Genomic DNA, 247,748 nt, shown 5'->3' with positions numbered 1-247,748 from the left:
TAGATGAGCCTCTTCGTGAATCTCATTTGAACGGAGTCAAACAGTATGTGCCCATTGTTGTAGCTTTTCTTATTCAGCATAAAATTTTTAAGAATTACACTTTTTTTTACATGTATTGGTAATTCATTTTTAATTGTTGAGTAGTATTCCATTGTGTGATATATTAAAATTCTCCTACTGATCAACGTTTGAGTTGTTTTCAGTTTATCTCTATTTCAAATACAGCTTCTATAAACATTCTAGCACAAGTCTTAGGGTAGACATGCGCTTTTAATCTTAGAGTCTTTTTCTTTTGACGGGGTTTATTCCATTTACATTTATTGATATAAGTAAAATGTGCAGTCCTACCGTGTTTCCCCAAAACTAAGACCTAACCAGACAATCAGCTCTAATGTGTCTTTTGGAGCAAAAATTAATGTAAGACCCGGTCTATTCTATTCTAGACCCAGTTTTATATTATAATAAACTGGCTCGGCTCGTGGCTACTGTACTGGCCAGCTCAGCCATAGACCGTCTACCTCATTGCAGAAAGTTCCTTCGGCCAGCACTGCTCTACATGCAGATCTGATCGTGGTATTTCCCTTCAGAAAGCAGCTCCCCATCGTTTGCAAAACACAGTTCCTCGTCGTAGCCCTTCAGGGTTACAGTATGGCCCTTGCTGGGATTCCAGCCTCCTCTCCTGCCTATGTCTAGATGCCGCTTCCATTTCCAGGAATCCCTTATTTGTCCATACTGCTCCCTGCCTTCATGTCCGAACACTCTCTGTTTCCCCGGAGGGTGCTGTCCCTTCCTGTGCTTTGTCTCTCCAACCCCTCTCCATCCTTCACTACCTGCTTGCACATTGCTTCTTTGCACAGCTCAGCCTGACTTTGGTGCCACGCCCTTGGCTCCCACAGCCTGTGCCAACTCTACCCTGAACTGTAGATGTAAAACGCTCATATGTCTTTCCCACCAGACTACCCACTCCTGAAAAAGGAGGTCCTGTCTTTTCTGACTTTGATTCCTTATGGGGAGCACAGTGCATGGCATGCGGAGGCTCTCAAAAAAATTGTTTTTAAATAAACACCCAGGTAATGCATGAATGACGCCAGAGGAGCAAATGTGGCCCTCACGCGTTCAGGCAGCAGTGAGGACTGGCTTCGCAATAGAACCTGGGGAGTGGGGAGAGCACAGCTTTCAGCAGGCTTCAGTCCACACCAGGGATCAAACGGGAGGAATGCAGAGCTTGGAAGGCATGCACAATTGCAAAGAGCAAGTTCCGTTTCCTTTGGGAGCCGCCGAACATTAAATTAATCTTTTTAATCCCCGAAAAGCAGCACAAACAGAATCTGCACACTTTTGTGAGCTCTGCAGCTGACTGGTGGGGGTAGGGGGTGGCAAATACCAGACTTTGGAGCATTAAAGACAAAGCTATTAAAGCTGCATATTTTTTAAAAGAGAGAGTACAAAGAATGATGAGAAACCCCCTAAATTACAAGTGTGGGTTACAGTAATTGCTAAATTACAGAGCTCTAACTTTATTAGATACACACCCCCTCGGCTTCCACGGTTTTCAAGGGCTGTCTTGAGCTGACAAAAGCCAAACAGCTCTGTGGGAAGTCTGGCAGGGAGCTGAGTGGAGCTAATGGGAGACCCCCCTATGGGTGAGGCGGGGAGGCAGGGATCTGGCGAATTCCCCTGGGGGAACAAAGCAGCATGTGCTGGGTTTGGAGGTAGAGCTGGGATGGTAGCACATTTCAAATATGTGGAAGCAGCAGTGGCCAATGGATTTGGAGTCCTGAGAATTTTTCCAGAGTATTGGAAGGCCCTGGATTCAGCAGAGAAGGCCCTTTGTCAGCCACCATACATTGTCATTTTCACCATTGGCAGCCACAACATCTAAAGCTTCAAGGATAAGTTCTCTTGTTGTGGAGAATTATCACCCACGTCTGCACTCTGACCCTCCATACACCATGTTCATAGCCTCAGTGCCTCCCAACATGCCAGCTACATTCAGGCATGTACCACCTACCTTTTTCACATAGACACACATTAGATTTTTCACGCTGTCCTCTTTGCTGCCAGGCTCTCACAGGGAAGACCTGACCCCACCTGCAAAACATCTGAAGTGAGTGGTGCAGTGAATCAAAGCGCAGCCCCAACTCACCTGCATATTAGACTGACTCAGCCCCTCACACTAAGGGCCTGATAAAGGAGGGGGCATGGTCTTTTTCCAGGAGATATTTACTTTACACACTACTGTTTGTTTGTACACGACATGTGAGGTAAATAAAAAAATTATAAGACATGCAAAGAAGCAGGAAAATATGACCCCTAATCAGGAGAAAAATCATCAATAGAAGTAAACCCACAGATGACTGAGATGTCAGAATTATTGGGCAAGGACTTTAAATGAACTGTAATAAAGGCATTAGAAGGTCTAGTGGGAAAGGGAGGCAGCATGTGTGAGTAGGAAGGGCAGCAGAAAGTGCAGCAGGAGGGGCTGGGAACTGCTCAGCGTCCTCGTCCCTGCCAGCTTGGCCCTCCACCTTCTGGCTGGTTTTTGTTCCTTTTGACTCCAGGGCAGAGGAGCAAGATGAGGCCAAAGCAGGGCCTTTTTCTTTATTTCAGCTTCAGGATGTTGATGATGAGGGTGGTGATGATGGTGATGGTGGCGGTGATGGTTATGACGGTAATGATAATTATGATGGTGACTGTCTTAGTCTGCTTGGGCTGATATGACAAAATATCACAGACTATGTGGCTTAAACAACAGAAATTTATTTCTTACAGTTCTGAGGCTGGGGAGTCTAAGATCAAGGTGCTGTCATATTCAGTTCCTGGTGAGAGCCAGTTTCTTAGCTCGTAGACAGCCACCTTCTCACTCTGTGCTCAAATGGCCTTTCTTTAGTGCATGCTCATGGAAAGGGAGCTCTCGTCTCTTCCTTTTCTTATAAGGCCTCTGTTCCCATCCTGAGAGCACCATCCTCATGATGATTTCATCTAAGCTTAACTCCTCCCTAAAGCCCCACCTCCAAATACCATCACGTTAGGGGTTATGGTTTCAACAGAGGAATTTAGTGGGGACACAAACAGTGATGATGATGGTTAACATCTATGGAACTTTCATTATTGACCAGACACTATTCTTAGTGCTTCATATGATCCAACTCACTCAATCACAACCTATGAGCTAAGTACTGTTTACTATCATTTTACATATGAGGAAACTGAGGCATGGACCTAGGTTAAGTCGCCCACCCAAAGTCACCCAGCTGGTAAGTGGAAGAATGAGCATTCAAAGCCAGCTCCTGAGAACACTGCCCTTTCATGAACTTTGATAATGAATGCAGTCCAAGGGCCTGCAAAAATTAAGGGGGAGAGGGGAGGGTACACATAACCGAAAGAACTCAGCCTTCAGGAAAATAAAATGGAGGTAAGAAAACTCAGTGAACCTCGAGCTGAAATTCTCTTCCCTCCACACGCCTCCTTGAGAGATTGACTCAGAGGCCACTACTGCGGGAAGTTTGCAGATGGTCAGGGTGCTTTTTCCCTTAACCATGTTGATGTGTAGCGACGGACTCCTCTGGTTTTCATGACTGGTTTTGCAATGTTGGGTGTTGTAATACTGGGTGTGTAATTACAGCTGGCGTGTCAGCAGAGGGCTTCTCTCAGGGCTGGCCACAGTACAGTTGCAATGTCAGCATTCCTCAGCCCTACTCCAAAGTGCAGCTGACTCCAGCCCTTACTGTCCAGGGGTCAACCCCAAACCCAAGCCCCAGCCCGGTGGGCTATTAGGCCCCTGTGTATTCCCCATATTGTATGTTGTGGGGGTCCTGCGTGTGTACTGGAATCTCACATGCCTGCAGACACACACACACGCCACTCTGAGCACGCACGGCCCAGCACGGTACCATTTCAGATGGCTTCCTCCCCAAAGAGGGTGGGTGGCACAAAAGAGCTGCCCACATTAGGGTCCCCAGCTCGAGGAGCCTGGAGGAGAAAGCCCCGAGTCCAGGCCTCCTCCACCACTCTGCCGCGTAGCCTAGAGCCTCAGTTTCCCCATCTGTGAAGTGGACCCTGCAGCCCTTGCTGTGCCCTCTTCAGAGGGACCACGTGGGTCAGAATCTTTGTAAACCTAAAGTGCCTGATGGGAGTCAGGGCTCATTGTCATAGGGAAGGAGCTTTCTCTCCCCCAGGCTGCTGTGGGGTGAGATGTCCTGGACACAGCTAGCCAGGAGGGCATCCAGGAAGAGGCTGAGAAGGAAGCCACTTGGTGGGCGCCTCCCAAGCCCCCTGGTGGGCCCCTGGTGGGATCCAGAGGCTGGGCAGAACTCCGATTCTGAGTGGTGTCCACCCTGGCTGGGCCATGGGTCCCCTGAGTGCCCAGACCCAGACTGAGCTCCACCCAGGCAATGCCCTCCATACCTTTCCCACAGTCCTTCCTCATGGCCCGTTCCTTCAGGGGACTTAAATTTCTTCCTGGCATGAGCTCTGACGATTATTCATCAGGGAGATGGAGAGGCTATGGCGTTTCTCTACTTGTTAGGACTGGCTAGTCAGCCTGATGCTGGTGCCCCTGGTACCTGAGGAGGGACAGGAGAAGAGGGACAGGAGGGATAGGGGAGGGGAGGGGTGGGGGAGGGGAAAAGGTGGGGGGGGGAGGGAGGGCATGGTGGGTAATGTGAGTCGCTCCCTGGCATGACAACTCTCCAAGTAATTAGTTTTTCAATCAGGCAGACGGTTCAAGACTCACTCACTCTGGGCAGCTTTAATTATTTATACTCCCGTTTTATTCTCATATTTATAGCTGTCCTCTCTGAACTGGAAGGAAGATGTTTTCTCTACTGGCATTTATTCAGTGGCAACTTTTCTAAGGCCCAGGGGATTCTGTAGCTTGCCAGGGAAACTGCAGCTTAGTGGCTGGACAAGGCTCTCCATGGGACCAGGGAGGGCTGCGGGGGGATGGGGGGCTCCCAAATCATCAAGGACTTTCTGCGTGGTGTCCCCCTGAAGCCAGCCTGCCCTGCTAACAAGGCTTGGCGTGGCCCTGCTGGTGTCACAGGTGGAGGGGATGCTGGCTGGAGGGGCCTGTGAAGGGGGCAGGCCAAGGCCCACCTCTGGGCTGCAGGGGCAGCAAGTGCGGAAACGGCCTGGCGCAGGCAGCCGCTTGGCTTAGGGGAGACCAGCCCCATCAAGGCCTCCTCCAGCGCCCCCTCCCCGAGATCCAGCCTTTCTGGCCTCCCTGTTCTCCAGCTGTGCGCCCTCCTGGCTCAGGCCTTCTCAAAGGAAGCCCTTCCAGCCGCCCACCCCAGAATGGGTCGGGTCCCCCATTCCATGATCCCATGGCCCCCAGACGTCTCCATTTGACACATAACCGTCATGCTGTAGGTGACTTCTGGTCTCTCCCTGTGTCAAGTGACGAATAAATCATCTCCTTGTCCCCAATGGTCAGAGCTCCCAGTGGACCCTAGGCCCAGGGAGCCCCAGCAGACAGCAGGCCTGGGGCTCCAGGGTTCTCTCCTGCTCTTTGACTTGTCGCCTTGGCCCACGAGACCACGGGCAGTGTCCAGGGCAATTGGCATTCACTCTCAGCCCCTACATCCCCCGCCTACCTTCACTCTGGCCTCTGAGAAGGTCATCAGTCTGTGATCTGAGCAGTGACCTGGGGTCTCTCATGTGGACCCAAGTTCCAGTTGCATACTTGAATCCACGTGGAAAAAGAGCTCAGAAAGGAACATTTCAGTAACAGTCAAGCAATGACCTTGTGCCTTGACCCCTGAGCTCTGAGGGTCGGCCTGCCAGACCATTAGGATGCTTTCCCATCCACAAGCCAAAATGCAGAGACTGGCGCCTGGCAGGAAAGGGGGAGCAGCAGTCCTGGGGCACCTCGATCGCTGGGTCCACACAGACCTTCCCAGTGTGGGTTTCTGCAGTTTCCAGGTGCTTCCTGCAACCAGGCACCTCTCTCCTCTGGGGGGCGGATGGGGGACTCAGAGACCCAGCGGGCCTCCAGGTGCAGCCCACTGACAAGGGCAAACAGTTAGAAAGCATCACTGAGTAAGACAAGTGTATATGATAGAGGGTCGTACAGCAATCAAAATCCCGTTTTCCAAAAACACGTAACAGCATGGAAAATTGACTGGCAGTGGCAAAAATGCAGGTTACAAAAGGATACGCACAATCCGAGCTTAATTTTGGAAAAACAAAAATAAGTGTGCGGATGCATTTGCACACGTTCCCCTCACTCCAGACATTAGCAGCTGGGCTGGCAGCCCGGGGTTCCCGTCGGTTGCTGCTGTTAGCGTTGTTTTTGCCTTTCTCTGTTTTTCAACCTTTCTGCAGTGAGCAGGGATCACTAATATCATCAGAACAAAAACTGCATCACTTTACTTTCAGAAAAAGGTCCCTCCCAGCGGGAGTAGGAGTGGGACAGGGGTCTGCATGGACGGCAGTCTCCCTGGGGCCCTTTAAGCTCCTCACAAGTGACATTTTCATTAGCGACTGACCCAAGTCAAACATCGGGCCAGCACCCCCCCACAGATGGTTCTGGTTCCCAGAACACCCCCCTGGGGCGACGCACACATCTGGAAAGTGTTCTTGTTCCCGCGCAGGAAATGCGCCTGGTCCTGCCTGGCAGGCAATCCGGGATCCCACGGCCCAGGACACCTCTCCCCACTCCCCTTCCATGGAGGTGGGAGGAGGGGGAGAGAAAGGAGGGGGGAGGGAAGGGCGGTGCGTGTAGGGTGGTGCCTGAGACACGGGGTGCCTTGCGTCCAAATCCCTCAGCTGCACACACTGGGCTCCCACTCAGCTCAGGACTCTGCATTGATCCCACCCTCCCTTCCACACTCCATCCTCCTCCCACCAGCACCCTGAAACCGTGCCCCAAAACCAAATCAAGAGGAACAAAAGCAACACATAAGGGCCATCATGAGAATGATAACGAGCCCCTGCCCCACTGGTATTGGGTGAGGAGGCGCAGGGGTGGGGGTGGGGGGAGTGGTTTCATTTATTTAAAAAGTCATGTTTTAAAATGGGAGACGGGACAGCCATTAAGATTCAAAAAGCACCCCCCGATTTCCCTCTGGCTTCCACCCCAGGTGGGTCCTCGCCCCACACAAGGGCGCACACAAGGCAGAGTCTGAAAAAGCCAAAGGCTGACGACTGTCGGTTTATTTTTCTGGCCTGTTTAAACCCCGCAGCCTGCAGCCCAGAGCAGGGACGGCAAACGCTGGATACCTGGATACCGGGCCTCTGCAGCCCCTTGGTAGGTCCCGCCGCCCACACAAGTGCTCCGAGCCATCAAGCTCTCGCTGCAGAGAAAAGCTCGCAGGGCTGCCTCTGGAATTCCAGTCTCCTTGGGGCCAAGTTCTCTTGGAATACGTTAAATTGGCATGCAATTGTTGTCAAACACTGACCAGTTTATAGGCTTCAACCCAATGGATTTAAATTGTAAGAAGAAAACCTTACTTGTAAGCATACACTAACAGAAACAGCTCCCAGCTTCTCCCCGTGGAAGCCTTCCAAAGCCTTCTTTACTGAATAAATTAAGATTTGCTATTCACTCTTCAGTCATCCTCACAGATACTTCCGTTCTTCTGAAGTCCCTGAAACCTCTTTTCCCCCATGAAGATGGAACAACTCTCAGCACCCCTGTGACCCTGTATTTACTCTTATCTCTGCCTCTGGGGTCAGAAGAGGAAGAACCCCCACTCCCGAGCCTTCCAGGTTTGCATTTGGAACATTTATTTCAGGAAATACATTTTCAACACTTTGTTATTTATACAAAAAGAGACGAATTTCTCAGGAGGCACATAGCAAAAGGCCACTGCGGAACAGATCCCAGTGAAACTAACAATTTTTCAAAATCTGGCTACAGAGAAGGAAAGCGAAGGCGTCCCGGGGCCGGACGCTGCAGAGCCCCCAAGGGCACGGAGGCTGGCGGGGTGCACCCCACCCAGAAGGCTGCCCCACGTCCTACCTGACGCTGGAGGGGACAGGTCCTTCAAAATCATGGTTTTGGCAAAACCATGGCAAGTCGGCAAGTAAACTGTTTGGCTAAGGGTCCTTCCTCTCATAGATGGGGAGGGAGCACACACGCCAGCACACATCTACAGCCCAAAGTCTGTTTGCACCCCATTTCTCCCACTGCTCTTCTCACCTGGGATCTACAGACCACCTCACCTGTGTCCAACCTTGTTGACCTGAGCCAAACCCCCCGCCCCCAGGAGGAAGGGGGAAGCACCAGCGGTCTGCTGTGCATGGCTCGGATGGTCCCTGCTGGTCTCCTAGCAGAGACAGGGAGCGAAGGAGCAGACCAGCTGGGCTGTGCTGCTGATACGAAATCCCGCTCAGTAGCCAGCTGTGGGCTATGCAACCTGACTCCTGACCCCTCCATCTTTAGGGGGTCTTTACAATGGGCCCTGGGGTACAGGGACCCAGGCACATTTAGGGCAACAGAAAGTCAAGCTCACCAGGCCTCCCACCTCCCCAGGTTACAGAGCCAGCAAGGGCGGAGCGAGGAGGGCTGAGTGTGCGTCTGGGGTGGCTGGCTGGGTGTGTAAACAGACACAGACACACACACACACACACACACACTTCCCCGGTCACACGGGACGGGGGGGGAGGCAGACACCAAGACCACTCGGAACATCCCAGCCGCAGTGCACACGGCCCCCCCTTCCTTTGGGTACCTGCCATCACATCCTCACTCAGCTCCTCCACACTCACTTGCTCAGACTTTCCCAAAAACCAGGAATTGGGGTGGGGGTGCGTCTTTTCCTTTGAATCCTCAATCAAATCACAGTGAGATGGGGACGATGGAGAGTCGAAGACACCCCCCCTTTTCCAACCTGTCCCCATTTCCCATCTGAGGGGACAGCGGGGCAGTCTGTGGGCTCGCGTGCACGGCTGAGATAAAGGCACTTTCTGCTCCAGGACAGGCTCGCAGGCGGGTGGGCGGGCAGCAGCCAAGGGGCCTCGGCATCTAAGCAACTGGCAACTGGCGTCTCCTGGAATCAACTATTCTCCCCTTGGGGGGTTCCAGGGGGCGCTCTCTGAGTTACGGCCCACACCACGTGGGGTGGTGGGGGCAGGAAGGGGCTCCAGGTCTGCCAGCCTGGCTCCATGCTCCCCCGGGCACAACCCACCAGGTTCCAGGGACTGAGACAGCGGCGAGGGAACCAGGAGTAGGAGCTGCTGCTCTGGCCCGGGCTGGGCGTGGAGTCGGTCAGCACTGGCTCTGGGTCTGCTCCCGCCCCTCCCAGGCGTGGCCCAGCTTCTCCAGGACCTCGGGGACGGCCAGAGAACAGCCTCCACTCCAGGCCCTGCTGTCTGTGGGCCACTAATGGGGGGTGGGGCACTTGTTATCTTTGTTACTCGGCAGCATGGGAAGGGGCGGAGAACAATGACAGATGGAGAGAATTATATAAAATAAAGTGGGGCGAGTGGGTGGGCTGAGGGGATGGAAAGTCGGGGCCGGGTCCTGGGGGCGCCTACATCTCCTGGGCGGCCGGCTCCTTGTCCTCCACGCCGTTGGGCACAGCGCTGTTGCTTTCGTGCAGGCGCTTCACCCGGTAGGCTTCGAAGTGGATGGTGCTGGTGATGTCCTTGATGTTCTGCATGTGCGTCCTAGGGGGGCACAGGCGTGTCGAGGGGTGGCCGCGGCAGGCGGGCGCAGAGGCAGACGCGGAAGCTCCGCCAGGGCCAGGACTCCCAGCACCGCCCTCCCCACTCCCAGGCCTGGGCACAGGGTGGGGCGGTCTCCACGGCAACCCCAGGCCCTCCCAGACACGGGTTCTAACATGTCCCTTTCTCTGTGTCAAGCCTGTGGCCAGTCCAGGGACGGGGGCTAGGTGCACACTCAGAAGGGGCAGGCGTGTCCTTGCTCCAGTCTACAAGTGCCAGGCTGGTGGCCAGGAGTGCTGGTATGCAAGGGGCAGTGGGTGACCACGGCCTTGGGCGGTGCACTGGTCACCCTGCCAGTCCTGGCTCAGGCTCACCAGTGGAAAACGGGGGCAGAGGGTCTGGAGCCCTTCCTCAGCCAGGCTCTCGAACACATCCCCCCACGCTGTCCCTCTTCTTCACTTCATCTTTAACTTCCACCCGTCAGCTGGCTGAGGAGCTGGGAGCTCGGGGACCAGGGCTGGAGCCCCTACCCTGTCCATTCACCTGCCCAGGACCAGGCAACCCCCCCCCGGCGCCCTCTTTAATAGGCTGAGGAAGGGCTACTCCTTGGATGGGCTCAAGGAAAACAAGAAGCCTCAGCCAGGTCCGAGGGTGAGGGCAGAAAATGCTGGAACTGGAACTGGGGAACCCCCCCCCCAATGTCTAGCACATGAGACCCCCTGGGGCCCTGAATCTAATGGGCTCGGGCCACAGTGACCAGAACTCAGCCCTTCCCATCCAGGTGACCTCATGTGGCTAAGAAGAATTTTCACGTCCTGCTTTATTCCCAAGAAGGTGTTTTAGAAATGGACTTGTGAGGTTCTCCCAGAGGAGGGCAGGACATGCCAGCTGCTGCCCAGGACCTCTGCCCACTCACCCACTACCCACACGCCTGATTTAGGCTCCTCTGGGGGGGGCTATGCTGTCAGCCCCACCCCAAGCATCAACCCATCTCTCACCTGATGAGGAGGTCCCGCAGGTAAGCAAACTCACAGTGTGTGGTGTTCTCAACTGAGAAGAGACAGAAGGGGCGTTAGTGTCACTCAAAGCCCCTCCCCCAGTAGTTCTGGTGCCAAGAGGAGCCCCAGGCAGGTGGGCAGGGTAGAGAGGGGGAGTCACCGCTCCCAGGGGAGCACTGGGCACTTCGAAGGCCCCGTGCTGTGCACACCGTAGTGACAGGACTGGCTCAATTCCTGTTCTCCAGAAGGTTCTGAGAACATTCTGGAAGAGTGGGGAGATGGCACAGTAACTCAGCCAAGACAACAGCAGGGGACAGCTGCAGTAAGGAAGACGGGGGTGGTGGGGCCTGGGGGACCAGGGAGGTCTCCTGGGAAGAGGAGAATGTCCCGAGGGAGACCCGAAGAAGGGAGGGAATCAGGAGTGGAACGAGGCAGCAATTGGAGCGAGAGGGTTAAAGAGAACCTGTATCCCAATGTGCTCAGGGCACACACGGGGACACATGGACCAGACTGTGGATTACTGTTTACATCAAGTTCAAGAACCGGCAACACTGAACCCTGCGCTGCCCGGGGACAGCGACACATCACACAACAGGCCAAAGAAGTAATGGGCACTAGCTACAGGACAGCCGTTAGTCCTGGGGACGCAGATGGAGCAGGGAGGGAGCCCACAGGCACCCTCGAACACGCCAGTCAGGGCTTGGGGCTGAAGCTGGTAGCAGTCTCAGGGTTCATTTAATCACCGTGCTTCATAACTTACAAGTGAACACACTGCCAAGCGCGCGCGTGCGTGAGTGTGTGTGTGTGTATGTAGTTATAATAGTTATTATGTAACAGCCGGTCTCTGACTGCTGGAGAGCTGTAGCGCCAAGCCGCCAAGCTGGAGGGAGGGAGGCGGGCAAAGTCAAATGACAAAGCAGTGGGTGCCCCTCTGCACCATAATTTGACCCGTCTGTCCAGGTTCCACAGCCCTGAGGCTGGAGCAGGGCCGGACCCCACATGCCTGCCCCATTATGGAACAGCACGGCCTTTCCCAAGTTAAGGGTCTGGTTTTCCCTGCACGGGCTGGCAGGCAGGGCTGGGGCTGGAAAAAGCCCAGGAGGCTCACCATGCCAGGCCCTCGGGCGCTCCTGATGGTATTTCAGTTGCCTCTTACCTGGGCTCTGCCTCCTTTCGCACCCCCCACCCCCACAGGGCAGTGCCCACTCCAGAACCTTCTACCACTGACTCTCATGCATTTTATCCAATTAGAAGAAGCAGTGAGAGCTGGTGGAAAGAACAGAGCTCTGAAGAAGAGTGCGACTTCTGCTTTCTGGCCTCTGACCCTCAGTTTCCTCATCTGGAACATGGGGATAATAATGGCGCCCACCTCTCAGGGAAAGGAGAGGACTAAATGAGTTAACTGTGTGCCTTATCACACCCACCTTCCTCTCGAAAACACTTCTGGCAGTTTCCAAGGATGGATAAAACACCGCAGGATGGTGGGAGGAAAACAAAGAAATGGGATGGGGAGGGGGACATGCAAGGACGTAGCGTGAGGCAAAAGCACTTAACACGCTTGCCAAGGACAAGCACACAGCCCACTGTTTCTAGGATGGGGCAGAAATTTCCTCCAGGGTCCTCATAAAAGACTGCTACTGTGTTTCCCCGAAAATAAGTCCTAGCCAGACAACCAGCTCTAATGTGTCTTTTGGAGCAAAAATTAATGTTAAGACCTGGTCTTATTTTACTATGATATAAGACCAGGTATAATATAACATAATACAACATAATATAATATAATACTGAGTCTTGTATTAATTTTTGCTCCAAAAGACGCAAGGTCTTATTGCGAAAATAAGATGAAGGTCTTATTTTCAGGGAAACACAGTAACACGTGGGAACTGCCACCTCGCCACTGTCTTTACAGTTCTATGGGGCTGCTTCGTTTAATGACCCTCAACAGGACCTTGGTGGTGCCACAACAACGCACAGGTCACTTAAAGCGACAGGATCAGGGACATGATAACGTGGAAGCAAAACAGAAAACCAGTTTGCTGTCTCCCAACAATTTCCATTACCGACTGCCTGCAGGCCCGGAGGTGGCCACTAGGGGACAGCAGAGGAGTGTCAATCACCGGGCTGTCCTCCTCCCCGTTCTCAGGTCCGCCCCCTTTCTTATCCCAAACTTCTCTCCAAAACAGTCCTTCATAAAAAGGTTCTTAAACAGAGGAAGGTCTCAGGAAGAGACCAGGGACCAAGGCGCGAGCCCAGGGTAAAGCCTGATTTAGACTGCCCAGGTGGGGCACGGAGGTGAGGGGGGGGACCACGGACACCTCCCCTGATGGGGGTGGGGGTAGTGGGGGGGGGTATAGAGGGCAACCAGCCTGCAGTGCAGACACGGAGACAGCCAGACAGTGGCTAGTTTAGAAAAACACCCGCCCTGCACCCAACCGCTAGCACCCATGCGGGCACCCGAGAAAGGCTGGCGTTCCCTCCACCCTCCTCCAGGTTAGAATCCAGTGCAGGGTGGGCTCATGGATTCCAGAGCCTGGGCAGGTTTTCTGCCTCTGCAAGGAGGGTACAGACACAGGCACAGGAAGCTGCTAGAACTGAAGGATAATGCACGTAAAATGAGCTGGCCCGGGGCGTGATCAAAGGCCTGGCAGTTTTCATTATCATCAGTTTCTTAGAGCATTCTGCCCCAAAAGCTCCCCATGGTCTTTGGACATTCATCTTACTGACATCTTGACACATAGTACCCACTTCATGGACGGTGAAAACTGAGGCCCTGCGGCATTAAGGCACTTGCCCGATTTCACAGACCTGGGGGTGGGGGGCACAGCTGGACTCAAATGTATTTGCTTCCTTCTCTACCGGGCCTTTCAGCCAAGTGAACAGGCAACAAAGTGGCCCGTTTTAATCTGTCGTTTCCCCCTCCTCTGTTTTAAAGAGGGAGGAAGGAACAGAGAGGGGAAGAGTAATGAAATGCCCAGGTCCATCCCACTTAGGTTGTTACCTGTAGTGGGTAGAATTGTGTCCCTAAAACCATGTCCAATCCCCAACCCTTGGTACTTGTGAATGGGGTCTTACTTGGAAAAAGTTTTTGAAAATGTAATTAAGGTAAGTCGTCCTGGATTTAGAGTGTGGCCTAAAGCCAATGACAAATGTCCTTATAAGAGGAAATGACACACAGAGAGAAGGCCGACGGCAAAGCAGAGTGGGGAGATGCGTCTACAAGCCAAGGAGACCAAGCCCTGCTGGCAGCCGCCAAGGAGACAGGCCTAGAACAGCTCCTCCCTCAGCCTCCAGAAGGAACCAACCCTGCCCACACCTTGATTTTGGACTTCCTGCCTCCAGAACTACAAGAGAAAAAATTTCGGTTAAGCCACCCAGTCTGGGTTAATTTGTTAAGGCAGCCTCAGGACACTGAGATATGTGGGTCTTGGGAATTTCTGCAGGGTGAGGGCCATCTGGTTCTCAGACTGGACAGAGCTATTGCTAAGTCCTTTTCTTGGCCCACAGAGGTGGGGCGATCTGACCAGGGTCACACAGCATGCCTGTGAAACTCAAGCCCCCAGACCCAGAGCTTGGCACAGCCCGTGGTAGCTCCCTCCTCGCTGGGTATTTCCACCCGTGAGAGACCAGGTGCCATCTGCTAATGGCTGTGAGCCTTGGATGGTTCCCCAACACGACTCTGCTGGCTGGGTGGGGCAGCGCCAAGCGAGGAGCTCTAAAAACACCCAGCTCAGGCCCTGGCACCCAGCTCTTGGTCAGCAGCGCAGCTTTATTCTGCTGCTCTGCCCAAAGCCCTGGACATCAGCTCTATCATTACCTTCGATGGTGCCCCACTTGGTTTTCCTGCCAAGGATCCTTTTCCCATTCACTTGGTACTCATGGTCACTGCCCACCACGGCGAACGGGATCATCTCCTGGGGGAAGGGCAGGAGGCATGGGTCACACGTGCATGGAACGGCCTGGCCACTCCCTGGACCCCTGGGAGGAGCTGCCCTGAGCCCGGGGCCCCAGAACCAAGACCCTTGGCCCGAGAGAGCCATGTGGACACTCGGGCTCCCACCCCTCCCAGCCCAGACACTATGTTCTCATGGCTCACGGCCATCCCACCGGTTTCCCTTAGATCCCCAGCAGGAACTGAGGGGCCCCCAGGAAGAGTGTCCTTGCCAATCTACTCACTCGGAACTTCTCATTCACCAGCCGGTCCTCTGCATCCTCGTCAAACTCCTTCTGTGGGTAAACGTCGATGCCATTGGACAGCAGGTCTGCAGTGATCTGGGAGTGAGGGCGGGAGATGTGGGCACCGTCCGCACGGCATGCTGGAACAGCCCAGCGGTATCTGCCCTCACCGTGACCAGCACAATGTCAGCGGCCCCAGGCTCGGGGTCAAGGGCGGGTTCTGAGGGGCTGCTGACCTTGATCTGTCCAGTTCTTATACTCCTGAGTGGAGGGGCACTGCAGACCCGTCTGCCAGGAGACCGGCAGCTGCCTGAGGGACTCGGGTCACTGTCCCAGGCATCTCCCTGTCTTTCCTCCCCAGCTCATCGCACCCCCAAGGAAGTAAACTCAGGGTTGCCGAGTCCTCCCCTCCGGAGCTCTACCCAGAAACCCTCTCACTGTAGCTCCAAATGCCTGTAAAGGAGCACCCACTCACGTTAAACCGTCACCACCCTTTGCAGTGACAGCTGCCTCACACAGATGTTCAATTGATCATGTCCCCATGGACAGCCGTCCTGGCTGCCCTGAGCACAGACCCATGCCTGTGGGTAGCATCGGGGGCTTTCTGCTTCCTTTTCCCTCAGGCAGACACACCCACTGTAAGGGGACTGTCCTCCCCTCGGCACGCCAGGCAGTCCCAGGTCCCGGGGCGCAGGCTTTGGGCATGAGGTGGGGGGCCTCCTGGCTCCCACTCACTGGGGCAGAGCTCTGCTGGGGCCCAGCACCTCGGGCTTTCAAGTTCCCAGGTGGTTCTGACCTGTGGCCTGGATAGGAAGCAGCAGCCCAAGGTCGCCCAAGTGCTCAGTCACGCCTCCCCACACAGCCATCAATGGGACCACAGCAGGGAAGGAAGCAGCAGCCACCTGTCCCCGCTACAGATATCACCCCTTTCCGACTTTGTCTTCTAATAAAAACCTGGCATGTTGGGTCCGAGAGTCCCTCACTGGTCTCTCTCCCCGCAGGGGTGGGGGTGGGGGCAGGCGGAGGTGGGGCCCTACCCGCTGTTTGAAGTAGACCCTCTCCTCCAGAGTCAGCGTGTCGGCCTTGGCGATGACTGGCACAATGTTGACCACTTTGCTTAGGCGCTTCATGAACTCGATGTCCAGGGGCCTGAGCCTGGAGCGGAACAATGCGCATTAAGAGTGTGGCTGGGAGACAGGAGTGAGGGGCGGGTCGCCGCCCGCCCGGATGGAGCAGAGGGAGGACCCAAAACACAGGCCCCGGGTTCTGGGGCATCTCAGCCCGCCTGGCCTCAGCTACCACACGGGCTGAAGGTGAGTGTATGGGGGCGGGGGGGGGCGACGGGCGGTTAGCGGTGTGGACGCCAGGCTGAGACCAGACGGAGCTGACCACGCCCCCCACCCGGCCTCTGTGCCCAGCCCCAGGGCGCCGCCATGCGCTAGACGTACGAGTGGCCGGTGGCCGGGATGAAGTACAGGCAGCAGTGGACGCGTGTGTCGGGGATACGCTTCTTCCGGTTGATGTTGACCTCCTCCTGCAGGTACTTCTCATACTGGTCGTTGATGAACTTCATGATGGGCTGCCAGCTGCACAGAGAGGCCAGTGAGCCTGCACGTGGGACGCGCTCCGGTCCGAGCTCAGGGTCAGCTCGGAGATAATTCCCAAGTTCCAGCCCGACACCCAGTCTTCCAGGACACATACTGGGGTGTGTGACTATTTGAGCCGGAACCGTAGCCTTATCTCAGGCCTTTGACCTCAGGGGCGGGTGCGGGAAGGTAGGGTTCCCAGGGTTACCTTGCTGTGGTCCAGAATTTGGGACCCCCTCTGGGTTTAGCAGCAGATCAGGCTAGGAGACAGGCCCTAACACCCCCAGGGGCCATGGAGCCCTCACGGCTCTGACTCTGGGTGGGGCCCAGGGAGCCCCAGCACCCTTTTAGTGCTTTTGCGCGTGGAGGGTGGCCCCCATGCCCACTCGGGCCACAGAGCCCCTAACCCTCACCAGTTCTCATTATTGATGTGGTCCCCGAAGCCCGGCGTGTCGATGACGGTCAGCTTCATACGGACACCCTTCTCCTCGATATCTGCAGGATCACAGCACCCACCGAGCTCAGGGGAAGGCCCAGGTCCCTGACACACCCAGATAGGGCCCGGCCTGCTACAAGGAGCCACAGGCTGCCTGGCCAAACCTGCCCCAGCAACACCCACTCGAGGCACCCAGGGTGACCAGCGATGGCATTCCAGGTTACGTCACGGAGATGAGGGCGTTGAGCAGCAAAAGTCCAGCCGGGGCTGGTAACACGTATCATTGGTGGACCCCACCTGTGATTTCTGGTGGAAAACGTTGTCTCCAGGGGCTCAGCCTGACCGGGCTAGACTTAACGTGCCCAGAGGTGCCACCACGAGTCCCCAGCTCAGGGGACCTGGGGTCCTGACTTGGCAGCCCTACCCCAGCCCCGGCCAGTGCTCACCATGTGTGATGGACTTGATCTCAATGGTCTTGGGGATACGCTCCTCCGAGGTGGGCTGCTGCACTGACTTCCGGCTGATTTTGGATTTGAAGAGGGTGTTGATCAAGGTGGACTTCCCCAGGCCACTCTGCCCTGGGGAGAGAACGGGCTGTCGGCAGGGGTCGGCGGGGCTCCCATCAGGCAGTTCACGGGGCTGCGACTCAGTGATGCCTGGGATTGCCCCCACCCAGCACCCCTCCGTGGGGGGCTCCGGGTCAGGGGGAGCTGGGTAGGGGTAGAGCTCCCACAGCAGGACCTGGACCCCATGCCTCCCAACCACAGGGGTTGTCAAACCGCCCAGGGCTCCCGAGAGGAGATGAGACGCAGAGCAGGGTGGGGGAGGCAGGGTGGCTCCTCCAGTCCAGTTCCAGTCTTAGCTGTTGGAGGTACCAGGATCCACATGAGTTTCAAAGGAAAAGCTCTGCCTGGACCCTCCACCCCAGGATCCTGGAGGGAGGTCTTCGAACCAGCCATGGTCTAACCACAGCCAAACTGCCCACACTGCAGGGTTCTGGTCCAAAGACCCAGGGGTCAGGCTCACAACCTTCAGGGCTCATCTAGGTTGGGTCATCTAAGCTGCAGTGCTGGCACACTCAGCAGATGCAGCATGTAGCTGAGTGACCGCCAAACAGTGGAGGGTCACTGGGTCAGTTCTTCCTGGCGCAGGAGGCCTGATCAGAGCCCCCAGACGGTGGGCAGCTATGCCTTGCTGCCAGGGGCAGCGACAGCCACTGGCTGGTGCCCACATCAACAGACCCTGCAGCTGAGGCGCAGACTAGCCAATGAATGCGCCCAGGGTATGAGGCCGTGCCCCCGCGTGGCTCCCAGGCACCCTGTGAGCCTCAAGCACTCCTGGCCTTGCTGTGTGCCCAAATCTCACCTCACCCCAAGTCCCATCCTACAGCAAGAGGGAAGAGGGCAGAGGGGCACGACATGGGAGGGGACCTAGACCCAGCTGTGACCGGAAGATCCCCTCCTGCTCTAAATCGTGGTGAATGTAGGCTATGCCTCTCAGCTGCTAACCAGCAGATCCCGCTTACAAAGCACTCACTGTGCGCCAGGCACTGTCCTAATGTGGCAGTTTCACCTTGCAACCAGGTGCCCTCATTATCCCACTTGACAGATGGGGAAACCGAGGCACTGGGCCCAGAATGGGGTTCAAAACCCAGCAGCCCTGCTCCAGAACCCCAGCCATGACTTTTCACCTTGGGGTTAACAGTGGGAATGGCTGTGGATACTTATAAGGTGCCTACTATGCGCTAGGCACGCCTCAGCACTGTGCACTCGGAGCCCCTTCCCTGCGCTGAGCTGCCCTAGGCCATGCTAACCAACATAGTTCTAAAAATTCAGTTAGACTGATTTTCCAACTTTGATAACCTGTCAAGGAAAAGCATGGGTCTCAGGAGGCTGGTCTCAGGAATCCCTGGCCCCCGTTTAACAGCCAGGGACTGGACCCCACCCCCACCCCGCCCACCTGCCTTGTGTCCAGCAGGCTCAGGCCAGAAACTATGTCAAACGTTCCAGCCACAGCCCCTTCCGTCTAGATGGCACTGGGATATTGTAAAGTTTATCCCGTTGTTACTATTATCTTTATCACCATCACCACCGTCACATGGCTACTGCTTCTGGAACTTCTCAAGTACACGGGACCATGCCAAGAACAGAACACACCATCGCATTTGCCCCACGGGCTCTTTGGAGTCTGGATTATCCCATTTTATGGACAAGAAAACAGAGGCTGGAAGAAGCCCTGGGGAAGTCAGCAGGCAGCTCAGAGGGGGCAAAGCTGGGATTCCACCCTGGGCCTGTGGACCCCCCACAGGCGCCCTTCCACCCCAACTGCATCTCTCTGGTGGGGGCACTGCAATGGGAGGGTGGGAAGAGGAACCAGGCTCCCGTCTCTCTGCCCTCGTGAACCACGCCCTGAGCACACCCTCTCTGGGTCTCACTTCCATCTGTAAAGCAGGGCGCCCCCATTACAAGGCTACCATGAGTACTGAATGAGACCTGAGGGGTTTCTGGGACAAGAGGCTGCTCAACCCTGTCTGGGCTGGGCTTATCAATGACCTGGCCCGGTGACCATCCAGCTCTCCTCGGGCTGCCAGGAAGTCTCCAACCAGGCCTGCTGGGCCTGGGGCCCAGCCCCACGCAGGGTGAGAGGGCCAGACCTCGAGCAGTAGCGAGGGGAACGTTTCAGCAGAAGCTAAAAGCAGAGGGCAGAGGCCACTGGTCAGAGAGCTGCGCTTTTCTGAGCACCTGCCCTTCCCGAGCTCTCAGGGGTCCTGAATGCAGGGGCAGCAGCCCCTCTGAGGTGCTGGCCGGAGCTGGGACCCTGCAGGCGGGCATTCACAACCCATCCTGCAGGCCAGGTCGGTCACCCCCATCTTACAGGAGAGAAGACTGAGCCCAGGGCTCGGCGTGGGCCGCGTGCTCTGTCTCGGGGTGGGGGCGGGACTCACCGACCACCATGATATTGAACTCGAAGCCCTGCTTCATGGCCTTCCTTCGCATCTGCTCCAGAATGGAGTCGATCCCCACGTAGCCCAAGTCCGCGGGGGCCTTCTCGTTCCGGGGTGCGGGCACCTGCTTGAGCCCAGCATCTCTGGGGGTGTCGGCCATATCGCCAGCGCAGCCGGGAGCTGCCTCAGTGGCTGTGGAAAGAAGAGCAGACGCATTAGGGAGGACAGGGGTCATATGCAGACATCCACGAAGCGTCACCGTCCTTAGGTGGCTCTAGCCATCAACCCCATTTCTCGGATGGGGAAACTGAGGCTCGGTTGCCCAAGAGATCCCTGAAGAACACCCCAGAGCTGAAGCCCCTTGCCACAGGGCCCTATGAAAGGCACTGACTATCCTTTTGCAGTTCATAAGTGTGATGATTGGCTGTTCACGCTTTTGTGTGAGATGTGCCTCCCACAAACCTTGTTACGACATGGGCACAGTGCCCGTCTGACGTGAAAAAAAAAAAAAAAAAAAAAAAGGCACTGACTGTCCGGCAGCCACTCGGCCTGGCCCCCTGAGCCCCACCCAGACTCTCAGACCTGTCTCCTCCTCTGCTTTTGAATCTCCCTCCCCACCAGCTTGCCCCTCTGTGGACTCCATGGCAGGGCTGACCCGTGGACACACCCCTTCACCCCCCATCATCTGAGCTTCGCCCTCGAGAGCTGCTCAGAGGAGGGCAGTACCCAGGTACCCAGGTGGGCCCTCCCCATCTCCTTCACTTGCCTCGAGGTCCCAACACCCGCCGCGGCCCGAAGGCCTCAGGGCCCCTCAGGGTCAAACAGCCTGGGCCAGGACAGAGGAGGGTCCGCACTCACTCCATCCTGCCACTCCTGGGTGAGGTGTGCTCAATCCCAGGGGGCTGCCACAGCCCTGGGCAGGTGGGAGTGCCCGGCAGGCTCTAGGAGGCCGAGTGCCTGGGTGCAGAGCCATGCTCCTCCCAGCTCAGCTGTCCTGGAGGGCAGGTAGGAGAGGGCTCCGGACTGCACCCCGGCGGCTGTCTTCTCTGCCTGCCTGGCACCTGTGTGCCCCACGCCCACAGACCAGGATGAGGTTCTGCTTTCAGGTCAGCAGGCAGTCAGGTAGGTCAGGTCGAGCTTCTCAAAGTCACTCAAGCTTCCGGGGTCTGCAGGTCAGAACCTCCTCCTTTCTACAGCCCCTCCCCTGGCTGCCCTTGAGCCTACATGCCCAGGTCAGAGGCTCGGGGGATGGGGGCAGGCACATGCCCAGAAGGCACCCACTGGGGCCCTGAGGTGTGCCCGTGCAGTGGGCTGGTCAGGTGTTCAGACAGTGCGGGTCTCCCCTCCCCACCCCTGCTCTGGTTGGAGCACACCGGTGGTCGCACTGCACCCCCAGACACACCACATATTTCCTCAGCAGCCTCCCAGCTGCCCCGTGGGGACAGACTTTGCTGCTTCTCTGGTCCACCTTCCTGTGCCTCAGTGGGTCTAGGTTCTTCCCAGCCCCTGCCCGCCGAGAACGTTCAGCTCCATCCTACCTCCCAGGAGGGTCACAGGTCTGTCCTGCTGTGCCCGGAGCTCGCAGGGTGACCACACAGTGTGTCCTGACACACCCCCCGCCCCTCGGGCCCGTCCCGTTGACCCTCATGGAGGGGCTCGTTGGTTCCCTGGGCATCACCCCCAGTGCCCCATTGCCAGTGTGAGCAAGCAGCCCCCCAAGCACGCCCCCCCCCACCCTCTCCTGCCCCACCCCCAGGAAGCCCAGGACACGGGTTGCCAAGGCAGAGGTCCCTGCTGAGTTTTCAGTAAACTGCATTTCCACTTCCTGGGGGAATAACTGGCTCCACCTCCCCCCGGCCCCAGTGGGCCCAGCGGCTCCTGTCATCCTGTTTTACAGGAGCACCAAGCGAGCTGAGATCAGCCAGCAGCCTTCCCCCCACGCCCAGGCCTGTAGGTGACCAGGACTATGGGCTGACAAACACAAGAAATCGGAGTGTGGGTGGTTTATCCTCCGAGTCAGTCACTCACTTCCCTGTTTCCCAAGAATTCTGACTACAGCGAGTTGAGAGAATAAGAAAATACTAAAACGCATAAAAATGCCACGGAGTGCCAAGGAGTCCCCCGTCCTTCCTAATAATAACAGGCAGCTACCAGAGGCCACGGTCTGCACTGCCCACCCCACCCAGGGAAAGGCAAAGGACCCAGGAGGACCCAGCTGCCACGCAAGACCCAGGAGGACCACACTCATCACTCCTGGCCCCCTCCCTGTGCCCCCCCCCCCCCCCCCCCCCCGCTCAGAAATCCTCTCCCTGGGCCCCCAGCATCTTTAAATAAACAAAGACAAGAGCTGCATCTGGGCCCACATGTGGCTTTGGGGTTGCTTCCTGGAGACAGACACGGGCTGTGCCTTATGGGGCAGCAGTTCAGCCCTGCCCCACGTGACTGAAAATTGCTTCCATCTGTCTGTGGGTCTGGGAGCCATTCTCTACCCCACCCCTTACCCCTCCATCCCTTACCCCCTCTCCAGCAGTGGGTGGGGAGACGGATGGTCGGACCCTGAACCCCTCTCACTTCCCCTGCACGGGCCCTGGGAGCAGCCGCTCCAGCTGGCCCCTTCTACAACCACCAACATCCATTACAGAAACCGGAACCAAAGCAAACATCCTGCCCACCAGGGCCCTGATTGAGAAATAATGAAAACATGAAGCCCGTCCTCCCCTCTCCCTCCCCTCCCCGCCTGAGGGAAGGGGCTTTGTACAGGTGAGAGTCCCGTCCTGCCTCCCCTCCTCTGGCAACCTCCACTCTGCCTACCCCAATCGCCAGGGTGGCTGCAGGCCATGACACAAGAGCTCTTCCCTCTACCAGGCCAGGGCAAGCTTTGGGGTCTGCGTTAAGGACCCCCACGTGGAAAAACAGAGGCCCCACAGGCAAATTTGTCCAGATACACTTTTGGTGAACCCTTCTTTCCATGAAAAGTCACCAGCGCCTGTTTGCAGGACCCCCCGGGTTCTCCAGCTGTAAGGGACATTTACTCAGCACCATCCAATAGGGTTTCTTTTATGATGGAAAACTGTGCCTGCACTGTGCAATATGGCAGCCACATGGGACTTCATAAAAATTGTGGTAAAATGCCCGTCACATAAACTTTACCATACTAACCATTTTGAAGTGTACAGTTCGGTGGCATTAAGTACATTCACATTGTTGTGCAACATGTCTGCAGAACTCTTCATGTTGGCAAAACTGAAACTGTCCCCATTAAACAATTCTCCACTCCCCTCCCCAGCCCCTGGCAACCACCATCCTACTTCCTGTCTGTAAGTATTTGACTATCTAGACGCCTCACATAAGTGGAATCCTACAGCACGTCTTTCTATGTCCGGCTTATTTCACATCAAATCCCCAAGGTTTGTCCATGCTGTAGCAGGTGTCAACTTCCTTCCTCACTGAGGCTGACTGTCACTCCACTGATGGACAGTGCATACTTGGTCTGTCCATTCATTCGTCGACGGACGCTCGCGTTAACTCGGTGTCTTGGCTCTTGTGAATAATGCTGCGTGAACGTGAGTGTGCAGATATTTCCGTGAGACCCTGCAATTCCATTGGTCGTAGTAGTTGTCATTTTTTGAGGACCCACCAACTGTTTTCATGTGTGACTTTTGAGCTCTTGGAGTGCAGCTAGTCCAACCGAGCAACGGAATTTTTTAATTTAATTTTAATTACGTTAAATTTAAACAGCCACACGTGGCAAATGGCAACTCTACCGGACGGCACAGAATTCTAGTCCAACCTACTCCTTTTACAAATGGGGAAAATGAGGTCCCCAGAGTGACTTTTTCTGAAATGCCTTTGGAAGCAGTCAGGCCAACAAAAGCACTTCACTGAATTTAATCAACCCGGTAACTTCACGTTCACTTCTGTGACATCTGATTAATATCTGTGTCCCCTGCACAGACCGTGAGCCCCAGTGACAATGACAATGACCTGTGTGGATCCCCCACTGGATCTCCAGAGTCCCATAAAGTAGGGAACTTGATTCTAATGCTCGCGGAATGAATGGGGTCCTGGAATCTCCCCTTGGGGGTGGCAGAAAGGGCGCTGAAGCCCTGGGCTGGCCCGCAGTCCCTCCGCAATATTGGTCAGACCCTGTCCACTCCTGTCCACTACCTCCTCCTGACCTGTGTCCAATCCACCTCCCCACTGACCTCCCTGCCTGCGGCTGGGGCCTCAAGTCTTCCCATGGCCCCGTCACCAGACTTGTTTCATACCCAAACTTCATCAAATGCTATTAATAGGAAAGGGAAGTTCTTAATAGAAAAATAAGAGGTTTCACATTTACATGCATGATCACTACACCCCGGTCACTAAACAGCAAAGAGAGGCCCCATTTTGAGAGTGGAAACTCATGCTCAGAGAAGTTAAGTAACTCATCCAAGGTCACACAGTAATGCCTGCCTTTTCACTGTTCCTGGCTGCTATGAATCCTGCTTTGGGAAGCCCTTGGGACAAGGAGATCTGGAGAGGAGCAACCTGCCACGTCCCTCCTTCATTCTCCTCCATTGAGGGTGGCAGGGTGGCTCTGGGGCTGGGCCCCTGGGGCAGCCTCACCCCTGTCACCCAGAGTCAGCCATTCTCTCCCCAGGCTCCGGAGGCCCAGGGCAACATCACCGCCTCACGGAAGGCTGGCCCAAGTGACTGTCCAGGAGGGGGTGACCTTATTCACTGGTTATGCCTTCCTTCCAAATTATTTTCTTTATTGTGGTAACAGATACGTAAGATAAAATTGTGACTATTTTACCCATGTTTAAGTGTTGGATTCGGTGTCATTAAGTACACTCAGAGTGGTGTGTGACCACCGCCCTGATCTATTTCCAGAACTTTTTCATCACCCTAGACAACTCCGCACCATCAAACACTAAGACCCCTACCCCTTCCCTCTGCACAGACTATTCTACTTCCTGTCTCTGAATACTGCTACCCTAAGACCTCACGTAAGTGGAATCACACAGTAGTGGTCCGTTGATGTCTGGCTTATTCCACTTAGCACAATATCTTCATGGTTCACCCACGTTGTAGAGAATGTCAGGATTTCCTTCCTTCTGAGTCACAGTCCACTGCGTGTACAGCCCACACTGTGCGTATCCATGCGCGTGTCCATGGACACCTGAGCCGTCCCCACCTCTGGCGACTGTGCACAGATGTGCACGTACCTGAGTCCCACTTTCAATTCTCTTGGGTGCCCAGCCTACTTACTAACAGAATCCAGCTGATTCTCAGAAATCGTGGTTTGGACAATAAGTGACCCGGTCATCCTACAGTGCAAGCCAGGTGTGACACTTCCCTGTACCTCGTCCAGGCGTCACGGCTGGGAACAGGGGCTCTGGGTTCCGGGCCGTCTGCAGGTCCCTCCACGTGCCACGCCTGCCCGGCCCTCCCCACAAGCCCCTGAACCAGAGGCTGCGGCTTACTCGGTGCCATCCCTAACTCCTAGCCCAGGGAGTGGCACAAAGTAGCTACTCAAGAAATAGCTAAACCACCTACCAGTGGATGAAAGGGTAAACAAAATGCGGTGTGTCCACGACTCGGCCAGAATAAGCAGTGGCACCTTGAAACACGTGAACTGAAAGGAACCAGAAGTGCAAGGCACATCCTAAGTGATCCCACACTGGGCGATCTGAACACTGGAATCAAGTGTCCAGCGTAGACAAGCCCAGAGACAGAGAGCCAGTTAGCGCTCGCCGGGGCTGGGGGCGGGGCGGTGGCTGCCTGCCGTGCAGGGTCTTCCTCTGTGTCCTGGAACCGGGCACGGAGGACGGCTGTACCACACCGTGAAACAGTGCAACCGAATTAACTGGACACGCTAAATGGGTGAATCGTGAGGGCTGGGAATTGGACCTCAAAAAGCTGTGAAGAAAGAAAGGAGGACATGGCTAGTGGAGTTGGACTGAAAAGGACCCGACTGTGCCCACGAGGGCTGTGAAGCCGAAGACGAGGCCCAGATGCCACCTTGGGCCTGAGGTCCTTGAGCCGCAGTGCTGACGGGCAGCGCCCCGCGTAAGCCGTCCCGCCATCTCCCAGCAAGGGCGGTTCTGGGTGGCAGACCAGCCAATTTCTCTCTGCGGGTCTCCATTTTGAGCCCTGGCCCATTTGTCACTCCCTGGTGGGACAGCCCTCACCACCCACAGGCTGGTGGCCCTGGCCTGTGATAGGAGCTGCCCTACCTCTGCCCGTCTCAGGGACCTGCCCTTTCCTTCGCCACAAGTGCCTGCGGGACCAGCCTTATGTCAGGATTTGGGGTAGGGAGGGGGTTGGGAGGGGTCCTAAAGCAGGGAGGTAGGGGAGGGGCAGAGTTCCATCCAAACCCGACCGCAGCCTCCTCCTTCCGGGTGCACAGCCCTGAGCCAGGGCCATCTGCGGACTTCTGTACCAAGTGACAAATTAAATTCTCCCCCCACCCCAGGGCCTGCCAAGAATGATGGGATCAGATGTCCCTCGTGGCTTGCTGGGACCAGGTCTGTGGGATGCTTATCTGGTTGGGAGGAGGCCCCAGAAAGGAGCCAGCTACTGGGGGGACGCCTCTTGGGGAGTTCACGCTTCGTCACAGCTCCGGGGTACCCACGGAGAGGGCTGGCACGGGAGGCTTCCAAGGCCTGACTGGGCAACGCAGGGTCATTCTCTGCCCACCCTGGCCGTGTTTGTGTCCATCCCGGAACGTCCCCGCAAGTCCCGTCCTTGCAAACCTCAGCCTCACCTGCCAAGTACAGAGGTGGCTGTGCTGTGGCAATGGCCCCTGGACCACTGCCTGACTCTGCTAAGCCAGGAAGGGGTGTCAGGTGACACTGAATCACAGCCAGACCCACACTCCCAGGTCAAAGCTCTCGGGGTAAAACCAATGCCATTCCCCTTATCTTACCCCAATCCTCCCCATGCCCGGCCCTTAAAGCCTGGGGACACTGATGCCGCCATCCGCACTTCCCTGCTCAAGCACCGCCCACAGCGGCCAGGCAGAAAGCAGGGCCAACCTGTCTGTGGACACTTACAAGGCCACCCGACAGGTTCACAGTGGGAGCTAGAGTCACCAAGCAGATCTAGGAGGACCCAATCAGTGGCCAGGTACCGGGGCTCCTGGAGTACCTGACCGCCAGGTACTCTTCCAGCCCCACGGCCTCCAGGCCTCTCTCCTGGAGAAAAGGTATCTCTAGACAGCCCTCGGCGAGGCCTTCCTTCTCTCCATCCCACCTGGCCCAGTTCCAGCAAAGTCTGACTTCCCAGTGCAACAACGCACACCGGAGAGGTCTGGGGCTGCTCTCCATCCCCACGTGCGCGGGCGCCCACCACCTGGGACCGTGGGGAAGGCTGCGGGGACGTCTGCAGCCCCAGCAGAGTTTCTGAGCCAGCCAGGACATGAGCTCCCAAAGACAGCTGAGGCTCCCTGCTGCCTGCAAAGGTGGGCGAGCTCCTGACAGAGGTAGTGCCAGGGGCACAGAGTGACCAGAGCTGCTCCTTCCTTCTCTCCTGCCTCCCTGGTGTCCTGCAGGCCCAGCCTGGTAGCCAGGTCGGCTTGCCCTCACTGCTCTCTCACGGAGCCTGTACCCCACTTCCGGCATTCCCCACAGTGACAGCTGAGTAACGGCGTGTGGGGTTTTCTTTTACTGCGTCAGATTCACAAGGACAGATACCTCGCCCGTCACACTCACTCCTGAACTGCCATGTTAACAGCAGTGCCTGGCACACGGCTAGTCCACGCCGAACTGCTGAACGAACGAGTGGACAAAGGAAGGAATGATGCTGACCACAAGCCAGTGTTTACCGGGGGCTCACTGTGTGCCAGGCGCCACTCCCGTCACTTGTTATGGTCGCAGCGCTAGCGACGGGCAGAGCTGGGATGTGAGGCCAGGCAGGGTGGCTGCACAGGCCCTACGGCACCACGGGGAGGCTGAAGTGCGGTTCCCTCCAGCCAAAGCCCAGAGGTACTGGACTCTGGGGCCGGGCCCGGCCACTCCCTCCCTCGGTTGCTCTCCCCAGAAGCTGCCAGGTGGGGATCCGGCCCAGGCAGCTGAAGAACGATTCCTATCCAGTGAACCCCAGGCCTTCCAAGGGGCACTGGCATTTTAATCTCCAGAACTTCTAAGAAAAGGCTGTTGAACAGCCAAGCTCTTCAACACCAGGGACCACGCCCAGTGTGGGGTCTGGGATTCCAGGGACCCCTCTCAGGGTTGCTCTCAGCTCTCCCAGGCAACACCGGGCACACCAGAGGCCCAGCACACCAGCTGCCCCAGCCAAAGCTCCCGATGGACCATGCAGAGCAGACATCAGCTTGCCCATCCTCATCCTAGAACTCCACCTCCAGGAGGCCGGCTGGTTCAGGGGACAAAATCCAGAGTCCCTACTTCTGGTATAAGTGGCTGCATGGGGGAGAAGCTGTTGTTAATCAACTTGGGAAATGCAGGTGAAGGTAAGAGAACAGGAAGGCATCGGAAACCAGACACACAAAGACAGGGGTGGGTAGACCTTGGACAGGGAACCGCCTTGTAAAAAGATGTTAAAGAAACGGCTATAAACAGTAATGGTGGAAAAAGATCCTGGGGTCCCAGTGGACCAGGGCCACAACATTGGTTCATTCAACGATTATTTATTGAGCGCTTACTACATAGTAAAAAAGAGAGAGAGAAAAAAGACACTACAGAACTAAGATAAGTCTGAATGAAAACAGTGGTGGCACATAGGATCATGGAGTTCATTTATTCAAATGTTTATTATCCAAAACTTCCAGACAGCAGGCCCGTCCACGTAAGGAACCCAGTCTGGTACGACGGGTCGAGATTTGTGTGTGTGTGTCAGCAATCTCTTTTAGAAGCTGTTGAAAGGGAAGGATTCTCTCCCTTAAAAAACACACATAAAGAGACACCCACAAATAAATTTGGACAATATAGTGGAACAGGGAGTGTTCATTAAAGAACCCCTAGGTCCGTGGATCTCAATTTAAAAAAATAATTTAGTCTAATGGGAACTCAGAAGTTCAGAGTTCCGTGGCCAGAGAGGGTGAGAGAATGTTTAAAAATTACCAAAGGTGGGAAATGTGTTGGAGAAGCCAGGGGAAAGAGGAAAAGAGCTGACTGAGGTTGTGAACAGCTGGTCTCCATCACTGAGCATGGAGGCTGTGCCCAGCGAGCTGCCGGGGGTTGGTAGGGGAGACAGGCAGCACCTCTGCACAGCTCTGAGCACAGGATTTTTCCCCCATGTTCCCGTTAACCTACCCGCGCCACGACCAACTCCTCATAAATGTCACCAGGGAACTTCCTGTTCCCTTCTAAAGATGAAACACTGAATATAAACGGCCGAATTTTGCAAATTTGTGCGGGTGGGATCAAGAGCTGAGTTTTCAAAGCGGCACTGGGCTCATCTAATTTGATAAGTAACTCCCAAATCGAATTACACTTCACACTTTGTCGGGGCAGGAAGCTTCTCGTCAGAGCCGGGATGCCAGAAATCCGAGACTTTGCCCTCTGGCCTGAAACTCGGCTAGAAATCTTAGAAACCCAGCACAAAACAATGGGCCTCTCTGGAGAAAAGCGGGATTTGCAAATGCAAAGGGCTGCATTTCTCTGCATTTCTCTCTGCCTTGGAACGCCTTCCCCACCCCACCCCACCCCCACCCCCCAGACCCCAAGTCAGACTGCCATTTTATAGTCGCTGTGCCGGGGAGACTGGGAGCGAAGGCATACAAGTCAAATCAAGATGTCCCACGACCCCGTGCCCTTTGCAGGACCAAGGAGGGGACACAGCAGTACCAGCGATCCAACTCCATTCACTGCCCACCCAGGCTCCCCCAGTCTTTCTCTAACCAAACCCTTTCAAACAAGCCTCCCTCTTCCATTGTCCGGGAAGGAATCTCAAGAAGGCCTTCGTTTCTGCCAGCTCGGTTTCAATTGGCCCCGGTTGGGAAGGTCAGATTTGGACACTGTCCAACCCCCAGCCCCTCCGCTGCCCCCCTTTGGAAGAGGCCCTCTTCTGTTCTTTCATTTGCAGGCCGCCTCCTCCTCCAGCAAGCTCTTCATCAGCTCAGGGCCCATGGAGACATCAACCTCTGGGCAGAGCAGGCTCCAACCTGCAAGTATCCCCCTTCACCTCCAAAAGGCTGCTCGCAGAATTTACATCTCAGAGAAGGCCCGGGCTGAGCCCTCTACTTCCCATGTCAGGGGATTGACTTTTGTATTTCCTTTTCCACCATCCTCTCGCCTCTGTGTCCCCGGAGGCTCCTCCCACCCCAGGGAACCTTCCAGCACATAGAGCCCTACCCCAAAGCAAACCCAGAACCCAGCCTAGGCCGCCCACTGCATCCGAAGTGGCTGGCCAACCACAGAGACTCCGCTAGTTCTTGGCAAATGCTCGTCAAGTTAAAAAGAGAAAGAAAAGATCCTCCCCCACTGATGGGTGGGAACTGGCCATCTGTCACAGGGTGGAATTTCCTCTTATCAGGGATGTCCCCCTAATGGGGGGGCAGCAGTCGCCCCAGCCCCAGCCCCCTCTCCTATCAGCAGGCTGTCAGCAGATGCACACCAGAGCTCAGGGGATGGAGCTGGGGGCAACCAGGGGCTCTGCTCCCCCCACTGATGAAATCATCTGAAATAACAAAAAGTAGACAGAGATCTCGGGGGTGGGACAGGGCGCCCCGCTGCCAGGGGCTGAGCAGAAGAGCTTTAACCCAAAGACAGGAAGCAATTCCCTTCTCTCATGCAGATCGACTCAGGCCTCGGGGCACTTCAGAAAGGCAGAGTTGGGGGCTGAAGGCAGGGCCAGTTCTGGGCCAGGAGCTGAAGGCCGACCAGAAGACCCTTCAAGGAGGGAGGTTAGCTCACATCTCGGGGCTCAAGGGTCAGGAAGGTTGAGGGAGAATTGGGGAGAAGTCAGCAGCACCATTCTGACTCCTGTCACCCACCCATCTGCAGCTACAGCTCTGAGCTGGTGGGAGCTGGAACAGCTAGACTCATTTCTTCTCCCCACCTCAGGGCCTTGCCACTGGTCATTCCTGCTCAGGAGGGCAGGGGGTCTGGAGACAGTGGGCTCGTGGCCTGGGGACCTGCAAGGCCCCTTACATTGTTCCCTTGGTGCCAACTTTGCAGGCAGCCCAGATGGACTGTGCCCACCAGCCTGCAGGCCTGCTCAGATCCTGCATATCTGAAAGACCCCCCTGCTCACCGCCCCATGTCACCTCCAGCCCCTACTCTCCCACAGGAGCCACTCAACTGAGGGTATGTCAAAGCAAGTCCCTGTGAAACCCTACGAGACACCCTGAGGCTCTTTGCAAGTACAAGTGCACACCTATGACTTCAAAGGCACTCTGAAGTATGGCTGGATGGATGGGTGATGGATGGATGGATGGATGATGGATGGACATGTAGATGGGTGGAGGATGGATGGATGATGGGTGGAGGATGGATGGATGATGGGTGGAGGATGGATGGATGGACATGTAGATGGGTGGAGGATGGATGAATGATGGGTGGATGGATGGATGGATGGATGGATGTATGGATGGATGTATGGATGGATGATGGATGGACATGTGGATGGGTGGAGAATGGATGAATGATGGGTGGATGATGGATGGACATGTGGATGGGTGATGGGTGGAGGATGGATGGATGATGGATGGATGGGTGGAGGATGGATGAATGATGGGTGGAGGATGAATGGATGATGGATGGATGGATGGATGGATGGATGGATGGATGGATGGATGGATGGATGGATGGATAGATGGATGGATGATGGATGGACAAGTGGATGGGTGGATGGATGGATGGGTAGAAGGGTGGGTGGGTAGATGAATGGATGGGTAGATGGATAGATGGATGGGGTGGATGGATGGATGATGGATGGATGGATGGATAATGGATGAATCCAAGGAGTCTCAGAAACACACAGGCACCCCGCTATCCCAGGCCCTCCCTAGTATAATGCAGTGTGTATAGACAGCTTCCTGGCACCCATCGGGACAGACACTTCCATCACCCCTGGACACTGCCTGGAGGAGACGCTGGCCATGGACAAGGAGCAGACACCCCTCAGCCCCGTGCTGCATCAGACTCCACAGAGAAGCTGGCAGGGTCCATCTTCCCACCTGCGCTATGGCATAAAGTCTGAGTACACCTCTGGACTTGGGGTTCTGACCAAACTGAGTACCAGTCTTCTAAAAAGCAGAGCGCATAAAGATCACCCCTTACCCAAAGTCCCAGGGAATGAGCCTCTTTTCTGAAGTGCTGTCTTCTGTCAGCTTCTGTGAGGCCTCTGCCCTGGTCGCTGGCTGGACACTCTCCCCGGGAAGTTCATCCATCCCCTGGGCACTAAATGCCAACCAGTGCCAACCTCGCAGTTCCCTTGAGTCCATCACGGCTCAGCAGACACGTCCCACTTGTGCCAGGCCCTCGGCTTGGTACTGGGTATCAGAGGCTTCTGCCTTAGTGAAGTCTGGATGTCTCAAGCTGAATATGCCCCAAACGGCGCTCTGACCTAACCCCCACCTAAGTAAATGGTATCCCATGATCCAGTTATGACAGCTAGAAATCCAGGGGCCAGCCTTGGTCCCTCCCTTTCCATCACCCCAAACCCAGCCACCCACCCGAAGTCCTATCAATTCTAACCCACCACATCTGCAGGCGGTCGCCCTGCCTCCCACCCCCACAGCCACCGCCATTAACTGCCCACCTCTCCAATCCATCCTCCTTGAAGCACCAGGATGGACTGTTTGAAACTTAAAATCTCATCATTCCCCTGCTGGAAACCTGGTGTAGTTCCCACTACCCCTGGGATAACAGTCCGGAGGCCCCAGAATCCGGTCCCATCAGACTCACTGAGTGACCCTGAGCAAGTGACTTAACCTCTGTGGGCCTCACTTTTCTTACATGTAAAATGGGATAATAAGATTTGCCTCATAGGAGTGCTGAGGACCAGACAAGATATCTGCAAACACACACAGAACAGTGCCTGGCAGTGATGCCAAGCTTGTGTTAATGAAATACAAAGCCCATGCCAGCTCTCCAGTCTCAATATGGGCACTGTCTCCCTGGCTCCTAAAAGCTCTTCCAACAAGGCTCCCCACAGAGGTTCTCCCAGCCCAGAACGTTCTCTACCCATGCTGCTCCCAGGCGCTCCCCACTGTCTTCCCAGGGTGCTCATCTGCACCGAGTCCCTCTGTTCTTTTCTCACATGGCCCTGGTCACAACTTGTAATTCCGTATTTCATCCTGTTCTGTCCAGTGCCCGCCCGCCTGCCTCCACCATCCGGTGGGACCTCCCAGGGTCTCTGATTCGCTGCTCTCAAAACCTTACACATCAAAGCATCCAGTAAGATGCTGCCAATGAGTGGTGAGCTCGGTGCCCTTTCCTCCCCCCTCCTCTCTTCCCACAGTCACGGGGAGACACCACTGCTCCCTCGCAACCCAGGTGGCGCCTCTCCAGCCCCAGCCCCTCTCGAGGTTCCCGGAAGTGTTGGCCTGCATCCTTTCCCACAGGCTTCCCCGCGGTTTCGGTGTGTGGCAGCCTGTGAATGAGATGTTAACAATTTCCGGTTTCCATCGTCCTTCTGGAGCCACAAAGAATGGAGGAAGGATGGATGGGCTTCCTGGGCCAGCTCCTGCCCATTCTGGAAATTTTGCTCAGGAAATGGCCAGTGACGGGTTAGGGGTGCCCACTGGAGAAGAGAGGTGGGTGGAGGCTGGCTAGCCTTTGGCAGGGTCTTAACCCCACCCCCAGCCAGGGCCCAGCGACGCTGAGGCTCTCCCAGGAGCCTAGCAGATGTAAAAATGGGCCGGCAAGACTGGTGGGCAGGCGACTCTGATCAGAACACCGGGGCCCATCTCTGTCCTGACTCTGAAATCTCAGCTGGCTTGGCCTGTGCTACAGTGAGGACTGGGACCCCTACGTGGAGAGACCAGGCCACCGGTCACCAGGTGTCCCTGGAAGAAATGCAGCTGAGACCCAGTATCTGCTTCAAGAGTTTCATGGTCCAAGGATGACTTTTCCTGGCATCTAGTAATTTGCTGTCCGGCAGCTCAACATGACAGATCACCAGCCCAAACTTGGAGTGATTTGGGCAACTGGCAAAGAGAATTTACTGAGACAAACCGGGGATCCACAATGTACAAGACCCAGTCGGGGCCCCCAGGAGCTCAGCCAAGAACTAAGACACATCAGAGAAGCGCCGACCTCTGGGCTGGCCTGCACACAGCACTTCACAGTTTACAAAGGGCTCAACTTTGCTTGGTCGCCTCGAATCCTCACCTTCAAGTCCTTTCTTAGATTCCACATTTCCTGCGGTAATTAGCTGCGACTTTTGAAATCGGACCAAAAGAACAAAAAACGACAGTAACAACGTGTTACACAAGCGGCGGCGAAAGAAAGTTCAATTCAGGAATTGTGCCAGTCCCTGGGGGTCTCCCACACTTGCTGGGACCCAGGATGCCCTCCCTGGCACACAGGCAGACCTGAACCCACCCTGGCACCCTCCGCACCCTGGGGGTGACCTACTGTGGGACAGAAAATGCCCGCTGTCTTCCAGTCGCTCTCCGCAGCCGGCCGGCCGGAACCTGGGAGCCCGAGGGTGGGAGCCTGTCCCCTCCTGGTCCCTCCAGCTAACAGCTCAGGGAAGGAGGCGCATTCATATGATAATTGCTGCCTGCGAACAGCAGAGGCCCCTCCAGCTGCCCGGCCAGCCGGGAAGAGGAGGGAGGGGGCCTGGCCCTATCTGACCGCTCGGCTGCCTTCCCAAGATTACGCCTAATGGGCTCTTCCCAGTGCGCTCAAGGGCTGCACGCTGAGTAGACAGAGAGGGACAGCTCGTGAGGCCAAACTTGGGGCTGTTGGGGGAGCAGGCGCCTAGATGTGTGTGTGTGTGTGTGTGTGTGTGTGTGTGTGTGTGGTGGGGGGGGCCTTCGCTTATGCACTTGTGTGGTGGTTTAAAATGACAGTGGACAGGCATTTGTTTTATAGTTTAACTGTTGTGTGCTAGGCATAGAAGGGTCCAGAAATGCTGTAGCATGTTGTTCCCCAAGACCTCGGCTCTGGGAGACCTGTGGCGGCCCACACCCCCTCGCTGGATCCCAGGGGCAGCACCCTGCATGTCCACCTTCCCAGGAAGGAAATGGTATCATTCCCCCGCCCCCCACCCACACACAAGGCACATTATCTCAGAAAGAGCAGTAGCTTCCCACACCCCCAGAACTCTCCCCTACCTTCCTAATGGGAGTGGGGTACACCAAGCCCACCCACTCCTCTCACACTGGAACTGCTCACTGCTGCACACTCCCGGGGCTTCCCAAGAAAGGACACACAAACCTTCCATTTCCCCTTTCTGCCTAATTCTGGGCCCTGTGCAGCCAAAGGAACCTAGAAATCATGCCAGGACCCAGCAGCAGACCCAAGTGGCTACCTGAGCCCAACCCCCACCATGTCCAGGCTGAACCAATGTGGATTCATCTTATTCCACTGAGCTCGCCCTGGACTCACCAGGAAACAAAAGGACCCCTGGCAAACTGCACAGACACAGATTCAAGACCTGCTACGGGGAGGAAAGTGTGAGATGCTCACAGCCCCGGGGGGCCAGGCCCAAGGGGTCAACAGTGCACCCCACTCGCAGGGGAGCCAGACATGACCTGGCCAGTTCCCCCAGAGAAATTAAAACACACGTCCAGCCCAACCTGTACGCCAGTGCTCACAGCTGCAGGAGTGACAACAGCGGAAAAGTGCAAACAGCCCAAATGCCCATCACCTGGAGAACGGAGAAACAAAATGTGACACCGCCATAAAGCGGAACACTACTCAGCCATGAAAAGGAAAAGTGTGGACGTTACCCACCATGGACCTTAAAAAACATGTTAAGTGAGAAGCCAGACACAAAGCAGATTAGTGGTTGCCGGGGGCTGGAGGGAGGGGGATGCGAGTGACTGCTGATGGGACAGGTCTCTCTGGGGACATGAGAAAAATGTTCTGAACGAGTGGTGATGGTTGCGTAACTGTGTGAATAACCTATAAACCACTGAATTGTACACTTTAAAAGAGTGAATTATGTCAATAAAGCTATTATTAACGACAACCAAGCAGGTGACCTGTGCCGGTTCTCCAACAAACCAGAGTCAGGACTGTGTCCTTTGCGTGCAGGGACGGCCCCCAGCACCGAGCCAGCATCCAGCCTTCACGTCCCCCCGTCGACTCTGCAGACCAACGGTGGTGGTGGGGTGGGTCCTTGTACCACCAACGCTCATTAGGACACACCATTCATCTTAAAACAGGGCCCTCAGTAGGTCACAGAACGACCCAGGAGCAGGCCCCTTTTAAACACAGACGGAAGCCATAAACCTCAACTTGAAAGCGGAGGAAGTGGCAACAGCAGTAACAGTGCAGCCAATCAGCACCCAGAAAGGCCGCCCTCAGCTCCTCCCAGGTCTTAGGGCAGGAGGAGAGAAGGGAAAACCTCTGCTCCCCAAGACATCCGCTTGGCTTGCAGTCCCCCTGCCTTGTACCTGGACCAGCCACCTGGCTGCAGTAGCGACAGGACCCAGGCCTGGCAGGGGGGCCAGGTGCTGAGTCTGGTCAGCGTCCACAGTTTAGCGTCCACTGCAGGCCGGAGGAAACCACTGCAGGCGGGAGCCAGCAGCTGCTGGAGGGTGAGGGGGGGGAGGCAGCCAGCAGATTTCCTGGGTTGTCTCTGGCAGGACCCACCCCAAATCTGTTAGAGGCCCATTCTCTCCGTCCCCCCATCCCAAACCCTAAGGACGCAGGGCAGGCAGAGCCTCTGTGAAAACGAGACAGAGAATTCATTAAGACCCACTTTTACCAGTGGCACAGGCCCCAGAGGGAGAGGGGCCTCGGGGTTGCTCAGGTTTAATTATTTGGGTCTCCAAGTACCCATACTGTTAATCACTCTTTACTCCCAGATGTCCTTGGAGAACCCCGCGGTGAGCTGGGGAGGAGCCTGGTGAGCAGCCAGCTCAGGGGCACACACAGAGGGGGCTTCCCTCAGCCCTGGCCCCTCCTCAAACACCTGGACCCTCAGGGGACCCGCCTCCCATCCCTGCCTCACGAATCTCCCTGGCATCCCTATGAACTGGCAGCAGACAGGAGTTTCTGCTGCTGAGATGGATGGAGAAACTGAGGCACGTGCAGGGTGGGATATCAGTGGTTCATCCTTCCACATCCCAACATTGACGTGGCCCCGGAACCTGCTCCGGGGAGACAGGCGCGTCAGGCCCCTCCCTGCAGCCGGGCCAGGTCTCAGACACTGAGGGAGGTCCAGGAAGCATTGTTGGATGAACACAGGGACTGAGTAAGACAGGGTGGCCCGGGCAAGGTCCCAGGGGCCTCGGGAAGACAGGACCAGGGCATCCAGCTCCTGGAGAGGCTGGGGAGGCAGCCAAGGCAGACAGGAAAGGACAGCTGGGGGACTGCTTATTGAAACTTCGTGCCAGGCAAGCAGGAAGCAGGAAGCAGGCATCTGCTGAGGGGGTGTGGCATGGAGGTGGCACTCACGGAAGTGAGAGGCTCGAGGAGCAGCCAGCCACCAGACCTTGGAGCTGGACACACGGGCACACTTCCCAAGCCCCTTGAGGATGCCCTTTGGCCTGACCCTGCCTTCCAGCCCCACCTCCATGGGCACCCCCACACCCACCTCTGTTTCTGAACTCCGAGCTTTCTCCCCTCGTCCCTACATCTCAGCTGCTCTCCTTCCGTATCTCGGGCGAGAGCCCAGAGCCCAGAGATGCTTCTCAACACTTCTGGGTCCTGAAGCTTTTGAGTCCCAGCTGCAAATGAACTGCCTTCCTGGGGACACCCATGGGTCCTAGGGCAACTTATCTTAGAGCCGATGTGTAATTACCACCTACCCGGGTCGGAAGCTTCTAGAAGGGCTACCACAGAGCTGGGACTTAACAACCAGGGTAACATACACTTAACATTTCCACCTCTCCAGTTCTGGGCTAAATGTTTTGTTTGATCTCTATCATCCCAATGACGACCCCATGAAGTGAAACTACTATGTTTTTCACACAGAAGACTGTGGCTCAGCGAGAGCAGGTCACGTGTCTTGGGTCACATAGTCACTGAGAGGTGCAGAGGGACCCAGGGAGTTCATCTGCCCCTGTGTGAAGCTGCTGGAACACCTACCAACCTCATGGAATGTGGGGAGCCTGCAGTCTGGCTCTCCGGGAAGAATGATGGGGCAGGGAACCAGAATGCTGCCGTTGGGACCCTCACGGGGGCTGTTCCGGTGTGCGGTCCTGCCTACGGAGGAGGTGGCACAGGGGGCTCTAGGGAGCCGGGGCTGTAACCAGGCTGCGAGCAGGTGGCACTTGGATTGATAAGCAAACAGGTCTTAGGGTAGGATGGCCTGGGGTAGAATGGCTCACTGGGTCGGCTTAAAACCCATTTCTTCTCTAAGAATCAATTCACTTATAACAAATAAACCTTATTTACTTGTTCTCTAAGTGTAGAAAGTTACGGGAGGCACTTTCTCACCAACCTAAACACCTCTGTGGTGACTTTGCCTCAGTTTTCATGTCTGTTAAATGGGGCAAGAGCCCGGCCCATGTGTTTTAAAATGAAGTTCTGGGACCGAGAGGATGGATCGTGGTGTGTGGGTGAGTGTGGACGGGTGGGCGGCCAGGGCTGCAGAATCAGAAACACCTTTCCCACCTGTCCTCAGCTTCTCACAGGCAGAGTGGGTGAAACCCTGGGATCTTTCTGTTTTCCTAGTTTTTAAACTACATGTGAACCACTACATGGGAAACTACATGGGAAAAAGCCTTTTAAAACTTGTTCTTCTTCCCATGAGGAAGTTGGGAAGGATGACGTTTTGCCATGGAAACCTTCTGATCCATCATTTCACTTCTCTGCCCCAGCTTCCGCCTCTGTCACGTGACCCACCTGCTGGTGACAAAGGTCACTTATATGAAATTCCCTGAGTTGAAGACCCAGGGACCCCGGCACCAGCCCACTGTAAACCGGGTCAGGACGGCGCTGGCTGTGGGGCTGCGGCCCCGGCAGGCGACAGCTAAGCCACTAATGCATGACAGCACTACATCAGCAGAATGTGGTGTGTGAGCCACTTGGTGCCCTGTCACCACTGGGCCGGGGGCAGGTGAGGGAGGCCACGAGGCAGAGAAGTCGTGGGGGAGGATAGCCTGCTGCCTGCTCCTCGGGATGGAGACCCCCCTCCACCACCCTCTGAGTTGATCTCCTGCCCTTGGCCCCCGCCCGCCCCGTCCCCCAGCCACAACCCACAGTGATTCTCCCTCCTCTGACTCAATGGGGCCGCTGTCCAACTTGTCATTAGTCTTCGGGGCCCACAACTGTCACCCGCACCGGGCAGCTTTTCCTCCGGCCTCGGCAGACAAGGAACAAAGACGCGGACCCCATCCTCACTCCTCCAATGGTCCCTCAGCACCCAGGCACGTGGGCAGGGATGCGGTCATTTGGTCCAGTCCCCTGCCACAGGGAGAATGTATTCAAGTCACTGAAGACATGCTGCTCCTTGTCCCTTTTTCTTAAAAAAGGCTTCGAGGAGACACGTATAAAGAGAGCCAGACGCATACCTATTCTTACAAGGCTGTCGAGCTAGCCTAACAGAAACCACGCGGTGTTTGGATAAAGATAAAATGCTGCGGTCACCTGGGGCTGACCCTGCATCCATTCAAACATTAACTGAGCCAGCACCTGTGACCCAAGGACAGAGATCAATAAAACACAATCCCTTTCTCAAGTCCAGTCTAGTGAGAGACAGACACAAACATCCCCAACTGGCGGGGGGTGTCCTTCACCAACAGGGGAAATTCACTTCCCTGCTCTGGCCAGGAAAAGCTTATCTTCTGTCCCATGTCAGAGGCCCGGTGACAGGTACCTGGAACTAGGCCTGGGAGATAAGCAATAAGGATCTGGGACGCAGGAGGCGGTCCACACACATTCCATGGACCGACGACCATTTGGAGAAACATCCAAACTGGATGACCATCCCTGGGCACCAGGTACCTGGCATCCCGCAGAGCAGGCCGTCTGGGGGCACGGACCCGGGCAGGGGGAGCCCCATGCCAGCCAGGTGCGACGGTCAGAGCAGGGGCGCCCCAGCGGCTGTGAACCTTCCTCCTGAACCACGTGGAGATCAGTGTTGGCGACTCAACCCCAACCTGGAGCTGGGGTTGCAAGTGTAGCCCTGGGCGTTCAGGAGCCGACATCTTACAGTGTCCCCCACCCCCAGCTTCAGGAGAATGACAAGAAATCTGGGGGTGCTTCTGCCATGATCCAGCTACTGGACCCCAATTAAAGTGTTTAAAAATCAGATTTAGGCTGGAACAGTGAGGAAGGGGGAGTGGGCAGGTGGGTTATCTTCACCTTTCAGGGCCTTTGGGCTGAGCTGACTCCCAACCCCCCAAGCCAAGGACCAGCTGCTCCCCCAGGACACCAGCTGCGGTGAGCATTCACTCTGCTCTGGAGGCCGGAAGGGCAAGTGGCAGCTCAGGCTGATGTTGAAAGTCTGATTCAAAACACAATCCCTGGGCCTCGCAGGATTAAGCCCTCTCTTCACCTGCGCTCAGAGCCTGGCAAGAGTGGTGACTAGAGAAGAGAAAACGATGAACCCAACCACACCCCAGGGAGGAGCCAAGGCCGCTGTGCCAGCCCCAGAACGAGGCTCCTCAGGGGCCCCCCGGGGAGGCGGGCGGGGCGGAGGGCTACCAGGTGGGGCAAGACACCCTGCTGAGCCGGTCACCGGGTTCCCAGGCCACTCCTCATGGGAGAGGCTCACCCGCAGAGCTGACTGCATGGCCGACCACCCTCCACAGCGTTCCAGGGAAGGCCTCCTAAGGCTCCACCGAGCTCCTGAGAACAGGTCCCTACCTGTCCAAAGAACCAGGTTGGCGCTCTGTAAACAAATCAAAGCTTGGCGCTGGAAGGCAGGAGTCTGGGAATGGATCCCACCCAGCCAAGGGCTGTGGTTTTTGCTGGAAGCGTCTTCCCTGAGACCAGCGCTGTGTGGAGCTGGGGCCTCCCTGCCCACATCCAGCCCCACGGGCGGGAGCAACAGTGTGTGCGGCAGGCTGACCGTCGCTGCAGATGACCCCAGCCCCAGACGCGGGGCGCACAAAGCGTGCGTCCTCACCCTCATACACTACAATCATCCTTCCTGCACACGGCCAACGAGAGAGGGAAGCAGCCAAGCATTCTCGGGTGGTATGGGAAAGCCAACCCAAGATTTAAACATGCAGCTGGGGTGGGGGACTGGTTAACGGAAGCTCAGCCATGATGACAGGCTTCCTAAAAAAGCCTGGAGACCTTTGACACCGGAAGCCGGGCCGGCTCCAGGCTGGTGGGGGGCTCCCCTATGGCCAAGGGTCTTCCCTTCTATGGAATGCCTCTCAGCCCCTGCAAAACCACCCTATCTGGCAGAGCAGCTCAGGCCTGTGGTGACACAACAGGAAGTGGGGAGGGGGTGGTGGCCTGGGGAAGTGAGGAGGGGGTGGGGTGGGGAGGTAAGTCAGCCCAGAGACTCTACTTGCCCAGCGGGTACAGAGTGAAAGCTCTGAGTCCCATTGAGGCCAAGGGCAGTGGACCTGGCCCTCAGGGAGTGACCCCAAAGGCCGTCTTTGGCTTGGGCCAGTGGGGCCCACGACAGCATTGGTTACTATCTGCCTTGTGACTGTCCCCTGCCAACAGAACAGGGCTGTGTCACCTCCATCTCAGAATGCTCTGGGCCCCGGTGCACAGTAGGTCCTCCCCACGCACGCGCCAGCTGAGCTGACAGTCCTCCCTGTCCCAGCGCCAGCCCCAAGGAGCAGAGTCTGGCAGGAATACAGACACAAACCAGCACATGCAATCGTGTTGCAGGTGCCACAACATGGAAACGATTAGGAGGCAGTGGAGACCCCAGGATGGGTGGGCGAGGGCTCAGTGACAACGCAGGTTCCTGAAGACCGGCTTAAAAGAGGTCAGACACAGATCGGGGCCTCCTTCCCCAGACACATCTAAACCCAAAAGACACCGGAGGGGAGCGAAGGAAGCAACAGAGGCCTCACGTGGAGGCTCGCGGTCTCCTCACCATAAATGGTTAAACAAACTTACTCGTCCTAGTTCCTGAAAAGGAGCCCCCTGGGTTGCCGCAGGAGCGGGCTAAAGAGAAATGTCGTTTCTGTAAACACCCAGGGAGACCCAGGAAGGTTCAAGGTAAAGCAATAGAGAATGAAGGGGGAGAACCACAGGTACTAAGGGGACAGGGCTTCTACCTCCGCCCCTAACAGGTTTTTCCACGCGGGATCCAGGCTGAATTCCAGGCAGGGTACTGTCCCCGCCAGAAACCTGCTGCCAGACGGCACATTTTTCTCCGGCAGAGGAATTTCAAACTTCTCTTTGGTGAGCAGAGATGTTCCCCCAAACCTCGGACAAAAATGCCAGCAGATTTCACGGCAGGGAGGAGAGGGAGAGGGAGGATGAAGGCAGTAGCCTGGAATCTGAGCCAATCCCCGGGGGACATCAGGATGAAGTTTCAGAGCAGATGGCACTGCCTCCGAGCACCTCAGCTTTAGTGCATGGGGTGACATGCTGTGTTGGCTGTGCGATTTGATCTGGGGTTTCTTCCAGCATCTCAGCTCAGCTGGCATGCCCCCTTGGAAGCCAGGTCCCCAAGAAGTTGCTTCCTCCCCCTGCTCCTTGCCAGGAAGTAGGACACGCTCCACCAGGTCTTCCAGCAAAGCAGCACATGCATTGCTGGCCCCCACCGCCTCCCTCCCCTGCCCCCACTGCACATCCCAAACCTCCCAGGAACCAACAAGCTGAAGCAGAAACTGCCTCTTAACAATGCCGCCGGCTGGGACCTGATTCCCGCACTTAGTGTCTGTTGAAACTGATGGCCAGCCCAGTCCTCGGAGCCGCCTGCCCCAAGGCTGACAATCTGTGCGGAAGGAGTGGCCAACCCGCAGTCTTGGGCCCTCCTGGAAGTCAGGGAAGCCCCTTGATGGCGGTAGGGAAATTGACTGCTCCAAGCAACTCCCGCTGGAGGAGAACCTAACCACTCGGCTTAGCTGGCCAAACATTTACAAAGAGATGGCTGGGGCCGCACAAAGCCCTTTTCTTTGAGTACAGTTACTCAGAGGGTGAAAATATGGGCCCCGCGTGGAGACCGAGCTCCCACTGCCCCGTCTCCTGGGGACCGGGAGCTGTCCCTCCGGCTGGAGGTCCCCACCGGTGGGCCCTGGGGGGGCGCTACTCCCGGCCCCACCGCCCGGGCATCAGGGGGCTGCCCAAGAGCCTGCACACCTGAGGGCCCCCCTGCCACCGGTGCGAGGCTGGAAGGAACAAAGGGAGCGGAGCACTCACCCCAGCAGCGGAGTCGGGCTGCGCCGGCCGCCTGAGCGCGCGGCCCGCCCACCGGGTCACATGGCTCCGAGCCGAGCAGAGGATCAAAGGGGCTTTGTGGCTACGGAACAAGGAGCCTCCCAGAGCGCGGACAGAGGTAGGAGGGCCTGCGACTGCCTTCGAAGCGAGGCTCCTGGGGACTCACTGGCTCCGAGGGGCAGGGTGAGGGGAGTGGAGGAGGAGGGGCAGGCGGGGAAAGGGCCCCCAGCTGCACGGCGGGTGGTAACTGTGCTAAGAAGCGCCAAGGAGCCGAGTTACCCAGCCGGCCTCAGTCGCCCCAGAAGGAAAGTGACAGGGTTCCTGGGGAAGCTCCGGGAAGGAGAAAGGGGACGCGGCTCACCTGCACGTCCTGCCAGGCTGCCCCTGCCAGAAGTCAGAGCGCCTGCAGTCACCGGTCCCTCCTCCATTGCGTCCCCTGCCCGCTGCCTGAGGGTGGCACACCCAGGTGCAGCGTGGTGCCAAGAATCTGACAGTGCCCACGGGTGCTCTTTCCCTGCTGCCTCTCCCTGTGCACCCCGCCTGCCAGGTGCCCCACAGGCCCAGACCTACCAGCCCAGACACACCTAAGCCATCCAGGGGGCCTCCCCCAGGCTGCAGGTCTCCCTCAAAGCCCTGAGTTGTTCCAGGCTCCCAGGCGGCTGCGGCCGGGGGTCGGAGCACAACCAGCCCTGTTTGCCCCCAACTGCCGAGGTGTTCCCTGGTGGAGATGACACCCCGGAAGGGAGAGGCAGCAGGAGAGGAATGGGGCAGGGGCTGGGGGTGGGGTGGGGGCCGGCTCACCCTGAGCTCTTTCTTCTTCCTGGAGCATCAGAACAGATTCCAGTCCAGCTCCAGCTTTGCCAGCCCCTAAGGGCCTGGGCAATGAGTCACAGTCTCCTCCTTTCCCCCCTCCCTGCAGGCCCTGTGTTCAGCTGGGACCCCTGGGGGGATGGGCTAGGTGGTCCCTGAGGAGGGAGCCTGGGAGCAACCCTGTAGGGGCTGGAATGGGTCAGACCCATCCCCTGCCAAGACCTTTGACCCCCAATGCGTGAGTCATTCCCAGGCATGGGTGTGGCCAACACTGGCCCCAGGCTGCCTCCCACACTAGGCGAGAGCTCCTGGGGCTGATTGGGGGGATCTGCCTTGGGCAGGGAGCCATTAGTTCTGGTGCAAAGGAACCCAGAGTGAAGGCCGTTTTAGATCCAGTGGCTGGTTTCTTGAAGGGACAAGGAATACGGCCAGTGGTCCTCTTGCCTGCTAGAGGAACAACTCTGGCCCAGCCCCCATGGGCCATGACCACTCCCACGTTGCCGCTCCCAAGATGTTTGCTGGCTCAATTTTCCCATTCCCGGATCCCCCCAACCCCCATCATGTGGCTGGTGGGTGAGGCTCCAGGGCACCCACCCTATGGCCACACAGGCAGGCTATGTCCAGTTGGTTCACCCTCGGAGTTGCTCAGAAGCCAGCTCGTCCCCAGCAGCAGCCACTGCCCACTCCTGGGGGCTACTGTCCCCCCAATGGCCTCCGGGGTCTGCAGGTGTGCCACAAAGGTTTTAGGGGGTTGCTGTCCCACGGCCCTCCCTACCCCCATGCAGAGCAGCCATCGGAGCTGCTACCCTTGGTCTCTGGGCACCCGGCCAAAGACGGGGAGCGTCCAGGGAAAGGACTGCTCACCCTGCGTCCTCGTTCCCATCTCAGGGAAATGGAGGCCAGTGCTGGGCCTGAGACGCCGGCTTAGGGTCAAAGAGCAGAACAAGGCCCCTTCACTCGGGATCACTGTGGGCCCTTAACTCAATGTCCACGGGACATGACCTTCCCCATCTGTTAAATGGGCACCATCAACTCTAACCGCAAGAATCAAAGCAAGATGAACCAAGAAGGCGGCCACTGAAAACATACACTCCCCTTTCCTCCAAGGTGATTTCCTGGGACAGGGAGTGGGGAGGGTGCAGCCCCCTGGCACCCCCTGCCCACCTGGCCAGGCCCTCGTCACTGGGCCCTGAAGGGCAGCTACAGGAACCAGCAACCAAGAATGCCAGGACGGAAGCCCGTCATATCAGGTGTCAGGGTTAACACAAAGCCTCAGGGCTGTCACCTCCGCCCCACACCTGCCCTGGTGGCCTCTGGCCCCATTGTGGGCAAAGGCCTTCCCTCCCCTCGGAACTGCCCTCTGCCTCTGGCCTCGCTTTGTGCCCCAGCTTTCTGGTCCTGAAGGCTCAGGGCTCACCACCCTTTCCTGGGTAGCACATGGGCAAACACAAACCACCTGCTCTCCAAGCCCACCCCTCACTCTTCCTCCTCCCCCTTACCTCCTCTTCCAGGAAGGCAGCCTGGGTGCTTTTCATACACTCCTCTAGCAGCATTCCCTCACTCATAACCCAATTGCTGGGGGTCTTTAGGGCACCAGAAAGGGAATTCCTGTGCCTGACAAGTCCCCCAGTCCAGGCCGTTTTTCCAACACAGAACCAATCTGCTCTCCGGGACTGCTCAGAGTTCTCTGCACTCAGCACACCCTCGACCTCAGAGAAAGCCTGAGCCTGCGCAGCTGCCCATCAATCCTCCAGCAAAAACAGGGCGAGCCACGCCCATCACTTTAAAGTTCCTAGCAGCCACATGAAAACTGTAAGAAACATTAATTTTAATACATCTTACTTAACCTATTAGAGCCAAACATTATCAACTCAACATGCAATCAGAAAAACAGAGATATTTTACATTCTTTCTTCTTTCCGTACTTTGAAATCCAGCGTGTACTTTATACTTAGGGCACCTCCCGGTTTGGACTGGCTACACTTCAAGTGGTCAATAGCCACACGCGGCCAGTGGCTACTGTACTGGACAGTACAGCTCTCGACACTCTCAATGCTATCCTGGCATCACACCAGACCCTTGGAGAGCCCTTTATTTGGACCATCTTATTTGAGCCCCACATGACATTTTTAGCACCCGTGTGCAGCCACACTTAGGGCCGCTATAGGACACAGCTCAAGGGAACACACAGTGGTGTCCACTGGAAGATGCTGTTGAGACCACTGACTCCTACATCACAGTGTTCCCTTTCGGCGGGAACATGTCTCTTGGATTCCACTGTCAGAAAGAGCAGAGCTTCTCCTAAGAAATTAGTTTGCTACATGCATGCGAGGCATCAATCAGACCGTTCGGAAGAGGTCAGTTCCTGCTGCTGCCAGCCCATCCCTTTCTGGGGTTTCCTAGCCCACTTGGTCCACGAGTGTTCAGGCCGAGATGAACCCCTGACTTAAAGGCAACTGGCCACAGGCTGACCAGCGACCTGACTTGGAAGGCCTCGCTCAAGAGGGATGAGCTGGGCTGTTGGAACCTCCCCCGGCAGCACGGAGCCAGGGACCTTTCCAGTGGAGGGCCCAGAAAGTTGGAGGCCATGCAAACTTGGGGGCTGGGAAGCTGTTAGGTGCCATTTGCAAGGAAAGAGAGAGAGAAGGGAATGGCGAGAAACACAAGCAGAGACCAAAGAAAGGCGGGTGGCTGAGGTCCAGGCTGCTACAACTCGGGCCCTTCCCCAGCAGCCACTGGCTTCCCCTGCTCGTACCCCTTCCAATAACCAACTCATCATGCTTTTGCTATTTACTTCAAAGTCATACAGAATTGCACCGATTTAAAAAGAATCTAGAGAGACAGAAAGTGGATTGGTGGTTGCCAACGGGGAGAGGAACGGGGAGTGACTGCTAATGGATATGGGCTTTCCTTTTGGGGTGATGGAAATGTTCTGGAACTAGACAGTGGTGATGGTGGGTGTACTAAATGCCACTAACGGGTAAATTCTGCCTTCTGTGTATTTTACCACCATAAATCTGTATTTAAAGAAAAAAAGAACTTTATGTATCCTTTTTTCCCCCATGAGCCAGTTTCTGTCTTACTGTTTCCTACCGTAAAACCAGAAGGGCCCTAAGACAAATGTTGAGTCCTTGGGAGACTGAACAATAGCCTGTCTCCGGGAACCTATGAAAGGTTACCTTATAGGGCAGCAGGGGCTCTGCAGAAGTCACTGAGAACTGGGAGACGCAGAGATCACCCTGGATTCTCTAGCTGACTCCAAATGTAATCCTAAATGTCCTGATGAGAGGGACACAGGGAAATTTGAAGAACATGGAGAAGATAAGCACGTGATGGTGGAGAGAGACTGGAGAGATGGGGCCACAAGCCAAGGACGGCCAGCCACCACTAGAAGCTGGAAGAGGCCAGCATGCCTTGTCCTCTGGCGCCTTCTGAAAGAACCAGCCCTGCACCGCCTTGATTTAGCCTAGTGACCCTAGTGTCAGACTTCTGGCCGCCCAAACTGTCAGAAAACACATTTCTGTTTTAGGCCCCTGAAGTCTGCGGTCATTTGCAACGGCAGCCACAAGAAGCTCCTGCATTCCGCTGTCCTGACCTTGACCCACGTAACTTAGGAGCTCCGTTGTGCAGGTGGAGAAACCCACGCCCCAGGCCGGGCGTTTAAGCAGAACAGGATCCCTCCCAGCAGCGACAGGGTCTCAGCGGGATTTTCTAAGGCTGGCCTTCCAAGCTCGACCCACGACCACAAAGCTATGGAAGCCCCCCTCGCTGGGCATGAGGCTGACGTGCAGTGAAAAGGGGGTCCCACAGCACATGCCCGCGGGCAGACCCACTGGTCAGGTGTCCTGCAGCAGGGTCCTACTCTCCCTCCAGTTGGAACAACAGGAGAAGAGCACTGTCTCTGAGCCGTCTCCCGTCCACAGCGCCGGCCCACGCGCGGGACACAGGACACACCTTCGCTCTAGCACTCAGCAGCGTCAGCAGAAGAGAGGGGAAGTGGTCGCATGGCATCTTGCCTCCCTCTCGCACACATGCACACACACGCCTGCGCCCGTCCCTCACTTTTCTCCTGCCAAGCCCAAAGCACTAAGCTCAGCCCACCTGCCAACTCTTCCAACCTACCCTGGGCAAACCTCACGGAATGCAGCAGGTGCTTCCTGCCAAATACCAAGAAAAATATCCTTCCCTCTGGTGTGTGGGCCCGTCGCTGGGCTGCCCACATGGGGCACAGGGAAAAGACTGGGCGGGTTACAGGTGTGGGTCTGCCAGCTGATGTGGGCAGCGAGCATATGCAGACACCCCCCCAGGGGAGGGGCCCGCAGGCCCGGTGCCCACACGAGCCCCTGCTGTCCCCTGGGATGGGCAGGCTGAGGGCCCCTGGCATTAATGGCAGAGAGGAGGGCCCTGCCTTCCAAGCTCCTGCAGGGCAGAGCTTGCAGTTCCTGGATGTTCTGTCACATTTGGTTGACAGCTTTCTCTTTCTTCTGGTTCCTTTGCAGCTTGACTTGGGAGAAGGGCTGCCCCTAATCTCAAAAACAAACACCCTCCTCCAGTTCTGCTCCCAGCCATCTCTGCCAACTGTCGACTTCCTCTGAACAACCCAAGCTCTGAACAGTTGGTCTACATGGCACTGGGGCTTCTATCTTCCCACCACCCACTCACTTCTTAACCTCTGCTGTCTGGCTTCTGTCTCTCTCACTATTAACACCGAGTTCTTCAAAAAAGCCTCGTCACCAACATTGGGCCCCACCCACAGACCAGGGGCTGCAGCATGTGGCAAGCGTTAATCACCCTCCTTCTGGAAAAGCACTTCTCCCAATGCTCTCCTCTCCTCATCCCCCAAGCAGGGGTTTAGACAGCACACAGGGGTCTCCTCTTTCCTTATCTCAGTCTCCTAGGGGAGAGGAGAAGATGGCCTCGCCTCCATCGCCAACTTCAGCCATCACCCCCCGACTAACGTCTCTAGTCCTGACCTCCTTCCCAGCTCAGCCCATGTCTACAGTGTGCCGTTTTCTGAGGACACTGCATCCTTCATTCAGACCTTGTAGTCTCCCAAACCCCACCTAAAATCCCCTCTGTTAAAAGTCACCACCTCCAGGAAGCCCTCCAGATGTTCTCCATCAGATGTGTCCCCCACCCCTTTTCGTATTTCCTGAGTTATACCCTGACCTGGAGCCCTGGCCAGGGCTGATTTACTCACCTCCTCCTGAGTCTCCTAGGAAGTGGCCTCAATAACTGTTTGTGGAACTCAGTGGCAAGAAGGCACCATTTCCTCCCTTCTAAGAAGCACTCCCCTCACCCCCACTGTCAGGGTGTATTGTCCCCTCCCAGGCACCTTTAGCATACTTTTTTTTTTCCTCTTGAAAAGCTATCATTATAGCAACAATGTCTCTTAGAAATTATTTGATGATAACTTTAGAACATCGTGACATTACTCAGTTTCCAACCAGCTCTACTGTTCAGTGTGGTGGCCGCTTTGTAGATCAAGAAACACTTCCACCCTCCCTCGGCAACCAGCGTGCCCTTGGGCTGCAAACTCTTGGCTGAACAAAACCAGAATCCTGAACACCAGGCAACAAAACAATCAGACGCTGCATGGATTTCAAGGACGAACAGAAACCAGTGTCTATTGCACAGGGTGTCTGGCTGGGCCTGTGAGCTCACTCTGGGGTATCAGGAGGGAGGCCCGCCAGGTGGGGGCGCTCCAGGTTGGCGTTAGGTGAGCTGCTGAGAACCTTCCCCCTTCACTGAATCGAGGACCAGAACAAAACCTCAGGAGCTAAAAATGCTAGGATTTTGAGTCAAACAATAAATTTTGGTATTTAGAGGCTGACTGAGGCTGAGATTGGGCGAGAGGGAGGCAGAAAGGGTAGGATAGATTCTCCATCCTGGTGCACATTACCCTCTTAAGGGGAACTTCCAAGAAATACAGATGCCTGGGCCCACCCCAGCAATTCTGATTGAACTAATCTACGAGTTGAAATTTTAAAAGTTTTCTCAGGGAATCTAACGTGTCGTTGGGGTTGAGAACCACCGGTTAAGACTGATAGACACACACACCTCTGAGATTTGGCAAGATCTTGATAACATTTTAGAGCTGAATGTCCCCAAGAGACACACATGCGGTGAGTCGGGGCAGAGGGTCAATAGTCCTTCAACTGTCTGAAGAAGCTTCTGTCCTCCAGAGGTTTCATCCTGCCTTAGGACCAAAATAAAGCCAGCACCCAATCAATCCTGAGCCTGAACAAAGAACTGGATTTACATGCAGAAGGGCCACAGGGTTCTAACTGCCTAAACAGCAGCAGTGAGGGGCCCAGACAGGAGGGGCCCGGGCCAACTCAGTGGGCAAGGCGTGGGCTTTTTATTAAGGGTCTCCAACGCTGCCCACCGCTTGGCTGAGACTTGGAAGAGAACAGAAGGACGCCTATGAAGGGGTCCAGAATACACCTCTGTGGCATAATACTTATTTTGAGCAAAAGGCATTTGAGTTGCTGAAATCTCTTATCTGCCTAAAAGCAGAGCCTCCTAGAACTCAACTGTCACCAAACCCCTCCTCTGAGCAACCTGGGAAGATTAACTCTTATCACAGAAGATAAATCTCCACACCACCCCTACACAGACATTGTCACAAAACTATTGTTCCTCCCACCTTTCTCTTAAGGGCCCAATTATCTTTCCAAAAAGTCATTTGTTTTCTAAATGCTCTTCTCCTCCTCCTCTCCTGCCCCTACTGAGATGGCATATAAGCCCCAAATTCTAACTTCCTCTTTGAGTCACATTTTTCTGTGAACCCCACATGTGATTAAATCTCTTTTCTCTTGCTAATGTGACTCTTGTCAGATTAATTTGCAGACCCTCAACTCAGGAACCTAAGAGGGTAGAGGAAAGGTTTTTTCTCTGACACCAACCCCCCCAAAATCACTCTATGGCACATTTGCACCTTCCCCACCCATAACCAGCAATTTAGACTCCTGTTTCGCAAAGTCTGTTAAAGCAGGACAACCTGCCCTGTAGGATGTTCCTGTCCCAAAAGGTTTCTTCACTCAAATAAATTTGGCAATTACTACCCTTACAGTCCTTCTTTTAGATACTTACAGATATGTCAGTATATTAAATGTATTAAATTCTGCAATGTGAGTGGTTTTTTTTAAAGTGTAACTTCTTTAACTATTTCCCAAACTTGGTCCCACAGACAATACAGTTTGAGAAATACTGGTTTACACTTAGTAGCCCATCAGCTCTGCTCTTGCTTCAGGCTAGACATTAGATCAATCCAGCCTCTCTGGACACAGGTTCAGGTGGGAGTGGATAATACGAGCTCCACGGGGACGATGGCTTACCTAGGGCAGCCACAGGTGTTGGAATCATATTTTTAAATCCAAATTCCTAAGTTACCAGGGGCCTCAAAAATGATCACGGCAGCACTGTTTATCAAGGCAAAAAAAAAAAAAAAAAAAAGAAAAAACCACCTGAAAACCACCCAAATGTCCATCAAGGAGAGAAGAGAAAGCTAGGGGATATCTGCCTACTGAATACCACTTGGCAGTGAAAATGCACAGACCATCACTACAGGCTTTGGAGCCGACACTCCACTTGCAGACATAAAAAGAAGCTGTAAAAGCATGCTTACACCTAACATGCTCCTAGTTCTATAGTTTTGCAAAACAACACCTATTACTGAGAGAAACATGGTAGTGCAAGTTCTAAGGTACACCTGGGAATGGCCAGTGACAGGAAGGAAATGGGACCAGCTGATGTTTGCTTCTCAGGCTAGACAGAGGTACCCAGGTGTGCACCGTCTGAGACAGTGCATGTTTTTTAAAAACAGAAGAAATCTTCGGAGGCCCTGGGGAGTCACAAGGAACAAGCTGTCAGCTTTCTGTGGCTAACTGGCGAGGTGACCTGGGAGACAAGTCATACCCACCCTGAATCTGTTTCCTCACCTGTAAGCTGAGGGCAATGAACCCACTGCTCGCGAGGAGGTTGCTCAAACTTCCTGCCCTTCCTCATGGGGTTTTGGGGGAGGATGAAATGAACTAACAACGTCAAAGGGCTGTGAAACCCACGTGGAGCACCTGACCAATGGGCGTGGACTCCACGTCTGTTTTCATGACCTGGCAGCAAACACCCCGGCCAAAGGAAGCCTTGTTTTGTTTTTTCCTCCAGGGTGGAGACCTCGATCTCAGGCCTGAGGCCTGAGGATATGTGACAGGAGGCTTTTATCAGCCCCAGACCCACTTATAGTGGGGAAGGGGGTGCCAGAAACCCCTTATCTCTTTACAAAGGCCCAGGGCCGGTAAAACTGCCTGCGCACATGGGAAAGAAGAAGCTTGTTTACACTGGGCCCAAACCAGCCCGGCCCAGTTCTTCTCCCAGACCGGAAACTCGAGGTTGTGAAGTGGCAGGAACATCACCGCTGACTGTTTATTCAGAGGGGACACTGACCCACCTTCTCTTCCCGGCTCAATCCACAAACCCAGGATCAACCAGAGCCAAAGTCTCCCTGCCCAGGGGCTAGTGACTCCATTTATGAGCCACCCCAGAGCCTTGGGGGTCTCAGCCACGCCACCCAACTCTCCATTTCCTCCACAAAACGCAGGCTTGGAGGTCAGAGGACGGAAGTTCAAATCAATCTCCACTTACGAGCTGAGTGACTTCGGGCAAATTTCTTAATCTCTGGGAAGCGGTTTTCCCATCTGTCAAAAGGGGAAAGGACTTCTTCCCTCACCGGAATTCCAGAATGGAAAGGAGAGGGATGGCATATGTGCAGGCTGGCGCTGTGCCCAGTACCGGAGCAGACGCTCTGATCGCTGCCTTCCTGCCTCCCTCCCACACTTACATGGGCGTGTGGGCGGGAAGCCGGCTGGGGCGGGGGGGGCTGTGCAGCACCTGCCAGCTTCGAGATCCCTGAGGCTCCCTCTGATTTGGAAGTGAAAAAAGGAACAAACAGAAACTGTTGACTGACAAGAAGAGTTCGGATTACCGACGATTTTCACGCACCTGTGCTTTAAAACCCTTATGGTAGACCTAAAGGGTCTTCTGGGAAATTTGTTTTAAAAGTACATTTTTTAAAAAGAATAAATCCTACAAACATAGTACTGAGTGAAAGAAGCCAAAAATAAAAGTACACTGTATGGTACAGTTTAAAGTCCGAAGCCAGGCAGAACTCTGCGGGGATGGACCATTTCTCTCTTCCCACTGTGGTGGTATTACACGAAGCCGTGCTCATGACAGCACTTCACAGAACCAACACCAAAAAAAGTGGGCGCCTGTGAAACGGTAAAAGCAGAATGAGGCCTGTAGCTAAGTTACTGTACCTCCGTCAGGTACCTGGTTTTGATGTGAACTGAGGTTCTGCTCTGTAACATGTCGCTGAGGGAAGAAGCAAGCGCAGGAGCACACATGACTCGACGACTTTTGCAACTTCTAGTGAGTCACAGATTATTTCAAAATGAAGTTTTTGTGGTTTTTTAAAAAAGTTCATTAAAAATATAAAATAAAATACCAAAATATTGTCATCAAGACATACAAGCTAGAAATGGGAGCTGGGTGAGTCCAAGTTGTCTGTTCCTTCCTTCGTTCGGTCATTCGGTGCGTAAGTACCGTGTCCCCTGAACATGGGTCCTATGTTAGGTACCCAAGGCTGCATGGCACAGCCATAGGGCCTGCGGCTCAGGTCTGACAGTCAGGGAGGAGACAAAGTCCAAACAGGTGGCAGGTGGAACCTACCTCTATTTGGCAACACTTAGCAAGGGCCTGGGCACCTGCGGGACAGTCCATTGAGGCCGCCTGTAAGGAGCCCTAGAGCCCTAAAAGAGGCCCCACCCCCTGGGAAAGCAGGCACCCGTGAGCAGAGGTCTCCAGGCAGGTAAGCGATGAGGCTGCAGGTCTGAACTGCCATCAAGTGTCATTCCAGGCTGTTTTTCCAGACCCCAGGACAAGCTGATCAGAGCAGTAAGGGGGCGGGAATTTGCGCACCTGACCCCCACTCAGCTCAGAACATGGCAGTTTCATGGCTGCAAGCAAGAGCTTAACTCTTGCAAGCTGCTGGCCACCGGGAGCTGATGGGGGAAGGCAGGGGTTGCAAACCCTCCACCAAGGTCTCCAAGGTCCCTAGGCAGCCTGGAGGCACCTGCAGGAGCCCCCATGCCCATGCAGGGCACCTGGCACTTCCCCACCTCCTATCTCAGGCCCCAGCCCTCAAGGGCTGCAAGGCAGAGGCCAGTGTGGCCTCTAGGCCTTGTGTCACCTGCGAGCTGTTAGGAAGGGACCTGAGGCTCCCTTTGCAGCAGCTGGTCTTCCAGCTTCCCCGGGGCAAACAGGTTTGCTCTCCTAAAGTCCACTCCCGCTACCACAAGTCCACTCCCCACGACCGGAAATCCACTCCCACTACCGGAAATCCACCCCCACTACCGAAAGTCCACTCCCGCTACCCATCCTCCGCCACCAGGAAGAAAGCACTTTCCATGAGGAACTGGCAATCTGGCTTGAATTCTCCCAGCATGCCGCTGGGCCGGTCACTTTCAGTTTCCCCTGGTTTCTTTCCTGCCCTGCCTGGGGGGAGCCTTCCTGTGCACTGCAGCCGGGAGCGTCTAGGGAGCCCAGAATCTTCCAGGGCTCAGGACACAGAGGGAACTCCTCCTAAATACTATCCAGAAGAGCATCACCACTTTCTAACTGTATTAGCTTTCTGTTGCTGCTATAACAAATCACCACAAACTTGGTGACTTAAAACAACACCAATTTGTCATCTTAGTGTTTTAGAGGTCAGAAATTCAACAAGGTTCACTGGGTGAAAAATCAAGGTGTCAACAGAGCTGGTTCCTTCTGGAGGCTCTAGGGGAACAAGCCTCTTCCAGCTTCTAGAGGCCACCACACTCCGTGGCACCTGGCCCTTCCTGCACCTTTGAAACCAGCAGTAGCCAGGAGTCATTGTCACACGACATCACTGTGACACACGCTCCTGCTACCTCTTCTGATTTTAAGGACCCTTGTCATGACACTGGGCTTGTGTGCATGACCCAGAACGAGGTCCCTTATTTCCATCTGCAACCTTCATTCCCCTTTGCTACTCAACCTAACACAGTCACACGTTCTGGGGACAGGGTGTGACAGCTTTGGCAGTCACCATTCTGTCGACCCCACTAACTCGGGTCCTGAAGGGAGATGAAGGGTAGGAGTGTGGGCCAGAGGCTGCCTGCTTGGGTTCAGGTCCCGACCCCACCACTGGGTAGCTGAGGGACCCAGTTGTCTGCATCTGTAAAATGGGACCATGTACCTGAAGGGGCTGGGAGAACAGCAGAAGGTCCTCGCCAGAAACTCCATACTCGCCTCACTGACCAGTGATTCTCCCAGGATAATACCAGGGTTCACCTGGGCTTTTCCAACACGGCACTTGGCCACCCCAGAAGGATGGTTGGGCAGGCCAAGGCCACTGATGATGGCAGCTGGCCTTTCTGCTTCACCAGAACCATAGGAGGCCAACAACCCCTCACCTGCTCCCTGGACACTGAGCTCCGCCCACCTCACTGAGGGACCCTCTTCCTCCAAGGAGACAGAACTGGTCATATTAAGGCAGCCACATTCCACGGAGCCCAGGTCATTCCAACTTCCCCACAGAGAGGTCACAGGGGTCATGGGGTAGAAGATGTGGGGGAGGGGTCGGTACTCTGCTCCTGGGAACTGGGCCACTGGTGCTGGACTCAAACCGAACCCCAGGCCTCCCTTCTCTCCTAGGCGTTTTGCTTTTTCCTCCTGATGGCCAGGCTAGCGTTGAGCTACCAAACCCGAGAGAGGCCAAACTGTCCCAAATCACGGTATTACAGTAGCTGCCACGTGGGAGGCATCAGAGGAAGGGGTGCCCAGGGTCTGGCTGGGCTGTGTGACCTTGGAGAAATCACTCTGCCTCTCTGAGCCTCTTTCTTCTTCTTCTGTAAACTGAGAGAGCGGGCCAGGGGATTCCATGAATCAGACCAGAGCACACTGCCTCCTGCATCCACAGAAAACAGATGGTGCACCCCGGACAAAACTTCCAGAACCCAGCAGCAGCCCCCGCCTCAGAAACGCTTGGGGCCATCCTTTATGCTCTGACCCAAGTAGTGGCACCCTGGCCTTCTCCCTAGGGTCCCTTCCACCCCCCAAAACTGGGGCAGTCAGCCCACCCCGCAGGGGCAGAGGTGGCTTTCAGTCATTCCCAGGACAGGGGTAGGTTGCCCGGAAGCGGCCTTTGCCCACACCCAGCCAGTCTCCATCGAGAGAAGCCAGGGCAGCAAAACAGGAGGCCGTAGGTGGCAGGGGCCAAAAGGCCAGGCCATTCTCTCCAGCAGGGCGGTGGGGGAGCGGGGAAAGCCGGCACGTGATTCCAGCCTGTGGTTCTCAGGGGAAGGGCGAGCTCAGGCAAAGGAAGCAGGGGCCCAAGCTCAGCTATGGGGGAGTGAAGGGCTCTGCCCGACACCCCCACCCCATGGCTCCAGCCCAGGGCCTCCAAGACGACCCCGCCCCCATCCCATCTCTGGGGAGAAAGTGAGGCTCTCTGCGTTGCCAGATTCCAGTAATGAATCCCACATTCATTCCATCCTCTTAGCTTATTGCAAACCCTCCCTCCACCTCTGGGTTTGCTCGGAACAGCTGGTGTGCAGAAGTCAGTGGATGGTTCTAAGACCCCCACCCACCCCTTCCTCTGAAGAGGAGGCCTCTCATTCCTGCCCTTTCCCTGGGAAAGCTGGAGAAAAAGTCGTGACCGGATCTGCCATTAACTCTTTCCTGTCCGCCAGTTCCTGCAGGCACTGCACCCCTGCAGGGTAGGAAGCCAGGTGACCCTTATGTCCACCAAGCTGGGGAAAATGCAAGCATGGACAGGCAGGGGCCAGGGGCACAGACACACACAGTCAGGCTGTGCGGACACATTCAGCTGGGAAAACGCTGTTCTGCAGCCACGTTGCCAAGCTCTACTCCTACGTGACCTACGTGAGTAACCATGTACGGGGTTTGGCAGGTGGAAGACTGGAAGCTCCTGAGAGGTCCTGCCTCACTGACCAATGACGACACACAGGCAGGACTCAGGGCCAATGTGTTGCTCTGACCCACGTGTGCAGCCCACAGTAACACCTGCAATGAAGGCAACACCCTGACCACATCCTCAGACGAATGCAAGGCAGCCAAGTGAGGGATGAGAGAGAGTTGTGAGACCCAAAGGTGCCCACAAAATTGCAAAGGTTCTGGTGAAGCTGCTCATTAGCCCAAAGGGTGTCCATCTCCCCCAGCTGCCTCATCTCGTGTTAACATCCTTCTGGAATGACACATGGAGAGCTGGACTGCGCTGGCCAGTGACCACTGGCACCTCCTGTCCCACCCCTAGGATGGGCCATTGTGCCTCCAGACAAGTACAGGCAGGCAGCCCCACTCCCAGCCTGCACACGGGCTGGAGGCTATTTAGTGGCCATGCCACACCAAGGGACACCCACTTCTTGAAATGCCACAGAACCAGGGCCTGGGAGACATGACTCGTTTTGCCACTAAGCAGCTGTATGACCCTGGCCAAGAGACTGCTCCTCTCTGGGCCTCATAGACGAGAGAGAGCTACGTCACAGTTCTACAGAGGTTTAGGAACACGGTTCTGGAGTCAAGCTTCCTGGATTCACTAGCTGTGTGGCCGTGGGCACGTTAAACTCTCGGTGTCCATCATCTGTGAGATGGGAATAGTAACAGAATCGACATCACAGCGTTGTTGGGAGAATTCCAGGAAGTCCTTATCCCAGGTAAAGAGCCCTAAGACCATCCGAGGTCCACAGGAAACCCTGGTTACCACGGGCAGACACCAACGCTGCTGTTGTCATCATCGGGGGGACCCATGCAGCCCTGGCAGCCTGAGTTCCTGGCCAACAGAGGGTGCTGCCCTCCTTTCCTCTCTCCCCTCTGGTGACAGCAGCCACAGCTGGAGCGCAGCCTCAGTCCCCAGGAACCAACCACCCTAGTGAATCAGCCATCACAGAGGCCCCAGGCCACCGCCCTCGGTCCACATGTGGGAAGGGTGGACCATCTCCCCATCTTTCCTCAGCTTCATCAAACCCACGCTTTTCACTCCCTCCTCTTTGCTTCGCGTGCCAGAGCAAATACCAACTCTCAAGTCTGCTGGGGAAGCGGGGAGCGGGGGGGTGAATCCAGCGAACACTCAGACTCGAGGGTTGATGGAACGGGGGTCATGTTTCAGGAAGTGCCGGGCACCCCGAGACTGTGTGTGTCCCCCTGCAGGCCGATGGAGCCCTCCACCCCTGCCTGCCACACGCTCCCTTCACCGTCTGTGCCCCCTTCCCTCTCCTGCCCTCTCCCTCCAGCAGCCGGAAGGGCAGGGGGACCATGGCCCAGGCGGGGCGGCCACACAGCTAACAGGCGCTGGAGTGGAGCCAGGAGCGCAAAACCTCAGCCGGCCTTGCTACCTTACTGCACGGCCCTGTTCGGGGGAACCTTCTGTAGAAAGCAGGCCACGCGGAGCTGCCTGGGTGGGGTGAAGGGGCCCTTCCTCTCGGCAAGTGCGGGGAGCGCGACCTGCAGACAGCAAGCCAAGCGACCTTCACCAAGTGGGAAAGTGAGAAACGCGGGCGGCTGCAGCGTAGGGTTCTCCTGCACCAAGCGCCACACGCACACACAAAATGTCTGGTTTGGAAAGGCCAGAAGAGGAGGGCTCTGTGCTGGGGAAGCCCCCCACCCCCAGCCGGGGAGGCCCCACACAAGCTCCCCCCTGGCTGAGGGGCTGAGCACCGAGTAGCGAGCGGCGAGCGGAAGGCCTTAATTAGTACCAGACTGCGTTGTGCCGAAGGGAGGGAGGGGACAGGAAAGGAAATCATCGGCGGGAACGTGAAGGGCCCCAGGAAGGGGGTGAGAGCCGAGGAAGAGGAGGGTGTATACCAGGCCAAACCTGCATGGAAGGGGGTGCAGAGAGGCAGCCTGGCCTACACCCCTCTTCCTCTGCAGATTTATCCCAGCTTCGTTATCGACAGCCGGTCCCTGGGAAGCCTGGATTTCGCTCCGAAGTCAGAAGTCAGGCTCCAGCTCCAGCCAACACTCTCCTGCCCCTAGAAAGCCAGCCGGTCAGTGCCAAAGGACGCAGCTGCTGCTTCCGGTGTGGACGGGCCGGCCCCAGCCTAGGATGGCAGGCAGGGTCCTGTCTCAGACTCTCAGGGGCTGCCCCGCACAGCTGGGCCCCACGTCGGCCCCTTCTTTACTTGGACACCAGTCTGGGGAGCCTCCCTCATGTGGCACCCCCTTTCCCAGCCCACCTTAATTTGGTTCGGGTGTTTACTCTCCTCCCTGCTCTCTGAGGGGCCACCAGATTGGGTCTCAGCCAATGGCCAGGGGCCGGGAGGCAAAGCTGCCAGGTGACCAGTCCATGAGAGGGGACTTCCGGGGAGCCCACCTCCCTTTTGAGAACCGTGACTAAGCTCTGGGCAGCGGCTCCCAAGTCAGTAACTGTTCCCGCAGCCACTGCAGTCCCCTCTTGATGGCTTCCAGAAAAAGCATTCTATCTGTGGTCGTCAGTGTCCCAAGATCCAAGAATATTCTCAGAACGGCAACTACAACAAAAGCGGACACTGAGAAAGGACTTACGAAGTGCAGGCACTGTTCCCAGAGCTTTACATGCACCCTCTTAGGTCCTCACAACAGCGCACTTGAGCTTTCCCATCACTCTCCTCCTTTAATAGATTAAGAAATGGACACAGAGAGGTTAAACAACTGGCCCCAGGCCATACAGCAAGAAGGGGTAGGAGCTGGCTCCCTCCAGAGCCAGCCCCCTTCCTCAATAGCCTTCCCGTGCCCCTCTCCCCCAGAGGGACAGTCCAGTGGTCCAGTCTCCAAGAACTTCCTATTCTAACCAGAAACCTGGGGTCAGGGAACAGGGCCTCATCATCTGTCCCCAGTTCTCGGCTCCAGGCTTGTCACGGAGCAGGCCTCAACAGGCACATGAATGAATGAACAAATGCATGAAAGCCTGACAATGGAGGAGGGCAACAGGGATGAGGTGAAGCGCAACAAAAGTATCATTTACCACGCACGCTGCCTCACGGATAACCCCACAGAACAAAAAAAGAAAGCACCCGGGGCCCACTGTCTGCCCCCCACCCCTAGCCAGGGTCCACCATCTGCTGGAAACTCCCCAAGTTTCCATGCGCCCGAGAGGGTTAATCGGGTTAACTTCCCGTACCCTCCTAGGGCAAGATGCCCCATCCCTAAGGCAAGACTCGGGGGGAGGGAAACGAAGCCCCCAATGACAGGGCACCTTCGCATGTAGCGGGGAGAAGTATCTGACCGAATCACTTGTATTACGTGTATGTGTTAAGAACAAGAGACTGGAAGGAAACACCAAAATGTTAACAGTGCTTGTTTCTGTAGGATGCAATTACTACTGATCATTTTCTTGATAGTTTTCTAATGAAAAAAAAAAAACATTTTTGTCCTGAGTAGGCATAACTTTCAAAATCACAAAAAATAAAGGCTGTTTTTCAGGAAGACAGACAGACACTTCTCAGCATCTCTGCAGCCCTCAATCGGCATCGCCTGGCCAAGCAGATGGAATGCTCAGCTTGGCCTAAGGAACAGTCAGCCGGGCACTAAGCTGGGGCTTTCTCCTCCATGTGCAGAGCTGTTCTGGGACCCACCAAGGGGACTGCCACCAGGCCACTTCCTGCTGGGCTGCAGGGAGGATGTGGGGTCAGCTCAAGTTTGTGTCAACACAGCTCTGCTTCATCCCAGCCTGGTGGGGGCCCGGCACCCCTGGCCTGCACCCCCACCCAGCCCAGCATGACAACCCCAGGAAAAATGTTAGCAGGACACAGGAGCTGCTGGGGACAGGAGAGACCTTCCAGGGACACAGTTGTAAAAAGTCGCTCAGTTCAATCCTCCCCAAGGACTGGAGACCTCCACTGCCCCCTACTGACCGGATGGCTCGAAAGGGACGGAGTGCCCAGTCCCGCCATGGCTGGGAGGGAGGTGGGCACCACTGAGGCAGGGAGTGGAGCCGGGGGGCACGAGGGACAGGGAGGGCAACCTCTTACCCGGGCCAGCTCCTGTCTCCAAAAAATCGCTGTCCCCTTTCCTCTGGCCATGAAATGAGCCTGCCCGGGTGAGGAAGCTGGGCTGTGCCTGGTAATAGGCCTCACGGCCGATCCCACCAGCGCCAGCTCCCAGGGTCTGCTGTTGCCACGCAGAAGAGAATGTGGGGTGCCAATGCATGTGTGTCACAGGGTGAAGCCCTGCTCCCAGGTCACAGCAGCCGGCACTACCAAGATCACCCACAATCCGGAAGCAAACCCCTATGCAGCAGGAGAGGGGGGTTGGATCACAGAGAAGTAACTGCTCCCGCAGCCACTGCAGTCCCCTCTTGATGGGGACCACCTCACACTGCCTTTGAGGGGCATCTTGAAGGTCAAGCAGAAGCCGGGGCTCGCCCCTCCCCATTCTGGACCCGGGTCCCATCAGCTCTCAGGGTCTCTGCGATCGCTTGCGCCCTGGCTGCCTAGGATTCCAACTCGTAAACCCCGCCTCACCAGCTCCCTTCCCCGCCAGCTCCTCGTCTCTGACACAGTTCAGCCCTTTATTCCGGCTTCCTTCTCTGTACTAGTGTCCGCAAATCCTTTCTTCTCCAGGAAGGAGTCTGTCCCTAACCATGTCCCCGGAGTGGCCCCCCCTTTTGGATCAAAGAAAATTGAACTACAGCTCGCCAGCGTCTCCACAAGGACAGATGTCACCTGGGAGTCTGGCCCCCAGAGCAGCCCGTCAGCATCATGACGTCCGCTCTGATTATCCGCCACCACTCCCACGATGCAATCAGCCCCCAGCCCCTCCATCGATGGAGCAATCACAGCCCGGGCGTCGCTTAACTTCCACATTGCTCGGCCCATGCTGGTACCAGTACAGCACTCCAGCAGGCGGGCGGTAGGAGCCAGCTGGCAGTGCAGGAGGCCTGTGAGTGCTGAGGGCATCGGCGTGCTGCCGGCCTCCCTCCTGCACAAGCACAGACTAGCCTGGCCCGGCCCATCCTGGCCCCGGGGGCTCTGAGCCACACGAGAGCCACACGAGAGCTGGTGGGGCTCTGACACCACCAGCCGGCAAGCTCAAACTCGGCAACCAGGCGCTTGGAGGCGGAGGCCAGCCAGGACACCCCCGCCCGCCCTCCCCTCTATGAATGCTGTCGTCGGCAGCAGCACTTACTATGTATTATACACTGCCTGTGCCCAGGGCTGTGCCCTGTCCATTTCTTACTTTATCCCACTAAATCCCCACATTTGTCCCTAACGGACAAATAAAGAGACAAATTCAGAGTAGTTAACCTGCCTAGAAAAGTGGCAGATCAGAATTTCAACCCAGGTTCGGCTCCAACATCCCTCTATCTTCCCTGAGCCCATGAGGTACCGGCACAAAGCAGGTATTTATTGAATATTTGTGATCCAGGGAAAAATGTCCCAGGAAGGAACAGGAGGGTGAAGGCCTGCGGTGGGGACAGGAGCGGCCAGGCCAGGGGGCTGGATGCCAGAGAGCAGGAGGTGGGTGTCCCAAGTACCGGGGACACCACTGGAAGGTTTAAGAAGCAAAGTAACTTGAACAGACTCTCCATTCAGGAAACCACTGGGCTAACCAGACTCATGGGGTCCAAAGACCGCACACCTCCAGGGCTGCCCCTCACGCACATTACACAAGTGGGTGTTCCTGGGGGAGGTCTGGGGGGGCCTACAGGCCACTGTGGGGATTAGACTGCAGGGAACACCATGGGGCAGGCCGTGGGTTCAAAAGGGTGCAAGGCCTGGGGTGGGAGCAGGGGGACAGAGAACTCAGATTAGGAAACTGCTGGGAGCAGCTGTGTGTAGCAGGAAGATTCTCAAATTTCTTAGGGCCTGTCGACTCCGACTCCGTGGGTGGACAAGGTGCTGTTTTCTGAGCCGCAGACCTGGGGCGCAGACTCAGGAGGAAACAGCCTGCTGGGCTGGGCCTCAGAAGCCCACTGGGAGACACCCCGTCCCACCCTGTCCAGACCATTCTGCTCATCCTGATTTCACTGTCTCATGTCACACCCACCTGTGTGGACAAACTCCTCCCAGGTAAACACTTGCCCAGCATGTCACACAGGCCCCCTGTAACCCCCACATCGCACCTCCTCCTACAGCTTAGGACCCCGATGGGGCCAGTCATCGGGTAGAGCGGGCTAACCTGGGCCTTCTGGCTCCAAGTTGCCCATGCGGCTTGGCTCCACACACAGACCCTGAGCACACGTGTACATGTTGGATGGGTGGTGGACAGATGGGGTGGGTCGATGTGCAGATTCTGCTTTTCAGCCTCCCAATATGTGCGTGCTGGGGGTCCCTGTGCGTCCCTCAGTTCCTGAAAGGAGACATGGGGGGCTAGAAGTCAGGCTGGCCTCGGGGTGTGCAGGGCCAGCCAGCTGGGCAGGGGCTCCTTCCACCTATGGGCAGCCCCAGGGCGGCATCCCCACAGCTAAAACGGGGCCAGCAGAGGCAGGGACTGCAGTTAGAGTCACACACAGGGTGGGCAGCCACCCTGGGGACACAGCCATCTCCCCTGGGCCTCTGGAGCTGGCAGGTGGGGGTCAAGGGCTCTAGGCGACAGGCAAGAGAAGGCCCCCTAGCAACAGAGGCTGGAGGTCTGGCCTGCAGAGCCCTGAGGCTTCCAGAGGCCGCTGGCCCGGCTTCCTGTGCAGCTGGGCGCCCCTGGACACTCAGTCCCCCGTGAGCACGACCTCTCACTGCTGGGCGCATCTTCCCAGGCCCGGCCACATGGTGTGGGTCAGCGCTGCTCTGGGGGAGGGCAGGGTACCAGGAAGAGCCCGGGGGGAGGGGTCACACTTCTGGAAGCAGAGGAGAGCTCACGGGGGCCAAGCGCCCACTCTGCACAGGGGCTTCCCCGCACGGTCATTGGCCCAATGCTGCACAGGCCCTGCTGCTACGCATTCTCCGAGCGGGAAGCTAAGCCAACAGGGAGGAGGGGCCTGAGCCTCACGGCAGCTCTAGGCAGCCCCAGCTCCCTCCTTCTGAGTGCTGAGTCTGCTCCTGGGCTCAGAAGGGAGGATGTGCCCTTTCACTCAGGGGTCCAGCCAACACGGGGCAACACTACAGTATTAAGGGCTTCTGGGCAACACTCCTCACTGATTCTTCCAGAGACCCTTTCAGAAGGGGGCAGTTCAACCCACTTTACAGACAAAGAAACTGAGCCCTAAAGTGACCTGCCAAGGGCAGAAACAGATCAGGGATCCCTTTCCTTAACATACAGTCAACCACAAAGGCGCACATTCCAGATAGAGCTTCTCTCTGTGACCCAACTGGGACCAGCTCACAGTGCCGCTGAGGGGCATCTTGAAGGCCCACCAGGCCGGACTCTGCTTGTTGTGCCTTCCAACGCCTGAGGCCCCTTCCCTGCCATAGAGATGGGCCATGGAGGGGATCAACACGCAGCCAAAACAACCAGTGGGTCATGGACCCTCCCGCTGCGTGCAGGAACCCAATCAGAGGCTGTCACAGTGACACAGAATCCCTGTGCCTCGGGACCAACCAGCCGGGGCTCTCGAGTCAAACAGCACTGTGCTCAAGTACTAAGCCACTCGAAGCTGTGTAGCCTGGGGCAAGTCACTCAGTCTCTCTGGACCTCAGTTCTGGCTTCTCTACAACAGCACAGGTAACTACTTTCCAAGGTGTGGGTGCGGTTGGAGCCCATACACGAAGCACATAACACATGGAGCCCAGCACTTGGAACGTGTGAGGACACAGTAAGCGGTCACTGTGATTACTGAAATATTAATGAAGGCTGGGAGGGAAATGACAGCCTCCCCACAGTGTCCCCAAAATGGAAACAAATCTGCTCAGCGCTCACAGAAGCAGAGAGCCAGACAAGGGCAGGCTCCCAGGCCTGGCTTCCAGCACGACGGGCCACCCCCTCACAGAACATTCCCTCGGGTCGCAGGCAGGGCCCAGGGCAGGCCACCGCCCTCATTATCTCAGAGCTGGCACCTGCTTCAAAAGCACATGCTTGGACTTTCCAGATCTTTCCTCTCCTCTCTCTGACCTTCCCCTACTCACTTATTTCCCCCCGCTACCCCCCAACACACACACTTTTCTTACTCACTCTCTCCTTTCATTTCTGTTCAAAAACAAATAATCCAGGCCAAATGTGTCAGCTGGCTTCTGGAAAAGGTTCTCTGCAGCACGAACTGTGTGGTGGTTACACTGCGTGTGGTGGGGGGCGGGGGGGTGACGGGAAGGATTACTCACCGCAGAGCTGAGATCTCTGGGTACAGTGCGGGGGGGTTGCCAAGACCGGGCCACTGGGCAATGACTGGGACCAGCCTGGCCCCACTCCCCAGTCAGGACCTAGCCTGGGACTACATCGCGAAACTCTCCTTAGCAAGACTTTATACGCCTGGTCACATGATCAGAAACAGGGCATTAAATCCGCCATTTGGGGGGGGTCAGGTGGTGGGTTCTTGAGCATTCTGGGAACACAGCACTCAGGGGGCCGAGTTTCTCACCCTCACACACAGCCTGGTCAGATGCTGGTGTAACCTCAGAGCCTATAGTTCTCACCTGGTGCCACTGGAGTTGAGTTCTGAGCAAGACCCCAGAGGAAAAGGGAGGAATCGGAGGGCACGGGGGTGGGTGCTTAGAGCAGTGTGTAGTAAACCTTCTTTTGCAGAGTTGGCCCCCCACAGAGACCCTGGTTCCAAAGGGTGGGTTCGGGCCCAGGAAGCTGCATTTCAGGTTCAGAGCTCTCCAGGGGGGTGCCTTGGAAACACGAGCCTGGCAGGTAGAAGCAGGACCCCAGAAGTAAGGGCAGCCTCTGCCACAGGGTCTCACCCCACGGGTATCAGTTTCCCCATCTTCCCGTGTGGCCAGGAGCCGCGCTCTCTGGGACCAGCTCGGGGCACTCCCTGGGGAAGGGAGGGCCGTGGGGGGTGAGGGCAGATGGTTTTGCAGGTGCCCAGGGCCCCCCAGCCCCTGTTCTCACTCCAGCTTCCCCCACCTCCGTCCCCCAGGCAGAACTCTGGGGGCCTGTTCCTGGGGCCCAGAGATCAGAAATAAGGGGACTCAGGGAAGCGCCTCTCCGTCCCCCCGGCCATGCTGAAGGGCTGACCTCCCAGAAAGCCACGTGGTGGCCGCTACTGTCCTGGCTGCTCGGCCTGGCCCAAGACGGGGCGTTGACAAGTGGAGATGCTGCGTTTCCACTGGCTTCTCCACCTGACTTTCTCTCTGATGTCCCGAGGGCCCCGGCCACAGCATCCATGCTGGACGGGGCCTCATGCAGGGTGTCAAGAGCTGAGAGTGGCGGCTGGCACAGAAGGGCTAGAAGAAAAGCCCATGGGGATGGGCAGGACCTCTAGCCAGGGAAAAGTCAGGGAGTGACCAATCCCTGAGGGGAAGCTTGTCCACTTCCAACCTGCACCCTGGTGGGGTTAGAGGAAACCCCCAAGGAGAGAAGCCCATCTCGGCACCTAGCCAAATAAGGCAGGTGAAGAACCACTCCACGCTCCAGAGAGAGCCCACAGAAGCCATCCCCACACACAGGACAGCGTGCTCAGGGACCTTCAGGAAGCAAACCCGGAAGGAAGGGTGCCAACACGACAGCCCAGCGTCTTCCGCTCTTCCCAGGACCAGCCTGGAGATCCTGACACAGGGAGGTTCTAACTCAGCCCCTTCCCCAACCAAGAAGGCCCCAAACATCCCACCCCCAGGCCAAACATCTCCTGTTGGTTCTTCCAGCAGTGTGTGGGCTGGTCCTGTGAGCAGGGATGGGAGAGAGACAGCTGGCTGGGGCGGGGCTGGCCAAGGGTGGCAGCGAGTAGCTACAGCAGGCTATCTGCAGTGGTGATCAGAGGAGAGAAATGGGACTTCTAATCTGTTGCCTCTCACCCCCTGACAAATGGTATTTTCTTTCAAAATCCAGGGTAGCTGAGGGGCTGGAGTAAGCAGGGGGAATACCAGTCTCCCCTCTGTAACTGGAGCTTTCTTTCATTTCATCTTTGCTGGTGTCTTGTGAAAGCAGAAGGAGGGTGTGGGCCTGGGCTCCCCTGCATCTCAGCCAATGCTCAAGCAAGGACCCAGCGTCTGGCACTGGTCCGATCCCCAGCCCTGGCTGGCCAGCCGAGAGCTCCACCCCACCAATGCTGCTACCTCCTAGGGCCTCTCAGCAGGCAGGCGCCTCCAGGGTTCAAATCCAGACTGTTACCAGCCCTGGGGCCTTAGGCGAGTGGCTGGACTTCTCTGTGCCTTGATCTTCTAATCTGGAAAATGGGATAATATGAGTAACTATTGTGCCTAGAAGCCAGCCTTATCCTGGTCTGGTAGTCATCAGGCTGCTCGCCCTCGCTGCCTGGCTGAGGTAAGGCTCTCACTAAGTGTTGCCACAGGAATCTGGACCTGGAAGGACCAGGAAAGTCTTCCACAAGCGAATCCCATCCAGAAGGAGGGTGCTTGTGCCGGCTGGCCTGCAGCAGGGGAGAGGGAAGGAGAAAGCAGGGAGGAGCAGGAATGAGCAGGAGGAGAAGGAACAGCCCCTCCCATCCACACAACCATGCAGCAGGCAGCCGAATGCTCCCCCAGCCCCCCAAAGACTCATCAGGAAGCTGAGGCTGAACGGTCCCGGACCTTCTGGGTCCAAACAGAATCACCCACCATTGGAGTCACATGTCTCACGGGCTTGAAGGCACAGGTGGGGCTGCCCAGGTGGTCGTTTAATACAGGGGGAGGCACCAAGCCAGGGTGACCGGGGCCCCAGGCCACCCACAGGGAGCAGGGCGCAAACACCTGCCAAGAATGAGCATGCGTGATAAACAAGCAAGGCCGCGGGCACAGGCAAACTTCCTGCTCAATTAAACAATTAAACATCCGGGAACTCGGCTTCTAGTTTGCTGACCTGGGCTCTCTCACCTGAACAGAGCGTCCACCTACACAAACCTCCGGCAAAACTGGGGCTTGGATTCAAGAGCTGCCGCTGGTCGTGCACCTGGCCAGTCCACGCAGCGGCCCTGCAGCCTGACTGCCCATCGCCCTCCCTAGAGACACAGGCATGGCCGGGCACCCTCAGCCCAGCTGCTGCAGGACGACGGGAGGCTGTGAGGCTCACCCATGGCCTGGGTACTGGTCCAGGTACGGGGCCGGGCTCCTGCCCAAGGAACAGTAGGAGCCAAAGAGGGACAGAGGGTCCGTCAGCCTCCCCAACCATCGGCCAGCCCCTCCTTCGCAGCCTCCTCAGCCACGCCCCAACCGCACCCACAAGCGGCAACACCCAGCCTGAACTCACCTGGTGGGGGCGTGGGGGCCAGGGGGCCTGAAATCCAGGCGGGCAGTGGACGGTTGGTGTCTGCAGGCCCTTGTTTTGGGAGGTGCCTCAATGCTCTGTAACCCGAGCCGAGGATGACAAGAGCCAACTGCCTCACCATGCCAGCTCTTCCTATCAGGTACCACATACACATTAGTCAGCAGACGGGCGGGCGGGTGGGTGGGGAGCCACCACCTAAGGATGTTAGACCAGAACTTGGGGGGAGGTCATCCTGAGTGTGAAAATGGGCCCCCTCTTCTCCCTCCTGGACAGGACTAGCGGCCTCGGCAGGGGAGTAGATACTGCCAGGGGAGTGGGCAGGGCTCATGCCATGATTGAGGCATGCTCTGGGGTCACCAGTGACTCATGGTGACCATGGGTATTACTGCCCCTTTAGGTTAGCTCCCAGTTTGTAACGTGCCGCCCACCATAGCCCGAGCCCCTCTGTTCCAACAGCAACCTCTTCCCACTCCTTGGGGGTCCCCTCAGGTCTCCTGCTTCTGCCTGTAAGAGGTGAGGCGAAAAGTCTTGGTGTGGAGGTAAGGATGGGTGAGGAGAAATGGGCCCGGGACAGTGACCAAGGCTTTCAGGCTGACTTGTGAAGCCCAGGCGACTGTGGGGCACGGAGGCAGGGAGGGGCCCCCCTGGCCGGACTGTTAACCGTGTGTCCCGCACAACAAGGGCCTCGTCTCCAAGGAGACACCCCAGGAGTGGGGTCCCACCGTCCAGCCCAGGAAGCAGGGCTCCCAGGTCTCGCCTACAAAGGCCTGGCTGAGCGGAGGCTGGTGGGAAGGCACAAATGTGCCACCTTGCCAGCTCAGGGAGGCCCCAGAAGGACGACGCCTTTGGCGGGGCGTCTGGACACTGGCTGGGTCAGTGAGGAAAGGAGGAGGCCGTGCAGCAGCCTCTGTCCTGACAGGACAGAGCAGGGCAGAGGTGGAGGCCAGCCTGCGAGGAAGCCGGGTCAGGAGGCGTGGATGGGTGGTGCTGCCTTGCCTTGTCAGCAGGAGGGGCCAGCCCAGTCCACTCTCTGGACCCAGGAGAGGCAGCCCTGCAGCAGACGCCCAGGGGTCCATGCCGGCGCAGGCCATTCTCTCCAGGAATTCAGTTTGGCCCACCTGTCTGGCCAACCAAGAGGCCACTGAGGTTCTGTGGGCAGCCCAATCTACCTCAGTGGCCTCTTGGGGGACTCCAATGTGTGTGATCTCGGGAGACCCCCTCCACCAGCAGGGAACGGGAGTTAGGAGCAAACAGCAGCCCCCACCTGTGGGGTCTGACAGGTAGGAGGGAGTCACCACTTGCAGTCACCATTGCAAAATGTGCCTCAGGTGCTCCCAGGCCAAGCACCTACCTCGGGGCTCTGACACAGGAAAACAAACCCATCGGCTAAGCCACCGCGGTCAGGCTGCTCTGACCTGCACCTCAACCCCTGTGCAGAAGGAAGGCTGGCTTCCTGGAGTCCCAGGAGAGGAGATTTGGGACTGAGGAACTTTAGACATTTCGGGGTAGGGAACAAAGCTTGACGGCATACCTCAGAAAGCCCTAAATGAACAGGAAGAAACGCGTTTCCTTGAAAATAAGACCTAGCAGGACAACCAGCAATAATGTGTCTTTTGGAGCAAAAACTAATATAGGACCCAGTATTATATTATATTAAATAAGACCGGGTTTTATATTAATTTTTGCTCCAAAAGACGCATTAGAAGTGATTGTCCTGCTAGGTCTTATTTTCAGGGGAACACAGTAGACCTATATAAACGTTTGTGAATAAAAATAATCGGTCCTGTATATTTAATTTTCATTTACCATCCAATGGCCGGTCGAAAAGTTTGTAGGATCTCCCTGACAGCTTCAATTAGAAACATGCACACTTGTTTGGAAAGTTCACACACGCTGAGACACGTTACGTTTCTGTTTCTGGTCCTCCACACCAGTGTTCAATGCCTTCCCAATGCCATGCCGTGGAATGTGCAGATCTCCGCCTGCTCTGGCCCAGACATAACAAGAACCTGGAGGAAACTGACTTGTCAACGGCCCCCAGCCCCCTATTCCGGGGACCAGCTCTGAGAGCTGACCTAAGGCTTCCTGCCTCCGTCCTCGGTCCTGAACATCGTCCACAGTGCCCCACACCCACCTCCTCTTCCTCCCTCTTCTGTTCTCAAGCTCAGGTCCCCTTCCCCGAATCACCCTGCGCAACTGTCACGTGCTTTCCCACCTGGAGGAGCATGGCTTCTGGGGCTCACGGGGTACGTCAGTGAAACCAACACCTAGACTTTATTAAGCACTTCCTGCATGCGTCCAAGCATTGCTCAGTACACTTCCTTACATTCATCTTCCCAACAACTTGAGGAGACCATCCTACAAATGAGGAAACTGAGGCACAGAGCGGCGAGACTGGCCCAAGGCCATAGACGAGGAGTGGCAGAGCCAGAACTGGAATCCAGGCAGCCTGGCTCTAAATCCCAGCTCTTAACAGGACAGTTCTCCTGGAACACCTTGAGAAGATGCGGACTGTTATTACCCTTCTTTTACAGGTGGGGAAACTGAGGCACCAAGGAGCCAATCGGCCCGGGGCCAGGACGTGGACCCAGTGGTTCTTAGAGCACGTGGAAAATATAGCACACGGAAGCTGAAAGTCTTACAGATGACGTGACTGGGGCTGTCGGAGGGACCAAGTGGCTCCTGGACTCAGAATCGGGGTGCTCCACATATAGTCCCCACATGGAGCACGAGTACCCCAGAGCCCCGGGTGGAGGGCTGGCTGCCCAGCTAGCAGGTGGCGCCATCGGCGTTGCAGTCGGGAGCTCTTCAAAGCCTCGTCTGGGGCCCAGCCGCAACTGCACTCACTTGTGCTCCAAGGGACTCGGGACTGGAGGGGTGTCCCCGGTCACCCACGGCCTAGGAGATCCTGCACTTGCTCAGCTCCTGGGAAGGGGGGCTGGCTCCAGCCGCACCCTGTGGCACACACAACCATCCTTCCCCCTGCCCACTGTTGGCACGTCCGTGTCACTCACTGCCACAGCTTCTTGTGGGGGCCCGAGAGCTCCTGCCTTTTCTTAACCCTCCAGCTCCCTGTAAGTCTCCAGGTGTGCATGGGACCCCTCTCTTCCCATTACACTCCACTTAGGGGGACAGTGCCTCGACACAGATGCCAAATGTCCAGCAGCAAAATGACAGGTGGGAGGGTGCGCCATGCTGCTGCAGCCTGTCCCCACCCCACCAAGCTTTCTGGGGGACACTGTTCTGGCCAGCGCCCTCCTGCCCCCAGGCCTCCCACCCGCTGCAGCTGCATTCTGCCCCCTCCTCCCCACTGACCCACCCTGGCAGGTACTGCCCACTCTGCGGGTTCAAAGATAAACTCATTGGCCCCCCAAACCTCGGCCCTGGAGACTAGGGTGAGGCAAGGAGGCATCACCCAGGTGCAAAATCGAAGGGGACGCCAGAAAACTCAGGAATCAAGATAAATAGTATCTTAATGCAATCTTTGTTTAAAAAAAAAATTAAAAAAAAACTTGAAAAATTCCTCAAATAGCAAAAACCCGACAGGGCGGGGATCAGGGTGAGGAGCGTGAGGGGCACGGCCGCCCATGGGCAGGGCAGGGGCCCATCGTTATTTAAAATGTGGATATTTGTTCATCGTGGATTTTTTTTTTTTTTTTGCCTAATTTTGATCTTTCAAGGAGATGCTGCTTTAAAATACAATTCATCTCGAGTCCTGAACTTTTTGACGCCCCCTTAAATTCTGTGTCCCCGGGGTGTGCCTCACTTGCCTTGCCCTGATCTGGACCCTGTTCTTACATCTGCCCTCCGACCACTAGGCACCCACGCTGGCGACCTGGAACCCACGCCCTTCCAAAGGGACTTTCCTGACCACCCTCCTGATGCCACCGGCGATTCCCAAGCTGCCTTTCCTGCTTCATTTTTTCTGTAACCCTCAACCACGTCTAACATGTCTTGTTTACCTCTCATCTCCTCCCACCAGCACGTAAGCTTCAGGAGAGGATTTTTGTCTGTCTATCTGCACGTCACCACTGAATTCCTCGGTGCCTGGCACATAGCAGCTCTCAATGTTTCTTGAACAGACAGATATTCCTGGCATGGCACTCTTCCAGGAAATCTGGTCAGGCCCAGCTGAAACGGCTCGGGGGGTCTGCTCTCATCCAGCACCTTCAGCCTCCCCCACCCCCACTGGCCTGGCCCACCTCTATCCCATCATCCAGGCCACCATGTGCCAAACTGTGGGTCCTGAAAACTATTTAGTGGGTCATGACCAGCATTTTTTTTCTTTTTTTTCATTTAAGAATACATTCAATCTGCAAAAGGTGGAAAGAACTCAAGTGCCCATCAGCGGATGAACAGATAAACAAAATGTGGTCCATCCATAATGGAATCTTACTCAGCTATACAAAGGAGGAGCACCGACACGTGCTACAACATGAATGAATCCTGAAAACATCACTCTCCGTGCAAGACGCCAGGCGCAAAGACCATATATTGCATGGTTCCATTTCTAAGAAATGTCCAGAATAGGAAAACCTGTACACAGAAAGCCCAGTGGGTGCTTAAGGCTGGGGAAGAGCCAGGGAGTAGGGAGACACAGCTGAAGGGCACAGGGATTCTCTCGGAGGCAAAGCAACGGTCTCCAACTAGATGTGGTGAGAGCTGCACAGCTATTTCATGAATGTACTAAAAACCAGGGAGCTGTTTACCATGTTTCCCCGAAAATCAGACCTAGCTGGACCATCAGCTCTAATGCGTCTTTTGGAGCAAAAATTAATGTAAGACCCGGTCGTTTTTGACTATAACATAAGATCGAGTCTTATATAAGACTCAGTCTTATATCATATACAATATATAATACCGGGTCTTATATTAATTTTTGCTCCAAAAGACACATTAGAGCTGATGGTCCAGCTAGGTCTTATTTTCGGGGAAACAGGGTACACTATAAATGAGCGAATTGTATGGTATATGAACGGCATTTCAATAAAGATGTTTTTTAAAAATAAGAAAAGCTCCCCCCTTCAAAAAAAGAAAAGAATAGTGAATCCTGGAGGGCAGTAGGCACACAGCAAAGGTGACAATTACTTCATAGAAATTTTGTTTCCTTTGCACACACACACACATGCACACAGACACCTATCTACACATACGGGTGCCCTGGTTTGTGACATGACCTGTACTTCTCACTGGAAAGTATGGTCCCAATAAGTTTGAAAACTGTTCTCTGAGCAACATCAAAATTACGATTCCTGAAACCCAATAGCCCTTCACCCGCCTGAACTACTCTGCCCCCTTCAACACCTGGGTCTCCCATCACCACCTCCAAGAGGGCTCCACTTATGGGGCTGGACGTTCTAGACTCAAGCCTTCCAGGACACTTGTCACGCTGCTCTGCATGTGAGTGTTTCCAAGGCAGCATCCCCAGGACATCGCCTCGTCGAGTCCATCTCTGCACGTTCCCCTCTGGGGACAGCACCGGTCCCTGCATGCCACCACCTCTGAACAAGCTGAGGGACCTGAAACACTTTACAGCATGCTTTTCCAAAAAAAAAAAAAAAAAAAAAAAAAGATACAAAATATAAAAAGGACAAAACAAAAACTCAAGCAGAACCATGGAAAATTTTTTAAGTTTTTAAAGTACCAAGCTCCCACAAAAGGATCAGGCTCAGATGGTTTCACTAGTGAATTCTTTAAAAGTTTCAACAGAGACAACTATGCTGCTGTATAAAATGTTCCAGAACACAGGGGGGAAAAGAAACGCATCCAAATTATTTTTGCTCAGCCAGCACAACACGGACACCAAAATAGATAAAAATAGCGCGTGCACACCAACCCCCGCCCCACATGCGAGACACCAAGCCCACTTGTGTACATCCGTGCAAAAACCTCATATCCCTACCTCGCTGTTGAAACCCAAATAAATTCCAATGGGTTGATGATTTCAGTACATAGAAATGAAACCATAAAAGTATTAGATGCAAACACGAGAGAAATTCTTTTCTATAATTTTGGGCAACAGAAACCTCTAAAGAGGACAAGATCCCAAGAGAAAAAAGAAAAAAGAATAAACTTAACAATGTAAGGGTTAAAAAAAGAATCTCTTTTTGAAAGAGCACACTATAAATAAAACTAAAAGTCAACAACTGGGTAAAAGCACTTGTACCAGCTACAACAAAGGTGCACAAAGAACTCTTTAAAAAAAATAAATAAGTAAATCAACAAAAGGACTAACAGCCTAACTGGAAAAATAATGAGCCAAGGATAAGAATAAGCAGTTCACAGGAAACCTAGGGCCCTGGGCCTGTGAATAGGAAAAGGTTCCCCCTCTGCTGAAGATGCACAAAGTGAAACACTAATCTGACAGCTTCCTACCCTCTCAGCCTGAGGCCAGGGGTGCGGGACCTCTGTGCTATTTGGGCTAAAAACTGGTGGAACCGCTTTGGAGGTCAACCTGGCAACACGGATCAAAATTTTACACACACACCCATCCTGCATCCTTGATGCAGAAAGGTCACTCCTAAAGGTCTATCCGACAGTCACGCGTGCTCACATAAAAAGGAGAGGGTGCCCCTGAAGCCTCATTTATCACAGTGGAAAGCTGGACAAGAACGGGAGGCAGGAGCGCAGAGCTGCTGAGGACACAGCTGTCAGAAGATCGTGCGGACAGCAAAGACACCCCCATATATCGGATGGGAAGAACGGGAAGCCAGCTGCAGGAGTCCAGTTCCATTTGTGTTCTCAACAAGCCTCTAGGATACTTACACCGACCTCCCCACACGTGCCCTGAAGGACCTCTTCCCACCTGCAAAATCCAGGACAAGGCGCTGGCAGCCCTGGGGAAAGGGTGGGGGTAGGGAGACAGACTTCCTTCCGAATTTCAAGTGATCTTTGTTTTTTCTCTTTGTTGCTATTTAGAATCAGAGGAAAAGGTAATGGGGACGCGGGAGCTGGGGGTGCAGAGCACAGCATTTAAATACCCGCCACACCCTTTCTACATAGGGGCTGTGTTTAGTTTTTGTTTATGTGCTTCTTTCACAAAAAACTCCCGGGAGCTGGAGCCCACACTGTCAGTCTTCCCGTGTCATCACTTTTATTCTACCCACACTGTGCCACCGAGAAGACTGACTCAGACGTGTCAGTCGAGGCCCCTGCAGGGCGGAAACGGAAATGGGGCCCTGGAGGTCTAGGGGCAAAGCCACGCCGCTCAGTCATCCCCCCACAAGTGGGCAAAGCCTCCCGGCTCTGACACTCTCCAATTCCAAGCTGTAAGGTCATTTTGGAAGGAGGGAGGGGGACTATGTGGCCTTCAGGGCCACTTCTGGTTCCAAGTCCTGGTCTCAGAACGGCACTGGACCAGACCAAGGATTTCCAAACAGGGTTCCCTAGAGTTCTGGGATGCCACCGAGGTTGCCCAGTGGCAGCAGTGGGAAAGGGGAGGGGACCGCGTGTGGGAGGTCCGTGCAGCCACTTTTATGCCCCGCCCCTGCTCAGAGAATGGACGCTCAGTCCTAGGCACGAGCTGCTTTTGCACCCCAGCTACAACCTGTAGCTGCTGGGATCCCAGAAGGCTCCTGTGCCACCCACAGAAAGCCACAGGTCAGGGAAAGCCAAATCAGAGAAGACACAGAAGAGGAAGTCGTGCCACATCAGGCCAGTATGAACCACGTGGCACCCTCCAGGCCCACTGTGGGAAGCCGGCGTCTGGGCGGGGCTGTCCACACTTCAGGGCACCGGGTGGGGGTCTGAGCACAGTCTTTAGTGCTGAATGTGCCCTCTGGCCACACCGCACAGAGTGTGGCTGGCCAGCCGGGAGCCTCCCCACACAGTGGCCCCATTGTGCCGACCCTGGCTCCCAGCAGCTGTCCTGGGCCCGGGAGGCTGTGGGTGCAGACAGCTCTCTTTCTGGCAGCTGCTCTGGCTTCCTAGGATGAGCCCCTGGGAGGCCTCGCCCAGCGCCATGTGTCTGGGGGCCAGGTTCCGTTCCCGGACTGGGTGGTCAGGGCCGCAGCACCCAAAGCTGCAGGGGGGGCAGAGCGGAGACCCGCCTCTAGCGCCTGCCTCCTTGCCCAGCCCTCTCCTGCAGCTGTGCCCACCCCTATGTCAGGCATTCTGCAGCTGCCGGGACTGCATTCCCAGATGGGCCCTCGTCCCTCCTCGCCACTGGGCTGGGCTTGGCAGGCAGCTGGGCTACTGGGTTCTCCCTCCTGAGCCCTGGAGCCCAGCTGCCCTCGTTGCCCCCTACTCTGCCCCACCTTGAAGAAGACACCTGGGCCTGGCCACACCTCCAGCAGGGCCCCCTGATCCCCCTATAATTGGCGGCCTTCCTGCTTCCTACATAAGTGTGAGTGGGCCTCAGGGACAGCTCAGAGGAGTGTGCTTTTCTCAAGGCTCCAGCCATAATCAAGAACATTTCTAGATGATTTTAGTCAGAGAGAAAGCCCATCGAGACACGTGCTCAGTCTGCCCCACCCCTGTCTCATGCCACTGTCACAAGTGGCCATGGTGCCACCGTGGAACGGGCACTTGGGGAGCTCGGGCCACCGTGGGCCAGCAGGCCCAACCCCCTCCCTCATTTGACAGGTAAGAGAAACTGAGGCAGGGGGGCAAAGTGAAATGCCATTGGGTACAGCCAGGACTCGCCCAAGAACTCAGCAGGGCACTGGTCAGGGACGCCCCACTTGCCACCCTGGCCCCCCCCCCCCCGGCCTCCTGTGAGCATCCAGAAACAGCAAAGAACCAGCCCCACGAGTGAGCAACCAGTGCCCGCCTTATAAGGCAGCCTTGGGAAACTTGGCTGGTGTCAGCAGTGGAGCCAAAGGGGGGGCTCCTAGGGTGAGGCAGAGCTGGCGGCCTGCACCACAGACATGCTTCTGGGTCCTGCAGCCCAGCCCCACCCATAGCCACCCATGCAGAGGCGGGGGGGGGGGGGTGAGCAGGAGGAACAGCAAGGACCTGGGAGGGGAAGCACGGCCATTCCCACCCAGAGGCCGGACTGAGAGAGGAGCAGGGATGACCCGAGGGACGGTAAGGAGGGTGCCAGATCCAGGGATGGCAGGAGACTCATAAACCAAGAACCCAGCGTGCCAGCGTGCGGCAGATCAGATCTGTGGGTTCTTAGCAGTCCCTGAAGGATCTGCCTGGGGCCCCTGCATCTGCTTGCTAGAACCACAAAAAAGCCGTCTCATCTTACTCCTCCAGCATTATTTTACTGAGCACCTACTGTGTCTAAGTCACTTACTTGGTATCTTATGGGATTCTTAAAAAAAAAGCAAAAAACAGAAACAAAAAGACAACAGCCCTACCCTCAAGGCACCTAGAATCCAGTGCGGGGCATGGAGCAAATTCTGAGGAATATGTAGCAAACACTAAGAGTGGGTATCTCTGGATTACAGATGAATTTTAGTTTCTTTCTTATTTCTATATTTTCTGAGTTTTACAGAAAACGTACTATGAAAAGTTATTTTTACATTAAAAATTCTAGCAGAGGAAAGAAGGTTCACACACAAATAATTTACATTGCAAGCCAAACACAGGGTATTATACACGAGAAAGACGCACAAAGGCATGGGAGTCAGAGGAAGTGAGGCACCTTCCAGCCAGTGGGAGGGCTTCATGGAAGAAGTGCCATTTGAGCTGGGCTTTGAAGGATACATAGAAGTTTGAAGAGCAGTGATGTGACGAGGAGCAGGGTCATGGGTCAGATGGTCACAGCGGAACCGCTGTGAGGAAAGGTGGCCTGTGAGAGACCATGAAAAGACCAGAGCAGGAGGAGCTGGGGAGCAGGGAGATGGGAGCAAGAGGGTAAATGGATTGTGGAGGCCACTAGGTGAGTGAGTCAGTGAAGCATTTCAACAGTGCCATGTTTAGGGAGGTCAATCTGGGAGCAGGGTCACAGAAGACCCTGTCCTGCACCTGAAGCCACAATCCTGAAGGCTCCCTGGAGGCAGAGGCAGAGGGCACAGAGCTCCCTCTCCCCCAATCCTTTGCCCCTGTGGTGCCAGCTGGCCCTCAGGTGCAAGGGGCAGTGTGCCCACGAAGGGTCCCTAACTGGAAGGGTGGAACGGGATGGAGAGCCAGGGCTGCAGGAGAGATGAACAGGAAGCGGGGCCCAGGGAGAACAGGATCTGCGTCTGGAGGGACTGGACCAGAGGAGGGGGACAGAGGAAGAAGCGGACGGAGCAGGGGCTGGGTGGGAACTCAGACCTGGGCCTCCAGAATCCACTGCAGGGGGTTCCGGGGACACTCCTCCATCAGGAAGGCCCAGGACCTCGGGCCTGCACGTCCGAGGCCAAGCAGGTCCAGGCCACACTCCCCAGCCCGCAGGGGGCCCTGCCACTGCCTCCCACTCACTCCTCCCAGCTCCCTGCACAGTGACCTGCGGAACACGGTTGGAAGAGGAAAGATGCTCCTAAACTGCCATCCAAGCCCCACCCCAGGCCCCTCCCCCACCGGGCACCCTTCCTCTCTGCGTGTCTGTCTAATCCCGCTGCGCCTGTGCAGCCTAAAGGTCCTCAGCCTGCGAGGACTGGTCTCGGAGCCCCTCCCCAGTCAATAAGATGTGGGGGTCGGGGCACACGTGAGTTCACACATGTGTACACACGACTGGCACATTCTCTGCTCCCCAGCTCATGCTCAGGGCCTCAGGATAGTCACTGGCCCCCCCAGGTGGAGCTGGACGCCCCTCTGTGTGGGCCGCTCTCTCCCCTCCTTTGCCTGGTTAAATCCCACGGGCTCCAGACCTTAGGGGGGGGCCTCGGCCCCGAGAAGCCTCCCTGCACTGCTGCTCTGCAGGCCACCACCGGTCACCACTGTCCTGCTCCTGAGGTCCCGCTTGCTGAGCCAGGGCCGACCGGGCCATTTCTGCATACCCGAGGCTGTGCCCCGCCTGCCCGATGACCCAGGGTGATGCCACCCTGAGCAGACACGCCCTGCCCATCCCCCAAAGCCAGAGCCACCTCCTCGCGTATCCAGCACCAGCTGTCATCAAGATCTGGACAGCCCAGTGATGACCATCTGCCCAACCACATCCTGTTTGACAAAGCTGAGCGTGAACACCTCACCCCAGGAGGGGGACGAATCCGGTGCCAAAGGCCCTGGACCAACAGAAGACTGTGAGGAAATGGCCTCCCGGCCACTCCCCAAACACTGGCAGTGCCTCCGTCCCGTCTAGGTGGGCGGCAGTGACTCTGCAGGGTCAGGTTTAGGGAGACGGGACGGAGAACACAGGTCACACACACCCAGGGCTGGAAGGGCCCCCAAGGTCCCGCTACGCAGAGCGTGTGGCCCAGCCTGCAGAAAATTCATCTCGGCCCCTCCCCCCACCCTGACCGCTCAATCAAACATTCCCTGGAACAGAACACAGCTGCATGTCAGACACCCCCAACCCATCACAAGCCGAGTGCCCTTCGGGTCCCCAAGTCCACCGACCACGGAAAAATCCTCATTCAAAAAAGAAATCCAGAGAGAACTGAAAGCAGGGACCCGAGGAGATGTGTGCAGGACCACGTTCACTGCAGCATTAGAAGGGGGAAACAGGCAAGTGGCCGTCCAGAAGAACAGACACGCACATGTGGTCCTCAGACAATGGAGTGTTATCCAGCCTTAAAAAGAAGGAGTCCTGACACCTGCTACAACACAGATAGACCCTGAGGACGTTATGCTACGTGAAGTAAGCCCCTCACAAGAGGACAAATCCTGCAGGATTCCACTTATATGAGGGACCCAGAGTGGTCAGATTCGTAGAGATGGAAAGAAGAATGGACGTTGCCGAGGCTGGGGGTGGGGGTGGGCAGTTTGTGCTAAATGGGGACAGAGTTTCAATTTCGAAGAAGGAAAAGTTTTGGAGATGGGTAGATGATTGCACAACTATGCGAATGTACCTAATGCCACTAGAGTGTACACTTAAACACGGTTCACAGGGTCAATTTTATGTTATATGTGTTTTACCGCAATTAAAAATCGTAATTTTGAAAAGGTAACTCAAAACTCCCCAGAATATTCCGTCCGTCCAACCCAAAGAACTTGGTGCGCCTGGGGGAGGTGGGGGAAGACCATTCAGTGCAAAACCCCAAGAGGGCAAGGACCGCTCCTCCTGGAGGCCTGGGCCTGTGCCAGCCACTCAGGGCTGTCTGCCATTCCTCTTGAGCAGGAGCCAGCCCCACCCGGCCGCACCCAGCTACCACTGGAGTGTGAGAGCCCGAGCTTGCGTGCGTCTCAAGCCCATCCTCCTGCCCCTACACCCCCACAGGAGCCTGCTCTGTCCTCTCTCCAGGCTGCCGGTCCCCTGCCATCCTGGGCTCACACAGCAGAAGTTCTACAGCACAGCCCATGCTGACCAATAAAGAGGGCCCCTCGAAATCCAGAGGTCCCTTTCAAAGTCTGGCTCAAGTCCAATGGGCTGCACCTTGGTCTGTCCCCCAGGGACAGAAAGATCTTCCAGTTCCCTCCCCGTGCCTTAGACACTCATCGCCGTGCTCTCGGGTCTCCACAGAAGCACATGCCCCCCACCCCGAATTCGGCCAAGACTCCACGGCAAAGCTAACTCCCGCCCCCATCACCACACCCAGCACTTTGCTACTCACCCTCCTGGCTCCTGGGTGGGGCCTCGGCCGAGGGGGGCTGGGGCTTGGGCTCCAGCCTGCTCTGCAGCTGAGACATCGGGGAGGGTTCTGAATTCTCCAGGGTCTGGGCTGGAATGGGGGAGGCGGGCGCCTCAGCTGGCTTGGGCACCTGGATCTCAACCCTCTTGGGGACAGTGTCGGCGGTGGGGGAGGCGGGCACCTCGGGGGCCTTAGAGGCGGGGGTCTCCATCCTCCGGTGGGCTGGCTCCGGGGGCTTCACTATGGTGATCTCCGTTCTCCGAGGCGTGGGCTCTGGCGTCTTGTGGCCCAGCGCCTCGGCCCGCTTGAGCCCAAACCGCGACGGCCCAGTGGCGCCAGCGTTCTCCACCTGCTTGGACGAGATGTCAATGGAGAGCTCGGTGCGCCGGGACACGGGCTCGCCCTTGGGCCCCGAGAGCTCAACCCTTCGCAGGGCGGCCTTGGGGGAGCGCTGGCTCAGGGAGTCTACATGGCGGGCGCTGGGCTCTGAGTTCTTCACACCCAGGTCCTGGAACTTCTGGGTGGAGCTGGCCACAGTGGCCCGGAGCAGGGGCGTCTGCACCCTCCGGGGTGGGGTGGAGTTGGGCGTCTCGACCTCCTCGACCTCAAAAGATCTCTTCAAGGCTGCAAGACAAAGAAAGGAGGATGTGATGAGGGGACATCCTGCTTATGGTGAATGCCGGAAGGTAGCTGGCAGTGAGGGCCCCGTGGAAGGCCCTTCACGACTCAGAAAGGAAAGGGGACAGCCCCACTCTACGGGGGGACGCAGAGGCTCCAGCAATCATGCGTTCTGGACGAGAAAGCAAAAAGGCTGGAGCCCGGAGGACGCGGGCCTCTCTGCCCTGCCATGGCCACGGCGTCGACCGGCCAGGAACATTTTCTATCAGATGTTGAGGCTCAGGGGAGCCTTTGTCTTGTCGTGGCTTCCTGTACCCCTCCCTCGCCTCCACGCAACGCAGACACCACCAGCAAACACACCAATGTGGGGACACATCCCCAGTACCCATAGCCACGACCATGACCGAGCAGAATCGCAATGGGGATGATGTCATCGTATCAGTGACAACATGACAACCGTGCACAATCACACGGACTCCTCACAGGAACCCAATGGTGCAAATAATGCTCTTCTCCCTTGGTGCAGACGGGGAAACTGAGGCCCAGGTGCTTAAGCCATGTGCCGACGGCAGGGAGAGTGAGCGGCAGAGCCAGAAGACGCGTCTGTTCGACTCCAAGGCCAAATGTTCTCATCACGTGGTTGTCCAGTTTCTCCTGGGATAACGTGGAGCCCCAGCGTGCTCCATGCCCGCGACCTTCTCACCCTTCACCTCGCCCTTGGCTTCCATCGGCCTCCATTCTGTACTACTTGCCGCAGCCAGACCTGGGCGCCTGCGGGACACTGACCATCTGACTCCTACGCCACAGGCTAGTGTTTCCCCCCCGGCCCCCCACCGTCTCCACCAGGATCGCTCCCTCCCAGGTGGTGGGGACAGTGCCTGGGGAGCCACCATCCCACAGTCCCTGCAGCCTGGCTCCAAATGAGAATCAGCTGCTCCAGTTATAAAAACCAGAGGAGGAAGGGGCCCACGTGGCAGGAACACTCACCAGCTCCTTCCCGGCGGGGCCCACAGCAGGCCCAGTGTCACCCCACCCCACTCCCCACCTTGCTTCACCAGGTCCTGGAGCCAAGGATTTCATGGAACCCCACGATTTCCGCTCCTGGCCTGCAGCTGGTCCCCAGCCCCCAACAACAGATCACTGGGGTCATTCTTAGCGGCCCCTCCCTCCCATCTTCTTTCCTCCAAATTCCAACCCAGCTCTCATCGGTTCCCACAGACAACACTTCTTCCGAAGACCAGGGCCTGGTGGGGGCTGAGTGGGTGGGTGACCAGGGGAGGGCGTGATCTTAAGGCGGGAGTGGAAGGTAGCACGGGAGACCCTGTCCCTGATACCTGCTGCCTGAACGACTGTTCCCCAGACGTGGCAATCCCGTGGGACCCTCTCTAAGGCCCGGGCACACCTCCCTTTTGGTGGACAGAGCACAAAATCCTGGGATGCAAAGCTCAACCATCCCAGAGACCCAGGAGGGATGTCCTCAGGGGCAGGGGCTGTATGGATTGGAGGGCTGGCATGTCATCTTGCGCCGCATCTCAGGGACACGCCTGCTGCTCAGCTCTGTTGCTGCCACACAGGCTTGTGGACCCAGTGTGGTCAGAGCTTTGGACTTCAAGAGAACCTGGAAATCTACATTGTTTTATACGCTGTCACCTGGTTTTTAAATGCTGGCACAAAGTAAAACAAGCCTTTAAAAATACCGTACAGTCACACAAAAACACATCCACAGGCTGCATTCGGCCTGGGGGTTCCACCTGTGCCCTCTGTTTGATAATGTGGCCGAGGGTCGCAGGGTCCTGAGCCAGTGCTGGGACCCCAACTCAATTCAGGGCCGCCTCTCCACGGGCAGCTGTCCACCAAGACAACCGCAGAGGGCGAACAGCCCGTTGCTAAGCCCGGATGCCCCCAGGGGAGGCCGGTGCCTGTCCAATGGGCCAGAAAGTCCAGACTGGTGTCCACGTGGTTCCCAGGTCTAACCCTGCTTCGAGAGTACTATCCCAACTGTCCCCAAACGGTGGCTCCTCTATCTGTGAGCGCCCTGGAGGAGAGGTCTGCACCCCGCCCCCTCGGCACAGGCATTTTCAGGTCTCCGATTGGTTCCTGGAGGCCATGCTGGAGAACAGGAGCTAGGTGGGGGACAGCCTTTCCCAGGTTTGCCTGGGAGAAAAAGGCCCCAACTCACAATGTGGCCTGCACCAAAGCAAAACGGCGCTGAGCTGGAAACAGCCCCACGCACAGATGCCCGCTGAATGACGTGGCCTCGCTGGGAGCCCCTCCTTCCACTGGACATCATCTTCCCAACTGACCGCTCACCACCCGGACCCTGTTACCTGTGCGGACCGTCCAGCTGTATCATCTACCTAGGCAGGTACTGTCCAGCATCACGCAACCCATTAGCTCTGTGCTCCAAGAGAACAGGGGCTGTTCCCACCATCAGGCCAGTGACCGCTCAGCAAACGTCATTTGTCCAGATTGTTCTTGATGGGCTACGCCATCCCCCAAATCAGCATACCTCCTCCTGAGTCCCCCAAAACCAGGCTCACTCTGGCTCCTCCCAAAGCCTGCCTTGGGCCCCGAAGTTCGCATCACTCCCTCCCCATGTCATCCAGGCCATGTCAGGACTTCAGGGGCTGTGTTTGTGTCCCCAGGGACAGAACCTGATGTCCTCTCCTGCATTACACCACGAGCCAGCTCTCTATTCTGTCATGGGCCTCAGGACTTGCTTCGTTACACAACTTAAAAGCTGTTTAAATTGTGGGTACGGAGTCCTGGGGAGCCCCGAGAGAAGGGGCCTCCGGAAAAGGGAAGCACCAGGTCTTCACCCCCATTTCAGCCTAAGAAGCTCCACTCCCCTAAGTCTGCAGTGGATTGAATAGTGTCCCTCAACAGAAATGTCCCAGTCCTAACCCCCAGAACCTGCGATGTGACCTTATTGGGAAATAGGGTCTATACAGATGTGGTTACGGTCAGGATTCGCGATGAGATCATCCCGGATTTCAGATGGGGTCTAAATCCTCTAAGTGCCCTTATAAGAGATGGGGGACGGGGGGAACGTAGACACAGAAAGGCCATGTGAAGACGGGCAGAGGCTGGAGTGATGTGGCCCCAAGCCACAAAACACCTGGGGCCACCAGAAGCTGCAAGGGACAAGGAACGATTCTTCCTTTGATCTTTAGGAGAGCGTGTGACCTTGCCTGATTTTGGACTTTTGGCCTCCAGACAGTGAGAGAATCGATGTCTATTGCATGAGCCACACAGTGTGTGGTGATCTGTTATAGCACCCCAGGAAGTTACCACAAGCACCATCAGAAGGAGCAGACCTCTGGGCCACAAGACCGTCAGGGGCCCTTCCCCTGGTGGTCACCTTGCTCCACACACCAGCCCCTATCCAGGCCCAACCACACTCAACAAACGTCCAACCAATGGACCAACAGAAAGAAGCATCGCCGAGCGACTCCAGAACTACTGTGCCCAGAAACCCAGAGGAGGAAAAGCTGCCTCCTTTACCCTTTCCTGGACTCACACAAAACCTCAGATGGCAGGAGAAGTCGGATCTGGACGAAACAGATCATTTTTAAGGCAGGCTTTGCAAGAGACGCCCTGTACACACCCCACGGAGGATGTCGTGACACGACAAGAACCCAGCTGGGAAAAATTAGAAGCCAGCTTGTCGCAAAGCTGGCAGGACAGGGTCCTCCAGCATCTCCTCCCCCATCGGGGTCCTGCACACACACGCACAGCCACCCTCCTTGGAAACACCCCCTCCAATCCCCCCACGGGCAATGGTGTAATCTACTCACTTTACTCAAACCCCCCATCCCATGGAGGCAGAGGCGGCCAAGGGGTGTCCACATGCGGCCACGGAAGCCAGCAAGAGTGCTCGTGAGCTTGTGGTTTTGCAGATTTGAGACTCCTCTGTGACATCGGATCTGATGACCGCCTGGGCAGTGCAGTGGGGAGCAGGACCAGGATGACTCCCCTTTTGTCTGCAGGAAGTTAATGCAGCCAGAAGGCATGCAAGAGAGCCTGGGTGGACAAACTGGGTTCCCACGGATCACCAGACAAATCATGGCCCCATGGTACTGGGAGGGGCCCAATACCACCGCCAAGGGGCAGGAGGTACCCACCTCTGCTTATACCGCTTCTGAAACAAGGTGGCCCCCTCAAAGCCAGGTGCAAACCTCAACTGCTCCCCAACATGCACGGAGAGCCTGACGGCCGTCTGTGCACCATGGGCCACGCCTGGGACTTTATCCCAAGGAGATAATCAGAAGAACAGAAAGATTTATTGTATGAGGGTATTTGCATCAGCCATTAAAACAGCAAACGCCGGAAACAACTCAGGTTTCCGTAGATTTTCTACACCCATATGCCGAAGTCCTACAGTCAAGTTGTGAAGATGAGAAATGCTGAGAATATGAAGTAAAAGTAGCAGAATACAAGACGTACGTATGTAAAGATTTTATCTCACACATACATGCAGCATGCACGCACGCATGCAGAAAACGGCTGTCTCTGGATGGAATTACCGTGGGTGTTTTTCTCCGGGAGACGCTCCTGCCTTTTCCAAATAGGCTACACGAAATGTAGGTCACTTAGTATATTCAGGGGATAAAACCATCAGCACTGTTTTTAAAAAACAAACCTGGCTGAGAAGAGGTGGAGGCTGTGGCTACTTGTGCCTGCAGGCCGGCCCAGTCCTTCCCCCAAAGCCCAGCCCCCCCGAAATCCATCGAACACTGGAACACCTACAGTCACAGCTGCAAACCTTCCTGTCTGCCCCGCCCATAGGGGGGTGGGGGTTGAAGCAGGAGCAGCTGGGATCTGGGGCTGTTTAAGGAGGAATGTGCCTGCGTACAAGGGGCCATTGTGAAGGCCTCAGCTCTGACCGCAGGCCGCCAGCGAACCTCTCCCCACTCCCCAAACACTTCCTGGTGCACACAGCGGGCCTGGGCAGGGGATACTGGGCGAGCCACAAAAGCCCTGCTCCAGCCTGAGACAAATGTCATGCAAGGAAATGCTAGAGACAAGGTCAGGGCAAACCCATGTGCAGCCCCCATAGGGGGGGCGATGTGGCCACTGCCCAGCAGGGGTCCAATTCCGGCTCAGGCTCCAGGAATGCCAGCCCTGGTCAAACTGAGTCTCTTCCAGGCAGCAGTAAAGCAGGTTCTGTCCCTGAAGAAACAGTGGCCACTCAGGAGCCAGGGTCAGGGGCCCAGGCAACCCACCGGGATGGTGCCAGGCTCCCTGCACTGAGCCTACAGCGACCCCGCCCCACAGGTGACTGCAGGCCATTGGAGCGAGGCCAGGAGCGTGTGTGACCATTGGGGTCAGTGGGACAGACGCAGGCCGGTTCTCGTGCTCCTGTGAGCCCGGGTCTTGGTGTAGCCTTTGGCTCTGAGTGGTGGGTGTTGGCAGGACCTCAGGGGTGGCAGAGCAGGTCTGGCTGTGGGACAGGGAGCAGGCAGCACGGAAGACAAACGAGGAACCAGGTGGTGCCCGTGCAGCAATTACTAGTTGTTGGTGTAGTTACCATCTGCGCGTGGGCACCCCATGGGTACGTGGTCACCCCCCCAGATGGCCAAGGCTGCAGGTGCCCTGTCCCTGTCCATCACACCCACGGCCAGTTTCTGCCGCTCTGCTGGAGGGCCTCTCCTGGGGGCCATCTGGTGCCCCAGAAGGGAAGATGGGGAGGGGTACCAGTGCTCCCCACACCCGCAGCTCAGGCGGGACATCTCTGGGGACCGTGGTGCAGAGTCCCCAGCGCCCCCGCCCCCGCCGTACTTGGTAATGCACCTTGCAGGTCACCTCCCCCTCCGTCTCACGCCCGCGGGGATCCCTTGGCACTTGAATCCTTGTCTCAGGAGCTGCTCTGGGGGCTCAGGGGCAGGCTGGGAACAGAGTGGAGGATGCAGATGGAAAGCGGAGGAGGGGTGTCCTCAGGAAGCAAAACAGTCCAAAAGGAAGTCGGAAAACAGCAGTGTCAGCGTCAGCCAGCTGGCCCTGGGCGTCCCACAGAGCAGCACGTTTGTTTACCAACAAAAAGCCAAGTCCAAATAAAGGAAGAGAAGATGGAGTGCGCGAGTACCCTCTGCCCTCTCCCTCTGTTCCCCAAGGCCAGCCGGGCTGGGCCACAGGGCCAGACGCAGCCTAAGAACCTAAGCACGGTGTCCAGTGCCAGCCCCATTGTACCCCAGGCTCCAGCTCAGGGTCTGGGACCAGTGTGGTGACCAAGGGCTGCTGGCTGCCCTGGGCTTACCTGTCCATGTGGCCGGCTGAAGGTGGCCTGGGGGTGGCGCCAGTGGGCACACAGCCCGCTCCCTGGCCCTCCCCCCAGACGCAGGCCATCATTTCAGCACCCGGCACAGTCTCACCAAGGGTCTGGCCTGTGCCCCCCAGAAAAGGGCGAACCAGGTGACCCATTTCCAGTTAGCCCCAGGGGAGTGTGCAGGGGGACCCAATAGTATCCCTGAGACTCACCAGGGGGTCTCTATGCTCAGAGAAGCCACCCTACACACACATTTATTTTAATGACTCTTCCTTTGTGTTAGGAGGCATGGCCTTGTCTCTGATGTCCCGGGCCTGGGAGACCTGGGCCCTCCAGGGTCCTCCCTGCTCATCCCAGCCCCCACCCAGGAGGCCTGGTCCCGGCCTGTGGGCTCCGGATCAGCGATGTGAGAATGAGCAGGTCTGACATACCTACCGGTCGGGGTTGGGTTTCCCAGCCAGGGCCAAGAGAAACAAACAAGCCCCGTCCCTCCTTCCCCGGGCTGCAGAAGTAGCTGTGCCACTGTCGTAGGGGGACCTGCCACGCAGCCTCTGGGCACAGCAACCCGTTCCTGCCAGCAGCATGTTCAGGCACAAATAGAGTGCGAAGGCCGGAAGTGGAGTGCCAGGGATCCCGGCCCTCAACTCAGGACAAGACGTCCAGCTACGGGCAGGGAGCCCAGAGCAGCTGCGGTCAACAGCTGGCCCCTGGGATCCCAGAGCTTCTCTTATTCCCCAAATTCATTACGTTCCTTTCTCTCTGGTAAAAGCTCTCTAGCAACCTGGCAAGTGGGGACGTGGGCAGAACCAGCTCCAGCTCCCAACTCCCAACCGGCCCTCCCGTCACACCAGCCGTGGAGTCCAGTCCCCTCAGAATGAGACCGGAGGTCCTACCCAATGCTGTTACAACGGTTTCCAGATTCCGCTCTGCTGTCTGCAGGACAATGGTGGGACAGTGCACCTGGCACATCCCAGCTCACACCTGCTGTCCCACTGTCATTGTCCCAATGGGGCCAATATCTGGTCACCCTACCTAAGCAAGGTTAATTACTGGTGTGCGCCCCTCCCCCACCAGAGAAGGGTCTTAGAGTGATGGCTCCAGGATGGGGGAGCTGGCTAAGAGCTGGACTCTGGCAGCATCACACGACGCAGCGACTTCTGCTTCAAGAAATCCCCCTACACAGCGTACAAACGGGGCCCCGATAAACGCTCTGAGGGAGCCACTTCCCAGGTCTGGGGACTCCTTCAAAAGCCCCCGAGGGCAACCTCACGCAGATGACGGCCTCTCTGGGCTTGCTCCCATCACCTGCCCTGCGCCCTGGGTTCCGGCGTCCATGCAGACTTCAAAAGCCGCCCTAAGAGGCTGGACTTCCTTTTTTCTTGACTAAATTAAAGTGATGGGAACATGAGCACATGTGGAACGATCTGTTGCAAATGGCCTGGTCCCATCGTCCCTGTCCCTGCCCCCCCACCCCGTCCCTTAACCCAGCTTGTTGGCTCTCTCCACTGAGAAGACAGAGCAGGGAAATGGGCTGGAGGCTCAGGCAGGCGCCAGCTCAGAGATGCAGGTTCGGTGGGGGAAGGGTTTCCTGAGCCAGAGTGAGAAGGAGGCCTGGACCTCTTCCTGAAAGGCCCGAGGCGGCCTAGGCACAGCCCGCTTGGAGGAGAGGAGGAGACAGCTGACCTTTCAGGCCTCCAGAGGTGAAAGGTTCCCTGATAAATGGCAGTCCCTGGGAGGTGACTGCCTACAAAGTCTGAGATCACAGGCCCAGCTCAAAGGTTCTGAACCCCCCCACAGACGGTCCCCACTGCCTTCTCCAGCTCCTCCAAACATATCTTTTCCCAAATCCGGCGGCCCTGTGAGTGCTACTCCTTGAGAGCCCCCCCGCCCTCTGAGCCACAGAGCAAGGCTCATGCAAACGCGGCGGGCTCTGAGCCGGTGCAGACCAGGACCCAGGGACCCTCAGGAACGCACTGGCCAGGCCTGTGGTTAGGTGACAGTCCAGCTTCCCGGTGGAGCTACTCTTCCCTTCTCTGTTCTGTTCTCAGCTCAGCAACATGGGTGGTGGCCACTCCCATCAGCCTGACCAGAGGAACCACCCTTCATTCTTCACCCCACTGACCACTGGGGGAAATGGTAAAAGCACTTAAAATATCCAAAAAGCACCTAACACCAGGGGCTACTTGGCCCAGGTGGAGCCCTCCATTCTTCACACCATCTGCAGAGGGAGGTCAGAGGGCCAGATGGGGCTCTCTGCGTTGTGGCCTGAGGGCAGGCAGCAGGCAGGCCGCTACCCAGGCCAATTTGATCTTCAGCCTAATTACAGGGGACAGTGACCCCGGGGGAGCAGAGTTCAGGCGCCGGTCAGAGCAGCACCCAAGAGTCCAGCTCCGCCCCAGGCTTCCCGAGGAATGGAGTGGCAGGAGGCGAGGCATAAGGGGGGAGGGTCACAACGGCAGGACCCAGAACTGGCCACGCTGGGCTGGACGAGGGTGTGGAGCCTCAGTGACCACTAAACGCTGCATGCATCAAGACGGACTTGGGGGTTTGGGTTCTGTGGACCCTGAGGGTGGAGTGGACCTGGTCTCTGTCCTCAAGGACACAAGGGGTTTGGCAAATAAGGGGAGACACAGAAAACCAAATAGGGGTGCTGGGTTTGTTGTGTGGGAGAGGCCGCAGCAGGACACTGAGAAGATTCCAGAAGGGGTCCCAGAGAACAGTAACACCTCCGCCAGAGAGGCCACCTAGCTGTTCCAAAGAGCCTGGTGTTGGGGCTGAGATAGGGCTCCTCCTGCTCGAGGCCTTCCAGGTTCTCTCTCGCCAGGGATGGCAAGCTCTCGGCAAACTGCACACGCCCATCTAGAACTTGAAAACACCCTGGGAACCTAAATCAAGCCAGGCATGGCCTCACGTGGCCTTCGCCCTGAGAGCCACACAGAGTCTGGGGTCTCCACACTCCAGCCGGATGAGCTGCCCAGAGCTACACGTGGCTAAGACCGGAAGGGACAGGGGAGCTGCTTTGAAGTGCAGGGCAGGTCTCTGCCTCTGAGAGCAGGTGAAGCTCTGGGAATAGGGACCCAGTGGTGCCACCCCTTCCAGTGTCCCAGGGGTCAGGCAGACTCGGGAGGTGGCTGCAATCTGTCCACAGTAATGACGGGTGTTCAGCTGTGAGCCCTGCTCACACACTCACCCAGAGAAGGCGGCAGGGACAGCGGCCCTGGCCTGCCCACATCGGGACCTGAACCCTGGTGGGGGATGCCGGAGGGGGCAGGCACAGGGGAAGCGGTCTTGGCACACGGACTGGCCCACCTGGCCCTTCCCATGCGCAGGCCTCCATCAGGGCTGCAGCGCTCAGACGACCAGGGATGGGACGTACCGCACTGTCATTACACACAGCCCAGGGCCAACAGTCACTCAAAGTCACTCCATTAGGGACGTCCAAGCCTGGTCGCCCCACCCCACCCAGTGACTGGCCACCCAGTGCCCATTCACTCACCCCAAGCCTTGAACACTCTGCTCAGCAGTGAGCTGAAGAGTGGCCCCCAAAAGATATGACCCTATCCTACCCCCAGCAGCTATGAATATGACGTTATCGAGAAACAGGGTCTTTGCAAATGTGAATAAGAATCTGGCCATCGTCCTGGATTTAGGATGGGTCCTAAATCCAATGTGTCCTTATAAGAGAGAGAGAAGACGTGGACACACAGGGAGAAGGCCAGGTGGACACAGGGGCAGAGATTGGAGCAATGTGTCACAGCCAAGGAACGCCAAGGACTGCCAGGAGCCCCAGACGCCGAGAGGGGAGCACGGAATAGACCTCCCCTCAGAGCAGCCAGAAGGAACAACTCTGCCCACACCTTCATTTTGGATTTCCGGCATCTAGACCTGTGTTGTAAGCGCCTCAGTTGGAGGCACTTGGTCGCCGCGGCCGGGGAAACCCTGCGCTCACTCTGACTCCCTGCCAGCCAAGCCTCCCCTGCCACCCCTGACCCATCTCTGCCCAGGCCATCCGGCTGATCACACACACGGGTTCCAGGGTGATGACACACACAGGTTCCGGGCTGATCACACACACGGGTTCCGGGCTGATCACACACTCGGGTTCCGGGCTGATCACACACACGGGTTCCGGGCTGATCACACACTCGGGTTCCGGGCTGATCACACACACGGGTTCCGGGCTGATCACACACACGGGTTCCGGGCTGATCACACACTCGGGTTCCGGGCTGATCACACACTCGGGTTCCGGGCTGATCACACACTCGGGTTCCGGGGTGATCACACACACGGGTTCCGGGCTGATCACACACACGGGTTCCGGGCTGATCACACACTCGGGTTCCGGGCTGATCACACACTCGGGTTCCGGGCTGATCACACACACGGGTTCCGGGCTGATCACACACACGGGTTCCGGGCTGATCACACACTCGGGTTCCGGGCTGATCACACACTCGGGTTCCGGGCTGATCACACACTCGGGTTCCGGGGTGATCACACACACGGGTTCCGGGCTGATCACACACACGGGTTCCGGGCTGATCACACACTCGGGTTCCGGGCTGATCACACACTCGGGTTCCGGGCTGATCACACACTCGGGTTCCGGGGTGATCACACACACGGGTTCCGGGCTGATCACACACTCGGGTTCCGGGGTGATCACACACACGGGTTCCGGGGTGATCACACACACGGGTTCCGGGGTGATCACACACACGGGTTCCGGGCTGATCACACACACGGGTTCCGGGCTGATCACACACACGGGTTCCGGGCTGATCACACACTCGGGTTCCGGGGTGATATCACACACACGGGTTCCGGGCTGATCACACACACGGTTTCCAGGCTGATCACACACACGGGTTCCGGGCTGATCACACACACGGGTTCCGGGCTGATCACACACTCGGGTTCCGGGGTGATATCACACACACGGGTTCCGGGCTGATCACACACACGGGTTCCGGGCTGATCACACACACGGGTTCCGGGCTGATCACACACACGGGTTCCGGGCTGATCACACACACGGGTTCCGGGCTGATCACACACACGGGTTCCGGGCTGATCACACACACGGGTTCCGGGCTGATCACACACTCGGGTTCCGGGCTGATCACACACACGGGTTCCGGGCTGATCACACACACGGGTTCCGGGCTGATCACACACACGGGTTCCGGGCTGATCACACACACGGGTTCCGGGCTGATCACACACTCGGGTTCCGGGCTGATCACACACACGGGTTCCGGGCTGATCACACACACGGGTTCCGGGCTGATCACACACACGGGTTCCGGGCTGATCACACACACGGGTTCCGGGCTGATCACACTCACGGGTTTCGGGCTGATCACACACACGGGTTCCGGGCTGATCACACACACAGGTTCCGGGCTGATCACACACATGCTTCCGTTCCTGTGCTCTGCCTTCCACCACCCCCCACCCTACCACTCCCATCATGGCTTCCAGGCAGCGACTAACTTTCATGTTCTCTTTTCTAGGTTTGTCCTTTGAGCCTCGGTGTTCATCTGCCCCAGACCACAGTTTTAGGGGGGGGACCTGCCGCAGGACAGAACAGACCCTGCCTTGGGCAGGGCAGGCATGTGCCCCAGCACCCTCAGCGGGTGACCCGCCTTCACCGTGACCCTCTGCCTGCTGTTCTCCCCAAGTGAAGGTCCTCTGGGGCAGGCAGTGTGTCTCCCTCAGACACCTGCCTGCTAGGCTGCAAGTGGACAGAGAAACTATACCCGCCAGGGCCACACCCCATAAACAGACAACCCCTCAATTCTACCTACAGCCTAGGCGAGAAGAAAAAATAAAAGTGGTTTACAGGGAGCCCAAAACCATGTGCCAGAAGTCCTGGGAGACCCACCCCACCCCCACTGCCCAGTGCAGACAACTCAGTCCCATAACCTCTGACCTGTCACGCGGGCTCAGGCTGCCAACCTCCCCCTACTGGTTCCCACCTGTGAGGGTCCGGCAGCCCTTCTTCTCGACCACCAGTTGCAGGGAATGGGGGGCAGGAAAGGACCAACCCACCCAGAAACCACCCAGCATCCACTGCACCAGCAGGGACCCCATCCACCCACCTAGCCTGAAACCCCCTCTGCCCACTTCTTGGGCAGGAGAGAAAAAGGGCCTGCAGGGAATGGAGTTGCAGGCAGGAGTCATTCTTTTCATGACTAAAAATGGAGAATTTTCTCCAAGTTGTCCTCAGCATAAGTGCTCAGTGTGGGAGCGTCGGGAAAGCTCTGCCGACAGCTCAGGGCCCAGGGGGTGGCTGGGGCGAGGCACAGAGTTGTCACAAGTACCGTCTGCACCCCACCCGAGCCAGGCCGATGACCCTTCTGGCCTCTGTTTCCTGGTGAAGTACAGGAAGGGCTGGACCAAAAGGGCTCTTCCAGCTCAGACCCGTATGACCCCGAGGGCCATGCTGACATCAGCCACCAGCTCCAAGGGACTCAAATGGCTCCTGAACCAACGAGGTCCAGCAATTGCAACACTCGGAGCTGGAGGGGTCTGGCCAGGGGGGATAGGGAAGGTCAATGCACCTCCTGTCGTGGTGAGCAGAGGTCAAGAACCTCAGCTCTGGCCACATTCCTCTGTGGCCAAAAATGCAGCTGCAGGCAGTGCCTGCGGAGCTGACTCCCTGGGACCTGCACCTTAAATGGGAGGCACTGCACTGCACCGCATCCCGAGGCTGCATACGCCAGCAGGGGCCTGGGAGCCCTGGCTCTGCCACCACCAGCCAGGGGACTTTCCAGGTCTCTAGAACTGAGGTGGGAGACTGGGTTGGGTAAGTTGTTTTCCTTTTTGAAAATGAACTTTTACAAACAATATCATTTGCTCTTTTCTTGACTATAAAAAAACAACGTGTGTGCAACGCAGAAAATCTGCAAAACACAGAGAAAGCTAAGGGGAAAAAAACATGTACAAAGCCAGGACCCAGGTACCACATCCGCGTTTTGGGAAACGTCCTTCCAATCTGCTTGCTGGGTACATGCACCCGAGTTTTTTAAAGCAGGCTCAGGCTGTGCGCTCCTTTCCGTGTAGCATTAGCATGCTCCAATCTCAACGCGTCCTTGCACTCATCCTCTAAATTCCTTGTGGTTCTAAAGTTCCTCTTCCAGATCGTTCTCAGCACTGACTGCTGATCAGAATCGTTTCAGGAGCTTATTAAACAGTAGAGTGCTAGTCGCGCCTCCTGGACAGGCGGGTGAGGATTTCTGCCTTCTGTGGCTCACAAGCTTCCTCCCCGCCACCTCCCCCTCCAGAGAAGCCTACAAGAAGAAAACCCTGAGCACCAATCCTCCCAAGGGCAGCCCTCGCCAGGCACCTTGGAGCTGCCAGCTCAGGAGCCCCACCCGTCCAACAGTCACCCAAGGTTGATGTCCAGCCTCAGCCACCATCGCTCAGCTCCCAGGTCGGTCACACACCCGAAGGACACACTGGACACTGCTGGGGGTGGAGGCCCACGTGCCGAGGGGGGGGGGCGGGTGTCGGTCACAAGGACCCAAAACCTGCCCAAGGCCCACACCTCAGACAGAGCAGGTCCAGGCAGCCCAGGCTTCCACGGCAAGACACGGTTTCACGCACCTGCCACGAGAAACATGAGCAGGACAGCCTCACGCTGGCCTCCAGGACCCAAGCTAGGAGCCCCGCCAGCCTCCTGCCTCCGCTGGAACCTCCCGTTCCTCCGTGGGGCAGGGCCTGTCCCTGCTAGAGACTGAAGGTTTGGGGTCCCCCAAATTCCTATGCTGAAATCTAACCCCTACGTGATAGTACTCGGAGGCAGGCCTTTGGGAGGTGATTAGGACATGAGGGTGGGGTCCTCACGTGTGGGATCAGCGCCCCCATACGAGAGAGCCCTTCTGCCCTGCGAGGACAGAGCGAGAGAGAAGACGCCTTCTATGAGCCAGGAAGGGCCCTCACCAGACACCAAATCTGCCAGGGCCTTGACCTTGGACTCCCAGCCTCCAGAACTGGGAGAATAAGTGTCTGTAGTTTAATCCCCCACCGTCTGTGGTATCTCGTTGTAGCAGCCCAAACGCACTGAGACAGTCCCCTCTCCACCACAGCCTTGGGCACTGCCTGGCATCTCCTATCAGTGTTTGTTGCTTTGAATTTTTAATAATCAACGTTTATTGAAGGCTTATCATAGGCCAGATACTATTCTAAGGGCTTCCTTATGTTAGCTCATTCAATTCTCAGGACCACCTAAAGACAGTGATTGTCCCCATTTTACAGATGGGAAACCAAGGCAGAGAGGCTCGCAACTCACAGCATGGGCGAGGTGAAGCGGGATTTGAGCCAGCATGCTAAACCATCGCCCCACTCTGCCTCCAGTTCCCATCCCGGCCCCTGAGAGTGGATGTGGGCATGGGGTCAGCCTTCCGGTGTGGCCTCGGGACAGCTGTGTCCTGAGGGAACCTCAGTGGCCTATCCACCTGGCTGGGACCGAGGGCTAAATGCCCAGCCCAGTGCCTGGCATACAGTAAGTGCTCAATAAAGGAGATGGCTATGAAAAATAACAGGAACTAGGTCTCCTGGTCACAGGAAGTGCCCGTGAGCGAAGGGGGAACAGCTGGAAGCGCCTGGACTTGGGTCAGAGAAGCAGAATGTGGAAGGGAGGGCACGAGGGAGGCCAGAGCCTAACAGCTGGCTCCAGGCAGCTGTTTGCAGGGGCTGGCTTCATCATTTAAATATTAGGAAAGATGTAAATATCTGAGTTTCCCCCATCCCAGCCTCACTGTGGCTGCAGCCAGAGCAGGGGAGGGTTTCCTTCCTCACCAGGGTTCCCACATCCCCCCATCTGCCCCAACAACTGGTGTCTGGGGTGGAGGGACAAGGGCAACCCAGGACGGAGGGGACATAGCTCAGCCTAACCCCCATCTTTGCTGCACTGAGCCTGCAGAGGTGCTAATGAACGACCACCTTCCCCATCTCACCCCCAAGGGGCCCCATGCCTGCCAAGGATTTCTTTTGTAGTTTAGCAAAAACGCAAAGCAGCCCTTGCTGAGGTTTGCTGATGGAGGCCGGGGTTACTGCTGCCACTCCAAGTCTGCTCCACCCTCCGTAAGTTAACAAACCGGGCGTCTCTCACCCACCTGGGTTATTCACCACCCAAGTCCCTCCCAGCTTTCCCAGCTTCCTGGCCAGGAGGAAAGAGGGAGCCTGCACCCACTTCACACCCCCACCTACACATGCAAGCACAGGCCTTTACCCCCACCTCCCGTCTCAGTGCCCAGGGTACCCATGCTGGGGCACAACAGAGCTCCCAAACAAACTGCAAGTTGGTGGAAACGGCAAGAGAAGCCAGACAGCATCATCTGCCTGGTGAACTCCTGCCCAGGATTCTAGTTAGGTGCTCCCTCCTCCAGGAAGACCTCCTCAACCGACCCCTCTCCTGGGCTCATGCCTGGACCCCCAAAACCTAAAACAGAGCTGGCTCTCAGCTGGCACCACAGATAGCTGCTGAATACACAAATGAGCAAGACAACTGCCTCTCCCACCCAGCGACCCTCCTCCTGACCCATCAGAGGACAGCCCGGTTCAAGCACTTCATTTTGAACTGAAGGAGAAAACCGAAACCCAGCTACTTTACAGAGCGTGCCTTCCCTGACTTTAACTGCTTCCCTGACAGGAGGCAGGCAACAGCAGGGAAGGCCGGTTTGCTTTGGAACCAGGAGACCGTGTATGCTGTTACTGTAGATAATATCGATCTCCAGAGGACACACGGCAGGGGCCTGGCCTCTCAGGGAAACTGCCCACCCACGTGGACAGGAGGGCCAACTGTGCCTGCTCCCAGCCTGCTTCCTGTATCCAGGGAGGGGGCCGGGGGGTACAGAATGAGCTCCTGCCTGGGAGAGAATGGAAATCCACCAGACTGCTGGCCACTGGTGGTCACACCAGAAACACCTCCGTCTTCTAGTCGGTGCCTGGGGGGAGGGGAGGGGAGGCCTGGACCCAGGCCAGACTCACTGCGGGGGACTTCTCTCTCTTCCCGCCAAAAAGAAAGATGACACTGGTCCATCAGTGAACCTCCTCCAGGCAGAGAAGAGGCTGTCTGTGGCCGGGGCTCCCTTCCGCACTCCCAGGGGACCCTCAGTGGTATCCTCCCACAAAGAGGTGCCCAGGACCCCCAAGCTCTGCCCCAGGGGACAGCCATGATAGCCAGCACTCCTGGAAGGGCAGGGAAAGGCTGTGGTTTTGGAAGGTAGGAAACCAGACACAGAATCATCAGAAGAGACCCGACAGCGGTTGCCAAGAGCTCAGAGGGTTCCAGCCTCTCCTGTACAGAAACCGGGCACAGAAGGCAAGCGGCTTGTTGAAGGGGATGAGGGGAAACCCAGCCCCCAGGAACTCCCCACTGAGTCTAAGTAAGACCCAGGCCGCAAGGCTGACCCAGCTCCCTACCCGGACCCAACCTGAGACCCTGGGGGTACCCTTGCCCCATCTGTATCCATGGAACAACCTTCGAACCCCCAGTGCAATGGTCCCTCGGATGCTGTAGCCAGAGCAGCAGTGGAACACACTGGGTGGGGCAAGGGTCACCTCACCTGCCTCCCTCCCCCATTTCACCTGGCTCTCCCAGGATGCTATTCCATGTATTTGAAGGCAGGGGTTCCTGGCCTTGGGGAGAGGGACACAGGAGGCTCTAAGCCATGTATGGGGAGGTCACATCAATGAGTTTAAGGCCAGGCCCTTAGTTTTCTGGATTTTGCAACGCAGGCTGAGATGGGCTCCCCCAATGAACCAGAGACCAGGGGAGCAGAGGAGGCCAGGGACGGCAGGGGCCCAGGCTCCTGGGAGGGGCCGTCAGAGACTCGGGGACATGGGAAAGAGGGTGGACAGGGACAAACACAAGAGAGAAAGAGGCAGGTCAGAGCTTGAGCCTGGGCTCCCCTGCGGGCCTGGCTCTTGACAGAGGGGGATGGGGGGTGGGGGCGGGGCTCTGCTTCTGTGAATACCCTCCACTGAAAACAGGCCCTCCTCTTGTAGGCCCTCCATCTACATTTCTGGACATTGGCAGCACTTTAAAAAATGACAACAAACTTGAACTTTCTAGAATGTCTCCTGGTCCAGGCTGAACAAAGCCTCTGGGCTCCGTCGAGACCAAATTAAACAGCCTGAGCCCAGAAATGTCCCAGGCGCCAGGGGTGTCTAGGAGCCAACTGGGTCTGTTTGGCCAGAAAGATTACAAATCCTCAGGCTTCTAGGACGGTGTTCCAGAGAGTTCCGGACCATTCAGTCTCATAAGCAACTCAGAGAGCCTCCAAATTTGGGAAAAACTGACAGGGTGTTGCAAGGAAAGCGGCTGTTCGACACTTTTCCTCAGTGGCTTTGACAGCACAGGAACTCAGTTTCTGGTTTGGTTTCTGGGATGAACCGAAAACCTGCAATCTCCTGGGGCCTTGATGTCTGATGCGTCTCCCACCAGAGCCCCTACCCCACCCCCACTCCACCATTCTACACACACCGCCAGGCTTTGAGGGTCTACTTCTCCAGCCACAAGCCGCTGAGCAAAGACACACAGTCCTGCCCTTGGGGGTCCTCAAACCCAAAGGGGAGCTCCTGGTCTGGCCTGGTAGCAAGGATGGACTTCGTCCTGGGCTTGGGGGCCAACGTGAACCCCTTGAGCCTGACCCCACCCCCATCCTCACTGCCAGTCCTGTGCTCCTGGCTGTACCCCAAGGACACTCTTCCAGCAGCAGGCAAGCCCAACCCCAGGAGCATTCAGCTGGTGAAGGGGGAAGGGCTTGATCTCTGAACGTGACCTCCCCTCACCTGTGGGCATGCAAGGAGAAGGAGTAGGAGGGGTCCCCATTCTGCTCCGCCAGCCCCAGGATCTGAGGGCTACGGTATTCAGAGGGGAGGGCTGAGGCCACAAGCGCCCAGTGAAGAAGCCCCTGGCTCCTACTGGGCAAGTGCGCCACCCTTGGTGACACCACCACGAATGGGCCACCATGCCACTGCTCCCCACCAGCCTCCTCCACAGATGTGGCCTAAGCTCATGCCCACCATGCCCAGCACGATGCCTGCTGACCCAGGGGCGCACACTCTGGTGGGTTTGTTTTTCCAGGCAGGCCCCAGAGGCCCCCACCCTATGCCCAGGTTCCCTGTGCCCTCAAGGGGCAGCGAGTGCAGAGCTAACTGGCCCCCATGGCAAGAGAGAAACGCATGGCTCTCCCCACTGGTCAGACATGGGACTGGTCTCCCAGCTGGGAGCCCAGCTCACCACCACCAGGCACAATCGGGCCTCAGCAAGGGATACCGGACGAGGAGGCCGCCCTCCATAGTACAGCCTCCTGGACACCGGCTCCCTGTCCCCACCGCCTTTCAGACCTCGGGCAGGTGGCCTGACCCATCGCCTGTCTTTGCAGTGAAGACGTCCAGCATGTGCCGTGTCACTCTCTGACCCCGGCCCTTCAGGCAGGCCTACAGCCCAGCCACCTGTGATGCGCTGGGGCAGAGGGCATGGCAGAGGGGACAGTCAACCTCCCCAGTGCAGGAACCCTGCAGCCCACACAACCCCAGCCTCCGCTGTGGCACCCCCACACAGAATGTCCGTCGCTTGGCCAGGACCCCCAGGCAGGCTTCGTGGCCACTCCAACTCTGCAGTGCTGTCCACCATCATCCCCCAGGGGGTCAGACAGGCCCTTGCCTGGGCCTTTGAACAATTTCCATCACCCGATCCTGACATTAAGGCACCCACACCCATCTGTCCCTTTCAAATACCAGCCCCCACCCCAGCTCCAGCAGAACCTGCCGTACTCCCAGCGCGGACCTGGGCTCGGCACCGGACAACCCTCAGACAGAGGGGTTTATAACCCACTCAGCAGAGGGGAAAACGGGGGCGCAGGGGCTAAGACGCCCTGTGCCACACAGCTTTCAAGTGGCAGCGTAAGCTCGCCCTCCAAGTCTTTCCACACTGAGACTCCACAGTGTGGGTGTCCTGCGCTTGTCCCCACCTGCTCAGCCAGGTCTGATCCACAGCCCAGCTGTGAAGCTGATCACAGAGGTGCTTCTGCCACCTGGGAAATGTGTGTTTGCCCTCCTTATACCTGGGATGGTGGGTGGGCCTGGTCCCGCACTCTGGACAGTAAGAGCACCAGGCAATGCTTTGCGTGGCCTCTGGACCCCTAAGAGAGCCTCTTGGCTGCAGGGCCCCTGTCCCAGAGGGATCTGGGCTCCCAGACCAGCAGGTACATACATCTGCACGGTCCTATCCCCTTCAGGACACCCTCTCCCTGCCCCCACCCTCTACCGCCTGTCCCAGCCCACAGCCTGCTCAGAGGGTCCTCCGAGGAGAGAAAGTGAAGGGTTCAGAAGGGTAGACATGCCCCAGGTGAGAGAGCATGGCTCTTGGGCCAGAGCACCTGGTCTGGTTTCAACAAACATCAAGGACTTTTAGGATTCTTCCTCTGCGTGCAAATCTGGTTACAGCAAACACTGTTGGCCGTGGAAAGTGGGCCGACAGCTGGCACTTGGAAGCTCTTGTTACACAAAAACCCGACTTGTAGCAGCATTTGTGATAACAGATTTGGCCAGCATTCACTAAAGAACACGCTGCCCAACGGCCCATGCCCCCAGCAACCGGGAGCGAGATAGGGGAAGGGACCAGCCCTCCTGCCACCCCAGCACGGGGCACTTCGGTGCGATGAGGTCATCTCGAGGCCCGTTTGTGCTGGGAAAAGTGGGAAAGGAAGCTCTAAAAAATCACATCAGCAAAATACAAAATATTTTCTTGCCCCTCCATGGGGACGGGGTCTCCACAGAGCCCCTTGAAGGGAGGGCAATGGCAGGTGTCAGGCATTCATGTTCATGGAAGACACCAGCACCCTCTCAGTCCCAGGGGGGAGGGGAGGGGCATCTGACCCAGATACACAAATCCAAACGAGGGGACAGGCTGACCCCCGGAGCTACCTTGGTGCTATGCCTAAGGATCTCACCCTCAGGAACCGTGAGTGAGTTCTCAAGGGTGGGCGATGAGACAGGTGGGGAACAAAATGATGAGAGACGGGTGCTCCCCAGGGCAGGGGGCAGATGTGCCCCGAACACGGGCACCAGGAGATTTTTAACTTGGGGCACCCCACACACACACACACACACACACACTCCTGGGCAGCTTCCTGTCTGCCCCGCAGGGCTCACTACTCTGGCCTGAGTACCTCCACTGCCTCCAAACGTCCCAGACACACCCTGATCAGGGCCCTTTGGCCCTGTGCAGGAGTCCAGTCTGCTCGGATTGAAAATCACCCCCAGTGGCACCGTGGTTCAGGACCTGCCCTGCTTAGGTGGTGGCCCCCGGTGTCTCAACATGAGGGCACCAGGTCCTCCGGCCTCAGGAACTACTCAGTCACAGAGGAGCTGACCATGTCCTCCCTGCCCCTTTCGCCCTTGTGGAAACCTAGAAGCATAGGGGCAGCCCCGGCCAAAGCCACCCCAACCCCGACCCCACAAAAACAGACCAGCGCTCCTCCGGCTTGATCTCGACCACTCCAGCTGCCTCCCCAGGATGGTCCAGGCTCCGGGCAGGCACGCCTGGCCTTCCACAGCTGCAAGCTGGCCCCTCCTTGTGCCCCAGCCCTCTCACGGACCAGCTCGTTCTGGCCTCCCCCACTTGTGCTGGCTGCCCCTGGCCCCAATGCCCCCACACACACACACACAATCACATTCCGACTCACTCAAGGTCCGCCTCCTCCATAAGGACTTCTCTGGTTAGCCAGCAATGACCTTCCCCTGCCCTGACTCTGCCAGCTCGTGCCACCCACTGCTGTGCTGGGTCATACCCTCTCCTTCCTCACGGCCCTCCATGCAAAGCTGTCAGTTCCCAACACCCAGCTCCACTCCAAGTTCCTGTGGCAGGCACTTGGGGAGGCTGCCTTTCAGGTCCCCGAGCTGGCACTCTCACACTCAGGCACACCTCCACTGGGGAAGCAAAGCGGAACTCTAATGCCTGCATCCCCATCATCAGAGCACTTCGAACATTTCAGGCATTTCAGGGCACACACAGGGAGACCGATGCGCACAGGGAACCAGAGTCCGAGGCCCCGCTCCCTAACAGTGAGAAATCTCTCCCTGGAGTCAAAGGGCTGCCAACTGTTGCCCCAAGATGGTCTCAATGAGGCTACTGTCTCAGACTAAATTAGAGAGTCAAGAAGCCGCCTGGGAGGTGGCTCGGAGGGCGCAAGCATCTTCAGATGGGGCACGTTGGGGTGAAGACGAACACAGAGGCAGAGGCACTAACAACCTACATGGCATGAACGGTGACAGCCGTAGGACCACGCGACCCCCCAAAACTCCACCTCTCCATCCAACGTCAGGGCTCCCATCGCCCAGCCCATGGCATCCCATGCTTCCCCAGAAGTCCCACTGCCAGCATGTCTTTGGGTCAGGGACTGAGAGCTGACCGACCCCCACCTGCCACCCGGAAAATCTGCAGGCTGTGGGGGCCTGAAGCAGGGCAGCTGGGGCAGGCGCAAGGCAAAACAGAAGGCAGCAGACATGGGGAGCCCCCAGGATGAGCATGTGCCCCAAGGTGTCCAGATGGCCCATACGAGCCACCACAGCTCTGCAGACCATGGACTCTCTTGTTCAGTGCTCAGTGCCAGAGTCTGAAGAGAATTGCCTCTGCTGAGCCAGCGCACAGCACACTTGTCCTCTGCACAGGGCGTGCCAGCCACAGGACCACAACCCCTCCTGCCTCTCCACCTCCCTCATCAGGCCAGTCCAGGCCTAGCCCAGAATCACCCAAGCTGGGCTCTGCTTGGGTCCAACCAGGCGCTGGTTCCCAGGCGTGTCCGTGCAGATGGGGCTGAGCCCAGGGGGCCATATGAGCAGCTATGTTCCGGACACTGGGGTACCAGCCGCGGTTCTGCCCGTGCGGGTGGAAGACCTCCCAGCTTGGCCTGGCACCTAGACGTCTGTAACTCCGAAATTTCAGCCCAGCCTCCCCCAGCCCAGCCCACCAGAGGGCTCTGCCTGAGGCTGCCTGGGGGCCCCTCCGAGGGGCAGGGGCTCCAGGTCCCAGCAGAGGCAGGACCGCCCCCTCAGAAATCTAGCCAAAGTGCTGGAGACTATTGTGTGCGTTTCCCTTCCTACCCCTTTATTTACTCCCCAGGACGCAGGACGCAGAGCCACAGGCAGTCACGAGAAGGCATGAAAGCGCGCGCGCACAGGCCCAGGGCCGGGATGCAGGACTGCACTCGCAGGGAGAAGCCCCCCAAAGTCTCTCCACACTTTGTAAACCCCCAAGGGGGGAGGGGACCAAAATGCGCTTCCTATCGGCACGCAGACCCCTCCTTCCCGGCACAGCCTGACTCTGGCAGGCGGCTGAGGATGTTCCCAGGCCTGGATGGGGGCCAGTGGGCGCCCCCCACCCGCCCAAGACCCCACCGTGGGCCCGGCCGTTTCCACTCGGCGGCCCACCCTATCCCGGATTCGACTCCGTCCCAGCCCGAAACTGGTGTGGGGGAGGGGGCTGTCCTCCGAGGCAGGACGCAGGGGTGAGTAACCAACTCCCTGGCTCGCCGCAGGGCCGAGGGGCCCGGAGCGCGGGAGGGAGGGCGCTGAGCGACCCCGAGAGGGAAACTGCGCTCCGGTAGTTCCGCGGAAGCCCCAGGCGCCCTCGAAGAGGCTGTCCTCGTTCGGCACACACAAACAACAATAAAAGGAAGGAAACTCGCGGCAGCGGTCCTCCACGTAGGCGACGTGGGGCGCGCGGGAGGGCGCCCCCTCGGGGGTCCCGCCCCCCCTTCCCGCACCCTTCCCGCCCCAGGGGCCTCCAAGCAGTACGGCAGCCCGCCCGGCACCCACCTTCAAAGTCCGAAATGATCCCGTCCAGCTGCGCGTTGACCGCAGGGTCGGACATGGTGGCTCGAGGGCAGCGCGACGCGCGCGGTGGGCGGTGGAGAGGTAGCGCCCCGGCCGCCGGGCCCTGCGCGCCCGCCCGCGCTCCCGCCGTGCAGAGCTGGCCGCGGAGCCCCTCGGCCCCCGGGCTCGGCTGAATGAATGGGGGAGGCGGGCGGGCGCCGGCCTCCGCTCCCGAGCCCCCACCCCCGCCCCGCCCCCGCCTCCTGGGCGGATCAGGTTCCCGCACCGCAGCCCAGCCTCCCGGCTCGCACTGGCTGCTCCGCCCGCCTGTCAAGGCTGGGGCTTGGGGGGGCCGGGACCGAGCCGACGCCGCGGGACGCGCAGAGTCCTGGGCGCCCGACCCGAGCACCCCCCTTCTCCCAGCGTGGCCCGCGCCCAGGGGACGGCGACGGACGCGGCCGGCCCCTTCCCCCCACGCCGGGACGCCCCGCTGCGGCCAGATGTGGGCGGATGTGTAGGCCTGGCGGCTGCACGGGGGCGGCGCCAAGGGGGGAAGGATTCCTCCCCTTCCCTGGGGCACAGGGTTCCTTCTGCGGAGGTTTTTATTTACGGAGCCAAACAAAGTTGGCCACCGTCCCGCCTTCCTGTGCTCAGCGCCCGCAAGGGTTAAGCGCTGGGGCTGGCAGCCCGCAGAATCCCGGCCTGTTGGCAAAGAGCCGAGAATCCCAGCTTGTTGGCAAAGAGCCGAGGGCCAAGCACAAGAGTCACGTGGCCGGGGGTGTGGGGACCCCTCCAGCTACACCCACCCCCACCCTCCCACCCCGGGGTCGCCGCTGCATCCTCTGGGGCGGGTGGCTTAGATGGCACTGGCCCACCTGGGGCGAGGGGCAGAGATGGAGCGCCCCTGTCAGAGCACCTACGGACGTGGACCCCCCTCCCCGCCCCTCACAATGAGGGGCTTCTCTAAGGCAGAGTGTAGACCCGATCCTCCCGTAGAAGGAAGCTATTTCACAGTATCTGAAGGAAAGAGCTAGGGAATGGGGAGCAAGGGGCCTGGGGCTCCTGCTCCCCCCATCTGGGCTCAAACCTCAGGCCGGGCCTTGCCCTCCAGGGCAGTAACTTGTACCTGCTCCATCTCATCGACAAACCTTGATTAAACCTTACTGCCTACCAGGCAGGTCCTAAGGGCTGGGGACAAAAGGATGGGTTGGAACTTGAAAAGCAAAAGGATCAAATCCCCAGGAAGGGCCCTCCAGCCTCCAGGTCTGGCACTGACAATTGCGGGGGTGGGGGTCCTCTTCTACTCCCCTTGGCTGAGCCTGTTAAGCACGCCTGCCCGTTTCCCCTCATTACCTTAGGCCCAGGGTTTCTGCCCCAAATCAGGGGGCCCTGGGAGAATTCATAGCAGGGCATAAAACCCTCTGGGCTGGTGGGCAACTCTGCAATACAATCCCCTCAGTGTGGCCCCACAGCTTGTCCTGGGTCTCAGGGTGGTCGCTGCCACTCTCCTCCTGACCCCCTACCCTTAGTTCTGATGTGCAAGGGGTGCTGAAGCCGGCCTGTCACCCCGGTTATTTAGGCCACTTGAAGAGAGTGCGCTAGGTTTGGTGGGCTTTTTTGAGTAGATAAAATCAAGGCCTTCCTTTTTAAGAAAAGCAGTCACTCCCTCCCTCATGCTTTGGATATTCTGAACTATTTTCAACCAAGTGAGTTTGTGGACATGGAACGGCAAAACCACAGACATTTCAGATGCGCGCACACCCTCGTCTGCCTGGGAGACCGGATTTCAGAAAAGGAGTTGCCACTGTCATTAATGCCCCCGCCCCCCCCAAGGGCTTCTAACCAGCCAGGGCATTCCTGTATGAGCATCAGCGCGTGGCGCTGCCTGACCACCTGTCCAGCCAGTGTTTAGGAGTTTGGTGGTCCCCTGCCCCTAAGAAATAGCCTAACAGCACAGCCATGGGGAAGATGGCGGGAAGATGCGGGGTGTCCTGGCCGGCATCCAACCTGGGCCACAGCGTTATTCTCCTGTGTGTTTATAAAAGGCACCTGGTGAGTGGTGACACACCCATGGGATTGTTCTCCCAGAGGGCTGGCCTGGGCTCTGCCAGATTAGCATAGGGTCAGCTTATTGTGCATTATTCACTGCCATTAAGCTTATCTCTTCAGGGAGCCCGGCCAGGGTGCACGCCTCACCAAAATGCTCCCCTGTGGGAACCCAAAGGACAATGGCAGGAGGAGTTGACCTATGAGGTCAGAAAGCGCCCCATGTTAGCATGACTGCTCCAGAACCAGTCCGGTCCATCCCCCTGCCTCCAGCCCCCCTTCACTTTAACCACTAGGGTGCTGTTACCAAGCCTAGACACTGCCAGGTAAGGAGATTCCCCACGCTCGCCCAGGAAACCCAACCCAGTGTAGCCACACTCCCAGCCAGGAAGTTCACCCGTATATCTAACTAACCGCTCTAATTGCACATCATTTATTTTCTTTTTTTCCTGTCCTCGGAGGAGATGGGAAACAGCTGGGCACCACCCTTCAAGCAATAATTACCTTCTTGAAACTGGAAGACAATCCAGTCGCTCCTTGGCCTTCTCTTTCTCAGCTTAAATCATCCACCCCGGCCCTTTAATCATGCCCCAGCCTTTGATCACTTCCCACGGCTGTGTCCAATCTGGGGCTCCAGGACCTTAATAGGGCCTGATCCCTGGAGGGTAGTGAGGGTCCCCCCAACCCCCTTTCCCAGGGCATGAGCAGTCAGGGCTGGGGAGCTGCACAAATGATCCTGGTGGAGACCCTGGGCAGACAAAATGAGCAGCAGCACAGAGAGAAAAGAGCTTCAATTTGGCAAGACAAATAGAACTGTCAGGCCTCCGCCTTCCGTAATGGTACACTCTCCCAAGGCCACAGAGATGGCAAGATGGGGTGTAGACCTAGCCCCATGGGAAGGTGTGATTAGAGGGACACCAAGGGACCACCTCCCTCACAGGTCCACCATGAGACCGGTTGTGGGGTGAATGGTGGCCCCCAAAAGACAGGCCCATCTGAACCTCAGAATGTGACCTGATTTGGAAAAAGGATCTTTGCAGATGTAATTAAGGTCACGATGTCCAGATACTGTCATCCTGGGCTAGGGTGGGCCCTAGAGCCAGTGACGAGTGCCTCATAAGAGACAGAGGAGACACAGAGACACAGACAAGAGGCCATGTGGAGTCGGAGGCAGAGACTGGAGTCACCTAGACACCTCCAGGGAAGGAGACAAGCCAAGGAACACTGGGGGCCCCAGAAGCTGGAAGAGGAGAGGAAGGAGTCGCCCCTGAAGCCATCAGAGGGAGTGCGCCGCTGCTCACACTTGATTTCGGGCTTCCAGCCTCCAGAACCGGGAAGGAGCCCATTTCTGTTGTTTTAAGCCCTCACAGTCTGTGGTACTTGGTGACAGCAGCCGCAAGGTGCTAAGCTGAAGGTCCCATCTGAATCACTTCAGGTCAAAGCTGCACCTCCCAAAGATGTCTACAAGCCTCAAACCTGTCCTAGGAAATGCACCCTGTCCGGCAGTGGCCGTGCTGAGGAAATCTAGGAGCAGGGCACTCAGACAGCAAGTTTTAATAAGAAAAGCGGGAGGCCACAGGTGGGTAAGAAAGGTGTAGTACGAACTCTAGTTCAAGCCTTTCTGGAAACGGGAAGAAGCCTGAAGGGACAGCCGGTATGTCAAGCCCTGCGGAGTGAACCTTTGTAAAGCATGGGAAAAAGAGGGCGGGAGGAAACGTTGGGCGGAAGCAGCCGGATGGCTCGCAAATCAGTATCCATGACCCCAGCTCCAGGTGGGGCTTGGGGAGCAGAGGGAGGACAGTGGCTGTTTGCCCTGCCACTCTGGGCCTTTGGACAGGACATCCCATCAAGTGGCTCATCTGTCCCCTCAGACCAGGGCTCCTTCAGGGCCGGGGCCATATGGCGTCAGCTCTGCCTGGGCCTGGCGCACAGTAGGGCCTCCCTGAGCACCAGGCCCTTGGATCCATCTGTTAGTTGCTGAACCCTCTCCAATCCCCGAGCTCCTGTGGCCGGCCATCCCCACAAACGGCGACGCCACCCACCCAGGTGTCTAGGTAGCAACCTGAGTCCTGCTTCCCTCACTGCCACGTCGGAGCCGTCGGTGAGTTTCTACCTCCCAGCGCATCTGCGGGTCAGTCCACTTGTGACCTCCTGCAGTGCCCCCACTCCAAGGGTCTGCTGCCCCCTGTGGACCCCCCAGCACTCTGGGGCTTCCACACAAACCACACCTGATTTGTAGCCTGTGCCTTTTCTGTGGGGTGAATTCCCCCGACCTGGGCCCCCTTCGAGCTGCCCGTGTGACACCCTGAAGATGCAGCTGGGCAGAGCCGTGCAGGAGCCAACATTACACGGCGTCCTATTGTCCAGATGCAGCAGAGGTAGGGGACTCAAGGACGCAGATAGCAGATGCAGTGAAATGCCTAGGACGCGTGAGCGTCATGTGGTTATTCCCTTTGTTTTTCATATAATTACTTGTCATTTATACTATATAAATCCAATATACAATTTGATTGTTTCTACTAGGGCAATGCATTGTTTACTGTGGTAAAAATTACCATTTTCAGCCACTTTTAAGGGTGCAGTTCAGTGGCATGAGGCCCATTCACATGGTTGTGCAGCCGTCACCACCATCCATCTCCAGAACTTTCTCATCTTCCCCAACTCCACTCCTATTAAACTATAGCCCCCTGTCTTCCCCCCCCCAACCCTCTGCAGCCACAATGCTACTTCCTGTCTCTGTGATTTGACTACTCCAGGAACTTTAATAGAATATCTGTCCTTTTGTGTTAGGCTTATTTCATTTAGCATAATGTCTTCAAGGTTCTCTAGTCAGGGTTTATTCATTTTGTACCATCTGTCAGAATTTCTGTCCCTTTTAATGCTGAGTAATATTCCATCGTGTGGATGGACCCACTGTGTGTGTCCATTCATCCATCCACAGACACCTGGGTCGCTCCCACCTTTCGGCTCCTGTGAACAGGTCTCTTTGAATCTCTACTTCTAATTCTTTTGGGTATTTACTCAGAAGTGGAATCATATGGTAATTCTGTCATTTCATTTTAAAATAACAAATTACATGTAATTTATTTTTAAGTTTCTCTATTTTATAAAATGTAAATGATATATTTTACAGTATCTATCATTGAATCTTTAAGAATGGCTGTTTCACAACTGGCTCACAAAAACGCCTCCGAGTGTAAGTCAGTCTTGCTACTCTGCCATCCTCTCTCCTGCGTGCCTGCAAAGCCTCGCGGAACTGCTGGCGCTATGCTCGCTTCCCTCCACCCAGAACTCAGTGAGGTTCTAATAGTTAAGTCAGACTGCGTCACCTCCCAGGGCCTCCTTCACATTAAGAACCACGGGCAAACTCCTTACCTTGGTGGCCAAGGTTACCCCCGCTCTGCTCTCAGCTCCCCTGGCCTCCATCCCTCTGTCCACACTGCCTCCAGCCTCAGGACATTTCCATTTAGCTGTTCTCTTGTCTGGACAGCTCCCCAGATGTTCCCCCTGCTGGCTTCCTGTCTGTCATTTCTGTCTTAAATGTCAGAACGACCATCCCAGGGTCCCCCAGGAGACCCCTGGAGACAGTTGCTTCCTTGCCTCCAGTAATGCAATGGGGACTACCGAGAACCTGTTAAATCCTGTGGAATGACAAAGTCCAGTTTCCCCTGCAGGATGGCAGGGTCCCCGAAGACAGCAAATCAGCCCAAAGGGGCAGAGGGGACATTCAGAACTCACAGGAACTCCCTGCAGGCCTGCCAATCACCACACAGACCCGCCCCGAACCCAGCATTCAGGATGACAGGTAGGTTGCTATCTGCACCTGGGCCAAGCCTCCAGGACCCCATGTCCCTTTGCAGTGCGCTTGTGACATCGGCACCAACTGTACTTCAGACGCCTCAGCCTCTCAGGCTGCCTGCTTTTCAGCCTTCTCACGAAGCCTGTCTGTGGGTACAGCTGATATTTAACCAGTGTGTAGGCCACGAAACACCCTTACACCATCTGCCTGGCCGCCTAAACGCAACCATAAGGTTTCACTTCAAAGGAGAATGCCATTTTCTTCGCACATGATTAATCGGTTCCCCACACTTCCCAGTTATCGCCCTACCTCGCTTTGTTCAGACAATTTACAGCAAACGCTGGCCACAGCAGCCAGGGCCTTATCTGCCAGGCGAGGAACTTTTTAAACAAAGTAGTACTCTGCTAAATCCGAGCTTTCGAGCCCCAGAAAGGAAGCTCCTGGCCTGCAGGCCCCGGGCAAGCTCTCTGCTCCTGGCTACAGGCCTCCCCACCCCGACCCCCATCCTCACTCCTCCCCCAACTCTCCCAGGGCCCTCTCCCATTGACAGATACTCAGGCCTGAGTCAGCTTGGACGTTCCCTGTGTCCAAGCTCTGGCAACAGACCGAGGAATGAATGCAGCACTGCCTGCCCCTCCCATTTTTCAGTGTTACTTGTAGCTGTTACTGCAATGATGTTAAAACCGATGGGAGCCAGGGAGCCAGGGAGCCAGGACAGGGGCGGTGCTGCTCACAGAGGGCAGAAGGCCTAGATGGAAACTATGACCCCTCCGCGATGACTCCTCAGCAGCTGAGCTGGGCCTGTGGCTCTGGCAGCCGTGGTTTATCAGCACGTCCAATGGGCTTTTCATCAGCAAATTCAGAAGTCTGCCCCGCCCCCCACCACAGGCTTGATGAGTTATCACCCAGATACACTTCTTTTGATGACTCATGTTTTATTCCTGGTTATTCCATCTTTCTACAGTGCCATGACCCTCTGTTCCTACTCCGGCCCCCAAAACAGGGCTTTGGAATGGGTTCCAGTCCCCAACTTCCTAGCAGCCATCTGAGGCTGGAGGCACAGAGATGGGTGGGGGGAGCTCAGCACCACCCCCCTACACTGTGGCTGATGGAAGACTCCCTCTGGCCCTTCCAGTGGCCCTGCAAAGTCACCCAAGGGGCCTCGCAGGAGCAGCCAGCCTGGTATCAGCCCAGCCTGGAAGCAGTGAGCGACTATGCCAGCCTGCAGACTCCCCACCCTGGGCTGCCAGGAGACTTGGCCAAGCCACTACCTAGGAGACAAGGTGTCCTCTCTATGTCCTGGCCGCCTCACTACTTTTCTCCAGCCGATACCTTGCTCCAAAGGGCTTGGAGGCTGGAGGCAAGTCACCACTGCTGCAGTGTGGGGACAGGGCTGAGTCACCAGCCTGCCCCAGTTCCACGTCAGCGGGAACAACAGGGTCTGAGCAGAGAAGAAAGGGCAGCAGGCCCTCTGTGGCTGCACTTATTTTTAAAGTCACCGCAGTGACCGAAGTGACGTCGTCTCTGGGGAGCTGCCCACCCGCCTGCCCCCTTGGACTGTGGCCACACGCCCTAACAATGCCCCTGCCCACCATTCAGGAGACACCCAGCAAGTGGGAGGAGGGAGGGCTAAAATTTGGAGTGGAGCCCATTAACATGGGAAGGGCAAGGTCACAGGAACCCCCTACGCCCCCACCCTCGTCTGCACCCTCTCAGAAGGGGCTTCAAGGCTTAGCCTGAATCCATACCCGCTGCTGGAATCCACCTCCAGTGCCTGCCCCCTAAATGCCTGTCCGCCCTACTCGTGAACACCTCAGTGCAGGGAGCTTAGCACCTATCATTGCTGCTCACTCTGTCTTTGGCCTATTTGGGTCCTTTAAAACAGAGAAAGAAAGAGACAGAGAGAGAAAGAGAGAGAGTGAAGGTCAGCTTGACTGTAGCTTTTGCCCATGGGAAAGCGTATCTGCTTTACTCTTTTGCAGAACAGAAAGGCAGGAAGGAGATGCAGAGTTATGGATTGCTGGCAGCTCTTTCTGGGGGCCTGGAATTTGGAGCATCTGCCCCCTCCATTCTGAGAAGGGGACTGAGACACTGGCCCCTAGAGAGTATTAGGTGTGGGGCTCCCAGGGGGCATGATCTCCCAGTTTGTCCCCAACAAAGACGAAAATCTGACTATGGACACTTGCAAGGGGCCCTGGAAGAGAACTGATTTTCAGTCGAATGGTTACCTCATATGAGGAAATCTCCTGGAAACCAGCCTGCAAAGCCAGGGACTGTTCTAGAAGCATGAGATCAAGGAGGTGGCAAATGTCTACGCAACCTGGGCTGTGTCCCCTCCAACAGCCCCAGGGCTCTGCGGGGTGCTCCAGAGCACCCCCTGAGGGCAAAGCCAGGGTCAGAGGGAAAGGGAATGAGGCTGGGGGTCTCCATCACCCTCCACACCAGGCCATCACGGCCTCAGCAGGGAAGCCGCAGGTGCTTGGGGAGGGAATCTGGAGTTGGCAGGTCCCCTGCCTGTCCTGTCCTTGTCCCCTCCTCCTCCTTCCACCGAGCACCTGGGGCCTTCTCTGTATTCCACGGGACGATGGAGGAGGAGGAGGAGGGCTTCCTCAGAAGACACAATGTCCAGTGGACGAAGTCACAGAAGGCAGTAGCCGAAATGCGTGTGGGGGTTCCCTGTGGGCTGGACTTTTCTACCCCATTCCCAACCCACCACGACATGAGAGGAGGTTCTGTGCCACCAGATGTACCCCTTGGACTGCTGCGGCCCCCAAGGGAGCGGGTGGCTGCGGTACCTGGGATCCTGCCTCTGAGCCGCTCTTGGCCCAAAGCCTTGGGAACAGAATGCTTTGCGTGGGAGGAAACAGGAAGAGCGGGTGTGCGGCCCCCCCTCCCCACAAATCTGCTGTTGCTTTCCTGGATAATGAAATCTCCCCCACCCTGAGTGTGACCCAAGCCAGCCAGCACCCAAATCAGCCTCAATGAACCATTTGTCCCTCTGTGAAGTGGCCTGGGGATGTAATGGGTTTGCTATTAACGCACTTGGCCTGTGCGCTCTCCCCCAGCATGAGTCACTCGAGTGACTTGGCCCAGCCACAGACCCTTGTCAGGGGGTTGCCAGCTCTGGCTGGGCTGTGAGGAGAGGGACCAGGACAAAGGACAAAGACTGCCAGGCCCAAGGGCCCAGGGGCCCACACAGCTTCCCCTGGACTGTCTATAGTCGGGGGCCCCTGAAGCAAAGGGAGGGCCCCCCGTTGCTTCCTGGGGACCTGGGCAGCCATGCTACCCGTCTGGGGACAGGCAGTCTCCCAGGAGACTCCTGCAAGCAGGGAGCTGAAAGGGTGAGCCAAGGAGGAAACCAGCCAGAAAGAACAGGAACAAGATGGCCCGAGGCCTTTGGGGCCAATTATCACCCTTCCCACCTCTGGGACTCAAGAGTCAGACACAGCTTGAGGGGGGAGGGGTGCTGGTGGTTTGTTTTTCATTAACACTAAACAGTCAGGTTCTTTCACCCAGGTGGCCTCCCTGCCCAAGGTCTTGGCTCTTCCCAACCTAACTCACAACTACTGGTGGGAGATCTTTCTAAAATGCAAAAGTCACCCATCACCTGCCGAATACGGTGAGAGCCTAGCTGGGCTGACAAGGCCACCCTGCCAGCCACTCCTGCCTCCTCTCCCGACCTTCTCCATGCCCTCTGCGCAGGCCCAGCTTTCGTAGCTCCCAGACAAGCCAAGAGTCACACCTCTATTCTGTCTTAGTCCAGGCGCTCTGCTTGGCAGGCCCTTCCCACACTCCTCGGCCTGGCTAAATCTTTCAGGTCTCAGCTCAGTTGCCCCTTCTTCCAGGAAGCCTCCCTGGAGTCCCTGGGGAGAAGGAATCTCTTTGGGACCCTTCCTTGGGCTTCCCAGTACCCATGGCAGCCTCTAACCCAGACCATTCCCAGAGGGGGAAGCCAGGCAGCGGGGACCAGGGATCAGGAGGTGGGCTTTGTGCAGCAGAGAATCAAGAGGAGAGTGACAGGATTCTCCTGCTGCAGGGAGCACCCAGCCAGGAGGAAGGAAGCGATGAGCATCACCCCTCCTGTCCCCCAGCAGTCCTGCCAGCAAGATGGGCCACCTTCTCAGCACAGCTGTTCTCTAGCAGAGAGAAATTTCTCACCTTCAGGAACAGGGTGGGGACATTCCAGATGGGGCCACGGAGTCTAAGTCTCCCTGCTTGTCCCATCCACACAACCACACGCCTGGCCCTGGGCCTGCCATCCCTGCCCAAGTAAGTGCGCATCTGGAGCTGCACAACCCGGGGGGCAGGACGGGGCCAGGAATCTGTCTGCCTGGCTGGGGCAGCTGCTCAGGAGGAAAACAGACCCACACACAAGCTCAAGTGTAGCCTGGTGCTGGGAGCATTACTTTCAAGGGCAACGTGGACCTTCTAGGCCACTGACTCACCCACGCAGCACATCTGGACAGGCCCCTGGCTTAGGCACTGCCACTGGACAGAGGACAACGGATGGAGCCCACGCGATACATGTGCTCCAGCAGCGTGTACAAGGCCCAGCAACTGCGAGGTTTCTACTTCATTATGAATAACCTAGAACATTAATCTGGGAAAACATCCCATCGGGGACCTAAAACCTCAGCACATATGTCCCCTTCCTGCAGAACCATGTCATTTTCCTTGTGCCCACTTTCCTCATGCCATCTGCCAGCAAAGCTTCCGTTGTCCAGGACACAACACAACACAACCGTTGTTAATGCTGCATTTCTCCGAACCTTCCCCATTCATCGCTCCATGCTTAGTTCTGAACCGGAGGAAGTGACATTCAGAATGGTGAGACAAAGCAAGATCTTCAGATGAAGGGTGAGCTCCATGCAAGAGGCGTCACCCACTAAAACAGAGATCAGTACTCAAAGCTTCCAGGAAGATTTCTGTTAAGAAAGGATGAAAGACAAGGCTGATTTAGTGGCGTCCTGGTCAATATTTAACAACCTGCTCTGGTGGGCGGGGGAAAGCCCGATGTTTGCCCATCGCCCTGGTGTAAATATGCTCACAATGGCTGACTGCCAACAAGCTACCAACATGACATCACTCAACACAGAGTTGGAAGGGATGTGCACATGGTTTCTGGAACAAAGCACAGCCCTGGAACACTGGTGTGTGCTGAGGCCTGAGCTCCGGTCAGACTGCTGGGTGCAGACCCACTGCAGCCTTTCATCGGGCGGTCGGGTGGCAAGTTACTTCACCTTCCCGAGCGCTACTGTTAGGAAACTAGATTGAAAGGGTTAGAGATGGTGAGTGGAAAGTGTCTGGCCTAAAACAGGAGCTTGGTAAACAGTAGCTCTTATCACCGATAACATTTAGTTTAAACCCCTCCCATGTTACAGGTGTGAAAACTGGACATAGAGAGGCAAAATGGTTTGCTGGGGGTTGCACAGCTGTTAATGACAGAGCCAGGAGGAAAACCCAGGACCCCCACGCCTCCTGCAGTGCTCGTGCATAAGAAATAGTTCTGGAGGAGTATAAGGAGTGGGCAGTTGGTGAGAAGTTTTGAAAGTGAGACTGGAATATATTCTGTGACTCCATAGGGAATCAGGATAATCGCAGCTGACTTTGAAATGCACCAAAAATAAAACCAAGGTGGACGTGTGGCTGGATGGAAGGATGGGCAGGTGGACAGAGGGCATAAAGCAAGCTGTTAATGGTAGAATCTACCGTGTTTCCCTGAAAATAAGACCAGGTCTTATATTAAGTTTTGCTCCAAAAGACGCATTAGGGCTTATGTCAGGGGATGTCATCCTGAAAAATCATGCTAGGGCTTATTTTCCAGTCAGGTCTTATTTTCGGGGAAACACGGTAAGTGCTAAGCATACGACTGTGCACTGTAAAATGTTCCCAACTTTGCTGCATGTTTGACAGTTTCACCAAAACATTGTAAGGAGGAGATAGGTAATAGGGAGCCATTGTAGGTGCTGGAGCTGTGGCAGACCCCAAAATACCGCCCCCGCCGGAATTACAGCCCTGGGAGTGCGCACTAGCAAATGTCTCAACCGCTTCCCCTCCCATGGCACCTTCCCCCGTCCCACCCGTGTCCCATCCACACCGCCACATGGTCCCCGAGCCCCTTCCTGGAGTGCGTCTCCTGAGGCTGCCCCCAGTCCACCAGGCAGGGCAGGCGCCATTCTGTGCAGGAGTCCCCATTTAGAGAACCAGAGAGAGGAACGGAATGGAGGGGACCACTGGGGGCACCAATTACAGTGCTAGAGGTAGTGCAGGGAGGAGGGCGGGGGAGCGGAGGAGGGGGAAGGCTGGGGGGAGAAATAAGAACAAGAGAAGGAGGAACAGCAGCTTTCCTGAAGGCTGACTGTGTGCCCACCCTCTACGACATTCACTACCTACATCACTGCCCCCTTTAACCCTCAAGAACCCCCATGGCAGCGTCTCCATTCCTCCCATCCCCCCATGGGAAGCAGAGGTGCGAGGAGGACAGGAGCCGGCCAAGTCCCCTAGGTCTCAGTGGAGTTGCTGGGACGTGAACTTGTCCAAACACCACATCTGTGCATGTGGACGTAAAGGCAGCAGGTGCTGTGGCTTTGAGCCCCTGAAGAAGGTCCTAGAGGCCAAGGGGACCAGACTGGAGGCCACGCCAGGTGTGAGGTACCTGCGATGCTTGGAGAGGCCGCGTGGTGCGCGGTGGGCAATCGCTAGTGTCTGTAGAGCAAAGGAATAAGTGAGGCCGGGTGCACAATGGCCTCCCTCACATGAACCTTGGTGGGTGGTCTTTGTTTGGTCACTCAGCCCGGGGGTCCTTGTTTTGTGGCATCACCTCCAGGTCTAGGCACACCCTCCCAGCAGGGAGGACACCACCGTGAGTGACTCAAAGATTCAGATACTGGTTGTCTTCTGAGGGTGGAAACTCAGAGCCTCGCCACAGGAGGAAGAGGCCAGAGCACGTCTAAACCCCCCACAATGGTTTTGCACAGGTCGCATGTAAGCCCTTTACTGTGCAGGCCTTTCAGATGTGGCAGCCACTGTGCGTGGGCTGTGGGTCTCCACCAATCAGGTGGAAGGACCCACGATCCATGTTCAGGCTCTTTGCACACAGCCATGTGACCCAAATGAACAGCCCCAGCAGCCGGGACATACGGCGAGACCCCCCATAGGCCAACGTTCCACAGCAGAATTTTGGCAGCCACCGGCAGGGCCGGTGGTGGAAGCCGGGGAGGGGGTGCATTTGCACAAGTCCCACATGGGCAGCTCTTTGCACACATGTGGCTGACAATCACGCACACATCCACGCCGGGAATCTGGCACACAGCCCGCTAGCAATAGGGCGCTGGTAATCCCCAGCTGCTGTCCTGACGCCACTTGGAGACGCCGTCCAAGGCAGGATGGAGAGGGTCATTGTTTTCAAGGTCACACACCCCAGAGGGAGACACTGGGCCAGGGGATAGAGACAGGCATTTGGGCCAAAGCCATCAGCTTCCAGTTATTCGTGTCAATAGGGGCGCATGGACCCATTCATTCAACACTTCAATTAAGCAACTGCAGTGAGCCCAGCCGCACAAACACCGTATAGTCCAGTTCGGGAAGAAGATTTTGGTCCCTTCGTGGGCCTGATGGAATAGGAAGAAGTGGGCTTCTGGAGTCACACACCTGGACAGAAATCCTTGCTTGGCTACAATCACTAGCTGGTGGAGTCCAGGCAAGTTGCTTGATGTCTCTGAGCCTCAGTTTCCTTGGAATGCAGTGCCTGTGCACCAGGCCTCCGTGGGATGACGGCTGTGGGCACCCAGCACTGGCCTGGGTGGGCTGGTCCAGCACACCGGCCTGGATCAATTCCTCATTGACAATGTGTGACAAGCAGGTAGCAGGTCTCATCCTGTCCTCTGCTCCCTGTGGGAGATGCTCAGGCCATGATTTATCCATGCCCGTCCTTAGAGGCAGGGACATGGCAGCAGGGGGCCAGCAGGTCCCCTCAGCTGCTCCTCCCAAAGCTTCCCTGGGAGCAGAATTCTCGGCTCAAGTGTCACTTCCTTCCCGAACAGCTGCCAGGTGCCTCGATCCACGAGCAAGCAGCCTGGCCCTGGCAGCCAACGGCGGTGGCAGGAGAGGCTGGTGGGAGTGGATTTGAACCTGACCAGTGACCTCCAGGGAGTAAGGGGACATTCAGCCCCCCCTCAAGCTGGAAAAAAGGCTCCGAGCTGGGCAGGAGCATGTGGGTGGCTGGAAGATGGGCCAGAGGGACCAGGCTGCACGAATGTCCCTCAGTGGCCACAGCAAGACAGGGCTACGGCGAGACCCTGACCAAGGTCTTCACATCAGAAGAGAAACAAGCGTCCAGTGAGTGTGTGAGCGTGTGTACGAATGAGAGAGTGAGCGTAAAGGAGAGAGACAGACCTTGGGCAAGTTCCTGTATACCTCAGTGTCCTCATCTATAAAATGGGGATAACACTACCAACTTTATAGGGTTGTTATGGATTGAAAACATGTTAACTCTTGCAAGTGCTTAGAACAGTGGCTGGCACAAAGCAAGTGCTACGGGTTTGCTAAGTACATAAAAATGAGACACGTGTTATGTGCTTAAAACAGCATGGAATGCCACGTGCTTCCATAGCTGCTGCTCTTGGCGCCCGTCCTTAGAACCAGGAGGGGCAGGTGCTGCCAGGGCCTCTTCTAGGGAGGCAGTCTCTGCTTGTGGTGGCCTTAAGTCCCCCTCACGCACACACAGCACAGACATGTTTTCATATCTGCACGTGCTTTCCCAGACCCGTCTGGCACTTCTTAATCATGACATGTGGGCCCCAGAACTGGGAGAGAATAGATTTCTCTTGCTTGAGCCCCCGATTTGTGGTCATTTGTTTCAGCAGCCACAGGACCAATCCAGGGCCTGAGCAAGGGTGGCCCAGTGGCACGGTGTCACCTCCCTGCTGCAACCAAAGTCCACATCCATTATTTTGTCTCGTCTGCAAGGTCACACGGCTGTTCACCCTAAGCTCTGGCCTCTGGTCAGCAAGCGTCCCCGGATATTCCCGCGTCCCTGGATATTCCCACGTCCCATCTTAGTAGACGTCCCGCTCACAGAGTATCTGCTCTTGGGGGACTCCCGTCATCCTGGTACCCCACAATCCACTCACTCTGGGCAGCTCAGGGCCCTCATCTGATCCCAGTGTACCAGGGTTGGCCAGAACCTGTATTTTAACAGGATTCCCAGGCAACTTAACCAGCCGCCTGCACTCAGGCAGCTTGGGGGCCACAGGGCCAGGTAACTGCAGAGGCTCCTTCACGTAACTAAATGCTGATATTGGCCCAGAACTCCAGGAGAAGGGCCAGCGTGGAGAGTGGCTGCTCCCAACCTTAGGAGACACCTGGGGCACAGAGATGTCTGTCCTGAGACCTCCACAGCTTGGGACATAAGCCGCCAGGACAGGCCCTCAACTGCACTGGACAAACTCTGCTCTTCTGACGGTAAACTGTCCCCACCCCACCTCCACTTTCTGTTCCCTTGAATGAACAGCAACGAAAAACATGGTTTTGTGCCAAAGGCGGGGCCTAGAGTTTCCCAGAGTCCAGTTTCCTGCCAGGCCGAGGTACAATCCAAGGGGGGGCTCGCCCCGACTCTGTGTGTGTGTGTGTGTGTGTGTGTGTGTGTGTGTGTGCGTGTGTGTGTGTGTGCGCGTATGTGCACGTGTGTCCCTCCACGTGCAGCCTGGGGAAGAGTGGAGAGAGGTTCATGGAAATTCTTGGTGGTGGTCAGACAGACAGAAAAATGGAAAACGAGAGCTGTGTGCACATTTGTGTGTATACACACACACACACACACACACACACACACACAGAGGAGTCTTTTCTTTTACCTCCAGGGATCCCCAGGCTTCATGAACTATGACTGGACTTCAGGATTTGCCTGCAGTTCTGATTGGAGCTTCCCGGTAACCTGGTAACCTCGCCATCCCTTCTAGGTGTGGCAGGCAGTTCCGGCTCTGTTGCATCTCCTGTTCCCACCCCACCCCATTTCCTCCTCTGGGCTCCTTTAACCCTTGGGCTGCCTGCTCTGACCCCTACCTTTGCACACTGGGGTGAATCATTTCCTCTACACACACACACACACACACACACACACACACACACGTCGGATACAGCAGAGGTTCTGTGTGCCCTGTTCCTCCTGCAGCACAGCTGACTTTCTCTAGCACCCCAGACAGCCCTTCCTGTGGACCAGCTCAAACTCCCACCCACCCCACCAGCCAACTTCTCAGACACCTGGCGGGCAGTTCCTGTGGACCAGCTCCAACCTGCCCACACCCTCCAGAAATTTCCCTGCCACTCAATAAGCTGTCCTCACAGACCAACTCCATCCACGCCTTCTGGCAGGAGCTTTTTGCCACCAGCAGGCCACAGGTTTCTGTGGCAACTACATGCTCTTCTTCAACAGGACCTGAACCCAAGACTCAGCGAGGCGGGATGATGTTCCATGTTCTTCCTTCTCATGCACTTTCCCTCAGCCCCAGAAGTCGTAGCTGCTGCTTTTGCGTGTGTGTGGAAAAACATCCATTACGTAAAATTTACCATTTTAATAATTTTTAGGGGGTTAAGCACATTCACATTGTTGTGCAGCCGTCACCACCATCCTTCCATCTCCTAGAAGGTTTTCATCTTCCCAGACTGAAACTGTCCCCATCAAACACCTCCCTCCCCATCCCCTGCCCCTGTCTCTGGTAACCACTTCTATGAATGTGGACACATACCTGTGCTTTCAATTCCTTGGGGCATATAACTAGAAGGGGAATTGCTGGATCATATGGTATTTCTTTCCCCCCTCCCTTCCACTTCTCCCTACCCCCACTCCGGTTCAAGCCGGTGTTTCTCAGTCTAGTTGTGTAGGACACAGCTCCCTGTCCCATGCTGGTATTAGGAGCCTTGTGCTCCCCCCACCACTGAGGCAGTTGGTTGCCAGTTGCCAGTCATAGGTAGGCCGCTCACAGCAGCTCACAGCCACTCCCGCTGGCCACCGGCCACTCCTGGTAACACGGTAGCCCAGCTCCAGGGAGAGCCGTTGTTCACAATCTTAGCTGTAGAGGGCACAGCTCACTGGCCCCTGTGGGAATCGAACCGGTGACCTTGGCATTAGGAGCACAGCGCTCCAACCACCTGAGCCACCAGGCCGGCCCATGTGGTATTTCTACGTTTAATTTTTTTGAGGAACCACCAAACTGTTTCCTTAGAGGCTAGACCATTTTACATTCCCACCAGCAGTGCAAAGGGATTCCAATGTCCCCACATCCTCACCAACACGCGCTATTTCTTGTTTGTTTGCTTATAATCACCATTCTAATGAGTGAGAGGTGGTACCTCACTGGGTTTTGATTTGCATTCCTCTAATAATTAGTGATGTTGAGTATCTTTCGTGGACTTATTGGCATCTGCAAGTCTTCTTTGGATAAATGTCTGTTCAAGTCCTTTGCCAATTTTTTAATTGGGTATTTTTGTTACTGAGTTTTCCATGTAGTCTAGATGTTAATCAGATATATGACTTGTAAATATTTTCTCCCATTATATGGATTTCCTTTGTACTCTGTCGATAGCATCTTTTGATGCACAAAAGGTTTTAATTTTGATAAAGCCCTTTTTTAAAATATTTTTGCCTGTGCTTTTGGGGTCATGTCCAAGAAATCATGGCCAAACACAATGTCACAAAGTTTTCCCCTGTGATTTCTTCTAAAGTAGCTGCTTCTCATATTTACTGTTTCTGTTCTTCTGGGTCCCCTCTCTCCCTTTTACTAGTTAACCACCTTTATCAGTTAATAATTCTTTATGTTACACTTTGTTGTTCAAATTACTGGTGTGGTTTCTATTTCCTGCCTGGACCCTGACTGATACACCAAAGTAGAAGGAAGGAAGTAATGAAGATAAGGGCAGAAATCAAGAAAATGTAAAGTAGAAAGAAAATAAAGCTAAAAGTTGGTACTTCATGGAGATCTACAGGTCAATAAACTGATAGCTAGACTGATGAGAGAAAGAGAGAAAGAATGGAGAACATAAATTACCAATATTAGGAGTGAAGGGTTATCCCTAAGATCCTATAGACATTAAAATAATATAAGGGGACAGCTTGATGGCTCAGGCGGTTGCAGCTCCATGCTCCTAACTCTGAAGGCTGCCGGTCCAATTCCCACATGGGCCAGTGGGCTCTCAACCACAAGGTTGCCAGTTCGATTCCTCGACTCCCACAAGTGATGGTGGGCTGCGCCCCCTGCAACTAAGATTGACCACGCACCTTGAGCTGAGCTGCCTCCCGCATGGCTCAGTTGGTTGGAGCACATCCTCTCAACCACAAGGTTGCCAGTTTGACGCCTGCAAGGGATGGTGGGCTGTGCCCCCTGCAACTAGAAAATGGTAACTGGACCTGGAGCTGAGCTGCGCCCTCCACAACTAAGATTGAAAGGACAACAACTTGACTTGGAAAAAAGTCCTGGAAGTACACACTGTTCCCCAATCCTGTTCCCCTTCCCCAATAAAATCTTAATAATAATAAAGAAATATTATGGACAACCTTATATGAATACATTCAACAACCTACATGAAATGGACAAGTTCCTTCAAAATACAACTTACCAAAACTGACAAAACAGGAAGTAAAAAAACTTAAATAGCTCTCTTTATCTGTTAAATTTAATACAATATTAAATTTTAAATTTATTTAATATATTTAACACAAATACTTAATATGTAATTTAAAAAAACAAACAAACCCAAAATGCTAGGGACATATGGTTTCCTTGGTGAAGTCTAGCAAACGTTTAAGGAAGAAATAACAACAACCTTATACAAACTTTTACAGAAAACTGAGAAAGAGGAAATACTTATGAACTCATTTTATGAGGCCAAAATAACTCTGACAAAGATGTTAACAAAACTAACTAAGAAAATACCACACCAATATCCTTCATGAATCAACACAAAATATCCTTAACAAAGAAATAGACAAATAAAACCCAGCAATATATATAAAAAGAATTACAAAAAACTAAATAAATTTTTAAACTGTTGAAAAAAAAAGAATTACAAATCATAACCATATTAGAGTTATTCCAGGAATACAAGCTTGGTTTCATATTCAAACATCAATCATTGCAATTCACCCTATTAATAGAATAAAGGAGAGAAAAATAATCACTTCCAGAGATACAGTCGTCCCCCCTTTATCCACGGTTTCATTTTCCCCAGTTTCAGTTACCTATGGGCAACTCTGGTCTGAAAGCATTAAATGTAAAATTTCAGAAATAAACAATTCATCAGTTTTAAATTGTGAGCCTTTCTGAGTAGCGTGATGAAATCTTGTGCCATCTCGCTCCATCCCGCCCAGGATGTGAATCATCCCTTTGTCACCAACACTGTATGCACTCCGCACCTGTCAGTCCTTAGTAGCTGTCTCCGCTATCAGACTGACTGTCATGGATCACAGTGCCTGTGTTCAAGTAACCCTTATTTGATTTAATAATGGCCCCAAAGCCATTCACATAACGTTCATTACAGTAGATGGTGGTAACTGTTCTATTTTATTGTTATTGTTCATTTCCTACTGTGCCTAATTTATAAGTTAAACTTTATCCTAGGTATGTACATATAGGAAAAAAAAAAGGATATGTACGGTTTGATAGTATCCACAGTTTCAGTCATCCACTGGGGGTCTTGGAACGTATCCCTGGAGGATAAGGGGGGACTTCCGTACAGAATAAGCATTTACCAAAGTCAAAACTCATTCATGTTAAAAATTCCAGCAAAAATTCCAGCAAAAATTCCAGCAAATTAGGGATAGAAAGGATTTCCTCAACCTGTCAGAGGACATATATGGAAAACCTATAGTTAACATTATAAGTCCTGGCACAAAGCAAGGGTGTCCACTCACCATGTCTATTCAGTATTATATTGGTAGTTCTAGCTAGTGCAATAAGGCAAGAAAAAGAAATTAAACGTACAAGGTCAGAGACAAAGAAGTGAAACTACCTATGGTTGTTTACTTAGTAAATCATAAAATATCTACAAAGCAAGTACTAGAATAAAAACGACTTTGAGAGGTCACAGGATATAAGGTTCATGTACAAAAGTCTGTATTTTTCTATACTAACAGCAAACAATTGAAAATGAAATTTAAAATACTCAGTTTACAATGGTACCAAAAAATATAAGAGGAATAGATTTAACAACTGACATGAAGAACTTTTCATTGAAAATCACAGAAAAATAAGGGAAATACGAAATACCTTAACAAATGGAGACATACCGGGTTTATGAGATTAGAAGACTCAATGCTGTTAAAATATCGATACTCCTTAAACTGACCTACAGATTGAATGTAATCTCAATCAAAAGTCACACAGCATTTCTGTAGAAGTTGACAGACTACTTCTAAAATTTACAAGGAAATTAAAAGGATTTAGAATATCTAAAGCAATGCTTTGGATATACTGAGAAATCTCATTTCAAGACTTATTATAAAGCCACATTAGTTAAGACAATGTGGTACTGATGAGAGAATAGACAAAATATAGTAGAACATGATAGAGTCCCCAAATAGAACTACATATACAGTCAATTGGTGTTCAACAAAGGTGCCAAGGTAACTGAATAAAGAATGTCTTTTCAACAAATGGTGCTAGAACTGAAAATCCATACAAAAAAGGGAAAAAAAGAAGAAAATGAACCTTAACCTCATACTATATACAAAAATTAATTCAAAGTAATTTCTAAACCTAAAATAAAATCTATAACTATAAAGCTTCTAGAAGAAACACTGAAAACATCTTTGCAACCTGGAGTTAGGCAAAGTTTTCTTATAAAGAACACAGAAAGTGGTAACCAAAAGAAAGAATTTTGTTCAATTAAACTTCACCAAAATTAAAATTACAAACTTTGCTCATCAAAAGATACCATTAGGATATGAACAGGCAAGTCACCAACTGGGAAAAAATACTTGCAATCCATCTCTCTGACAAAAGACCAGTATCAAGAAAGAATAGTCAAGCAACCCAATTTTAACATGGGCAACAGATTTGAAAAGACATTTCCCAAAGGAACATTTATGAATAGCCAACAAGTACATGAAAATGTGCTCAACAGCATTTAGTCATTGGGCAAATGCAAATTAGAGCCATAATGAGACACCAGTGCACACACCCCCCCCCCCCCCGCAGAACCCACCAGAACAACTGCACTGTGAGTGACAGCACCAAACGCTGGCGAGGACGTGGAGCGACCGGAACTCTTCTGCATTGCTGGTGGGTGTGCAAAACGGTTCAGCCACTTGGGGAAAAGATCTGGCAGTTTCTTATAAAACCAAACACATACCCTCTGGCCAAACAGACCTACTTCTTGATATTTATGGGAAGCACATGCCCATAAAGAAACTGGTACAAGACCTCACAGCAGCTTAATTCCCAAGAGTCCCAAATAAGAACAGCCCGGGGCCCGTGAGCAAAATGGCTACGAAACCACAGCATATTCCCAGAATGGACAATCAGCAATAAGGGAGCAAACAACTGGTACCAGTAACAACATGGGCACATGGAAAACGCATTCAAACTGGCAAAATTCATCGATAGTAGAAAAACCAGCGGTGGGGCCAGAGAGTGCCTGGCAAGGGCACCAGGCGATGGCGGCATTCTATATTCTAGCGGAGTTTTGATACATCGCGAACACATACGTCCCAATTCAGAGAATGGTACACTTAAGATCTGGGCCTTCAGCGTGCTTCCATTTTACTTCAAAGAGAAAAAGAGCCATAAACAAACACGGACGGACGGGTTTTCAACTTCACGGTGGTGCAAAAGCCATAGGCACACATTCAGCAGAAAGTGGGCAGGCGAAGCTATGGTGCTCCGCAGGTGAGGCGCAGTCACAGCATTTCCAGCTTCTGACATTTCCCACTTACAGTGGGTTTATTGGGACGTAACCCCATCGCAAGTCAGGGACTCTCATTAAAGAAACGCAAGCTGAAGCGTTACAGGGTAATGTGTGCTGACATCAGAAACTTACTTTGAAACGCATCCAAATTTCACGTGGACTGTTGGTGGAAGGGGGGATGGACGTGTGGGGAAGCGCACGAAGTTTGCATTGCAGAATCTAGGCGGTGGGCATATGGGCGTTCGTGCTAGCATTCTCTCTTCTTTCCTACATGTTTGAAATTTTTCATAGTGAAAAGTGGGAAATTTTTTAAATAGACTGAGACATGTCAACCAAAAATAGGGAAGAAAAAAGAGGAGGCAGGAGACCCTTGGCCCGAAGCCCTAAACTCTCACACCTGCGGGGCCTTGCCCAGTTTAAGGCCGGCCTCCTGGGGCGTCACCTCCAGTGTTCCCACCCCAACGTCAGGAGAGGTGCCTTCCTGTCCTCATGGTATTTCCCTTTTCCCCTGCCTGCCACTTTCTCAAGGCAAGTGAAAACCCAAGAGGAGCAGGACTCTTGAGAGCTTGCACCGCCACCTCCTGGACGAAATGCTTTCTGCATCGAATTCCTCCAGCTGAAGTCACCAACTCCACAGCTGTCGCCTTCCTCTTGCCCAAGGCTCCAGCCACAGGGCCCCTCACTGCAGAACATCCAGGGTGCCTGGGCATGGAAGGTGCATGTCTCCAGAACCAGGGCCTCTCTGTCCAATCCTCCCCAGAGAGACACATATTCCCCTTTCTTCTGGCTGCTCTCTGCAAGCTGGGGGACAGTGGGGGCTGCGGGGCCTTGCCCAGTGTATGCACCTCACCATGAAACACACATCACAGAGGGACAGCCCAACACTTCCCTCACTGGATGGCACCCCAGCTCCTTCCCTCTCTCTTGGACACAGAAACATCAGGATCGGGACGCGCTGAAGTCCCCTGAACTTGGAAACACGTGCAAGTCAAACAATTCTAAAGCTGCAGTTCTGTAGTTGTCATCAGGGACACTATCCTGTGTGGTGTCCCCCACAGCAGGCATGGCTGTGTGACCTGCGTCCTTGGATTGGACATGCTACCTGGAGAGGGCACGTGGACGTCTCCAGGGCTGAACTAGGTGGATGGTGGGAACAGAGTCCTGGCTGAGGGCCGCCCAGGGGCAGAGAGGAACATGGGCCTGGCGCAAAGCCATGAAAAGGGGAAGCCACAGGCCCAGTGGTGAGCCTTCTGTACAAGACACTTGCACCTGTGCGGCCCCCACCACATACCGCGATGGTCGAAGACACGCTCTGAGGAGCAAGTAGGGCTTTGACCAAAGTGTCCCCTCTGGGACAAGGTGCACAGACACCCACTGTCCTATTACAGAGGCTCTTGTATCTCCTTTGTCCCCGAGTGTCATCTAGTCCTCTCCAGGTGAGCAGAGACACTGCCAGGAAAGCAGAGGAAGCAGCCAGGATGGTGTGCCCAACGGCCAACTCCAACAATGCCCAGGAACGCAGGAGCTGGAGAAGCAGTTCAGGCCACTCCCGCAGGAGGTGGTGTCACACAGAGGCTGGCGCTATCCCAGCCTGGAGACTTGGGAGCCCAGGAGACAAGATACAAGAAGCCCAGAGTAGTGATTCCCGCTCCAAGGCCCGTTCCTTCCTTGAGGCTGACTGCTCCTGGAGTCACCTTCCCAGGACTCAGGCCATCCCACACTCAGCCAGGCACACGCCAAACCACAGCCCGCAACCTGTGGGCTCAGACATCACAAGTGCTCCGTCCTAAAAACAGTAGCTCCAGGGCAGGGTGGGGCAGGGCAGGCCAGGCCACCACTTCCAGTGGCCTCTTCAACCACTGGGGTCCACCCAGCAATCACAGGCCCTTCCTATCCAACTACAAAGAGCAGCGACAACAGCCTCTTCCCCTTCAGGACTCCCTGCTTCTCCTCCCTGCCTGCCACGGGCCATTCTCAGCAGCCACAGGGCATGCAGGTCCTGCCATGCCCTCCACATGGGCCCATCGTGCCAAACAAACAAACCTTCACCAGGCCCCCCAAGGCTGGGCTCAACCTGACTTCACATGGGTCACTGGTCTCATACTGGCCCCCTCCTCTGATGACACAGTCTAGCCACTCACATCTTCATGATAAAACCACCTCAGGACCTTTGCACTTGCTGCTCCCCTTACCTGAACACTCTTCCTCTGGATTTTGGCCTGGTCAGGTCCTTCTGGTCATGCAAATTTCAGCTCAAAGTCCTCTCCTCAGGAAGGGCATCCATTCATTCCCCTTCCCCCCACTACACACACACACACACACACACACACACACACACACACACCCTAGTCATAATCATTCCACCTGTTCTTGGCTTCTTCACAGCCTTTATCTAAAATCATCTGCTGATGTGTTTCTTCCTTAGCTGCCCGACCTCCCGTTGAGACTGTGAAGTCCCAAGGGAGCAATGGCAGTCTCTTCCTCACTCCTCGCTGTAGGCCAAGAACCCAGGAAAGTGCCGGCACATAGCAGGACCTCAACAAGTATTTGTCACATGAATTGGAATGACCCGTGCTAGTGGTCCTGTGAACAGGAACCCGGGGACCTAACGACGTGAGGTGAATTCAAGGCAGAGGCTACAGCAGCGGTTACTGATTATTCTCAGTCGCTTGCTGCACGGAGGGAAGAGAGGACAGTGAGGAGAAACGGAGGCTGGGACAGCGGGTTCCTGCCGCCAAGCCCAGTGGCTCAGTCACACCCCTCTGCTCCAGAGCTCAGCCCAGCACAAAAGCATTTTAAAGTTCTCACAGCAAAGTTTCAGAGCCTCTTTGCTAATTTACAAGGGGTGTGTTGCTTTGTTTATTCAGCTTTGCTCAAATCAGAGTTTCCTGGTTTGCAAAAAAAAAAAGAGAGAGAGACAGAGAGAGAGAAAGGATCAGAAGGTCTGAGGGCAGGTCTGAAGCCCACATGCAGAGGGATCTTCATGAGCTGAGATTTCTGGTCTTGAGTTCAAGGTGGGACAGGAGGCTTGAAACAATTCTCCAAACTTGGGCCACTTGTTAAAAGGAAACACCTGATTTCTCCTGTAGGTCCCATGGCCACACCACACCCAGTCCCCCGGGTAGCCCAGGGGGAGCTGAACCCACCTCTGAGCCCATCTGCAGTCTTCCTGTGGGTGGTGAAAGAGGGACCAGTGGCAGAGGGATTTGGGGTGAAGGGGTTTCAAAGGTGGTTTTACGAGAGAGGATTGTGCCCAGATTGGAAGGGAGACCCAGGGACGGCCACCTCTGAACAGGAGGCAGACCGGCAGACGGAGACCAGACGGCAGAAGCAAAGAGGGAGAGTGGGGGCAGGCGAGGCTTTCTGGGAAGGCACGAGGGCACCGACTGACAGACACGAAGCCCCACACGCTGACACACAGCCAGACGGTCTCACATGCAGGCCAGGCAGTGACACCACTGAGAACAAAAGGCACATGGGCAGGGAACCCCCGGAGACCCCAGGCTGACCTCCATAATCGGCCCAGAAGGACCCAGGCCTGGCTACTCCAGGCAGAGCGCACGTCCAGCCATGTCCTGGGACACAGCTGGGGCTCCCGGCCCAACCCAGGATTTCCCACTGCGCCCTGGAGTCAGTCTGGATGTGAGGGAAAGAAAAGGGGGTGAACCAAGAGCCCAGGACAGGAAGTCGAAGCCTTACCTCACACCATGTAAAATTAACTCAAAACAGATCAAAGGCCCAATCACAAGAGCTAAAACTATAAAATTCTTAGAAAAAAATAGGAAAAAGCTTTCTGACGTGGGGTATGACACCAAAAGCGCAGGCAACAAAAGACGAAAAATAGATAAATTGGACTTCACCAAAATTAAAAACTTTGGTGCATCAAAGGACACCATCACCATCAACAGAGTGAAAAGGCGACCCACAGAACAGGAGAAAATACTTGCAATTCGTATCTCAGATAAGGGCCTAATATCCAGAAGATATAAAGAACTCCTACAACCCAACAACAAGAAAAAACAAACAAACAACTCAAAAAACTGGCAAAAGTCTGGAACAGGCATTTCTCCAATGAAGACATACAGAGGCCAACAAGTACATGAAAAGCTGCTCAACATCACTGATCATCAGAGAAATGACTTCAAAACCACAATGAGATACCAGCTCACACCCATTAGAATGGTTATTATAAAAAGAGAGAAGGGAAGGAAGGAGGGAGGGAGAAAATAACACGGGTTGGGAGGATGCAGAGAAATTTGGAGTCCTTGGGCATTGCTGGTGGGCATGTAAAATGCTGCAGCTGCTGTGGGAAACGGTATGGCAGTACCCCCGCCCCCAATTAAACATAGAATTACCATATGACCCAGCAATTCTACTTCTGAGCATCGACCCCAAAGATCTGCAAGCAGGACTCAAGCAGATATCTACACCCCTGTTCACGGCAGCCTTACTCACAGTGGCTAAAAGGTGGAAGAAGTCAAGCATGTCCATCCCTAGAAGAACGGATGAACAAAATGTGGTCTCTCCAGCAAATGGAATATTAGTCAGCCTTAAACAGGAGGGAACTCGGACACCTGCTTTAAGGTGGATGAACCTTGACGTCATTATGCTAAGTGACATAAGCCAATCACAAAAGAGACAAATGTTACATGATTCCACTTGTATTAAGGAACCTGGAATAGGGAAATCCATCGAAAGTGGAAGGGAGGGAGGTTGCCAGGGGCCGGGGAGAGGGAGTGAGTGTTTAATGGGGACAGTTTCACTTGGGGAAGATAAAGAAGGTCCGGAGATGAATGGATGGTGGCACAACTATGTGAATGAATGTACTTACTGCCAGTGAACTGTATACCTAAGAATTGGTAAAATGGTAAATTTTACGTTACGTAATTTTACCACAGTTTTAAAAACAGTCCAGCGTCCAGGATGGAGTGCTGGGCACCCCAGGCCCTTGCGGTACGAAATGGCTGCAGTGACCGTTGGTAAATGGCTCAGGATAGTCCCAATGTCACGCTGTGTCATTATTTAGGGCAGTTCTTTAATGCATAACAATGTGACTTTCAAGTCATTCCTTAGTAGGGCTTTACATAGAAACAAATTCTCTGATCAGAAAAAAATTTGGACAGACCATTTTGGGCCTCAAAGAAATTACAAGGCACCAGGCAATGGTTACCCTCATCAGGCAGGCTGACGCAGGCACCACACTTCTCCATCCTGGGTCCACTCTGGCCCAGGGCCTGTCCCCTGCCCTCACCCTCACCCCCCACTGGTAGCTGGGGGCTGGGAGGGGCAGGGGGGGGCACACAAGAGAGCTCCCTGCAGGAAGCTGCATGAAAGGGCAGCAGGGCAGACTCCTGGCCAGCACCTGGAATCCCACAAGGGGCTGTGCTCCCCACACCTCCCCAGGGGCAGGTGGACAAGGCTCGCAGCCACCCCAAAAGGTCCAGAGTGGGACAGCGAGGGATCTGAGACATGGAATCACCCCGTGCATCCAGGACAAATGGGGACTGTGGTGGCTTGAATGGTGCCCCCACCCTCCAAAAAAATTCACATCTACCTGGAACCTATGAACGTGGCCCTATTTGGAAAAAGGGTCTTTAGTGATATAATAAGTTAAGGAACTTGAGATCCAATCATCCTGGATTATCCAGGTGGGTCCTAAATCCAGTAATGAGTGTCCTTACAAGATAGAAGCAGAGGGAGATTTGGGGCACAGAAGAAGGCTATGTAATGACAGAAGCAGAGATTGGGGTGGTACATCTATCTACAAGCCAAGGTTACTGGCAGGAGCCAGCGGCCAAGAGCCAGGAGAAAGGCCTGGAACAGAGCCTGCCTCAGGGCCTCCAGAAGAAACCAGGCCTGCCCACACCTTGATTCTGGCCTTCTGGATTCTCAAACGGGGTGAGACTCAATGGCTGCCGCGGTAAACTGAGCAGTCTCTGGTACTTGGTTACAACGGCCCTAAGAAACTACAACAGGGACCAGAACTCTCAGCGGTCAGAGCTGGAAGGGAAAGCCAAGCCTCTCATCTCGGAGACAGGAAAGTAAAGCCAGAGAGGGCGAGAGCAGGTCCAGGAAGCCGTGACCACAGAGTCAGTCCAGGCCGGGGACTCAGAGGCAAGTGGAGACAGCTGAGAAAAGGACAGGTGAGGATGCAGGCACTGCCTCCTGGTGACACAGCACCCCGAGAAGAGGGGAGTGCCAGTTCCTTCCTGCTGGGTGACCACTCTGTGCCTCACTGCTTCAGGCAGACGCCCAGCCAGGGACAGACGCCCAGTGACAGTGTGGCCCAGCATTCCAGGACCCAACACCAACATTCACGACCCAGCAGAGACTTCCACATTCCCTGCCTGCAACTCACCCTCGCAGCCCAGCTGAGCTAAGCAACAGTTCCCCAGTGGAAAGTTCCCTTCTTGGAGATTCTCTCCCTGATGAAATACAAGCACTTGGAACAAGATAAAACTGCTTAGTTTTTGCAAAAGCCACAAAGCGAGTCCAGAACAAGAAAAAAATGCAGACCCTTGGCTCGAAGGAGCGGTCTTCTGTCTCAGCGGTGGCCGGGCGGCCAGTCACTGCTCTGTGACTCATCCCCATCCTGCTGACTGACGAGCCCTCCGGCATCTTCCCAGGAGTGCCTGACCACTGACGAAGCCCCCAGGCTCACAAACCAGGCAGGAGCTGGGTGCTGCCCAGAGATGGGGCAGGGAGCAGAACGAAGGTCTCCTGAAGCCGTCTACACCTGCCCCAAGCCCCTTCCCCAAAGTGTGGACAAACCTCACCCCCGCCCCGCCAGCCGTTCCTGGACAGCTGCCGGGCAGTGGCGGAGAGCTGGCTGGACACGCCTTGAACGCCAGCCCAGTGGGGCATGAGCAGTGACAGCCACGTCTGGAATTCAGGCCAGGCGGACCCCCATTCCCCCACACACAGCATCTGGGCGCCCAACCCCCCTTGGCCTTGTGCTCACTAGGGATTGAGGTGTCACAACTGCCTTATGGTGAAACAAAGGGGCATGGCTGGCAAGAAGGAAGGAGCCCCACAGCAGGCAGGGCCCAGAACAGGCTCCAGAGCCCACTGGGGTGGGGGGGACCCTGCCTCAGCCCATGTCAGTCCAACTCCCTCCCTCTACAGATTAAGAAACTGAGGCCCTGGCCACAAAGGGACTTGTTCAAGCAGGGACAGGGTGGAACTCGCTTCCCCAGGGACAGATCAAGTGCCGAGTTACCATTAAAGACCAAAGCCAAGATCTGATCAGGCCTGAGGAACGTGGGGAACAAGCTCAGGGATTTTCATTGCCATTCATATCTGTAACCAGTTTCTAACTGAGCTTTGAAAGAAATGAGTAACTTTTTTCATGAAAATGCATCCCAATGAGGACTTCATAGAAAGTACCGATTTTCCCTCCAGCACATCCAGAGACAACACTCCACGTCATCCCTCGCTGTGCTGTCCTCAGCGGCAGGCGGTGGCACTCCGCACAGTTGTAAAGACACAGCTGACCAGCTCCAAAAGCGCTTTTGTTCAGTTCAGGAAAAGCTCCTGGAGTTTGGCTGGCCCGGAAGGTTCCAAGACATGGCCATCACCCCTGACTCCCCAGGGACCTCCTCCTGGCCTTGGTATGCCAGCTCTCTGGGTCCCCTGGTGATCACCCATCTAGGCCTTCGCTTGGTCATCTAAAATGAAGGCTGCGCCCGAGGCCCCCCAGGCCTCTGCCAGCCAGGACAGAGGACTGGCCGTCCTGCCAGGTTGGGTCCCTCTTAGTGCCCCCTGCTCTGCAGCCCCTGCCAGGCTGAGAACAGGGAATCCTGGCTCTACACTTCCGCCTACCCCCACAGGGTCCATGTCACCGAGCTCAAACACAGATGAGGTGCGCTTTTGCCAGCTGTGCCTTCCGCTGCTGTCCATGGGCGCCCCACCTCCTGTGGTCAGTGTGCTGTGCCCATCTGTGCATGCCCAGCAACACAGGTAGGCACACACGTGCACGCAAATGTACGCACACGCGCACACACATGCGCGCACACACGTACTGTCAGCAGCTCTCCTTCCCAGAGCTGCTCCACTCAAACCAGCCTTTCTTATCTCCGGCCTCTTGGGGACCCCCCCCCAAAAACCACAGAGTGGTACACAACAGACCAGGGCCAATGGCACTGTGGGGTGACAGTCTCCGCCTCACCGCGACGCAGGGGTCAGCTCAGAACATCTAAAGCCCAGAGCGAGGCTGATGCCCGAGGATGCATCACACGTGCTCCATGGCCCCCAGCTCCGGTTGGAGGGCTGCGCAGACACTACGATGCAGGGAATGACTCCTGATGCTGTCAGAGGCCGACAGTCCCCGCATACAAAGCCTGGCTGAAGGAGCTGCCGGCCTGACCTGGAGAAGAGGGCCATCTCGCTGAGCAGCCTGTTCCTCTTCAGTTTGTGGCCCTCACCTTGCCCCCCGGGGCTGTGCCCGCTCAGTGGGGCTGCCCACTTGGCCTGTCTCCGAGAAGCTCACGGCCTAGGGGGCTGGACCTACGTAGGCCGTGGGGGCGGGTCCAGGCACCAATAGGCCCCTGCAGCCCAGCAGGCCGCCTGCCCTCCCTCCTTGCCCTGACCTGACGTGACATCCAGATGTGTTAAGCAGTAATTCTGCTCCAGGATGTGAGCAGCGCCCACATCGTTCATCTTTCTGTTCTGAACTGTCCCTCTGTAACCATGGATGATTGTCACTGCCCTCCCCCCCCACGCATAACCCCTTTGCCGGTGAGTACAGGACCCAAATGACACTGTGACCCCCAAGCAGGCTTCGTCGTAATCCCCCCGAGCCCGGAGCAGCACGAGACAGGTTCCCTCCGATGCGCGCGCGCACGCGCGCGCGCGCACACACACACACACGCACCCGCGCATCTGCACGTCTCGTCTGGGCACCGGGAGCGTCCACATCTGTAATCAAGTCGCAGGAAGGCACCAAAATGCTATTTCAGGGAGGGGACCCCGGCGGCCTTGAAGGCAGACTGTGGCTGGCAGAGAGAAGAGAAACCTCACGGTGGACAAACCACCCACCGCCCAGACTCCGCGCCCGGGGCCAAGGCCAAGGCCCCCGCCCGCCCCGAGACCAGCGCCAGCGCCACCGGCCACCGCCGTCGGAAGACGCACAAGTGGCGCATTGGGAAATGAAGGAGAAGCGGCGAGGGGAAGGGGGCCGAGTTTAACTAAAAGCCGGACTCAGAGAAGCTCAGCTTCTGGAACCTTACACCCCGCGACCTCAGAACCGTCCAGAGGAACAGAAACATGTCCGCAAAAAGGAGCACAGCTGGGCCCGGGCGCCGGTTGCCCGCAGCGCACGTGGAGCTCGGGGGAGGGCGTGGGGGAGGGCCGCCTACCTGAGATCCGGTCTCTCTCCATCACCGCGATATATTTAGCAGCAGGCGGAGTCCGGGTGCCCCGTTCCAGAGGCGTCCTCCCCTTTCTCACCCCGCCGCCCGCCCCCTTTCTGCCTCCTCCTCCTCCAAAAACACTCTTTGTCTGGTCTAATTTCTTCAATCTGCTGCGATCGCCAATGCCTCCAAATTACCACATTTCCATGTGCTGATCATATGTGCGCGCTCCCAACTGCAGCAGCATTGTCTCCGGCTCCGGCGGACGGACAGCGAGCGAAGGGGAGCACGCGGGGAGCGGGGAGGCGGAGCGAGCGCGGACGTGGGCCGCGACGTGGGCCGCGACGGGCTCCGCGGCCCGGGGCCTCCTGCTCCCGCGGGCGGGCGGGCGGTCGCGCGGCTTCCGGCCGGACCTTCTCTCCACCCCGCGGGCCCTCCGCCGAGGCGCGCTCGCTGCTCGTGTTTAATATCCACTTGGAGAAGCTTAACTTAGCCTCTTGGACACCAGCGCGCGGAGTCAAATTCCTGGCGACGTCCAGAGTCTTTCATTTTCCCGCTCCCGCGACGCTCCGGTTCCCTCCGGTTCAAGCGGCTGAAAAGCCTGACTGCGGGGCCGCCCTCACCTTCCTCCCAACGCGCCGGCCCCTGTCCCTCGACCCCACGCGGCGCGAAGGAGGGGCCGTGTCCAGGGAAGGCTCAGGAGCACCTGCCCGAGTTGAACCCCGCGAAGTCACCCCTGCCGGCGCCCTGATGGCCGTCAGCTTGTCAGCTTGCGGTGACAGAGGCAGCTGGGCGTCCCCGCCCAAGCTGAAAGGGAGAGAGGGATGGAGACTTCCTGGAAGATTCCTACCACACACTCATGAGTCAGTGAGTCTCCAGCTGTCCCCTGGGAGGGAGCGTGGCTCCTTATGGCCGACTTCCCCAGACTCAGGCCTCTCCTCGAGGGAACATGGGGCCAGCAGGGCTGGGGGTGCAGTGCTCTTTCCTGCTCTTCACCTGGGGGGGGGGGCTGCTTACCTGGCAACCTCAGGGGGCCCCACCAGCACCTGGTCAGAGTCAGGGCTGGGGGGCTGGGGGACATCCCCTCTGTTCTGTAAACTGCATCACCTCAAGCTGGCAGCCCTGGGCCCCAGACAGAGACAGGTTTTGTTTGCCTGAACCTGAAAATGTGTATTCTGTGCCAACGTGGAACACTCAGGCGATTTCGCTGAAAACTCCAGATTTTCCGCTTCTCTTGGAAAAGGGAGGGCATGTGGCCACACTGGACGAGTCTTCCTGCCTGGCCATATGGGCTGGTTTGAAGAGTGCTACCCCCTTTAGATGAAACCACATTTTCCCCGTTTGCTCTGGTCCGCACGGCTCCTTCACTCCTTTTCATTCTTTGCCTCCCCCCATCCCCACAGCCTCTGAGTTTGCAGTCCCTGCCCCACGCAGCCACGTGCTCTCCCCCCAAACAGCCCTGGGAGGTGGTCAGGCCTCCGGTGTCCCTCCTCATGCCACCCTCTCTCCCCACAGGAGGCTCCACGATGATGGCCATGATGGCCCACACACAACTCACTGCCAGATGATATGGTCAAAGTCCCCAACCCCTCCTGCCCGGGACAGGACCCCAAGTGCAGTCTGCTGGGTAACAAAGGAATCTTCCTGGTGCAGAGGGATATAATTTCCAGCTTTCTGGGAGACCCCACATAGCAACCACCTTCCCCCAGCCACCGCCAGCAGAGCCTGGAGGACAGCCCCAAAGGTGGCCTGCAAGGTGAGGAAAGGTAGGACCAGTGCCTCAGCCAAGGAGCGCCCGGGGGTTCAGGCACTATGGTGAGCTGAATGGCCCTCAAAGATATTGCATCCAAATTCCTGGAACCTGTAAAGGGGACCTTATTTGGAGAGTCGTTGTAGGTGGGGTTAAGTGAAGGATCTTGAGATGGAGAGATGAGCCTAGATTACTGGGGTGAGCCCGAGAAGCCATCACATGTACTCATAAGAGGGAGGCAGAGAGAGATCTGACATCCATTCACAGAGCAGGGGACGTGAATTTGGAGACATGAAGGCCTGGAAGGCTGGAGCGATGCAGCCACAAGCCAAGGAATGCCAGCGGCCCTGGGAATAGGACGAGGCCAGCAACAGATTCTCCCTCAGCCTGGGGAGGGCAGACGGCCCTGCAGACACCTTGATTTCCCACTTCCGGCCTCCAGCGAGGGAACACATGTCTGTGGGTTTAAAGGCCCCAGCTTGTGCTGCTTTGTTACAGCAGCGAGAGGACACTCACACAGGCACCACACACCAACTAAAGAGCCCGTGTTCCCTGGATCCCACTTTCTGCTGATTACACTCCATTCTAAAACATTACGTTAAACCCACCACCAACGATCGTTGAGTTAGAACAACAGGAATCATGGAAATTTTTTGGTTTATTTAAACTCTTCTCCAATCTTGAAAAAAATACTCCTTATTGGTTTTTCTGATTATAAATGTAACATATGTTCATCGTATTAAATTTAGAAACTGCAGAAAAACCTGTAAAAAAAAAACCCTTTAATGCCAACTGGACTCTCTAACACCAATTCCAGCTGCGGCCGCAGACCCAGGCCAGCTGGTGTGCCAGGACGAGGGGCCGGGCTGGGCAAGGACGAGATGCGGGCCAGGCCAGGCCTCGCCCTGCAGGCTTCCCGCTGCACACTGTGGATTTCACTGGTATGGTTGGTGCAGCCGCTGAGCACACAACTTTGGCCCTCGGTTTTCCCCGGCATAGTTTGGCTCAAGGTCCATTCCCCGACTATGCCTAAAAATCCAAGCATTCTGGCCCAAGTGGGGGATAATTTGAAACCGAAAACTTGGCAGCACCGATTGGCTCGGAAGAGGCTCAAGTTAGTTATGAGCCAGCACAGAGGCTGGGCGAAGAGGTGGGGTGAGGCCAGCCAATCGGGGACAGGGACAGCCCACCTCACTGCTCACTGAGTCCCGGCCTCCTCTCCAGCACCCACCACTCAAGGACACCTGACCAGGCCAGGCTAGACCCCTGTCCCCAAAGTGGGTCCCCCAGATGGTGCCATCCTCTAGAACACTGACGGGGTTCTAGGTTCTGTAAAGCTTTATCCTGTCTTAGATTCACCAGGTATATGAGCATAATAAATGCCGTGAGCAGTCCCAGGGAGGGGGGTGCTTTAACCCAGCACCTCCCAAACTGAACCAATGCTTGCTGTCTCAGCAAGGCAGGAGCCCCCAGGCCACAGCTTCAGGAAACCACGTGTGCCAGCCAACAAGCCCCAGGTCCCCGCGAGCCCAGCCTGCCCACATCCTGGAGGGGATACTGTTGCCTTACAGCCCCTTCCAGACAGTTCTGAAGGGTGCAGTCTGTCCATCACCCCCACAGACCTGCACCTGTGAGCTGCACTCTCCCTGTCCCCTCCTTTTCATTGTCACCATCACCTTCAAGGGGCCCGGTGCAGGGTGAGGAGGAAGCATGAGGACTGCTTTATCCGGAAAAACCCTGCTCTGCACCCTTCCGGGCAGCACATCTACGTTTCCCCGCACCAGGCTGGGAGGGTCCACAACAGTAAGAGGCGTCCTCGGGGGTGCCGGAGCTCCCACCGCCAGGCCAGCTCCAGGTGCTCCTGCCCTGGACGTCAGGGAGGGGTGATGGGCCTTGGTGTGCACTGTGGGGAAGGGCGCTGAGGGGGTGAGGGCCGCGGGCTTCAGCTGAAAGGACGCTTTCTGAGCCTCTGGCCTGGCTTTTCCAGCCACCTCTCACCTCCCCCTCCCCTGACGCAGGTAGTTGTGATTCCTCCACGATGAGCTCCAAACTCTAGGGCCTGTACAACCTCTCACTTTTAAAGATGACTTTTCTGTTCATTTCCTGTTCACGACTAGACTTGACCACTAAAGTGTGCTTCCCTGAGTTAAAAATAAAGGAGCTCCGTCCCGACCCCCGACCCCTCCTCCTGTGGCCACGGCTACTATACCTGCCAGCAGAGCGGGCAGCCGGCCGAGACCCTCCAGGGCCGGCCCCAGTCTGGCCGCCTGCAGCCTCCCATTGCAGGATGGATTCCGGGCCTGGGGCCGGCTGCATTCCTCTCTGGAATCTTCTCTCCACTTTTTATTGTGCCTCAAGTTTCGGCTGTTCCTAAATAAATACAACCCAGCGACTCTCTGCCCCTGGGACGGCTGCAGGGTTTACTGGTGCAAAGAGCCTGGGCCGGCCTGTTGCTTTGGGATTTCTTCCAGGTCATTGTGGAAGAGAACCGAGGCGATGAGAGAAGCAGGCCAGGCGGGGCCGGACTCCTCCTCTCACGGCCCTCACGCTCAGCCAGCATTCCTGAAGGAGGCCCCCAGCTGCCTGCGCAGAGCATGGGGGGGCTAGTGGAGTGGAGACCAGGAGGAGTCGGCCCTAGAGCCCGGGGTGTAAGCCCCCCCAGAATACTGAGAGCTGGTGTCTTTCTCTTCCACCGGGAGCCCAATATCCTGCCTGCTCAGTGACATGCTCACTACGTGTACAGTGAATTTAAGGATCTGACGTGTCAATCATCCAGTTCTGCCCAACGGAACTTCCCGTGATGATGTCAGCGTCCTGTGTGTGTCTGCCATGTCCAATATGGCAGGCACGTGTGGCTGCTGAGCGCTTGCAATGTGGCCAGGGCTACTGAGGAACTGAGTTTTAGTTTTGTGTTCTGTAACTACATTTAATAATTTCAACCTAAGTGGCCACGTGTGCGTACTGGCTGCCCCGCTGGGCAGGGTTTGCGTCCTTCTCCTCCCTGGAGACATCATATCCTCCGTCAGTTTCTCCCCCAGAAGGCAAACCAAGAGAAAAGCTACTCTTCAACCAAGCTTCTCCCATCAAATCCAATTCAACAATACGTCCTGCTTGCCTGCTGTGTGCCGTGAGTGCCTGGTCTGTGGGCTGGGGGACATGGAAAGCCCAAGGCCAGCCTACCACAGGGGACTGGCAGGTTGGGTCCACGTTACACTGGAAGGAGAATGCCTTCGGCGGTGACAGCACACAGGGCCGATTCCCAAGCTGTGACCCATGGGGCGGCTGGAGCACTGGGAGCGGGGAGGGAGGAAGCAGTACGCTGGGGCTGGACCGGGGAGTCTGGGCCAGGCTGGGAGCGACAGGACACCTTCCTTGGGGTTGAGGCTATCCTGTGGGGAGAAAGGAGCCCAGGGTTCTTTAAGCCAGAGGACCATGAGCAGGTCCTGCTGTAAGTAATCACGTGGGTGGAGCCTATTATCCAGTTCCTGGCACACAGGTGGGACTTAGCAAATGGCCAGTGCCTGGGGAGGAGCCTCCTGTGGGGAGAAAGGGTGGGCATGAGGAGGGACACCGGAGGCCTGACCACCTCCCAGGGCTGTTTGGGGGGAGAGCACATGGACAAGATCTTGGCAATCTGTTGACCAGGGCATAGAGGTCAAGGACGACTTTGAGACTTCCTGCTTGAGCCCCTGGGTGGATGGCAAGGCTGAGACGCGAAGGCAATGAAGGAGCAGGTGTCAGTGGTGAGAGAGGAAGTAAGGAGCCAGGCGTGCCTGTGGGAGCCCAGGCGCAAGCACCACAGGCAACCAAGGCCCAGCGTTTCTTCCTTGGCCTGCTCCCCACCCCAAAGGCACATCCCCTCCCTTTTGCCCTCATGGCCTGACACAGAGCATCTGGCCATTCCACACATTTCCTGAGCAGCTATTCTGTGCCAGGCAGCGTTCCTAGTGCCCTGGAGAAATGGAGAACCAGCCTGCCGGCCCCACCGGTGCAGCACTTCCTGGCCGTGGGGCCATGACCATCCTATTAGACAATGAGAACAGCTGAGTGTGTGAATGTTAGGCTGAGGCTCACTGGGTGGGGCCCTTAATGGTGGGGGTGGCGGGCAGCCTCCCTGAACAAAGGGATGTGTGAGCAGGGACAGGAAGGTGGAGGTGGGGAGGGAGCCAACCCAGACAAGCGGCACTTAGGAAGCCCTTTCTGTAGTGTCACCCACATAACAACCAGGTGGGAAGGTAGTTTCCTAGGGCTGCTGTAACAAATCCCCATTAACTGAGTGGCTTAAAACAACAGAAATTGATTCTCTCAGTTCTAGAGACAGAAGTTCAAAGGCAGGGTGTCAGAGGTTCTGGGAAAAATCCTTCCTTGACTTCCAACTTCTGGTGGCCCCAGGCGTTCCTTGGCTTGTGGCTGCATTACTTCCATCTCTGCTTCCTTCTTCACATGGCCATCTCCCCAGGTGTCTGTGTCTCGCCTCTTCTTATAAGGACCCAGGCAATGGATTCAGGGCCTACCCTAATTCCAATATGACTTCATCTCCAGATCCTTAACTAATCACATCTGTAAAAGACCTATTTCCAAATCAGGTCACTTTCTGTGGTTCTGGGTGAACATGAGTTTGGTGGGGACAGGATTCTATCCACTACAGAAGGAAAGCGAGTGGGGCTGGGGAGGAGGCCACGAACCCCAGGGGTATGTGAAGGAGGAAAAGCGGGTCCCGGCAACACACCGGATGTCAGAGGAGAAGGAGAAGGTTCCAGGGACCGGCTGGCTGGCTGGGCTGGGCCACAAGGATGTGAGGAAGCAGCCAGTGCCTGGGAACCAGAGCAAAGGTCGGCCAGACACTGTGGGCTGGGAGGCAGCTGCCCAGATGGGCTGCTTGGGGCCCAGAAAGTGGGTGAGTGTGCAGAAGAAACTGGACATGCACTTGGGAGGGTTGAGGGAGGCCATCCTCATAACCCAGCAGATCTATCCAAGAAAACACGAGAATGCTTTCGGCCGAGTTGGTGACCAAGGACACCTTGCGTGGACATGGACCTCCAGCAGCAGCCCAATGGGGAGATACCCTCCCTGCCCGCACAGGGGCCCTCGCGTGTGGTCACAGAGAATGCACTAAGGTACAGGGATCTACGTGCATAAATCTCAGAGTCATCCCTCTGTATGAAAAAGCAAAGAGTAGCAGCCGACTGCCGCCACCTCACCCCGCCCCTATCACAGGCTGAGACGTTCTGCAGACACAACACAGACAGGCTCACAGTACCGTGTTCTAAATGCAGACCAGTGGTGGCCTTGGCGGGAACGGAGGCGGGGGCGTGGAAAGGGTCACCCAGGGGCTTGGGCTACACCTGTAACACCTGTTTCTTAAGCAGGATGAGGGGGTGCACATGTGTCTTATTTTATTCTTTATATTTTTATACATCTAACACAAAATGAGTAAGCCTGTCCATAAGGTTGACTGTGGGTGTGGTTTGAGCTGAGGGAATGTGGCTCAGGCCAGAAATATCCATCTCTGGCCTGGTCCCACATGCGGCCTTGGGAAACCTAAAATAAAGAGGGCACCTCATGTGATGCGGCCCGTTTGTAAGGGTCAGAGGGATAAGGAGGCTGAGGGGTTGGGGGTTTGAGAAAGAACCCCACTTGGATGAAGGTTGTAGCTGCCCGGAGGCAGGGCTTTGAGGCGGGAGCCAGGAAGACGGAAAGAGGCTCTCGGAGGAGCCTGCAGGGTCCCCAGAGAGATTTCGTGTGTCAGCAGGCGATTCCATGCAAAACCCAGATCACTATTTGCAGCTTTGGGCTTCAGCAAATTATGCCTTAGGCTTCCAAGTGGAGCCTGGTCACAGCTGCCAAGTGCTGACGGCACAGAACTGGCCAGTCTAAGCACAGGGAGGCAACGGCCAGAGGAGGCTGGGTCCACACAGCCCAGGACGCCAGGCTCCTGAAACCTCCCTCCCAAAGCACAGGGCGTCTCCCTAGCCCATCACACGGAGGCAGCCCCTAGACCCAGACCCGCAGGTGAGAGGGAGGGAGGTGGAGAGGCAGCCGGCTTCAGAGGCAACAGCCCCAGAGGAAAGCTCCCTAGAAATGCAGCAGTGGCCAGGCAGTCCAGTGGTTAGCGGCCCGACATGGCTGAGGGGGCGGGATCCTGTTTAACCACAGTGTGAATCACCGAGCTGCCCCGAAGTCCAACAGCCAGGCGTCACCCTTCCCTTCCCACACCTGGTTCCATCCTGCACCGCAATGGGCCTCGTACACACTCACAGCCTGCACATTACATGCCACCTCACGTTACCCCACTTCTACCCCCACTCCCTGCAAAGAGCCACCCTCGGCCAGCCCATGGGCCTGGGGGTGCCTAGCCCACTGGCAACTGTCACTTCTGAAGGATGGCCTTGGGGAGAGGTTTGCACTGGCCCTGGAAGTAGGCTCAGGAATATCTGAGGATGGAATTCCGGGGTCCCAGGTAGCTAGCATGGTCTGGAACTGTCAAATTTCACAGCCGCTAGTCCCATGCAGATATGAAGTGGAAATTAATTAAAAATAAATTAGTTAAATAATTCTACGCAAATGAGTGAATAAATAAAATAAACTTAACGGCGTATACTTCAGGTGCTAACAGCCACATGTGGCTAGTGGTTACCACATTGGACAGGACAGACGTGGAACGTCTCCACTGGACAGAGCTGGTCTAGCAGGTGGGAGGTGGGCTCCACGTGGCACATCCCTGCTCTAGAATGGCTGCTCCATGAGGGCACACACCCTGCCTCTTATGTCACCACGACGTCCCCTCCACTGGTCCCACCGGGGATCTGGCACCCAGTAGGCCCTCACCACATTTCTGCTCCTCTCAAGGAGTTTGCTGTTTCTTTGGGAGGGGGCAAGTCCCTTCATCTCTGGGCCCCAACATCTTCTGAGAAGAGGCCACCAGAACAAGCACAGGCCCCCGGCCTGGCAGCTGCACGTGACAGCAGAGAACAAGGTAGGCTCCTGTGATGGTCACACTGGGGTCAGGTCAGGGAGGCCGGAGATGCCCGATGGGGAAAAGCTGCACAGACCCAACCCCGAGCACTGAGGTTGGGAGGCGGAGCCCCCAGGCCCCCTCGCCCCCTGCCCTGTGCTTCCCAGGCTGGGGCCCGAGTTCGTAGAGAACCTTCCAAGCCTGTGAACAGTAATTCATTTCTGCCCCAGATGAACAAGGAAGGCCAAGGCTGAACAAGCCACTTACCTGGGCCAGTTGGGTCACCAAGCTTCCGGAGACGGCCACTGGAGGTCCGCGTGACTCCTAAAGACAGGGGCAGAGGGCAAAGGTCATATGAGGCTGCTAGGAGCCCAGAATACTGGGCATATTCTCACCTGTGCTCCTGCCAGGGGCTCCAGAGGCAGAAACTGGTCCCTTGTGAAGCCAGAGGCCCTAGTCCTACTGGTTAACACCTGGACCCAGCAGCCACCTGCAGCGACAGCCACCTCTGCCTGGAGGCTTGCCACAGGCCCGGCATGGGGCCAAACCCTTCACACACATTTTCCCACCTCACTCTCACCACACCTTATTTTGCAGATAAGGGAGCGGAGTCTCCATGGGGTTGAGTAACTTCTCCGAGGCCATACAGCTACGAGCAATTGAGGATAGAATAAACCAAGTCCATCAAACTCCAAACTCGGGGGTTGGCTTAAGTGTGCCAGGTCACCGGGACTATCTGTGGGACAGGGACAGGAGCTGGCACACGGTCCGGCCTGGGCAACCTCCAATATAACCCACGGCCGCCTGACCTGAGACCGGGTTGCCCTGCACCAGGGTTTGTGACGGGGCAGCCAGGCTGGAGTTGGGAGGGTGGAGGACAGGCTGTTCTCTCCTCCACCCCCCAGGAGGGACAAGAACAGAGCCTCAGATTAACATGGCCTCACACTGCATGCACTCCCTCCTTGCATACACCCCTCAGCCCAGCGCTTCATCCTTGGAGAGGCTTATGGCCGGCAATTCCCAACTCGAGGAGATTTGCTGAGGTGCTAAGCCAAGCACACCCGAGAGGTGCCAGGGTGGGCAGCCACGGGCAGTGGGTGGCCGCTGAATCACGGCCAGGTCCCATGCTTAGGCCATCCTTCAGAGAGCAGCAGGGACACCCAGGTGGGCCCAGCAGAGGCCGTCCCCATAGAGGGCAAGACCAGCTGGAGTAGAGCCTGCTGCTGAGGAGGGGCCCAGGGTAGACCCAGACTCCACGCAGAACGCAGGCTCCTCCCCTGCAGTCCTCCAGAGACGCTCTCCTAACATTCATTCATTCATTCATTCTTGCATTCCATAAACGCTCTCCTAAACTGTGACCAACTTAAAATGAATGTAGCCGGCAGGCAATGTGTCTGAAGGTTCCAGAGCCCCAGACAGGATGACCTGCAGACCTGGTCTTCATGTCCAGCTCCCTGGGGACACACACACCCTCCATGTCTGCAGGATGACTCAGCAGCTAACAGCAGGATGGGCATGGTCTGTCCCTTCCAAGGCCATGAATTGATAGATACCTGCCACTAAGCCTCTTTTCATGCGCTGCTGAACCCACCCAGCATGTGAATAGCATCGCAGAGAGGCAGGCGGCACATGGGTCCTCGAGTGGCCAGGAAGACCAGCTGAGCGTTGACGGGCCGGGCGGACGCCGTGCAGTCACCACTCCCACTTGCCAAGGCTCGATGACCGCCGCAAGCTGCACGTCCACTCTCCCCCTCACTCAACCCCACAACCCCATGGGGCAGGTGCCACCACCCCATTTCACAGATGAGGGAAGCGAGGCTCGGAAGCCCCACAGCTGCCGAATTCTCCCACAGCGCCCCCAGCCCCACGCCAGCCACCTCGGTGACCATTAAGGTTGACTGCAAGTGTCCACGTAACAAGACTACCAGGGGACCCAGGTATTTGGTGACATTATCTGTGGGCGTGTCTGTGAGGGTGTTTCCAGGGGACTGAGGAAAGCAGGCCATTCCCCCCAGGGTGGGTGGGCACCTCTCAGCCCACTGAGCCTGGACAGAATGACAGGCTGAGGAAGGGAGCGCACTCTCTCTGCCGGACGGGAACATGGTCTCCTGCCCGCGGACGGAGACTTCCACCCTCGGTTCCCCTGGTTGTGGCGCTTTCGGACTTGGACCGCCCAGCCTGCAGCGGCAGGTGGTGGAACTCTTCAGCCTCCATAATTGTGTGAACTAATGCCTTATGATAAACCTCTTTCTGTATTTCTCCATCTTGCCCACTGGTTCTGTTGCTCTGGAGAACCCTGGCTAATAACAGTAACCTCCCACGGCAGAGATGAACGCTGCCTTCCCTCGGAGCCCACCTGACAGATGTCCTGTCTGCTCACTGCTGAGCGATGAAAACTCCGTCCCTCTCAGAGGTCCATCCAGAGGCAGGGCTCCGACCACGCCGCAGATCTTTGGGGGTCAGGAGGAGCCCGCATCTGGCTCCCAAAACCGACAGCCCCCTTTAGACCAGCAGAGGGCTGGCCCAGAGAGGCGCTGGTGGGCTGAGAGGCGCAGGGGAGGACAGTGCTGCTCCCCACCAAGGCCGCTAAGAGCGTACAGGAGGAACCTGGGCAGCCCCAGCCCAGCTTGCCTCGCGTCCACGAGGGCTGTGCCTCCCTCCACACGACTAACTGGGAGCCGCACTGCGTATAATGAGAAGTAGTACCATCTGGCCCCACCCCACGGTCACAGCATGAGCTACTTAGAGGTCAGTTGTCTGGGCTGAGAGTGGCACCAGTGAGCAACAGCTGTGCTGGTAAATGTGGAGTCCCCAGTGTGGAAACAGTCCCGCACGAGGAATCGAGAAGGAACGGGCCCAGCATGCCTGTGGACTGACTCACTTCCGGCTGCGCTCCCCTGGGCCGCTGGACACCCACCCATGCCCCTTGCCTCTGGCTTCTGGACAGTGGAAAAATGAAGAGGACACGGTCAGGTTGACCCCCACCGCCCACCAGGCATCTGATCCCCAAGAACCGTTCTGGACTGCTGGTTCCCCAAACCCAACAGGGTTGGGGAATGGTAACGAGGCAGACAGCATCTGTCTCAGATTTCTCGGGTGGAGTTTTTATTTTATTTACAGTTTATTTTTCAGATTTCCCAAAACATGCGGCTGGAGCCAGGCGGACCCTGGCACAGCAGACACAAGGCATGTTCCCTGCTCATAAAGAGAGGGAGGTGGGGTCCACGACAGGGAGGAGAGATGCCAGGTCAACAGCCGCTGAAATCCCGGCCCGGGACCTAAATATTCAGGCCTGTGTCTGAGTCCCGGGAGAGGCAGCCGGAAAAGCCTCTAAGGCATCTGACGGCTCCGTTGGTCCAGCTGAGGGTTGAGTTATTTTTATGTGATTTTTAAAATAAAACATATTCAGAAAGAGAGGAGATGATTTGAAATTCAGCTGCCTGGCGTCATCCCAGACCAAACTGAGTTCCCAGGGGCCTGGAAGAAGGGGGGCGGGGGCAGGAAAGTCTGGAGTCAGATGAACAGGGTTCGAATCCAGACCTCACCACATCCTTACTGTGGGGCTGTGACGTGACCTCTCCTTCCTAAGTCTCAGCTTCCCGTCTGCAGAATGGAGGCGGACATGGTGTTACTCATGGGTGACTAAGATGAAATGAGGTCACACATTGTAGGCACTTAGTACAATGCCTGGCACAATATAAACAATACATGATTTTATTAGTAGTCGTGTATTAATTTATTATTCTTACTATTACTATTATTATTCACCAGCCCTTGGACCAGGGATCTGTAATTAGGAACTAACAGAGCTCGGCTCCCTGTGCTGATGCATTTTAACCAAATCTGAGTTCTCATCAAGGCAGGGCATTGCGACCCCATGAAAGACTGCCAGCTGTGCTACCCGCCTCCCTCCCAATTGAGAGAAGTCAAAACCCTCCAGGCAGACGGCACATGAGAGGGAGGGGGGCAGGTTCCCAGAACAGACAAAACAGTTAAGACTCGGGGAGCTCAGAATGTTGGTGCCCTCCCAGACCTGGCCTCCCCAGAAACGCCATGTTGGGTGTGTTTATTCACCTAGGCCAGGGCAAAGACCATCTCCAGGCTGGTGACAAACACCAATAAACTTTAATGTGTTGAGGCCAGGAGATCAAAACACACTTCAGGTGAGACGGAGCAAAGGGCAACAGAAGGCATTAACGTGGGGGCTCACCGCTGGCCGGCGTCCCAATCAGAAAGAAGACGCAGCATTCCAAAGGAAGGTGTCCAGATAAGGAGATGGGCTCGTTGGTCCCCAAGGGAAAGAGGGCCATCCTGGGAGGTCCTGCAGAGCCAGCTTTTGGAGCACGCAGCTACCGCCTCAGCCTGACGGAGAGGCCTTCTTCCAGGTACACTGCCCGGTGCCCTCCCCACCCCTTTGTCACGGTTCCCCAGGTACAGCCCCACTTGGCACCGCAGCCTAGCAGAGGGAGCTGGCCCACGCGTCTTGGCGCCTGGATGCCTATCTCATGGGTTTTCCCCTGTGCATATAATTTGGGCAGCCAGGATAGGGGAGAGAAGGTTATAGTAGGAGTAAAGGACTTTTTCCCCCTTTCTACTTAAGTTTTTATGATGGAACCTGGTAAATTACCAGGTTGAAATAGTTAAGCAGACACTGAGAATCTAAACAGACTCCTGAGTTAACGTATTATCATTATTGTATTATTATTATAATGACTGGGACACCATGCACCACACCTGTTCTGGGGTTGCAGCCACTGTGAACACCCACGACCAGGGTGGCTATCCTCAACCCCTCTGGTCTCATACAGTCCAGACATCTTAACCTGAGGAGGGGGACAGAGGAGGAATGAGTCTGTCCCTAGGGGAGGGTGACACACACACACACACACACACACAAACCATTCTGCTCTTGTGCCAACAACGAGTGGGGCTGTATAGCCCTTCCTGTCGTCAAAGTCACCATTTTCTCCAAAGGGAGCTTTGCAGCAAGAGGCACTGGGAAAACTCATGCACAAATATCCATTCTCAATAATGACAAGAGCCTATGTACAGAAAAGAATCAATTCTCAGTTTTTTCTCAAAACTCACGCGAGTCCCTCAGGGAAGGCTGGGAGGTCACAGAGACCTTGGCTGGGAGCCACCTGCCTCTCCCCGGCTGCCCCTTCCCCTCTGAGCCCGGGATGGAGGGCCCCAGCACACACATCTTCACTTCCCTTCTTCCACAACAGCCAGTTTTCTCACAGAGACTGTGAAGGGCTGGATCAAAGTCAAGGGTTTCAGGTGGGGAGTGAAGAGTCAAATTCCAGGCTTATCTTCAGAGGAACCTGAGATAAGGAGATAAGCCTCCCCCCTCTTCCACCCTCTGCCCGTGTCCTTTGCTCCCCACTGAGGTGTGCACTGAATGGGCTGCTGGGGGACAGGAGTGGACACCCTCCTGGTGATGCCCCCCACCCCCAACGCAGGGTCACCTTTCCCACCCCAAGGCCAGCAGCTGGGCTGTGGATTAAAGCGAACCTCCACTTGTTCATCTACAAGGCGAGGACGACTTCGGCCGTGGGAAGATGCTCCTGCAAAGACTGACCACTGCACAGAGTTTGTTTTCAGCCAAGCCGTGGGCCTCGAAGCCAGGGGTTCTAGTCCCTTCTTTCACTCTCGCCCTGACCTACCACGCCTTCTGTCAAATGGACGGGGTGCTTCCAGCCCACCACCCCTGTGAGAAGCAGTTGCCCCAATACAAAATGCCAAACAGAAGGGGGCCGCTCATTCTGGGGCAGCACCCTGGGCCTTGGTTTAGGCTTAGGTGAGGGTTGGGGTTGGGGTCCAGCTGCAGGGCCAGAATCCGAAGAAGGCACTGAGGCAGTGCCACGCCCTGGGCGAGAGGTCAGGGTGTGGGGGAAAGGAGGTCAGGTGCAAATCCACCTCCAGCTCTTCCTGCGTCTTCGCGCAAGTTTATACTCTTCCTGAGCCTGCATCTGCAGCGTCATGAAACTCCTTCCTGACTAGCCCAGTACCAGGCCCTGTTCCAGGAGCTGGGCTACTACGGTGACCAAAAGTGACCTGGCCGCTCTCTTCATGGTGCTCACCGCCTAGTGGGGAGCCAACACTGGTTTCCCACTCACAGGTGGGGGAAGGTGCCAGCAGCCCGTGCACCTGGAGGGCTCTGCCCACCCACAGGAGACAGCAGGGGCGGCATGACCAGATGGCCACGTCCGTCACGAGACATCAGTGCTCACCAAGCACCCACAGAGCCCTTCCCTTGAATGGTCACTACTTGGGCATCTGGACTCTGGGTCCCACCCATGTAAAGTACAAGCCACTCAGTTAAATCTGAATTTCAGATAAACCACAAATACTTTCTAAGTATGGGTATATCTCTCCATTTCTTGCCCCTCCCAGGCTCTCCTTTGACTGGCAGAAGAGCTGACCTCTGCAGGCTGAGGTTTCCAGGTCCCCAAGTCTGCTGGTTTGGGGTTGGGTTCAACCAATGGGAGACTTTGGACAATACTGGAGGGTGGGAGCAAGGGGGAACTGGGGTCCATCTCTCCCTATCTCCACCTTAGAAGATTTCATCAGCAGCAAGTACTGTTTTTTCTGTAGCTGCAGCTCCTGCAGGGTGGCCCAGGAGCCCATCAGGTAACCCGGGTCCCTGGACTCCAGGAGTAAACTTCCTCCCTCTGATCCTCTGATCTGGTGGGAGTGGCTTCCCACAATGTCCCCTGGACGCTAAGGAACCTTAAGCTGCAGGGCCCTTGGCTCAAATCCGTCCCTTTCAAGGCACGGAGAAGGTCCCTAGCAACACGTTCACGTGATCAAACATTTTTGTAAAAATTGCCAAATGGAAAATATTTTAACCACAATCAGTTAAGATCACTATTTCCACTCTGAGCTCCCGCCCATCACGCTCTCCTACGTAAGGTGCCAGTAGAGGGACTGCTGGCATTTGGGGGTTCCTGCTAAGAAGTTGAATTGGAAAAGTGTTTAGTTGGGTCGTACTTACGTAGTTCCCAGTTATTTCCATGTTTAGTAAATGATGGCTACCTCAGTGCAGAAGTCCAAGAACAGTCCTTTCACTCACTATTCCGAATCTACCTACTGTGTAGCAGCAGAAGGGACAAGACATAAACTGGTCCTGCAGTTTATGGTGCCCGGAAAACGTGAGCAGTGGGGGACAAGCAAGATTTGAAATGTTTGGAGCCAGAAGCTAGTCTAGGGGAAATTCTTCCAATCCCCAGATAGTAAAGTGGTGAGCAGAGAATTCAATGTCGACAACAAAAAAAGTACCTCTGGTCAGAAACACATGCAATAATTGCATCACGTACAGTTATAAGTACCCCCTGCGTTTCTCTTTCTTGATGGGAGTCGTATAAAACAGAATTGCTCCGAATGCTTCTGTGTGTGGGGCAAAAACGGCAGCAGTACCCCAAACTCTGTCTGAAGTCACTTTGTTATGCACTCCGACCACCAAAAGGAGAAAATGAATTTTTCTCAACCAGGAAGATAGCTTACCTTTCTGTTGTCTCAAAAGAAAAGGACATTTCAAAGTCATCACAGAAAGAAGTGAGCAAAGTGTATGAGGCCAAAAATGTAGGGAAATTTTTACTTTGGAGATAGGACAGGTAGTTGATTGATAAAAACATTGTTATTGTCCTGGATTTTGTGATGCTTACGACATTGGCCTGCTGTTTACAATGTATAAGTTGCTGTACCCTGTCTCATTCTAAACAAGTAACCACACTCATACCTTTAAAGAGTTGCGTGTACCCCACACACCCTGGATTTGCCCTAACTGCCTCGTTCCCTTTTGGCTTTTCCGCTCTTCCATCAGCTGTATAACAAATCCCTCCCACTTAGATCCTGAGTTCTACATCCTCAAGTGGTTTTTGTTTCCCGGTTACACCCCGATACACATGCCATGAACAAACTGCACAAGGGAGGAAGATGAGCAGATTAACAGAGCATAGGCCCATGGACCAAGGGGAAAATCGTGGATAACATGGCGGACGGTTAGCAACACCATCTACAGCAAGAAGGGGCAGTGTGGGGTACTCCTGCATCCGGGGGAAGGCCGTGTCAGCCTAACAGCCCCAGAGTCAAAGAGGCAGACGCGTTTCACTCAGCGTTTGGGGGGTCATCAGGTAATAGTGAAAGGACATACACACCAGAGAGAGAGGTGGGGATCAGGGACTGATGGGTAGAGAGGCCCTGGGAGGACTGACCAGGAAGGTGGCAAGAGAAACAAGATGGCGACCACGGAGAGCAGGCCAGACAAGCAGCACTGTTGACCGGCCTGTGCAGCCTGCAGGTTCCAGAAGAAACCACCGCACAAGTAACCCGGCAGTGGAATGAGTGGTCATCAGGAGAGGGGGCCAGTTACCTGAGGCGACTGGCCCATCTCCAAGACGAGGGCATTCAGGCTGGCCCAGGGAAGCAGAGAGCCACTGTTAGGGTGCAGATGCAGCCTACAGGGGTCAAGGAAGAGATGGACGGAAGGAGAGGCGAGGGTGGAGCCCCGGCCTCAGCGACAAGGACGTCCTGGGTCATCCATAGGCAGGTTGATAATCAGGGCAAATGGCATTTTCTATTCATTAAACCTCTTCATAAAATGCTGTGGTAAGAACTCCTGTCCAGGTTAATCCCAGGGATGCTGGAAAAGGGGGTCATCATGGGCAATATTTTATTAAATTAATTACCTGGAGAAACGTCGTCTCCAATGAGCCCATGTCCGAACAACTAAGAGCACGGCTGGTGTGACCACAGCAGCCCCCCACAGCTGCCTCGACGCAGGGTCACAGGCCCACACCATCAAGGAAGAAAGCCAAGGTCAGCAGGCTTTTTATGAGCCCTGGCAGCGGATGGTTGAGTAAATTAAGGAACATCCACTCTGAACAGCCATTCGAGTTATAATTCTGGAATCCACACAAGATCCGATTTCAAGCGAAAAGAGAGGAATTAAAAATGGTTTCAGTAGGGAACTGCAATTCTGTGAAAATACATTATATACCTTTGATAATCAAACCAAATATGTCCTGTACGTGTGGAGACAAGTACGGCGGAAACATGAGAAGCAAAGTTATAACCGATGAGGTTGGAGAATTTGTCCTTTAGATTTCCTGTTCACATTGTTTGGCAATAAGTAATGAACAAAATGAACAACAACCAGAAAAAAAAAGAGAAGGGGGGGAAGAGAGAGAGAGAGAGAGAGAGTAGATGTGGTATATTTTAGAAAGCTTTCCTTAAAAATTTTTTTTTTAAAAAGTAGTGCAAATATCTGGCAGCTAAAGTGTCAACCCCCAGCTACCGGGAAGGCGCTGCCATCCAGAATGACTCACTCGTGTAGCTGGGGCTTTGCCACACCTTGGGCCCCTAATGCCGGAGGCAGCGTGATGCCAACATTGACGAGAAGTCCACCATGTCTTCTCCAGCCCCAGGCTGTCACTGCTGCGTGCACTCGGTGGTTATTCCCCGACCTGGAGGCCCCACTGTGTCTACACCGGGTCGTGTCTGTGCAACAAGCCAACCCCCACCCCTCCACACACACGTCTGACCCTCTGGCTACAGAGCCAAAGGTACATATGTGTCAGTGAGTTTTGCAAACCACCCCCCACAGCCCTACGGGTTGATCAGCCCCGTTCTGAACAGGTTGGAAGACAACAGGGCTTGGATTTAACCCACTTCCAAGTGGCTCGGGTTGCAGGAACGTTATTCTCCTGCCGGGATCCGATCCTGGTAGAAACAGGAGGCACAGTTTACAGAGAGCTGTGAAAGCCCCAGGATGAGGATCAGATCTATCCATAGGACAAGCGCAGGGGCGGTGTGCCAGCTCGCCCCTGCCCAGCCCTTCCTGGTAACCCCACTCACTGTGAGCCATCTCCGACCTGGGCAGACAGTCACCGCTGCTCGCGTTTCAGCTGCTGCCCCAACATGCCTGGCCTGGTCAGGACAAGGGGCCCAGGCACAGCTCTCAGGGAAGACCACAGCTGTCGCAGCTGGACCCCCTGGCTCCCAGGTGCAGCCTTGGGGATCCCAAAGGGTCCCAGACACTGCCTAGGCTTTACTGCATACCTCTTAAAATGCCCGGGAGGAGCAAGAAAGAGGAAATGACCCCCCCCCCACCATCCATCATAGGGCAAGGCTCCTACCTTGACTTTGCCTCTGAAATCCCAGGAGGGGTGGGGGGTGGGGGTAGGTGGGGTGCTACTCTGCAGGGAGAGGGAGACTGATGCCTTTCTGGCCCTCCTCACCCCACTCAGTGCTTCGAGGAGCCCTTCGGAAGCTGGGGCCCACACAGCAGGCCGGAGTGGCCCTTCAGGGTTCCTCCCCCTCTGCCACAAAGGGCTGCTGGAGGCCTCAAGCCAGCATCCCTTGGAGAATGACCAGTGACTTGCATTCCTGCCAGAGAGGGCAGGGAGCCTGGGCCCAAGTGCGATCATCTTACCCTCCGAGCCGCTGCCCCTTTTCCTGTCCTGGAGGCTTGCAGGCTGCCAGCAGTCACGCTTCGCAGAACCAGGTCAGATTAGGCCCAGAACAAAGCTCAGTTGTTGCACAGCTTCCAAGAGGCCACTGACAGCAAGACGCCTGGGAGCCACCACCCCCTGTGTCGGCAGCAGCTCAATGCCCCCCTTCACTCAAGCTGGAAATAGACCTGGGCCCAGGGCGGGACAGGGAGATAAGGCAGAGAGAAACTGGGCTGGGAGCAGACTGCCACACTCAACCCTGGAGACCCAAGGCCAGGCCGCCCTTCCAGAGCTATGCTGAGAGCAGCCAGGTGCAGGAAGGACGCACACAGCCTGGCACTCAGTGGCGCCCAGCAGATGCTTCCGGAATGAAGGACTGAACCTACAGGGAGAGTTGAAACAGGCCAGGAACCTGGGCACCCCCCAACTCAGCAGGGCTGCTGCAGCAAAGGCTGTGAGCCCCAGGCCTCCCGGCAGAGCTCTTGGGGTCCAGGCCCAGCTGGCCCAGCAGGAAAGGGGCAGTGTTGACTGGCCCACCAGACTCAGGGACCCTTCAGTGTTCCAAAGAAGGCTCAGAGCCTGCAAAGCCTGGTGCCCCATGGTCTCAGGCCTGGCGGCGGTACCCCCACCCCACCCCACCCCAAGGCCCTGCGCCCACCAGGGCAGACCCCCCTCAGTCAGTGCTTCTGGACCAGCCGCGCTCCGGTACTGCCACTGCCACTCTCCAGCCAAGGTCTCTCAAGGAGCCCCGTCCTCAGCAAGGGGGGGGTGGGGGGGGCTGTGATCCTGTGGGCTCCATGCAGGTCCCCAGGGGGCTGTTCACTTCACCACTGTACCCACTAATTCCTCATAAATCCCCTGGCAACACCTAGAACCGGGGTGTTCCAAGGTCATTCCAACAAGCAGAGCCATAGGAACCCAGCGTGTCACCTCCCTTCCCACGCAAATGCTCACAGGCCTCGGGCCTGGGGCCCGCTCTCTCCAGCCCTCCCCTCCCTCAAGGCCACCAGCTGGATCAGCCCAGGAACTGGCGCTCATCCACCCCCCCACCCCCAGCTGGGTCCTCACTGCTGTGTGGTGAACCTTCCTTATCAAGTACATCTTAAGCAAACTGCAGAACCCACGCAACGCTGCCCAAGGACTAACAGCAGCGGAAACAAGGTCCCATCCACGGGAGGCTTCCTGGGGTGGACAGAGAGACTCCGAGGAAAGTGTCTGCCCTAGGAGACAGACAGGTGGGTGAAGTGGAGTGCCTTCTTCCTGCTATTGGGGTCCTTGGGTCCTCAGGTGACATCCACCTGGGAGCTCCAAGCACATGGTTGCCCCATTTCCACCAGGACGTGGCCCCTAGACTGTTGCTCCTGAGCAGTGACCCCATGTCCCATGAGCACCTGGCTTGAGCACACAGAGGGTTTCAGGAAGAAGGCGGGCTGTCTCAGACTCAGGTGTGTTGCCAGGTGCATGGCACTGAGCTCTCGGAACCATTCTGGGCAGGCAGCGAAGATGTTGATGGACAGGTGACTATGGTCTGAGGGGAGCTGCCAGGGCGGGAGGGCGGGCAGGTGACCATGCCTGAGCTTTCCTCCCTGTCTGCAACAGGTTGGGCATTGGGCTAGCCAGGATGAGTGGGGGACCGTGGGGGTCCACAAGGGTCCATGACCCTGGGCATGAGTCCAACGGTCCATGACCCTGGGCATGAGTCCACAGATTAACGGCACAAGGTGGCTCTTTCTGTCCACCCAGGTCCCCTGTAGGAGCCAGAATAAGCAGGCTTGGACGTGAGGAGACAAGAGGCAACAAGAATGAATGGGGGGGAGGGAGGGAGCGGAGGGGCTGGGGCAGAGAAGAGGAAGAAACTCTGCCTCAGCACAGTTCCGTGCTCACCCATCACCCCAGGGTTAGCTTACTGGGGAAGTTCCTCTCCCTTCCCATAAGTCAGCTCCTGGAGCACTGGGTGGGGGAAGGTGACTGAGCAGCAGGCATAATCTCCTTTCACGTGCTTCCTCTGGGTAGCCTCCAGCCCTGCCTAGCCCTGGAGAAGTCACCACGGCATGGGGCTTTGTAGCCTTTGGTGGGCCAGGTTCCCCTTTGGGAATCTCCTGAAAGCCACAGAGAATCTCAGGAAAATTCCCACGTACACACACAGACCAATCCCCCCAATTTCTGTGACTCCTGGGCCTCAGGTGAGTGACCCCCATGACACTGTGGGGGAGCCCAGGAAGCCAGGGACACCGAAGGGCAAGCTCTGCCTGACCCGGCGTGCAACGAGAAGCCCCAGACTCAGACCACCAGAGAGCCTGCACACAGAGGGGCTGGGGGAGAAGCCGGGGCCACACTCCTGGCCTCCAAACCAGCGGAGGTTCGGGGAGGGTGCCAGCACCTTGCGGGGATCCTGGCAAAGCAGCAGTAACACACAGCCTCCTCGTCTTTCCTCCTGACGATAAAATGGTGAAGACAGCAGCCACCATGTTCCAAAGCAGGCATTTCTAAGCCTGTCACGTACGAAATCACTTAATCGGCACAACGTATTAGCGACGTCCCGGGTTAACAAATAAGACGCACGAGACTAAGTATCTTGTTCCACAGGGAGGAGGCGCCCAGGTCGGATTTGCTCCCAGGAGCCCACGCGGCGAACCACTGGGCCACACCGCCTGTTCACTGCCCTAAGGGAGCAACAGGTGAGGAGGATCTAGGGAAAGCCTGGAGCCAATGAAAGCTCCAACACAGCCAGCGTCAAGCCCCCACCTGGGGTCCTGCAGCCCCCACCTGGGCCTTTGCTTTGTCCCCACCTGGAAAGACCCATTTTATTCTCCACCTACTCAAAATTTCTCATTCTTCAAGGCCCAGTTCAACCTTGCCTGCCCCACAACCTCCCATCAGGCCCAGGGCTCCTCCTTCCAGGGCATTCTGTGGCATTTGTGCCCTTACGGCTCAGGTGGAAGGGGTGTGAAGAGCCCGGGCCTCAGCTGCTTCCTCCCTCTCCAGGGAGGACGGACACAAGCCCCTGCGAGAAAGGACCCGTCTTTGATTCATCTTTGCACCCTGGGGGCCCTGCTGTACAAGCCCGACACAATGTGCGCTCGATCGAGTGCATGTACACACAAGGGAGCTGGACCCCACCAAGACATATTTACAATTCCCCCCTTTTCAGAGACTCATGAGTGCTCAAACCAGCTCTATGAGGATGGCGTGACTGTACAATTTCTTTTCAAGCCCATAAATAGGTCCAGAAGCAATAATCGCACCCAATCTAGCTGAGAAACAAAAGCCTCCCTGGTTGCCCTTGGATTTGGGGGATTTTAACACCATTTGCTGCTTTCCTTAATTTCATGGCATTGATGCTATGTAGGGGTCAGTCGGCCATCTGCAAAGTACCCCAACTCGGAGGGGGGGCACCAAGAGAACTGGAGCACACTCAGAATGGGGCCGAGAGGCCACCTGCCCTGGGCCAGCCTGACCCCACACTGCAACAGAGTGACCCAGCACACCTTGGCCCACTGCCAGGAGGGGGACACACTGGAAGTGGTCCAGACCCGCCCTGCTCTCATCCTCCAGGGCCCCGCCCTTTAGGCAAACACAGGAGCCCTGGCTGCCTTTATAACAGTTGGCTCCTATTCACCCGATAGCCTCCACTTCCACCTACTGCAGAAAACTTCTTTTCTTAATTTTTCACCTGGGGGAGGGGGTAGCATGGGGGAGAGGAGGCCTCAAGTCTGCTTCAGGGGCCCTCTGGCATCTGTGGAGCAGGATCACAAGGTTCCCCCAGTGAAAGGCCAAGGACCTATGACCTGGGGGGGACCCCGATCGCCCCCCCTGCCCAGACCAGCGGGAGGTGAAGTTTGGGGAGCCAAGGGCAGAAGCAACCGCACACCGGGCTGCACTTACACTGATGCCCACAACCATTTCAGGTATTTGGAGCATGTTGGGGAGGAAGGGAGGCCGAGCGCCAAACCCCAGCATATGCCACCTGGAAGCCCCCTCCTCCCACAGTTACACCAACGCACCCACACCTCTGAGATAGAGCTGTGTTCAGGGTATCTGAAGGGGTGCGCTGTTTGCAACAAGGGGTGAAAGTTGAAATTCTAAGCCACTGACCCAGAAGGGTATTTTAGGGGAAGTTCTGAGTAACCCTCTTTGAAACCAGCTATTCTTTATTACCCGTTTTGGTTCCTGGATGTGGAAAACAGGAGACGGAGAAATGGCCCAGAGGCGGGGGGATGGCCCAAATGGCCTCTTCAGTTCTAACTAAGTTCCATGATCCTGTCTCCATATCAATAAAAATTAATTCATGAGTCCTTGGCAGAAAACTTCATATCCAAATAGATTAAGGAGAGGAACATAAAAGTTTGCAGGGTGAGCAGAAGAGGAGAAAACGTTTATTATTTGATGACTGAGGAGGACAAAGGATCCTTAGGGGAAAACCACAAAGAAGAAAGAATACAGATCTGGATTACCCTTCACCTGCCCTTCAAGGCTTGTGGCCTCAGTTTGCTCATCTGTGAAATGGAACTTCCAAGTACCCATGGGCAAAAGGCTTATAAAGGATCCTAAGCACATTAGGAAAACGGGTCAGGCCTCCTCCACCTGTGTTAGGTCACACCTGCTAGACCTGCAAGCACCCCGATGGCATCCTGAGACCCAAAAGGTGAACCCGAGTTGCCAGCTCGGGTGCTGTGGGATGCCCCCATTTGGCGAAATTCCCCTGCTCCACTAGGTAGAGGATAACAGGATTTGATCTGAAGAAAGGATGCTGCGGCGCAGACCGCCAATCTGGGGGGTGAAGCCAAGGAAATCCTCCACTCAGCTCCCCTACACACACGGACCCTAAGCACCCGAACCGTGGCGCCCGGAAAGTCAGCGGTTCCAGCTGAGGGTGCAGGGGTGAGGGAGGCGAGCAGGGGCACCGCCAGCCCAGCAGCCTCCACAGCGGCCCCGCACAGCGAGCAGCAGCTGACAGGCAGTGTCAGGGGACCCTCGGCCAAGGTCGGAAGCGGGGTCCAGCAGAGCAAGGGTCAGAGCACTGGGTGGCCGGACTCCCCCCGGCCCTGGGGCGCCAAGTCCGTCGGGGGCTGCAGTGCCTTGAGGGTCCCTCAGTCCCGCGCGGGTGGAGGCTGAGTCCACTGGCCAGGCGCGAACGCCCCACGCGCCACAGCCTGCCTCGCGAGTCTGGGCACCGCGAGCACCTCGGCTCAGGTCAGACGGGTTCGTCCCGGACGCAGACCCCGCCCCGCCCCGCGCGCGGCGCCCACCTGTGTACGACTTCTTCATGGTGCCGCCGTGGCCGCTGCTGCGAGGACAGTGTGCGGCGAGGCCGCCAGGCGCGGGCTCCCAGGTCGCCAATCCCCGGCGGCAGGGCGAGGGCTGGCGGGGAGGAGGGGGCGGCCCCGGCCCCGCCCCTCCCAGGCCCGCCCCGCGGAGGTGCGCGCCGAGCCCCCGGCCGGCGCCGCGCTGCACCTGGCAGACCCGCGGGCGGGCGCATCGACACCCGGCGCGGGAGGGGGCGCAGCCCGGCGCCCGGCCCTGCGCTCGCCCCTGCCCAGCCTGGGCGCTCCCTGCGACCCTGCGCTGCAGCCCCGACGCGGACTGTCCGAGGGTGGGGGAGCGAGGGTGGCCCCGAGCGCCAGCCGCCACACCCCCCTCCGGGGCTCGAATGGTTCGTTCCGGGGCGGGGCCGCCAGGTGGCTGGAGGAGGAGGCCGCCGGGCCAGGCGGGGGCTCGCCGGGGACCGCCGGGGGTCGGAGCCGGGCGCCGGCTGAGCGTACCGGGGCAGGACGGGGCAGGCGGAGGCCGGGCCTGCCACCACTTTCCCGGTAGTCAAGGGAGCGGGCTGCGCCGACTCCTCTGATGGAACCGGGACTTCGGCTCCTCCTCGGTAAACGGGAGCGTTAGACGGGATGGTAATTTCTGTTCCATCTGCGAAGCCGTGAGCACGTGCTCTGCGCCGGAGACTGCGCGCGGTCAGTGTCTCGGAGTAAAAGAGCGGACGCAGGGACTCGCGTCTTTCCAACACGGATTATACAGGCAGTGATGGGAGTGTGCGTTCCCGGGCAAAAATTACACAGAAGACTTCTCTCTACTTTTGTATCCTTAATTTTCCGTAATAAAAGTTTTTTTTTTATTTTTATAGAGTACAGAGAAAGTGATGAATTTGGTCTAGAGAGTGGTGTCAGACTTTTATTGAGGTGATGCTAAAACGCTCTTTTAAAGAACAAGTAGGAGTTTGCCAGGTAGCCAAGGTGATGGGGAGACAAAAAAGGCGTGGACGAGCCTCGGAGGCGCGATGTGTCACTGGAGCATGCAGACATACACAGGGGTGGGCCCTTCCAGGTTTGCCAGCGGAGGCCCCGACAGGAAGAAAGGAGTGGGGGAGGCGATTCAGGAAGCGCACACATTCTCCCAAAGGGCGCAGCGCCGCCTTCCCTTGCCTGCCATCCATCACCAAAAACCCTCTTCCCTCTCTTTTAGTTTTCGTGGGGGTCCCAGAAGCATTTCCATTTCTTGCCAGAGAGTGGGAGCTTGTATAATGAGAACTGAGACACATGTACTCAGTTGGTCTGTCCGCCTACTTCCCTCCTTAATAAATCTGTCCAGCCAGAGCCAGGGAGGGAGCAGCGTGGACACGTGACCTTCCCCAGCCCCTGGCTAGAGCTGATTGGACCAGCGAGATCACAGACTCCACCTGGCACACCGCCAACTCTACCTGGGGCTCGAGCTGAGAGAAGGAACGGGTGTGAGGGAAGGGAGCAGCCACAGGTCAGGGGGTTATAGATGAATTGTGACCAGCTGTCCTTGGATTCTGGGATCTGCCCACCCCGACTGCCACTTGCACCAGCACGTGCACCTTACGCTGTGGCCAAGCCAGAGGCTTAGCTGTGTCCTGACTCTGGCTGGTAAGCGGGATACAACACTGGCGCTGACGTCTGCGGTTCCCAAATCCAACCACCTCTCAAGAATCCGTCTAGTGGGCACACGGTTGGCTTTGTTCATTTCACTCAGCTCAAGTCAGAGGTGCCCTGATGCACACCCATCCTTAGAGTATGGATCCAGGAGTCACGGGGACCTTTGGGTGTCCTCTGTTTGGTCGGCCCCTCCCTGGGTGCCCACATTATTGCCTGTGGTTCATAATGCACATGTACCTGGGCACTGAGGAACCAGGAACACCTGTGTCGTAGTGATATTGGACACATACCATTCCCCAAATGAGAAGGATGAGAGAGAGAGGACGGGAGGGGGAATGAGGTATTCTATAGGAGCACATTGATGGAATGCAGGAAGGTTCATTGTTTAAGCGCAACATTTTTATGAACTCACTAAAATAGATGATGTAATCACCTGCCGTAATGAGGAGAGTATACCAAACGTTCTCATGGCTCAAGACCATCGTAAACACTGCCTTTAATGGTTACTGACTCATATACTGCCATGTTGCTCCTTCACCAAGTGTCCCCAGGCTACTGTACTTTCCAGTTTTTAAACATTGTTCTTCAACACTCAGCTCCCTCACTTAGTGTGTGGTTTGTAACAAGTCACACCATTTCTCTGAGTCTCAGGTTCCACTCCTATAAATGGGGATTACAATACCTACCATGGCTCGCAAGGTGGGTGGAATGATTGCAAAAGAGACATATATGAAGTGCTGACTGTACTGCTGTCACTAAGACCTGAAACCTGAGGCACCGGCTTTAGGAGCAGGCAGTGGGCAGAAGCCCGACAGCCTGGCAGGAAGTTGGTGAGAGCTTGAAGGGAAGTAGAGAAAATGCTGCTGGACACTGGAGGAAAGGGGACCTGCATTTGGTGGTGGCACAAAGTTTAGCAAAACTGTTGCCTGCCGTGGCATGGATGATGGACATCAAGTACAGCTAGCGAACTTGACAATGCAGTGAAGGGGTTTTCCAGGCAGGACGTTCGAGAAAGGAGACGGAGGAGCTAAGAGCACACTGTCCCATTTTCAAGTAGAATTGGGAGGAAATGGAATAGGCCAGAAGAGTCTTCCCAGCCAGCGAAGGATTCTCAGAGTAAAGGACTTCAGAACAAAGTCCAGCTGGACTGTAACATGCATGAGCGCAACCTCAGAAAACAATGACAGGTGACTCATAAAGCTTCAGACAGAGGCTGTCCTGAGGCTCTAAGCGTCTGTCTGCAGACCCTCTCTGGTACACTGTGAGGCATCGAAGCCCCCAGGGGCTTCTCCCACCGTTTCCTCACATGGAGCAGAAGGCAGACAAGGGCTGATCTCAAATAGTTTTGTGCTGCTAAGTGGAAGAAGCCGATCTGACAAGGCTACATGCAGTGATTCCAGCTACATGACATTCCGGAAGAGGCTGTCAACGCAAGAACGTCCAGCCTAAGAAAAGTTCTTGTAAGATTTGAGCCAAACTGATGATAATTGCTGGGAAGCAAAATCTCAATGGACTGAGAAAATGCTCCAGAGAATGGCAGTTTTACAGCTTATGTTATACATTAGAATCAAAGGAGATGTAAGGAGGGTTATGAGAAATCCATTGGTGGTAGATTAAGGGGGTGGGAGAAAGCACAGCGGGGAAATCTCTGGGATTGGGTAAAAAGTAAAACGCAGAGACACATACTTCTTTCACGTTGGTGGTTACAAGACAGTTAACGTTTTCAACACAGAGATGGTATGTGGGCAACCAGATAACAATGGTCTCGCACTCTGGGTCTGGAAAAGAAGATCACTCTGGCATTTCAAAGGTATGTTATCTTAGATGCACAAAGACAATGGACAATTTCAAAGTTAAAGTTCAAGGAAGCTACAGGCCTAGCATGTGACTACTACCTGCCATGACTCGCTTTTAAGTTTTTATGTCCAGACCACCCCATGTGGTTACTTTGGTCTCAGGGTTTGTAAGGCCCACCAGGGGGGCTTCCCCTGAGCTTGTCAGGTTTAGGATGTGGCCCCTTTTTCATCCACAAGGCAAAACTGTGGAGACAGTAGCCAGTGGTTGCCAGGAGCTCGGGGAGGGAGGGATGAATAGGTGGGGCCTGAGGATTTTTAGGCAGTGAAACGGCAGTATGACACAGTAAGGGGGGACACAGGGCATTACGCATTTGTCCGAACCCAGAGAGCGTACAACACCAACAGTGAACCCTAATGCAAACTATGGACTTTAGTTAATAATCATCTATTAATATTGGCTCCCCAATTGTAACAAATGTACCACGTGACAATAAAAGGGGAAACAGGAGCGGGTGTTGCATATGGGTACTCTGCTCTCTCCACCCAATTTTTCTGTAAACCTAAAACTGCTAAAAAAAAAAAAAGAAATATATATGTGTGTGTGTGTGTGTGTGTGTGTGTGTGTGTGTGTGTGTGTATATATACACACACACACGTAAATTCAAAAAAAAAGGCTCGTAGGTAAGATTTTTATCTCATGGAGTGGATTTTAAATTAACACTTAGGCAGCCCCCAAGTTTTCAAAGGAATTAGGTTCTTAGACTAAACGGGGTGAGGACTGGACAGAATTTAAAGGGGCTTTTGGACTCTGACCTTTTAGAGGAAGGAAGCAGGCTGAGAAAGCCATTCAGCTGCAGACTCAGTCTTCTTATGAAAAGGGAAGTATGCCTCCGGACAGAGTCAAAGGGCGCGGAGAAGCCAGGCCAGGACCGGAAGACCCCTCCCAGGAGCCTCCTCTGCACCAGACTTGATCTCCGTGACTCCACCCTGCACCTGGAGTCTGAGCCCCAAACGTGATGGATGGGACTTTAGGGGACTTGGGTCGGGTGAGCATATTTTTCATGTGGGACCTGGTTCTCTTCCACAATGCGACCTTGGCATTCCTCCCTGTGCCCCCTCCCTTTGGATCTGAGAGAGTTTGTTGTTTGATTGTAATCCTTGAACTAGGAGACTTGAGCCACTAAGTAAGAGTCTGAGACCTCCGTACTGTTGGGAGTGTTTCGTTATCTACTGCTGTAGAAAAAATGACTACAAACTTAGTGGCTTAAGACCACACAAGTTCATCATTTCACAGCCTCTGTGGTCAGGAATTCGGGCTTGGCTTACCTGGGTTCTCAGCTTCAGAGTATCTCATAGGCTGCAGCCGACTCATCTGAAGGCTCGACTGGGAAAGAAACTGTGTCCAAGCTCATTCGGTTGTTGGCAGAATTCAGCTGTGTGGAGGCTCTTAGACCAAAGGCCTCAGTTTGTAGCAGCTCAAACTGATTTCCTTGCCATGTGGGACCCCCACCCAGCAACGCATCCATCAAATCCAGCAGGGAAGACAGTCTGCTGGCAGAACGGAAATGACATCTTCAATTTGACGTGGAAGTGGCTGCCCATGAACCCCAGGAGGCAGGGATCACCAAGACCAATCAGAAGCAATTCAGCACAGGGAGGCCACAGCGGGACGTGGCCGGAGTCCTGGACTTCCCAGCCCAGCCACCAGAAATGTGAGCCAGCTGCCCAGCGGTTGGGAGATTGTGGGTGACTTGGTTTCTTCACTGTGTTTCTCTATGTTTTCCATAAGAAACATATACTGCTTTCATAATCTGAAAAAATAGATACACATGATATATACACACAATGGATAATATTTTTATCCATGGACCCTTTTGAGGTCAACGTTGGTATATTTTAAAGCTCTGTTTTATCTTGACACCTTTTACAATTAAACTTGTTATTAGGACCAAAAACAAGTTTGTGGTTTTTTTTCCCTAGAGTTGGGCAGTTTGGCCTGCTAATTTTCAAAGCATCTTTCAACATTCATTCCAGATGGGCAGTTTTCCTGTGAGACCTTATTATACAGAATATATGACACAGAGCCCAAGGCTCCCCAGCACATACATACTAGGGACTCCGTCCTCACAAAGCAAGGCTCTGGGCCGGTCATTAACTGCGGCCCACAGAGGTCTGAGCTTCTCCCAAGATCACGAAGGCCAGGGCTGACCCCCAAATCCTGAGAATCAGAACTGTCTCGTTCTCCCAGATCCAGGCTCAGACAGTGGCTGAGTCTCCTCTCGAGAGCCACTGGATTCATGCAAAGTGCTTCCTCAGAGAAGGCACTTCCCTCCCTCACCAGCAGGCCGAGGAAGGGGTGGCTCTTCCCAAAGATTGACCTGGGCATCACGGGTCCTCATGACACGCTGACTTCCCACACTTCTTTACAGAATCACTCAGTGGGGCTCCCAGGAGCAACCAGGATCCTTATGAGGCTACTGCCCGTTTCTAGGGTGTGTTCCGTAATGTTCACTGGTTTCACTGTGATACGGAAAAGAGGGCTCTGGGGTCACAAAGTGGCCACACTTACTAGGCTTCTCTTTTCTGAGAAGTTCTTCTGAGAAGTTCTGCAGGACTTCTCAGAGCCTTTAATATGCTCATAGATACTGCGAGTCTCCAACGCGGGTATGGTATGCAGCAGTTCGCAAACGTATTTGATTCCAGAACTCTTTCTTCACGAGGCAACCTGCAGTACACAGGCCCTCAGTCAGATGGGGGCGGGAGGGGCACACACAAGCCAGGACTAGATACACACCTGAGAAGTATGCGGGGCTCACCTGTCGGCCTGCAGAGGAAGGCCTTGCCTACCCCTCCTCTACTCCTCTACCGTCTTCCAGGAGGAGCTTCCTGATGGGAAAACTGTCACTCCATGAAACCAGGCAGCGGGGACTGGCATCCTCGCCGACCTTTCACCAGGGCCTTTGGCTCAAGGGGAAGCTGGGATTCCCCAGAAGCATCCCTAGGAAAGCCCAGGGCAATCCCCCATCTTTAATCTTGTTTATTGTTCCCATCTCTGCGCCTTTGCTCCTGCGTCTCCCGGACCACCTTGGACCAGACGGCAATTCCTCCTCCTCTCCAGAGCAGAGTCCATCCCTTGGACTCTCCCAGGGAGCTTTCAGAGCCACCCACTCAGGCCGCACCAAGGCCATTACATCAGAATCTCTGGGGGTGGAGCTTTATCAGATGCTGGGGGCTGAGACCACTGGTCTGGTGGAGGGAAAGCAGAGGTCTGGGCTGGAATCCCAGTGTACCTGGGTGTTAGTCAGCCCCACGCTCTTCTGCAGATGCTAAACCTCAGGTTCCCCCATGGGGATAACAAGGCCTGCCCTGAGCTGTTGTGGGATTGGGGGACAATATACATCTTGTTTAGTGAGCTGTTGCCTCACTGGGGCTCCTGCATCCCCACAGATGGGGAGTAAGGGCAGGAGCCTGCCTTAGCCAGGGACCCGTAGAGCCTCCTGCAGAGGTGCTGGGTAAAAATTTGAGGATGGGGTGAAAAGCAGCCTGTGGGAGCCCCATGCAGGACAGGCCATACAGAGAGAAAAGCCAGGTGTCTTCAGTTACCACAAAAGCAATCGTGTTAGTTCTCAGGAGTCAGTGAATCTTAATTTGCTTTTATTAAAAACATAAACAAATACAGGGCCTGCCAGACGGCCCGGGGGAGTGTGGGGAGAGGGCTGGCAGCCTTGGGTGGAGGGTCACAGAGCCGGGGGGCGGGGGGAACACGAGGTCAAGGCTGGCTCCACCTCTGCCGCCCTCTGGCTCTCCTTAGCTCACTCTGTTCATTCAGCCCTCCTGGGTTCTACACTCCTCCCACCAAGCTACCACATAAAACACAGGATGCCGGTTAGATTTGAACTTCAGACAAGCAACAACTGTGTGTATAAGTATGACCCACGTAGTATTTGGGCCATACTTATACTACAGCAAAAATATCTTACTTGTCTGAAATTAGAATTTAACTAGGTACGCTATTATTTTTATTTGCTAAATCTGGAACCTTGTGTCCTCAGCCCCCAGCCCTAGACTGGTCATCCTGGAAGGGAGCTTTGACCTCCCCACATTCAGAGTCACACACACCAGGCGGGGGACTGAGGCCAGCCTGTGACAAGCCCTCACCTGTAAGGTGAGGCAAGTAAGGACAATGCAGACGGAGATTTTTTTTTTTTTTTTTTGGTTTTGTGCTTTAAAAAAATAAAGCTTAAGCTATTCAAAGCACTGGTCTTTAGTCTCAAAATTTCCCCTTCTTATGTGTGTAAAGGCCCTACATGAAAAAAAAAATAAAACAATGGTAATAGCAAGTAGTTTGTGTCTTTTAAGATACTATGTCTTTTTGACAAACTTGAAACGCAGCCACTCCATCTTAAAATCTCCAATTAAACAAACAAATCAAACTGGACGATGATATCCCACAGCCTGGTGGAGGAAAACGACTGTCCCCACGTCACAATCAGGGCGGCTGGTACCAGGCCTGGCTCACAGCCCCTTTCTGCTCCCCACCCTCCTAGGTCCCCTCTCACCTCAGTGTTTCTGTCTCAGCTGCTCATTTCTCTGCTCCCAGCCGGCATTTCCCACCTTTCCAGACCTGAACATGGGACCAGGACGCCTAGTTATGTCTCTCCTTAGCTGGGAACCCTGGAGAGAGCACCTATCTGATCTTTCATTTTCTTAGCCATGGAAGGGAGATGGTGCCCTCCTCCAGGCCGAAGGGTGGCCTCTGATTGGGTGGAGGCCACACGGGTGTGTCCACGTGCTGACGCCCCTCACGTTGCACACTTACAACTTGTGCACTTGAATGCTATAATTCAATAAAATAGTTTATCAAAAACGAACAACTAAGTTCAGTTAGCAGAGAAGCTCCCAAGAGAGAAACTGACACCACTTATCTTACAAGGAAATGTTACTGCTTCCAATTTTTAAATGGGACGGTAATTTATTATTCGTTGCCTGCATGCAGCTGGCAGAGCCCACCACTACAGAACAAATATTTGGCGGAGCTCACATTTGGGTCAGTCCGATGAGGTTTTATTTTTAAACATTAACCTTCAAACCCATTACATTCCAGGAAACTGAAAATTTACACTGTTTTTCTGTTTTTAATGGACTTACAACAAAAGGAAATATTTTAAGCTTAAAAAATAGATGGCACTTTAAAGTTCATTTTTCAAGTCATCTCATATAGCAAAGACAGATAAACTATAAAAAGAGAAACTTAAAAGACATAACCGTAATAAAAAAATAAGATAGTCATCTCCATGTAACAGACACTAAAACAAGGCAGGGGCTGGGCCACACTCTGCACAAAGATTGGGGCAGGGCTCCCAGCTGTGCACCTGGAGAAGTGAGAAAAAGCAACCACAGCTTCTGAGCCTGGACCCCAGGGACTCAGCAAAAAGAATCCCCAATAGCCCCCCAGGAGATGGGTGCTCTGAGCCAACAACAAATGACTTCGTTTTTCTGGTGTGGAGCCATCAGGAAGCCAAGTGGAGGCAGCTGGAAAATGAGATGGGTGAGTGAAGGGGGAAGATGGATGGGGGAAGAGGAGAGGTTGAAGAGAAAGAGACATCTACTCAAGATGAATCCCCAAAACGTGGGTAAAGCAAACGCTAACAAAGACAATCAGGAAAATCAACCACGGAGATATGAAATCATTCCAGATGAAATGGAAGTAATACAGGAATCTGAAAATGAGTTTCAAATAAAAATGTCTAGGATCATCGAAGAAAATTAAAAAGTATGAAAGCAAAACTAGCTTAAATGAAACAAAAACAGGTGGTCATGAAAAAGAATCAATTAGAAATCCTGGAAGTGAAAGGTGTGATTATTGAAATTAAAAATTCAACAGACAATGCACCTGGTTGGTCACACTGAAGACGAACTAGTTAGTTGGCAGGTATTACTGAGAATGTAGCTCAGAAATAAATAAATAAAATATAAAAATAAGTTACAGGTAAGAAATGTGGAGGGAGAATCAAAAAGCTCCAGAATATGTCTAGCAGGTGCCTCAGAAGAAGAAAATGAGAGGAATAATGCAAAAATGATGTTCTATTAGATAATCGCTAAAGTCTTTCAAAAGAGAGAGAGATGAATTTTCAAACACAAAATGCTTTGCAGGATAAACATCAATTCTACTTAGACACTTAGATATAGTGAAACTATATCACATGCAAGGATAATGAGAAAATCTGAAAAGCTATCGGAGATAAAAAGGCAGAGTATCCATAAAGAAATGAATAGAATTCAGCAGATTTCTTATAGTCTGGAGCAATATTTTCAAGGGCTAAAGGGACAGAAATGTCAACCTAGAATTCTAAGCCAGCTAAACTATCATTCAAGAATGAGCATAAAGGGGTGGCCGGTTAGCTCAGTTGATTAGAGAGTGGGGCTCTTAACACCAAGGTTGCCGGTTTGATCCCCACATGGGCCACTGTGAGCTGTGCCCTCCACAACTACATTGACACAACTACTTGACTTGGAGCTGATGGGTCCTGGGAAAACACACTTAAATAAAAGTTAAAAAAAAAAAAGAAGAAGAGGACTCTAACGCAATAATTTAAATAAAGAAAAAAATGAATGAGCATAAAGTACAGACATTTTCAGACATACAAAGTCTAAGAAAGAGTTCCCTTCTGATAAACCATCCCTGAAAGATTTACCAAAGGGTGAACTTTAGTGAGAAGAAAAGTCAGCCCAGGAGGAAAGAGAAGACTGCAAGTAACAAGGGTGAGCAAAGAAATATGCTGGTTAATTTAGGTAATACTGATAATGAAAATAATAGCTAATTCTGTGTTACAAAGAGTGGAACTGAAATTCTAAAAACCGTAACAAAGAATGGGGGGGCTTATGATCAGTGGGAAGTTAAAGCTTACAAAGGAGGATAGAAATACGGCATAACTTTCAACTTTGTCATAAAAATTGATAGTTAAATGTCTCTATATAAATACCCACCAAAATATGCGTCCTGCAGCTTTCAACCCAACAGAAAAAGACAAAAAGGATGTTGAAACCCTTATCAGACCAACAGAGGGGAGACATAGAGGCCTGGTAAACAGCAAACATAAAATTAAACGGCAGAGAAAAGTCCAAATACACCGGTAATACAACATGATATGAACAGCAAGGTTAACACACAATTCTAATATTGTGTATGGCTGTTTATACATGTACACAAAAAAAGCCATTAGGAAAGATGTTAACTCGGGGAAGGACGTGCTGGAATCTAGCTGTAGGGAGCCTGCCACAGAGGGGTAAGGGAATAAAGGGGTGGTTATCCTCTGCCTTGACTCCTCTTCCCATTTAAAGGCTTATTCACAGGCAAGGCCTCCTGGAAATAACCACAGGGTGCAGGGCTGGTAGCTCCCTTCAGCGTCCTTGCCAGACAGCACGCTGACCCTCTCTAGCAGGCCGGCAGTGACTCAGCCCTCGGAAATTACAGGCTTCCATGGACCGTGGGCGCCTGTCGGAGATGGTGGCCCACCAGGGGCCTAAGACATATTGGGCAACAATGCCAGAGGGCTGAGGTGGGGGCAGGGCCTCTGCCTAGGGAGACTCACGTCACCCGTTCCAGGAGCCACCAACAGGCCCCAGGTGGTAGGCGATGGGCGGGACACTGGCCCCAGCAGGAGGCGGCAGGGATCCAGATGACAGGCCCCAGCAAGAGAGATGGGGGGCAGGGCACAGGACAGGCCTGGGGGGCAGGGCCTGGGGGCTAGGCAGCTGCCCCAGGAGGCGGCTGTTCCCCTAACACAGGGCAGTAGCGTCCTCCCCTGCCAGGTGCCAATTGAGAGGGAGGCAGGCCCTGTTCACAGATGCTGGCTTCTGAAACCTCACTGCACTCCAGTCCTAGGCCCCCCGAGATATTCCCAGGGATGTGTGGTGGGTCACAAACTTACTCTTGGCAAGGGGGGGCTAGTCCGATTCATCTGTGTGCCCCCCACTCCCACCTCCCACCTTTCTCCCAGCAGAGCAAGGCACAGAAACGCATTTTCTATGTTTATGGAAGGATATGGAACAGGGGTCTCCCTTTCTTCCTGCTTTCATCTCCCAAAGTCACCTGGCTCCCCAGCCTCCCCTCATGCCCCACCTAAGGAGTGTTGACACACTGACTCAGTGCCTGAGATTCCAGGAGATAGACAGCTGGGAGGCTGACAGGTTCTGAAAGGCAGTGGCCATTTCCTCTGGGTCAAAGGCCTGTGCCGGAGCCCTCTCGAGCTTTCTACACTCGCCCCCCACCTCCGTTTGCTGTGAAGTCACCAGGCGCGGCCCCCGGGTGGTAGAAAGGAGATTCAGCCTCAAGAGGATTCTGGGCTCAGTGGGGTCCGTGGGGCCAGCTCCCAAGTCTTGTCCCTCCAACTTTTGTTTCCCTTTCCAAAAGGCGGTCATATCCATCCTTACATATCCATCCAAACCCGCTAAATGCCTGGGTGACCATCTTGGGATGGCGGTGTCCCTCTTTGGGGGTCTGTTTCCTGGGTGTCTCTGCTGTTTCTCCCCTCCCCCTGCTTCTCTCTGCCCTGCAGTGGTCGAGCAGCCGCAGGGAGGGCAGAGGTGTGGTAGGTCCTCCAGGGTGCGCCGTGACCGGCCGCTGCTCCCTGGGCGCCTGGCTCACCAGCCGCAGCGCGGTACCCACCAGTGTGAGGAGACGCTGCTGACTGGGCTGTGAGGCGCTGCCACCTTGGAGTCCCGCCTGCATCTTGTGGCTCCAGCATGAGGCAATCACTCTACTTTTCACAGAGAAATGTCCTCCCTGGCACAAGGTCCTGTGTCCATCGATTTCCTTCAGACAGACACTCAATCACTGAATCAAATAATTAGACTTCCAGTCTGGGTAAGACGGCGTGGCCTGGTCTCTTCCTCTCTCCTCCATGCTAAGTACAGCTATAAACCCTGGGAATCATGCCAGAGGCAGCCAAAAAGGAATTCCGCAGTGTGAACGGAGGTGAGCTGGCTGGGACCCCAAGACTGAGTGACGAACAATTAGTTGCAGGAGCATCTTACAACGCCCAGAATGGAAGAAGGTGATGCAGTAATGCATTCCCCCAGCCCCGACCTGGCAGCAGAAGGAAACACAAGCAGGGCTGAGCCAGTCTCACCCACAAGGAGCTAGGAGCCCCCCGCCCCCCCAACAAGAAGTGGCCAGGTGAACTGGCCTTTCTCACCCGGTGACACTGCCTGGCACAGGGAGAGAGGAGGCACCCACGGCAAAGGGCGTCCAGCACGAGACACACCGGCCAGGGCGCTGCTTTGTGTCCCCATGAGCCCGAGTCCCCTCTGCCGCCAGTCTCTTGCGCCCTCAGCAGCCCCGGCTGAGAGATGGCGGCAGCATCAGTCACACCAAGCAGACACAAGAGCCCACGAAGGCTCTGAAACTTAGAGTGTCGCTGGAAGGTTGGCCCACAAACGTGCTGAAAGGAAAGAACGGCAGCTGTGAATTTTAAATCCGGAGAAATTCTCCTCCAGGAACGGAGTGGAAAGAAAGACATCCTCTGAGGAAGGCAGAGAATTTTTGCTAGCTGCCATATCCTTTATAAAGAGCAGCCAGGGGAAGTGCTTAAAACAGAAAGGAAGCAATAAAAGAAGGAACCTTGGAGCACCAGGAATGAATAGAGCATAAGGGAAAATGCAGAAATTGGGTATGTCTGATAGACTGCCATCCTCGTGATTTTCTAAATCACACGTGATGACTGAAGCAGATTCTAACACCATCCGATACTCAAGATATTTAAAAGAGAGGAGAGTAAAGAAATGGAAGGGAGTTTTTCACACACCTGACGTAAAACACTGATACCAGTACATTGTGATATGTGTACAGTTACACATAATTTTGTCCAGAAAATTACACGAAACTCTCAAAAATACCATATGTAAGTAAAAAATGGAGTCCTAAACTATTGCCACAGAAAGAAAGGCAAGAAAAGAAAAACAGATGAACAAATGGAAAACAAAGAAACAAATAATAAAACGGCAGGGTTAAGCCTTACATGTAAAGGGTCTCAATACACCAACTGAAGACAGAGCTTGTCAGAGTGGTTAAAAAACGTGACCCAACTATACGCTGCTCACAGAACCCACTTCAAATCCCATGACATGGGTAGGTTAAAAGTGAACAGAATGGGAAAACATACACCATGCAAACCTATTTAAAAAAAACCAAAAAACCACGAGTGGCTATGTTCCTATCAGATGGAATAGACTTGAGAGCAAAGACAATTACTAGAGACAAAGAGGGACATTACAGCATGAAAAAGGATTAATTTACTGGGGATCTAACAATCCTAAACCCATATGGCTGCACCAAGCCACAGAGCCTCGTAATATATGAAGCAAAAACTCACGGGGCTGAAAAGAGAAAGCGACCAATCCAGTGTGGCTGGGGACGTTGACATGGTACCCTCAGCGACTGCTAGAAGTCCCAGGCAGACACTCGGCGTGGACAGGGGCCTGCACCACACAGCCAACCACAGATCTCACACACAGAACGCCCCACCCAACAACACTACCGTACACTTTTTTTTTCCAACTGTCCAGGTAACAGTCACAAGATCAGCCACATCCTGGGCCACAAAATAAGCCTCAACAAAATGTTAAAAATTGGAATTATACAAAATACATTCTTTGACCATAATAGCATTACTATCACACTAGTAATCAATGACACAAAGACAACAGGAAAATCTCTAAACACTTGGAATTTAAATAACACTCTTTTAAATAATCCACGGGTCAAAAAGGAAGCCTCGAAGGAAATTAAAGACACATGGAACTGGATGAAAATATAGACACTATGTACCAAAAGATGGGGTATGCTGCTAAAGCAGGGCTGAGAGGGAAGGTTGTATTACAGCATAAGGAAAAAGAAGTTAAACATTTCTGGAGGCAAGTCCTGACTTGGTGCTGAGGTGACAATGGTAATGACCTCTCTCCCCAAGGCGCTGACAACTCAAACAGAAAGGGAAGCAAGGAAACAAAGATCTCACGGGCCATGCGTTCAGGGGCTTCCACTGAGAGTGGGTAGGACGGGGAGTCAGGACAGCTGGGGGAACCAAGGCAGGCTTCTCAGGGGAGACACTGAGTCCTGGTGGCTTAGGGCGACCCCCAAGATGGGGAGAGGGCGCTCTGGGCTCAGGGAGCTGGACACAGGAGAGTGCCAACGGAAAGGACACGGCCCTTTGGGGGTCTGTTGGGGAGACACTGGGAGGTGGGGTGCAGACCATGAGGGGCCACCCAGACCTGTTAAGGAGTTTGGGCTTGAGCCTCAGGCAACTGTGGTTGGCAAATATTTTCTCCCTTCCATAGGGTAGGGTGCCCTGTCACTGCTGACCGTTTCCTCTGGAGACCGAGATTTAGAGGGCTCAGGGGATTAGGTCAGGCCCACCGTGATAATCTCCCTGTTTGAAGGTGAACTGACTTGGGACGTGAATGACGCCTGCAAAATGCCCTCACGGCCGTGTCAGGTGGGCGTGTGAGTAACTGGGAGAAGGTGTGAGTACAGCACGGGCGGGCATACTGGGGCTTCTTGGACTTCTGCCCACCACAGTTGCTGAGTTGAGGAGGGTACTGTCACTCAGCTGAGGGTGCTGGCCAAGATGTCCACGGACACTGAAGCCGTTTATCAAGATGACAGGGTCTGGGTGAAAGGGAGACAGTGAGCTGACAGGGGCCTGGAGCCCGACAGTGGCCGTGGAGTGAGTCAGGTGGGGAGCACCGGCCTCTGCGCGGTGGGGGGACAGGCCCTGAAACAGCATGGGAGCCGGGGGCTGCCTGACCCCGAGATGCCCAGCACCTGGGGGCATGAGTGGTGACCACCGCTGCAGAGGATGACACAGGCCAGTGGTGCAGGTGGTCCCACCTGGTTAGAAGCTGGGGGACGGCAGGGGGAATCCCCCTAGTGAGGGTGCCCATGAGATGCCCCTGCTGAATCTGAGATGTGACTGGCTTCAGGGGCTGCCCCTGGGCTGGTGGACAAGGGTCCTGGCAGCCACCTGTGAGCACGGCAAGCGTGGGTCCTGCCTCCATGCTGCTCGGAGCCCAGCTCAGCAGCTTCCTCAGAGGGAGGAAGCTGCCTCCAGAGGTGCCCCAGCCAAACCCAGGGGAGATGGACTTCTGGTGTGTCCTCTGACCTTGCTCCTCCTTCATAGCTCTTCACCCCCTTGTAATTAATTTAAAATTGTGCCATTAAAGGTTTGGTTCATTACAGAAAGCAGGTGAACAGGACAGACCCAGGCGATACCTTCAAGAGCTCAGAGACTGAGGGGAAGGTAAACCTGGGAGAGGTGGACAGACAGTGATAGTATGAACTAGGATGGAGAATACAGGATGCTAGGTGAGCACATCGCAGGAGCTCTCACCCTAATGTGGATGATCAGGGAAGGCTTCCTGGAGGAGGTAGCATCTAAGTAAAAATTTTCAGGTTAGTCAGACGGAAAGAACATTCTAGGCAGAGAGCCACAGGTGACTCTGGAGCCAACCAGCCTGAGTCTGAATCCCAGGCCCTCTGCCTACTGCTGTGACTTCTCTGGGCCACAGTTTCCCTGTCTTTTAAGATAGAGAAGGAAAAAAAAAATAAGATAGAGAAGGAACAGCACCGGTTGCGTGGTTGTGTGAGGGCTGTGGGGCAGTTTGGAATAATACATGCTCAGCGAGGACAGGCCCCTCGAGGGAGGAAGGAGGTCAAGTCACCACTGGAGCCCAAGGAGTGTCCACTGAAGATCCCGAGGCAACACTGGGTGTCGGACCCTTTCCCATGTCACCTGGTCTCCTGGCCTTGGTGCGCAGAGGGCAACAGCAGTCTGTCCTTCCTTCTGGAACTGCCCTTATTCTGGAACTGCCAGAATATCATCCTTGGGAAGGGCCCCGTAAACCCCCAGGGTGCAGCCACCCATGCTCCAGCAGGTGGCACTGTCGCTCATCAGAATGAGGCTGGTGGGCTGGGCAGGCCTTGTCCTCTTCTGACAAGTGGGGAAAGAGAACGTTTGTTGTTCCCCACTCCAGAGAAGAGGGAAGAATGATAGCAGTACTCAACGGTGGTGATGGGGGTGTCCGGGGACCAGATGAGGGCAGTTATCCTGCGTCACCATGGCTGTGTGTCCCAGAGCCACCTGTTGCCATGTAGACACACACACACACACGCAAACCCCAGGCCTTGTGCTGGGCAGAGGGAAACCCAGCACCCAGGGAGCCATGCCGGCTCCTCGGTCCAAGGTCCACCCTTGCCAGCAGCAGACAGCTCACGACTCAAATGGGCAGAGAAGCTGTGACTCCTGGGGGCCCCACATCTGCTCCTTTACGTACCTCGTCTCGTGCCATCCTGAAAACAGCTCTCCGGAGGACAGGGCATGCCAGGACTGGCCAGAGTCCCCGGGTTTACGGGCGCTGGGCTCTCGGAAATGTGTCTGTCCCGTGCGCACAACCCAATGTGCTGTTTCTGTGCTTCCTACCTGTACGTCCCCAGCAACCACTAAGACGCGTCACCTCCCATGCCCCCCCAGACTGGCTCTTCCCTCCACCCCTGTTGTCCTCCAGCTGCTGGGCACTTCACACTTGGGTTCAACTTGACTGAGAGCTGGTGGGAGAAGTGCTATGTTGGAGATGCCGGACACAGGTGAAAATGAAGGGACATCACAAAGTTCTGGCCCGAGCAGCTGGCATTGGGGGTTTATCTCAGCTGACAGTTCAGTGGTCTTGGCCTTTTCTTCTCATTGTTGCCCACATGGCCCTCTGTTAGGGGCTGCCTCTCTTCTTAGCGACAGAGGCTGACCTGTTGCAGGAGCTGAAAACTCAACTCTGTTCTCAAGTGCCCTGTTTCTAATGATCCTGGAACCGCGGCATTTAGAGGGGAGAAGGGCCTCCACGATCTCCTCACAGAGAGAACAAAGTGGTGGCAGGCCTTGCCTTGGCACGTGCCCTGTGGGTTTTGGCTTCATCTTCCGAGAGCCCTCCCTCTGCCCTTAGGTCTAAGTGGGGCAAGTGAGAAGGCTGGGCCTCAGAGAGGCCAAGAAACTCACGCCAGGCCCCGGGACAGTGACCAGCAGGCGGGACTGCGACTCTGACCCCATCCAGCCCAAGCCCATCCCCTTGACCACGCAGTCTGCAGCCCCAAGACCCGTCGAGGGCCTGGAGACCAGCTCCCTCCCTCGCAGCCTGCCCACGTGCCTAAGACCTTGACGACCCATCTTCATCCATTCCCCCACTCCCACCTGTCAGACGTTCTTCTGGGCTCTGGAGCTACAGCACTGAGCATGGCACATGAGGCCCCTGCTCTCTCTCATGGGGTATGTGACTGCTGGGGAAAAGACCCCCCCCAAGTCACTTCAGAGGAGAGTGTGGACTGCCTGGCGGACGGTGCCATTTAGGCCAGGTGGTCGGAGAAGGGGCCGCCATGCCAAGCCCTGGGGGAGAATACTGCAGGTAGAGAGATGACAGGTGCAAAGGCCCTTGGGCAGGGACCGGCCTGACTTACTCCTGAGGGAAGAGAAGCAGGGGAGAGGTCGGCGAGAAGGCTGAGCCGAGGGCCAGGGCTGGCGTGTGTGAGCTGCTCACAAACCAAGTTCCTAGAAGAGAGCCGACATTGGCAAATGTCACCTCCCCCCTCAGTGCAGTGCAGGGAGCACTGTTCTCTCCATTCCACAGGTACCAGGCATGAGCTTCGGAGAAATTCATTTCCTCAAGGCCTCCCAGCTAGAAATCCGTGACCTGGGAAGGGCTGACTGGACACCCTGCCTGGGCCGGGCCGTCTCAGAGTCCTCACCTCCTCGCACAGAGATGAACTGCCCACCCTCCCTTGTACAGACTCCCTCCAAGCTCCGTATTTCCTTCCATATTTCCCCTCCATACTTTCTTCCATATTTCCCCTCCATACTTTCTTCCATATTTTCCCTCCCCATTTCCTTCCATGTTTCCCCTCCATACTTCCTTCCATATTCCCCTCCCCATTTCATTCTATATTCTCCTCCCCATTTCCTTCCATATTTTCCCTCCATACTTCCTTCAATATTCCCCTCCCCATTTCATTCTATATTCCCCTCCCCATTTCCTTCCATATTCCCCTCCCCATTTCTTTCCATATTCCCCTCCCCATTTCCTTCCATATTCCCCTCCCCATTTCCTTCCATATTTCCCTTCCACACTTCCTTCCATATTCCCCTCCCCATTTCCTTCCATATTTCCCCTCCCCATTTCCTTCCATATTTCCCCTCCATACTTCCTTCAATATTCCCCTCCCCATTTCATTCTATATTCTCCTCCCCATTTCCTTCCATATTTTCCCTCCATACTTCCTTCAATATTCCCCTCCCCATTTCATTCTATATTCCCCTCCCCATTTCCTTCCATATTCCCCTCCCCATTTCCTTCCATATTCCCCTCCCCATTTCCTTCCATATTCCCCTCCCCATTTCCTTCCATATTTCCCTTCCACACTTCCTTCCATATTCCCCTCCCCATTTCTTTCCATATTCCCCTCCCCATTTCCTTCCATATTTCCCCTCCCCATTTCCTTCCATATTTCCCCTCCATACTTCCTTCAATATTCCCCTCCCCATTTCATTCTATATTCTCCTCCCCATTTCCTTCCATATTTTCCCTCCATACTTCCTTCAATATTCCCCTCCCCATTTCATTCTATATTCCCCTCCCCATTTCCTTCCATATTCCCCTCCCCATTTCTTTCCATATTCCCCTCCCCATTTCCTTCCATATTCCCCTCCCCATTTCCTTCCATATTTCCCTTCCACACTTCCTTCCATATTCCCCTCCCCATTTCTTTCCATATTCCCCTCCCCATTTCCTTCCATATTTCCCCTCCCCATTTCCTTCCATATTTCCCCTCCCCATTTCCTTCCATATTTCCCCTCCATACTTCCTTCAATATTCCCCTCCCCATTTCATTCTATATTCCCCTCCCCATTTCCTTCCATATTCCCCTCCCCATTTCTTTCCATATTCCCCTCCCCATTTCCTTCCATATTTCCCTTCCACACTTCCTTCCATATTCCCCTCCCCATTTCTTTCCATATTCCCCTCCCCATTTCCTTCCATATTTCCCCTCCCCATTTCCTTCCATATTTCCCCTCCCCATTTCCTTCCATATTTCCCCTCCCCATTTCCTTCCATATTTCCCCTCCATACTTCCTTCAATATTCCCCTCCCCATTTCATTCTATATTCTCCTCCCCATTTCCTTCCATATTTTCCCTCCATACTTCCTTCAATATTCCCCTCCCCATTTCATTCTATATTCCCCTCCCCATTTCCTTCCATATTCCCCTCCCCATTTCATTCTATATTCCCCTCCCCATTTCCTTCCATATTCCCCTCCCCATTTCTTTCCATATTCCCCTCCCCATTTCCTTCCATATTTCCCCTCCCCATTTCCTTCCATACTTCCTTCCATATTTTCCCTCCACACTTCCTTCCATATTCTCCTCCCCATTTCCTTCCATATTTTCCCTCCACACTTCCTTCCATATTCCCCTCCCCATTTCCTTCCATATTCCCCTCCCCATTTCCTTCCATATTTCCCTTCCACACTTCCTTCCATATTTCCCCTCTACATTTCCTTCCCACAGCTCTGAACGCTTCCACTCTCCTTTCCCCCAGACTCCCGACCACAATGTCGATCACATCTGCTCTCCCCCTTCCCCCCAGCACGCTGCCCTGGGACTTGACACTCAGTCCCCAGACTCCAGGCTGATGGTGGGCCTGGCCAGCCCACTGTCCAACCTTGATGGTCACTGATCGTGCCACATCCCCAGTGTTCACATACAAAGTGGGTAATAAGGTCTGAAGTGGGCTGTTAAAAAACCAAGTTCACAGAATAACACAAACAGTTTGGCATGCGGTTTGGAACCCAGACTGCAAATCAGGGGACTGCCTTTGAGAAAATGTCTGTATGTGGGAGGAACAGTTATCATGCAGTGGGCTGTCTGCCCCGAGACCAGGTGGGGTTCAGATCCCAGCTTGATGAGTGAGGGGAGGGCCTGTTGAAGCCATGTTGCCACAGATAGGTCTGGGGTGAGTGGCTCCCCCAGGAGGAAGTTTGTGTGCCCAAGCGAGGGACAAATAAGATGGAGTGAGGAAGCAGAGAGGATAATTTAGGCCTGGGTCTGACTGCCACAGGTAGGGCGCGGCTGGCAAAGGGGGAGGAGCTGGTTTTATCTGGAACTTGGTGAGACTTGGGCACTAGCAGTTCTGCTCCCAGCCCGGGTGAGAGAGGCCCCTGAATAGACCTCTCTCCAAAGAGGACACACAGAGGCCAACAGACATATGAAAAGATGCTCAATGTCACTTATCAGAGAAATACAAATCCAAACCACAGTGAGACATCACCTCACACCTGTCAGAATGGCCATCATCAATAAATCAACAAACAGGGCCGGCCCAGTGGCTCAGGCGGTTAGAGCTCCTAACTCCGAAGGCTGCCGGTTCGATTCCCACATGGGCCAGTGGGCTCTCAACCTCAAAGTTGCCGGTTCAACTCCCGCAAGGGGTGGTGGGCTGCACCCCCTACAACTAAGATTGAACATGGCACCTTGAGCTGAGCTGTCTCCCGGATGGCTCAGTTGGTTGGAGTGTGTCCTCTCAACCACAAGGTTGCCGGTTCGACTCCCACACGGGATGGTGGGCTGCACCCTCTGCCAACTAGCAACAGCCACTGGACCTGGAGCTGAGCTGCGCCCTCCACAACTAAGACTGAAAGGACAACAACTTGAAGCTGAATGGCACCCTCTACAACTAAGATGGAAAGGACAACAACTTGACTTGGAAAAAGTCCTGGAAGTACACACTGTTCCCCAATAAAAGTCCTGTTCCCCTTCCCCAGTAAAATCCTTAAAAAATCAATCAATCAATCAATCAATCAATCAATCAATCAATCAATCAACAAACAACGTTGATGAGGCCGTGGGGAAAAGGAAACCCTCGTGCACTGTTGGTGGGATTGCAGATTGGTGCAGCTACTATGGAAAACAGGATGGAGGTTCTTCAAAAAATTAATAGAAGTACCTTATGACCCAACCATTCCACTCCTGGGTGTTTAGTCAAAGAAATCCAAAACACTAATTCAAAAAAGATACGTGCAGCCCTATGTTCATTTCAGTGTTATTTACAGTAGCCAAGACATGGAAACAAGCTAAGTGACCACTAATAGACAATTGGATAGAGGAGACATGATACACATATAGAGTGGAATATTATTTGGCCATAAAGAGAATGAAATCTTGCCATTTGCGATAACATGGACGGATCTAGGAGTATTATGCTAAGTGAAATAAGTCAGACAGAGAAACACAAGTACCATATGATCTCACTTATACATGGAATCTAAAAAACAAAATAAACGAACAAACAAAAAAGAAACAGACTCATAGATACAGAGAACAAACTGATGGTTGGTTGCCAGATGAGAAGGGAGCTGGGGGGCAGGGTGAAAAAGGGGAAGGGATTAAGAAATACAACTTGGTAGTTATAAATAGTCACAGGGATGTAAAGTACAACATAGGGAATATCGTCAATACCATTGTAATAACTAGGTATCGTGTCAGATGGGTACTAGACTTACGGGGACCACTTTGTAAGTTATATAAATGTCTAATCACTGTTTTGAAACTAACATAATATTGTATGTCAATTATAACTGAAAAATTAAAAAAAATAGGGGGACAGGAAGAGAGAGGGAGGGAGGGAGGAAAGGGGAGAAAAAGAAAGAGAAAGAGAGAGAGAAAGAAAAAGGGAAAAGAAGAAAGGAAGAAAGAATCACCACTTTGTAACCCTGAATGAAATCACCGATTCCAGCAAGCGTCCTCAGTGGACACTGGTGACAGACTGGCAGGGGACTGGATATTTACCCTGTGCCGAAGTGGCCCCCACAGATTACCTGATGGCTCCCAAGAGCGGGGACCCCAAGCCCAGATTCAAGCCCCAGGTGCAGCCACCAGTCACGCCGTGCGTTCTGGGGTGATCATTACCTGTAGGACATTCCCGCCCAACCTTCTCATCACACCTAGTTCACATCTAACTTCCGGGTCATATGCAATGTCCACTGACGAGAAGGAAGGAAACTTCCAAGAGGAAACAATCAGGTAAATCCCGAAGTCATCCGGCAAGGTCATAAAAAACAGGGAGGCGCGTCTCGTTCTAATTACAGGCGACAGAAGAGACTTACAAGCCCGCACAAGGCGCCATCCTTACTTGGATCCCGGCTTGAACACGCCGGCAGCAGCAGACAAGTGTGGGCTCCCAGTAGAATCCGCGTCCAGGCTGGCCATTAAGTAACACTAGGGAACTACTGGTAATTTGGTTAGCAGGTGGTATTGCATTAGGTAGGAAAATGTGCCTTTTTGAAGATACGCATATTCAAATGCTTAGGGGAAAAAATGTCACAAAGATGGCAATTTACTTTAAAATAACTTAGGAAAAACCAGATGAAGCAAACATGACAAATGTCAGCAATGGTTAAATACAGATTCTTAGTGCTACTTTCTGTCCTTTGCCATTTGAAATTTTTCATACTTTGAAATTGTTCATAATAAAGTTTTGTACTTTGAAATTGTTCATAATAAAGTTTTCTTTGACTTTTAATGAAAATCGTGTGCAGATAACATGGAGGACATGGGCTTGAGAGGCAAGGCAGCAAGAGAGAGCAATTTACGGCCCTTGCGTGACGGAGGGGCTGTGCGGGCAGCTGCAGTGGGTGCCTGGGGGATCTGTGTCCTCAGAGGACAAACCCCTTGGGGCCCTCAGGGGTCCCTTTCTTGTCCAGGAATCACGGTGCTTGGGGGAGTGGGTGACCTGCAATGGCACAGAGTGGGGCTCAGGCCTCGGAGCCGCCCAGAGAATTCCGGAACCGTGGGGAGGCCCCTGGCCAACAGCCCCTCACCCCGACACCTTTGCTCCCTTCATCCATTCACTGCACCTGCTGAGGGGTCAGACTGCCGTCCACCTGCAGAGGCTTCTGGCCAAGTTCACAGTGTTCCTTGAGTCACAGGACCCTGCAGACCAGTCCTGTGTCCTGAGTGATGGGGACGGTTCCAGTTACTCCTTGATTCATCTCGTCTCACTGAAGGATTTGCTCCGTTTCTGGACAGAAGCTGTCATTGGAGGCTGGCAGCATTTCCTAGGGCACAGCGGCATGCACAGAGCCACTTCTGCTGAAGAGGTATTTACTCTCCCAGTTAGTTCCTCTGGGGAGAGGTGAGGAGCCCCGCTGGGAAGTCTGATGAACTGTCGCCTCTGAGAAAGGTCCTGGGGTTGGTGCACAGCAGTCCTCGTCCACCAACGGAAGCACAGCGAGCTGGCCCCGGCCGCCATCCCTGAAACCGGACTCGAGGACAGAAGGAATGTGGGCACACCTGTTGGCAGCACTGGTTCAACGCAGGAGCCCTGCGTCTGCTGGGGGTCTGGCGAAGGCTCAGCCATGCTGGGGAGTGAGCAAGTCCGGCGCTGGGCCTTTGGAAGCACCCAGGGCAGAAGTCGTGAAACCCCAATGAAGCGCAGTGTCTCCAGGAAGGGGAACTGGACTAGGAGGCCGGGTGTGTTGATGTTTAATGACCTAATATAATTCAGCCATGGATACCAGAGCGCGCAGACTTTCACATTCATATTGGGTTCATTCGCTTGTCTCTCAAATGTGAGGAGACACTGAAAGGTGGCCTGAGCCCCCAGACCGGAGGAGCCCCGCTCTGCTGGGCCATGAGGGGCTGTGCGGCTGTGTCATGAGTTTGGGCCACGTTCCCACCCTGTGGCCTGTCCAGGACCACAGCCGCAGGACCAGACTCTCTGGGACACACAGCCAGGCCGAGTGTCTGTTCCTCCACCTCCGTCCTTCCTGAGACAGACAGGCCTCCACCAGCTGTGAAGGCTGGAGCGAGAGGGACAGCACCCAGCTGGGCTGGGGACTAGAGGATGGCAGCAGCTCTGGAGGCCTAGCCGACCAGCTGTGATCACGTCGGAGACAGGAAGTGAACCCTGAGCGAGTGATCGGAAGGGCCTCGAGTCAGCCTGAGTCACTGTCATCTGTCTCATCACAGCGGCTGGTATTTATAGAACTCTTGCCGTGAATGTGCTAGGCTCGTTGCTAACACACCATGCACGGCAGCTTGTATCACCCGGAGAAGAGCTCTCTTAGATTTCCAGAGGTCTGACAGCTTCCCCATGGCGGTGCAGCCAGGCAGAGCTGCGGGGCTGGCCACACTGGGGCTGCCTGCGTTGTACATCTTGGCCTGCGGAAACCCGGCCCGCCCTCCAGCGCAGCTCAGTCCAGGGGCAGCACACAGCGCTGACCCCAGCGATCGGGGAGGTACAGGGACGGAGATAAGAAACTCCAGCTGGCTCTGTCAGATGGTCCCAAGGGAGGCAGAGCAGGCTGAAAATAGAACCGATGTTCTGCTCATTTGCATGCAATTTCTCTCCGATTTGCATATCGTGTGCCAGCGTGGCTAACTATAGGATTATAAAATCAAATGCATGAGTGAATTCATGTTCCAGTGTAGACAAACTCAGTCCTTAGGGTATGTCTGACCCTCCCCCCAAATCTCTCTCGCGCGCACACACGCGCACGTACAAGCGCGCACTTGTATCCCCACCTCCAAATAAATGTTTGTGCTTTTAATAAATTCCACAGCGCGTCTAATTTCATTTAATAGACAGAAACTCAGGAAGCAATCACAGGGAAACCTGGCCTCACAAAAGCATTCTTACTGAAGGTTCCTTTCACCAGCGTTTCCAGCATATTCTAACTCTGATCGGATACACTGGGCAGGGGTTTATGGAGCAGCCTGCAGGATGCTTGTTCCGTAAGAACAACGCATCCTGTACTTGGACTTCGAGGTAGGTACTAACTGATACTGATAATGCAGACACCCCGGGAAGCTACGCAGAATGGCTGGGCCCACTGCTGGTGTTACCTGGAGGTGAGCCGTTCACCGTCTGGTCCGAATGTCCAGGCTCGCCATCTGGAAGGCTCTCCTCCCTGTGCAGGACGGGCTGGGCGAGAGTCCATGCTGGGCCTGGAATTCAAACGCACTTGGCTCTTTGTACAGGCAAGGAGATTAATGCCCACCTGCCTGAGCCTGTGCAATCTCGGGGACTTCTGTGGGAGAACTGGGCCTTAGATGAATTCAAGTCGCGCCTTCCATTCAAACCACACTCATCGCCCGTGCGGCTGCGTTTGCAATGGACAGCACGCCAATCGGGGCGCCTGAGCCAGAGACCCGGCCCCAGCTCCGTCACCGCCGACTCATTGTGCTACGTCAGGCATGCGTCTTAACCTCTTTGGGCCCGTCTCTTCCTCCCAGTCCTAACAGTGTTGAATTAGAACAGTGATGCTCGACCAGGGACGGTTTTGCCCACCCAGGGGACAGTGGGCAATGTCTGCAGACAGTGCTGGTTGTCACAACTGGCAGGTGTTACTGGCTTCTACAGAGTAGAGACCAGGGATACTGCTAAACATCCTACACCGTCCAGGAGGCCCCAGAGCAAAGAATTATCCCACCCCGCATGTACCGAGGAGACAGTAACCCTGGAGAAGACAGACCCCCACCCTTCCAAGTTGACCCCACGGGCTGTCAGGATGACAAGGCAGGAGCAAGGCCGTCTCTAGCCCTCACTCGGCAGGACTTGAACAGGGGAAGAGGCCCAGTCCTCCTCTGTCCTTGAGGCCCCCCAGGGAGTCCGGTGACATTCCAATGGGAGTCCCAGCAGCTTCCTCCTGCTCCGGGAACAGTAGAGAACAAGGGAGGAGCTGAAGGCTGAGCCTGGAGCACATGGCGCTGGGAACTCAGGGGGCAAAACAACACACGTGACCGAGGCCCGGACCCGCTCTCTTCCTCCATCCCATCTTTCTTCATTTCTTTAATACACCTGCTGCCCAGGTTTCTCCAAGACAGGCAGGCGCCCCAGCAGGCCGACACGATGCACCCCTTTAAACTAAGACATTCACTACATATTCCGGAGACAGAGAAGCCAATATTCTTTATTTTCTTTTCATAAAAACCTGCAGGCCTCTTTCAGACCAGTCCCGGGAACCAGAGCCCACACAGGAAATGCCCACCAGCGCGGGGCCCTGAGACCCATCCCACCGCAGAGCAGCGCCGGGGCTCCAGGAACAGCAAAGCATCCCCACGGGTCTCGGTTGCACCTTCTCTTCCGTTTGATTTTCCAAACTAAACAGCTTCTTGGGAGACACACCCAAGTATTTAAAAATGAGGCAATAGGGCGGCCGGATGGCTCAGTTGGTTAGAGCGCCAGCTCTGAACAACAAGGTCGCCGGTTCAATTCCCACATGGGCCAGTGAGCTGCGCCCTCCACAACTAGACTGAAGACGAGCTGCTGCTGAGCTTCCAGAGGGGTGGCCGGATGGCTCAGTTGGTTAGAGCGCGGGCTCTCAACAACAAGGTTGCTGGTTCAATTCCCGCATGGGATGGTCGGCTGTGTCCCCCGCAACTAAAGACTGAAGGCGGCAACTGGACTTGGAGCTGATGGGCCCTGGAGAAACACACTGTTCACCAACATTCCCCAATAAGAAAAATTTTTTTAAATGAGGTAATAAAGGAGATGACTTGTTGGTTATTTGGCCACGTGTTTCAGCCGACTAAATGCCGATACAGGAGTGCTGCCCGCTGGGCCTGGGGCCTGCCTGCCACCGGAGGGGCACGGGCAGCAAAGGCCCACAGATACGCACAGTCCCACGGGAAAGACCCCTCTGTACATCCCTGCCAGGTGCTCTCACTGCAGCGGGCAGTGGCAGAAGGTGTCCACGGCAACACCTGAGGTCCTCAGCATTAGGGCTACGATTTATTCCTGCAATATTTCAACACTTACAACCGTCTATTGCGCACGGGCAGCTGCCGGGGGACTGCTGCTGTCCGCCTCTCCCTCCAGGCCCTTCCTGACCCAGCACCCAGCATCAGTCCCTAGAGGATTTCTCAGGGGGCTTCAAGGAGCTGGGAGTGTGCTCTGTCCTGCAGCCACTGAATCTAGAGAACCAATAAGGATTAATCCAAAGTCACTACCTTGCTCTTCACACAACAATCAACATCACATGTCTCAGAGATTTAAAACGTAAAAACATAAAACCATTCACGTACCAGGAGAAAATGTAGGAGAATTTCATGTGGGGAAGTCCTAACAAGATATAAAACCCCGAAGCTATTAAGGAAAAGAGAATACATTTGACTTCATAATAATTAGTTTTCTGTTCAAAAAACAGAAACAGACAAAAAAATGTCAGAGCCCAATGAGACCAGCCCACACGTGGCTGGTGCACCTGGCTGGCTGTCACCATCCGGCTTCCAGAGGCAGCACATGTGCTCGCTGAGGGCGAGGCTTTCCGTCAACTGACAGCCGCGTCCACTCTCCTAGAACCCGAGGTCCACAGTGAACATCAGCGATGTTGATGCGGACGAATGGATAACGGGAACCATGGAGAATGCCTGCCCCGCGGAAGGCCAAGGGGCACTTTCCTGGAGAGGGGAAGACAGCTTTCAAGTTGGAAAGAAAACGGTTAACAGCCACATCAAGAACTGGACCGAGCAGATGGGCAGTCAGTAGTCAAGAATGACGTGGAAAGATTGCGGAGACATGCACTTGGAGAAAAATGCATAATTATACACATGTATGTGCTTCTGTACGGCTAGGAAAGTTCTAGAAAGACCACCTGAAATGCCCCAATAGTTGATTCTGGGGAATAGGATGGAGTATTGGAGATGAGGGAGCCAGGAAGTGGGGGGGGGGGAATTTATTTCTACTTTACTTCCTTCTCTTCTGTTTAAATCTCACTGTGAGGAAGTATTTTCTTATGATAAAAACCAATTACAGTAATACCTCAGTTTTTGAACGTCTCCGTTGATGAACATTTCGATTTACAAACGCCGTGAACCCAGAAGTAAATGCTTCGGTTTACAAACACACCTCGGAAGTCGAACATGTCACGCGGCTTCCGCTGAGTGCAAGACCCTGAGGCCCAGCGGTCGGCTGTTTTTGGACGTTTCAGAACTCGAACGGTCTTCCGGAGCGGATTACGTTCGACAACCGAGGTACCACTGTACTTTTAAAAAAGTGACTCGAGCTAATGAAGATTAAAAAGGGAGGGTGTGTTCCCTCACACACACAGACTGTGTTCACGCACGAAGTCGGCAGCTGTCATGAGGTGGCTAATGGCTCGGGGACCGCCGGGAGATTTGCAGGGCCTTTGGGAGCACAACAGGGCCATCAGCACCTGAGAACACCCTTCTGCAGTTTTAAAAGGAAAGGACTGATGTGAAAGTATTCACATCTTTATGTTCTTCCAGTTTTGATTCACGAGGGGTGTATCTTCTCTAGATTAAAACCAGCTATGTTGCAAACCACACACCCTACAAAGGACTCATTATCTGGAGTGTATAAAGAACTCGCTCAACAATAAAACAACCAAGAATCCAATCAGAAAATGGGCAAAAGACATGAAGAGACGTTTCACCAAACAGGATGTACAAACGGCCAATGACACATGAAAAGCTGTTCATGAGCCGTCAGGGAAACGCAGATTAAAACCATGGGATGGCACTTACACGCCTGTCGCAGTGACAAAATCAAACCTAGCAGCAACACCAAATGCTGGTGAGGATGTGGAGAAACTGGCCCCCTCACACGGCGCTGGTGAGAAAGGGAAATGGCGCAGCCTCTCTGGAAAGCAGTTTGGAAGTTTCTTGTAAAATTAAATATGCAACTAATGACCATACGACCCCACAACTACACTCACGGGCATTTATCCCAGAGAAATGGAAGTTTATGTTCATATAAAGACCTGCACCTGAATACTCATTCCAGTTTTATGTGCAGTAGACAACCTGCTGCCATTTTGGGGGAGTGGCTGAACTGGTCCCAACAACTACCTCCTACGCGGCAACCACAGGAATGAACTGCGGACACACATGACAACCTGTGGCAGTCTCCAAGGACGTAGGAAGTGAAAAAAGCCAATTCTGAAAGGTTGCCGATCCTGTGAGTCCATTTACGTAACATTTTGAAATGACAAAATTTTAGAAATGGAGAACAGTGGTCGCTGGGGTTGGAGATGGGAGGGCGTGGGAAGGAGGTGGCCGTAGCTGTAAAAGGGCAACAGCGAGGGGTCGCTGTGCTGATGGAAAGGTTCTGTATTTTCACTGTGGCAGCTGCATGAAGTTACACAGGGGATGAAACTGTGGGAAGCAAATACACACCCACATAGATGAGTCCAAGTCAGCTGGGGAAGTGGGAGCAGGGTTGGTACATGTCGATGACAAGATCCTGGTTGTGACTGCAGTTTTACAGATGTGACCATTGGGAGAAACTGAGAAAGGCACCAGGGACTGCTCTGTACTGATTCTTACAACTGCATGTTACTGTACTATAATCATTTCAGTAAAAATGTCAATAAAAGTCCCCCCGATACAAGGCTTTTCCTCCATGACTATGGAACCTGATTCAGTTGCTTGATTTTGGATTTGCTCTTTAGAAAATAATAAACTGGGGTGACATCATTAGCAAACAAACCAGCTTGTTCTCACAGACTCCATTTAGGCCAGAGAAGCTGGCTTCTGTGCAGACGCGAGTCCGTGTGTAATTTGTCTCTGGGCGGAAGCCACTCATCGATGTACGGTGTGAGCACAGCCACAGGCAGCTCATGTCCTATCCGAGTCCCTGTCCCTAACGGCGAGGCCCTAAGGTCACAAAACCACACTACGCAGTGAGTGCACAGTCGTGCCTCCCGCAGTGTCTGGCTGAGCCCCGCAAAGCGAGACCTGGGGGGAAGAGAGAAGGTGCTGGAAGGCCTGGGTACCACTCTCCAGGGCCCACCATGTCCCCCCACAGCCCCTGGCTCTAACAGGCGTCCAAGTCAGCAAGAAGGCTGTCCTCGCATTCCCATGGGCGCCTGAGCAGAGCCACAGTCGGGTGGCATTTCAATTTCATCCCGTGGTCAATTCATTTACTCTTATTTTGTGTTTAAGTTCAGGCTGCTTTCTGAGCTCTCCCTTAGTGGCGTGTCTTCCATCGATGCCCAGCATGCCCTTCTCCCAGAGGAACCTCCTCACAGCCATGGGCAGGCCCTGGTGCCTCCCTGAGCCGGGCACCGGCCTATACTCCCAAGTCCTGGGCACATCCACACTGCAGCGACCCTTCCCCCGCCACACACAGTTAAGAGCACTTGAAAGTGTACATAATCCAGTACTCGTTTGCTTGACAATGACCTCGATGCAAAGACCTGGTCCTGCCATTTCACGATCAGTGACTTTGGACATCTTCCAGCTGAGCTTTCACTATTGACGGAGGAGAAGGGGGCTCAGGGAGGCTCAACGGCTTCCCCAATCGCCCTCAACCAGCCAGACTCACAGCCACCTGCTCAGGGAACAGCCTCTCATCTCTCCGAGCTTCCTCTTCCTCAAGCTGGAAGGGCTGCAACTACATCACTCTAAGCTCTCCCCCCAACTTGAACAGTGTAACAGTCTACAATTCTATTCTACTTCGGAAGGATAAGCCTATTGATGGGGAAAAAACCCGAACACACACACACACACACACACACACACACACACGCACGCACACACGCACGCACACACACGCCAAAGAGATGATTCTAGATTCAGTTTTTTGGTAAGTCAAAGGCTTTGGCAATTCCAGGATTTTGGAGCACACTTGCTGTACTGGTCAGGGTTCTCCAGAGAAAAAGAACCCGTGGAATATATAGAAAGAGACCGTAAGGAATTGGCTCACGTGGTGACGGGGGCTGACAAGTCCCAAGACCTGCCTGGCAAGCTGCAGACCCAGGAGGGCTGATGGTATAATTCCAGCCTGAAGGGCAGCAGGTTGGAGGCCCAGGAAGAGCCAGTGTTCCAGTCCCAAGGCAGGAAAAAGCCAGTAGCCCAGTCCAAAGGCCGTCAGGCAGAGGACTCCTTTCTTATTTGGGGGAGGGTCCGCCTTTTTGTCTCCTCAGACCTTCAACGACTCAGACAGGCCCCCCCACATTGGGGAGGGCAGTTTGCTTTACTCTGCCTACCCACCTAATGCTAACCTCATCCAGAACCACCTCACAGAAACCCACAATCATGTGTGACCACTTATCTGTGCACTGCCTGGCCCCGTCAAATTCACACGTAAAATTAACCAACACAACCCTGTTGAGGCAAAGGTGTCACCAGACATGAGGGCTGGAGACTCTCCCGAGGCAGAGCTGAAGGGAGCACCGCACACACGGGTGAGGGGGCATGTGCGTCCCCAGGGAGGCCACGAGAGGGCGCAAGGGGACGCCACTCCCTGCCCGGAGCGGGGACCACAGAGCAGGCGGGGAAGGAGCTCCACCTCCTGGGAGAGGGTGGCTTTCACTCCGGCGGCAGCACCTGGGGCTGCGAGATGCTAGCGGGTGTAGACCGACCTCACCCACCGGGAGGAGCAGGGCGGGGCAGGCAGAGCTCACCTGTCCTGTCCCCAGCCAGGATGGCAGCTGCTGCGTGCCCGGATTCTTCAGGAAGGCCCGTGGCCACTTTCTTCCCTGACCATCGCCCTCTGATATTTCATGGGTGCCCTTTGCACACGAGTTTCTCTGGATATCAATTCCTGGTTCACTCTTTCCTTGAAAATCTTAATTATTCCATTTTCTCACTGAAAAGGTTCAGCCTTTGAAAAGCCTGATTCCTCTTGGCCCTGATGCCTCAAGGATCTCTTTAAAATCCAGCGTTTTTACTATTTCTTGGTGTTGGTCCTTCTCAGGTTACCCGCCTTTTCAATATTACCATTCTTTACCTTCTTTATTTATCTTCCCTTTCTCTATGTATCTTTTCGCCTTTTTCTTTTTTGATGTGCAGTTTTCCTCTTCTGCAACTTTCATTTCTCTCAAAACACTATCTGTTGTATTTTTCACTTTGTGCTCTAATTTAGGCTTAATTTCTGAAGTGATTTTCTTGCATTCTTTTCTAATTCTTTTGAGTTCTGTCGTCTCATTTGAGTTTTTCGAATTCATGGTTTTATGCCTCATATTTTCTTAATGTTTTGTTAACAAAAAAGTCACGTGTTTTTGGTCTGTGCTGCAGGCGTATCTTTCTGGCTAGCTTTCATTGCCTGTGGGCTGTTCTGCTCCTTCCTCTCACCTTTGTATGGACTTGACTTTGACACTTTCCTGGCCACTGTCCTCCCTGCTGCAGCCTGGGTCTTTTCTTCCGTCCCTGTCATGATTTTTATTCCACTCCAAGCAGTTTTTACTTAGCGTGGGGTCCTTCACCAGACGGGAGCCCTGGCTGGTCAGTGTGAGGGGTTCAGAGGGGCTGGACTGCTCCCCCGCTCAGACCTCTCAAAAGCACCCCTTGGTGTTCACCAGCTACTGGAAGCACAGCCCTCGCCTGGCCCACCTGTGGGCTCAAAGTGGCCACTGTGCTCCCACTGAGCACCTACTGGCTCTGTTCCCGGACCCATCAGACACCTTGTTTAACACGTGGCTCCTGTGACCACTGTGGTTTGTGCCTATGTGGGGATTATGGAGACACGCTATCACCTAGGTCTGCTGTATAATGAAGTTCATGGGGATTTTGTGTAAGGTAGAACATATGCCATTTTAACCATTTTTTACACGTACACTTCAGTTGTGCATAGGTTTGAGGATAGTTGCTGTTTCTACGTGGGGATGCTACTACCACCTTCCCAGAATCCTCTGCTCTCCAAAGCTCCAACTTTTCAAACGAAATGGAGTCACTGGTTTGCTTCATGACATTTTTTTTTTAAATGAGAACGCCTCTGGCCCGACTCAGGAACTGAAAAGCATGCCATGGTTTAGGCTGTCAACGTTTTACATAGACTTTACGGCAAACAGTGTGTACTGAAGGACAAATACGCTTTAGAGGTCTGGTGGCCCACTCTGAGAGGATGGTAACCACTGTTTGGGATATTCCATTTCACTGCTACACTCCGGGGCGGCCAAGAGACACACAGCAGGTAAGAGGTGCTTACAACCCTCACCTGTTTCTCAGGTTGCCTCTGGCTGCCGCCGTGAGAATCTGATGCTAAAGCAAAGGCTTCGTAAGACCAGGCCTGACTTGACACAGGCAGAGACACACTAGATAGAGCATGACAAGAATTCGTGTAAAAGCCTTTCTTTCCTTTGGGAACAGTTTGGCTAAGTTACCCATAAGTCATTTTGATGCTGCTGAGGTAGGAATGACCTATTTTGCCGGCAGACAAACTCCTAGTCCCGACTGAGCCATGGACGTGCAGGAACATTCAGGCATCGCATGCTCCCCTCCCCATGTCACAAGTCCCCTCGGCAAGCTTCCACCCAGGACAGACGCCGAGTAGGAAAGCGAATAACCTCGCGGCTCCTGATGGGGGAGGTACCACTGCTACACCTGGCAAGCGGACAGGGAGCTATTCGGGCCTGCTGTGCCCTCCTGGGCCATGCCACCCCTGCAGACTCAGCCGGCAGGGAGCCAGGGAGGTGGCCCAGGTTTCTGAAGGTCCCACACCTTTCTCTAAGGCCACCTGTTTACTAAGGAAACATCGCATCAGGCATCATGCCATGATTTGTGTTTGACTTTGATCTTGCAGAGTTTAAGAAAAACGACAGCATGTCTTCTCCTGGAAGCCAGGGAATTACAAGCACCGGGCTTCACTCCTGTATCAGCTGCTCACAACTGCCATCTTCCTGCAGGATCATCTGTGCTCCTGTAAAACGGCCCCTCTCAAGTGAGGCACTGTTCTTGAACTTCTAGAATACTGGCACTCTGGCTCCAGAATCTCGCCTTCTTTCGATCTCCACAGTCTCCTAAGAATGTCAGACTTCGCAGTAAGAAAAAGACATTTTTTTCTTCAAACAGCTCACATTTATTATTGATAACAATAAAAAAATCTTTTAAAGACTATCAGTATTGTATTACCAAGAGTGAGGTAATATGTTTACAAAACATTTACAGAATTTGATATGTAAATAATGTATTTAGGGAGGAAAGTGAATTAAGACATGAATAATAGAGGGGGAACGAAAAGGATCATTAGTGAAGAAAGGTGAGATGACAGCAGCATCTGAGAAAGAGTGCGGGGCATTGAGAGTGGACACGGAACACCGGGAGGGTCAATGCACGAGCGCCCACGGCTCCCGCACAAGGACGGCGGGCGCTGTGATTCAAGAGGAAACCCTGGACGCATTTGCGCAGTCATGTGCTTTGAACTCTAAAGATGCATTCAACTCTGGGGATAACACAGTGCCACTTCTGAATCAACTTAAAAAGAGCAGATCTTCAAAGTGGGGGTTGGGGGGGGGTGGCTGCAATTCAAATAGTTCTACAAACATCCCTGGGCTCATGTGGACTGTTGAGTGAAGCATTTTCTTGGCAGCTGTCAGCAAAATCGCCATCTGAGACACAGAGAAAGAGAGAAAGAAAGAGAAAGAAGGGACCATCTTCAGGTCCTTATAACTTGGAAACCAACTGGAAGCAGCAGAGAGGCACCAACTAACCCTACTGTGTTTTCTGGAAACAAGCGTTTAGGTGCCAGTGATGAGTTTATCTTTCCAAAGGAAATGCAGAGCTGAGTTCCAGGAAGGCCGGCAATCGTGGGAGAAGCCTGAGAAAGACTTCAGTGTGCAGGCAGCCACAAGAGCGTCACTGATGGGGCGAGAGGGCTGCTCCATTTCTTCCGAGCCCCCCAACACCTCCCCTTTGGGGCGAGCACATATTCTCCACAAAGCTCTCGCGTCACATGGACACCCACCTAACGCCTGCAGAGTAGACGGAAAACAATGAACCCAGGATGTACGCGCCCATCACACACAACGGTAACGGCCATGTGGCTTTTGGCATTTATCTCTGAAAGCACAGCCTCTGCCACACACGACACCCCACATCTCGTCTTTGTCATGCAGACTAACCCAATGCAACATCCCTACCGATTAGCCAGTCACCTGGTTTTGCCATAAAAAGCCGACAAAATGAGGGCCAATGTAAGACAGGCCAGGCTTTGTAACTGGAATCAAAAAGAAAATGTAAAAAGCTCGTACTGATTTGCTTCTATGAAGTATCTTTTGTCATGGGAACTAAGGTTCTGCTTGTGACATTTCCCACCAGCACCACACGCCACGCACGCCCGCATGCACACACACCCACGAGTCAACTTCCTTTTACCAAGAAGCAGGGCTCCTACAAGCCACATGCTACCCGGAAGTGGCCACATGGCGAGATTGCTGGTTGGCTAAAATGAACACTGGACAGTTTCAAAACGGCAACTGCAACCTTACTCTGTCTTCAAAATATCCTTCAAGCGACCAGAAGGACCACCTGGGCTCTGTATGCTATGAGGGGGCAGAAGGGGGCAAAATCTAGAATGAATTCTGAACTAACACATGCAGGCAGGAAGAGCAACACACCAGAAGGGAAAGGGAAAGAAATGCCATCCACCCAAGTCATGCACAGACACATCCTGCTCTGAAAGCACCAAAAAGATTTGAAGAGGAGGAAAGAGAAAATGATGTTTAATGATGGCGGTGTTTTTCCTGGCGTCAAGGGCCGTCCCCAAAGGCCCCCTGACCCACCAGCACCCACTTCAGAACCGTGGATCCCTCTGGTCCCCGGGAGCCGGGTTGGGTGCTCCCTGAGACTGTCTCTGAGTCCTTCCAACTTAAGCGGCGTCTGCCCAGAGGAAAAGGTGTCTAGTGGGCTGTCACTTAATCCACGGACCAGGCCAACTAACAGCAGGGAGGAGGTGAGGACTGCATTTTAAGGGACAGGTTGGCAGCTTCTGCTCCACGTAGGAAGATGACGTCACCTCTGAAGGATGGTGCAGGAATTCATCCACTAGTGGAGGGTGTTCAAAACCTTTTTTGCATCAACATTTGAGACAAAGTCAACCTTTTCATTGGTATGTAAACTACTTTCTTTCAAGAGAGCCCTTGTGCTCCGGTGTGATTTTGTGCACACTGTATACAAAATCTATGGCTATTGAGTTAAACTACCTGTCAAGATGGCTGTGTGATCAGTGACTACATTTACCATCTCGAGCGAGAACTACTTGCTACCTAGTGGGTGACAGGAGTCTGCACACTGTGGCTGCTGGGGGGGCGGAGCGCAGCGGGCTGTCTGCGGAGGCACGACGTCCCCTCTGTCCCCTCTGCGGACGGGGCACGGGCGTCGCAGCACTACCTGGAAATCATGGAGCTGGAGTGCGACTGGCTGGAGGTGGTGGTGGCGGCGCTCAGCTGGGAGAACCCGCTGTGGCTGGACTCCAGGCTGGTCATGGAACCTCTGCAAACAGCCCAGGGAGGGGACGAGGTGTGAGGACGCCCGTCGAGCTGCCCACTTCCCACAATGCCTGCTAGATTGCCCGGACAGCCCTGCCCTCGGTGCCCCCCACTCAGCAGCACTTAGGAAGCAGGAGAGCCCGGCGGTCCCCAGGGGCACGGCTCCCCACTGCCACACACACATGCCCTGAGCCCCGCGCCCAGGCGGGGGCCGTACCTGAAGTCCTCAGAGCCAATGACCTCCGTGTAGTACATCACTTTGCACTTGTGAGACGAGACCTGCAGAGAGGCCAGCACGTCGTCCACTCGGGGCAGGTTGGTGGCGGCACAGGCTGGCATGCTGTGGAACTTCCACTGCAGGATGTAGAAGCCTGGCCACCTTGTCACGTGGGAGCCCTGGAAGAGTCAGGCAGAGCCGGCTGAGGAGGCTTCACCTCCAGGTCCCTGTCGCCGTGGGTCTGACAAATGCGAGAGCTCCGGGCCCCTCGGTCTCGGCAGTGATCACCGCCCATCTGCACAGGTGAAGGACCTGCTACTCTGGTTCATTATCAGGGTCGGCCCCCCACTGCCTCCCCCTGAGGGCCCGCCCTGCGGCAAGACCTCCGCTAGGTGCGGGGAAGGCCACGAGAGTGACACTCGGAGTGTGTACCCCAAGGACTGGCAGCCTCGTGGTGAGGAAGGCCAGGACCGGAGAACTGAGGGGGTCAGAAAAGGTGACCTGCACCGGACAACGCTCTCTCTGACACGCTTCCAATGACCTCACCAGCGAATTCTGGGTAGAAAGGATGTTAATCTAAAATCAAATGTCAATCTGTGAAAATTACCTTCTCCAGTAATTCTCAAATTAAGGACTGTGATATAGCTGAAAACGTCCGATATTTTTAAAACAATAAAATAATTCTCTTTTACGCTCTGCCTCTAAGACCACCAAGACACTGACAGGCTCATCCCTGAAATACCATAAAGGCAGCAAGATTCCGCATCGATCATGAAGGTCAGAAGCACCCAAGACCACCCACCAATCTGCGCACAAGCACACGGAAGGGGCTGAAATTTGGCCAGTGAACTGACAGAGCTTTTGGGAATGAATCAGGATGTTCAGTAATGACAGCCAATAGTGCCCTCAGTACTTGTTTCTCTCACTTCTATTTAGGGTGATTTTCCTTCGAAGGAAACAAATGGAACATGGTCAAGGACGCGTCAGGGGAAGTCTCCTGAATCCCAGCTGTGTGCACACATAATGCCTTTTCCTTCCTTCCCGTATCGCTTTTGTGAAACTACTTCTAAAGAAAGCTCATGCACTTCAGACATCCGTCAGTCATGGCTTCTGTCCAAAGCCACTGCTCACTGCAAATTCTTTCTCTCCTAAGACTCACTTGGCTTCTTGAGTCCTTCTGATCGTAACTGAAACCGGCCACACCTAACTGCTCTCCCACAGACACAGCGCCAGCCGAGCAGGACAGGAATGCAGCAAAAGACTTTCCCTTCCCAGAACAAGAGAAGCGGGAGCGCTGCAGAGACCCGCGGGGCTATACCTGCACGCTCTCGCCCTCTTTGCAGATCAGAGGCGACTCCACCATGCTGTAGTCCCGACCCAGCTGCCAGGCACGGTCTATGAGCTGCACATTGTTCCCTCCGGGAGAAGTGATGCTGTGCGCCCCCAGGGAGTCCTTCTTGGGCGGCTGGGGCGACCTCTTGGAGTGGTAGATGTTAAAGACAATGTCCCCTTTGCACACGTCAAAATCCCAAGTGATCACTGAAGAGGCATCCACAATCTGAATGAGAATCTGGAAAGAAGATTGTGTCAACCAACCAAGGTAAGTGAGGCCCTGGGCTTCCGCGGCGGCAGCACCATCCCCCTGGCCACCAAGCTGCTTTTCAGCCCAGCTTGATGGGAGATGTGTCCCATCAGCAGGTCTCTGCACCCAGATTTGTATTCAACCATCCAGGTTTCCCGGTTTTTTCATTCTTTCAACCACTGGTTCCTGCTCTGTGTCACGGGCCCAGCCCTGTGACTTCATTAGCTACACCTACAGTCTCCCCTTACACGATCGCTAGACAGCACTCTAAAACATTGGGTCCTGGCTGTAAAAAGGTCTCAATAACACAAAACAGAAGGAAGTCAAGATGGTGCAGACGTGGGTCTGGGGACTGCCCGAGGCTGGCGGCAGAGGGAAGGCCCAGAGCAGGAAGGGGGTGTGAGCGCAGGGACCCACGCACCTCTGCTCACAGATGGAGGTGGCACCAGGCTTGGGATGGAAAGAGGGAGCCACGTGGCACGGGGTGGGAAAAGGGCCAATCTGAAACTGGCACTTGACACAGCATCCACATAGTTTCCCAGCAGGAATGATCAAAGTTACAGTTTCCAAAGATGCTTGTGGGAGAGATGTGAGAACGAAAACCAGCTGTGCAGTTACGCATTCGCTGTAAAGCATTTCAGCAGGAGCCAGGGCCTGTGCGCCCTCCTGCCCCCACGCTTGCCCGGGGAGCCCTCCACGTGGCATCATTAGCACTCCGCTTTGTCACGCGGGCTCTTCCTTCAATTTTACCACTGCCACTTCTCACTGCTCAAACACTACTTCGGAATTTCCTTGAAGAGAAGATTCCAGCAAGCATGAAGGTCATGTCTAAGAATAGCAATGGCATTAATGACTTGTCCCTGTCTTTCTTTAGCAAAGTGGCTCCCCAGGGGCAGCGCTCTCCTGAGACGTTTGTCCCCCTCAGCTGACAGGCACCCTCTTTCCTGCATTCACAATGGGGACATTTAATTCAGGCTTCATTTTAGGGGTGTCACTGTCCCTGATTTGCGCTTTACTTAACCCCCAAAGCAGAAATGAACTTTTTACAGTTCTGATGCAGAAAACCTGGCTACCCATTTTCAGATACCCTGTGACTCCCAAGAAATATATTAAGCCACTAAGTCCTTCCACGGATAAGACTAATGGTCACCTAAGACAAGACCCATAAGAACTCTGCGTCCTCGAGCCGGCCTCCACGTAAGAAGCACCAATAATCCTCAAGACACAGTCATGAAAATCTGCCCTCCACCCCCCACCCCCAACCTATGACTGAAGCACAACAAATTTTTATCTCTGCCTGCTTGAACCATAGCAACAGTATCGACCTGCCCCACAAGTGACAGGCAAATGGCTCCGGGAGACAGCAGTGAGAACAAACAGCAGGTGGCCGGGCTGGGCAGCTGCTGTGGCAGGCGGCAGAAGGGGTCAGCTCCCGGCCACCACCATGGCCCAAGCCTGTAGCGCATTCCCTGAGCGCCTCTCCAGCAGCTCTGCACCACAAACCTCACCGCGACTGAGGGAGAATCCCTCATTCCTCGGGTCACTCATGGTGTCCCAGAATATACTGTGTATGTGAAATATGGGGATACTCGTTTCCGCACCACAACGTGATGACGGGAAGGGCAGAGAGAGACGTACTCGTTTCTTCTCACTCCACCCGACTGGCAAAAATGGGGAAATTCCTTAAAAAATATAAATAAGTGAAAACCAGTCAGGAAAAACCAGAAAAATTAGGCCCACATAATCACTGAATACGCTGAATTCAAGAGTCAAAAGTCTTCCCACGAGGACAGGCTTCCTGTGTGTGCCTTTGTTAGTGTCTCTGGTAACCCGGGGGAAGCCCCCTTTCCAGGCGCTCCGACCAAGCACAGCTCCCGTCTATTCTGAGATGCCCATTCTTCAGTCAACCTTCAACTGAAGTCACCAAAACTCTAAAGCATCTGATTCTTGTGAACTAAATCATGCTGGGCAGACGCCCCGAGGGGAGGAATCCCCGAGGAGTCCCGTCCCGGAGGGCACACCTCGTGCGGGGCGCCTTTGAACACGCTGGCAGACTGGTAGATGGTCTCGGTCCACAGCCTCAGATCTTCGTTCTCCAGCTCCTCCGCCGTCCTGTACAGAGACTTGGGAACCAGTCCACCCTCGGGCACTTCACACTGCGAATGGAAACACGGCACTTAGAGCTGTGCAAACACAAGCCAGTCCTCGGAAAATCAGACGTACAGCAAGCACCGCATTCTAATCAAGTGACTCCCTGAAGCTGCTTCGGAAATGGAAAATGCTGGCAAACACTCAGCAGTACGTAGCAACAGGATTCTTAAAAACCACTTACATACATGTGTCTTGCTTTAAATAAATGAGAACAAGTTGAAGCTGGTTTACCACAGGCTTCACACTAAAATGTGAGGTACTGAACTCAATTACTAACCCTGGTTTATATAAGAGTTATAAGTATTTATACTGCACGGTAAAGGGAAAACACTATGTTAACAAAAGAGTTTTATTCTCAGCAGCTACAGGCATTATTTTTATTATATGCAATTACGGTCAAACATATAATCAACGATGAAAGCTTTTCTGTTTACCTCAAGTCAAAAAATCAGTCCATAACACCAGCCAAAAAAATAATGAAAGAGAGCTTCTTTTGAATTTGCTGTAAACAGGCTAAGCTGAATTAGTTTGCACATTTCGTATTTTTCCTAGTTGACCATGATATAATGACTTAATACCACAGTTCATAAAATCCAAGTGCTTCCTATACCATCAGCCCTGGGAGGCAATCACACAGAAAACAAACACTAGTCTTTAGCTGGCAGTACAGCACGACTGGAAACATGTCACAGCAATGACGTCATGTTAGAAGACATCAGACTGCCATGTGGCTTAAACCCTGTAGCCGCAGGAGAGCGGAAGCGAGCACCATGTTTCAACACCGGCATGAACAGCAGTGCAAGAGAGCAGAGAGGACGCTGGAAGGCGGGAGTGTGGTGACCTCAATTATATGAGGACTCTTCCATCGTGAGACCCATGCCCTGGTCCGAGTGACAAATGTGGGCATGACTGGCTGCGAGTCAAGTCTTCTGCTCCACTGTAATTCTTCTAGTCATTAGAAGGAGCAACCACGTGGACGGTTCTTAGGTAACCTGAGTCATTTGCGGTTCCTACAAATTTGACCTCCTAGGTAACCCCACAGGCACTGGAAAGTTCAGGTCCTGTAATGTACTTGCTCCTAGCATTGCACAGTGACACACCTGCAATGCTTACAGCAGGACTTATGAGTTCAAAGCTAAATTCAAATGCTTCTTAAATTTCTCTAGCATCCAGAAAGATTTCCCTAGAGGCCCACTTCATTAGCTAAATACAAGAGTCCCATTCAGCGTGTACAAACCTTGGAAAGATAACTTCATTTACTGTGAAGGATGAGAGATCGTTTCTCTAATAAAGGACCTGACTTATGGATACGACTTGTTGGCTTCAGCTGTCACTTCAGCAAGTCACCAGACCTGTCCAGGGTTCGGTTTCCTTCACCCTCACATCAGGCATTGAGCCCCAGAGGCTGGAAGGTCCTTAGGGAACTAAGTTTCTCTAGGACCCTCATCACAGTACAGGGTATAGAAGTGCAGGCATTTGCCTGATAATCTAGTAACTCGATGGGTTAAAAACCCCAAATTACATAAAAGAGAACTAGTTCCCTTAATTGATGCCCTTTAAAATGTTATGCTCATTTACTGTTCACGGGGAAATCTTTCTGAGAATTTTGATTTTTTTACCTGTTTTTAAAAATGCACAGTGCCTCCAAAACAGTTTAAAAGTCTGATTCACACAAAGCTGAGTGAATAAAGCAAACTGCAATTCGATCAGATTCTAAAACAAATTCTCATTACGATTTAACAAAGAAGCGTGCGTGGTATCAACAATGACCTGAGTGGTGATCAGAGATGCCAGCCATAAAAGTTCTGAAAATCATCTGGCAAGCCAACACCCATCTCTCTTCCCTCGTGAGCAGCCCAACGGGTGGCAACTTTCCTAAGTACATACCATGCACTCTCCGCCCAGGAAATCTGGAATAATCTCCTTATCGATGTAATCCAGCAGGCCTCCAGGACCCTGGTAGTCATTTCCCGCGTAAATAAGGAACTTCCTTCTGGTGTTGTCATCGATGAATGGACTAACCTGTAAGTAACCAGAAGACCATGCAATCACGTTTGCTTGGCTGTCTGATTTGCAAAGATTACAATTACAATGTGCTGCTCTGAGTGGGGGAAAGGGAATTCGTTTGAACTGCTTTTTTTGTAAAGCCCACTTGCATGACATGGGGACATGAAGCAATTCTTCCCTCCCTTCAACAACTTTCTATGTTAATCTTTTTCCTAAGTAGTTACGACAAAGTCTCAGACTCGTGTCTTTAAGTGCATGCACGCTGCCCTCCCCACGCTGCCCGTCATGCCCCAGCCTGGCATCCTACCAGGGTCCAGAGCACGGGGAACACGCGGGGCGCCCGCAGAATGAGCAGGCGGCCGAGCGTCTCGGGGTAGTTGGCCTCCACCACCTCAATGATACGCAGCAGGGCTTTGACACCTGGCCGCCACAGGTGCCGCATGTTCAGTCCCTCCAGGTCCACGAGGCAGGTCCAGGAGCTGCAGGGGGCACACGTTTTAGGCACTGCATAGCATGTTCAGGTCCCATAGCTCTTTTTATGTTTTGGTATTATAAAATAGTCGCTTATATCCACTTCCAAAAATACGCCCAGTATTCGAATTAGTGCTCTGAACCACACTTGTACGTACTTGGGGAAAGCATATGGGGCCGGTGTGGTAGGACTACCCCTGAACCATCACAGGCCCAGACGCTTATCGACCACGAAGAAATGCTCAGCGATCCACCAGTAAGGAATACGACAGGCGCACGCATCTCCACGGCTGTCACGGGGCACGCGGCTGGCCTTTTTACATGCAGTGTGACTGAACTGCAGTGAGCATCTCTTCAACAACATTTACCGAGTAGCACGTCTCAGGAACTGAGAATACGGCAGCAAAAGTCCCTCAAAATTCTGCCCCCACGGAACTGGCACTGACGTGAACCGTGGGCACCCCTCAGTGTCAGCCTCTGACTCACCGCACATTGCCAGAACAGCTTACCATAAAATGAGAAGCAGGATTTAGGAACACAGAGTAATTTGATTGCACCACGCCCCACCAAAAATAAAAAAATTTTAAAAACCCAGACAAACCAAAACCTGCACGTCTGGGCTCCCGGGGCCATGCAGACTAACCAGACAGGCCAAGCCACACAGACTGAGGTGACAGCAACACCTGGGGTTCAAATACCCCATCCAGCCACTGTCCCTCGTAGCTGACCACGTTATACACGTATCTACTTTCTACCTTTTTGAACACAATGGAAAACAATAAACTATTTATAGATTTGGTTCCAAAAATCAATCAACGTTTTGGTTCTAAATACCAACTGGAAATATTTCACTCATATTCACAGTAAGTGGGAAGGAAAAGCACCTCGGGGTTGCACATCTACCTGATAGGCCGGCCAAACACTTTCGTGTTTTCTTCACACCGTCTTAGCCCTTCTTCATTGATGGAGAGAACCTGTGCATAAAAGGGCCATAAAGACTCGTGAGCGTAAGATGGTAACTCTACCGCATCAAGCTCTGAAAGAGAGTCACAATCATACAGCACAGTTCAGGTAAGCAGGTGAACCCAAACGTCTTTTATGTAGATTTTCTGATGTACACAGAACATATCCCTGTAAAAGAACAGCTCACTCGCAAAAGAGAATGAGTACTGTCTTCTGTGGCAAAGGTGACAGCTACGCCAAGTAAGATTACTGTTAGGAGGAGGTACCAGATGGGCAGGGAGGCCATGACCTACTGCCGTGTCTTCAGAACAAGTGTTCCTGGAACAGTCAGAGGTAAGTGTCTGTTGAGTGGGGGACACTGTGACACCACACGTACCAGCCAAGAGAAAGGGCAGTGTCAGAAGTGACTGGAGGTATGGCTCAAGGGAACGTTCTGGTTTGGATGACAAACTCTTCCCCTACAGAAGTGGTCCCTCCACACCTTCACGTGTGTGCGTGCGTGTGAATACATATGCACGTGTGTGCGTGTGGACACATAAGCATGTGTGTGGGTATGTATGCACGTTTGTGCATGTGGATGCGTTTGCACGTGTATGGACACGTGTGGGTGCATGCACACATGTGTACACATGGATAATGAACATGTGTATACGTGTGCATGCATGTGCTGTGGATATGTATGCACACACGTACAAGCACACACGCAGAGGCGAGGGCTAACAGAATGCACAATACAATGCCAAGGATAACTGGATTATAGATGTGCCTTTTAACATTTTTGTTTGTCTTTTAACGTGAGAACTGTCACTGCCCTCCTCGTGGAGGCTGCAGGGGAAGGGCTGAGCCTCTGGTAGGAGGCATCTGTTAACAGTTCGAAGGAAACACGCTAAGAGCCTGGATTAAGGAAGTGAAGAGGTCTGATTTGAGAGACATCTCAAAAGGCGAATCAGGGAGCGGGGAGGGTAGGGACCAATTCAATGTGGGAGTGAAGGACAAACGATGACTCAGCATCATTCCCACGTAGTCACCTTGAGAGGCTAAGCTGATTTTTGTCTTTCTGCTTCCCTGTGCTCACTTTTGAAATGTTTTATGTTCATAGATTTGCTTTCTAATTACAAAAGCAATGCATGCTTGTTATAACAGGACAAATACACTGTCCTAGTCTCTGGCAGAGAGAGGAAGTGTAAGGCCTCCATGGAGCCCAGCGTCCTCGGCTGCGTGCACTTACGTATCTCAGCAGGGCCTCCTCCCCTAGGGCCCTCACCAAGCCTTTGGTGTCCATCTGCCCCAGCCTGAGCACGTAGAGAGGCCGCCCATCTGCAAGAGAGACGAAGGAAAGTCATCACCAACACCATTCCTGCCGTGGAGCTGAGGATACAACCCTGAGACCCTCAACAAGGAAATGGGCTCCCCCATATTCCAGAGGCACTTCATGCTCTCCCACTGAGAAGCAGCAGCTGGGTCCCATGTGTATGTGTACAGGAAGTCCCCCCAACCTCTCCCCAAGAAATTATAAAGGGAAAAAACAAAAGCCTCTGAAAGAGCAGTCTAGCAGGGTCCTAGGGAGGCTGCGCGACCTCCATCCGTCTGGCTTTAACCACTGGCTCCGACCACTGGTTCTGATGGGCCAGCACTGGGCTCAGCTGACTCCCTCAAACCACCAGGGCACTGAGCAGAGCAGGAGGGAGACATCAGACTACCCACAGACACTTTTCCTGTGAATACAGAGTACTTTTTCATTTTATAGGTTACCAAAAATTTAATGTCGAGGTTTTTTTTAAAGCTAGCTAGTGTCCCTTAATTCCCACCCTAAGGGCCAAGGTAAATGAGGACTTTCTAGAACTCTCCAATCTCCACGTTGGCTCTGCTTCATAGCCTGCAGTGCTAACGGATGGAGCCTGAGAGGAACCTAATTCATTATATAAATCCCTATCACCCCGAGCCAGCCACACACAGGGAAAAGATCTCGGTGGCCAGAGTGTATCCCTAGAGTCAGTCTAGAAGCCTGCCGCTCGGGGCCACAGGACTGCAGCAGGAAGGACAGGAATGGAAGACGCGTCTTCTGGCGCTAACGGAGGACCAGCGCCGTCATGCTGACACGGGCGCACACTCACTCGTCTTCACCACGCGGCGAACCTCGCCTCCTAGAATGTGGGTCTAGAGCTGCTCTACTTAAAGCTAAAAGGGTTACTTTTGTGCTCCCAAATCTTGTTGAAAGGAAGATTTATACAAAAATCTCTCCCAACATTTAATAAGATACATTTGTTAATAATGTCTTCTACCAAACTTTTTAATGGTTCAAGTGTCGGAAAGGAGAATACACGCTTCTAGTAAAAATTAATAAAGCTACAACTAATCTAGAGAAGTACAAAAGACGAAGCCAGGAAAATGGACAAATCAGAGCTGCGCAGTTTTGAAAGGACCCGTCGGAGGTGAGAGAGGGAGTTCCAGAGCGGCGCCGGAGGCCTCACCATGTCTGTGATTCCGCTGTCCACTGACACGCTCTGAATCAGGAAATGGGAGCATGCCTTAGACGACGAGACTTCCCTGCCAGGCCTGGGACAGAAAGCAGCCCAAATGGGTCGCTCACAAATCAGGCTTCATTTTAGGTGTTTCTCTGTCCTTGGCTTAGGTTTTGCTTCCTCCCCAAAATATAGCTGAAGTTCTTCCCTGTTTTGATGTGGAAAACCTGGCTATACATTTTTACAGATATTGGTGGGATTTAAGTCCTTGAAAAGTTCCTTGGCTAGCACTGTAATCCTGAAAAAAACCACTTTCAAAGTTGTGTTTTTTTGAAGCAAGTCCAAAAAACTCCCTTTAACTAAGGAAAGAATGGAGGTAACTTGCCCAAGGACAAGGTGAGCCGCGAGGTCACACGTTACCTTTGTCGTGGTGGTGCCAGCCGCCCGCGTAGTAGTCCTGCAGGACCTGCGGAGGGTTCCAGGTATCGAGAATGTAGTCGACCTGGTGCTGCTTCCGCCACGTGAGAGACTGACACATGACCTCTCTGGCCTTGTCGATGTTGAAGTCCCTGGCCCGTAAGAACCGAAGAATATGCTCGTCTTTGGGGATCTGTGTGCGGAAGACACGTTTCCGGGCAGGGTTAGAGGTTGCCAAGGGGGAAAACCAGGTCACCAAGGGACTAAGACTCTCACACGCTCCCTTCTTATCAAGAGTGGGCTGCATTCTGCACTACTGACACGAGCCTTCCTTACTGCGTCAGAAAATCAGTACTGTTAGTCTGAATCATCCTCACGGTGCTCCATTCCAGTGTCGGCAAAGTAGAGCGAAGGCACAAATCATTTCTTAAACATACAACACTTCAAAATTCACTGGGCTGATCTATAAATTATGATCTGTGCACGTGTGTGTGTGTGACTTAAAAAGTTAGATAAAAGTATTGCTTTTGGTCACGGTGTTCCTAACACATAGGAACCTTCTCTGGATTCCACTACTGGCAATCAGCAGGTCAGCTTCCCTGAGTAAAAATCGAGGCCGAGAGCGTGTCTCAGTGTCACCGGACCTGCTGTCTTCCTCCACGGCCAAGCGCTCACTAATGCACACCACTGGGCCACGAGAGGTGAGCCATGGGTGAGGCACTCCTGTGAACGTAACCCAGAGCACTGAGATGGCACCATCCTCACTCTGAAAGGACCACCACCACTGCAAGTGGTTAAGAGTGTGGGTTCTGGAACCCAACAGCCGGGCTTCCAACCCTGGCCCCACCGCTCACTTGCTGTAAGACTTTGGGCAAGTTACTTAATGTCTCTGCCTCAGTTTCCTTGTGTGTACAGCAGGGGTGATAAAAATCACACCACCTTACAGGGCTGCTGGGAGGATTTACCACAGATCTTAAAACGGTGTCTGTTACACGGTCAGTGCACAGCAAATGGTGGCTATTGTTAGGACAGTTATGTCCTCCGTAAGTGACACTAAATCCTCAGACATCTGGGCTCCAGTAACCAAGACGGACAGAGTTAGCGAGGAGGCTGACCACATGCCATGCCCAGCTCCCTTCACTGGGTAATTAATGCGAGTCACTGGCCAGACACAAATCTGCTTCTGCTCACCACTAGCCCCCCTTTAGTATGATGCTTCGTATACAAATCTGATTCCTCATGAGGCTAAAATTTTACCAAAAAACCTCAAATTCAAAACTCAAACATTTTTAATCTGAATAATCTGTGAACTCCTTCCAAACTTTCTAGACATGTAACTATTTTCAAGCGAGACCATTCTCTGTAAAACCTAGAAAAGTACAGCTGATTAGAGAAGGGCATCATAACCTGCCATGAAGGCTCAGATGCCACAGACAGACACAGATTTTGTGACTTTTGTCCGGGAAGGGACACTCCCAGCAATGGCAACAGGAAACTTTCCCTCTTAGTAACCACGACCGGGGCCAGACGGGGTGCTGAGTCTCACTTTGCCCTTGTGGGTTTCCTGGAGCCACTGGCGAAGCCGGATCAGGCAGCTCTCCTGCAGAGGAGTCAGGTCGCCCAGATATCTCTTGATGTAGTCTGCATCTAGTTTGTCTGGAATACAAGTGACACGAAATCATTTTCGACAAACCACACTGGCACTGGAAGTCCTCCCAAGTCCTGTCGGTGAAGCTGACGGATGGTTTGTCTTAGAACTCAGTGACACAGATTGAAAAGGCCACCCAAGAGAACCTCAGCGATGGTCTTTAAAATCGAATCACCGAATGAGCCACAGGTAAATTGGTGAATTAATTATATTCCCTAACTACAATCAGATCACCTCTATTTGCAAAATCTCAATACTATTCAAGATAGACAGACGGCTATAACATATTTTATGACTTTTAATTCAAAGCTATATAAAGAGGACTTACATGACATAAAACTATGAGATAACGCAAATGGATCTAACCTATTTTGAATAGAGCTGTGTTCAAGGATACAATAAATCTTTTTCAATGATAAGGTAACATAAGTGGGAAGAATGAGCTATCAAAATTAAGTACAGCAAAGAAAAATCCACAAGGGGGAAAAATAGAACATATCCCCAAACCAATTAACATGCCTCTCACCTGCCACCTGCTGGAAGCTACCAAGTGGCCTAGCTTAGCCGGAGAGAAGATGTAGGGAAAGAAGTACCAATAGTTTAACAAGACTGATAGAATTTTCTGATTTTACAATGGGCATCACTCTGAGAAATAAAAAAGCTGTGTGTGTTTGACACACACGAAAGGCAACACAGCACAGCAGCTAAAAGCAGACCCTGCAGCCGGCCACCAGGCTAATTCCAGGCCTGCCCCTAACAGCTGTGTGACTCTGTGCAGGTCACTCGGTTTCTCTGTGCCTCAGTTAACTCATGTATAAAATGAGGACAGTAAGCTTTTCCTACCTAAAAGGAACCATCATTAATGAGTAAATATTCATAAAGTGCTCAGAACAGTGCCTGGCACACAGGAAGCCTAAAAGGTGATGACGAATAATTGTGGTAAAAGGATCTTACATTCACTAACGATACCTTCAACTGAAATAAACGGAAAACAGTTCCTGGTCTCATAACTTGAAATAACCCTTCCTGCCCGTCACAAAACAATGCCAAGATTCCTCAATTTAAGAAAAAAGAAAATGAATGTGTTACAGAAACTAGAGGAAGAGGGACGGCACCAAGGGCCATCTCTTCTTCACGTAAGATCTAAATGTCCCCGGAAACAACAGGCAGAGTCACCAGAGAGGCCGTGACTCCCTGTGACCGCCCAGTCCTGCTCTCACAATGAACCCACCGTCGGGTGTTCCCACCACAGGCTCAGGTGCCCCGCTCGGGTTACTGAGGACCTCGCCACTCAGCCCTTCCTTCTGCGCAGTGTCGGGGACCACAACAGCCAATGATGCTGCTTGTTTCCTGCATGACGCGGATGTCTCTGAAGAGGTTGCAATGGAAGGTGGAGTCCAGCGGGGCACAAAGGTTATGCCTTCTTCTTCTAATTGACGAAGATAGTACTCAATTATTTCTTTTCCCTTTGAAACAAAACCAATTTTAAGGTTAGTATATATTCAACATTCAAATAATTCATCCCTCATAGGTTTTCAAAACACTAATAAAAACTGAACTGCTACAAAGAGGAAAAAGAAACGCCAAATGCCTTTGTGTTTTTCGCTTTTCGTAATTATTTTACTTCCTCTTCTCCAAAGGTCTAGGAAATAATATCTAAAGCAATTAATTTTTTATAGGACTAATTAAAAGCATGATGTTCCATACTTGCACTCAATATGTGCTTTGTGTCTCAGTGCAAATTCTTTCCAAAGCCCTAAAAATGAAACAAGCCTTCAAAAAGCACTCATAATCCTACACAGATACATTTCAAAACCAAAATTCCACAATAAATTGAGCAGCAGCATAAAAATGAGAAGGAAAGTTCTCCCATGGAAGGTGAACCGAACAATCAAGGCCTGGGGACCCGAGTGGTCACCTGTAAGGGTCTCTTCAGCACGCAGAAGTCCCACCAGCAGATCCTGGGGGTGCCATAGCTCGCTGCTCCTGCCTCACCCCTCCTAACTTCCACCTTCCCCAGCAATTCCAAGCAGAGAATGCCATGCCATGGCCAGTGGCTATCCACTCCTCCTTACTGACTGGCAACCAGCATTACCTAAACCCCCATCTAACCCTTCCATGGGATCCCTGGGATATAAGGCACGGGGGAAAGTCAGAGCATTTCCTCTCCAAGAAATGGCTGGTATCCCCGACTAACCTATTCCCAGCGTCCCGAAAAGACTGCTAGCTTGAATCGTCTCAGGGACACCTGCCCACCCTTTTAAATAAAATCCCAAAGTAGACTCACTTTTTTAATGTTGCTGGTATATTGTTTCATTGCAATTTTTTCCACTGTACTTTCAAAACCAAAGAAAGATTTAATATCTAAACTTGCAGACTGTTCAAAACAGGTCCAGTCTTCATTTTCAGGGTGAACCTGCAGTTAAGTGAGAAAGCATTCCCATTACCTAGACTGACACCTGAAAACACCATTTGTTCGCTCCTCAATCAAATGGTTACCAGAAGAAAACATTTATTAATGTCATTGAAAGTAGCAGATGGAAAAATTACAGAGAGGTTCAAAATCATGAAAAGGCCAAAATAACATCTCTAAAATACGCTAAAAATGACTTTTACAAGGAGAGCTTCATTTTCACTCTTGGTTCGTTCGTTCATTCATTCATTCATTTATTCATTCATTCACCATGTTTATTGAGCTGTGTTCTCCATCGTGAACTAAACAAAGATCCTTGCTGGTGAAGCTTATAGTCCAGCAGTGGCAGACAATTAGCCATGAACATAATACATGAGAAATTATATTGTTGTTGGAAGAGAAGTGCTATAGAAAAAAGAAAAGATGGAGCAGGACTAAAAGAACTGTCGGGGACGGGATGCAGAATTAAACAGGGTGGTCAGAGCTGGTTTCATGGAGGAGGAGATCTGAGCACAGACTAAAGGAGGTGAGAGCAGCAGTCAGTCAGAGGTTTGTGGGGGGGCGGGGGAGGGCAGAGCATTGCAGCAGCTGGAACACCTGGAGCAAAGGCCCCTGGGGAAATGTGCTGCCGTGATCAGGATGGCAGGACGGAGGGGGCGGAGACTTGTGCACAAGGCAGCGTAGGCATCACTTCCTGAGTGAAATGCCGAGGCACTGCTGGGTGTGGAGCCCGAGACAGCACGAGCCAATCTTACATACTGTCAGTGGGTCACTCTGGAGTCAGTGCTACACATGGTAGGAGGGTCAGGGGAGAAGCAGAGAGACCCAGTAGATTATTTTAATAACCTGGTAAGAAGTTCTTGAGACAGGGAGGGCTGAGCGATGCACCCGGCAACACTCAGAGGTACCCAGTGCCGCGGGGCCTTCCACACACACTTCTGATGTGTCAGAGTGAAAAGCAAACCGAGGCACCACCTGGCGACCGTAACTGCTACAACACTGCAGCCCTTCCTGCAGCAAACTGCACCTGCTACCTGCGGGTCCCACTACCAGAAATGAGCGGCAATATCTGATGAAGCACTGCCCTCTAAGACAAAGCAATGCACTGTGTCAAGAGCCGGCCGCACAATTCTTGGAAGCCATACTCACGGTGTAGCAGCAATGCTCGTTAATGATGACCCGATTGGAAAACGTTTCATTATGGGCCTCGATGTGCAGAGTACGTTCCCGGGAATTCAGTGAGTTCTTCTGGACAAAGTAAACATAATCAACTCCTGCGATCTTTAAAAAAGAAATAAAGAGGAAAGGGCTTCGTTAATAGCACCCAACTGCAATAGAAGCTGCGAGCACAACTCATCCTGGGTTGGGGGCCGCTTCAGTTACCTTTTTCAGCAGTCTAGGTGCGTCTATATCCAGTTTGCAGCGCCTCTCTATGACATGAATGGCACCATCTTCACTCTTGAATTCATTCACAGTGTCACTGTCCACAAACATCGGAATCAATGGACATGTAGGAAACCTCCTTTCATAGGCCTAGGATACATTTTTAGAAAAGGGAATGACATTTGTCATTGATATTCTCCCTGGAATAAAATCACCTTTTAATGAGACATCCCAACTATTTTCATCTCCACATCTTAAGCTTTCACTAAAAAAAAAAAGACATGTGCTGTTCATGGACTGAGACTCAACATAATAAAGATGTCGGTTCTCCCCACGTGGACATGGAAGTTTAATATCATTTCTATCAAAATCCCCGCAAGATTTTTTTGTAGTTATAGACAAGATTATTTTTAAATGTGTATGGAAAAGCAAAAGAACTAAAACAATTTTGAAAAAGACTAAATTGGGAGGAATCACTGTACCGGGGCATCTCCACGTGTAAGGTGCAGTGATGCAAGGGGAGGGACAGACACACAGACCAACGGACAGAGTACACAGCCAGAAACCGACCCCCACAAACACGCCCACCTGATTCTGACAAAGCTGCAAAACCAATTCAGTGGAGAAAAAACAGCCTTTTCAACCAATAGCACTGGAGAAACTGCACATCCATACAGAAAAAAAAGGACCCCCACCTAAACCCCATAAAATTATAATATCAAAATGAACTCAAAACAGACCCTGGACTCAAGCATTTTTGTAATGTTCTTGAAATGACATTGTTCCTTGTGAATAATACATTACTAATATACCATGAACCTACAATTATCTTGAAATAAAACATTTAATTAAAGAGAGAAAAAGACTTCTACATAATTCATCCAAACTTTTAGAAAACGCACACAGGCACCAGGTGTAGTTTACTCCATAGCAATCTGTGAAAATTACTGAGCTAAAGATGCTGCTGAATTCACACTAAAACTGAGGCCATCCACTGGCTCCCAGGTGTCAGGCTGGAAGGAGGAGCCTGAACAAGAAGCCCAGGGCTTGCCTGAAACGTCCCCCTCTATCAAACGTCGCCCCTCTATTAGACGTCGCCCGTCAGACGTCGCCCGTCAGACGTCGCCCCTCTGTCAGACGTCGCCCCTCTATTAGACGTGCCCCCGTCAGATGTCGCCCATCTGTCAGACATCGCCCCTGTCAGACGTCACCCGTCAGACATCGCTCCTGTCAGACGTCGCCCCCTCTGTCAGACGTCACCCCTCTATTAGACATTGCCCCTGTCAGACGTTGCCCCTCTATTAGACGTCGCTCTTCTACTAGGTTGTACTACAGTGGAGGCAAGGGGGAACTGTGATTTCACATCTTAAATTAACCACAACTAATCAGGTTTAAGGAAGAAATTGGTGTTAAAAAGCTTAATGAAAATGTGGAAATGGCAGACTGCTCTGATTTTGCCTCCACCAAGTTGCAAGGAGTTGTGGAGTACCAAAAAACCTGCCTTTCGTGGACAAGTTTCCCAACGTTTCCCTTGAACAGGCTTGACTGTTGGAATACAAGTAATACTCAGATCACAAGGGCTGCCCTGGAAGACCCCAGAAAGCACCAGAGCAACCCATGAATCCCTCTACCCAGGAGTTTCACTTCCATTCCACCCCAAGGAATTTTCAGTTTTCTGGTAGGTATCTCCTCTTCTCTCCGTAACATTACATATACACCAATCTGAAAATGTTATGCTGTGTCCTGCTTTTTTATTTGTAAGGAACCATGCTAGGCAAAGGGAGGGGCAGAGGAAAAATACAGCTCAGGAAAGGAAGTCAGGGACACAAGTGTGACCGAAGAAGCAGCCAGTGCTTCTTCACTTCAGGAGAAAACACTTCAGGAGAAAGAGAACACACTCAGCCTGGAGGGACAGCAGTGGGGAGGACTCATGGGAGAGGAGGCATTTACACTGGGTCTCAAAGCATGGGGAGGTCTGTTTATAGTCAGCCATGAGGGGAGAGCATTTCCAGATAGAGCGCCCAGGAGTGCAACCTCCCAGGAAACCTCGGGATGCAAGCAATGCGAGCAGGGACCCACCGCCAGCAGGGGAGGGACGTGCTAGTGGCCTGCAGGGGCACTGTGACGGCACTGATGTGGCTAGGCCCCGAGGGCATGGGGGGACCAAGACCAACAGAAGGCCCTGCCCTCTGGAGCAGACGTACTCTTGCGTGGGGCAAGAGGGAACTCTACCATGAGACTAGGGTCACCTTCTCAGAAAATCCACGTGGGAGTCACGCACAGTGTGGCCTGGAAGGGAGGCAAAACCCATGTGGTGACAATTATATTTGCTTTCAAAATGTTTTTACTTTGGGAGTTTACTTCTGGGAAGGTACATTCCTCATATTTATCTACTACCCTCCTCCACTCAATATATTCTGAATCCCATTACGGCTATAATCTTGATAAATCATACAGTATTTGTCTCTTAATGAATTTTATAATAAACAAAATTTAAGATATTTATAATCGCACAGATCATACCACAGATAAATCTCAATAAGGTCCTAAAATCTGTTAGCATTAAGTACTGCACACATGAACAATTCTAGAAGAAAAAAATTGCCGACTATCATTTGTTCTACACACTGACACTGAAAACTGTCTAAACTGACTACATTAAAAAAAAAAAAACTGGCTTGTACATTCCAGCACTATGACGTACCAAGAAATTGAGAGTACAAGGGCTTCAAACAAAACAATTCTCTCTAAGTTACATAAAGGATAGAGTGAGCACTTACCAAGAAACAATCTCAGCCAGGATCTCTCCTATTTAAGCGCCTAGTAGGTCATTTTCAAAATACCCACAACATCCTTTCAATTCTACCCTACAGGGGTCAGCTTAAGGCATAACCTCCAGTGTAGCCTGGAATTTAGAACAGTCACAACTTTCCATGCCCCATGAAAGGACCCATCCCTGCAGACTCATATGTGCGCAGACATTCGCTTCCACCTTGGTGGGCCCCAACCAGACGGCACTTAAGGATCAGCAATGAGCAACGGACCCAGGGAATCAGTCAGTATGCCTCTCTCCTGAGCTCTGCGGGTACAGACAGTGCCCAGCATCTATCTCCCTCCTCCTCATGCTCTTCCTCGCCTGTCACCCTGCCACCAGATGCATTATTCAGCCACAGAGCAGAGACCAAGTCCTGTATCTCTGATCCCCAGGAGACTAAGGATCTTAATGCCTAAAACAAAGTTGCTATTCAATAAACTTTTGAATTATGGACTAAAAGCTTACATAATAAACCTTTTTGTTTCTGCGCTCACTTACCTTGGCGTATCTTTCAGCAATATGTAAGGTCAATGACCACTGACATTGTTAGTACAGAAAACCCTAACTTTCTAATGATGATGGAAAAGGACGACTGCAAAAGGCTGACATAACTTTAGTCTCTGAAATCCTTTCCGAACATCAGTCCCCTCGATTTTTCAGCATGTAAAACCTCTAAAGTTTCTGCAGCCTCTGAAAAATAGAAGCATTCCAATTTTATGGAAATCATCAATATATGTTCTGGCTCTATCCACAGGAAGGAAGGTCCTAGAAGCAATGATACCTCAGAAGCGGTGAGCTAACGTGGCGGCCAGATCTTGGTTTCTAAATACCATTCCCTACTCAAAAGGAATCCTCTTGGAGAAAAGGCTGATGACAAGTCTGGAGCAAGGAAAGGTCAAGATGAGCCTGAAGCATCTATTACCAGAAAGCAAGGAAGTGCCAAATGACGGATGGGGACATGTTCAAAAGGACACAGGAACCAGCCTCAATGGGGTTCCACACGCCAATTCTGAGACCATTTGAGCGCCAGAAAAAAAAAGATGGTAAGGCATTATAAACCATATAGTAGAAAGGTCCACCAAAAAGTATGCAGCTGAAAGGGTAGAAAAAAATACTGTAGAAGTGTCAGGTAGTTAATTAATAAAAACATTCTCTTAATCTGGGAAAAAAAAATAAACCATATAGTGATGCCCACGAAAAACGGGCAGGGAAAACAATTTTACTGAAAAACGTCAGCTCATCACCATTCTGCACCCACTAATTTTCAGTAACTGATTCAGGCAAGGGTCTCAATGGATGCTACCGAAAGGTGGTTGAGGGAAGGGACATCCCAGTCTCAAATTATCATCCTGCAGATTATTACAAAGGAACAGAGTGACAACGGTGTCTTTACAATGGACAGATCCGGCAGACCACCTTAAGCAAACGACTGAATTTAGGACAATGTGACAACCTCATGTGACACAATGGAAGCACACGCCACCGATGTAGTCCTCAACAAAAGTGGTGAACCTGAGGCAACTGTGAGGAACAACCAGACAAATCCAAATCATGGAACATTCTGTAAAACAACTAGCCTGGACTCTTAAGAAAAAAGGGCAGTGTCTTGAAAGATAAACAAAAAAGCAGAGAACTGTCTAGAATAAAGGCAATTAAAGAGACAGGACTATTCAATGCTTGGATTGAAATACAATTAGCTGTAACAAATATTGAAGGAAATGTGACCATGCATTTCATATTAAATGGCATTACTCTATCAGTGTTAAATGTCTTGGGTGTGATAATGACGACAGGTATCTAGGAGAGTATCTATTCTTAGGTAATACATGCTTTAGTATTTAGGACGAAAGTGTTATGGTAATAGCAAGTTACTTTCAAAAGGTTCTACAAAAAAATGGTGGGTGTATTTTATCTAGGTGAAATGTATAGAGGTGTTCATTCTATCGACTTTTTTAAAATGGAATTGCTCAAAATAAAAAGTTGGGAACAATATTACTACGAAAAGCTAACTCTGGGGGGGAGAGTGCACATGTAAACCAATAGTGCTTTTGCATGGAACTGATTAAATATGACAGGCACATTTTACACATGAAAATGTATACAAATGTTAGGTTTGCCCGAAGCCCTGAGGCCAAGGTGACAGGCCAGGTGCCTGGGGACCTGAGCTTTCTCACAGGGCCACCTGCCTGGCCCCAGCGCCCTGTACTCCAAGGAGAGGCCGGCCCAGAGCACTCAGCTTCCGGGTTTCCAAGAAAAGCCAACAATCTGGATTTTTATGGAAGCTTCCCTATTTTTCAAACCCTGTTTGGGCCAAAGTGCCCACATTCCCAGGCCTCCTGCTTTTATCTCTGGCGAAAGCTGAGGGAAACCCTACTAAGGAAGAACTCCACCGTGTTTCAGCCCTCACCAGGTGCGATCACTGCAGCAGAAGACGAGCAGGAATTTCCAAGTGTCTCATCTGTTCACAAACTATCTGCAATTATCAAGTCATTTCCTAATCACACTCACCACTTAGCAAATACAAAAATCAAGAAGACCGAACAAAATGAACTCTGCCAAGTGATTTCTTCAGAGAGAGCAATGTGCTCTGATGTCTCCTTTTAAAAGGAACAATGACTTTTGTAAGAGAAATAACTACTGTAATCATTTGCTCACTCTTTCTGTTCACCAGAGCAATTGTTTCAATAATAAAAAATCATTGGCTCACTTATTCTGTTCAACACAGCAATTGTTTCAATACTAAAAACAAGACTGGGGCCTTACCCATTTGCTCCACAGAAGAGCTGCCTCCTGGGTAACTGCACCTCCTCCCACCTTCCTACACCCACTCTTCCTCTTTCAAAAGGGATTTCTGAGCCTGCAATTTGGGAGCCTGGCAACAGTACTTTCAGTTTTTGGCCAACCTCTGAATGCAATTTTGACATTAAAAGCTTGTACTGTGCGAAAGAAAAGAAACCATATTTCAGTGAACTCATTTCAACTTGAGAATTAATGAGCTTAACACTGCATTCTGCCAAGAAAACCTATTTAAAAGAAATTCCAGGTAAATAACTTACCTTTAAAAGGAACCGTGTTCATATCCAATTTAGCCAACAAACTACCGTGTTTCCTCGAAAATAAGACCTAGTCGGACAATCAACTCTAATGCATCTTTTGGAGCAAAAATTAATATAAGACCCGGTAGTATATTATATTATATTATATTATATTATATTATATTATATTATATTATATTATATTAAACCGGGTCTTATATTATTATTGTATTATATAAGACCCGGTCTTGTATTATAGTAAAATAAGGAAAATAAGACCGGGTCTTATACTAATTTTTGTTCCAAAAGACGCATTAGGGCTGACTGTCCGGCTAGGTCTCATTTTCGGGGAAATACAGTGAGTCAGCTGCTTTCCATATAACAACTGGGAGATTCTGCGGTACTAGACATGACCATCAAACTCACTTAGAAGCAGAATTGGTTTTATCCTGGAAAGAATCAGTACGTGAAAAAACTAACTGCCCTAAGTCTCTTAGAAGTTGCCAGTGGCTCAAAGAAACAAATATGCAACATATCCAGAAAATGTGGCAAACTGACCCAAGTCCCTCAGAGTTAAAATTCTGCAACTCATTCACTATCAAAAATGACACATGTGTACAGAGGGCCTGCCACATGCAGGCACTGTGCTAGGATTGTAGAGATTACCAAGTGGAGGGCACAGGAACGGGACTTACTTAGAGAGGCAAGACATACAAACATTCCCTTGTGCAGGACAACAGAAAAGATGGCTGAGAGGAGGCGATAAAGACCAAATAAACTGTACTGACAATAAAACTGCTTAAGATTCTCAAGGGGAAGGCACTTCCAGCTGGGGCGGTGAGAGAGGGCTTCACTCCCCACGTCCGTCTGCACAGGATCTTGAAGAGTGGGCAATTGTAGAGAAGCAACCCGGGGAGGAGGGAACACTCCTGATGGGAGGAAATGAGCCAAACCCAAAGGACGAGCTCCAGAAGTCCTTCGGACGTGTTTACGGCCGCAGCAGGCTGGGGCACAGGAGGTCGCCCCACGAAGGGCTTCAAGCCACAGTCTGTTGCTGAAATTCAAAAGTATATAAACATCTAAGCTAATTCCAAATATTAAAGTGACAGCTACCCAGGGACCTGGGGGCCCTGAAGCTCCACTTTAATCACAGTTCAGTCCTTTGTGGGCTCTGCTACTACTAAGAGACACTTGTATTTAGTCCCCAGTAAAACGAGGTTCCGTCTACATGCAATTTGTTAATGTGTTCATATTTAATAAGGTATTTAAAAAAACGAAAGTTTGTGAAAATTTAAGCCCTTTGAAAGTTAAAATCCAGTTAGCAGATATACTTCATTTATCCAAATACTTATGAAACCCAATCAGATTAGCTATTTTCAAACTAGCACAAGATTAACAACGGTAAAACGGCACGCACAATTGTATCAAGTGCTACAATTAACCCAAAGTCATTTCCCTCAATGACCAGTCTTTCGTTAGCCCAAGATATTAAGTTATAACAACAGACTGGAATACCTACTGGTAAGATCAAACAAGAGAAGAGAATGATTATACTAAAACTCAAAAGAAATATGGAAAACTGTGATACACCCATCATTTCCCTCTAAGATCAAACACACATTTGAAGTTTAAATTACGAATTTCATCTTAGAAAACCTGAAATTCCATGGTCCTGATGACATACTTTTTCCCAGAGGTAATGTTTAGTCAGGAGAAGACGTAAGTTCAACCTGTGGTGCTATAAGGTCTATGGAAAGCACATCCATAGAAGAGAATCATGGTAGCTGCCAAAGTAACCCACGAAAAGAGGTTGGTTTCTTTCCTAGGACCTTCTCGTTCAAGTGGGATTATGATGACTATTGTGGAGGGGACAATGACAGCTTGAAAGAACAAACGGTGCATGTTGCTCATATTCCATGCACCAAAAACGTTTCCGATTCCAAATATTTTACGTATTCTTTTTTTTTCTTTACCAGGAACACAGTTTCTACCATCTCCCTCTCCCAACACCCAATCTCACAGTTACCACACAGTTTTATAAAGCAGCTGTATTTACTTTTGATAAAGGAGCCACCTCAGTACATTATTACTCTACACGACAGAGACGGACAGGGCAAACACTGGTAAGAAATGTGAGGGATTTCACATCCATGTAGCCTAGTTTCTTTTATTCATATATCCACTCACCCCTTTGCTCCAAGAATTTTTTTTTTAATTAAAGTTTATTGGGGGTGACAGTTGTTAGTACAAGAATTCTAAACAAGAACTATTTTTGTTAAAGGATAGGAGAAACTTCAGAATTTCTTCTAAAATCCACATTTTCTCGTGGGAGACAGCTCACAGACTGAGGACATTTGTGCCGACGGATGTGAGGTCTGCCCCACCCCGTGACCACCTGTGCACTTTGTCCTTCAGCCTGCACGCCACCTTTACCACCTGACCTTCAGGTGACCATTAGCAGGCAACAGGGACATAAGTGTAAAGAACCTGGTAAAAATTACCCACAAAATGAAAAGACGTCATGTGTAAAATGTTTTAATTCCAGAGAGGTCACTCACCTGACCTATCCATACTATAAGACTCAAATAGAATCCCAAAATACCACACAGCACTACGGTTTTCGGACCTCTTAAAATGGTTCAGGTTAGTGATGCCCAGCAGCTACCTGACTATTCTGTCAGACGGTGTTCCTACAGAGCTGAATGAAAGGTGGGGTGGGTGGTGGGTGCCCTGCACCCAAACTGCTGACAGTGGTCTCCTCCCAAACAGCGACACTAATTGGTACTAAACAGAGTTCTATCCATGTTAAGATTTTTCACCACAAATTTTCCTAACCCTTTGGGTTCTAGAAACAAGTGCTAATAACACATGGCCCCTCTAAAAACAAAAATCAGTGAGCAAAGGAACAAAGGAGTGAGTAAAAAAGAGCAGCAGGCAAATATGAGCTAAGAACTGAGATGTCACCCACAGTTTAACTTGACACTGCCCCGCACCCTGCACCCCACCCACAAGGACAGAGAACTTGTGCTTGTCACTATGACTGTCGTGTGTCCTGCTAACAAACTGTCCTGATTCACAGGAGAGAAATGACTACATATCAATATGTCGCAATATTCAGCAAAGAGTGCCCTGGCTTATAAGTATCTGAACCATTGCTACAAGGACCAACCGAGCAGGGAGACAAAGAATTACGTGTAGCAGAAAAATAATCATCTAAATCTCCTTTTAAAATGGCATTGTTTTTATATTTGGCTAAAGCAAGACTACCGTTCAGATCTTGCTTTAAACATCGCACACAGCAGGAGGCCAGTTCTGGGTTCAAGTTCAGGTTAACGGCAAACATACTATTCCCTCTGTCCTTTGCTGAATCAACTGTGCAGCTGTGGTCTCGACTGAGCAAGGCCTTCTAGAATATATTGCATCTTGAAGTACTTGTAATGTATTCCTCCTTCAAGAATTTCCAGGCAAGACCACCTGGAAACTTGTTAACACAATTTAAAAGATTGACGTAGAGTTACTGAGCCTTCAGATAAAAAACAGTACCATCGAGAATGCTTGATTAAACTGCATCTCCTGCATTTTAATTCAGATTAGAGAACTAAGGCCCACATTTGTTCAACCGCGTGAGGCTTCTGAAAGATCTCAAGACTGACATCTCAGACAACAGCCCGGGGGGCTCCAAGCTTTCTTTGTGTACTGCCTTGAAGATAATCACCGAGGACTTCCTGCCTGGCTTCCAGGGAGCGTCTGTCCTGGAGCCCTGTCACACTGTGCTCTCTGTCCCAGGTTTCCAAACGTCAGCACCTCTGTAACTGTCAGGATGTCCCAAGGCCAAAAAGAAACACCACTTATTAAATTAAGGTCCAAACAACAACTTAAAAAGCACGTGCCCTAAAAACTTAGTAACCATTTGAAAAAATAATACTCAAAGTTGAAGGGAAATTGTTTTTGTTTCATTCTTAAATAACCAGAGCGATCTGTGAGGAAGCCTGCATCTCTTAAGCACTGCCCAGCCTTGGAATCACACCGGACACTGCTACTCTCGTTCCGTTGGCCCAATTTTTAAGTGGTATTTGTTTTTAGCAGAGTAACCATGGCAAACCCGGCCTCACAAAGATATGACATCATCAAAAGAAATGCAGTGCGATCCAGTGGTGAACGGTAGACTACCTCGCCCAGTGTCCAAGACATGCTGAGGGCCACTGTTTCTGCAAATTCAGAATCCTCCAGCATTCTGGTGCCCCTGGGGTACCTCAGAACACAATCTGGGAACTGTGGCTCCAAGTGCTTTGAATTTTATTCATCTATTCACAAATCCCTTTGCCCATAGATGCGTTATTCAAAATCTAAACAAATAGGCTTCAATTGAATCGATTCCCCTCTACTATTAAACTTCCTATGAAATACAGTGTCCAATGTTGTACGAAGTTTCCCATTTCTGCACGAAAGCCTTTGAAAACCTGAGAGATGAGTCAACTTTTTCTGTAAGTAAAGGGCCAGGTAGTCAATATTTTCAGCTTTATGGGCCAGATGGTCTCTGTCACAAATATTCAACTCTGCCTTTCTAGGACAAAAGCAGCCACAGAAAATTAAATGAACAAATGAATACAGCTGTGTTCCAATAAAAGTGTATTTATGGACACTGACATTTGAATTTCATATACTTTCCACACACCATGAAATATTCCTTTGAATTTTCCCAACCATTAAAAAATGTAAAAGCTATGCTTCGCTTATGTACAAAAGCAGGCAGCACGCCAGTTTGACCTAACAGATTAACCGCAACAGGTTCCGATGATTTTCTCACACAAATTCCAGAGTTAAATACCAACCAGTCAAAACTGTGAAGAACAAAAATCCTTAAATGAAACAAAGAATTATAAAGCCAATGGATTGTCACTGAATGTATTTGTATGTAACTAAACTGTTCTCCATTATACAGCAGGGTCCCAACAAATGCACATCTCACTTAAATATGCAAATTTGATTGTGTACATTTAGCCCAAAAAAGAAGTCAGGAGGAGGGAGAAGAGAATGAACTTGAAAGTGAAGCTAACTAACACCCACCATTCCACTCAATGAAGAGACGGGCTCCGTAAGCGGCTGCCACTAGCCACACGTGGCTCCAAATTGAACTGAAGTGAACATCATCAAAATTCAGTTCCTCAGTTTCACTTGCCACATTTCAAGTTCAAGAAGTTGTTCTGCTATTCTTGGCTGACTTCCAATGAATAACTTAATTCTTAACAGACATTTTGACCCGACAACTACACATCTTTGCCCTAATTACTGTCCTTAGAATGTGTGTGGGCTCTGGTGACAGATGCCCTAAATAAGCCTTAGGATAAATTTCTTCTCTCCATGCAACCCAGGGTCATCCATTCTGGCCTACAACGTATACACCAACGTCAGGCTCACAAAGATGAAGGCATTCACTGGGCAGGAGTGTTCCATGAAATGAGTATCTTCCCACACTAAAGCGAGGACACAGCCAGAGAAGCGAGTGTGCCTCTGCTGAACCCAGGTCGCCCCACTGCACATACAGGTACCTCCGCACGGGCCCAGGAGAACACCTGGCGTGGCTCCCAGCCCCACCACCAGCAGAGGTCCTGGGGAAGGTTCCTTAATTCCGCTGAGCCCCAGTTTCTTCATCCTCTGCAATGCACAGGATTGAGGAAGATTAAAATAGAAAATGTAGCGTGGTTAGCAGGCCCTGACCGAGAATGAGTTCAATATTCAAGCACTGTGGCTACTGTTCCATGTTGCACGTGAACTTCTCAGTGAGGTAAAAAGGGAGTGCACGCTAGGTAAAGGTATGGCCACCCAGGAGGCCAGAAACCACCTTGGCTACGCACACAGACAGAAAGGGGCCTTCCTAACGCGGACAGCTTTAAAAACTAAAATGTTTCATCTGACATTTATCTTTTCTATTATACTTTGAAAATGCACCCCAAAAAATCCATGTGTTCACCAGACTAAAAGGATATCTCCAGTGGCCCTAAAAACACAAGATGTAAATCTCATGAGGCTTTGTTGGAAACCAATTATTTTATGTTTATAATTAGCCAATTAAAAAGGGGGGACTAGGTATAAATAATATATAGATCTCCTTCCTTCCCTTCCTTCCATAAGGAAAAGAAAATGAAGTTAAAGATAGAAACGATCTTGTTTCAATTTAGGCATTAAGAGTAAAACGTCCTCTTTGTAATGAGAAATAAGTACAAGAAATATTTAGATTTAGTTATAGAACTCACTAATTAGCTAAACACACTGCACTCAGTTGCTGGAAGCAAACATGGCCCTGAAGACAATCGTGACCCGGGAAGAGAACTCGCATAAAATAAGTGGGGGAGGGTCTCAACGACAAGACGTCCTCTACAAAGGTTGCAGGGTTTTGGTTCCAGGCAGTCTTGATGGCTTAAAGCTAATGCTATTAACACTGTCCACAGAATGAAGAAACACAATACACTTGGAAGGGAAAGAACTCATGTCAGGAAACTAATCGCTCAGCTCCCATCCTGGCCCGAATAAACGTAAACATTAGACTGCAGTTCCCACAGTCCAGGAGAGGCAGCTACTGTTCTCAGGACAAACGCCTTCAGGGTTATCGAGCAATTGTCTACCAAAGGCAGGATGCTGCACCAGCACTCAGGGCCTCCACAGGACTATTTTTAACTCAGGAGTTCCCAGGACTTTCCATCCACTGCCTCTCCCAACCCCAGCACGCAGGGCTCAGGTATTCCACTCAGCCACCCAACAGTCCTTTCCCTCTGCTCCTGGAGCACTGTCCCTTTGGAACCAAGGCACAAGCCAGGGTCCACAGCAGAGCCCACGCTGAGCCTCCGTATCCATCCCCAGGCCTCGGTCCCACCCAGCCATTCTGTGAGCCACCAAAGATGGAGCCCCGGGGGAAGAAGTCTTACTCCCCAGCAGGGAACTGGGTCCCGGACAGATGAGAGGGAGCATGCTAGCGTGAGGCCTGCAAACTGGCCAAGTCAAGGATCTGAGCGCTGCCGGCTGGCCGACACCATCCGGGTTTGTCTGGGGGTGAGCCGGCTGGCAGCATGTGGCTCAAAACAGTGGTACCAGCCAGTGGGCACCACTGTCAGCAGGCGAGGAACCATGACATGACTTGGCAAGGACCGGAACCTCAGTTTCCTTGCTTGTGAAGTAGACTAGGAGAAGAGCCTCCAAAAGGCACACGTCCTGGGGTGTCCGGGCCAGCATGGTGGTTACAGTCCACGGTACTGCACTGTGGAAGTCACAGGCATCTTCAAAGGCATCGTCACAAGAAACAAGTGCGTAACTGTGGGAGGTGATGGGTACTAACTAAATTGACTGTGGTGATCACAAGGTATCAAATTACTATGTTGTACACCTTCGACTAACACCATGTCATATGTTCATTATATCTCAAAAAAACCAGGGGAGAAGACAGGCCTACCCCACGAAGTGTGCGCTATAAATGAGATACTGGCACAGAAGCACCCCATAAATGCTCACCATTATTCTTAGACCTTTGTAAGTTCTTTACGTTTCGCAGACAGTGGGTCCCCAATAATCCCCATCTGCCACCAGGCCTCCTCACTGGACTGCACACTGGTTGAGAGCAGAGCGCACGGAGGCGGGGTGGCTGCCCACCGCATGCCCCAGGCTCCGCCTGGCTGAACCCCCAGCAACCCCCCAGGACCCAGGACCTCTGAAGGCAGACCTGTTAGACCCACCGCCTAGCCCTCTATGGCACCCGCAACTACTTTGCTTCCCGTACGTGAATAACAGTCTCAGATTAAATTGCTTTAAAAGTTTAAATTTTAAAAATTAAAAACGGGATACAATTCATTTGAGGACCATTTACAAAGTATTCTAAGATTTCCTTCATAAAAAGGAAACATGACCATGAGAATCACAAACATAAAAAACTTTCTCCCCGCTTTTCCACTGGAGGGGGACAAAGCAGCCCAACTGTATACATTATGTTAATTTCCACAGCTCTAAATCAGACCCAGCAGTTGCAAACACTGACCTTCCTATTTTCCATTCTCAGCCTCACCTGTCAAAACTCAATTAAAATGACTATAAAGGACTATCTCTACTGATTCATTGTATAGAATGGTTGCCCATTAAAACAGCTGCACCAACAAGCCACTGGAGTGAAGTACAGACAGAGTAACACAAGAATGTTTACCCCTCTCCCCCCAACCTCCGGTTGGGTTTCAAACAAAACCAACTCAAGGACCTGGCTAGTCTGGTTTTTAACGAAAGTATAGCAAAATCTGTAACTCCCAGAAATTGCTTGTAAATCTTGAGTAACAAACAAACCCCTTTTGAAAGAGGAAAGTTTCCTTGTACCTTTAGTGTCGACCGGTTATTCTTATTATAATGTTAAATATATACTTAAATATGTACACGCAATCTAAGGAAAAACACGCACAATTATAAAACCAATCACATACATTTAATGGGAAGGATGGCGATTTGTTGAAGCCAAATTCCTCCTTCAACATATGTAGGGGATGGGCAGGGCTGCTTGCAAACTTGGCAGCCCCGCCACGAGATGCTGTTGGATGGTTCACCACTCCCACCACTTTTCTCCATTTAAAACTTTATTTGTACAGCTCCCTGTCTGCCAAGTAACTCAGCCTATACTTGGCATGAACACATCATTTACATATTAATGCCACCTCGAATTCTTTTTGTATTTGCTTTCAACCATTAAAATAGTACTATTTGGTACCCAAAAAATAAACATAAAAGCAAACCACATACTGTCTGCCAGCGCTTAGCTATAAATATGACAGGTATCCATCCAGCTGATCTCCATGTTTATATACTTTTTGATTATCAAGATAAAAGCATTAACCAATCCCTGTTAGAGAATTAAAGGACATTAGCTAAAATAAAACAGAGGTATGCACACCTCTAAGCACATCTTTATACTTAAGATATCTCATTTCTGTCAATAAGCCTTGAAGGTCAAATGTTTCACCGGCCACAATTTCTTAAAGCCCTAGGCAAACAAAAATGTCTGGAGCCCTAAGAGAGGCTTCTTCTCTCCGTTTTTCATGTGCTTAATTTTGTATGTAAAGCAATCACTTCGATCCGTGATCCAATGGAATCCAAAACATGCCATGATTTTCCAAAACCCTTCCTAATCCAGAAGATTTTTGGTCTAATAACGAGCAAACTTTATGTGACAACAAAATACAACCAAAAGAGCAGTTTTGCATATCCCTCTTCAAATCAAGGTGGATTTGGCAAAGTACTATTTTACTTTCCAGAGGGTAAAAAATAAATCTGTGGCCTTCAGAAAAGCATTTGGTGTTCCAGGGAACTGCAGCTGTCAGCTTTTAAAGATGCCATGTGTTTGTCCACATAAAAGAATGTAATGAGCTATGGAAATAGTATCCGGCTTCATGAACAAGAATAAAAACTCCATCGGCAGTAGGCTGATAGTAGGAGTTGCTTTAATCCGCCAGGAAAGTATCTATCATGTACTATTTATGAAACGCCTATCACACAAGTTATATCTCACGGACCTCGAAGCCTCTGATTCGCTGCTTCCTCTGCCACTTCCCTCCCCTGACGTCACGGGCCACCATTTCACTTCAGTGGATTACCACCAAGCTCCTCATTCTACACCTGATTTTATTTATTCATTTTTTTAATTCTATACCCGCTTTTGGTTGCTATTCATTCTTTGTTAAGAAACTAACAGCAATGCCAATCCAGAAATTTAAATTAAAGATATAATTTGAATAGGTGGAATACAGCGGTTGAATTCCTCAAAGAACTTGTCTTTTGGATCTGGAATCTATCAAATATAAAAGACATCAAAATAAACCTATAGATAGGTTTATTTTCGGTTGACATTACAGTTAAAAACTAGGTATTAAAAATGTACAGTAAACATAATGACCTAAAAATGGAAGCAACCCAAGTGTCCACTGATGGATAAACAAATGTGGTCTACACATAACAATAAAACGGATCATTCAGCCTTAAAAAGGAAAGACATCCTGACATGTGCTACAACATGGATGAACAGTGAGCACATTTTGCTAAGAGAAATAAGCCAGTCATAAAGGACAAATATTGTATGATTCCACTATATATATGGAATAGTCATTGTCATATTCAGAGACAGAAAGTAGAAGGGGGGGGAATCGGTGTTTAATGGGGACAGCGTTTCTGTTTGGGAAGATGGAGATGGATGGTGGGGATGGTACAATGTAAATGTACGTAATGCCACTGAACTGCACCTGTAAAAATGGTTGAAATGGTAAATTTATGTTATGTGTAACAACAGAAAAAATAGATTACAAATCTACACCTGAAAAATGGGAAATGAAGTCATGCAAACAATTAATTACATTAAGAGAAGTTCAAGGACACACATGCTTGTAAATGTAACTGGTATCACTAAATAAACTCAAGAACAGCAGTCTGGAAAAGCACATACAGCAAATAAATAGTCTCCTTTCAGCAGATGTTAAATCTCAAAAGAGAGCATTATGTAACAGTCTCTATTCCTTTCAAAATTTTTTAATTAAAGTTATAACTGAAACTAACTTCCTTTCTTCCAATTCCATTTGCTACAAATTCAAATTAAGGAGAATACACCAGCAGTTCTCAAGCCTGAGCAGGAATCAGACAACTGGAGGGCTTGTGAAACCAGAGCGCTGGGCCCCACCCCCAGGAATTCTGATTCAGTAGAGAATCAGTTTAGAATTGTTAGCCCGTGCATTCTAAACCAACTTAGTTAAGTCCAATGAAGACAATAGGTGTTTGGGGGAAGAGCTTTCTAAATATTAATAGCATGAATCCTGCAATACAACCAACAATCTCTTAAATTAATTTACTTAAAATATGTACCTTGTAGATATTAGTTCTGGACTGGATTTTTAAAACACACACAGGCATTAAGTTAGGAAAAAGAAAAGACAGATTTTATGATTAGGACTACCTAATGTTAAGTAGAATAACATATTCATTAAGAAAAAAAGTCATGTAATAACCAACTTCTCAGGTTTAAGTGTGTAGAGATTGCCAACATAAAAATAGAATACCATTCTATCAGTCAAGAATTTTTAAGTGAAATTTCACTGTAGGAAAATCATAAAAATTGAGTTTTTTTAAATCGTAGGTATTCATCACTACAAGAGAAAAGCCACACAAAACACCGAGGGATGTTTTTCAGTCAACTATAGTAATTATAAGCTTCAGTTCACTGAACGTAAACTCTATTTTACTCACAAAGCATGATTTGTATCACTGCAAGATTCCTTACAATCATAATTTAATTTATAATTAATAGTAGAAACTCCAACCAAAAGGCTATCTTCCAGTGTGACATTTTGTCAAAATTTTCATTACAAAAAGCAGAATACAGGGAACATGCGTACATTCCAAGAGTCACTTATTCTGCAGACAAATGTATTTTTGAGGGCTTACTAAACGCTCAGGATAAAAAGCAAGATGGTTTGATCCCCACCCTCAGGACACTGAGAGGAGGGGAGGTCAGCAAGCCTAGCGACCAGGACAAGGCAGTGACCAGTGAGGTGACAGTGAGCCAGGGCAGAGAAGGAATTCTGAATTCCAACTAGGAGAAGAGTCTGACCAGTTGGACAGGTCAGAAAGGGGGGAAGGTAGCCCAGGTGGGTTGGTATCAAGGCAGGAAGGCCATGAAAAAGAATGGTAAGTTGAGGAAACCGCACGTAAAGCAACATAACTAGGTGTGGAGGACATATGTGTAGGGCCTCGCATGTGGAGATGAGGCAAAAGAGCAAGTCAGGAGGCAGATGGTGAAGGGCTCTGGGGACCAGACGAAAGAATGTGAACTTCATCTTGAAGGTAAGGCGCAGCCACATAAGAATTTTAAACTAGCAAGAGGCGCGTCCCGATTTACAACTTGGAGACTCCGAGGTAGCAGCCCTGAGAAGAGTGGGCAGTGGGACGGGCCTGGGAGGCAGAGTCCAGACGCCACTGCAGAGACAGGCAGTGGTGAGCGGTCATCTGAGACAGCAACCGGCAGAGGTGCAGACTCAGGAACAAGTCAGGAGGTGCCCTTGACAGGTGAGGGTCTGGTCATCACTGAGGCTGAGGGGTCAGGAGGAAAGGCTGCCAGGGACACCAGGTTTCTGGTCTGAGGGTCGGCACATGGTGGGGGCACTGGTCAGAAGCAGCAGCTCAGAGAAAACGGGAGAGCTCTGGGGTGGCAAATTTATTGGGGTTTTCGTTTTGTGTGTGTGTTTTCTGTTGGCGTGTTCTTTGTGCAGGCGGGAGGGGCGGATCTGCTTCAAATGTACTAAATCTCACTTGGAACAGTCAGACGGAGCTGTCCTAGCAGGCAGAAGCGTAGGCTGACCACAGCGCTCTGAGGTCTTAGGTTTAGAAAGTGACAGTTGAGGCTGCAGGTTTCAATGAGGCTGCCAGAAAGACATGTCAGGTAAGACAGACTAGATGTTTCTAAAATGGTAATAACTACTAGGAATTAAAACACCTCATTAGGCCAGAAAACACAGAATAATACAACTGGAGGTCCCAAAATAACAAGACAAGTTATCGTTAGGGGAAGAGTCCATCTGTACCCCAAAAGGCAAGGAGATGGCTTGAGAAAGAAAAGCACAAGCGACCAAAGGAAGGACCAGAGACCAGAGAGGAAGGGAGCCACCCCACAGCCGTCTAATCAAACATGCAAGACAACCCGGACGCTCATCAGTGCCGCGTGCTGATGACTCAAGGCACCCTCTGAACACTGGTGCAAAAACGTGCAGAGCTATGAAATAGACGGCAGACGTCTGAATGGAAACAGGAGTCAGTACCTATGGAGACACAGACAGCAATTATCTCAAGTAGAGCGATAATTACATACACATAAAGACTTTTCTAAAAAGGCTAGTACTCCTAACAGCCAATTGTACCTCCCAAGAGAATTATAACGCAATCCACGCATTCTGTGACAACATGTAAAGTTACTCCACTAGAAATACACAAAACTGTCTGTTTCACTCTTGTACAGGTTAAAAACCAAGAAAGAAGGATCAACTGTAACAGCGGCCAACCAGAACCCTCATTTCAGGGAACTTCTCGGGGGAACTTCCCCAAGCAGCCCGATACCCCTCCCTGCGCCTCCTGGGCTCCGCCATGACTGGCAGACAGCCCGCGACCAGACCCCGGCCACACTTTCGCCAAAGCGCTCGCTGCCTGTGCCACACAGAAGCCTCCTCATCAGGCCTGCCACTGAACTGACTCCTTCTAAGTGCTCTGTGTATGAAATACTAAGACCAGTGAAGTGGGTTCAAAAGTGACTATAAATAGAAAGACTCAGTTTGATTTGGGAAGAAATATTTTGCACCTTATTTGCAACTCAAAATTGTGCAGGATAATCACAGGGATGAAAGGGGAGCAGCTGGTTTTAACCATTGGCTTCTATCTCTATCAGGAAGTGCTTACGCGGAACTGCTAAAAAGTAACTGAACTGATTGATTTGACGTCTGCACCTTCTTCCCACGCCTATTTGCTGTAAGGAACAATTAGATCAGTACAAGGTTAAGGTGATTGAACAGGACAAATGACCCAGTTTCTCTAACAAAGCAATGGAATGAAAGGAAATGAGGGAGTGAGAATGTGAGAGAATAAAGATGACTGCAGAAACATAATAACCAAATGAAATGCAATGGTTGTATTTGAGGCAGGAACCAAACAACTTATAAAAAGACATTGTTTTAGACAAAAGTCTGCACATGGATACTGTATTCCAGGATACCAAGAAATTACCAGAACTTTGGTTAGGTATCATACTGCCATGGTGGTTATATTTAAAAAGGAAGAAGGTCCTTATGGGTTAGAGATGCACACTGAAGCACTTATCAACGAATTAACGAGATGTCTGAAATCTGCTTTACTACCCCAGGAAAAAAGGGGGGAGAATAGATGAAACGGCACTGGCAAAATGTTGACTCTACTAGAGCTGGGTGATGGGTACAAGGGCATTTATTGTACCATTCTCTTTACTTGTGTTTGCTTGAAAATTTCCATAATACAAGGTTTGGCTTTTTGTTCTGCTTTGTTTTTTTTACAAAAACAGGTAAATCAAAAATGCAGGAAGCTGAATCGGACCCTGCTTTATTTCTTCTTGAAATATTTCCTACTGTAATACACGGTCTTCACACTGGCTCGTTAATAATTAAAAATGCATGTTGGGAGTAGTGGGTGTAAGAGAAGGGAAAATGCCTGGTTCCATACAAAATAGCATGCAATGAAAGTACACTATATTTAACTATCCATTTTCCCAACCAAGTAAATCTGACTAATTACACCCCCGCTTTTATTAAATATAATAGGACTCATTGTGGCATTCAAAAACTTTATAAATAAGAAGAGTGCACACACACCCACTCCCCCTGCCAAGTAAAAATTGACCAGGATCTTTAATATATCAGAGAAAACTGATCATTTCCCTCCACTCCTATACTTGAATAAAACAAGGTTTAAAGTCAGCTACCCCAAAATGCAGACTGCGTGTTCATTTGGGCAAAAACAAATTCTCTTGCATTTGAGGCTGACACTCTAACAATATCTTAATTAATGAAAAAGATGAACCTCAATTATGACACCTAACCATGAGAAACTTGGAAACCTGAGTCAGAAATATAAAGGCCTCGGCATGAAACCTAGGATGAGAGGAAGAGGATATGCTTCGAGAAGAAAGATGGAATGAAAATATTTCGTAACCAAAATTATGCTGAAAACCCAATATGCACAGTCAGGTCAGAGGACAAAAACAAAGTTAGAGACAAGGGGTAAGTGGCTCAAAATACCATCAGGCAAAGAAGGGCGCGTGGGAGAATGGGTTGGGCTTCAGGAGGCGGCTAGCTGCCACACGGGTGAGAAAGGACAAAGCAAGAATGGCTTCCAGCAGGACCTTTGCTCCTCTGCCCCAAGCAACGGGAGGAACAATGTGGAAACGTGGGGTGGCTTGTGTTCCAAGACAGCTCCCCAGGAAGCGCTCTACCGCTCAGATTTCACACACTTCACTCTCCAAAAAAAAGGTTCAATTTAATTCAACACCAAGCTCTCCCCAGATTGCATTCAGATATACAAGACTACTCCAGGGTCCCCACATGTCTCCCTAGCTGTTTGAATATATGAAATCTGAATCGATGAAATAAAGCTTAAATACAAAGGCCTATTTAATCTAAAAGAGATACACACGTTCACAGTAGAGGGATTTACCTACATACAAACTGATTCATTTCAACTCACATTTGGAGGCAGGAAAAGGGCTGGATATCGGGAAGGGAGAAGGGGAGGACGTGACATTCCCAGGGCCGGGCTTACCCACCTTCACCTCCGTGGTCTATTTAATTCTATCACATCCTCACAACAGTCTTATACTAGTAACTGGCATAGTTATTAGGTCACAGAACTGGTCTGTGGCAGGGCCCAGATTTGTACTAGTCTCACAGCAAAACTCTTTCTCTTCCTTTGCTCTTCTCGTCTTAGTGGAAGACATGAGATATCTGAGAGGAAAGGGAAAGGGACTAAGAGAAGAGAGAATGAAACAAACAAAAATAAAACGAGAAAATGAAAAGAGCAAAAGCACAATTTGTTTTGGTGGCCACTTAATATGTGTACACGTGGCAAATAGGTTTTTTGATTATTCAACCTGTAAAAGTACATCATTAAACTACTATTATGGTGTTTATCAACAGGGTTTTATATAATGTACCAACATCGTCCAACATTGTCACAAAAGGGCTTTGCTCTTACGGGAGGTACTGGTTAACTGAAGGATCACAGCACGTTACTTGTTTCCATGGGGAAAACAGGTGCGTTATATATCAGATCTGAGATTCCATCAAACCCACCTCCCAAGTCCTCAGACCCAAAGCTCCTGAAAACACTAGACACCAGCTGATCAAACACATTTGAGTGCCTACTGTGTGCTTAGCACCAACACCTGAGGGAACAAGAGAAATAACAAAGTCGCTGCCCTTGAAGAATACACAGAACAGCTCGAGAGCAGCACTCAGGAACCTTCTAGAATAAAATTAACTACTTACAAGTGAAAGTACCCAACACTGAGCACACTAAGGAGTCGGAGGAAAGAGAAGCAGGGCCAGTATCTTAGAGGCATCAGGGAAGTGGGTGGGTCAATAAAATGATTCTAAGGGCCAGATGCCGAAGGGCAAACATTTCAGGCCAGAAAGGAAGCATGAAAAGAAAGGGGAGTGGGGCAGGAAGAGACCCTGTGCGTGGCAAACTAGGACAGCACAGAATAGATTTAAATGTTCCTATTGGGAAGTTTGCATGATACATGAAATCAGGTTACACAGAGAGGGTAGGACACGAAGGGCCCTGAAGAAAAAGCCAAGCAGCTCAGAACTGACAGATAATAAGCGATCACTGAAACAGAGGACTGACAAACAGCAACAGTGCCTGGCAGTGGAATGCAGGATGGCCTAAAAGGGACAGTAAAAGAGCTAAGTAAGAAAGGGACAAGTAAACTCTGGTCTCTCCCTCCAAAGAGAAGGGGGCTTAGGCTGGAACGATGATGGCAAGTGCTGGGAAAGAAAGGGACAGAACTGCGTGACCTGAAGGCGCAATCTAAAGGTTGTGTCTGCTAGGAATACAGATGGTAAAGGGGCTTCTGGGAGAAGAACAGTGCTAAGAGAACAGGGAAACTGGGGGGGAGTGGGTGGGTTAAGAGAGAACCATGTAACCCCAAGTAGAAATGATAAAAAACCCAAGTAGAAATGGGCCTACACGAGCGGCCGGCATCAGGCAAGAGCTGCTGTGAGCGGCCGACCGACTGCCTCAGCCGGGGGAGCGCAAGGCTCATAACACCAACATAGGCCAGGGAGCTGTGTCCTACACAACTCGACTGAGACACAACGGCTTGAACCGGAGGGGGGGGGGAAGCAGGAGGAGGGGGGATAAAAAAGAAAAAGAAATGGGCCTGGACAAGGGTGTGACTTATGGGATGTTCACAGGAGGTCGTGGTGCCTCTTCTATCCCGTGTTCCAACCAGTCAAAATGACAGCTGTCCTCGGGCAAGAAAGGATCAGAGATCAGTCCCCCACCACTTGCGACTGTCACCAGAGACCTGTCTGTTTCGGAAGGCAGACTCTCAGGTTTTCCTCTCACTCAATTCCCAGCCACAGCGCCCTGACCTTCTCTCCCCAGGGGCTCTCCTACACTGCACTTCTATCTGATTCTCTATCTCCTTTATTTTGTCTTTACATCATTTATCAAGGGGCCATTCACATTGGGAGGGGGAAAGCTGTACTTGAAAATGTTTAAGTTTTCCAATTTGTGTTTACCTAGAAATTTCAAAATGAAACGCTCTAAGCCCAGCATCCAGAACCACGCCTCCCACGCTAAGCCCCTCTCTGTGGGACCACATCCCCGGCCCGAATGAGACCACACATCCTTCCGCACAGTCGACTGGAATGTCCTTCACTGATTAAATTCTCCTCCCTACAAGTCAGGCGGGGTGGCCCCAGGGAATGTTTTTGGCCGGGACCAGAAAGACATTTTCAAGGACAAGACTCTCCATAAAACATTCCAGGATGTACGTGTTATTGGAAGGGGCCATCGTGTGATACAAAGAATCAGATCTCGAGGGCTCACTGTGTCTGCTTGAACTTCTCTGAGTCTCAGAGCCCTCGCCCTCAAAAGGACATTGAGCTAGGTGACTTCTCAACTCACCAAAGCTGTAACATTCTTTTCCTGGGCTAACATCTAACAAAAGAATGCCCCTACAAGGCCACAAATGCCCATTGAAAACCCTCCATTTCAATTTTGCTTGTTTACTATTTTTTAATTCAAATGAATTAATGAGAACGTTAACAGGATTTCTTAATGCGAAGTGTAATGACCCCAAAACTCATGATAATTTTTCATGAAATCAATCAAAACGCAATGAACACATTTGATACCCACAGTGCACCTATTTACACTAGGCACTTTCGACCTAAACAATTTTCTGGCAATAGTCTCGGTTAAAACAATCAGGGCATTAAGTGTACTGAGACACCTTTTCTCCAAGTCTTTCTCCTCCTTCACGGGACTCCTGGAAATCAGGACTCAGATACACCTATCAATCCCACAGGCTACCACCGCCTGCCAAACTCTCGTGGAGGGTCACATGCTGCGAAGCTATCTATAATTCTGTTCTCACTTTAACTGTTTATCTCTTTCCTCACTCTGAAAGAACTAAGAAAAGCACTTTCAAAGTAACTCTGTTATACTGTTTTTCCTCACGAAAAAAATAAAAGTAAATTAAATACAGAGAATTTTATGTCATACAATTAATAATTAGTCAGAAAAGTGGCAAATGACACCACACAAAAATCACTAAAGACTTAACAAACATTCTAGTTTCTTTCTAATTCCAGAAGGGAAAAAGGCTGAACATACTTCATTTTCAGATTAAATATTTTCTAACAACTCAAAAAAATACTACTACTGCCTTGAAACAAAAGTAATTTAAAAATGAGTTAATTTTAAAAGCATGGGGGTGGTTGAAGTTGAATTTCAAATTCTTCTGTAAATCCATGCATAAAATTGGCAGGGCAAACTTTACCACTTTGAAAATAGTAAAGAAAAATAAGGAAGTTGAACTGTAGACAACCAAAATACCTCTTTATAAAATCTAGTGTTTGCAGAAGAGACCATCCTTTGCCTCCAATTATCAGGCTTGCACCAAGCTTTTAAAATTGTAGTTAACATTTTGGAAAACATAATGTGATGGTCATGGTACCTTCCCCCGGGGCCCCCATGCTCCCCCCACCCCACCCCCACACTCGCTTGCTGCCTTTCTGCCTCCACTACCAGGCAAATAATTCACAAGCTGGCCAGGGAAAAGACGACCAGATCAGGTCTCTCTAGAATCTGAACCACGAAATGTGACAAGAATTGGTCACTTAAAAACTGCAAGAATGTAAGCAACAAGAAATGCCACAAAGTGGAAACGCGGCCAGAGGGGTTCTGACCAGAGAAAAGAGTACGTGAGCTGATGTCACAGGAGAGAGAAAACCAGGAGTGAGCAAAGCAGCTGCCTGCTGGTGGGGGAGAGAGGCTCCAGCCTGTGGAGGGAGACGGAGGCCCACGGGGTGCAGGCCCCCAGCACTGCCAGGAACACCCCCCTCCCATGCAGGTTCTGGGAGCTCAGCCCATGCCGGCTGCATTCCTGCATTTCTGCACCATTCCTATCACACCGCCTGTGTTCCTTCTCAAGCTCGCGGGAGTGGATCCTGGCTTTGCATGCCCCGAAGCCAACCCAGCACACACAAGCCGCAAACAGGAAACCAGCCTTTCGATAAGCCATTCACGTAGAGCACTGAGCAGTCCTAGTATTTAAGGGAAACACAGAACTAAAAAACAAAGACAAAAACACCTCCCACCTGACAGAGAACGGGCATAAGGGACCGTTCTGAGGGGGTGGATGGAAAGGTTCTGCATGTTGATAGGAGGTATGGGTCACTCTTTTGTCAAAACTGATCAAACTGTGACCATGTGACCATTTTACTGTGTGTAAATTATACCTCAATTTAAAAAACAAACTCCCTCAATCTAAATTGTTCCCTTGAGAGGACTAGAGTATTTGTTTTGTTTTTCAAAACCAGACTGATCACAAACAAGGCAGAGCAGAAGCCAGATGGAAACACACCTGAGTTTCAATTCATATGTAGAACAGAAACAGGTAACATTCATCCACAGCGTTCAAAGCCAACAGGAGCGGCTAACTTTGAGAAGGGGGCGGGAGAAGGGACCGAAAGGGGCGTAGTGGGACTTCTTCCTGGGCTGGTTTGTTCCAGTCTCAATCATGGTTCAGTTTGACATTTTCAATACGGTGTATTCACACAAGCCATTTCCTGTATGTGTGTTATACCTTAACAGCAACACTCAAGGGAAGGGAGGAGAAAGAATGCCCTATAGTAATGTAAAAGTGACCGGAAATGGGTTTGTTTCGTCTTGCATCTCGTGAAATGCTTATTTTCAGCCAAACCCTTCAGGTCAATAATGACGATGACTTTAATTAAGAATTTATTTACCTCTTTTGTGGAATTCTAATATGACTCATGAATTTGACATTGGGGGGAAACTCATTCAACAGTCATCAGAATAATGTACATTAAGCTCCATCCTCCACGTAGTGCTCAGTTCTACGTGAAGTGAGCTCCCCCGCAATCAGAGCACTCTTCCAAATGAGCGGCCGAGGAAAGAAACCCCTCTCCACATCCTTTTTCTACTTTAACAAACAGCAAAATGCGGAGGAAGAAGTATTTAGTCAGAAACCCACTTCTGTGTTTTCAGAGGGAGAATTAACTCAAATACATTCATTACCCTGAGGTGCATTTTTTAAAAATAAAGTGCAGATTTTGATTTTCAGAGACTTAAGAGTTTAAAAATATTTTGCAAAATCTAGATACGATTCATAAGCATAAAAAACGAGCATAAGTACAAATGAAGCAATGGAGACAATAAAATAAACATCAGTTTACAGATCATCAAATCCGAATACTTAAAAAACATAAGAAGCCAAAGAGTAAACTGAAATGTTAAGTAAGTACTTACAGCCATAATTAATTCAAAGGGGTGTTTATACACCCTCACTGGTGACTGGTATTTCTGCACCATGATTGTAATATAATAGCAATCCTCTCACACCTGCAAAATACAAACATGTGATAAATAGCCCTGATGTGGAAAAAATTACATCTGATTTACACATCATACTATACTCCAAGGGTGGAAAGGAAGCAATAGGTCATAATCCTATGCACACAAAAATCAAACAATGACACTGAACTGGGCAAAGGATAGTACTACGACAGTGAAAGAAGGTGAAGAAAGGGCTGGCCGGAGTTAGAGTCCTTTCCAGCCATGAAATGTTATGATTTGATTATTCTGATAACCGATACAATTAGTTCTTGAATCATTTTCTCCTCAACAACTTCTCTTAGAAGCCAAATTAAAATGGTGCCACTTTAAGATATTTATTTTGGGGGCACACAAAAATTAAAAAGTGGAAAAAAATACTATTGTATCTCAAATTATGGAATACTCCTCAAAAGCCAGCTTCCAAGGAAACTTGTCAATGCCCACTTTCTAACTGTGTAGACCACGATTTCAGAGGCCTGTCTTCATACAGCAGAGAGACCTAGAACTCTGGCCAGAGGCTACACTGCCGTTTCCAGTCCCAAACAGCTGTAATATCCCTAAGTAATCAGTTAAATGCTGGTGCCTACTTCACCTGTCAAGGAATTCACACTCCCGTCCCAGCCTATGTGGCTTTTCTGAAAACACTTTTATTTGGAGTCCCCTGGAGGACTTCCCTATTTAAAAATGAGGAAGAAAAATAAATCCAAAGAGCCTACCTGTCCTGCAGAGGACAATCATTAAGAATGTTATTTTATGCTGAGTATGGTGAGAGGCCACTCAAAAGTACAAAATGGAATATCCTCTAGGAGCCCAAAGTCTAGCTGTAAAAAAAGAAAAAAAAATTACGAAAATAGATTTTATTTCAGAAGATTCCTATCCATAGGATAACATTTAAACAGGTCTGGACTGTCTCTGGCATGTTTGCTCAGCATCCCTCTCTGAAGGAACAGGATATGGTAGAAAACAGCACCATGTGAGTCTGAAAAAAGGTAAATAACGCTGGGTGACCTCACCCAAGTCACTTAACGTCGCTGGGACTCAGTTTCACCTGTACAGTGAGGTTTGGGGTGAGCTAATCTTGAAAGACTTCCAGCTCTAGAATGGTAAGAGCCAAACTCCTGAGCTCTCCGCCACTCGCAAGTGGAAGCCTCATTAATCTTGATTCTGGGGCTGGCAGGTCCCGGTGCCGCTGCGACCACGTTCTATTTAGTTTTGCAAACCTGACAAGGCTGGTGCACAGTAGGAAGTCAACAGTCTTTTTAAAAAATTTAATCGGGAAAATTATTTCAGGGTATCTCCCCGATAAGGGGGAGGGTGATGATGGAGTATAAAAAGCGGGGGGGGGGTGTAAAGAGCAGAACACTCGTTTAAGGCTCTGTAACATCCACTCGGGATGGCACAGCCCGGCAGAACCCAAACTGACTGCGCTCAAGAACCTGCTAATTCACGAGCGTCTGAACTCCTGCCAGTTCCCAGCTTCGGATGCTCTGGTCCAGAGCAATGTCCTACGTGGGAATCCGGAGTTACAGCGGCCAAGTGCCATCCTGGCCCAGGACAGCCTCTATTGCATGACAATCGGTCCTTAAAAATTAGCCAACGGCCAAAGCCAGTGCATCCATCCCGAGCAGGGTCGAGGAGCGGCCGGGCCCGCGGATCGGTCCGGAGGTCCAGCGCGGGGCTCCAGCGGGCGCCCGGCCCCGGCCGACCCGGGAGGTGCGCAGGGATGGGCTGGACCCCGAACTCGGCTGCCCGCAAGAAGGGGTCCGGGAGCGGGGAGACTGGCGGGGTGGGGGCGGGGAGGGGGCGACCCGTGCGGCGGGGGCGGCGGGCCCGGGACCGGCAAAGGGCCGACCTGGGGCTCCAGGCCGAGGGACCGAGGGGAACCGGGGGGCCGGGCAAGGCCGGCCGGGCGCCGAGGCGGCCGCGAGAGCCCGCGCCGCCAGGAGGAGCCGGGCCGGGGGCGCGCTCGGAGCCCGCCGCGGCGACGCGCGCCTACCTCTGTCAGAAGGACTCGGCCTGGGACGCGGGCCGGCGGGGGTCGCTCATGCCGGCGGCTCCGCGGTGCCGTCGCCGTCCCACTGCCGGCGGCCGCAGCTCCGCCACCGGTTCCGGGGAGTGGGCCGGGGGGGCGGGGGCGGGAGGGGCACGGCGAGGCTCCAGTGGTTGTTACGGGTGACGGGGAGGGCGGGGCCAGGCAGCCGGAAGCGGCACGCGTGCGCGAACGCGGCCGAGGGGGCGGGCGCGGGCGCGACGGCGGTTGCTAGGGAGGGGGAAGGGCGAGCAGGGGGCCCGGCCGAGCTGCGCAGGCGCCGACTCCGGATGACGGGCGTAGGAGGAGCTCAGAGCGGGGGTCGGCTCCGAGTGTGGCGGGTCCCGCTGCAGGCCGCGGGGCGGGGCCACGGTGAGGGGCGGGGCGACTCCCCAGTGGGCGCGCGCGCGGAAGTCCGCGAGGGCTCAGGGTGGCCGGGGCCCCCCTGCTGGGCCGCTGGCCCTGGGGCCCTGCCCCCAGTGTGATGCGCGCTGGAGGTCGCCCTGTGCTTCCTCATTGCTTGTTCACTACTCAGAAGTAGCAGGCTTCTCTGCACTGGCCCGACCACATTCTGGCCGAGGAATGCCGATGAGGCAAACGCCGGGGCTGGGGAGGAGCTGGGTGGGACCCAGCAGCGTCCTGTCAACAAGTCCAGCCTGGGGGGTGAAACCGAGACGGAAGTTAGGGTCCGGACGGGAGGGCTGCATTTCTGCGAGAGAGCCGCGCTGCCAGCTCCGGCTGCAAACACAAGTAGGACACACGCAGACATTTGGGGTCCTTAAGAGGAGCTAATGACTAGAGAGGGACACCACGCGCTTCCACCCACACAACAAAGCTGGTTTTATAAGCAACGTACAATTTCTCCGTCAATGTCACTGTTGTGCCGTTCCCATTAGTCACCTGGGTGGCTGTACATCTGATGCTGCCACTGCGCAGAGTATTTTTGGAGCTGTTTTGGAATTTCCTTCAGGGCCAGTTTACCAGTCTCACAAGAAAACCATTCATTACTTGATCACACCTTTTCAACGCAAACCCTCATTTTCCAACTTGATCACCCACACTGCTCACTGGACACAGCTCAGACTGGCTTTTTGCCTGTCTGTAATATCCCAACCACTTTCAAAAGATGCTTTGAGAAAGGCACAACCCACGAATGATGAGCCTACTGATAGGAGCAAACAGTAGCACCTATGAAATGGTCTTGCCAAAAATTGACCTGATCTGATAAGCCTCTAGGCATAACTCCCAATGTACAAGAAATAGAGAGCAAAGGACCGTGCCAAATGATACCATGGAGAAACAGCCCGCCAAGTATGGACCGTGGGAAACTACGTGACAAACATATTCCTTATCAAACAAATTCCAGAGGAAAAAAGAGGGTCAGGAACCACCTATAGATTAAGAGATTGAGAAATTCATTGAGCCATACACTTACGATTTGTATGCTTTCTTCTATGTATACTTCAATTAAAAATTTAAAAAGAGACCTGAGATAATCAACTTGCTGCAATATAAAAAGTATTTCCATCTTGATTTTAACAAATAAAATAGCAAAAAATGTGATTCATCAAACAGCGAAATTTAAACACTGAACACATCATGATATTAAGAAATTCTTTTTTTAGGTGGGATAATGGTACTTTGGCTAATCTTTTCAAAGAAGCTTTATCTGACGTCAGGATGCGGTATCAACAGCCCAGTTATACCTGGTCACTGACACTATGGCCTGTCACCTCTTCCCCATCAGGATTAACCTGAGCTGGGGACACTATTACTGGTCCCTCGGGCCACATCTTCTCCACTGCTCTTAGTACAATATTAGGAGTCATCTCAAGGAAAGTGTGGGAAGTTGGTGACACCAAGAGGATTGGGGGTATGGATTAAGGGGAGGGTCAAAGCAGGAAAGACATTAGGAGGCAAGTGAGTCTTAACTAAAATTTCAACCTGCAGAACCCAACCTCTTCCCCACAACAGCAAAAGAAGCAGGAGGTAAGTCTGAATGATCTCTTTGAAGGTTACTAAGCGTCAAGGCCAGTTATGTATCTAGGCTGTGGCACACACTTCTTCCTCTCTGGTGGCCCCATCCACCCTGGCATTTGTATTTCACAGTTTGTTCAGTCAGGGACGACTTTCTCATTTGGTGATAAAGGATAAAAGACAGCCTTGCAGGACATGACAGATTCTCCTGACATGGGCCACCTGGCAAAGTCTCCAGCATGGAAAAGTACGGAAGATGTAGGTTACCCAGAGGCACAATTTCCTAATTGAGCTCTGGCAGTCATCCTGTGGCCTTGAGCTCCTACCATTGCATCATTCCCAACCTGGGAAAACTTCAGGCTAAGAAGCCAAGTCTGCAAAAGTTACCATCCAGCCTTAGATGTTTCTAAAATATTTCATTTCTATCAGGAGAGGCAAAGCTCCCCATATCTTAATTAGTTTCTCTGTCTACAAGTTTTCCCTCTTCCGGGGCACTGTTCACGCTGCTGGCAGAATTCTTTCTAACACACAAACACAAACTGACTCCTTCACTCCAAAACTACATTGATGACAGAAATAAAGGTAAGCTTCAAAGCCTGCCACCTGAGGTCTTCTACAAATCTTGTTCCCAGCTTTCCTTTGTCCAGTATGATTTTATTTTCATGTCCACTTTATCTGTTCACTTATTCAGCTCAGCAAGCTCAGCAAACATTTATTAACTCAGCAAACATTTATTCAGTCCCTGAATTTATTCAGACACCATAGTAAATAAACAGCATGGGAAGACGCACTACATAGAAGCAGATTTTCCTTCGGGTGCTCAGCCGACTGCACAGGGCAGGGAACAGTGGAAACGCAGTCTGCCGCGTTCTGTGGCGCACCCCTCTCCCCCAAAGCTTTTCCTTCACCTCCTTTTTCTATATGCCTGTGCACCTGGTACCTCCATCATAAGATCTACTTCCTTAAATGAGACTCTAAAAGAATCGGGCCTATCTCTCCTCGAATTAAGAGTTGCTTGGGTCCTGGGACCATATCTACTCATTTTCTTCTACCTGTCATAGCACTTGGCACTTTGCAGAATCCTATTAAATACTGAACATTGCTTGTTTGCGTTGAAGTGATGAGCCTTACTTAGAGTAGGCCTTTATGCTGAGTGATGGAACACGTCTCTCCATCCCATAGACTGAGCTAAAGCATCCTTGGGGGTGATGCTCTCACCCCGTTCTGTCCCCCGTGTCACCAAGCTGGGACATGGAGTCCAGGGAAGCAGCCCAGATTCAGAGGAGATGTGCTGCAGTGTGCCCTGGGAAGCGCAGCACTCGTCTGAGGAGATCTAGGACGACCAAGGATGACCTGAGGCCTTTCAGCCTCCAGCTCAGAAATAAAAATAGCCAACCCAATCACACTTCTTTTTGGTTTGTTTCACAAAATAGAGTTCTCGCTTCTCCTACAATGAGCAGCTGCATGGCGGTTTCCTGGGCCAGATCCGGACTTGGGTTAGCAAGTCAGCAATTCGTTCCCAGGCTGCTCCACTGCCGGTCACACAAGCTGGAGGTGGGGTTGACCTGCAGAAGGAGAAGTGCTAACAAGGGACAGACTGAAGGGCACACAAGAGGGGGCTGGGTGAGGAATAAGAAGCAGAGAGCACTAAATCCAATTGGTTAAGCAATTCCCCCAACGGTAAACATGGAAGAGAAAGTCCTCCTTCGCCTTCAGTTCTGTGGACAGAGCCTGGACCACACGGTGAGGAGACAGATGGGTCATTAGAGCCCAGGTCCCCCACTTTCTCCTCGTTATGCGTGAAAGGGAGGGCCGCCTCTGACCCTGAATCTGTCACCCCAAATGCTTCCGCCCATGGGGGGCGTGTTTCAGTTCAGTTCCCTATTTGCGCGGTATATCCCACAGCCAGTCATCCTACAGCTCTGCCTCCAGAATGTTTTGTGACCACCTTCTGAGACTCAGAAATCTGCTCATTTCACACCTGGCTGAAAATTCCATCTGTCACCCCTTCCCACCTTGGCAGGGCCTGTATGCCTTGTTGAGCCGTCTAAGTATCCTGAAGCAGCTTTTAGGATTTTTGTCTTCCAAAGGAAAAAAAAAAAGATTTTGTTTTAAATTGGATATTGCTGAGATCTGGTGACAGGGCCGTTGAACTTAGACAGGAAAGTGTTTGGGAAAACACTTTGTGAATGGTTAGGCTCTGTGTAAATGCTTCCCACAGCCCAGCATCCTACACCCGGAATGTTCCGTAAGCATAGGTCATTATTATCATACCTCCCCTCTGGCTGGTTACTGGCATCATCCTCTATTTATTTAGATAAGTTCTTCCCCGTCTTACATTTCCTCTAAACAGAAAAAGATTATCAAGAGTGTTGATCAAAAGACCAGTCCTCATTTGAATGGTTGTCAGCACAGCCCCACTGAAAAAATGTGGGGGTCTTTCTTGGTAAACCACCTTCTATAACTACAAGCTCCATAGGCTTTGAAGGGGGTCAGGGGAGGCACACAGAGATGGTCACCTTGCTTAGCTGGGCACAAAGTCTCAGCCACCCTCTAAGTTCAGAAAGCTCACTCGATGAGAATGCTCAAGTGTGAGAGCATAACTGATCCTACAAGGGATGGAGCCTGCCAGCCCTGCCGCCCAGGGTGGCCGCGGTCAGGTACTGGGCCTGTGCCAAGATATGACCCACAGCTGCCTCCGGGACATTAGCGGGCGTTCTACGGCTCCCCAGAATTTGCAACCCCTCTGATGCAAAACTGAGAGCCTGCACGACCTTCCTCCGTCCCCCCAGGGACACAAGGCACACCTTTGAACTTGACACATAGGCTCAGGAAGGACCGATGCTGGCACTGGCATTTGGGTTTCCTAGGGCTGCCATACACTGGAGAGTTTAAGACAAGAGAAAGTTATTCTCTCACAATTCTGGAGGCCAGAGGTCTGGAGGTGAAATCAAGGTGGAAACAGAGCCACGCTCCCTTCTGAGGCTCTAGGAAAGGATCCTACCTGCCTCTTCCAGCTTCTGCAGCTTCCAGGCGTCCCCCATCTCAGGACTGCAGCACCCTCGTCTCTGCACCTGCTTTCTCTGCGTGTCTCTGAATGTCAAACCCCTCTCTCTTTTTTCTATAAGGACACCAGTTATTGGATTCAGGGGCCCACCTAAATCCACCATGATCTCAACTTAATTACATCTGCAAAGGGCATATTCACAGCTACTGGGGGTCAGGACCTGGACACATGTTTTAGGGGCCACCATTCCACCCTTGACAGCTGATTAGAAAACAAGCTCTCATTGGAGGGAAGGGGGCACAGTCCTGCTCGCTCGTTTTCACTGGCATCCACTGTTCCATGGAGTAGAGAAGAAGGTGCCTACGACCCCAGGGTGGGCCCCCTGGTCCCTGAGGGGGCGCGCTCTTGCCTGCCACCCCCCCCACACACAGACACAACCACTGTGGCCTCTAAGGAAACTGAGGCCAAAGGAAGCACAAGGCAGGCCTGCTGTCTACTTTGTAGGCCCCAGGCTCTGAGGACAAGGACGTTGCTATCATTGGTGGCCAAGAGCGGCCTCTGTGTTGGGCTAGCCTTGCTCAAAGGTTCGTCATGTGCACCTGGAAAAGAGCTCCACTCAGGGACCTGCTCAGGCACAGAGGGCTTCTCTGGGGATCAGCCCTGGCAGCTCAGGGGAGACTTCCAGGAACCCCCGTGATGCTGGCCACCCAGAAAAACCCAGAGGCACAAAGAGTCCTGGTTATTTAATCACTACAGAGAATTCAGGACTTGCAGCCAGTTGACAGTGCCTCTGTCCCCACATGACACCTCAATGTGGTACCCTACTTAATTTGGTTACAGTTAAAAACAGCTCCCTCTGTTACACACCAACTGTACCAGGCCTGACACTAGGCACTTGACATGCGTCACCACTGATCCCCCTTGGAGCCCATTTTACAGATGGGAACACCAAGGTACACACAGGGTAAGTAACTTCCAGGGCAGAGAACCTGAACCTAATGCTGTTTGACTCGTGTTCACGCGGGTGTTTCTATTGCATTAACTTCTCTCTGCTTAACTCACAATTTTTCTGCTTGCTTGTTCTTTTTTCTAGTTCATCAGTTTCAAGACTTTTATGTCCAGGTGTCATGGTGACAAGCCCATCAGCCATAAGCACATAAAGCGTGCAGAGGCCCAGGTGATATCCAACTAGCCATGTGGGAACTGCTGATCAATGTAGGTGCTGTGCATTCTCGGACATTCTGCTGAGCAGACAAACCAAGAACATATCTTACTTTAAAATATTTCCATATGGCCCCTGTGAAGAGGTTGAATTGGCTTGACTCATAAATTCTTTAAATAGCAAGTGGCAATAACCTGTATGACTTTTTAATGGTCCATTTATTCTTCCACCCATTTATTGTTCTGAGATTTAGAATAATGGAGCTCCTGAGTGCCAAGCACATGACATAATGGAGAAGGAGAAAAAGGCTGCAACTTCGAAAGCTAGGGATTCAGTTCAAGTTCTAGAATGCTGAGTTAAAGATACGCTTAACTTGGTGCAAATAGTAAAGTGGCTGTTTTTTTCTTTCTTTTTCTCTTCTTTTTCTTTAAATCCACTTATGCTTATGTCCTAGCAGCAGAGACTGCCAAGTCAATTGGATCTCATTATGAAGTAAAGCTTATTCTCTGATGCAAGATACTGAACCCACTGTCTTCATTTCTGCGTCCCTTGCTTCAAACAGTTAAGCGACTGT

At 53.1% G+C, this 247,748-nt stretch overlaps 2 protein-coding genes across 18 annotated transcripts; both read right to left on the bottom strand.

Moving 5' to 3' along the window:
• Positions 1-7,704: 7,704 nt before the first annotated feature.
• On the bottom strand, positions 7,705-160,154 carry SEPTIN9 (septin 9). Of its 14 annotated transcripts, none has more exons than XM_081029921.1 (12): positions 160,059-160,154; positions 144,623-144,679; positions 80,825-81,466; positions 19,747-19,938; positions 17,249-17,380; positions 16,780-16,861; positions 16,229-16,366; positions 15,818-15,935; positions 14,781-14,876; positions 14,422-14,518; positions 10,608-10,659; positions 7,705-9,612 (listed from the first exon to the last, which is right to left on the bottom strand). In XM_081029921.1, exons 1-12 carry the CDS (start codon positions 160,075-160,077, stop codon positions 9,477-9,479), a joined length of 1,761 nt encoding a protein of 586 aa, XP_080886047.1. In that variant the 5' UTR covers positions 160,078-160,154; the 3' UTR covers positions 7,705-9,476. The 14 variants fall into 14 exon arrangements, with proteins under 14 accessions (XP_080886047.1, XP_080886056.1, XP_080886055.1 ...); XM_081029930.1 differs by lacking the exon at positions 160,059-160,154 and adding an exon at positions 154,791-154,957; XM_081029929.1 differs by lacking the exon at positions 144,623-144,679 and having other exon boundaries at positions 160,059-160,092.
• Positions 160,155-182,701: 22,547 nt separating this feature from the next.
• On the bottom strand, positions 182,702-241,195 carry SEC14L1 (SEC14 like lipid binding 1). Of its 4 annotated transcripts, none has more exons than XM_081029918.1 (19): positions 240,996-241,195; positions 239,716-239,820; positions 238,913-239,005; positions 212,480-212,629; positions 212,246-212,377; positions 210,971-211,099; positions 209,915-210,149; positions 208,582-208,691; positions 207,039-207,228; positions 205,385-205,473; positions 204,097-204,167; positions 203,030-203,201; positions 202,603-202,737; positions 200,586-200,720; positions 198,301-198,552; positions 196,983-197,161; positions 196,668-196,769; positions 185,442-185,543; positions 182,702-184,977 (listed from the first exon to the last, which is right to left on the bottom strand). In XM_081029918.1, exons 3-19 carry the CDS (start codon positions 238,973-238,975, stop codon positions 184,974-184,976), a joined length of 2,250 nt encoding a protein of 749 aa, XP_080886044.1. In that variant the 5' UTR covers positions 238,976-239,005; positions 239,716-239,820; positions 240,996-241,195; the 3' UTR covers positions 182,702-184,973. The 4 variants fall into 4 exon arrangements, with proteins under 4 accessions (XP_080886044.1, XP_080886043.1, XP_080886045.1 ...); XM_081029917.1 differs by having other exon boundaries at positions 182,841-184,900; XM_081029919.1 differs by lacking the exons at positions 182,702-184,977; positions 185,442-185,543 and adding an exon at positions 194,342-194,887.
• Between the last annotated feature and the right edge of the window lie 6,553 nt (positions 241,196-247,748).

This window comes from Rhinolophus hipposideros (genome assembly GCF_964194185.1).
Source record: "Rhinolophus hipposideros genome assembly, chromosome: 20".
Classification (NCBI taxonomy): domain Eukaryota; kingdom Metazoa; phylum Chordata; class Mammalia; order Chiroptera; family Rhinolophidae; genus Rhinolophus; species Rhinolophus hipposideros.
Note: the sequence above shows the minus strand (reverse complement) of the source record. Positions and strands in the feature narration are given on the sequence as shown.

Bases quoted from the DNA above. Each gene is read 5' to 3' on its own strand.
- SEC14L1 (XM_081029917.1), bottom strand. From the start codon at position 238,975: ATGGTGCAGAAATACCAGTCACCAGTGAGGGTGTATAAACACCCCTTT. The intron at 212,378-212,479 runs GTAACTGAAGCG...TCTTTTTTAAAG, and splicing joins CACCTAGACTGCTGAAAAAG to ATCGCAGGAGTTGATTATGT. The intron at 200,721-202,602 runs GTATGTACTTAG...TTCCATTCGCAG, and splicing joins TCCTGGGCGGAGAGTGCATG to TGTGAAGTGCCCGAGGGTGG.
- SEPTIN9 (XM_081029921.1), bottom strand. The intron at 14,519-14,780 runs GTGAGTAGATTG...CCCTTCCCCCAG, and splicing joins TGGTGAATGAGAAGTTCCGA to GAGATGATCCCGTTCGCCGT. The intron at 9,613-10,607 runs GTGAGAGATGGG...GTGCCCCCCTAG, and splicing joins CTGCGGGACCTCCTCATCAG to GACGCACATGCAGAACATCA.